Source organism: Leuresthes tenuis, unplaced genomic scaffold (genome assembly GCF_036924035.1).
Source record: "Leuresthes tenuis unplaced genomic scaffold, fLeuTen1.0.hap1 SCAF_1, whole genome shotgun sequence".
In the NCBI taxonomy this organism is placed as follows: domain Eukaryota; kingdom Metazoa; phylum Chordata; class Actinopteri; order Atheriniformes; family Atherinopsidae; genus Leuresthes; species Leuresthes tenuis.
The window spans coordinates 39,244,132-39,462,785 of NW_027325355.1; the positions used below are offsets into that span (position 1 = coordinate 39,244,132).

A 218,654-nucleotide genomic window follows, 5' to 3' on the forward strand; every position below is an offset into this window, starting at 1 on the left:
CAAAGTGGAGCTTCTTCTTATGTGTCTATGCAGCTAAGCACTCATCATGATGGTGGTGATGTGTGTAGAAATCTCTTATTCTCTGTAATACATCTCCAGGTGTTATTTCATGATGAATACCAGATGCTTTAAAACAGACCAAACTTGGTCTTTCTTTTGGCTTGTGGGAGGGAAACAGATGTAAGTTGTACATTTAAGAAAAATGTTCATTAGCCAGCCAATGTTAGAGCGCCAGTGGAAGCTAATATGCTAACATTAAACTTCTTAACATTAGCGCTATAGCAAGCTAAGACGCTAACGTTAGTTAATGCGCTAACGTTCAACTTTTTGATGTAGAAATGATGTGTTTGGCGTGCCAGGCTTTATTCTTTATTTCCCTTCACTCCTACAGTTCTCTAAGTCAGGCAAGTCCAGCAGCTGACCTTATCTCCTCCAGATTAGCCGCTTGATTTGCTATTAGCTTCTGAAGCCATTTTATGTTAGACCAAACTAAAAGGGCGCGATAAGCTGAGGATATGGTATGTGTTAGTTATCTTAAGTGTTTCCTTGCAAGCTAAATTAATATTCAATTGAAAATGGAAAATTATGTTACTTCCAGATGTGTTGGTTGATGATGAACTGTTCATCTCAAGCGTCTGAACGACTTAAATGTTTTTATTATCAGATATTTGATACAGAAGAAAACCAGAATATTGTGTTAGTCACACCAAAATGAGAGTTTTTGCAATGCATTTGAACAGGACTGTCTTTATCTCTTTTCCTCTCTCAGATAATGACCTCACAGAGAACACGGTTGATCCTTTTTCAAGGATCTTTCAACAAGCAACTGAGATTCAGTCTGTTTTTGTCCCAGCAAAAAGAGTCAGTAACATCACTGACTTTAGAGCATGAGCCTCCAGAGGAATGGCAGCAAAGTGCTTCTTCAGCATCATTCAGCTAAATGTATGAATACACTTTCAGTTGTCCTCCTAAATCACAGCTTGTGTGAATTATCCTTTTTTAAGTATTTATTGTTGCTTTGATATATAATCTCACCTAAAATGTCAAACTTAAATTGTTATGGATACCATTGCTCCCGTCAAGGTTAGAATGGTTAAAAAGTGGACAAAGGGCACCATGCGAGAAAAGAAGAGTCGGTCAGGGCACAGAAAAAGAAGTGCCAGAGAGCTGAACGAAAATGGTGCAAGTCAAAGCTCCAGGTTCATGATGAGATTTACAGAGAAAAGCTACCAGTGTTCAACCAGACTTTGCATAGAACAAGGGAGAGTTATTTTTCTGAAATTATAACAAAAACTGCTGTAACAACTCTCATGTTCTGTTTGCTATAGTAAACAGATTAACAAACCCTCCAGGTTGCATTTAGAACTCATTTCTACATATAAGGGTAATGAAGTTGGAATATTCTTTAATGACAAAGTTCAAGGCATTAAAAAATTAAATAATTTCCACCTGAAGCAGGTCTGAGACCAGACAGTCAAACCTTTCAGGTGCAGATGGTTTTCAAGCCAAACTGAAACATTTTCTTAATTTGAGATTAGCTCCTCTGCAACAAAATCATAAGTGTATCAGAAACATAAGCCGGAAATAGAGAATTTAACATATTAATGTTAAGTTAAGTAATGCTTCATTACTTCTGATTGACTAACTTCCCTAAAACTTATGAACTGACATCATATTCATCAGAGATTAAAGCATTTATCTCACAGAATGGGTTAAAGTGAGTATCAGTATATATATATATATATATATTATATATAAAATATATTAAAAAAACCAACACAGCAATGAAGTATGCTATGTGAGTCAGATATCAAACAATAGCTTTCTTAAAGAGAAATTTAAAGACAGCTGCAATAAATCAGCGTAATATATGGAGTAATATATTAATACTATTAGCAGTTTCTAAGCCTGCAGATAAATATTAATTAAATTAAACAGAAAGGTTGTGCATGTGTGTTCAACAGGTGCCAAACTAGATGGGTCAAATGCAGAGAGTAATTTTGTGTGACTTGTACCATGACAATAAACAGTCATCTTAATGTGTTTGCACAGCAATGGAATAAAGAGGGCATGCAGAGGAACACTCTGACAACAAAAAGAAAAGGAAGAAAGGACTAAACTTTTTGTTGGAAGGGAGAGAAGCAACTATTTAGGTGATGAGGGAAAGCAAAAACACAGATCACAACAGGAGCAGTGACGGAGAAGGAGAGACAGAGCAGGAGGAGATACATGTCGGCTGTGTGGAAGGAGGGGGCATTGGGCGAGAGACTGCAGGAGCAAGAGTAAGATAGAGGAAGAGTTTGGGAGTCAGTTATGACTAGATAAGAAAAAACAGGAGCTGTAAATAGGATAGAAGCAGGAAAGCCAGAAAAAGTGTTAAACTTAGAGGGAATTGAACTTATCTCATAGTAGGACATCAAGCCTGAGATTACATTGAATGTTTCCCGGGATGGAGGTAACTTTTCTATGCGACACAGGTGCAACACGAGCTGTAATCCATCCTGATGACATTCCGGGAGTTGAGGAATCCAAATAAATTATTTGGGTCAAATCAGCAAATGGTAAGAGCCATCCTGAGCGTTTATCAAAACTCTTGACAGTAACAGATACACGGAGTGGGGTAAGTGCTGATTGTCAGGTTGTCTTGTCCACTCTGTGTCCCTGTAACTTAGTGGGAAGTGATTTACTCTATTTATTGAAGCTAAGAATAGTTCCAGAAGAAAAAGGGTTAACTGTAGTTCGAATGAAGTCCGCTCAAACAACGATTCAACATGAGGCGAGACCACCTTCATACTGGTATAGTTTGGATCTTGTGTCTACAGGCCCCAGCTCTATCACGCTTCCTCTCCTTAAGAAGGCAAAAGAACACGCCTCAGGAGAGCTCACCCTCAGGTCACCACATGAATTACACTGCACTGTGTCTTACGAATATACTCAAGGGCAGTACATATTTTTTTGTTTTAAACAAATGAGAAACGTTTTTTCAAAGAAAAACAGACCATGTTAAAGTTAGAACACTTATACTGGAATAAAGAGGGTTGTTGTGCAGTCAGCTGCTTACTCTCCCCCAGCATGAGAACGTTTTTAAGATCATGGAATGCACCCCATATGTCACTCTCCAAACCCACAGATGACCACTGGAGCCGTTTAGGTGTGTTTTTGACTGCATGTGAAGAAGCCTCAGATTGGGAGAAGGTGGAGCCAGGAATAGAATATTCTGAGAAACTGGATGCATATACTAGTCCATTAAATTGGACCATGAATGCAAAACCAAATGTACACTTACAAGGACAGATGTGGAAGAATAAAGGTGCCATTTACTATGAAATGTAGAACTTATACTGCCAAAGAGTTTGTTTAAATATGCTTCAGTATCGAGCCATGGAGCAGGGCATGTCTCTACAGGAGGGATGGTAGCAATAATGAACAAGGTTTTTGCAGTGTATGGTTTTATTTATGATAAAATCATAATATCATAATATGATAATAAAGAATTTTTGTCTAACATGTCAAATATGTGCAAATATGATCCATACATATGGCCTAGGACCGGGACGAGGACAGTTCCCGAGGCCGGAGGACCCTTTTCAACACGTTTGTATGGATGTCATTGAATTAAATAAAGGCGTCTCCCTGGTGATAAGTGATGTTTTACCAAATGAGTTGAAGTATTTCCAGATGCACAGGCAGATGTACTCTCAACACTGGTGAATTAAATGTTACCTAGATTTGGAATTCCTGAAAAAATCTACAGTGATAATGGGAAGCACTTTGTAAACAATATTATCTTCCTGATGACAGAGAACTTAAGAATAGATCTCAGAAACCACTGTGCATATCATCCACAATCAGCAGGTTTGCTGGAGAGACACAATTGAATAATTAGGTCAAGACTGAAGAAACTGGGAAGAATTGGGTTTACTGTTTACCACTAGTAGTCCTAAACATGCATATTACTCTAACTAGCACAGGATTAACTCCATTTGAGATAATGTATAATGTATGACCATTCTCATATACATGTACATATACATATACATCCGGATATTTTTGTACGTTGGAGGGCATTTTGGTTTGAGCGTACGCCATGTTTCAGTAGGAAATCCACGCAAGTCTTTGTACATGAGGCCCCGGATGTATCAATGCATGAATAAGAGTTTCTGTGATGGGGGGAGGACTCCTCCTGTCTTTTGGTTCTCATAATACTATGTAGCAAGCAAAAGTGTTTTGACTGTCTGAACTCGGCTTCCCATAACATTAAATGGCTAGTAATGCCTTTTCCCATAACTTTGAATGTCCCTTTGCCATAACATTGTGTGGCCAGCAAGCATAAACAATATAAATAGTAAGAGCACCATTTTGTTGTCAGACAACTCTGGGCAGCTTCCTGACAGGTTGTGCGGACTTGTCTCTTTCTTGCAAGAAATAAATGTTTTGTGTTAATCGTTTCCAGCGACTCTGAGCCTAATTTTGAGAGAATTTTTCTCACACGTGGTCTCCCCCTTCTCTCTGCATCTGTTGTGGACACTGCAGGGGCACAGAAACACACCACATGCAGCAGTTTTACTGCCAACAATGAGACAGTTTGCATTTGGAAATGTTTGCTTTGTCCCCAGGTGGTTGGAGTTTTGGTATTTTCTTCTCCTACTTGGTCTATGTGGTCATCATGGCAAAGAAGGTACATAAGAGATATTTGTTGGATGTTGTTGTGTTTTTGAGGCTGTATCTTTTGTGACATTAATCTAACAGGGAACACATTCTGGTCTCCAATGTTCTTCCATCAGAGCAGAACAAAAGCTTTAATCAGCTTGTGTAACGGGGGCGTATTTGGGCCTGTTGTCTGCTGTAATTCTGCTGGAAGTGAGTTAAAACACTAAAACAGTCATGAACACATTGTGCCTTTTCCTTTGTGAGAATTCTAAATGTTACTCTGCAGTGTGTTGGTAGAACAACTCCAGGATTAGATCAGAAAGGCAGAAAATGGAGGATTGATTAGATACTTTTGGATGTTCTTGTTTGTGTAACACGTGTTGATCATTCATGCTCTACTTTTCTGTGCCTCCAGGTAGGATTTGCAATGAGCCGAGCTTTGATTTTTGATCCCCCCTGTCAGCCATCTACAGAGTGAGGACCTCTCCATGTCCCAGCACAGTCCAGTGTCAGTCTCACAGCCAGCAGAGGTCTTTGCTCGTGACCATCGTGCTGTCTGTGGCGTGTCTGTCAGGCCTGCTGACCCTGGTGCAGATGCTGAGTTCACTGTCCTCACATCATGAAAGAGAGCTGCAGAGTCATGGACTGTGTTTAAAGCATGTTTGACAATGATATTTTGTTTTTAGGGCGTGGTGTTGGAGGGTGGGGAAAGATCAACAGAACAGCTGTGAGACTCCAGGCTGTCAGATGGTGTCACTTGTGAAGACAGAAGCAGACGCCTCAGCTGAGGTCAACTTCTGAGGTGGAGCTCACTGAGCTGATGGTGATTCAGATGCTAAACTGTGATTAAAAAGCTGCCTTTCCTTCAGAGCTTTTACAAGAGAAGAAGAGATGCAGAATTTTACTTTCAAAAACCAGTTGAGATGTTTCATTATTGCAAAAATAAAGTTTAATGTGAAAAGACTGATATCATCACTGAAATGTTGGACTTTGTTGCATGAGTCTGACCTCCTGACGAGATTCTGAGGCTACAGAAAGGTTATTCAGAGACAGTATTTTCAATGGCTTTAAGGAACCATCAGCAGCTAAATCAGTGGGCTTACAACACCGACATAAAGCGCTGTACAAGTCTTCAGCCTCCCCTCATTTCTTCATGTCTTTCTTCCAAGTGGACACAATCTCTTGGAATCTTTCAGCTGGTCTTCAGTAACAGTTTTTCGAGGCACCAAACTCAATGTATGAACCAGAGTTGTGTCTACACATAACAGACAACCAATTCTTTGGTTGCATCTATAAAATAACAGTTTGATATCAAATAGCATTTTTGAGGCAACAAGGTGATTCCCAAAGAGCTATTTGCTAAAAACTTGGTCTGCAGTTTGTCCAGAAAAGATCTGAGGAAAGTGGACAAATGGAGGACAAATATATATGTCAGGCCTTGAAAGGTATCTACAGCAGATGAACAGTATCTGAAAGTGATGTCCTTAAGAAAGTCCTTAAGATGTCCTATATATATATATAATATAATATATATATAAATATAAGAAAGAGGAAAAAATCCAGCAAAGACCTGACACAGGACCTGAGAGATGCATCTGGACCTTCAGCTGATCCATCTACTGTTGGCCCAAGCCTCATCAGAAATGGTCTCCATGGAAGGGTGGCTGTCAAGAAGCCGTTCTTAAGGAAGGGAAACAGGGAGAAAAGGCTGAGCTGTGCCAAATGACACAAGAAGTGGACTGAAAATCAGTGGCAACAGGTCTTATGGAGGGATGAATCCTCCCCAGAGCATAAATGAATAAATCAAACAACTCTCATGGATTATGTCCATTACATCAGATTTTACAGATCAAACATCTATTTTTTTCTACATTTGGATGCAAGAAGACAAGTCAGGTGCTGGAATATATTCAGTTAAGTCCTGAGCTGTACAACCACACAGTGGACTGTGCACCAAAGCTTTCACTATCCTGTCTGGAATATTAACAAACTGTCTGATTAATACTGAGCTTAATGCAACATCAAATGTTCCATCTATATGTGAGGATCAGATGTCTTACCTGGTCGTCCCTGCAGCAAGGACACTGCCTGTGGGACTACTGCAAATAGTTGACATATAATGAAAAGAAAAACTTCTGTGGACTTGTTTCCACACTTTAAGTCACTTACATTGTTAACCTGCAGGTTGCAGTTTAAATATTAACATGATAAAGTCTGGTCTTTGTTGGATTTTATGAAAGTAATTATGAGGACAGATGATGTGAACTACTATAACAAAAGTTAGTTTTCAGAATTGAAACAACCTGGGGATATAAATATTCTCATTTTCATATATAAATATGAAGTTCAGGTGTGACAGTCAACATTTTACAGTAAAAAAAAGACTTTCTCCTAAACTTAGACCCATATTTAAAAAAGAACATTATTCAAAAATACATATTTTTCCTTTTAAATGAGTTACTCTAGATGGTATTACTTAGATAGTATTTCCTTGGCTTCTCATTCTACAGTGAGGAACCTTGGAGTTATTTTTGACCAGAATTTATCATTTGACTCACATATAAAACTGGTTTCTCGGACTGCCTTCTTTCACCTTTGTAATATTGCTAAAATCAGGAACATCCTGTCTCAGGGTGATGCAGAGAAACTAGTTCATGCATTTGTTACTTCAAGACTGGACTACTGTAATTCCTTATTATTGGGCTGTCCCACATATTCTCTGAAAAGCCTCCAGCTGATCCAAAACCCTGCAGCCAGAGTTCTGATGAGAACTAACAGGAGAGATCATGTTTCTCCAGTTTTAGCTTCTCTTCATTGGCTCCCTGTTAAATTCAGAATAAAATTTAAGATTCTTCTTCTCACTTATAAAGTTCTTAATGACCGAGCTCCATCATATCTTAAAGATTTCATTGTAAGATATTTTCCTAACAGAGCACTTCGCTCCCAAACTGCAGGTTTACTTGTTGTTCCCAGAGTTTCTATAAGTACAATGGGAGGTAGAGCCTTCAGTTATCAGGCCCCTCTCTTGTGGAATAAGCTGCCAGTAAATGTCCGGGAAGCAGACGCCCTTTCCACTTTTAAGATTAGGCTTAAAACTTTCCTTTTTGATAAAGCTTATAGTTAGGGATGGCTCAGGTAATCCTGAAACATCCCATAGTTAAGCTGCTATAGGCTTAGACTGCTGGGGGACCTCATCTGTCACACCTTTCCTCACTTTGCTCTCTTTTTCCCCGTTTAATTTCTCAAATGATTTTATGTAAATGTGACATTATTGTGGTTATTAACTTGTGTTTCCCTGTTCCAGCAGGTATCCTTTGAATGGTATTATGGTGTTTTTCCCCCCTCTTTTCCCTCTTTTCTGTCTTCTCAAACCCCAGCTGGTCGAGGCGGATGGCCACCCTTCCTGGTTCTGGTTCTGCCAGAGGTTTCTTCCTGGTTCTGGTTCTGCCAGAGGTTTCTTCCTGTTAAAGGGAGTCGTTCCTTTCCACAGTCCCTCAGGCTCAGGACGGGAGATTGGACTGAAGACAAGTTTCGGTGCAATCTGTTGGTTTCCTTAGCTAGGATATTATTTTTTGAATTGGCTCTATATGAATTAATTGGATTATTTTTTAATCCATTAATCCATTTCATTGGATTATGATTATAATGAATTGAATTCCAATTGGCTTGAATTGGACTTTATTATTTAAGTGCCTTGAGATGACGATTGCTGTAATTTGGCGCTATATAAATAAAACTGAATTGAATTGAATTAAAAATGTTTAACTTCACTGTATTTTCAGTACAGTTCCACCTCACTGATGGTTGGTAAAGCCTCCACAGTAAAAAGAAAAGAAAAAGGCTGCCTACAGACTATAAAGTGCTCAAATGTCACATTTCCCATGTTGGGAGTTTGTTGTGTCACAGAGAGTCTGTGGGAGTCTTTGGTTGTTTTCACAAGGCAACAAGTTTTCAGGAGGAATGATGAAAATCGACAGAAATCGTCAAGACAAATTTGAGAAACACTTACAGATATGGACAAAATGATTGCACAAGGTGCTTTAAACAATTAACCCCCATTATGTCCTGTTTAATCAAGTTAATCTGAAATTAATCTAACATCTCCTCCATATCACTTAATAAAAGATCAGCTCTGCATCATGTTGTCTAACGTTTCAGATATTAATCTGAGCTGAGATGTAGAGTGCGCATCTCACAGTGCGCAAGCGAGAGATTAGGGGCCCACAGTAATCTACAGGACTTTGGTCCAAATATTTAACACCGTATCTGACCAAGAGTAATTCACGTTCTTTAAAACATCCCATGTTGCAACAAATCCTTTTAAATGGGATGTCAGAAGCGTTCATTTTCAGAGATTAATTGAATGCAGCGCGATCTGACTGGGTCCCCGGTGAGGTTTATGAGTGTAATTAGAGCAGGTAGAGCACCAATATAAAGTCAACTGCAGCCACAGGCGAGTTACAGCACAAATCTTCTCTCAACAGCAATAACTAGATTGTTGTCGTTGATCAGTTTTATCTGAATTGTGTTGCTTCTGTTTGGTGTTGGTCAACATGTTGTTTAAGCTTTTCTTCAGGTAAGTCTTCATGTTTAATGGTTTATGTTTTTGTTCTCCTATATACTAAGGTTTTTTACTTTGAAATGCAAACAGGATTTCCTGGATTTGTGTCCTGCTCTTCAGCATTGGAACTTGTTATCCCACTGTTACAACCGGCTCGTAGGCCGCAACAAAAACAGGCGAAATACCGAACTTAATTACAAACAAACACAAGTTTATTAAAGTAAATAATGGAATGGGATGTGATCACGCTAATTGTTTTAAACTATTTACTTCTTAATTAACACTCAGACAAGATAATTGTTTTAACCTCCTGTTTATCATCAAGACTGCATCCTGCCCCCCTCTGGAGATGTTGTTACACATCTAAAGGTATAAATACTCTGGATTCCTTTTGTTTGTATCTTTTCATACCATTGCTGCTGAATGGTGTGGACTGATCTTTTTCCTTGCAACGAAGAATAAAAACTTAGCCGGCCGGCAGAAAAAGTAAGTTTCTCTATTTCATTGCTCATCAGAGGTATTAGGAAGGAAGCGATTAAAAACTTCCATAACAGTTTGGCGTTGTTGGCAGGACCCCGTGAGCAGCCGTTCAGGACGAGGCACGGAAAGCGACAGGCCATCCTGGAGAAATAGATTATTTCCAGCCTCCAAACCTCAATTAATTTGTGAGACGGGAGGGCTAACCGGTAACACGTCCTGAGTCGCTGCCACCGGGGTTCCAAGAACAGAGTTCAGCGAAGCTCGTCTGGTGAGTTTTGAAATATTGACTTAATACATTGTCTTTCAAATTTGGGTTTTAATTAGGCACATTTGAGTTTTTTCATGGTCTCCACAGTTGGCCAGCTTTTTGCCACTTGTAGCGTTAAGACGAAGTGGCCATGCTTTTTGTTACTTGTAGCAGTTTAAATAAGACGAAGTAATGTTACGGTGCTTGGATAAACAAGTAACGGGGCTTCTTTTTATTTTCTTTATTTCTATTCTTTCTCTTTTAAAACGAACACGTAATAATTCCGTTTGTTGCTTGTATCCTTTGGACAAAGAAAAAGAAGAAAAGAAAACACAAAAGGAAGGGGTTTTTTGCTGTTTGTGGCCAAAATACGAAACAGTTAGCATTTGTGACTTGGCATTTGAAAAAAGCACCCAGTACAGAGACGTCTGGACTGGATTTGTCGTACGGCCTCCCCATCCCCATTCGGCATGGGGAGATTTTCCGTTGAGGTGGTTGAGCCTCCGGAGGGGCCCATCGTGGAAATCATGAAAAAGAGATTTGGGGATAAAAGCTTAAAATATTAAAATTTATGGACAAATGAGCTCAGATTCCCAATAGGGGGGTCCCTTAGTTTAAAAGAAAAAAAAAAAAAACTAAGAAAAACGGAAAAACTAGAAGAGAAACTGATTAAAAAAAATAAATAAATAAAAATGTTGCTTTCTAAAATCTGTCCCAGTAACCTGACAGGCAGGAACTGGATGTGTAAATGATAATCCCAACCCCAGTTGTCTTCCACACCTCGAACATGACATATGCATCTGCAACCACTAACAACCTTCCCTGAGTTTGTTTCAGCAAAAAACATCTTTTCACAGACTTCATGGCCAAAGAGGACCTGCAGTGTACCTCCCATCTGTCACCAGAATCTGACGAATCGTACGAGGAAAGCTGGTTAAGGGAGAGGTTTGACAAACTAACACTGACACACATTTTTTGGACAGAACATAAATGCGCTGTGTCAGTCTCTCTCACACCAGCTCAACGTAACATGTACACCATGGACTACTCAGTCCCACACATCCCACTAGAAAAACACACATCGGATAGCTGGGAAGATTTGAGCCCAGTTATGAAATTGTGTAAGCCTACAGCCGAAAGGCAACAAACATCTGATAGATCTATTATTTTTTCACCTTCACTGACATCTTTTGTGCACACACAAAGAACAGTCAACAGTAAGTATGATGTTAACCTTGTCAAAAATTGTGAAAATGTTGTCATCATTCTAAAATCAGACTTTAAACCTTGCAAGGCTCAATACTCACTTAAACAAAAAGCCATTGTTAATATACCACCATTCTTTGAGTCTCTTAAGGCAGCAGGAGTAATTGTTCCACGTAACGATTCTCCAATACGCACGCCTTTGTTTCCTGTCATAAAATCAGAGGCAAAGATCAACCAACAGACTGGCGCTATATTCAGGATCTGCAAGCAGGTGATGCAACCAACTAATGCAAAATTCTTTTCAGTGGTCAACCTTTCAGACACCTCCAGTGTTCCAGGTCACCCAGGAAGCTAATTCTGGTTTGCTTTCAAATTCAATAGGAGGGACTACACATTCACACGTCTGTGCCAAGGATACTGTGAAAGTCCCACCATTTGCATTGAAGCTCTCAGACAGTCTTGAACCCTTTGTTCTCTCCCCAGGCACTGCTTTGATGACCTCATGATCTGCAGTCTGACCAATGAGCAGTGTGAAGCCAACACAGTCAAATCCTTGAAACATCTGGCTAAAACTGGTCACAAAGCCAGCTTGTCTAAACTTCAATTTGTCTTCTTAGGTCATGTCATCACTTCTGAAAGGAAGACTCTTTCACCAAAAAGAGTTGATGCAATTCAGAACCTTCCAAAACCCATCACAATTTTCTTGCTATGTGCTCTTACTGTAGACAGTTCATTTCTAACTATGCCATTCTTGAAGCTCCACTCACCTCCCTCATTCATGGCAAAGGCCTGCAAGCAAAACATAAGATCAAATGGACTCCTGAAGCAGAACAATCTTTCACAGAACTAAAACTTGCCTTACAAAGCACTCAAACATTGGGCCTGCCTGACCCTACCAGACCGTTCACTCAATCAGTAGATGGAAAAGATGGATGTATGACTTCTGTTTTGTTGCAGGATCATGGAAATAAGCTGCGGCCTGTAGCTTATTTTTCTTCAAAACTGGACCCCGTGGTTGCAGATCCCAAGATATATTCAGATATGTGGCGGCAGCTGAAAAGGCAGTTATGGCCTCCAGAGACATTGTGGGCTATTCTGATGTGTCCATGATTTTACTTGAACAAAAGACTTCTTACCTCTCCACAGCACGATGGCAACGATACAACAAAACACTTTTAGAAATGTCTAACATCACTGTCAAACACCCTGTGTTAAAACCTGCCACTCTCCTCCCCACACCAGATGACAGAACACAACATAACTGTTGCTGTCCCCCAACCGGTTTGCTTGCCAAGAAACAACATTAACAAACCCTCATTTGGTTCTCTTTGCAGATGGATCAGCTTCACGTGACCCACAAACGGGTCACAACAGAGTTGGTTTTACTGTTGTCACTAATCATGAAATTCTTCTCTCCAGCTCACTCCCTCCTCACCATTCTACACAGGTGGCAGAACTGATAGCTTTGACAGAGGCATGCAGACTAGCTAACAACAAAGCAGTAACCATCTAATCTGATTTCAGACACATGTTTGGGTTGTCCAAGATTTTGACACTCTGTGGAAACACAGACAATTCCTAAAATCTAACGGCAAACCCATTCTCCATCATGACAAAGTCACAGCTCTTCTTGATGCCATTTTATTCCAAAAAGTCAATCTCTGTTTGTAAACGCTTTGCTCACACTAACAACACAGGTCCTGTCTCTCAAGGAAATGCAAGAGTGGATGCTGCTGAAAAAGAAGCTACACTCCTACCCACTAAAAATTGATCCCTGTCACCATTTCCACCTCTTTCACAACGGTGCAATCTTTTGCCACACCACAGGAAGATGTGTGGCGAGGAACCGATAATAAGCCTTGTCTACCTAAACATTTTTTCCCTCATTTCGCGAAATTGACACATGGATTGGACCATGTGTCAAAAGGGGGGATGATGGATTCCATAACCCAGCACTGGTTCACCAAAGAATTTTCAGTTCATACAGCAGAAGATCAGTCAACCGCGTATGGTTTGTGCAACGCATAACAGGTAAAACCAAAGCAATCACACACATCGCTCACCCATCACCAGACAGACCATTCGAACACTTAATGATGGATTTCATAGAACTGTCACCAGCAGAAGGAAAGAAACGCTGCTTAGTAATAGTTGACGTGGTCAAAATAGATTGAAGTATTTCCAGCAAAACACCAGAGTAGCCAAGTGGTAGCAAAGGCTCTGCTAACAGAGATTACTCCCCATCTGGGAACTACAACTAAACCAAAACCGAGCAGCGATAATGGCTCTCACTTTGTCAATTCTGCAATAACCCAAATTAGTGAATTTCTTATCATTAACCTCAGACAACATTGTGTATAACACCCTGCCAGTAGAGACGTTGTCAAACGAGAAAATGGCACTCTGAAATCAAAATTTCAATTTTGGCAGACCTCCATCTCTGGGAGTAAAACCTGTAACCAGGCCACTCCCCTCCACTGGCCTATGTGAGAATATATGCTAAAATATTGCAAAAACTTATTCTCTCCCTCTCTCTCTCTGCAGACTTCCAACCTGGGTGGTGAGAAACGACTTCAGAAAGGAGCACTGGAATTCCAAACGGTGACGAGATCCATTCTGACAACGCATACCATTGCGAAGATAGCCGAGAGGGCAACGTGGGTTCACGCCATCCACTGCAGGAAGATCCCCGAGCCAACGGAGGAGCCCAGCTGCCAACGTGATCGACGCGAGGATGGACGACACGAGGACGCACAGAGGACGGACGGTGACGGACGACACGAGGACGAGCAGAGGCCAAAGACGACGGACGGTGCAAGGACGCACAGACGCCAAAGAGGACGACCCGTGGAATTGGCCCTGTGGATTCAACAAACACCAACCAGACGTGTTCCACCAAACTCCACCATGCATCACCTGATTCTGATGCTGTCATGTTTGGCACAGCTGATGGAGGCTTACACCTACAAACCTGCCAGGACTGTCACTTTGACAGAAGGTCAAAGTGCAACATTCACCTGCCTCGTTTACCCTGAAATTTGGCGATCAGGACGGGTTCAGGCATATTATGCCAAGTATGACAAATACCTATGCAGAGACCCCTGCGGCCCACACGATTGGCACTTGATCGTTGCCACCACTGACAAAACCATTGCTCCAAACCGCTTCACAATAACAAAACTTCCAAATTCCAACGGAGCCCAGATCACCATCTCTGATGTCAAACCCACTGATGCAGTAACGTATTGGTGTGGAATTGAATATCCAAGCTCGGATATGTACAGACAACTCAGTCATAGTCAATGGGCCACCAGACCCACATGACGCCCTACTTAACATGCTGTCAGATGTTAACACGGTCATGTTGACCTCTGGAATTGAAGACAACCACTCCGACGAATATGAGAACATTACCAACATTATCAAACACATGAAAGATGCCATTCAACTCCCTCCTGTAATAAATGACTCATGGTTCCCTTGGCTGAAATCTTTGGGCCAAGGATGGCCAACATGGTTTTTAACAATAATCCCATATGTAATGATTTTCCTTTTGCTCTGCACCTTAATTCCATGTGTATTGAAAAGGCTGTCTAACGTGCTCATGAAAAAGATGATTCATTCCTCCACATATGTTCAGGTGAACGCCAATAATGCTGATCAAAATTCAACCTCTCCTCATATTCCTTAACCCGATATTTTTTTCATTTTGTTTTTCTTTGGGTTGTTTTTTTTTTTTTTTTTTGTTTGCTTTGTTTTGTTAGTCTTTTATCTGCTCTAATCAACTACCACGATGATACATTTTCAAATCTGCTTGAAATAGCATACCGGATACTTAAGTATTCTCTTGCATTTAGTTTTCATCCATTTTATTTTTCTTAAGTTTGTTTTCTGTTAGTGATTAATTAATAATCAAAAGGGAGAATTGTGATGGTAATTTTTATGTCTCAGGACTGACAGACCCTCCAATCCACATTAACCATTTGTATCACCCAGACACGCTAATTGTTTTAAACTATTTACTTCTTAATTAACACTCAGACAAGATAATTGTTTTAACCTCCTGTTTATCATCAAGACTGCATCCTGCCCCCCTCTGGAGATGTTGTTACACATCTAAAGGTATAAATACTCTGGATTCCTTTTGTTTGTATCTTTTCATACCATTGCTGCTGAATGGTGTGGACTGATCTTTTTCCTTGCAACGAAGAATAAAAACTTAGCCGGCCGGCAGAAAAAGTAAGTTTCTCTATTTCATTGCTCATCAGAGGTATTAGGAAGGAAGCGATTAAAAACTTCCATAACAATAATCAGAATCAGTAAGGTAGGTGAGTGTGTGATGATCAATGTGTGGTGCTGAATGATGAGCACAGAGAGGAGAGAGAAGAGCAAGCCCTGACATCTGGGAAGGCGGGGTTATATAGGCCTGACTGGGAACGCTGGCCAGGTGCTCCCTGTCAGCCAAATGACGACTGCTGCGGACCTGCAAAACATGAACACACCAACAGTGCACTGCACACAGAACCCACGCCTGGGGCCGTCACCCCCCCACAGAAAAGCAAGTAAGAGAATAAAAAGGCACCCTTCGATCAAACTAATTTGACAGGTGACCTTTGACCTCTTATCGATTGATCAAAGTATTTTGACAGGTGACCTCTGACCTACTTCCAGTTGCTCACATCTGGTCAGGTGGCCTTTGACATCTAAGGGAGGGGGGTTATGGGCAGAGTTAAGGGGGGTTTACAGCTAAGGTCAGGAGGTTGTGAGAAATATATTTGTTGAATGTTTAAATAAGAGAAAGGGTTAGGGTTAATATGACAGGTTAAGTTTTAGAAAGTCCTCCTTTTTGACAGCTTCAAAGACAAAAAAGGTAAAAATGAGAAAATAATTAGATGTGGGGGGTATTGTTCGACCCCAGGAGTTGCCAGCACTGCAAGGATTTGGGTGGAGTGGGGGTAACAGATAGTTAATAATGACCACTAATGTCTAGACAATCATGTATTGTTACCGTTTCAGTAACAGACCTGACATTCCATAAGGCTTACATCTGGCAACATCTGACTGGCCAACTCATACTGTGAGGGTGAACAGCCAGGGGCCGCATGAATGCAGTATACTGTGAGGGATGGGGGAGAGCAGACAGTTAATAATGAACATAAGAGTGTCAACAATCCTGCTTTGTTACTGGTTCAGTGACAGAACAGACACCTAGTTTAGGTCTACATCTGGTTATATCAGACTGACCAACTCATACCGTGAGGCTGAACTGCCAGGGGTCACAAGAATGCACCGTACTGTGAGGGGGAACAGCCAGGGGCTTTGTCTTAGTTCACAAGTAAAATGTCTATTTCTTTTTCATTTTAATTAAGTGAAAGATTGAGCACTCTTGAAGAAGAAAATTAAAATGCAAATAGGATGATTGATTACTAATTTAATTTATGAGTCAAATAATGCATCGACATTCTTAAAATGAAAAAGCATTTCTGCAAATGCATTTTAATTTGAATTATGGTCAAGATAGCTGTGTGTAACAGATAGTTAGATGTACTTCCTGCACTTGCGGTTACTGGCGAGCTGTTAACTCAAATGTGGAGTAAATTTTTTTCTCAGCAACAAAAGACTGCAGCTCGCACACTGAAATGTAGTCAAGAGTTATCTTTCCACAAAGCCTTTTAGTGGTGCAATGCAATGGTCCAACCAGGAACTGTAGAAAATAAGCCAACTTTCTGATGAATTACTCTGAAGCGGCGCCAGTGTGAAGTATTTTACAAGCGTAATGCTGCACTGTACAAACATGTTTAGTGTGATAAGTCAAAGGTGAAAGTGGATGACATTAGACTCTGCTCTTCGAAGCTTCAATAAGCCAGTTCACACACATTCCTGATAATATAATGTTCATATTGCAACATTCCAAAATATCGGACCTGAATCCGACTTAATGCCTGATTGTAGTTAAGCTGTTAACCAGCACACAAGGCCTGAGTTTAAGAAGTGGGTTTCCTAAAGACGTTTATTCGGCCTTAAAGACTTCAGACTCTGCTCCATCAATCTTTCCTTCATTTGAAATCAAAATACAATAACCTCAACCGAGGTGACTTTGTGGTAAGATTCAGACATGAACAATTGTTCGATTTTATGAGTAGACAGTGTGGAACGAACAGGTGAGCATGCAAAGAAAACATACTGATCTCCTGAGGACTCAGGATTAAAGATAATAAAAATGATCAAAGTCTAATCTCTCCTGAATTGTTTATGGCATCTTGGTTACTGCCTCAGCCCCGTTTTGTGTTGTTTTCTGATAGTTTATGCGCCACGAAAGATTTGATTAAGCTGAAATTAAAACTCCATGCTTTTGTTCTGTATAAAGACCTTATAAATTGTACACTTCATGCCCACCAAACTCCTTTCAGCTCTTAGATTTTACCTGAATTTAACCTTAAGACCACTGCTGACATTATTTTTAAGCTTGATTTGTAAAAAATGCTGAACATGAAAACCTTCCTGATCTTATGTGCTAGTGATTTGTAGTTCTTAAATCAACTTAAACTGAAGGCGCTGGTCAGATTCTGTAACTTCATCTCCCTCTTTGGATTATTAAAGACAACTGTGTATTTATCTTAAACAGACTACCGGCACACATTAAGTTCTAGTCAGGAATAGCTACGGACAAAAGAAAAATAAATAAATTCTTGGTAATGGGTGAGGACAATGACAACGGGCAACACATGCCACTCTGTAGAATCAGCAGTCTGCAGACAGGGAAAACCAGACATATATACGTAGCTCAGGTGTCTCATGCAGCTGCGATAAAGGTGATATTAAAAAGAGAAACAGAAAGACACCTAGTTTTACCCGTTGTTCTTACTATTTGACCTCCCCACACCCCTCACTGAATATGGTGCGACCTGATGTGGGAAGTTTGAAATGCAATGAAATTACACAATAATTGTTTGCCTGGTCTTACAATTATAGCGTAGCTCTGACAGGACAAGTGAAGTAACACATTACAACTCTGCACCTATTGTTCCGTGTGTGTAATTATGAGCCATCCTGTTCAGGGATGTCACCATATCTTATTCTTTGACCCTAAACTCACCATTTTACATATAGTGTTAATAATGTAAGAGGACACAAATCTTAAAATGCGTAGAAATGACATACAAAAAAACCCAAAAAACTGGCGTGGTAATTTCGTCAAGAGAAAAGCAGGATATGCATTGAGGAGTGTTGCTATTGCAAACAGTGTCACCCATGACATTTCCTATCTCACTTTTTTGCAGCACCAACTGACTATCTGGTCTGATCTGTGAGGTTTGGGACCGTGACACCTCACACCCCCCTCCATCCATGACACTGCCTGCAGGCGCTGCCTGACCAGGCCTCAATCAAACATCAAAGACCCCTCCCACCCCCATCACGGACTGTTTTCCCTGCTGCCTCATGGTAAGAGGTTCAGCGGCACCAAAAAGCAGAACAGCCAGATTCCACAACAGCTTCATCCATGACACGCTAAACTTCTGGTGATTGTAGGAATCAGTGAGATCCACCTCCAGTTGGGAGTTTAGCGTGTATACGTAATACCATTGAAGATGCCCCCGCCACTTTCAAATCATTTCTTTGGCAGCATTTTGGGTACCTGGAAATGATAAATGGCAGTAGAGTGACTGATAAGACACAGACAATATGCAAGCATTGTACGAAAATAATGCCGTACACCGCAGCAATTTAGTTTCAATTTGTGGAAGAATAAAGAATAAGCTCATGCTTATATCATGCATGTAAAGAGCTACAATAAAACATTTCAAAATGCATGTGCAACTCGGTTAAATAAAGATCTAATTATGAATTAGAAGAATTCTTGTTGAGATCCAGTCTTGCAGGTCCTCCCAGAAGGTTCCAGAGTACACGCAGTAAAAGAATAAATGTACATGCATTTGGCAGACGCTTTTATCCAAAGCAACTTACAGGTAGGGTAAGGGGGTCTTGACCCCTACTGGAGACAGTACCTTTGATGCAGGGGATTTGAATCCAGAGCTCCCACATGAAAGGTGGCAATCATACCACTACACTATCCGGTCTTCATAATAAATGGTCTGTTGTTTCAATATCATTGGCACAAAAGGTACAATCGTTATTATCCAAAATTTAATCTTTGTCTTAATAGTTCTCTGGATGGAAAAATATTACTGAAGATTTTAAAATTAAAGGATATTTGTTGTTCTCCACTTTTTAACTTCTGAATCAGAAAACAGTTGAATAATGGAGTTTCTATTTGACTGGACTGGAAATAATTCATTAGTTAAATGCAGATGCATCAGTTTGTTCGTGTTAATTAGAGTTGTTTATCCAGAAAGTCTACCCCATATATTTGAAGTGAAGGTAATTGAAGTTCAAGAATTTGAATGTTCATATTTTGAACGAGTAGTTTGACTGAAGGGGGAATAGACCTTATTACATTGTTAAATTGAATACGTGTGCAATTTAAATTGCATTTAAAAAGCTTTTGTAATTGTACTTCATACAGCCATCCTCCATGATCATTTAATAAATGTCTTATGGACCAAACGTATTTTTCCATCCAGTGATCCAAGTACAAAGATTTATTTCTATACAATACATATGCATTATTCCAGACAGAAGTTTGGTGAGGAGTAAAATTGTGTGTGTACATAAGTTTCCAACATAACACTAGCTGTCTGTGAAAGAGGATCATTTAACTGGAAGTCTTTTAGCACAGAAGTGCACACCTAAGCACAAATTCTATGTTTCCCATCTTTTTAAATAACCCCTTAGGAAGACAGTACCAAATGCTATTTTCTGCCAACAAAGCAGCAGCAGCTGAAGATGACGAACTTCCTCATGTGTCACAAGGTGATCAGACATTGCAAAAAAAGACATGCAGGTGGTAGAGAGAAGAGAAAAAGCTTACAGCACCTGGTATTCCGAAGGTGTCTCCCATTCAAGTACTAAACAGGCTCAACCCTGCTTGGCTTCCGAGATCAGACGAGGTCGGGCATATTGAGGGTGGTGTGGCCGTAATCAACAATATCTGGGACAAATATGCATTATATAGGTACTGGAATCACACGGTTCCTCTATGTAACCAGATAATTGCCGAGAAAGGCTGACTTGTAATGGGCACATCTTCTTCCCTGATGTGATCGTTCTCTGCTGCTGAAACTGAGACTCTCAGATCACTTCGTGTCTGCCAACAAAGCAGCAGCAGCTGAAGATGACCAACTTCCTCATGTGTCACAGGGTGATCAGACGTTGCAACAAAAGACATGCAGGTGGTAGAGAGAAGAGAAAAAGCTTACAGCACCTGGTATTCCCAAGCCGTCTCCCATTCCAGTACTAACCAGGCCCAAAACTGCTTGGCTTCCGAGATCAGACGAGGTCGGGCATATTCAGGGTGGTGTGGCCATAAGCAAGAACAGCTGTGACCAATGTGCATTATATAGGTACTGGAATCACACAGTTCCTCTATGTAACCAGATAATTGCTGAGAAAGGCTGATGTGTAGTGGGCACATCATCTTTTCTGACGTGATTATTCTCTCCAGCTGAGCCTGAGACTCTCAAATCATTTCGTGTCTGCCAACAAACAAGAAGCAGCTGAAGATGACCAACTTCCTCATGTGTCACAGGGTGATCAGACGTTGCAACAAAAGACATGCAGGTGGTAGAGAGAAGAGAAAAAGCTTACAGCATCTGGTATTCCCAAGCGGTCTCCCATCCAACTACTAACCAGGCCAAACCGTGCTTGGCTTCTGAGATCAGACGAGGTCGGGGATGTTCAGGGTGGTGTGACCGTAAGCAACAATGTCTGTGACAAATGTGCATTATATAGGTACTGGAATCATACGGTTCCTCTTATGCAACCAGATAATTACTGAGAAAGGCTGATGTGTAGCGGGCATATCATCTTCTCTGAAGTGATCTTTCTCTCCAGCTGAAACTGAGACTCTCAGATCACTTTGTGTCTGCTAACAAAGCAGCAGCAGCTGAAGATGACCAACTTCCTCATGTGTCACAGGGTGATCAGACGTTGCAACAAAAGACATGCAGGTGGTAGAGAGAACAGAAAAAGCTTACAGCACCTGGTATTCCCAAGCAGTGTCCCATCCAAGTACTAACCAGGTCCAACCCTGCATGGCTTCCTAGATCAGACGAGGTCGGGCATATTCAGGGTGGTGTGGCCGTAAGCAACAATATCTGTGACAAATGTGCATTATATAAGTACTGGAATCACACGGTTCCTCTATGCAACCAGATAATTGCAGAGAAAGGCTGACTTGTAGTGGGAACATCTTCTTCCCTGATGTGATCGTTCTCTGCAGCTAAAACTGAGACTCTCAGATCACTTCGTGTCTGCCAACAAAGCAGCAGCAGCTGAAGATGACCAACTTCCTCATGTGTCACAGGGTGATCAGACGTTGCAACAAAAGACATGCAGGTGGTCGAGAGAAGAGAAAAAGCTTACAGCACCTGATATTCCCAAGCAGTCTCCCATCCAAGTACTAACCAGGCCCAACCGTGTTTGGCTACCGAGATCAGACGAGGTCGGGAATGTTCAGGGTGGTGTGGCCGTAAGCAACAATATCTGTTACAAATGTGTATTATATAGGTACTGGAATCATACACTTCCTCTATGTAACCAGATAATTGCCGAGAAAGGCTGACTTGTAGTGGGCACATCTTCTTCCCTGATGTGATTATTCTCTGCAGCTGAAACTGAGACTCTCAGATCACTTCGTGTCTGCCAACAAAGAAGCAGCAGCAGGTGAAGATGACTAACTTCCTCATGTGTCACAGGATGATCAGATGTTGCAACAAAAGACATGCAGGTGGTAGAGAGTAGAGAAGAAGCTTACAGCACCTGGTATTCCCAAGTGGTCTCCCATCCAAGTACTAACCAGGCCCAAAACTGCTTGGCTTCCGAGATCAGACGAGGTCAGGCATATTCAGGGTGGTGTGGCCATAAGCAAGAACAGCTGTGACAAATGTGCATTATATAGGTACTGGAATCACACAGTTCCTCTATGTAACCAGATAATTGCTGAGAAAGGCTGATGTGTAGTGGGCACATCATCTTTTCTGACGTGATTATTCTCTCCAGCTGAAACTGAGACTCTCAAATCATTTCGTGTCTGCCAACAAACAAGAAGCAGCTGAAGATGACCAACTTCCTCATGTGTCACAGGGTGATCAGACGTTGCAACAAAAGACATGCAGGTGGTAGAGAGAAGAGAAAAAGCTTACAGCACCTGGTATTCCCAATCGGTCTCCCATCCAACTACTAACCAGGCCAAACAGTGCTTGGCTTCTGAGATCAGACGAGGTCGGGCATGTTCAGGGTGGTGTGACCGTAAGCAACAATGTCTGTGACAAATGTGCATTATATAGGTACTGGAATCATATGGTTCCTCTATGCAACCAGATAATTACTGAGAAAGGCTGATGTGTAGCGGGCATATCATCTTCTCTGAAGTGATCTTTCTCTCCAGCTGAAACTGAGACTCTCAGATCACTTTGTGTCTGCCAACAAAGCAGCAGCAGCTGAAGATGACCAACTTCCTCATGTGTCATAGGGTGATCAGACGTTGCAACAAAAGACATGCAGGTGGTAGAGAGAACAGAAAAAGCTTACAGCACCTGATATTCCCAAGCAGTCTCCCATCCAAGTACTAACCAGGCCCAACCGTGTTTGGCTACCGAGATCAGACGAGGTCGGGAATGTTCAGGGTGGTGTGGCCGTAAGCAACAATATCTGTTACAAATGTGTATTATATAGGTACTGGAATCATACACTTCCTCTATGTAACCAGATAATTGCCGAGAAAGGCTGACTTGTAGTGGGCACATCTTCTTCCCTGATGTGATTATTCTCTGCAGCTGAAATTGAGACTCTCAGATCACTTTGTGTCTGCCAACAAAGCAGCAGCAGCTGAAGATGACCAACTTCCTCATGTGTCACAGGGTGATCAGACGTTGCAACAAAAGACATGCAGGTGGTAGAGAGAAGAGAAAAAGCTTACAGCACCTGGTATTCCCAAGCACTCTCCCATCCAAGTACTAACCAGGCCCAAAACTGCTTGGCTTCCGAGATCAGACGAGGTCAGGCATATTCAGGGTGGTGTGGCCATAAGCAAGAACAGCTGTGACAAATGTGCATTATATAGGTACTGGAATCACACAGTTCCTCTATGTAACCAGATAATTGCTGAGAAAGGCTGATGTGTAGTGGGCACATCATCTTTTCTGACGTGATTATTCTCTCCAGCTGAAACTGAGACTCTCAAATCATTTCGTGTCTGCCAACAAACAAGAAGCAGCTGAAGATGACCAACTTCCTCATGTGTCACAGGGTGATCAGACGTTGCAACAAAAGACATGCAGGTGGTAGAGAGAAGAGAAAAAGCTTACAGCACCTGGTATTCCCAAGCGGTCTCCCATCCAACTACTAACCAGGCCAAACCGTGCTTGGCTTCTGAGATCAGACGAGGTCGGGCATGTTCAGGGTGGTGTGACCGTAAGCAACAATGTCTGTGACAAATGTGCATTATATAGGTACTGGAATCATATGGTTCCTCTATGCAACCAGATAATTACTGAGAAAGGCTGATGTGTAGCGGGCATATCATCTTCTCTGAAGTGATCTTTCTCTCCAGCTGAAACTGAGACTCTCAGATCACTTTGTGTCTGCCAACAAAGCAGCAGCAGCTGAAGATGACCAACTTCCTCATGTGTCACAGGGTGATCAGACGTTGCAACAAAAGACATGCAGGTGGTAGAGAGAACAGAAAAAGCTTACAGCACCTGGTATTCCCAAGCAGTGTCCCATCCAAGTACTAACAAGGTCCAACCCTGCATGGCTTCCTAGATCAGACGAGGTCGGGCATATTCAGGGTGGTGTGGCAGTAAGCGACAATATCTGTGACAAATGTGCATTATATAAGTACTGGAATCACACGGTTCCTCTATGCAACCAGATAATTGCCGAGAAAGGCTGACTTGTAGTGGGAACATCTTCTTCCCTGATGTGATCGTTCTCTGCAGCTGAAACTGAGACTCTCAGATCACTTCGTGTCTGCCAACAAAGCAGCAGCAGCTGAAGATGACCAACTTCCTCATGTGTCACAGGGTGATCAGACGTTGCAACAAAAGACATGCAGGTGGTCGAGAGAAGAGAAAAAGCTTACAGCACCTGATATTCCCAAGCAGTCTCCCATCCAAGTACTAACCAGGCACAACCGTGTTTGGCTACCGAGATCAGACGAGGTCGGGCATGTTCAGGGTGGTGTGGCCGTAAGCAACAATATCTGTGACAAATGTGCATTATATAGGTACTAGACTCATACGGTTCCTCTATGCAACCAGATAATTGCTGAGAAAGGCTGATGTGTAGCGGTTATATCATCTTCTCTGATGTGATCATTCTCTAGAGCTGAAACTGAGACTCTCAGATCACTTCGTGTCTGCCAACAAAGCAGCAGCAGCTGAAGATGACCAAATTCCTCATGTGTCACAGGGGGATCAGACATTGCAAAAAAAGACATGCAGGTGGTAGAGAGAAGAGAAAAAGCTTAGAGCACCTGGTATTCCAAAGCAGTCTCCCATCCAAGTACTGACCAGGCCAAACTGTGCTTGGCTTCCGAGATCAGACGAGGTCGGGCATATTAAGGGTGGTGTGGCCGTAAGCAACAATATCTGTGACAAATATGCATTATATAGGTACTGGAATCACACGGTTCCTCTATGCAACCAGATAATTACTGAGAAAGGCTGATGTGTAGCGGGCATATCATCTTCTCTGAAGTGATCTTTCTCTCCAGCTGAAACTGAGACTCTCAGATCACTTTGTGTCTGCCAACAAAGCAGCAGCAGCTGAAGATGACCAACTTCCTCATGTGTCACAGGGTGATCAGACGTTGCAACAAAAGACATGCAGGTGGTAGAGAGAAGAGAAAAAGCTTACAGCACCTGGTATTCCCAAGCACTCTCCCATCCAAGTACTAACCAGGCCCAACCGTGCTTGGCTACCGAGATCAGACGAGGTCGGGCATGTTCAGGGTGGTGTGGCCATAAGCAACAAAACCTGTGACAAATGCGCATTATATAGGTACTAGACTCATACGGTTCCTCTATGCAACCAGATAATTGCTGAGAAAGGCTGATGTGTAGCGGTTATATCATCTTCTCTGATGTGATCATTCTCTAGAGCTGAAACTGAGACTCTCAGATCACTTCGTGTCTGCCAACAAAGCAGCAGCAGCTGAAGATGACCAAATTCCTCATGTGTCACAGGGGGATCAGACATTGCAAAAAAAGGCATGCAGGTGGTAGAGAGAAGAGAAAAAGCTTAGAGCACCTGGTATTCCAAAGCAGTCTCCCATCCAAGTACTGACCAGGCCAAACTGTGCTTGGCTTCCGAGATCAGACGAGGTCGGGCATATTAAGGGTGGTGTGGCCGTAAGCAACAATATCTGTGACAAATATGCATTATATAGGTACTGGAATAATACGGTTCCTCTATGCAACCAGATAATTGCCGAGAAAGGCTGACTTGTAGTGGGCACATCTTCTTCCCTGATGTGATCGTTCTCTGCAGCTGAAACTGAGACTCTCAGATCACTTCGTGTCTGCCAACAAAGAAACAGCAGCTGAAGATGACCAACTTCCTCATGTGTCACAGGGTGATCAGACGTTGCAACAAAAGACATGCAGGTGGTAGAGAGAAGAGAAAAAGCTAACAGCACGAGGTATTCCCAAGCAGTCTCCCATCCAAGTACTAACCAGGCGCAACCCTGCTTGGCTTCCGAGATCAGGCATGTTCAGGGTGGTGTGGCCGTAAGCAACAATGTCTGTGACAAATGTGCATTATATAAGTACTGGAATAATACGGTTCCTCTATGCAACCAGGTAATTGCTGAGAAAGGCTGATGTGTAGCGGGCATATCATCTTCTCTGAAGTGATCATTCTCTCCAGCTGAAAATGAGACTCTCAGATCACTTTGTGTCTGCCAACAAAGCAACAGCAGCTGAAGATGACCAACTTCCTTATGTGTCACAGGGTGATCAGTCGTTGCAACAAAAGACCTGCAGGTGGTAGAGAGAATAGAAGAAGCTTACAGCACCTGGTATTCCCAAGCGGTCTCCCATCCAAGTACTAAACAGGCCTAACCCTGCTTGGCTACCGAGATCAGACGAGGTCGGGCATATTCAGGGTGGTGTGGCCGTAAGCAACAACATCTGTGACAAATGTGCATTATATAGGTACTGGAATCATACAGTTTCTCTATGTAACCAGATAATTGCCGAGAAAGGCTGATGTGTAGTGGGAACATCTTCTTCCCTGATGTGATCGGTCTCTGCAGCTGAAACTGAGACTCTCAGATCACTTCGTGTCTGCCAACAAAGCAGCAGCAGCTGAAGACGACCAACTTCCTCATGTGTCACAGGGTGATCAGACGTTGCAACAAAAGACACGCAGGATTGTAGTGAGAAGAGAAAACGCTTAAAGCACCTGGTATTCCCAAGCTGTCTCCCATTCAAGTACTAACGAGGCCCAACCCTGCTTGGCTTCCGAGATCAGACGAGGTCGGGCATATTCAGGGTGGTGTGGCCGTAAGCAACAATATCTGTGACAAATGTGCATTATATAGGTACTGGAATCATACGGTTCCTCTATATAACCAGATAATTGCCGAGAAAGGCTGACTTGTAGTGGGCACATCTTCTTCCCTGATGTGATCGTTCTCTGCAGCTGAAACAGACTCTCAGATCACTTCGTGTCTGCCAACAAAGCAGCAGTAGCTGAAGATGACCGACTTCCTCATGTGTCACAGGGTGATCAGACATTGCAACAAAAGACATGCAGGTGGTAGAGAGAAGAGAAAAAGCTTACAGCACGTGGTATTCCCAAGCGGTCTCCCATCCAAGTACTAACCAGGCCCAACCGTGCTTGGCTTCTTGAGGTCAGACGAGGTCGGGCATGTTCCGGGTGGTGTGGCCGTAAGCAGCAATCGCTGTGACAGATGTGCATTATCTTCTTCCCTGATCTGATTATTATTTGCAGCTTAAACTGAGACTCTCAGATCACTTCGTGTCTGCCAACAAAGCAGCAGCAGCTCAAAATGACCAACTTCCTCATGTGTCACAGGGTGATCAGACGTTGCAACAAAAGACATGCAGGTGGTAGAGAGAAGAGAAAAAGCTTACAGCACCTGGTATTCCCAAGCAGTGTCCCAATTAAGTACTTACCAGGTCCAACCGTGCTTGGCTTCCGAAATCAGACGAGGTCAGGCATGTACAGGGTGGTGTGGCCGTAAGCAACAGGCTTTGCGACAAATGTGCATTATATAGCTGATTTAACCATACGGTTCCTCTGTATAACTGAATAATTAGCTTGAGAGGCTGATTTGTCGTGGTCATATTTTCTTCCTTGATTTCATCTTTCCCTGATGTCATCCAGCAGCTGAAACTGAGACTCAGATCACCTAGTGTCTGCCAACAAATCAGCAGTAGCTGAAGATGACCAACTTCCTTATGTGTCACAGGGTGATCAGACGTTGCAACAAAAGACATGCAGGTGGTAGAGAAGAAGCTTACAGCACCTGGTATTCCCAAGCAGTCTCCCATTCAAGTACTAATCAGGCCCAACCCTGCTTGGCTGCCAAGATCAGACGAGGTCGGGCATGTTCAGGGTGGCGTGGCGGTAAGCAACAGGCTTTGTGACAAATATTCATTATATAGGTGCTGTAACCATACAGTTCCTCTATAAAACCAGATAATTGGCTTGAGAGGCTGATGTGTCTTCTTCCCTGATGTGATCCTTCTCTGCAGCTGAAAGTGAGACTCTCAAATCAATTAGTGTCTGCCAACAAATCAGCAGCAGCTTAACATGAGGGATGACAGGGCTGTGGAGGGCTTTGGGGCGGTTTTGATATATAGTTGTGTGTCATCAGCATAACAGTGGAAGTGGAGTCCATGTTTTCTGATAACTTGACCGAGGGGAAGCATGTAGATGGTGAAGAGGATGGGGGCAAGGACTGAACCCTGGGGAATGCCACAGGTCACACGGACCGGCCTGGACTCCGAGCGAGACATGTTCAGTCACTTAAACCACTGCAGTGTGTGGTCTGTCAGTTGAGTGATGTTACGGAGACCCTCAAGGAGGATGGTGGGGTCCATAGTATCGAAGGCTGCTTTCAGGTCCAGGAGGATGAGGAGTGATGGTGACCCTGAGTCAGCAGTCATCAGAAGGTCGTTTGTCACCCTGAGCAGAGCTGTTTCAGTACTATGGACTGAACTGAAGCCTGACTGAAATTTTTTTAACAGGTTGTTATGTCTGAGGTGGTCCTGAACCTTTATGGCAACAGGGGACGTTTGAGATAGGCCTGTAGTTTGTGAGGTTTTCCGGTTCCAGAGAGGGCATCTTCAGGAGGGGACGAATGACAGCGGCTTTGAGAGCAGGTAGAACATGGGTGGTTTGAAGTGAAAGGTTTGGAAGAAAACATTCCGTAATTTCTTCTCTTTTAACCAAAAATAAAGATTTTAAATACAAACTCACTAACTGAACATAAAGAAACTTATTTTCAAATAATAAATAACATCTGCAAATATCAAAAACATATTTGGCTACTGCAAAATAAAAAGTTAATCAAAACCAACTTTACATTTTCTTGGTTTTGGCATGAAGAATCCGAAGAGTTGTGTAACCCACATAAGAAATTAGGTTACTAATTCTGTTTGTTATTCAGATATCCGCAGTACACCACCTGTACTGTAGGGGGCAGTAGTCCTGAGTGAGTGTCTGTGTTCCTGTGAAGTAGGCATCTATGTGAGAGACGCCATTTTGGTGGTAGACATGAGGCAGACACAGAGGTGTAGACATCTACAGATATCAACCCTGGTAATCACAGACCGATCCAGGCAGCAGCCAAAGGAGCTGTGGATCAGGGATGATAATCCCGTGTTGTGTTTTTTTTGTGTTGAAGAAGCTCCGGTGAGTTAGTATTCAATTAGCAGGGTGTTAGCTGTTCTCTGATGAATAAAATGCATAAAGAGTTTGATTAATGTGTTAAAACTTGGTTTAGGTTACTCCTTAAATATTCTAAGATGTTTTTTTTAAGGGTTCTCTATAATTTTGTAGTTTTATACCTGAAGGAAGCTCGTTGGCATCATTAGCGTATGCCAACCGCCAGTGTGAATTTCTATTGTTGTTTAGCTCAGGTTAATCTCAGCTAAAAGCTAAGTACATGTGTTGCATCGAGGAGATGCATTTCAATTTGTTTTCTATTATATTTAAGTCTCTAGTTTTGTGCTATGAACCACTCAATACATGATAATGTCACTCAGGAGTAGTTTAGTTAATCTTTGGTGGAGAAGTTAATCAATTTTAATTGAATTATGTGAAAGGGTTAAATGTTAAAAATGTACATTTAAATAGATTTAAATTTTATAACCACTATTTTCTGGTTTAAACTTATGTATAAGCAGTGTGCATCTTAAATATATTATTGTGAAAGTAATTCATTACAATTACAGTTAAAACTAATTGTTCTAACTTACTGTAGTGTGTGTGTGAAAAACTGAGACAGAGTCCGATGAGAATATTTACAACTTTACACTTTCTGTGTAGGTTGGTTTTTATTTTTTGTTGGTTTTTGGAACGATCTACGATTGAGACGATCCAGGTGGCAAGCTTAGCCCAGCGATCATGAGAGGCAGAGAAATTGAGAGTTGGAGATGCGGTGTGGCCAGCTGCATAACCTTCCTCGACGATCACAGATCATCTGAATTCAATCTAAATTCAGATAAGAGTACACACTCTTCACCTACCCAGGTAGCAGTGATAAAACACGAGTCATGAACACTGAACACATACACAAATGAATCCCAGTACTTTTCAACTGGACTGTTTTTTTTTTTTCTTCTTGGGAATGAAGTACAGCAAAGCTGTCAATGTTTATGTATAGTAGCAAGAAAGTGTTCCCTGTTCAACCAACCTACACCTACTCCATTTTGTTAGTTTCTGGTGTAACTCCTACCGCACTAGAGTGATGTAAGCATCCATTAACCTAAAATTAGGATCAAAGGTGCTACAGTTGTATCTGGTCCTTCATGTTGTTGTCTACTTGGAGGTTGCATTTGGCCATGATGAGTTTCCAGAGCTGGTCACGGAAGGGCTTGGATGATGGACACTCAAGGAAGATGTGCTTCAATGTCTCGGGGTGAGATTCACATGAGATTCACAGTCTCTGGCCCACCTATTTTTATTGATTTGATGAAGAATTATTAATGTGAAAATTATTTTGAAATCTGTGTTGAACACTGAGGGTGGAATTAGTGGACTGTTTCTTGTTTTCCAAATAATTTTTGTTGAGATATGACTGAAGGTTTTTCCTCTGTGATTGGTTGAAGCTGGTGCTTTTATAATTCTATATAAAAATAAATCATATATTTGTTTTGTTTTCAATTCCTTAAAATCTAATGTTTATTATTCTTATAGTTGCATACAAAGGTTGGTTTGTTTGCTTTCCTAGATGGCAGCGCGACAGAGCCAAGCACGGGTAACCATTCAGGGGGCACATTTTCTGCTAGCTGCGTGCAGACCCTCCTCGCCACCCCTTTCCTATATATGTATGACATTTTTCTTTTTTAAATCATTCTCAACCCTGACCAAATCCACTCGGCTGTGTCGGTCAAAGATGTCACCGAAGGTGTCAACTCCTCCTCCCTGCAGAGCCGTGCACCTAAACGGCTTACCTGCCCGATGTAATTCTGGGTTAAGGAAGAGCTGCTGTCGCAAGATCTGTACGAGATGACAGATTTTGTTTCTTAAAAATGGTCGAAATGACTGCCAGGCCCCCATCACCTCGGCCCAGAAAGGGCATTGTTGCCGAAAGCTGAAACGTATACTTAGACATGCAATTAAATTATGATACAATTTTACATTGTATATTAATACAATAACATATTATTTACATTGGATACATTTAATTTTAAATGGGTAGATAGAAATACTTGAACTATTTTATATTATGCACGTTCTACACCAAACAGGCAGTGTTATTGGGAGACTGTGTTTTGTTGTTGTCTCTCTCAGGCTGTGACATGTACTGACATATTTTGCTGCCTCTATGACATTGACATTTAATTTTCTCCTGACCAGAAAGGGTATCAAAATGTTGTTTATCTTTCATTTTTGAAAAGAATTTAGTTTCTTCATATGCGTCGCAGTGTAATAGGAAGTGTTGCTCTGTCTCTACCTGTCTGTGTGGACAGAGCTGACACAGCCACTCCTCCCTGGGCAGCCACATCTGTCTGTGTCGGCCTCTCTCTAAGGCCGGGCTGTGGTTCCTGAGTCTGTACATAGTCAACGTTTTCCTCAGTCTGGGGTCGCTTACAGAGCTCAGATAATCTGCCATGGAGTATTGTATGTTTAGGGCCAAATAGTTTGTTTGCTTTGGGTTTTGGTTGCAGGTGTCCAATAGTTGATGTAATTGTCTTTTTCTTTAGTTATAATTTGGTGGGGCTGGATTGTGTGAGGGCGGTCTCGGTGCCCTGTGCTGTTGGAGCTGAGCCGGTGGACCAGCTGGCTGAGGGGACTCCTTACTTTGCTCTCCTCTTGGCATTGCAGGGTTTTGTAGTGGTAGGAGCTGGGCTCGCTGGCTTTGAGGTACTGGTAGAATTTGATGGCTCTTTTTTGTATTCAAATTAAAAGGGGAAATTGTCCTAATTCAGCTCTACATCCATTGTTGATGAGTGTTCCTTTGGACTCTTAGAATGCTCCTAAAGATCTCAGTATGCATGCTTTCGATTGGGTGTTTGTCCCATTTTTTCAAAGTCTTGATTTGTAAGAGGGCCCCATACTTCACTACCATACAGTAAAATAAGTTCAATTATAGAGTGGGATATTTTGAGCCAGATTCTAACGGGTATATCAATGATCGAAGACTTTTTTAAGTCGTAAAAAGCCCTTCTTCCCTTGTCTTTGAGATCATTAATCACAGCCAGATTAAAATTGCTTGTAGAGCTAATTTTGAGTCCTAAATATGTGTAGTTATGTGTGTGTTCAATGTCAGCGGAGCCGAGTAAGAACTTGTTTGGGTTTCCCTGACATCTGGGTCGTTTCTGGAAGACCATAATTCTCGTCTTTTTTTAGATTAACTGTCAGGGCCTAGATCTCACAGAAGTTTGGCAGACAATATAGTTGCTGTTGTAATGCCTCTTTAGATGGAGCTAACAGTATTAGATCCTCTACAAAAAGTAGACATTTAATATTTGTGTCCGAGAGAGTGAGGCCGGGGATATCCAATTGTTCAAGTGATTTTGCCAATGCATCAATATAAATGTTAAACAGGGTGGGCTGAGACTGCAGCCCTGTTTCACCCCTCTACTTTGGAGGAAGAAAACTGTTTCCATGTTGTTGATCTCAGGGTATCTGCGGGGTATTAAAAAGTCTTAAAATGTCTAAAATCCAATCATTTGAAATTAAGGCCTTAAAATGTCTAAAAAAATATTAAAAATTCATAAAATGTCTTAAATATGATTTTGAAAGGTCTTAAAAATGTATTGACGTTACTTTTATTTAAAACAAATGCATAAACTTCAGTCTTGCTTTTAATTATTTACATTTTTGAGGATGCTATAGCATAACAACAAACTGGAACTAAAGTACCTGTGCACCCCGATCAGAATTTATCCAACTTGTTAGTGTGTTGTGGTACGGCGCACCCGGCATGTGTTCACACCCAGGCAGTTGTCTCTTGTCCGTGTGTGCCGTTACAGACACACGTAAACTCAGATCTGACTACATATATTCTCTGTCATAGCGGCAAGCTGTGTTTGCATATAAACAACGTCCCGTTAACGGTGTATTTTCCTCTGGATTCCACTCAGGAAACAAGAGCAGTCTAACGTTGATCCTTGCATGCCGAGAGGACGCTGGCGTGTTTGTCGCCGCTTCTCGCATCTCTCGCTTTCCTTCTCTTCAGATCTCCGATCTTGTTTCGCTTAAGTTTAACCCAAAGCTGCGTCAGTAACCTGAACTGTCTTAATTCCACCTCGCCTGAGAAACCGCCGTTTCATTTCAGCATCTTTATACAACAACAACAACTGCGGATTGCCTACCTCCCTTGTCTTTGGTGTGCACAGGGTACTCTTCCAACTTGATGCCTGTCCTCACCGCGACAACACTGGACTGTTCTGTTTGTTAGTCCTCATCTTGCACTGCTGTTGTTGCCTACTGTTTGCAGCATTGGTTAGCAAACCAAGCAAGCTGGCTGGCAAGGTGTCAGTGATTGCGGGTGCTCCTCTCTCGCCATGACGCTGATCAAATACATCATAGGTGAAGTCCTGAAACTTGAAACACCGTCTTCATGTGTTCTCCAAGTTGCCTCGAGGTTATTAAGTCCCTCCAACTCCTGCGCAGACCACCCTATGTGCACAGGGCTGTTCGACACAAGTTTGTTTTTGGCTCGAACACAACTTCGGCTATTCCTGTGGTTAGGTGCTTCGCTTCACTGCAGAGACATGTGCAACGAAAGCCACGCCCACCACCTGCCAATGTCCGGAGTCTGGCCTGCACTGATGGCTCTGCACTCACCATCAGGACAGCCTCGTTCATGCTACAGAACATCAGATCCATTAACAACAAAGCTGTATTCATACATGACATAATTTCAGAGAAAAAACTGGACTTTGTATGCTTGACTGAAACATGGCAGAGCCAACAGGACTTTGTCAGGCTCAATCAAGCCACCCCACCTGGTTACACCTACACCCACAAACCCCTCGGCCATGGCCGTGGCGGTGGACTTGCCATCATATACCATTCTGATTTCATGGTCAAAGAACATCCTGTCAGTGTATCGTCCTTTGAATGTCTCCACCTCACTGTCAATGGCGCTGCACAGCTGCAACTGGTCCTCATATATCGACCACCTAAAGCATCTACCAGCTTTCCCCCTGAGCTCACTGAGCTGCTTGCTGCTGTCTGCCCTCTGTCCCCATCAACCATATTACTGGGGGACTTCAACATCCATGTGGACAATAGCAGTTGCCCTTTTGCAGTCGACTTTCTGTCACTCCTGGACTGTTTTAACCTAACCGCTCCTGTCTCTGCCCCTTCAGTGGACACCCTGATGGAACACTACAACACTGCACTCTCCACCAACCTAGACACTGTGACCCCCATTATCACCCGATCTGGCTCTTTTTCCCGACCTGCTTCCTGGTTCACATCTGAGCTCCGCTTCATGAAGCAAACTGGACGGTGGCTCGAGCGGCCGTACAAAAAAAGTGGCCTCACTGTCCACTTGGAGGCTTACAGAGACCATATCACTAACTACAAAGAGGTCCTCTCTTCTGCCAAGACACACTACTTCTCCACTCTCATCAACAACCAACATCACCCCAGGATGCTTTTTTCAACAATCACCCGCCTTCTCTGCCCTCCTCAAGCATGCCAACCATCCGACGCTGCTGAGCTTTGCTCCAGTTTTCAAGACTTTTTCATCAGCAAGGTTAACACCATCCACCAGCAGCTCCAGAAGATTGACCTGGTGTCCAAAGCCAAACCGTCATCCTCCCAGTTGGATCCCATGCCTACCACCCTGGTGAAATCTTGCCTTCCCACTCTCTTCTGCCACACCATGATGAACATCATGAACACATCCCTGGAGTCTGGTGTTGTGCCTGCTGTCCCAACTGTAAAAAACCTAGTTTGGACCCTGACGACCCAAACAACTACCGCCCCATCTCCAACCTTCCTTTCCTAAGTAAGATCTTGGAAAGAGCAGTGGTGGCTCAACTCCAACAGCATATGTTCCACCATGAGCTCTTTGAACCGTTACAGTCTGGCTTCAGATCCCACCACAGTACTGAGACTGCTCTTGTCAAAATCACTAACGACCTCCTTACTGCTGCAGACAATGGCCACATTACCATCCTCATCCTCCTGGACCCTCAGCAGCTTTTGACACAGTCTCTCACTCCATCCTCTTTAAGCGTCTCTCTGAGTTCACTGGACTATCTGGCACAGTTAAAAAAGTTACCAAATCTGCCTTCTACCATCTCAGGAACATTTCAAGACTCAGGCTCTCACTTTCTAAGACAGTTACAGAGACCCTCACGCATGCCTTTATCTCCTCCCGCCTACACTATTGCAATGCCATCCTGCTTGGTCTTCCCAATAAGGCCATAGACAGACTGCAATATGTCCAGAACTCTGCTGCCAGGATTCTCACAAGCACTAGGCCCTGGCAGCACATCTCCCCCGTACTCAGACAGCTACACTGGCTCCCTGTCAAATCTCGCATCATCTACAAAGTCCTCCTCCCTTTCAAGTCCCTCAAGGGTCTGGCACCCCACTACCTCACAGACCTCCTCCCCTATACCCCCTCAAGTTCGCTGCGGTCCTCTTCCAAGGACCAGCTGGTCATGCCCCGCACCAGACTTAAGGCCACCAGTGACAGAGCCTTTCATGTCTTTTCTGCCCCACTCCTCTGGAATATCCTACCCAACCACATTCAAAATGCCCCTTCACTGGCCATCTTTAAACAACACCTTAAAACCCATCTCTTTTTGGAGGCTTTTGGCTCCTAGTGTCCATAAGCACACACTTACATACTCTCACACACTTAAAGATATTATGTAAAGCGACCTTGGGTGTTTTGAAAGGCGCTATATAAAACGAAGGTATTATTATTATTAATGTTACAGGCACTGACACGTATGAAATTGATTAGAAACCCTAACATGATGATGTTAGTACACAATGTAAAATCACTTGGTTACTGTGCACCACGTCACCTAATATACTGTACTTTTATGTCTCCATTAATATGGCCCTTCACAATCCACCTTTTCTTCATCACTGCGTTTACATATAAGTGTTGCAATTCAAAAATGGTTGAACAAATATTAGTTCACAATAGAGTTGCTTCTGGTTTTTTTTAGTTAGGTTAAGCATTTTGTATTCCAATGTGAAAAAAAATAAATTCATTAGTATTCATTATGTTCTTAAAAAGTCTTAAATTTGACTTGTTGAAACCTGCAGAGACCCTGGATCTTCACAGCACATTTATTTGTGCACATTGTTTTAATTATGTCATAGATTTCCCCCCCTATACCTCTTTCAATTAATTTTAGGAACAGACCACTATGCCAGATTGAGTCAAATGCTCAAAAAAATGTTGTTCTTGTGTTGGTGAACATGTTAATGAGAGTGTGAAGGGTGTATGTGGTCAGTAGTTCGATGTTGTGGTGTAAATCCAATTTGATTCTTGCACAGAACATTATATTCACTGAGGAAGTCTTCCAGTCGGCTGTTTAGGATGCTGCAAAATACCTTCCCCAGGTTGCTGCTGACACATATGGCTCTGTAATTGTTTGGGTCAAATTTATTTCCATTTTTAAAGATGGAAATAAATTGTGTTATGATTCCTTTCCTCCACATGTCAGGGAAATGTCCAATGTTGAGGACAAGATTGAATAATTTTAATATGGCAATGTTGTTATACTTCAGCATTTCATTTAAAATGCCATCGGGACCACTGGCCTTCCTTGATTGTAGGGCCTGGATTTTAATTAGTAGCTCCTTTTCAGTAATTTGATAATGTAAAGGGTTCTGGTTGTCTTTAACGACTGATTCTAGAGTTTGTATTGTTAAGGAGCTCATTTTGGGCCGAATTCAGTGTAATAGTACTATACAGGTTTTCAATGTTTCAATTTTCACCCTGGATATATATATATATATATTTATATATATTTATATATTTATATATATATATATATATATATATATTTATATATTTATATATATTTATATATATATATATATATATATATATTTATATATACATATATATAAATAAAAGCAACACTTAGTGAATTGAAAAGAATTAAGGGGAGGGGATGGATGGATACCGGAATCATTCAAATAGTCTAGGTTTCTTACTATTTGAATTCAAAGACTAACAGACTTGGGTTAATCTATCATTTTAACAGTAAATTCTCTCGACACCCACCGCATACCGTCTGAAATGTAAGAACAGGGCAGATCTTACGGTTAGATCAGCTCCGAACCACCGGTCATCGCCAGCGGGTCCCACTGGGTCTCTCTCTGTCGGTTCCGCGTCTCGCGGCCTTCGTTGTGGTTGACTTTCAGGGACTGGACCAGTCGCTTTCCTGGCTTCCTTCTGGTAGCTTGAAGACGAACGGGGTGATGTGTCGGAATTCACCGCAAATAATGATAAAACTGTCCAAGGGTGGAGTTGGTTTTGGTTGCTGACCAACTCTGATGAAGTGAACTTAAGTTCACCAAAGATTGACAAAAAGGTTGACAAGCTGAACCCTGGCTCCTTTTTCTGATAAAAAAAATATGTGAGGAGGCTGCAGCAGCAGAGTTTAAAACGTGCTATAGAGAGGAGGCAGGATGATGGACGAACAAAAACGCTAAATGTAATTTTCTACAACATTCTTCTTTCTGTCTTTGTTCGGACCTTCTTCTTCCATCTCATCTTCCTCTCCTGCCATTTCCAAAGACTCTCCGCCAGACTCTCATTCCATCAGTTAGAGCTCTCTGCTCTTCATCTTCTCTACTGATCTGGACCTTCAATATTCTCTTACAATATTCCGTCCATATCTTGTTCAAGAACCTATGCGATCACTCACTTTTCCTCGCGGTTTACGGAGTTTGATTCACGGAGGCAGGGCATGACGTAGGCCTACGCTACACTTTCAGCCAATGGTATGCCTGAAACTGTTGTGACGTCTACCTGGGCGTATTTTGTAAGGTGACCTGCAAGGAGAATTCGACTCCTGCATTCCTCCGTCTCATAAACATTTGTTCAGAGGATTCTAAAACACCATAACTTGTTAAGATATAAAGGGTAAAGATATAGCATAAACTTAGGATATAAAGACATCAAAAACAACATAACATAACATAACATGATGGTTATGAGTCTCAAAATTCAGATGGATATCTGTAGAGTTATGAAGTATGAATAACGAACCAACCAATGCTATTTTCCTGTGTTAAACACAGAATACAATAAGAAACAGCTGAAGCATTGGTTAATAGTTGCATTATTTCATATAAATGTCACATGTCATATGCAAGTTGTTGATTAGTTTGGGTTTAACTATTCAGTTCTACGAACCACTCGGGGGCAATGTGGCTCCATAGGATGATTAGTCATTTTCCAAAACAATATCTTCCGTATCGTTCCACGTACGATCATGAAAAAGGTATTAAAATGCAGCTTGTGATATCACTGAAAACATGAAAGAACTTGTACAAAGATACAAAGCACATTTAATACAGTTTCAAGATTCAGCTAAAAAGTGATTCTGGGTGAGATCCTTTTGAGAGGTCCATGCTGCGACTGTCTCTGGCTTGAGTCAGAGTCAGGGCAAACTGTCACCATTGTTTACTTTGAACCATATTGGGTCGGAAGGGTCCTGTTCTGGTTTTCTCCAATACTCTCCTGAGAGGGTCCGTTGTTTGTTCAGCTTAGTTAGCACCAAGCTATTAATGCATTTATCTAAATTTATGGCACAGGTCTGTGGAAAGAGGGGCTGAGAAAACTCCCCCAAAATGCTTTCGTGGGCAAAGGTTGTTGTAAATTTCTCTTCGTTGATGTAGAAATCCCCCATCTGGTATTTCCACACTGACCATCCCCACAAAAGAATGTTGCAGTCATTTAAAATCTTAAGTTTGTATTAAATTCCACACTTGAGTTCGCTACAACTGGATAGGAGCTGCTGGGTGGGTGGAGCCTCTCGTTCCGGTGACTCTGGGTGGGTGGAGCTTCTCGGTTCTGGTGGCTCTGTGTGGGGCTCCCAGGATCCTGGTTGTGGTCTAGGTGTGAGTTCACCTGTCTTGTCAGGCCTGGGTTGACTCTGTCTCTCTCCTGGAGCTTCTGTGACAGAGAGGCCAGCTCTCTTTCCTCTCTCAGCTCATTCACCTCCTCTTTCAGCTCCTTCAGCGCTGCCACGTGGCTCTCCTTGTGCTGCTGCAGCTCTCTGATCTCAGTCTTCAGGGTGCTCAGCTCTGTCTTGTTCTGCTTTCTGTCCTGCCTCAGTCTGCTCAGCTCCGTGTTGAGACTCCAGGGGCCTCATGTACAAAGACTTGCGTGGATTTCCTACTGAAACATGGCGTACGCTCAAACCAAAATGCCCTCCAACGTACAAAAATATCCGGATGTATCAATGTGTGCGCATGAATCCAAGCACATTTCTTTTGTACATCCCAATCAACGTGGAACTGAGCGCACATGTCAGAGTACCCGACTCCTCCCTGTCCACGCCCCTACTTAAATATGCAAATCATATTTAAATTAGCCCCCCACCTGCGATTCCTCTCTCTGCACGATCAGAAAATAAAGAATAAAGAATAACTTAACGGAAATCGAGATGGAGGTGCTACTTTCTGAAGTGGAGGCCCGCAAAAATGTGCTCTTTGGCACGCTGGCCTACGATATAAGCAGCAAACGTAAGAGGAGTGGGTGGGAGAGCGAGGCCTTTAATGCTGAGGCGTCTGAGAAGCGCACACAAGCGGAGGTGAAAAAGAAGCGGTCCGATATTAAGGTGGATGTGAAGCGGAGAATGGCTGCCCACCGCCGAAGTGTGGCCAAAACAGGCGGGGGGGTGGGCTGTTTGAACAGAGAGTCGGCACAGCTATGGGTGACACTGCTCTGTCAGGGGTGTGGGAGTGTGGGTGACTGATTACCCCCAAGGTAAATACCTATATTTGTGTAACTCACAACAAACGTGTTCATACAGTAACTAGTGCAGAAGTGCGCCGGGGAAAAGGTGAGACTGATTGAGACATTTCACACTTTACGCACGGGGTTATTAACATTTGCACACAGAGACGATCAGGGGCTTGTTAGAAAGATCTTAAGCTGTTGTTTAACCAGCAAAAAACCGCAAGTTACAAACTTTAACCACCAACTATGATGCTGTGAAGACGGGATAGAAATTGGGGGGGGGGGCACACGCTCAATGCACGTCACGGGGAATAATATTAGGACAATTACACGAATAAAGTTACTCACCAAGAAGCCACCCATTGCGCACAGTGCCAGTTTGTTGTCTGTTCCCAACAATTCTGTTACTGAATGTATGAATCGTGCGTTGAACCAGCCCCCCCCACAAAGCATTTGCGCATCACATACGATCTGTACATTGATGGAATGAAAATGTTTCCTTTTGATATACAAATTCATCATGTGATGGGCTTTTATAGCACTGTGTACAGTCGATAGCTCCGATTACATTTGGGGAAAACCGGCCCTCGCTTCACATTGCGCTTCAATGTTGGCCTGTTCAACTGCATTGTGGGAATTTGATATACCTGCTGAGATGCAGATAATTCCGTCCCACTTTGCTGGCATGGCTCGGCGCGGCGGCGACTGGCACAGTCCCAATCGGTTGGAATCCCAGTCCCAGCTGGGATTATTATCCAACATTACTTGTTCTTTATTTATTTCCTTTTTTATTTGTCTCTCTACCCTGTTTTCTTCACACTTTTTATTGATGCTGTAATGAATAGTTTTTTTTCTTAAATCTTATTTTAATGTTTTCCCACCATTCTAAAGGTTCCTGTATTATGTCCACTTCATTTATATAATCTAGTTGTTTATTTATGATATTTATATATTTCTTCAAGTAAACTATTATTGAAGCACCATAGATTAAACTTATTTGTGATTTGACGGTCCTTCAACGTTAATATGATCGGATCATGGTCACTAATATGGCTACTTCTATAATCAATTGTATTTATCCATTTTACAATATTTCTACTTATTAAGCATAGATCTATTCTAGTTTGCTTTAATATTCCTTTGATTATGCTCTTCCTTGAAAATAGTACCTTGTCTTTATTTAATAATCTCCAGATATCAATTAGATCATTTGCATTCATTATATTCAATAAAGCCCTTCTGCTGCTGTCATTTTTAAAAACATTTGCAGCCGAGACATCTAGTCGCGAGAGTGCCACATTTAAATATCCTATTAGGATCGTGTTGTTGCTTATGAATCTCTTTAAATTTTCAAAATACCTCTTCCTCTCCATTTCAATGTTGGGAGCATAGCTATTTATTAGTCTAATAATACTACTTCTATAATTGAGGTCTAATATTAATTGTCTGCCATGGTCATCTTTATGCATTTCTCTTATATTTTTAAATAAGTCGCTATTTTTTATTAATATAGCTACCCCACAACATTTGCTTACTCAGTTTGAGACATAAATGCTGCCTACCCATAATTCTCTATTTTCGATAGTATTTCACTATCTCAGTTCATTTCTTGTAACACTTATATCATAATCTATATTCAGGAAAAACTCCTATCTTCTTTTCATTCCTCATTCCCGCCACATTTTGCGAAAAGATCGTGAGCATTAGGAGAAGGAATATGTACAATCCACTTATCCGTCCAAACCCTTCATTTTAGTTTTTTTTTCGCACTTTTTGACCAATTCTTTCCAAAGGTGCCCTTTTTCTTGCCGTCAGTAGCTGGCATTCCATATCCGAGCCTGAGCTGGGGGGGGGTTTCGCTTGGGCCCACAGGCGATAAACATGTATCTGGGAGGGGCTCACTTCTCAGCTCGGGGGTGTGCTTCCTCCGTTCACTTCTTTTTGAAGTTGTCACTGAATCAGTTGCATATTCTTCACTTATCTTTTTTTCTCTATATTTACCGTATTTTCACGACCATACGGCGCACCGTACTAAAAGACGCAGTCTCAGTTATGTGTGCCGTTACTGTGTTTTTAACACACATAAGGCGCACCTAATTATAGGGCGCGAGTTTTATATACAATCCACACAAGCATACAAGTTTTTGTATTTAAAAATAGATCGGGAGCAAAACTGAGTTTGTTTGTACTTTATTTAAAACACACGGTTGAACAAGCAAGTGTGCGTCATAACTCAAACCCATCGAAGTCTTCATCTTCTGTTTCTGCATTGAACAGCTGTGCTAAATCTCCATCAAACATGCCAGGTTCACTGTCTTCACTGTAAAAGCCGTGTGGCTCCTCGGAAATGATGCCGGCTTTTGCGAAAGCTCGAACAATAGTGCTAGCAGACACGTTAGCCCAAGCATCTACAATCCACTCACAAGCTGTGGCGTAACTTGCCCGGCGTTGCCTTCCACCCTTAGTGAAACTATGGTCTCCATCAGTCATGCATTGCTCCCACGCCGCTCGCAGTCTGACTTTGAACGGCCGATTCACGCCGATGTCCAGCGGTTGGAGTTCCTTTGTCAGGCCTCCCGGAATGATAGCAAGCTCAGAGTTCGTTTGCTTAACTTGTGTTTTCACATCGGCTGTGAGATGGGCGATGCGTGGAAAAAACCACCTGGTCTTCTTACATACACCTCCCGCAGCCACTCTTTCATCATTTCCTCATCCATCCAGCCCTTTTCATTGGCTTTAATGATAACTCCAGCTGGAAACTTCTCTTTAGGCAAAGTCTTTCTCTTAAAAATCACCATAGGCGGCAGTTTCTGTCCATTAGCATGGCAGCCTAGCACAACAGTAAAAGAAGACTTCTCGTACCCCGTTGTGCGTATCGCTATTGTGCTGGTCCCCGTCTTCTCCACAGTGTGACTCACCGGGATGTCGAAAGTGAGCGGCACCTCATCCATATTAGTGATGTGGCTGGGCTGGATGTGTTTATCGGTGATATGTTTAAAGCAGTAGGAGCGGAAGCTGGCCAGCTTTTCATTATAATCCGCTGGAAGTTGCTGCGCTACTGTGGTCCTGGTCCGGATGGAAAAATGGCACCGTTTCATGAAACAAAAGCACCAAGACGGACCTCCTTGGAAATGTTCGATTTTCATTTCTTCTGCTAGCGTTGCCGCTTTAAGTTGAATGGTGACCATCGAAACGCCTCTCCCACTCGTTCTTTGCTCAATGATCCACTGCTCGAGTCTTTCCTCCAACTCGGGCCACCTCGCCTTATTTCCGCGGAATTTGTTGGTCTTAAATTCTCTCGCGGCTGCTCGATTCCCATGTTCCTCCGCGTAGCTGATGGCCTTCAGTTTAAACTGTGCTTCATAAGCGTGCCTCTTTGCCATTTTCAGGGTTGTTAAAACAGAGATGTTCTGCATAACGTACACCCCTGTTCTTTTATATACAATCAACGCTCCCACTTCACCCTTTAACGTTCTCATGGTGTTCTCTTCTACGTCCGCCTTACAACAACACACTTTTTGAGTCCCTACAGTCTCCGGAGCCCGCCCGTCTTTTTGGAAATAATACCTTAAAAAGACTTGAAGATGTCTTGAATTTTTATGTATGGGTCTTAAATCTTGTGCAATATGTAACTTCTCCATATCGCATTCTCCTCAAAAGTTTCGTTTGTCAACGACTATTATTTTTGATTAAATAACGTAGCCTAAATAAAGAGCGGTGGAACCAATAATTGAGAACGCAACTGCTCCGGGTCTGAACATGTCACTTTGCGACAGCACGGGCCACCACACGGACCACAAGCAACAAGCGAAGCAGAAGCGCAACACAAGAAGTTTCTTTTTACCCATTTCATTATCTTTTATGTTTTATGGGGAAATGTAAGCTTAACGACACTTGGTGAGAAAGTCAAGCATTTTGTCATTGGTTAAAACTGGTGGACAACAATGTATTCCAGGCTTTTTGCACTGTATGCAAAAAACCATTCAGCTTGGTACCATGGGCATGAAGTCTTTAGAGTCTCATGCCAAGTCGTCCAAGCACATCAAGTCAACCAAAGGGAAGTATCAAACTCCTTCCATCGCTAGAGTATTTCATCCCGCTAACGTTAGCCAGCGAGCTGTTAATGTGCCTGAAGCAGCTAATGCAAACCAGCTAGCGCTACAGCCCCCCCAGCTACAACCGCAACTAGAGTGGATCTGCGCGCAGCTTTTGGGTCAAAACCATTCAATTGGATTCAATTGTTCAGGACTCTCTCTACTCCCCATATTCCCAGCATGGAATAAGTAGCTAGCTGATGTAACCAATGTTAAAAAAAAAAAACTGAACTGTGTTAGTCAAACTTTTGTGTGGCCTGCTGAAACTTTTTTTGTCCACATTTTAACATTTGTTTGAGAAATAAATGAACAAATTAAAAAAATAATTATTTTCCGGTGTTAAAAAGACTTGAATTTGACTTGAAGAAACCTGTAGGAACCCTGGGAGTATGTCAGGGAGCCTGGGGTAATTTCCACTCCTGGAGGCTTCCTCACCTTCAGATCCACCTCCCCCAGCTCATCAGATGCTTCATCGACCGTTGAGTCCTGCCCGTCCTGCCTGTCCTCCGCACTAGCACACACACATTTTGTCAAAGGATTGCAGCAGACTGTACATCTCCTTGCTCCCACAACACACTCTCTGGCATAGTGCCCTTGACCACCACATTTGACATACAAATTCTGGGCATTCTCGGACAATATGTCCCGGCTGCAAACATAGTCGACATACCTTTACTTGTCTATCGTGTATGACCCTGAAGAAGTGGTGCCCATTGGCAGTGTTGAATTTTGCCGAGTATGGCAGAGACTGTACCGCATCTGTGAACCTCACCCTGACAAACCTTGTGCCATCCACAATCGTTGTCCCCGGCCACATCCTCCTCTTAATTTTGGATACTGATTCCACCCCCCATCATCGCAGTTTTTCCAAGATCTCCTGATCCGAAACGTATGCTGGCAAATTCAGAAAAGAAACAATCAGTTCATCATTTATCAGTTTCCTCCCTGTTACCACCATTGCTCCCATCTTGAACCCATCCATTAATTTGTCTCTGGCTACCTCATTGCTTAGAGTAATTTCATAGGATGTTGGCCCCAGGGGCCCACACCCCAGAATTCCTCCGCACAACATGCGTATAGTTCTCAGAAGGCTGATAATTGTCACCTTCTCTGGCCCCTCAATATCTATGACCATAGTTAGCTCCTTTTTATAGGAAGCCTCCTCTACATCCTTCCCTGCCACCATTTTCCCAGTTAACTTGTCCATTGTCTCGTCTAGCCAGTCCACTGCCTCCACCAAATCATCCATCTGAAAAACAAAACAGAACAAAAAGCACCTCCCCACCGCCTGCGCTGATGGGGAGGGATAATCCCCACACAGACCAACTGAAGAAAAGAATCAAGGTCTATGTCTATATTGCTGGAAAAATACACAAAAGAAAGGAAGGAAAGACAAAACACTCAGCGTGTTCAGGGTGGTGTGGCCGTAAGCGACAGAATTTGTGACAAATGTGCATTATATAGGTGCTGTAACCATACGGTTCCTCTATATAACCAGATAATTGGCTTGAAAGGCTAATGTGTAGCGGGCACATTTTCTTCCCATATGTGATATTCCCAAACGGTCTTCCACCCAAGTACTAACCAGGCCCAACCCTGCTTGACTTCCGAGATCAGACGAGGTCGGGCATGTTTTTTTTTTTTGTTTGTTTTTTTTGGTTGTTTGTTTTTGTTTTTTTATTAGAAAAATACAAAAAAACATTTTCACCTAATATTCAGAAATTCAAACTTAAATCATAATTCTCAACAACAACAAAACAATTGTTTAGAAGGAAAGATTTCATAAATACTTCTCTATTAACCAAAAATAAAGATTTTAGATACCAACTCACTAAACCAACATAAAGAAACCAAGAATTGTTTATCTTATTTTCAAATAATAAGTCGCATCTGCAAATATACAAAGCATGTTTGGCTACTGAAAATAGAAAATTAATCGAGACCGAGTTTACATTTTTGGAGGCTGGTTTGAAGAGTCCGAAGAGTTGTATTTGGTCCTTCAGTTTCCCGACTACTTGGAGGTTGCATTTGTTGGAGATTAGTTGCCATAGCTGGTCACGGAAGGCCCTTGAGGATGGACACTCAAGGAAGATGTGCTTCAATGTCTCGGGGTGAGATTCACAGTCTCTGGCCCACCTATTTTTATTGATTTGATGAAGAATTATTAATGTGTAAATTATCCTATGCCTTATTTTGAAATCTGTGTTGAACACTGAGGGTGGAATTAGTGGACTGTTTCTTGTTTTCCAAATAGTTTTTGTTGAGATATGACTGAAGGTTTTTCCTCTGTGATTGGTTGAAGCTGGTGCTTTTATAATTCTATGTAATAATAAATCATATATTTGTTTTGATTTCAATTCCTTAAAATCTAATGTTCTATTTTTATAGTTGCATACAAAGGTTGGTTTGTTTGCTTTCCTAGATGGCAGCGCGACAGAGCCAAGCACGGGTAACCATTCAGGGGGCACATTTTCTGCTAGCTGGGTGCAGACCCTCCTCGCCACCCCTTTCCTATATATGACGTTTTTCTTTCTTAAATCATTCTCAACCCTGACCAAATCCACTCGGCTGTGCCGGTCAATGATGTCACCGAAGGTGTCAACTCCTCCCTGCAGAGCCGTGCACCTAAACGGCTTACCTGCCCGAAGTAATTCTGGGTTAAGGAAGAGCTGCTGTCGCAAGATCTGTATGGGATGACAGATTTTGTTTCTTAAAAAGGGTCGAAATGACTGCCAGGCCCCCATCACCTCGGCCCAGAAAGGATCGAGGTGAAGGAGGCTCGCCAACGGGGGAGTTTAACAGAGATTAAACATGCCATGCCGCCCGCAGGAGCCTATGGACCGCACCAAAGCCTCGTGCCAGAGATGTAAATCCAGGTTATTGAAGAATTTGGTGAAGAGATGCGACATGTTGAAATGTATACTTGCAGAAACGTTGCACTTGTTGACTCATGTAGGACATGGAAGATTGTTTAGGTCATAATGCTCTGCAGTGTGGCCTCGATCCGCTTCTCTGGAATCGATTATTTTGTTTGCACATCCTCACAGAGGATTTGACGGGGTTTCCTCATTCCAGTAAAATTCTCCCATGAGGAAAGACCTTTGAATCACTCTTGTGATAATTTATTCTTTCTTTATCAAGTATGTAATGTTTGTTGTTCTGCTGAATGAAACCTTAACACTTGTAAACCTGTTTTAATTCTGTTAAGTGTTTCAGTGCCGAAATTGCATCGTTAGGTTCACTGTGAGAAAGTGGAAGTGTACTGCTCCAGTCAACAGGTGTGTTAGCATATGCCTCGTGAATTAGCCATGTTAGCACGGATGTGCGAATAGAAAATATATCTGACATTTACTATGCAATGTTTAGTCAATATTTCATGTGTTTTATTAATGTTTAATTTGCGAACAAGTTTTGTATTAGCCACTGATCATAATTAGGGGGGAGGGAGAGGGAAAAAAGGAAAAACGAGTAGATTTTGTGTTCATATCTATTTGTTCAATGTATTTCTTTCTGTCTGAAAGCAAAAAATTAATTTTTGACACTTTGGACTTTACGTGCACGGGACTCGAACTGTGGAACATAAAGGGAAACTCAGTGGAGGGGAGTGACTCTCCCTGCTGCGTCAACGGGATGCACACCCAGGTGTTTGAGGGGTTCCCCAGTTATGAAGCAAGCCAAAAGTTTAGATTGTAAATTATTAGACAATATATAATAACTACAAAGACGTAAGGTTCTGCCCTGCACCTTGTAGTAATAATATTAACTTGTTGTCAATATTTTGATAAATTATTCATGTGATATGTGCTACTGTTATTGTTGTCATTATTCTTATTATTAATATTATGACACTTTTGCAGAACACCCGTTTTGTTTGTTCAGAGAAAAAAGGGGAAAAACGCTTAAAGAACATAATTTTTTTTTAAAAGACAAAAGGGTCAACAAATGCAATGGAAATGTAGAAAAATCTATTATTACAGTAAGCACACAATACTTTAATAAACAATATTTTCAATTATTTACAAACAACCATTATTTAGAATTATTAATTATATACAATACTACCACACTACATACAACTACTATTTACAATGCATACAGACTACTTTTTAGACTTTTTTCCTCATTTCCTCCAACCACTGACCCTTAGGAATAGTATCAGACAGAGGACGGTACACTGTGCCACGGTACTAACTGTCTCCAGTGTCAGTAGTGTGGAACTGACCCCACTTCTTGTGTTTGCCTCTACTGTCCGCCTGTATGGTCTCTTCAGCACAGCTCCAGCTTCCAATGTGCTTGTAGCTACGCTGCTTTGTGGCTGAACTACAGACACTGTAAACATTTAAAGTTTGGGGGTTAGAAAGGGTCCTGGTGCTGAGGGTGTGACAAAGAAATGTCCCTTTGGCATGATGGAGCGCGGGTGCTCACTCCAAACTGCCTGTCTCTGCTGGGCCTGACCTGCTGTACTCTCAGGCAGCCGGTACTGATGTTGTTGGCGAGCTGGCGTGGGCACAGCAGGAAGCACTCTTGTATTCAGAAGAGGCTCGTTGGACACAGGGAGTGCTGGTGGCGAAGCCTCGGTGCCCTGAAGCAGCACAGACAGCTCCTGTCACTTCTGCCTCTTATTGTGCCACTGAATGAGTGTATTCTGGTTGACCTCCACCAGCTGAATGGCTGTTCCCTGCATCACCAGGGAGTTACCAATGACAAGCTGCCTAATTTTATGGTAGTCCCTGAGAATTAGGGACCACCTAGAATCAGCTGTCCTGCCTCTCCGTACTGGGCTCGGGTGGAGAATGCAGAGACTGATAAAAATGTTCTCCACCAAACGACAGCAGTCAGGCCACTGCGCCGGTGCACTGCTTGCTCCCAATATGCAACGGGTGGTGCTCTCCTCACCAGGAAATTTTGAGGGCTTCCTCTGTGTTCAAAATGGTCCATAAGTCTCTCCTGATGTCGTGCTGCATACACCACCTGCTGCTTGTCCATATCATCCAGGCTGTTCCACGGTGCAATGATTGTGTCCGTGTGCTGGTGGGTGAGACGGAGAGCAGACTGTTCCCGCAGGTCTACCAAATATTGTGCAAGTCTGTCCACATGCAGTTATCCAGCAACATTCTGCTCATCAACAGCCTAGGCAAAGGGTGAAACATGTTAGAAAATATTAATGTAAAAACTTAACTGACACTGAGCTTTCAGGACACTGTATGCTTTGGGTTTTATGAAATATGTACCCGTATCTACACAGTAAAATCAACATACCCAAATTAACACTGTGAGAGTTGGTCTTAACACTTTTAAAGTGTCTATATGGGTCCACACCTCAGTGTTAATTTAACACTTATTCGAGTGTTGGTACCTTTACACTAAGTTAGTGTAAATTTGACTCTTTTTGGAGTGAAAATTTAACTCTGCCTAACAGTGTTAGTTTTTTTTAACACTTTACGTAGTGTTAGCAATTAACTCTCAGAAGACTATTTCTTAACTACACAAGTGTTACCCCCATAACACTTAAAAGGTGTCAATATAATTCTTACATATTCCTAAAAAAAATAATTTTCTAAAATAAAAAGATAGTCATGTTTGTCAGTTTAAAAACATTTATTTTCAAACTTGCACCACAATTATTAAAACATGCAACAGTAAGGCACACTATATGTCCTCTCACTCTCATTAGAGTATTGCTTATCAAACGGTCTAAAATACGTCAGCTGGTCAATGAAAATTACAATATGTTCATGATTTTGCTCTAATATACAGTATGCATGAAAATGTTCATCGAAGTAAAGTGTGTCAACAGCACAGCCTATTATGAAAGCACGTTGTTCATGTATTATGACATTACAGAGTTTCTTAAATACAGGTAGGTCATCATGGGATGTTCCAGTGCATACAAACAAGTCAATCTGGTACTCTGTGCCATAATTTCTGACCCAACATGTAGTGGAAACATCTGAACATGGATCTAATTGTAATGTATGACAGAGTAATTCTCCACCTTCCAAGCTATCAATGCTTTTTATTTTTAAAGGACCAATCTCAAACTGCTTAAAATAATAATTTTCATAGCAAAATGCCAGTTGACGCTGGTGTTGCTTTACTAGAGATTTAGTAAGGTTTTTAAAATTCTTTACAGACTTCTTCAAAAAATAGTGTTTTGCTTCAAATCGCATACACCACATGTGTATAAGAGGGCCAATTTTTTTTATAATCCTTGGATAATGTCATTAAGTGGTGTTTGGGAATCAATTTCTTATCATGGAACAAAGTTTTGAACATGTTATGGTGGTCACAGATCAAATGTTTTAGGTAACATATACCATCAGTAAGGATAGGGGAGAAGACTAAATCAACAATCTGTATCAAGAGGAGCAATAAATTCCAGTGATTATTGTCCCTTTCAACCACATCACCAAAAATAAGTGGGGTATTGCGTAGAATACACCATGACTGAATTGCATTTAAACCTAAGTGCTTGCTGTTGTCCTCAATTTTTAAGGGCCTCAGTTTGTTTTTACGTTCCATGTGTCCATAATTAAAACTCTATCCTATCTGACAACGTGTTGATGGAGATGTAACCATTTTTAAGCAGGTTCTGAAAAAACAGCTTCAGCTCATACTGTACGACACCCTCCAACAAATCATGCATAATATCAACCGCAAAATTATCAGTACACTGAAAATACTGTAATGAATCAAGCACACAAGGTTTTTTACACCATAAACAGTAGGCAGAGCAGGAGCTTCACTTAGTGCATTACAATGTTCAATATGAAGATTAAGTCCTGGATTATCCTCAGAAAAAACAGACTGAATTTCTTCCTCATTTGTCAGACAGAACCTACAAAAGTATGTTGCACTGAAAGATTCAACAAAGCCGAGCAAACTATTTAAGGCAAGATTATCTCCTGTGACTTGAATTAAAGAGCCAAACACTGGCTCAGCAATAAATGGAAGTTGGATTCCTTCAGTCTCTAAAATTTTCAAATCGTCAATTAGAGGCTTTAATATTTCTTCAAAACCGTACGTCTTTAAATCTTGGGTGTAGAAAATAGTTGTAAGATGTATGTTCATTAGCACAGAGTTCACCTTGGGTGGGAGGTTTTTTAAAGTAAAATAAACACAACCACGTTTGTGGATCCCCTTCTTAGAACCCAATGGATTTAGCCGTTTCTAAATCGTCATAATAAAGTAAAATTTGTCTCTGTTGTGAAAAAAGAGGATGGTTTTGGAAATAAAACCCATCATTAATGTCTTTATATGTCCCCTTTTTACAGTGTTTCTCTTGCAAGAAGCACTCTCTTGTGTCACTATTTTTGAAAATGGATCTCAGTGTACCTAAAATGGTCACATACATGTACTTTACAGGAATCTGACTATATACACCTGTAGTTCTATTTCTACGTATCCATTCTCACACCAAGGACAAATTCTTTAGGCTCAACTATTTCCCATTTTTCATCATAATATTTATGCCTCTTCATCTGTGTTTTAAATTTTGAAAAGGGATTGTCTAATTGATTTAAACAGTGCTCTACTTTCTTATAAATTTCCGACTCCTTAGTTTCTGAGGAAAATGTTTGGAGAACTGCTTCTTGTGCTCGACCTTGAACATCACTAAGAACTTCCTCCATCGTTTGGATAGTGCTTTGAGAACAACCAGAGGTTTGTAAGTGTGAAACAACTGAACCGTGAGTTCTGTGTAATTACAGGGGGAACCTGTAACATGGATGCAGCGGAAGTTGTTGGCTGTTCACTTAAAGATTCAAACTCAAAATGTCTTTGTGTGGCCACTTCCTGGTTAGTATCGACCAGTTCATCATGGTTCTTATGAACAGTCTTTAGGTGCTTTCTGAAGCCATTGTATGTACAAAAAGATGAAGGACATCCTTGCTCTCCACATTTCAAACGTAAGTTTTTAGCTGGATATAGTCCATGCTGAAATTTTAAATGTTGACAAAGAACTGAACTATTTTTGTGGTGCTTTTTACAAACAAAACATGTGAACATAATCAGACAGTTTTTTCAACTGTGCTCTGACCTTTGTGAACTGGTGACATTTTAATGGTCTTGGAGTAGTTTGGCCCTCAGTTCCTTGACTCGTGGGGTTTCCTTTGTGCTTCCAACATGGATGTTGTTTATCGTTGTTTGGATGAAAGTGTAGAAAGTGCTTCATCATAGGAGAGGCTGAAGACATAGTGAGTCTTGAACAGCACATCAAAAGCAGCCACCGATGTCTGAGCGTTGCATGGGATAGCTTTCTGGTCCACAACAATGACGAACCTTGCGATTTTCTTTTTTGCTCTCCCCCTTTGCCTTGCATCAACTTTATCCAGGAATGTAGTGAGGCTGGCTCCTTCCTGTAGTTTGAATGACACATTATGCAAATACTTAGCATAACATACTAGATACACAGCAAGAATTATTCTTACAGTTCAATCTGCACCTTAATGAATCTGACAACATGATTGGCTGCCTGTGCTGAGCTCATCTTGGGAGTTTTTTTCTGGCCTTTTGATGTAGGGGGCAGGAGATGCAACAGCAACAGGAGAGCAGACGTATCACTATCCCAGCCTTGAAGACAAATATTTGAGACAGACAACAAAAGCATTGTAAAACATTATTTCTTGCTTACTACAGATAGCATTTACCATTGAACTAAAATGATTGTTTCTGTTGAACAACAAAACTCAAAACTCAACATTATTAAAATTACAATAGAGATCAATTAATTTATTTCAGGACCACAAATTTCGCTTTGGGTGACAGGCTGCATATTGGATTTATTGAAATGGGCAACAGATTGTATGTTGGAAACAGAAAAACTTCATATTTACCGTAGTCATTCTCAACCTCAAGATCAGAAGCAGCCAGCAGCTCGTCAACATAAGGACTTGAGGGAAGACTCTGGCATTCTGTGATGACTCTGCGCTTGAAATCTGAAGACCACCTCGCAAGAAACCTTCCAGATACATGGTCCCCGAACCTCATGGAAAAATCCTGTTCAATCTTTAAACATAGGCACAATGTCCATATACAGCTTACTAAAATGCACTTTGCATTAGAAGGAGTCAGTTTTCAAATAATTTACAATAAAAATCATAATCTCTACATATTCCTACCAGTCCAGCTGTATCAAGAAAACGAGGGAAGACATCCAACACTGAAGCTGCTGCATCCTGGTCATGAACCAGCTTCTGTCTGTAGTCAAAGGTGACTCTCATCTTCTCTTTAACCACAGATTTGTCTGTTGAGTGTCTCATTATGGAGAGAGCCTCCCTGCACTCCTCACCAAGGAGCTGATCACCAGTTAACAGAGATTCTCGTTGGGTTGTCGGACTGTCCTGGAAATCAGCCCTGGAACACTCACGGAAGCCATCATGGGTGTTGCGTTGTACTGTCTTGAGTCTCCATGCAAGATAGCCAGTATTGGCCAGAGGATCATAGTAGTGTTCCTACACGCATCAAATATAAAGTAGTAGTGATTGCAGATACTGATTCTGATAATGCAGACATTTTTTGACCTAATTTCAGATTATCTCAAGTCTTTCCTAGTGAAAAAGCTACATTATGCCTCCTCATACCATGATGGCCCACTGGTAGATACAGACATAAATGAAAGGTTTTACAAAACACTCACTGGGCAATGTAAGGAAACTACTTCAACCTAGACTATGGCTTTAATCATTTTGTGGGGCATAATATAACGCATCATTTTATTGGTTTGTCATATCAGCAGAAATTTTAGTTTTGGGCCGATGGTGATATTTCATTTTAAAGTCATTATCAGCTGATATCAAGGATGTTCCAATAATATTGTGCATCTCTTATATAAAGCAGAAACCTGGCCTAATGAAATAAGTTCTACAACACATTTTTGGAGTTAAAAGATGCATTAAAAGTTACATATCCATGTTTTGAGTAAGGATCTTGGAGATATGGAAAAAGGGTCACAATTCCAAGTGCATAACTGACGCGGACATGCATTGGTGGAATCCTCCTTTAGAAACAAATTATTTATTAGATGTGTCCAGTCATATTTCCTTTGCCATTATATCAAATGATGTCTTACCCGTATGTTTCTATCATTTCTGCAACCAGAATGTTTACCATCTGCTTGCGTGTCGCAACTGACAGTGTTTTGGTTTTGTCATACTCTTTGAAGATTTCTTCACCCTTTGCCTTAGAGCTCAGAGCAGTTTCAACCCTCTGCAAAGACAACATTAATTTTTTTATCCCTTAGCTTCATGCTTCAAATTAATTGACTACATTTGGTTAAATTTAGTTAAGTTTCACATATTACATTAAACTAATATAAATAGTTCAAGTGCTGCCTCTTATCTAGCACTAATTTTATGATCTAATACATGTGTAGCTGGTTTCAAGGTTTACCTGTCTTGCTTCATCGCGATCCAGGCGTTTCATGGCCCTCTTCCTGTTCTTTGTGGTTGGGAGGATAATAGTAGAATCTGATGAAATGGAAGAAGCCGGTGAACTTGCTGGCGTCGAAGCTAGTGATGCTGGAGGGTCCGGCAATGATGCTGAGATGGTGATGGGTCTAGTAATACAGATGAATCTGATGCATCCAAAGTAATAGCAATGTCTAAAAAACAGTTCAGAGAAGAATCAATTTAAATTAAAAACAATATTCTATTGATTGGTGAATGATCAAGACAACATAACCTTACCAGTTATTGGATACTGGCGATATCCAACTTTGAAGTTCCTCACCCCTGACTTGACCAGCTCATCGAATGTGTCGGCATCAACCTCAGTCTCTGATGTGTCAGTCAAGCTGAGCACACCTTCAGTCACAAGTTGGGCCTGCAGACTAAATTTGTCTGTTACTGGGAAAAAATAAGATAAAATAGTTACATTAACTTTATTATCAACCATGTCATTTAAACATTTAGAGCATAAAAGCTTAAAAACAAAACAGACACACTACAATAATAAAAATATTCTCTAAAATGGCCTATAAAGCTTTTTTTTTAAGCTTAAAATGTGTGGAGACAAACCTTCTTGAAGAAACTTCTGGAAGTAAAAGTTTTCATCAATTTGTGGAATTTTGATGTATTTTTGGACTCTTCCGTATTCCACCTTTGCCAGCATTTTCTAAATGAATTCAGTGAATTAAAAGAGAGGATAGCTTTATGAACAGTTTATCTGACCCACTGTTATTAAAATCAATCAAAAAAAGTCAATGTGAGCCAATATCATGCAGCTTAGCCCATATAATAAAAATATCTTACCACAAGAAATGCCAGGAGACATTAACGCATCTACACATTTTAAAAGAAGTTATTTTTTTGTCATTGAGGGAACCAACATTGAAGTGTCTCCCAAGATAAACCATATGACACTTAGAAATATAACTCAAAATAATCGTGATATTTCGATGTGACTCAGTAAAAAGAGTCACACCGAATTCTGTACACGTGAGCAGTCTGTCGAAAACTGCAATTTCACGGTTTGTGTTTGTGACCTACAAAAATTTATATTATACTTCACCAGGAGCTGTGTTATTTTCGCAACAAAAAAAAGGAGAAATGACTTTGGTCAAAGGTCTAGCTAGCGTTAGCACCACTTTAGCACGCTAGCTAGCAACTTCGAACCATTAGCATAATGGATTAACTCTATCCAGAGTATAATTAACTCTAGTGTATGTCTAGTTTAACACCAAGAATTCAACTCTTCTCAATTTGCTGTGTATAGGCCGACAATATTCTAAATTGAGACACATACCATATAGTCAGAGGACAAACCCGTCGGCAAAGTGGATGAGGCCGAAGTGGATGTGGCAGAGGTCATGGTGGCAGAGGTGGATGTGGCAGAGGTGGATGTGGCAGAGGTCATGGTGGCAGAGGTGGATGTGGCAGAGGTCATGGTGGCAGAGGTGGATGTGGCAGAGGTCATGGTGGCAGAGGTGGATGTGGCAGAGGTCATGGTGGCAGAGGTGGATGTGGCAGAGGTCATGGTGGCAGAGGTGGATGTGGCAGAGGTGGATGTGGCAGAGGTGGATGTGGCAGAGGTCATGGTGGCAGAGGTGGATGTGGCAGAGGTGGATGTGGCAGAGGTGGATGTGGCAGAGGTGGATGTGGCAGAGGTCATGGTGGCAGAGGTGGATGTGGCAGAGGTCATGGTGGCAGAGGTGGATGTGGCAGAGGTGGATGTGGCAGAGGTGGATGTGGCAGAGGTGGATATGGCAGAGGTGGATGTGGCAGAGGTCATGGTGGCAGAGGTGGATGTGGCAGAGGTCATGGTGGCAGAGGTGGATGTGGCAGAGGTCATGGTGGCAGAGGTGGATGTGGCAGAGGTCATGGTGGCAGAGGTGGATGTGGCAGAGGTCATGGTGGCAGAGGTGGATGTGGCAGAGGTGGATGTGGCAGAGGTGGATGTGGCAGAGGTGGATGTGGCAGAGGTGGATGTGGCAGAGGTCATGGTAGCAGAGGTGGATGTGGCAGAGGTGGATGTGGCAGAGGTGGATGTGGCAGAGGTCATGGTGGCAGAGGTGGATGTGGCAGAGGTCATGGTGGCAGAGGTGGATGTGGCAGAGGTGGATGTGGCAGAGGTCATGGTGGCAGAGGTGGATGTGGCAGAGGTCATGGTGGCAGAGGTGGATGTGGCAGAGGTCATGGTGGCAGAGGTGGATGTGGCAGAGGTCATGGTGGCAGAGGTGGATGTGGCAGAGGTCATGGTGGCAGAGGTGGATGTGGCAGAGGTCATGGTGGCAGAGGTGGATGTGTTAGAGGTGGATGTGTTAGAGGTGGATGTGGCAGAGGTGGATGTGGCAGAGGTCATGGTGGCAGAGGTGGATGTGGCAGAGGTGGATGTGGCAGAGGTCATGGTGGCAGAGGTGGATGTGGCAGAGGTCATGGTGGCAGAGGTGGATGTGGCAGAGGTGGATGTGGCAGAGGTGGATGTGGCAGAGGTCATGGTGGCAGAGGTAGATGTGGCAGAGGTCATGGTGGCAGAGGTAGATGTGGCAGAGGTCATGGTGGCAGAGGTGGATGTGGCAGAGGTCATGGTGGCAGAGGTGGATGTGGCAGAGGTCATGGTAGCAGAGGTGGATGTGGCAGAGGTGGATGTGGCAGAGGTGGATGTGGCAGAGGTCATGGTAGCAGAGGTGGATGTGGCAGAGGTGGATGTGGCAGAGGTGGATGTGGCAGAGGTCATGGTAGCAGAGGTGGATGTGGCAGAGGTGGATGGGGCAGAGGTGGATGTGGCAGAGGTCATGGTAGCAGAGGTGGATGTGGCAGAGGTGGATGTGGCAGAGGGGGATGTGGCAGAGGTGGATGTGGCAGAGGTCATGGTGGCAGAGGTCATGGTGGCAGAGGTGGATGTGGCAGAGGTCATGGTGGCAGAGGTGGATGTGGCAGAGGTCATGGTGGCAGAGGTGGATGTGGCAGAGGTCATGGTGGCAGAGGTGGATGTGGGAGAGGTCATGGTGGCAGAGGTGGATGTGGCAGAGGTCATGGTGGCAGAGGTGGATGTGGCAGAGGTCATGGTGGCAGAGGTGGATGTGGCAGAGGTGGATGTGGCAGAGGTCATGGTGGCAGAGGTGGATGTGGCAGAGGTCATGGTGGCAGAGGTGGATGTGGCAGAGGTCATGGTGGCAGAGGTGGATGTGGCAGAGGTCATGGTGGCAGAGGTGGATGTGGGAGAGGTCATGGTGGCAGAGGTGGATGTGGGAGAGGTCATGGTGGCAGAGGTGGATGTGGCAGAGGTCATGGTGGCAGAGGTGGATGTGGCAGAGGTGGATGTGGCAGAGGTCATGGTGGCAGAGGTGGATGTGGCAGAGGTCATGGTGGCAGAGGTGGATGTGGCAGAGGTGGATGTGGCAGAGGTCATGGTGGCAGAGGTGGATGTGGCAGAGGTCATGGTGGCAGAGGTGGATGTGGCAGAGGTCATGGTGGCAGAGGTGGATGTGGCAGAGGTCATGGTGGCAGAGGTGGATGTGGGAGAGGTCATGGTGGCAGAGGTGGATGTGGGAGAGGTCATGGTGGCAGAGGTGGATGTGGGAGAGGTCATGGTGGCAGAGGTGGATGTGGGAGAGGTCATGGTGGCAGAGGTGGATGTGGGAGAGGTCATGGTAGCAGAGGTGGATGTGGCAGAGGTGGATGTGGCAGAGGTCATGGTGGCAGAGGTGGATGTGGGAGAGGTCATGGTGACAGAGGTGGATGTGGCAGAGGTCATGGTGGCAGAGGTGGATGTGGCAGAGGTCATGGTGGCAGAGGTGGATGTGGCAGAGGTGGATGTGGCAGAGGTCATGGTGGCAGAGGTCATGGTGGCAGAGGTCATGGTGGCAGAGGTCATGGTGGCAGAGGTCATGGTGGCAGAGGTGGATGTGGCAGAGGTGGATGTGGCAGAGGTGGATGTGGCAGAGGTGGATGTGGCAGAGGTCATGGTGGCAGAGGTGGATGTGGCAGAGGTCATGGTGGCAGAGGTCATGGTAGCAGAGGTGGATGTGGCAGAGGTGGATGTGGCAGAGGTCATGGTGGCAGAGGGGGATGTGGCAGAGGTGGATGTGGCAGAGGTCATGGTGGCAGAGGTGGATGTGGCAGAGGTCATGGTGGCAGAGGTCATGGTGGCAGAGGTGGATGTGGCAGAGGTCATGGTGGCAGAGGTCATGGTAGCAGAGGTGGATGTGGCAGAGGTGGATGTGGCAGAGGTCATGGTAGCAGAGGTGGATGTGGCAGAGGTCATGGTGGCAGAGGTGGATGTGGCAGAGGTCATGGTGGCAGAGGTGGATGTGGCAGAGGTTATGGTGGCAGAGGTCATGGTAGCAGAGGTGGATGTGGCAGAGGTCATGGTGGCAGAGGTCATGGTAGCAGAGGTGGATGTGGCAGAGGTGGATGTGGCAGAGGTCATGATAGCAGAGGTGGATGTGGCAGAGGTCATGGTGGCAGAGGTCATGGTGGCAGAGGTGGATGTGGCAGAGGTGGATGTGGCAGAGGTCATGGTGGCAGAGGTGGATGTGGCAGAGGTCATGGTAGCAGAGGTGGATGTGGCAGAGGTGGATGTGGCAGAGGTCATGGTGGCAGAGGTGGATGTGGCAGAGGTCATGGTGGCAGAGGTGGATGTGGCAGAGGTCATGGTGGCAGAGGTGGATGTGGCAGAGGTCATGGTGGCAGAGGTGGATGTGGCAGAGGTCATGGTGGCAGAGGTGGATGTGGCAGAGGTGGATGTGGCAGAGGTGGATGTGGCAGAGGTGGATGTGGCAGAGGTGGATGTGGCAGAGGTCATGGTGGCAGAGGTGGATGTGGCAGAGGTGGATGTGGCAGAGGTCATGGTGGCAGAGGTGGATGTGGCAGAGGTGGATGTGGCAGAGGTCATGGTGGCAGAGGTGGATGTGGCAGAGGTCATGGTGGCAGAGGTGGATGTGGCAGAGGTCATGGGGGCAGAGGTGGATGTGGCAGAGGTCATGGTGGCAGAGGTCATGGTGGCAGAGGTCATGGTGGCAGAGGTCATGGTGGCAGAGGTGGATGTGGCAGAGGTCATGGTGGCAGAGGTCATGGTGGCAGAGGTGGATGTGGCAGAGGTGGATGTGGCAGAGGTCATGGTGGCAGAGGTGGATGTGGCAGAGGTCATGGGGGCAGAGGTGGATGTGGCAGAGGTGGATGTGGCAGAGGTCATGGTAGCAGAGGGGGATGTGGCAGAGGTCATGGTGGCAGAGGGGGATGTGGCAGAGGTCATGGTGGCAGAGGTGGATGTGGCAGAGGTGGATGTGGCAGAGGTCGTGGTGGCAGAGGTGGATGTGGCAGAGGTCGTGGTGGCAGAGGTGGATGTAGCAGAGGTCATGGTGGCAGAGGTGGATGTGGCAGAGGTGGATGTGGCAGAGGTCATGGCGGCAGAGGTGGATGTGGCAGAGGTCATGGCGGCAGAGGTGGATGTGGCAGAGGTCGTGGTGGCAGAGGTGGATGTGGCAGAGGTCGTGGTGGCAGAGGTGGATGTGGCAGAGGTGGATGTGGCAGAGGTCATGGCGGCAGAGGTGGATGTGGCAGAGGTCATGGCGGCAGAGGTGGATGTGGCAGAGGTCATGGTGGCAGAGGTGGATGTGGCAGAGGTGGATGTGGCAGAGGTCATGGCGGCAGAGGTGGATGTGGCAGAGGTCATGGCGGCAGAGGTGGATGTGGCAGAGGTCATGGCGGCAGAGGTGGATGTGGCAGAGGTCATGGCGGCAGAGGTGGATGTGGCAGAGGTGGATGTGGCAGAGAAAATTCAGGCTGTTGGCGCTGGTTCCTGGAAGTACATTTTAAAGAAATATTAGACTAAATAAGCAACATGTCTGAGAGACAAACGGAAAACTGGACAAACTGGAATGAAGCGGTTCAGATGGAGATCAAAGGACTCCAGAGATGTGGAGCCTCGAACACACCTGAAGGTGGGCAACCACGACCCTCCCTTTGTGAGCTCCCCTTTTTTGGTCTACAGAGCAACACCTGGCCGGTCAGGACCTGCACTTTACATGTTTCCTCTGGACACCCATCCTCTCCCTGTCAAACAGGGGAACTCGTTCCCATTGGTCCCCATGAGTCCCCAGCAGCTAGATGGTGGTCTCCTCACCACGGGTCCTCCTCTGACAGTGAAAAGCCAGCTCCTCCTTGGTCAGGCATTTTTTGAGATCAGAATCAGTGAGGGAAGACAGGCCCTGGGATTGAAGCTGCTGTATTTTGGCTGCACACAACAGAGCCAAATCAGCTGCATCCCACTCAAATATGTACGCAGACAGAGGTGACATAAACAGAGGGTACACAGTTGCACATCCCAGGGCCAGACGTCGCATGAAGTGCCAGATATCAAGTCTTGGAGAGGGCTGGCCTTCAGCTTTGTGTCCTCTGCCTCAGCACAGCAGCCACAGTCCACATAGAGGGCGACAGGAGGATCCACTTGAGTCTGCTGGTACCTCTTCACCAAGTGAGCTGCTATCAGGTCCAGGCCAGCACCCTCCTGAGTATCTGGCCATGCTCATTTCCCACAGAGGTGAGCCAGAGTGCGGTCCCCTTGGCCTTTCCAGCCAGCTTCTTGGTGATCTGAAGGACATAAAATAAATAGGACCTCAGTGAACATGATTGAAAAAAATACTGAAATACAGGATGCATTTAATAATCAGTAGCCTTTTTTTAAAGAAAAATGTTTGTTTAACCTTTTTGGTTGAATCCATTTTAAGGATGGTGCCATATATAAATGTTAATTGTGGCCTTGATGTGGTCCAGCCTTGTAAGAAAGGACATTCTTACTGTACACAGTACAGTACACAGACAACTTGCAACTTGGTACCACAGCAGGCTCCGGAGGCTCAGGGAATACGATGGGCAACAGTCCGGGGTGCTGGAGAAAGCCCACGCACTCTGTGGTGTATCGTGCCACCCGATTCAGCCACTCCTGTGACCTATGTGGTTCTCCAAGAGGCTCTTTGAAATCCATTTGTAGTCTACAGTTGGCAAGCCCTCTGACCACTGGTGGGGAAGCTGGGGAGTCGCTGAAGCTCCAGGTGTGTCAGTCTTGGCAATAACAAAACAACACATGAACATACTTGATACTTGTAAAAAGCACTGCAGATGCTCTATGCTATATGAAATGTTCAATTACTTACTGACACAGAAGCACACACTGCTGTGGGACCTGGTACAGCCACCTGAGCATCTGTCTGAGGGTCTGCAAGGAACACACACAATCAAACCCTGTTATTATTCTACACATCTACACAATTATTTAGCTTCTGTACTTTTTGATTTGAATGTTTTTTACTATTCTTAATAATCTTGTATAAAACCTTGAATTTCCTTCGGGATCAATAAAGTATCCATCTAGAAACACTGTAATAGTCAAGTCAAAGTCAAATTTATTTATAGCACATTTCATGTACAAAACCATTCAAAGTGCTTTACATAAAATAAAAGCATGGCAGCGGGGAGTGGAAGAAGAATTAAAAATATGTAAAAGAATATAAAGAGTTAAGAATAAAATTAATAAAAACAAGCAACCGTTTAGATAAGTTAAAAGATATTGTGAGAAAAGAACTGTTTTTAACCTGGATTTAAAAATGTCTACATTTGGTGACAGTTTAATCTCCTCTGGCAGTTTGTTCCACTTGTTTGCAGCACAACAGCTAAATGCTGCTTCTCCAGGTTTAGTCTGGACTCTGGACTGGACCAGCTGACCCGAGTCCTTGGATCTAAGAGCTCTGCTGGGTTTATATTCTCTGAACATATCACAGATTCTGGGATTTGTAAACCATCAGTAGGCTTTTAAAATCTATTCTGTGACTGACTGGAAGCCAGAGTAAAGATTTTAAAACTGGTGTGATGTGTTCAGATCTCTTAGTCCAAGTTATGTCACGGACCGGCAGGACACAGATGCAGGGTTTTCAATGTTTTCAAGTTGTTTATTCCCAATAAACAACGTATTGATCTCCAGAACAGAGCAAAGCAAGAGGCTATGAACACCTAATACACTTTCTTCAATATCAATGTTTGCTTAATGGAGGCACAATACGATTGTAATGGAAATTTAATTCTTATATGCATTGTATTGAGTGTTACTGTGTATGACCTGCAAATGACCGCGCTACAAGGTACCACCCTGCCCTGTTTTTCTTTTTCTTTTTTCCCCCTTGTCCTGTCCAGCATTATGACAGCAGAATTGTAGTCTGAATACCTTTGATGCCAAACAGATTTGCTTTGCCAAGGGAAGCTTTATAAATGTAAAGACAAGGAAAGAGGAAGAGGAAACAGAACAAAAATAGAAACAAAAACCAGACAACCAGCTGCTACACCTGTAAAAACAAAACAGACGACAATCCACAGCCTTTGTGGGGAATCCAGCCTTAGAGCCTCCAGGAGCACCTGAAAGCAGACAAGCAGAGAAAAAACAAACATTAAATGAAAAAGAAATATGGTCCAGAGAGTGTAAAATGGAGTAGAGATTGGATAGAAACCTACAAAAATTTATATTATACTTCACCAAGAGCTGTGTTATTTTATGGTCCAGAGTGTAAAATGGAGTAGAGATTGGATAGAAAATTGGGGTTTTCCACCTGAATGTTCTTTTCTTAGAAATAAGAAAATTAGAAGAAAAGTTTTGCAAATATGAGAAAGAGATGAAGCAAAAAAAGAAAATGAAGTTTAAAGATTGGGAACGGTTGGTGGAATGTAAGAAAGGTATAGAATGTTGGAAAAAAGAAAGTGTATTAAGAGGAAGAAAGAAAAATGCTAAACAAATGCCAGCATGGAATGATGATGATAATTTAGTATGTGGACGAAAAGATAATTCAGCTCTGATTAAGACTGAATCTTCTTATAAACCACCACCATAATCCACTGATAACACTTCTTCTCCTTCTGCACCTCTTTACCCCACCCTGAGCGCTCTCGCTGTGCCGGATCCAGACCTGGACGCCTGCCCTCCGCGACGCCTGCAGCAACAACAGCCAGCCCTGCCACAAGCCTCTGGCTCTCGGGAGGAAGGGACTTCTTCAGTCCTCCCTCGGGAAGAAATTCCATCATCCTCACAACATCGGTTACATCAGTCTGATGATGAGGAAAAGGAAGACGTTTGGTTCTCCAGCGTACCTGCCCAAGAACCTTTAACGAAAGTGACAAAAGTCCTTTCCCCACAATCTGGACAATCTGGAGATCTAAACGTGAGAAAAAACAAAACCAGATCCAAACCATGCCTATGGTTGAAGTTGCAGGTCCCACTGGACCATTACTGGTTTATCGACCCTGGACTGAGACTGACATCATGGAAGCATCACAATGCTTACCAGATCCAGAGAATTCTTGGTGTTGCTCTGTAGACCAAAACAGGGGGGCTCACAAAGGGAGGGTCGCAGTTGCCCACCTTCAGGTGTGTTCGAGGCTCCACATCTCTGGAGTCCTTTCATCTTTCGCTGACGAGTTGTGAGATTTCTGCGCACAAATGCGGTTGAATTGCGTCGCATATTGGCAAAAAAGTTCAAACCGACCGAAATAGAGGCCAGTATGCCACAACTGGATTTGCGACCTACCAACAGTGAACGAGGACATAATGATAACGCTCAATATGAAGCAGCCATCCAAAGACTGTGTCAAGCCATCACCACTCAATTTCCAACCAAAATCAATATGTCCCACATCTACACCTGCAAACAGAAACCCGGTGAAGGGACTGATGATTTTGTACACCGCATCCTTGAGGAAGTCAGCAAGCACAGCGGTCAACAGAGACCAACGGATTTGGGTAATGAACCAGGACATGGGAGAGTATTGCAAAAACAGCTTATTTCATTCTTAGGTATAACATCTTACTGCAGGAACTTTATTCCTAACTACTCTTTTCTCGAAGCTCCTTTAGGTGCTCTTATCCATGGAAAAGGCCTCCAGTCAGCTGATCGTGTTCCATGGACTCCTGAGGCTGAATCAGCCTTTAGTCAGCTTAAGCTGTATGAACTTAACGAAGTCTAAACTATGACTGATTCAAAATTAACAAAACAAGATCGCTCTGTAGGAGGAACGCTCAACTACAGGCTCGTGGATTCAAAGCTATGGATTTTCAAGACGCTAGAGTGAAGAACACAGAATGGTTGCGACACACTGGCACAAGACGAGGGAGACGCAGACTTGGGAATCAGGGAAGACGATCAGACACTTGACACAAGGGGAAGGGCAAGATACCTGAAAGAGAGGGAAGTTAATATTTCAAAATAAAACCGGAAATGATGAGACAAGACATGATTCAAAACAAAATGTGTCAATGGTTCCTGACAGGTTAAAACTCTAGCAGCAGCGTTCTGAATGAGCTGCAGATGTTTAATTCTCTTTTTGGGAAGTCCAGTTAAAAGACCATTAAAGTAATGGAGTCTACTGGAGATGAATGCATGGATGTGTTTCTCCTGGGGCCTCATGTACAAAGACTTGCGTGGATTTCCTACTGAAACATGGCGTACGCTCAAACCAAAATGCCCTCCAACGTACAAAAATATCCAGATGTATCAATGTGTGCGCACGCATGAATCCAAGCACATTTCTTTTGTACATCCCAATCAACGTGGAACTGAGCGCACATGTCAGAGTACCCGACTCCTCCCTGTCCACGCCCCTACTTAAATATGCAAATCATATTTAAATGAGCCCCCCACCTGCGATTCCTCTCTCTGCACGATCAGAAAATAAAGAAAAAAGAATAACTTAACGGAAATCGAGATGGAGGTGCTACTTTCTGAAGTGGAGGCCCGCAAAAATGTGCTCTTTGGCACGCTGGCCTACGATATAAGCAGCAAACATAAGAGGAGTGGGTGGGAGAGCGAGGCCTTTAATGCTGAGGCGTCTGAGAAGCGCACACAAGCAGAGGTGAAAAAGAAGTGTTCCGATATTAAGGTGGATGTGAAGCGGAGACTGGCTGCCCACCGCCAAAGTGTGGCCAAAACAGGCGGGGGGGGGCTGTTTGAACAGAGAGTCGGCACAGCTATGGGTGACGCTGCTCTGTCAGGGGTGTGGGAGTGTGGGTGACTGATTACCCCCAAGGTAAATACCTACATTTGTGTAACTCACAACAAACATGTTCATACAGTAACTAGTGCAGAAGTGCGCCGGGGAAAAGGTGAGGCTGATTAAGACATTTCACACTTTACACACGGGGTTATTAACATTTGCACACGGAGACGATCAGGGGCTTGTTAGAAAGATCTTAAGATGTTGTTTAACCAGCAAAAAAACAAGCATATACCTGCTGAGATGCAGATAATTCCGTCCCACTCAGCTGGCATCCCTCGGCTCAGGGTCGACTGGCACAATCCCAATCGGTTGGTCAGCTCCTTCTGGAATGCCCCGGTTGCTTAAACCCCAGTGTGCACATCACCTGTGGCACAAGCAGCGCATGGCTCCTCGCTGTGTTGCGCTCCAACGCCGCAGCTCTGCGCACAGTTCCAGGAGGATTACCGTCAAAACGGCTGATGAGCCATTTGTCATCATGTGCCAGCAAATCCTCTCAGTCTCTTAAAACACGCTATTTTCTAATTGCACTTCTTCTAATACCGCTAAAGCTGCCATTGTTTTTAATGGTATGCATTGCAACACTTTGCGCATACTTTTATATCCACTCGTGTAATTGCACACACGTGTGTTCATGTGTCTCAGATGTGCACATCACTCAGTCTGAGGACAAGTTGTGTTCACATTTATTTATTATAACAGTTTCCCAACTTCACCTCTAAGTATGGCCAAAGAATCAACAGCTGTAGAAAAGTGCGGAAAATGAGTTCAGACAGTCAAAAACAATTTTGCTTGCTACACAGAGTTATGAGAACCAAAAGATAGGAGGAAGCCTCCCCCCATCACATGAACCTTTATTCTTGCAGCTTTTCTCAAAGTATAATTCCATAATTTTCGAACAGCTACTGTAAACTGTTGTCTTGAAAGAACTGCCTTGGGCCGTATTCACTGCTTATGCTAACTGAGCAGTATTTGCGGAGCCTGCGGAACGAACGTAACTCATTCAAATGTCAAATGTTGGAGCTGGGGAAGAATCCGGCGAAATGATTGGTCGTTGAATGTTGGACTTGCGAATCTGATTTGCAAATCGAGACAGACGATTCAGCGCCTGCTGGCGTTCAGGTTGCAGTCTCCCCTGGAGGCGTTGGTTCAAATCCCACTTCTGACATTTCAGACTTCTCCTAGAGAATGGTTTTCACTAGCAATCAACCCAAGTTCACTCCTTGCTTGGCTTTACTATGTTGTATTGCTATTCTGGCACTGTATCGTCTAGTTTAAAGATTATTGTGGCCGTTGTACATCTGAAGATTTCTTGCTTCCAAATGCTATGCCTACTATTTGTTTGCAACCCCGGTGGAGATACTGACCATTATTAGTGATGTGTCGTTCGCGAACGATTCGTTCGATATTAACTAATCGTTTATATGACTCGGGAGTAACGAGTAGTCTCAGTGAGTGATTCGTTCGTTTTCACGCAGTACCCTTCCTCCCCATCAAATCCCCATATGACATGCTGCATAAACTCAGTCAGCAGGACAGGGAACAGTTTTGATTCGTTCACGAATCAACTCCTCGGGTTACTGCTCCTCGCACAGGAAACACTTTTGATTCGTTCACGAATCAACTCCTCGGGTTACTGCTCCTCGCACAGGAAACAGTTTTGATTCGTTCACGAGTCAACTCCTCGGGTTACGGCTCCTCGCACAGGAAATAGTTTTGATTCGTTCACGACTCAACTGCTGGCGGCTAAAAACACTGTGAGATCGGGATTTATCCTAGCGACAGGATGTCAATAAATGATGTGGAAAGGAAGCTCAAAAAAGGTCTTTACAGCACAAAGACAAAGCAAGGCAAGTGTGATATTTGGAGAAGTTTCTCAATTGTCCGTGAATCTCTTTATTGATAGCCTATAAAATTATGTGTTTTCTCCTGCGGGACGGGAGAAGACACAAAATCAATGCATTTCTATTATTGTGCGGGCATAAATTCTCAAAGTTTTGCGGGAGTGTAACACACACATTGTGGGTGGTTAATGGTCAGAAATTCAGCGGGAGCAGGGTGAAGAAAACAGTCCCGCACAGGGCTCTACTGTAGACTGAGAAACAGGAGGAAATGAATGATGTCTGGTTTGTGATGTTCATTCATTTGTCATGAAATCATAATTAATTAGTGGTCTTGGGTTCTTGTAGATATGTATAGTGTTGTGTGTAAATAATGCGTGAAGTGTGTAAATAGATAAATGATAATGTAATAATGTGAATAGATACTTTTGAAAATGATATTAACATATTGATTTTGTCTTATACTCTACCATAATGAAAAAAAAGATGATTTTTTTATTTTTAACAGCACTTTATTTACTTTGTATCAAAACATTTCACACAATTTACTTAATAATAAAAGGATCAATCAATCAGTTTAGAAAATGTGCAAATTGCAGTTCTTTGTCAGCCACCTGGCACAAAATCCCCTCATGAGCCCAGTGATGTGCAAATTCAGCTATGTTGCCGGTGACTCTGTGGAAGCAAAACTCCAGCCTCAGTCTGGCTTTAATGTTGTACCTCCACAGAGTCACAGCATCCAGGGTCGATCCTCCCTGCAGTCTGTCTCTACGGGTCAGATAAATGGACAGTTTAGCCTCTCCTACAAGAAAATTTAAGAGTTGACACTTTTGTTTTTCAGTCTTTTTGTATCTGACACCACAAATAAAACCAGGGACAGTAAAAGTAGCACCAAATAGGTTAAAAACACGAGTTAAAACGATAAAAAACTCTGCTAACCTATTGCACTCAGTAAAAACATGAAAAACGTTTTCAGCTAAACCACAGAAAGGGCACTCGTTTAAAACACTGAGTAAAAACAGATAAATAGGCAGTTGTGGCTATGGCACCATGTAAAATCCTCCACTGGAGATCTCCAGTTCTCTTTTTTATGGGAGGTTTATAAAGAGTTCTCCATTGTGGGCTCAGTCCACTCAGCCTTTCTGTCCACACTCTCTCAGCTCTATTGCTCAGTTTTTTCTTGTGGATGTTCTTCACACAGTTCATATAGAACATCTTTTTATCAGCCTTGTGCAGGCTTAGTTTGTCTCCTCCACAGACTTTCAGCATCGGGCCGCTGAGCTCTGTGAATGTGGGTTCCAGGTTTATCTCCGGGTACGGGTCTGTGGCGTCGGGTTCGGCCTCTCCTCTGCCGTACCTGAGGAGAAGGTCTCTCTCTGTCTCTGTCAGCCTCTTCCTCCATAACTCCAGAGCCCGGCTGCCAGTCAGTGCAGGTCCTGCTGCATCCACCAGTTGCTACAGACAGACGACCTTTGACCTGCACAGCGCCCCCGCCAGCCCAGGCACGGTGCTGCAACACACGTCCAGCCTGGCACCACATATTAGAGGCTCCTTTAACAACCAGTACAGAGAGTCACGCTTCCCGCTCACTTTGTGTTTAAACATCGCCCATGATTTAAAAGCACTCTGATAAAAAGGAGGCAACCCACTTACTTTTAGAGAATTAAAATCAGTTAAAAACAGAGCAGCATCCAGCCCCAGGTTGTTGACACGCCTGAGTATGCAGCTGGCCACGTCCCGCCACACCAGATCCTCAGGTCCTGTCAGATATCTCTGAATGAACTGGAGCCTGAAGGTGGCGGTCCTGCTAGCCAGGTGGACCAGGCCCTGGCCCCCCTCATCTCTGGATAAAAACAACACACACTGCGGTACCCAATGAAACTTATCCCACAAGAAATCAACCATCGTTGCCTGGATCTCCGCAACGAGGCCTGATGGAGGGTCCAGGCAAGTCAACCTGTGCCATAATAAAGAGGCCACTGGGTTGTTCAGGACCAGCACCCTGCCTCTGAAGGACATTTTTGCGTTGGCTAAGACCTTGGACAGTATCTTATAATCTGTACAGAGGAGAGAGACAGGACGCCAGTTTTTTATGTCCTGCAGGCAGCCGGTTTTTGGTAAGAGGGTGACTACAGCTCTCCAGCAGGACAGCGGCAGTGACCCAGACATCAAGCTGTCTTCAAAGACATCTAGGATGTCTTGGGCCAAGATGTCCCAGAAAGCCCTGTAGAACTCCACAGTGAGTCCGTCTATGCCTGGAGCCCTTCGCCCCTGCATGCTCTGCAGCGCGGCGTGCAGCTCCTGTGGGGTCAGTGGCTTGTCGAGCTGTGAGTTGACCTCCTCAGACAGCTGAGGAAGTCCACCACAGACTTCTTCCATCAGCTCTTCGTCCTCCTTGTGTTCACTTTCGAACAGTGAGGTAAAGAACTCGACAGCTCTTTTCCGAATGAGACTCGGCTCTGTCAGCTCCTGTCCTGCCTCGGAGAGCAGAGAGTGGATCTGTCTCTTCTGCCCTCGTCTCTTCTCCAGTGCAAAGAAGTAGCTCGATGGAGCATCCATCTCCCTGATGTCTTGTACCCAGGACCGGACCAGTGCACCCTGTACTTTAGTGTCCAGCAGGTCGGCCAACGCCGTCTTTTTTGACTTGAGGATTTCAATATATCCTCGATCTCCTGTGGACTCGCTCTCACACTCGAGATCCACAATATCAGTCTCCAGGTCTTTGATAGATCTGTGAATGTCACGTGTGACATTGAGCGTGTGCTGTTGACAAAGAAGTTTAATCTGAACCTTTCCATGGTCCCACCACTGCCTCAGACTGACAAATTCACTCTTTCTCTGTCTAAAATCATTCCAGTAAAAGTTTAAAACCTCCCTGAAAGATTTATCAACAGTTAAAACAGAGTTAAAATGCCAATATGCGCTTTTGGGTAAAATATTCCTAATAAAAGCGCTACATAAAACCAGAGAGTGATCAGTAAAACCAACCGGTAAAACCTTACACATCCTGACGACACTGACTCTGTGTTTAAAAGCATAAAAGCGATCTGTCTGGCCGAGGAGATTCTGTTTTCGCTAACGTGGGACCATGTGTACTGTCTGCAGCTTGCGTGCATCCTTCTCCACACGTCCACCAGGCTATGGGAGGAGACCAGCTGCCTCAAGGCATGCTGGGATGCTGGATGAGGCTCTGCGTGGTTGCGGTCTAAAACGTCATTATCTGTACAGTTAAAATCCCCGCCCATGAATAAAAAATCCTCCGAGCTGCAGCTGTTTAAAACATCATTCAAGTTCTCCAGGAAGCGTTTCCTCTCTGTACCGTTGTTAGGAGCATAAATATTGATAAAAACCACGTTAAAAAGCTCAAAATGGGCTTTGACTAAAAGGCACCTCCCCTCCACAACGTGCCGAACCTCCACAGAGGTTGGAGCAAATCCTCGGGAGAATAGGAAGCCCACACCTCCACTGAGGTTGGTGTGATGGCTTAAAATCAGCTCCCCTTCCCATTCTCTGCTCCACTCTGCCTCATTTCCATCATCACTGTGCGTTTCCTGTAAAAACAGAACATCTATGTGCTTCATCCTCGCTGTGTCGTACACCAGTGCCCTCTTCCTCTCTTCCCTGGCACCATTGACATTCAGACTTCCTATTTTAAAAGTATCCATAATGACGACAGAGATGTTAAAATGCACAGTGAACACAAACGGTGAAATAAATAGAAATAAGATCCGTGGTTTATTTAACATTAAAGACCGAGTTGTTTCCTGACTTTGATCATTTGCTTCCTGAGTCTGTATATTTCCTGCTCAGTCAGGTCTGAATCAGCTCTTTGTTTTATTGTGGTTCTGGCAGAATTATAAAAACCCTGCAGGTCAGGGAAGTGCTGTTCTATTATGAGACCCTTCATGCCTTTGGTCTTCTGTAGGAACACCTTCAGCATGGAAGGCGGATACATCTGAGCAGCAGCCTGCTGGGTGTGAGACACACCCCTCGCTGTCGCTGCTGTCAGACAGACAGGCAGGTCTGCTCTCTGCAGCACCCGGTGTGCCTGCCAGCCGTCCAGCCTTACCGCTGGCCATCACAATCACCACATTCTTTCTTTTGGTGCACTTTTTCTGAGGAGCAGGACTCTCTCCAGCCTCACAGGCCTCCATTTCCTCAGCCTCAGCTACTGCACCCCCCTCGCACAACTCATTTGCTTGTATTTCTGTTTCATGTGTCTCCATTTCTTTACTTATTTGACACTGGTGGCCTGCGACTTCGGACTCCTCACACAGTCCTCCTGTTACATTACCTGCCTCTTCCACCACACCTACATCCTCACCTGCCTCTTCCAACACACTTACTACTTTATGTCCCCCACCCACTCCACAACCAACATTACCCATCTCACTCCCCTCAACCGTTTCACCCACCTCTGTGATCAATTCACCCTCTACTTCACCGCGGCCGGGACAGGCCCTGATCAAATGTCCCTCCTCACCACACCCAAAGCACTTTATAAAGGACGAGGTCACGAATAAAATATATTCAAAATCGTCCACACGGACACGGAAACGGTAGTCGAACACTTCTTCTTTGTTATTGAGGATCATGTAGAGCTGCCTGCGGTGAGACACCACGTGTCTCAGCAGGGGAGACTTACAGCCCGACAGAACCTTCCTGAGTGGTGACACTACCTTCCCGTGTCTTGACAGTTCTTTTATCAGAAACTCATCACTGATGAAAGGGGGGACGTTTGATAACGTGACTTTTGTGGCCGGCTGCGTTAACGGCAGCACCGGCTCAAACATCCCGTTCACGGTGATGCCTGTCTCCACCAACCTGTTCACCTGCTCCACCTTCTCCACAAATAGCACCACCGCCTTGTTCATGCGGGCAGCGGGCCTTACTGAGCCGTGCCCGATCACCTGCCCTACGGCCAGCGCCACTTCTTCCACGCTGCACGGAGAGCCGGCACCAACCCTGATGCCGTGCTTCCGTGACAGCATGGAGAAGCCACTGGACGCCATTTTGACCTCCCAGCAAGGCTGGGAAGCACACCAAACAAAACAACAAAAAAACTAAATTAAACTTTCAACACACTACACAAAAGACTCAAAACCAACACAACTAATGAAACATTAAACAAATTAAGACAAAGCTAGAGAAAATAAGGTAAGAAAATCGCTTTCACTCACAGTCTTTCTCTCAGCTCCACTTCCACACCTCTCACACGAAGAAGAAGAAGACACTATGTAACATTTTAGGGAACTTATTGTTACTTTTTTCTCACTTAATTGTGTTACTAAATGAATGTGAGTTTTACATTCACTTGTCCTCCACCAGCTGTCACGTGACAGGGCTGAACGGATCGTTCTCGTTCGTTAATTTGTCACGTGACAGCTACCGAGTCAGTGTCAGGCTTTAAACAACAATGGCAGGGAGGATACAGACACAATTCACCTTATTGTGTATTTGCTTTCCCAGGTTTTCACATGGTTTGAATTGTTTGTGGCATTTTGTGTATTGTATTTTGTTAGCTCAGCTGAAGCAAACTATGTTTCCTTCAGTGTTAAGTGTTTAGAACCATGGCCAATCCAAATAGAAGAAACTAGGCATGATCTGCAGCATGCAACTGGTCAGAAGGGCTCAACAAGAATCTCATTGTACAGGAACGTATTTCTAACATGTACTGTATACATGACAATAAACGCTTGAATATTGGTGGCAACACCCAGAAATTCTGCCTTGTGGTAGATGTAGGACACTCTGCATAAAAAGTAGAATGTTTGCTCCAGGAGAAGATAGGCTTTTTTTTTTCCTTTGCAGTGTTGATAAGGTGTAAATAGAGTCTACATTGGACCCTTGCGCAGATTTTTCAAACCCCAGGTATGATATCATAGGACAAAAGGAAAGGGCTTTTAACCGAAGCAACCTGGGCTCATATCAGGCTATTTGAAGGGGCCTATTCACATTTAGGCCTAAGTTGGGTGAGAATATGAAAACGGTATTCTAAGTACTATATCAGACTATAATGGTGATAACACACGTATTGAAATTTCAACTTCTGCAGGCTCAGCTATTATGTAAATAATGGGTGAGAATGCTCAGGAATTTGGAGGTGAGATGGGTGTCATCATGCCTATTGAAATTTCAACTTCTGGAGGCTCATCAGCTATTATGTAAGCAGAGGTGAGAATGCTAATCATTGATGACAGTGCTACTCAGTTCTCTTCCTCCATCTCCTGCTTTCACCTGCTCCGTGTGTCAGATGTTTAGTTACTGCTCTGCCTCCTTTAGTGATAATGGTACATGTAACAAATGTAGTCTTTTTCTAGTTTTGGAGGCGAAGTTATCTGAATTGGAAGCTCGGCTCTGCACTGTTGAAAACCACCCGATAGCGAGCCAGGCCCCTTTAGCCAGTGCGGAGCCAACTTGCCTAGTTAGCTCTATTAGTCGTCCCCAGCAGCCAGGACTTCAGAGTGGCTGGGTGACTGTCAGGAAGAGGAGTCATAGTCCTAATGTCAAGCCCGTGGTTCACCATCAACCTGTCAACCTGAGGAAAAATCCCTGGTAATTGGCAGCTCTATAGTCAGAAACGTGGCATTAGAGACACCAGCGACCATAGTCAAATGCATTCCAGGGGCCAGAGCGGGCGACATAGAATCCTATTTAAAACTGCTGGCTAAGGAAAAGCGTAAATACGGTAAAATAGTTATTCACGTCGGCGGTAATGACACCCGGTCAATCGGAGGTCACTAAAATTAATGTTGCATCGCTGTGTAATTTTGCCAAAACAATGTCGGACTCCGTAGTTTTCTCTGGACCCCTGCCAAATCTGACCAGTGATGACATGTTTAGCCGCATGTCCTCATTCAATCGCTGGTTGTCTAGATGGTGTCCAGCAAACAACGTGGGCTACATAGATAATTGGCAATCTTTCTGGAGAAAACCTGGTCTGATGAGGCATCCAAGGCCGTAACTACCATAGAGGACACCGAGGTCGTGTCCTTGGTATTTTTATTTATAAATTTTTTTGCTTAAATTGTGTGATTTTATATTTGAAGAGCCAAGAGTAGCGCGACTGTTTAATAAAACAGTGGCTCAGTTTGGGCATCTCTATGGTAACTACCACACACATGTTGGACTTTGATGTAACCGCTACCGTTAGTGAGTCAGTCAGTCACACCAGTCACTGGAAGAGGAGCACATCAAGCTAAACATGTAGGTGGAGAGCAGTTTAAGTGGTAGATGACTGTGAGAAAAAATGCATTTTAATTTGGAGATATTTTTATTTTTATTGCAGCCCAGCGTACAACTCAGATAGCAAGGAAACATGAATCAAAGTTTAATTTTGGTTAACTCCGTCAGTACCGGTCGTCAATCAATTTCCACCGGTTGAGTCAACATTCATTTTGCGATTGAAATGTCAGCGACGCCTTCGATTGAAAATGAAACGTTTATTCAGTGTAGATTTCTTAATATTGGATGCCGAACCTTTAATATATTTCTGCCGGATGCCGGAGCACAACACAGCAACACTGCACAGAGAAGATCTGCGGGACAGGAAGTCGTGCGCAGAAACAAAATAAAACACCCGGTTAATTTTCAAAATAATAATAAATCATTTTCTGTGGTAACTTGCCCTTACTTCACGAGTCACCATAACAGTCCTTAAAAAAGCCTCAGAATGCCCCATTTTTACCTCAAATTTCAAAAGCTCCGCACCGCCCTCAAGTTTTTTTTAAGATTTCTGACACATCTGAAAACATGATGTTGAAATTGCATGTTTTCATTTTTATCAGTTTAGAATTTGACTGTGTTTATAAATTCAAGATTCAAGAGTTTTATTTGTCACATACATAATCATGTGTTGAGTCTAGGGGATTAAAATATAAGTGGAAAAATTTACAATATTAACAATATTATTGAGGTTAGCATTGAGGTGCAGGTGAGTGAGATAGTCCAGTTTTTTATTTTCTTCAATAAAGGGAAAACAGGATAGGGAGGAAAAGGCTGAGCCAAACCAAGCTCATCTTTGGGCCAAGCAGCAAGAAGAGGAGCAGTGATAGAGGGAGAGCAGGTACTATAAAAGGACCTGTATACGTTTTAAAAGTCAGATGTATAATGCATGATAATAGAAGTATTGTGTAAGATTATAATAGAAATATGTTCAAAAGCTGGTTTTCCTTAACAAGAGTGAACAGATTCAGATCACTATCATCAACATGATAGTGTAATAGGGCTTGGGTATCTATTTTAAATACTGAAGGAAATATGAAGCATTTGTATATATTATCCCTCTGTACCAGGACAGTTCATTCCTTTTTATTCCTAATCCATGACTTGATGAAATTCATTCTCCAGTTTTACAATGTAACTCATTTGCAAATCATTTAGGATGAGGCTGATGTTCTCTGATAACAAACAAAACAAATAAGCCTAAAAGTCATTATGATGTTGTTTTTGTTCCTTTAAGACTCTGAAAATGGCCAGATTTAAATTCAATTAAATTTCAATTCAGTTTTATTTATATAGCGCCAAATTACAATTGTCATCTCAAGGCACTTAAATAATATAATCCAATGAAATCCAATTAATTCAATTCAAAATAATCCAATTCATTCATATAGAGCCAATTAAAAAAATAATATCCTAGCTAAATAGTGGAATTAAAAAAAATTCCAGGGGAGCATGCCCCCGAATCCGGCTAGAAGTTCTGACTCATGACCTCGGTATTTTTTGGGCCTGCGTACAGCCCTGATGGCATCCATCCCACTTTGGAAGGAGCGGCTCTCATTTCTAGAAATATGGACGAATTTATTAGTCATCCAAAAACATGACAACCCAGGGTTGACACCAGGATGCAGAGTTGTAGTCTCACACACTTCTCTGCGGCTTCCCCCCGATCCCCCCCAATCAAAAAACACAAAAGGAACAAATCATCTTGTGCAAAAAAAATTTAAAACTTTAACTGAACAAAAACATCAAACTATTAAATGTGGTTTGCTGAATATTAGATCTCTCCCTTTGAAGTCTCTGTTAGTGAATGATTTGATCTGTGATCATCATATTGATATGTTTTGTCTAACAGAAACCTGGCTGCAGCAGGAGGATCATGTTAGCATTAATGAATCAACTCCCTCTGACTATTTAAATGTTCACGTTCCTCCAACCACAGGCAGAGGAGGAGGAGTGGCAGCTATCTTCAGATCAGGGTTACTAATCAGTCCAAGACCCAAGATTAGTTTTAGCTCTTTTGAATCTCTGATTCTCAGTTTTTCCCAAAGTGGAAATCACAAAAACCTCTTGTGTTTGTTGTTGTGTATCGTCCACCTGGCCCTTATTCTGAGTTTCTCTCTGAATTCTCAGAGTTTTTATCCCAGTTAGTGCTGAGTACAGATAAAGTCATTGTAGTGGGTGACTTTAATATTCATGTAGATGTTGAAAATGACAGCCTAAATATTAACCTTAATTCTATATTAGACTCTATTGGATTTTCTCAAAGTGTTCACAGACCTACTCACTGCCTTAATCATACCCTTGACCTTGTGCTGACTTATGGAATTGAGAGTGAACAGTTAACAGTGTTCCCTCAAAACCCTGTCTTGTCTGACCATTTTTTAATAACTTTTGAATTTACATTACTTGACTAAAGGGCTTCTGAGAAGAATTCTACATATAGAAGGTGTCTATCAGAGAATGCTGTAACCACATTTAAAGGGTTGATTTCATCATCCTTTTCTTCACTGCCATGTGCAGATATGACAGAGGACGGCTACCTAAATTTTACTCCAGTAGAACTTGACTCTCTTGTTGACAGCACTATAGCTTCAATGCGTACAACACTGGACAATGTTGCCCCTCTGAAAAGGAAGGTAATCAGTCAGAAGAGGTTGGCTCCTTGGTATAATTCACAGCTGCTTTAAAGCAGACTGCAAGAAAGCTGGAGAGACAGTGGCGTTCCTCTAATTTAGAAGAGTCTCAATTAGTCTGGAAAGATAGTTTAATAACGTATAAGAAAGCCCTTCGTAAAGCTAGAACTGCTTATTATTCATTATTGATAGAAGAGAATAAGAATAATCCCAGGTTTCTTTTCAGCACTGTTGCCAGGCTGACAAAGAGTCCGAGCTCTGTTGAGCCATGTATTCCTTTAACTCTCAGCAGTGATGAGTTCATGAGATTCTTTATCAATAAAATTGTTTCTATCAGAGAGAAGATTAATGGAATCCTTCCCACTATTATCACTGATGTATCATCAAGTAGAGCAGCTTTAGAAGTATCTTTAGAACCTGATTTGTATTTACGCGGCTTCTGCCCAGTTGATCTCTCTGAGCTAACAACAGCAATAGTCTCTTCTAAACCATCAACTTGTATGTTAGACCCAATCCCAACCAGACTGTTCAAGGAGATTTTCCCCTTAATTGACACTTCCAAATTGGATTTGATCAATCGGTCTTTGTTGACAGGATATATACCTCAGACTTTTAAGGTTGCTGTAATTAAACCTTTACTTAAAAAACCTACTCTTGATTCAGAAGTGTTGGCTAATTATCGACCTATATCCAATCTCCTTTTTTTGTCTAAAGTTCTTGAAAAATAGTTGCAGTTCAACTTTGTGATCATTTACATCGAAATAATCTGTTTGAAGAGTTTCAGTCAGGATTCAGAGTGCATCATAGCACAGAAACAGCACTGGTGAAAGTTACCAATGATCTCCTGTTAGCTTCTGATAGCGGACTTGTTTCTGTGCTTGTCCTGTTGGATCTCAGTGCTGCATTTGATACGATCGATCACAGCATTCTGTTACAGAGACTTGAACATGTTATTGGGATTAAAGGAACTGCATTAGGCTGGTTTAAGTCATATTTATCTGATAGATTCCAGTTTGTTCCTGTAAATGAAGAATCTTCCTCACACAGCAGAGTAAGTCATGGAGTTCCACAGGGTTCTGTGCTTGAACCGATTCTTTTTACTGTATACATGCTTCCATTAGGTAACACTATTAGACAGCATGGCATAAATTATAAATGTCCATTATTATGCTGATGACACTCAGCTGTACTTATCTATGAAACCAGATGAAACCAATAGGTTGGTCAGACTACAAGCCTGTCTTAAAGACAGAAAGACCTGGATGACTCAGAACTGTCTGCATCTAAATTCAGACAAAACTGAAGTTGTTCTTTTTGGATGTGAGCGCTTCAGGGAGAAATTGTCTAGTTATACACACGTGGACAAAATTGTTGGTACCCCTCAGTTAAAGAAGGAAAAACCCACAATTGTCACTGAAAGCACTTGAAACCTACAAAAGTAACAATAAATAAAAATTCATTGAAAATTAAATAATCAAAATCAGCCATTACTTTTGAATTGTTGATGAACATAATCATTTAAAAAAAAACAACTAGTGAAATAGTTGGTTGGCCAGTGGTGATCATCCAGGGTGGATAATTTGAGGAGGTGGAAGATGAGGCCAGTTGTTGGTAAATGGTGTTGATATTATAGCTGAAGAAGTCCAGGAAGGCATTGCACTGATCAGTGGAGATGTCTGGAGGGAGGGTTTTAGGAGGCTGAAGTAAGTGACTGATTGTTGAGAAGAGGACTCTGCTGTTGTCTGTACCAGTGTTGATTAGGTTGGAGTAGTATGAAGATTTGGCAGTGGTGAGGGCTCCCTTGTAGTGATGAAGGTGGTCCAAGTACATTTGGCTGTGTACAGTGAGTCCAGTCTTTTTGTAGAGTTGCTCCAGTCGATGGCCAATGGCTTTGAGCTGGCGGAGCTCCGGGATGAACCAGGGAGCATTGTGAGTAAATAAGATTGAGCAACTTTTCAGGGGGGCCAAGGTGGTGAGGGAAGAGGAGAGGCAGTTATTGTAGTGAGTCACCAGGTCAGCCGGGGAGGATACTGGGGGAGGGCTGGGGTAGGAGCTGATAAGGGTGAAGAGATCTGTGGTGTCGATATGTTTGATGTTTCTGAAGGAGATGGTCCGTTGTTCTTTGGCTTTGTGTAGTTGGGTGTGAATGTCAAAAAGTACAGCTTTGTGGTCGGAAATGGGGAAATCAGTGACATCAATGTTAGTGGAAGTGATGTCAGTACAACAGATTAAGTCGAGTGACCTTTGTTTTGGGTTGGGAGGTTGATATGTTGTATGATACCAAGACAGAAACAGACAAATGTCAACATGTAATGTTGATAATGGTCCTCAACTGACAAGCATAAACGTTTCTGTGACAAACAAAACTATATCTTATGTAAATAACTACTTACTACTTCTCCCATGTCCTTTTCTCCATCACAGCTAGATAGAAATGGGTGCTTCATGAACTCATGGTCACATAACAACAAATAACACACTCAACAGTTGGATAGGATTAGGGTAATAATTTAATCTAATATATGTATTATTTTATAATCTAATTTAAAAATAGTGTGTGGGTCAACATACTGGCTCATACTAGACCACTCTCCCCCAAGCCAGCTGTGGCAGTCCAGAGATCAATAATATTCTTTCAGCGGTTTAAATATAAACAAGTGGATATGTACACACCCAGCCCAGATGTAAAATCGTGACATAGGGATTAAGTTAATATACACTGGCTGGGATGAGAGAGGGATAGATTTAGTAAATAATCCTAACACTTCAGTCCCTGAAACAAATACAAAAAAGACTTCTCAAAAAAAGAAATTGTGATTTACTTATTAAATTAATATCTAAATTAATATAGCTTATTTCAATAAATGTAGTAATGAAATGTTGAATGAATTGTTCACTAATCTTAATACTCCTGCCTGTATTTTATCTTTAAGAAAATGTTTAATTATTGTATTTCATCCTTTATTCGAAGTAAACACAAGAAACTTGTGCTAAAAAAATGGACCAGACTCTGTGAATAATTCCCTATAATCCCTATATAGACCAGTGAGCAGCGCTGACCAACATGTCATTGGGGTCATCAGGTGGGTGTTCTTCACTAACAAGAAAGAATTAGTGAGGATTCTCATTGATTGTGGCAAAAATGGTAGTCCTACATCAAACAGTAAGATAGGTTCATAGTCTATTGCCACAGTCTTGCAACCAAAGATAACTAGATACAAATTTCTAAATGAGTCAGAAATTTAGAATGATCAGCTTGTAGTGTCTGCTGCTATAACCTATGTCTCCAAATCAAGGAGATCCAAGCATAGCGTGATCAACATGACGTTATCGCCATTGTGTAAAAAGCCACTTGAAAAAAAAAAAACAACAGCAATGTAGAGGAGTTAAATGTAACGCCTGCTCGAAATCAAACTGACATAAAACTGGTTGAGTCCTGCTCATACCCAGGCACACAAAGAAAGATGCAGCTTAGAGGTAAATAGAGGACATACAACTTCTAAGTTGCAAATCAGTGAACATGTACCTGTGGTTCATCTAAAAACAATACTTTACATCTGTATGCACTCAGAATGTGAGTTGTTCTTCACAGTCGCAGCCTGCTTGGATTCAGCAGTTATCTTCATACAATTTCCACACATCCGAGGTGATGTTGTAGCCAAGGTCATCAGATGTGTGGCTTGTAGTAAATTTATTGCCAGTCCCTCACAAGGCCACACAGAGATAAACGAGACACAACCACACACGCTCACTCTCACTCCTGAGGACAATCTAGAGTCACCAATTAACCTAACAGCATGTTTTTGGACGGTGGGAGGAAGCCGGAGTACCCAGTTTTGTGAATTTAATTTATTAACTTCTAAAATTGTAATATGTAGCCTCCTTAACTCTCGTTTGTTACGATTTTTATATGTTAATTTAGCAGTACTAATATTATCATAAAGCAGGACTGGTCAGCAGTCAAGAGTAATGGGGCTGCCATCATAAATCAATTTCAGCTCTGTTTTACACAACGCTAGTAAAATAATTCAAAAATAAGAAATGAAAAAAAGTTTAACATAAAAGGATCACATTTTTTTTCCAATATAGAATTTCTTTAAGATTTTATTCAGTATTTTTTTTAAGAAATATTACAGCATTTACTATTGTATTGGTTTATTAATGAACACTGAATTATAACCCATCCTTATACTTCCATCAAAAATGCCTGAAAACATGATGTCAGTACATTTTCAAACTATGCAATGTGTTCTGATTAGCTGCTGCGCCATCTCCATGTTCCTACTGGCCAGGTAGATGAGTGACAAGTTAAAGGCAATCTCCCTCCTCAGATCAACCTGGTCATCCGTGATGCCCTGTGAGAAGAATGGGTGGTGAAAAGGTGGATAAGTGAAAGGGGAAAAATTGTTTACCATACTTGTGAGAAAGAGAGTTAATCTAGGGACACTCATCACGTGAACATAGAGGTGAAAATTGCATTTCTAAATTCAAGGTAAGTATGACTGTGCCAACACTGTAGTCAAGATAATATTTAGAATAAGAGAAAGTGGTATGAATATGTTGACTGGTGAACCCACCTCCAGTTTCTGTGCAGGGAGTGTTAGTGCCTTTTGGTAGTAATGTATGGCCAAATGTGTAAGGCCCATCTGGTGCAGTGCTCGGCCTAAGTTGTACATACTCTCCTGACACTCTCCACGCAGCTCAACATACCGCCAGAGGAATGAGAATCCCTGAAGATACAAACATACATTTCAAAATAATAGAATACTGTTTGAAACAATGAAATAAAATAGAATGTGTACCTGCAGCACCAGTGCATGTCTTTTGGCTACATACTTCTGAGATGCCATATGGAAAAAAGTGAGGCCCACACACAGGCTGTGCAGTGGGCTGTCAGGGTGAGTCTTCAAGGCCTGAACATACTGACCTGAAAACACATGAGTTTAATTGTCACTGTGATCGAGCTTGTATGCAAAACAAAACAAAAGCCAGTTACACATGTATGAGTGGTTTAAACAAATGTCAGTATGTCTACAAAACAAGTTATACGTTAGCAAATCCTTTTTTATGCACTATCCAAATTTGTGGATAGTGAAAGATGAGGATCATGAAACGTGGATTCTCTTTGTGTGCGTGTTACAATCAAAGTTTATTCGAAAGTTCCGTAGTCTTAAGTGTCTGTGTAAAACCTAAATAAAAAATACAAATTAGAAATTCACCATGTACAATGTAAATAATACCTAAACAATTTGTAGTTTACAAAAATACTTATAAAAGCCAGTGCAGTACTAGTGTGTTAGGCACCAAGAGCATGTTTGAAGCTCCCCGACACCATGGCGTTGTGTCCACAGAGAACACACAAGGCGTGGTTGTCAGGATGTTTTAACAGTAGGCGGAGGCAGAAGCGATGGTGACGCTGATGTTGGGAGGTTATTGTCAGCTAGTGAGAACAAAGGAAATAACAGTCAACAAGCCAAGTCTGTACAGTAGACATATTGGCAATGCATTGCAACATGTACCAGACTTGCTTTGTGTGAGATGAACACACAAATAAAAAATAACAGCAGTTCAACAAAGATCTCAGGGAGATAGACACCTGATTGAAAATGTTCCAAAGCTGTGGCTGATGCACATTTTCCATAAGCATCAATCTGCAAAGAAAAAAAAAGTTTCTTATGAACAAAAAAAGACATGAAAGAATAAGTGACATATTCTCCAATAAATCATTAAAGTTAACCTGATGTAGTTGTACGCCTTGTAGTAGTTGTGGTCAAGGATGGTGGCAGACAGGCCAAAGAACTCTAGCTCCTTCCTCCTGGGTTTATTGTCATAGAAGGAGTAAAACTCCATAGCTGACTCCACAAGGAGCTCAGCCTCTTCGTAGCGTTTCACCTCACACAACGTGAGCACGCAGCTCACCAGTAGCTGCCACCAGTCCTCTTTAGATAAAACATTGGTTTTACCTGTGCAAAAAGATGATCATGCCATTTCGTATCTGGTTATTCTGAAAAATATTTTTCAATTTCTAACATTGTCTTTCTTAACCATCTACCTAAGGATCTGTAAAGAGCTCTGTAATAATAATAATAATAATAATTCATCAAGGCTTTTTATTAGAGAGACTTATGATCATTATTCAATTCTATTCACTTAATTAATTTTTCTGTAAATCTATCTCACAATGTTAGGGATACTCGGCTTTTGGGGGAATTTTCAGGATGAACCTAAAATGCATTTACAGGTGAACTTATGTGACCTTCTGTAAACTTTTGAATGCACATGTTCAACTATTCAATGTTTCAGTACTTTGTGCACAAGTTTCTGTTCTCCAACAAGGAGCTTAACGGCAACAGGTGTTTGATCCATGAATCAACCTATACATTTCCTGGTTCAATTAGAATTGGTATGTATATAGTCCTCATCATGCTGTTCACATTTTGGCATCATGAGACCAAGACGACACCCAACAATTGATCAACAGTACCTCGCCATTGCGAGGCTTCAAACAGGATGTTCTCAGTCGGATGTTGCCACTGAGCTTGGAGTGTCATCAGCAGGTTGCAACAGTGATACAGAGAGACTGGAAGAGTCACAGAAAGGAGTGGACTTCCTTTGGCCACATCCCACACTAATGACCGCTTCAATGTGAACGGTGCCCTGTGGAATCGGATGATGAATGCCACTCAACTCCAGGCACATTTAAGGGAGGTGAGAGGCACCCAAGTGTTACATCAGACCATTTGAAACCATTTACATCAGTGTGGTCTGTGTGCTTGACAACCTGCAAGGGTACCCGACTATACCACCAGGCACAGGTGTCATCGTCTTGCATGGTCCAGGGAGCAATTACGCTGGGGACAAGGGACCAATGGCACTCAGTGCTGTTCTCTGATGAAAGTCGATTCACAATGAGCAGAAATGATGGCCGCCAACAATATTGGAGATGTTAAGGAGCGCTATGCGTCCGCCACTGTTGTCACCAGACGAGCCTTCGGTGATGGTGGTGTTACAGTGTGAGAAGGTGTGTCTAGTCTAGGGGTGGGCGATATGGCAAAAATATCATATCACGATTTTTTTTTAAATAAAATCATGATCTCGATTTTGCAAATTATATTTGTTTGCGCTTGATCAGTTGTGGAAAATCCAAACCAATTCCATTTAATGGAATTGGCTTTCAGCCATGGCTCTCCATGTGGCTACTGCTACACACACAAACAAGGAGGCGGGTAAGAAAGCGCGTCACTGCCCGTAATTCGCTGTGATTGGTCGGTCAGGTTGACGACGTAATACGTCTGGTGCGTCGGTGCATCAGCAAAGAACTGCAATTTATAGAACGTGCCCTAGACGATCCCACGATCTCTGCAGTTTGGCAGATCGTTACGGATCGTCTTCACGTTGCAATAGTTCACGATTTAATATCGTCATATCGCCCACCCTTAGTCTAGTCAGTACAGAACTGCCCTACACTTTGTGAATGGTACAATACCATACTACCTGAATAACATCATCAATCCAGTCATTGTGCCCCTGCATGAACAACACAGGCCTAATTTCATCTTCATGGACAACAATGCTCCAGCTCATCGAGGTCACATCATTAGGGAATGGCTGCTGGAGACTGGGGTACCTCAAATGGAGTGGCCTGCACTTTCTCCAGACCTGAATCCCATAGAAAACCTATGGGATCAGCTGAGTCTCCGTGTAGAGGCTCGTAACTCTGTACCCCAGAACCTCAGTGACCTGTGGACTGCCCTCCAAGAAGAGTGGGAGTCTACTTGTGAACAGCATGAGACGTCGTTGTCGAGCTGTAATTGATGCTCAAGGGCATATGACAAGTTATAGAGACATTTAAATTTTTTGTTGTGGTATACCCACCAATGTTGTTGGCTTTTGTTGCAATAAATTGTTTGAGATGAGAAAATCACCAGTGCATGCTTCTACTTAAATGCCCTACTCTCATGATATAATATCACTATAGCATAAACTTTTTATATTTTCTATAGATTTTGCCAAATATCCCTAACTTTTTGTCAGTAGTGTATATATAGGTAGATATATATAGATATAGATATATAAACACCTGTGTTGTCCAGATAGGCAGTTTCATGGTCAGCGATCTCCGGTATCATATTTTCAATCTTCACCAGCCTCAGGTGATTCTCTCCTGACAGAGTTACAGAACGCACACATACTTTAGCTCGCTGCATGGCCACCTATAACACATGCATACACAGAGATATTCTTAAGACACAGGGAAACATTCATGTAAGACATTAAAAAATAAAAAGATTATCAGTTAAAAATTTTTTCTTGTTTCAATCTGTCATTGTCAATAGAAGTTCTCTATGTAAAAGGCATTCCATGTGCTTGGGGGGGGTTACCTTGAGCAGCATCGAGATCATAGTAATCATAGCATCCAGGTAGTCGTGCATTTGGCCTTGTGTTTTTAACATTGTTGAGCGATGCAGTAAAAGCTTTAATTCCTAAAAATATAGGACAAATTGTTGAGCTACACAACATCAGAAAAAGCTGACACTGCAATATTTAATGTTCTGTAATACAAAACAAAAATTATGTGAAAATAATTATCATAAAATGATGTGCCTAATTTTGTAGTGGGTGCACCATCGTTAAAATAATGTGTAAACCAAAAGGAAATAAAGCAAAACAGGAAACTTTACTAAGACACTATACATATTTCAATTTATGACATTCACTGAACCTCTTGGAGTTAGCTGTGAGACACCAAGATTTTGGCAACTGGAGGTTAAAACTGTCCCAAAACACAAGCATCTTAAACTTAAACTGAAATGAGTAAGGGGAAAGAGGTGAGAGAGCTATTAGCAACTCATTTTTAAAAAGGAGAAAAAGAGGACACATTGACACCCTCAAAAAGATGGCTGCCAAGAAGATACAGAACTGACCAGCCGTGAAGTCAATATGCACATGGGATTTGTCTCCTGCTAAAATTCTGGCAATGTTAGAGGGGGTCATTGTTGATCACCTCTTTTACTTCAACAAATATCACATTATAATCAAGTGAAACTGGAGTACAGAAATGTCAATCAATCACATAAAAAAAGACCCGAAATTAATAAATACATTTACAAAGAATATGTTTTCACCTTCTGTGCAGCAGATGAATCCCGTGCCAGTGTTTCACTGTCATACATGGACTCCAGTGCTTTAAGAGCGCAATCCATGCGCCCCAACTGCTGTTGTAGTGTTGAAAGGGAAAGCCTGGCCTCGAGGTGCTGCGGTGCCATCTCAACTACTTTAGTATAGCTCTCTGCTGCCGTCTCCATGTGGCCCAGAGCCTTAAGACACTCTTCAATAGAGAGGTAATATGGATATTTGTATACTAGTAATCATCCTGTTAACTCAACGGTATTTGACGTTTAAACCTGTGCAAAAATCATACTTATTTCCATTTTTACAATTTCTTCATGTTTGTTTAGGCTCTCCATTGAGCTCTCAAAGCTATTGTAGTCTAAACTAAATTTAAATTTCCCTGGTGCTAAGAAATACATATGTACAATTTGACTAAACCAAGAAAAAAAAAAAGACTTTTCTAATTAAATCTTCCAACAGACACGTTTTCTTTTTTAACATTTACATGGCATTGGTTCATCTGATGGGAAGTTAAGTTTAAGTCTTGCTCCCGAGGTGTTTTGCATTACACAGGAAGGGGTTTCTGTTTTATGAAACTATCAAAAGCCATACATACAAGAATTGGTCAACTTATTTGAAAAAATGGTTTCAATACCCTACATGAGCATGTTGAGAGAAGGCAGAAAACGTTCACACCACAAATAACACAGTATGTTTCCACTAATAATGAAGAACTACCTGCATGACGCAGCCACACAACAGCTAGGTTGTACTTGTCAGATATGACGAGGGCAGAAAGCAGAGGAAGAGCGGACATGTACTCGCCCTGTTCCAGGTAGGCTTCACCTACATCCAGGTACAGATCACCAATCTCCTCTGGACTCTGCTCCATCAGTGAGGACACTAAGCCCTACGAAAATGTATGAACTTTGCTTAATTTCTGGAAAGTTAAATTTTTTATTTATTCTTTAAATAGTCACCAGCTATGCAATCATGGTTATCTTGTTTACCTCCAGTGGTGTGAAGATGTGCAGGTGTATGAAGCAGATAATTAGTTTGGCTCTCAGGTCCACTGGGACACTATCCGGTACTTGTACATCTTTAATTTCACCTGGATACACACAATACAATTAAAATTAGTCATAAAGTAAAAAAAAACAAACAAAAAAAACAACATCCAAGCCCACTACAGATTTGTCAAAAGGACATAGTTCCAGAAGTCCGATAGATTGTTCAGATGCAACTTCCAATCATGTTCTTTTTAAGAGAGAAAAGGCTTTAAAGTAGCAACATTTCTTAAAATGATGTGTAGCTCTTGTTTTTTCTTGTGATTTCTTACAAGCCTTCCTAAATTAATGGACAAGAAGTGTAATAGCAATGGCAATAGCCTATGTTATGTGTTGTCAAAAGGACATAGTTATGTGTTACGTTATGTGTTTCTGAGGTTGTTAACCTAATCTTAAAACCTGATTAGGACAAGATGATTTTTTTTATCATTCATGTCCTAATAAGTAAATGGACTTGTACTTGTATAGCGCTTTTCTAGTCTAACTGACCACTCAAAGCTTCACTACATGCCGCATTCACCCCACTCACACACACTCATACAGCACATCTTAAGATATAACTACGTGCTTTCTAATCATTCACACACATTCATACCCCAGTGATACACTGGGAGGCAACGTGGGGTTCAGTGTCTGGACTCAAGGACTCTTTGACATGTATCCTGGGGAAGCCAGAGTCGAACCACCGACCTTCCGATTGGTGGGCGACTGCTCTTCCTCCGAAGCTACAGCCGCCCCAAGTTCATCTATAATAAGTAGTATGCAAATTCTTAGGCTTTTATAGGTGTGCTGAAAGTAAGCATTTAAGGATGACACCTGTTTTCTGGTGCAGCAATAATCTGCTGCAGGGTAATGTTAACAAAAGTAAAGAGTGGGACCAAAAGCGTAGTTATAACCCAGTAATACTTTACAAAAATGCTCTGCCATTATCTGCCAGTATCAAAAACAATCTTTCATGTAGTCAAGACAGACTGCCAGTAAATCATTCTACATTATGGAGTAAGATTGCTGGAGGTCATTAGTCCTGAGAATTACAGCCACCTTTACTACAGTTTTCCTTTTAATGAAAAATAAAATAAAATTAAATACATAACATTCAGCATCAATACTGTGGTTCACTCTCTCTGCTATGAGCTCGGTCATAAAATGGAAATCTTTGAAAACAACAGCTCACAGTTCTCTGCTGCAATTTCCTCTGTGGTGTTTGACTTTGTGTCCTCTTCATTTTTGTCCTCTTGCTCCTTTGTCACTCTCTCTTTTTGTGATGGTGTTGAGATTTCTGGTATGGATTGAGCTCTAACCAAGACAATACCTGCAAACTGGACCAAGACCTATGAAACCAGGCACAAATGTAAATCATTAACTGAGGCAACAACACACATTTACTCTCACTCTTAATGACATGAAGAAACAGTCAGCATCGTGCACAAAGAACACATACAAACCTGCAGGGCCTCTTTGTACTGGTGGTTGGCGATATATAGCTCAGCTGCCATGTTGAGGAAGTCATCACTGACCAAGCAAGGGTGTCGTGTCAGAGCTTCGTCAATCACACTTAGCGCTGAGAGGAGGTCATTACTCTCATAGTAACTCCTAAAACAAACAAACATATGTGTAGCGAACTCAAGTGTGGAATTTAATACAAACTTAAGACTTTAAATGACTCCAACATTCTTTTGTGGGGATGGTCAGTGTGGAAATACCAGATGGGGGATTTCTACATCAACGAAGAGAAATTTACAACAACTTTTGCCCATGAAAGCATTTTGGGGGAGTTTGTCAGCCCCTCTTTCCACAGACCTGTGCCATAAATTTAGGTGGATGCATTAATGACTTAGTGCTAACTAAGCTGAACAAACAACGGACCCTTTCAGGAGAGTATTGGAGAAAACCAGAACAGGACACTTCTGATCTTATCTGGGTCAAAGTAAACGAATAGTGACAGTTGCCTGCTTTGAGATAAAATCATTACTGTTAAATTGTAGTCGTTGTCTGACTGTTGATTTTAATTCTTAAACTGGACAAGAAAGGGAAATGTATTATCACATTAGCCCCACCAAGAATATTTTTCACCAGCTGCAACTGGCTTATACAACAATAATTTGGTCTTAACTCAACAAACAAGAGATATAATTTCATCATAAGATTGTGTTTTGCAAAACTGTTACAAGTTCGGTTATTATTTATTTCCATCATTTGGGTTAACGTTGGGTCCTGTAATTAGCCACCGGAACATTCATATCTGTTGGTAGTTTCAAAGACAAACATTTGCCATTTGCTACAACTCTATTTCGTGACAAAGCATAGTTTAAGCAGTCATAACTAAATGTGTGCCAAGCATAGAATTCGAGGCAGTAACCAAGGAGCTAATTATTCTTTTCCTTCTTTTTACCGCCACTGAGAATGGCAGCTTCTGCAACCTCGCCACGCCGCAACTCGTAGATAATCCAGGTGCGCAAAATGCTATGTGAAATTACTTTGGCTTTAAAACAAATGAGCGTGGTGAAGCCATTAACACCGAAGCACCACTGTGCAAACTGTGTTACAAAACATGTCTGACCAAGGGTGGACCCATGGAAAAAAAGCCACATTCAGTGCTAAAAGCAAGCAACGCCAGCCCCCTTCACTCTCCACAAAAGTAGCTCTGGAAAGAAATTAAAGCTGCATTGCAATTAGCTATTAGCCTATTTATATTATTTTACTTTATATTAAAATAGAGTCAATAATGGCATTTTTGTCTTCTCTTTTTATTTGGAAAAGTATTGAAAAGTATGAAAATACCGGTATCGATACCTAAATGTTGGTATCATGACAACACTAAACATTTCTGAAGAAACTTTGATGGGTGCCACTTGAGCTACTGCCCGCCGAGAGACCTGCTTGTTGCCTAACGTGAAATTCAACATGAAACAGCTCAGGTACAGAAATAAGCTAAAAGATAGTTTGACATATGAGATACTGGCTTGGTATGGTGAAACTTGCCTGTTCAATGTTTGCTTTAAGCCTGCTTTAGGCAGAATGAGGAAGGGAAAGCACACAGAAGCACTGTGTAAGCCAGAGACAGACACAGAGGAGAACAGGTTGTGCCCCAGTGAACAAACATATTTCAGAAAACATGAAAGTTACATTGAAAATTTTTTTTAAACCAGGGAATCGCAAAAAGGTCTGCTGAAGACACTGATGTAATTTTTATGAAGGTCTTGTTTAGATTAGAGAGACTTGATGCCATTGGTTTGGCAAGGTACGTCTCAGATAGACCTAGGGACCTCCCTATGAGTGGACAGGTTGAGAGACAGGTTGTGATGTTGAGTGTGTGTGTATTAGGTTGCTTCATAGGGAGAAGATGAGGTCCAGTTGAATGACAGGCTGCTGCGGTGATGCAGTTTGTTTTAGTCAGACAGACTCAGAACAAAAATTCCCCCATGATGTAAACCTGTGAAATATTTTTCTTTGATAGTGTGACATGTATAAAATAGCTGTGACAACTCCTGCTTTGTTCAACCGGGCTCTTTATTTTAAAATGAGAGTGAATAAGACTTTCCTGATCGAGCGACACATAGAGATATAATTTTTGTTGAGGATGGAGCAACCGTGCGGGACTAGTTGTGCGCTAAAATTCGTGAGGGAAACGGGAGAATAATAAGTATGCACAATAGTATAATGTGTGCCTTTTTGCCTTCGGCATTGGCACCCATAATTACAACATAATTACGATGTTGTTCTTTTTACAGAGTGGATATCGGAGTAATGATTAGATAAATTCCTGGGTGGATGAGTAAATAAAACACTAAATTTTGGATTCCGTTTCCTATTTTCTATCATTGTGTATCCCTTACTTAGCCATGTCCTTTGAGAGCTGCATGAAGTGCTCTCCATCCTCCAGTGGGAGCAGAGACAGGATCTTCCTGTAGCCATCCATACACTGTTTGTGCTCTCCCAAACGCATGTGAAGGCTGGAGCGCTCCCACAGATAGCGCACATTGGTAGGGTCATACTTTATAGCTGTCAAAAAAAGGGGTTGTAGATTAAAGCATATCAAAATATGAACATAAATATTGAGCTCAAAGCACCGTAACATCTTTAAGGATTTAGATTTAAGGAACTGTAACAAATTCAATAAAACACATATTTCTAAGCCCCTGATAGCTAGCTAGGTCCTTTTAGTCACTGTGGAGTCACCTAGCGTAGCTAACCCCGTTAGCCGCCCCTCAGCAGAACCCGAGCACCCAGGACCCCAGGCTGGCTGAGTAACGATCAAGAAGAAGAGGCATAGTTCAAAAGTCAAGCCCCAGGTTCACCATCAAACTGTCCACGTTTCAAACAGATTTTCCCCACTCAGCAATGTGCAATTTTGCCAAAACAATGTCAGACTCCCTCTTGACCTCAAATCTGGCCAGTGACTACGTGTTAAGCCGCATGTCATCCTTAAACTGCTGGTTGTCCAACCATCAACATGGACGATGTAGGTAATTGGCAATCATTCTAGGCAAAGTCTGGTCTGATTAGGAGGTAGGCATTCATGCCACTTTGGAAGGAGCGGCTCCAATTTCTAGAAATATGGACCAATTTATTTGCCATCCAAAAACATGACAACCCAGGGTTGAGACCAGGATGCAGAGTTGTAGTCTTTCATAATTCTCTGCAACTTCCCACCTGCTACTATCCCCTCAAGATCCCACACTGACTGCGTTTGCTCCCAAACCTCTAAAATGTAATCATATCAGAAAACAAAAGAGAAACTCAAAAAAAACTAAGAGAAAATTTAACTGAAAAAAAACATAAAACTATTAAATGTGGTTTGTTGAAGATTACATCTCTCCTTCACAAATCTCTGTAAATAAATTAGTTGATTTGTGAATATTTAATTTTTTTTCAATTAGAAAAAAAAATAAAAAAAAAATCAATGAATCAACTCTTTCTAATTACTGAAATGTTCATGTTTTGGTTAATTAAATGAGTTTATTAACTGAAGTTATGTGACACCATAAAAATACTCACTGTGGAAAAAGTCAGGAAAAAAAGACTTTTGTACATTCAAAGCACATCATTTGCTATGAAATATGAAACTGAACTTTTTGAAGAGAGGCTGAGCAAATGTGTACAGAACTACAAACACTTATAGCCTGGGCATAGAGAATTCCTAAAGAACAGTTGGGAGGAGATTGGACATAACTTGGATGTGAGTCTGAAGGCAACAAAGTGCCCTCTGGTGGATATATTGCCTAACAACCAATCCAACATAAAGCACACATGGGAGTATGTAAGCAGTGATGCTTGGAAACGTTTGAAATGGAAGCGGACATGAAATTATCAGCCTTCAGTCTCACCTCCTTTTCATGGCTCGCTTTGGCTACGCTCATTCACTCTTACGTCTCTGCTCAGTTTCCTTCCTCGGTTCGAGTCAGTTTAACCCTATAATGACCAACCTGACTGTGTCAGATGTCATTTTCTTGCAGTCTTGGGGCTCTGCTTACTCGGAGCTGTATGGACTAATCTGTTTTAGTTTTACCGTCTAGCTCAGTGGTCGCCTGGTAGATCTTTGAAACGTTCCCTGTCAATCATGAAAATAATAGAGAAATAATCACCCAAATACATTATGGCTGATGTAAGGCTAATGTTCAGTTTTGCAAGCGCCTCTCTTTTTTCTCTATCTGAAGCTTGTTGATGGTTGCCGAGTCGCTCACGGCGTGACTTCAAAATGACGTATTTCCGCCTGGCGCGGCACATAGTCTTGCACCAGTCAAAATTTTTAACTTGGCGCGCACGGAGAATGACAAACAGGATGGACAAATTCGCTTTATGCATGGAACGTCAGTGAATATATATATAAAATATATAAAAATATAAGCCAGCTTGCTAACTTCCGGTGTAACGTCATTTCATTTTGCCGGCATATTCTTCACTTCCTCATCCTCATCTTGCGAGGTAGTTATAAACCAATATAGATATTTGGCTGCCCTGTCACCGATTTGGCGACCTCAGAATCGGGTCTCTGGTTTTTGCGGATGATGTGGTTCTGCTAGCGTCGACAGGCCGTGAACTTCAGCTCTCACTGGAGCGGTTCGCAGCCGAGTGTGAAGCGGCTGGGATAATAATCAGCACCTCCAAATCCGAGACCATGGTCCTCAGCCGGAAAAGGGTGGAATGCTCTCTCCGGGTCAGGAATGAGATCCTTCCCCAAGTGGAGGAGTTCAAGTATCTCGGGGTCTTGTTCACGAGTGAGCGACGAATGGAGCGGGAGATTGGCAGGCAGATCGGTGTGGCATCTGCAGTGTTGCGGGCTCTGCACCGACCCGTCGTTGTGAAGAAGGAGCTGAGCCAGTAGCTCTCGATTTACCGGTCAATCTATGTTCCGACCCTCACCTATGGTCACCAGGTGTGGGTAGTGACCGAAAGAACGAGATCGCGAATACAAGCGGCTGAAATGGGCTTCCTCCGCAGGGTGTCTGGGCTCTTCCTTAGAGATAGGGTGAGAAGCTCAGTCATCCGGGAGGGGCTCGGAGTAGAACCGCTGCTCCTCCGCATTGAGAGGAGCCAGATGAGGTGGCTCGGGCATCTGGTTAGGAAGCCTCCTGGACACCTCCCTGGTGAGGTGTTCCGGGCACGTTCCACTGGGAGGAGACCCCGGGGAAGACCCAGGACACATTGGAGAGACTATGTCTCTCGGCTGGCCTGGGAACACCTCAGGGTCTCCCCGGAGGAGATGGAAGAAGTGGCCGGGGACAGGGATGTCTGGGTTTCTCTGCTCAAGCTGCTGCCTCCGCGACCCGACCCCCGGAAAAGCGGTAGATGATGGATGAGTCACCAGAGCAAGAACTGCAGACAGTGACTTTGCTAAGCAAAGTACTTCTATGGTATGTTAATACGATGTATTTTTGTGATTTTACCACATAACTGTAAACAGTCATTCATTTCACAGTAATATTCAATATTGCGTTGTAGAAGTATGCACCTGATGTAAGAATATATATTTCATATATCTCATACAGACACAGTCTTTACAGACCATGGATGAACTGTTCCTCTATCTGAACTACCTTGCCCTTAGACTGAAGAACCTGGCTGATTGGTATGGGATCCATCAATCTACTGTCAGCAGGATCATTCTGATCTGGAGCAGTTTTTGGTTTACAAAGAATTTGGATGTCCCAAGCAGAGTGCCAGCAGAGTTTAGAGATCACCCCGATACCACTGTAAGTCTGGACTGCACAGAGCTCAGATGTCAACCTCTGCTTTACTCCAGAGTGAAGTGTATTCCAGCTACAAGTGTCACTGTACCCTGAAGGGAATGATTGGTATGGCTCCCAATGGTGCGGTAACCTTTGTTTCTCCCCTCTTTGCTGGCTCAGTTAGTGACAAGATTCCACATTACTTTTCTTTTTATGTAAAAATTAAGTTGAATAACTCAGAATTGAAGTTGGTGTGTTGATGTGAAGCTATGGCCAGTTTGATATGCTAGTTAGTGTTTTCTTTATTGCACTAATTTGAACGGTGGACCACAGCATTTCATGTCATTCAAATACAATAAAAGGCGTCAAGTTGGAACTACAATCCTCTTCTTTCAACGCTTCAATAGATGGAGCTTGCCTCTCACCAAGGTTGAGGTCAGGGATCTTGGGCTTAAAAAGGTTGGAGACCACTGGTCTAGATCATCCTGCACGTCACCACCAACATCCTCGCTACCATCTCACATTTGATGGTAGAAGTGGAAGCAGCACCAAAAAAGAAAGTCAGTGATTTTAAGGCATTTTGCTGCATCTGCCTCCAGCACGTTCTTTTATATCTTAAGTCTTTTGCATCACCTTAATGTTTCTGCAGTTTTCTTTTATATATATTCATCATTCCCAGTGATTCACAGAAGCATGTAAAAGGAGCTGGGGCAAACTCACAAGGACCAAACTTAATTGGCTACAGGTTTGGGATGCATCCGACAGCCAGTGATGTTGAAAAAACCCATTTGCGGAACCCATCTACCTACCCACCCTGCGTCAGTAATCACACAGTGTGTGCTGCTTGATCAGATCATAGGGGATGGAAGTATTTCAATTCAGACTAATTAAGATTGTTTTATGCAGATGATTTGATCAAGATAGCTTCATCAAGCAGAAACCTACAATAGAAGCCTCAAGTGGAGCAGTTTAAGTATCTTGAGATATGTACCGATCTATCTTCATGAAGAGACAGCTGAGTTGGAGTTATTGATTCACCAGTTGATATACGTTCCAACTTTCACTATGGTCATGAGCTGTGGGGAGTGATAGATAGAATAGGATCCTAAATATAAAGCTTGGTCTTCTGCATCCTCAAATAGCTTTGACCCTTTCACCCCCACCCCCTTCAAATAAATAAAGAGATGCAAATGTAAATCTAAACAAAGCTGAAGGACCCGATGACACAGCAACAAACTGACCTTTAGTGTAGCAGATGACGGCTTGTCGGATGTTGTCCTGTTCAAGAGACATGTCAGCCAGTCGTATCCACTCATCACAGTCTGAGGGGTTAAGGTGGGCAGCAATAAGACCAAACTGCAGCGCTTTGTCCATATCTTCATTATCCTCATAGATCATTGCCAATGTGGAGAAGGGCTCATAGGCCAGAGGAGCTAAACAAGAAATTTATCATTTGAACTCGTCATGCTGAACAGAAGTGTGACATTATTACAATATGATATTGTGTCAAAGTCTTGAAAGCTGTTCTCTGGACATAGCACTTGTTTCATACCCTGTCTTATGATTTCCATGCACATCAAGATGGCATCCTCTTTCTCTCCTCTAGCATAGCGGATGTTGGCCTCTCCCATCAGGCCCCTAAGCGCCTGAGGCAGCTTGCTACCATGACGTCGCCCCTGGACAGATACACAGCCATATACTAAATAAGAATTGGGAGAGGAGAGGTGGGACTGAAATTTCTTCTCCTTCTTACCTTCATCAACTTCTTGTTTTCTCGGTTTAGCTCCATCTCCAGTGCGAAAACATCTCCCACAGTGACATCCTCTGTTGTCTCCTCCATTCTCTGCTTACCCCGCACACCTCTTCTCCCTTCTCTCCCGCCTCGCTGCTTTCTCTCCATCTCTTCAGCCTTAACATTTACCCCCTCATCCTCCTCTGCATTGTAATCCTTATCATGTTCATCGTCAACATAGCTCAAGCTATCCTCGTCTTCCTCTTTCTCCTCTTCCTCTGAAGATGGATGCTCTACAGTTTCTCCTAGAATGGAAGCAAAGGCCAGGTGTACTCCTGGGCTGACTCCTTCCTCTGAGAAGACATGAGAGCTTGGTTAAGTGATGTCACTTTAACATCAACATTTTTCATCAAAAGAAAGAAATTCAAGTTAGCTAACCAAGTATTTTAAATCATTCTTCACTTTTTGATTATAGTGTCTATAGCTGTTTTCCAGCAAAAAATCAAAAATAAATTAGTTGAAAAAAATGTAGTTTAGGGTCATCCATGTAACGTGGTTCAAAGGGCATTAATACAATCGAAGTTAAAAGTTGAATTCTTAATTCTTCATTTTAAATCTTAAAAAAAGGGATTATTAGTAGGGTAGGACGTGTAAACCGGGGGGGGGAGACATCATGTTGATGACATCACGCCCATAGACCACGCCACAATGGTGTTTACGGAAGCGACCAAGGCAATGGCAACTAGTACTGCAGGACTGTATGGCTTAATGCTAAAAATAGTGTGTGGTGGCAGCCGGCAAATCTGTGAGTGCGTGACATCACGAAGGAGAAAGAAAATTGATGTTAATGAGCAATAACCACAACATCCGCACAGAGAAGTATTTGGATGCGGCGTAGGAGCATGTGGCGGGTTTCAAGAGGAGACACGTTGTTCAGGAGATCCATCTTCTTGAGAAAGTGAGTGGCAGTGGGGCTATATAGGGTATCAACATGGGCGGGTTACCGCACCTTAGCCAACCTGTTTGGCATCGCAAAGTCCTCCATTTGCGCTGTTGTGCATGATTTCTGCAAAGCTGTGCACCAGGTCCTCATGCCTGACTATATCAAATGTCCAGGAGGTGCTGCGAGGCTTCAGACAGAGGAGGGGTCTCCCCCAGTGTGCTGGGGCGATTGATGGGAGTCACATCCCCATCATTGCACCCAAAGAAAATCATATAGACTATTTCAACCGTAAAGGCTGGCACTCTGTCCTTCTACAGGCCTGTGACACACTTTATTTTCTTTTTTCAATTAACTATTCTTTTACAAAACAGTGCAGCAGGGTCAGAATGACGTCAAAGTCGCATTAAATGCGATTTGGCTGTTCAGATATGGGTCACATTCAATCAGGTACGTATCCGATTCAGTACCACATATAAAAGTGGCCCGATTCTGATTTGAAAATGTCAGATTCAATGCAATTTGTGCTGTTCACACTGTCAAAAGAAAATCAGATATGGGTCACATATGAGCGAAAAAATCGGATTCAGGTCACTTGCAACTGCAGTGTGAACGTAGCCTTGGTGACTGTTGTAATATGTCTCATATGCAGTATATATAGTGCACCATGCGGAGTGATATGAGAGTCAGCTCCGACACTAACTGCTGTAATATGACTACTACCTGAGGGATAGTAAAACCTAAGTCTCTTCTATGCCTTGGTGTCATTATTTACTCATCCAATAATACACAGGTGAAGTATTAAAACTGAAAACGTCGACCCAGCCATGAAGCTATTCGTCTGCACAGACCGCCATCTTGGCAACTCCTCCGCGACACATCAGTTGAAAGCGCTTTGTTGTATGAAAATCGTTCATTAATGAAATCTAAATCCACAGCAACTGATAAACAGTAATGTTACCGATTTTCCCATGTGCCTGTGCAGAGGTAGACGGCTGAGCATCATCTTCCACATCTTCAGTTAATGTCTGTGAGTCATGAGGGGGAAAAAACAAAGCATCACCTTTTTAAGTTACTAATAACGAAAGTCACCAGAGCAGACTCAACAATCTAATGATTTTTCTTAAGTCGAGCTGCTCAGATAGAGCATCGTTTAACCAGCACTTTTTGTCTGCCATCTTCCACAGCATATGAACTTTAATTTGATTTATACAATTTACTAGTCGCACTTTTTGGTTTACCTCAACTTTCCGCTCGTCTCTCCTTCTGTCGAACTCTTCGAAAGTTATTCTACCCTCCAAATAATCGATTAGCTCAGCGCTGAAACCAGACATGTCGTTCTGCGTGTCTGCTGCTGAATCAAACGGGAAGTGCTTCTTTAAGAGAATCGCATCACCTCACACAAATCTTTACCTTAATAAAAACATCAAATAAGAGAGACAAGTCAAGTCTAGTCTAGCGAATCTTATTTGTGTCATTTGTGCCTTCTCGTATCCTCCATAATGTACAATCTGATCTCTCCTGCTGCTTAATGACCCGGATATTCCTAGTTTTAGGTTCAATGACAGCCTGCATCCTAAACGTTGCTTACTGCCATCTTCTGGATGCAACAAGCTCCTCTGAATCTCCATGGTAACCCAGTATTTAAGACATTCGAACGGGTATGATATTTTCACAGAGATATCGTTCTTCTCCCCTGTCACTACAGTATGAAATAAATAAGCAGAATAACCTTTTTTAGGTTTTGGTGGTTTATTTATCCATTGCAAGCAAAGAACAAACTCTCTCCAAACTTTTAACTAAATAGGCAACAGCAGATTTTCTTCAAAAATCTTAAGTATCCTAAACATAAACACACATCAAAATGCAGTTAACGAAAAATAGATAACTTCTCCTCAAGGGACTGCAGTTCCCATCAATGTCTTGCTTATATTTAATTTGAAGATAGTCTTTGGCTGTATAAAATCTAGGAATGTGTTGAAAATAAGTTTCCTTAACTTTCTTGATCAATAAAAATATTGAAAAGGTCTCTTTCCATGTTATGTCATCCACAAAACAATTCCAAACTTAAAGTGCATTTGGTACTGTGGTACTCTGAAATCTATTATTAATTCAACAATATAAAGCCAGTAGCCAATATATATATATCAATAGATAAAGAATAAGGCAAATAATCCCAGCCCAGGTGAATGGTTTCCACTAAAATTCAAAGTCTTAAATTAATGGTGACAACGACTCCTTCCCCTCCTGTTGACGTGCAACAACACTAATGCATATGTTTGTATATATCTTGTATGTTACAATTCACTTTAACTAAGCTTCGTATGACTATCGGTGCATCATTAATGGCATTGACCAGGACAGCTAAACAGCTTCTTCTGGTTTTCCAACAGGAGCTCAGTGAATTCCAGCGTGGTACTGTGATAGGATGTCACCTCTGCAACAAGTCCAGTTGTGAAACTTCCTCATTACTAAATATTCCACAGTTAACTGTCAGTGGTATTATGACAAAGTGGAAGCGATTGGGAACAACAGCAACTCAGCCGAAGTGGTATGCCATGTAAAATGCCAGTGGATAACAAAGCGCAGAGGTCGCCAAATTTTTGAAGAGTCAGTTGCTACAGACCTCCAAACTTCATGTGTCTTTCAGATTAGCTCAAGAAGAGTGCGTAGAGAGCTTTTTGGAATGGGAGAGCAGCTGCACCTAAGCCATACATCACCAAGTGCAATGCAAAGCGTTGGATGCAGTGGTGTAAAGAACGCCGCCACTGGACTCTAGAGCAGTGGAGACGCTTTCTCAGGAGTGACGGATCACATTTCTCCATCTGGCAATCTGATAGACAAGTCTAACGAAGAACGATACTTGTCTGATTATATTGTGTAAAGTTTTATGGAGGGGGGATTGTGGTGTGGGGTTGTTTTTCAGAAGCTATGCTTGGTCCCTGAGTTCCAGTGAAAGGAACTCTGAATGCTGCAGCACACCAAGAGATTTTGGACAATTTCATGCTCCCAACTTTGTGGAAACAGTCTGGGGATGGCCCAACATGACTGCGTATCAGTGCACAAAGGAAGGTCCATAAAGACACGGATGGGAAAGTTTGGTGAGGAAAACTTGGCCTGCACTGACCTCAACCCGATAGAACACCTTAGGGATGAATTAGAGCGGAGACTGCGAGCCAGGCCCTCTCGTCCAACACCAACAATTCCCATAAACACACTCCTAAACCTTGTGGATTTCTTTACCAGAAGAGTTGAAGCTGTTATAGCTGCAAAGGTGGACCGACATCATATCAAACCCTATGGATTAAGAATGGGATGTCACTTAAATTCATATATGTGTAAAGGCAGATGAGCAAATACTCTTGGCAATATAGTGTAGACACAGGTTGAACTGTAGAACCCGCCTAAATTTGCCTCTTGATCATGCTGGATCTTAAACATTAATTAATGTTAATTTTCAAATGCGATCATCAACAGACCATAGATTATTTAAACGCTCAAATAATTTATTCAGCCTACTAGAATGTAATGAATTACGTATTTGAGTGAATACACATATCTACACTATATTGCTAAACAGCCATCACCTGTTTATCAGTCTGGATCTCGAAGTCCCACAGGATCTTAGTTCTGTTATTCTCCACCACATTTGGAGGTAAATTACACTTTGACTTAAGGACTTCCAACCCATACTCAACACGGATGTTCCTGTACATTATTCTTGCCACTTGGTTATGGCATTCCATGTATGCCTTGCCTGCCTGCATCTCACGTCCTGCTACTATGTGCTGGACTCTTTGCACAACCTGCAGCTGGAGTCCTGTCTGGTGTGATAGACCCTGACCTCGATTGATCTTGTGCTCAGGGCCTACTCTTGATCTGCCCTGATTAGTGCCTCTGCACCAGTCTTTTTGACAGGACTTCTCGATATCGGTCACTTCTTCAATCTGTCAGTGGTACATGCCATGCAGAGAGTTATCTTTCATCACTGTGGGCCATCTCGTTGTATTCCTCAACATTTGTTGTTTTATCCTGGATAGTGGCTCTGATGCTCATTAGCCCCTGGCCTTTCTCCTTCTGCTTAGTGTTCAATCTCATGGTGCTGGACTTGGGGTGAAACCCTACATGTAACGGGTGGTGTATGGACCCAATTGCAGTACAAAGGAGTCAGAAGACAGTGGTAAAAAGTTCAAGACTTTACTGAAACTCTGGCAGACAGACAAACGGTTTAGAAACCGGCAAACAGGAATCAGGAGAGGAGAGGCAAAGTTCTTGGTCAGGGACAGAAGGCTGGGTCGAATTACCAGGAGGCAGACGAAGCACGGAATCAGGGACAGGCGAGGTCGGTACCGCTAAAGCTGGCAGGAGACCGCTGGAAAGACATGCATGGCAAAGAACAATCTGGCAAAGGATGGAGTGTGGAGCTGGTGACTATATGCTGGGCTGATTGCATGTGATGAGAGGCAGCTGTGTGCACAGGTGAGTGGAGTTAACTGATGAGGTGTGTGTGACTGACAGGCTGAGTGGGGCAGAAGCAGGATCAATGGAAAATTACTGATGGTTGGATGACTAAACTGTGACACTACATGCATTTTGAGGAACTTCATTGTCTTGATAACAGTGGATCTTATCTCCTCCTTTGGCCAGGCCATTATACCAGTGGGGTATCTGATCAAGGGCACATGTGTTGATAGCTCTGATTTTGTTTTCCCCATGCAGCTGACTCTTCAGGATCTGCCTTACTTCCTTGTGCCTGACTTCCTTGTGGCTTCCTCATGATTGCCATTTGCATGTGGATCTCAAGGTATTTGTAGCTGTCCTGAATGTCTGCTATGGTGCCCTCTGGTAGTTCAACCCCTTCAGTCATGATAATATTCAGCTGCATTTATATAGTCTGAATGACATCCCCATGTCCTTGCTGTATCTCGTGGCAATGTGTATCAGTGAGTCAATATCTCACTCAGTCTTGGCATGCAGTTTGATTTGGTCCACCTGGAGGAGTGGCTGATGGTTACTCCACTTTGGAATCAGTATCCATGGCCCCTCTTTGTGATGATGTGGCTGTAGGGGTTCAGGCCTATGCCTCGTGTCCTGTTGATGTTGTAGAGTTCCAAGCATTTCAGTATCAATGCATGCAGCATTGAGTTGTAGGCTTTACAGTCTTGAGTGAATGTTCTGACAATCAGTTGGTTTAGCTCCTCGGGTGTTACTTCATTCATGTATGCATGCATAATGCATGCATAATGTTGAGCCAAGCAGAAACCAAGACAATTTTAAATAGATAAAGAGTAACAGAGTCATCTGCCTTTTATTGTGAGAACATCGGGCCCAGGTGTTCTCAATATAAAATGACCGACCACACCTACTGGGCACCTGCAACACAAACACAAAAGATGAAGATAAAGAGCCAGCCCAGCAACCAATATAGGTGAGATCGTCACAATGACAAAATCCATCCATCCATCCATTTTCCATACCTGCTTAATCCATCTAAGGGGCCATCACACATATGACAAAATGTGAATTATTAATCATTCACTACCATCTCCTTGTTAATGTAGACAACATTCCAGTTAAAGGGGAAGTTGGATGCCATGTCTATGAAGAGAAAGAGAAACATGTAACATAGAAACAATGTATGCAATGTATGTATAGAAACAATACAAGCCAAAATCAACAATTGGTATCAAAGAGGACTTGGAAAGTATGCTGTGCCTTATCTATCCAGCATATTTGCTGCACATTTTGGATAAAATGATTAAGACAATTAATAAAGACAACTTCAATTTCATATGGGGAAATCTATCCATACATTTTCTATAGCTGTTTGTTTTAATTTTGTATACCTGTTTTGTGTATATCACTATCATAAGGAAATGTGATCTAGGGAAATCTTCTGAAGAAGGAGGTTTGAATATGACTTGTTATTTTCAACTTTTTAAACACACCGTCGAATTTTCCGAGTTTTCATCAGCTATTTCTCCAGTGCTGGAAACTAGTTTCAAACCTATTTTCTTCCCTGTACAAATGAGAGGTATCTGGTCGCTTTTACAATTATTAGATGATTATGGCAACCTTTTAACATGTGATACTTTAATTGTTAAATAGAACCTTATTTAACATACAGTCAATGAGGCAATCCCTCATTGACTTTAGTTTTGCAGATAAAGAAAACTTTATTATTGGGTTTAAGGACTACTCTTTCTTCAATCTGATTTTCATTACCATGACAGAGAAAATATCTGTTTGGGGAATATACCAATAAATCTCTGGTTAAGTTAAAAACTGACTGCCTCTCTTTTCCAATTCCACTTAAGGTAAAAAGAGTTCACTTTATAACTCTAAAGGACATCTATGACATTTTACACAAAAGGTTATACTATTAAAGGTAATACTGGCCTAAGTGGCTCTAACATTGAGACAGCTGAATCATATACTGATCATATACCTTTTGAAGGTTTTCCAGTATTGGACAAGACAACAGAATCCCACAATTCCAACTTTCCAAATCAGAGTTTAGATGTAGCAATTTGATAATTCTGGCAAAGAAAAATGATTTTACACAAATAGTGCTTCTTTAAAAACAACCCACTTTTCAATTTCTCTCTGAATTAATTAAATCTGGGAAACCTGGAAACGTAATACTTCTGAAAAGCTTAAGGGCCACCACCTTTGTGTATTTGTCGCGTTTATCTATTTGTTTATTTCTATCCATGTGTTAAGCGTCCGCATCTTGCCGTCTGACTTGATGACAGAAGGCAGCAGAAAAGGGTCTGCTCCAGGTGAACTTAAGTCTAACGGGCTACAAGGCGAAAATAATTTAATATAAACTATATTTAAGCTAATTATATTAAATCTTTCTCTCAATAACTACGCTTCATCAAGGGCTACGAAACCAAACCACATGCAAAGTTATCTGAAATAATGTTTTTCTTTCGGTGTTTTTCCTTCTTTCGATATTTTAGTATTGCGTGACCTCCCCCAAATGAGAAGGAAAACCCCACTGACACGTCTAGTGTGCCATACCGTCGAAAGATTTCTTGTTCCTACCCGGACTTTCAACTAGATGCACACTAAAACATGGCTGCTAACATAGAACAAATTTTTCAAGATTTCATATTGAAAAAAATCAAAGAAATTGAAGACCAGAATGGTGATAGACCGTATGTTTTATTTATTTTATATTTGTCATAGTTTTTTGTTTAGGATTTTCACTAGAACCGAGTTGTCCCGTTGAAGCTAACGATTAACGCTCTGTTAGATTTATCATACAAGCTAACTTCAGCGGCATACAGTATTTACCTGTTTAACGTATCATTTCTTAGAGGAATTTGCAGGCTGATATTAAAACACTTGAAAGTATTTTGTCAAGTTGAAAGAGGTTCATATTTGTTTGATTCGGCGATGTGCAGTTGGGTTTTTAAATAAGTTATTATGATTTCAATGGATAGTTTGGTTAAAAAATGTCAAACTCTTCGCTTTGCCTGCTATTAGATGACATCAATGTTGTCAGACTTTTGTTGGAAATGTTATTTTTCTGGCTCGTTTCTAACAGTGATGCGGACGGAGTGGATGGTGTCAGTGAAATGGATGAGGCAGATGACAATAGTCCAGAGAGAGACAAACATGTCAATATTCGATGCAGTGGATCTCAAAAGAGGCAAAAGAAGCACAAAAAACACAAAAGTAAGGGGAAAAGGAGGAACCAGGAGAAGGACAGTAATTATGAGTCTGGACCAGAAATGGAGAGAGAGAAAAAACATCTACCAAGGTAAACATTTGTGGAATACTGGTGACAATTGGTCCTTAAAACTAATACTGCTGCTGAACGTTGATAATGTCACGCATTAGTTGCATTGGTGAGGGAGTGTGTGGGCTTTAAAGTGCCATAGTTCCTCTCACTTTTGGAAGGTAGTAACTGGTTAGTTATTTGTAGAACAAATTTAGATAAATAGTTGTTGGTCAGTCTTCAATCTTCAAATTGAATAAATACAGAGGGTGTTTCATTGTCTGTCAGCTTTAAATTTAGCAGTTTAAGCATTATATATAGTCACGTGAAAATAAAATACATCTACTTTGAATTGTAAGGTGTCACATATTTGGCATTAGAAAAAATAAATCTTTTTTTTTTCTAGGTCAATAATGTCTGGTATACAACCTCAGATGACTCTTTGACATTTGTGTCATGATTTATTTAATAACAACTGAGCCAAAATGAAAAGCTCTGCATGATAACTAAGTACACTCTTACTGTTTTTGTTAGAATTAATATGATTGGTATATAGTTGCAGCTAATCAAAAACTCTATTTTCATACTCTGCAAGTGTTATCACCGCTTTTAATGGTTAAAGATTTATCAGTGTGGGAAAGTTTATGAGGCCATTTCTAAGCTATTTGGATTCTGCTATTTTACAATGAGAAAGATTATTCACAAGTGGAAAACAGTTAAGACAGTTTCTAAACTTCCCAGGGGTGGAAACCCCAGTAAGCTCACTCCGAGATTAGTCTGTGTGGAATTGCAAAAGAACTAGGAGGTACACATCAGACTGTAGACCTCAGTTAGCATTTTGGATTTTAAAGTTCATGACGACACAATGAAGCTGTTTTCACACATGCACTGGAATCCTGAAAAGTTCCAGGGATGCTTTGGAGGAAAGGCGTGTGAGAGCTCAGATGTATGCTACATCCGTTGCAGAGTTCTTGCAGAGAAGCATTTAAGCCCTCCAGTCAAATCTTTGGGGGATCAGTTGGTTAGACAATGTACAAAGGTAGGAGACAATCCTCTGGAGCATTCACTGGCTGTGTACGAGTGTGCAGTCTGGCAAGAGTTACTGCTCCATTCTTCTTTGACCTGTCATGATGCTTCCTCCTTGCTATTATGGAGACATTTAGATACATGTAGTACTGACATCGAGATAACAGAGAGCTTTATCTGCTATTCATGAAGTGTTGTAATGAAAACACATGGAAAAATAACAGGTTTCCAGACTGACTTCTGAAACATGACTCACCTTCTGTGCACTCTAGACAGATATTGTGTTAATGTGTCTTATTTGGAAGGGGTGTCATCACAGCTTAGGTTTGCACACACTGCTTTTGGAATGTTTGTGTTGTGTGTACATTTTCTTAAAAAACAGATAATTGTGTGTCTTGAAGTGTGAAATGTTAGAATTGAAAAAATGTTCCACTATTTTCCACAAAAAAATGACATAACCTAGAAATGACTTAACGTTTAACTGCAGAGATTTTACTCCCATCTGTTGCGGTTCAGCAATTTGCTTGACAAAAAAAACTGCACAACTTCCATACTTTGTAAGTCATAAAGATCAGACTTTGAATATATATCCAATAAATAATTCAAAGTCTGACCTATTTTCCTTTGTCACTGTAGTTTTTAACAGCAAATGGTTTACCCTGTAATGTAGTTTTTTGCCCAAATTGTCAGTAATATGCATGATTTTCGAGAACCAGTCGTGACACTTGAACACAAGTGCAACTCACTTAGCAATAAGTTGTCAGTTATTGAAGCCAGAAAACATTCACTAAATGTGTTTGGGTAAAATCGGTTCAATATTAAGTAGGTTTTTCAAATACATCATAGTTCTTGCTCAGCTCAGCATGGTAAAGCTCAGTTTAAGTGTTTTTTTTAATCTTGTACTTGGTCACTCACAATGGAAAGAAAAATCCTTCCATTTTATTATAAATTCACTCTTTTCAAATTAGACTAACTCATGTTTTATTTCGCCTCATAGAAGTGAAGGGCCAGGAAAAAAGGAGCAAGGTAAGCCTGTTACAATCTGATTTTGAGACTGATGACTGCAAGTTAGTTTTTTAAGCTGAAATGATTATTGACCTGTTTAGCACAGACATGACAGTGATATACACAGAAAGCTGTATATATAGTTGTGTATAGAGCTGTTTTCTTAATGAGATAACCGAATAGTTACATTTATTTGTAGAAAATTTAAAATAAACACAAAAATAGAATATATAGTTTAATATCAGTACTGTATGTTTAGTCATTAAGAGTATATGTGCAGGAGTGATTTAAAAAAAAAAAAATATGTATTTCGTATGAATTTTGTTGGACCAACATGTTCTCTTGAATTTTAAAAGTCAGATTTTGCTTGGAATAATATGAATTAGTTTTTCTTTGTGTCATATTCACATGGTTAATCACAGCGTTAAGTTGTGAGGACTATAAAGCATCAGTTCAACACAATGTTCATTGTGTTGCTGTCTTGTTGGGAGAGTGTGGACTTTTACAGGTTAAAAGATAAATGCTATAAAGCTTCTTCACACCGAGTTAGGTGAATGTGTTTATCAGTGCTCTATGTACAACCACAATTCTTAAAAATGTGGGATTCTTTGTAAAATGTAAATAAAAACGGAATGCATTGCAGTAAACCCATATTTTATTCACCCAAAACATAAATTATTGAATGTGAGACTATCTATTTCGTGAAAAATATTAGCTCATCTTTAATTTGATGGCAGCAGCATGTCTCAACACAGCTGGGACATGGCCATGTTTACCACTGCGTAGCATCCCCTCTACTTTCAGTAAGAGTTTGTAAATCTCTGGGAACTGAGGACACCAGTTGCTGGACCGAGTTGAGAGAAATCTTGTTATATTTTTGTCTGATGTAGGATTCTCCCTGTTCAACAGTCCTGGGGCCTCATGTACAAAGACTTGCGTGGATTTCCTACTGAAACATGGCGTACGCTCAAACCAAAATGCCCTCCAACGTACAAAAATATCCGGATGTATCAATGTGTGCGCATGAATCCAAGCACATTTCTTTTGTACATCCCAATCAACGTGGAACTGAGCGCACATGTCGGAGTACCCGACTCCTCCCTGTCCACGCCCCTACTTGAATATGCAAATCATATTTAAATGAGCCCTGCACCTGCAATTCCTCTCTCTGCACGATCAGAAAATAAAGAAAAAAGAATGAGTAAGATGGGAAAAAAGAATAACTTAACGGAAATCGAGATGGAGGTGCTACTTTCTGAAGTGGAGGCCCGCAAAAATGTGCTCTTTGGCACGCTGTCCTACCATATAAACAGCAAACATAAGAGGAGTGGGTGGGAGAGCGAGGCCTTTAATGCTGAGGAGTTGAACAGAGAGGCGACACAACTATGGGTGACACTGCTCTCCCAAGGGTGGTGGGAGCACATGTGGGAGACTCTGATTACCCCCAAGGTAAATACCTACATTTGTGTAACTCACAACAAACGTGTTCATACAGTAATCTATAGTGCAGAAGTGCGCCGGGGAAAAGGTGAGACTCGTTGAGACATTTTACAAGCACGAGGTTATTAACAATTGCACACAGAGACGATCAGGAGCTTGTTAGAAAGATCTTAAGCTGTTGTTCAACCAGCAAAAAAACAGCAAGTTACAAACTTTAACCACCAACTATGATGCTGTGAAGACGGGATAGAAATTTTCTGCGCACATGCTCAATGCACGTCACGGGGAATAATATTAGGACAATTACACGAATAAAGTTACTCACCAAGAAGCCACCCATCGCGCACAGTGCCAGCTTGTAGTCTGTTCCCAACAATGCTGTTCCTCAGAATGGAGTCGTGCGTTGAACCAGGCCACCTCGCCACAATGTTAGTTAAGTGCATTTGCGCATCACGAATGATCTGTACATTGATGGAATGGAATTGCTTCCTGTTGACATACAAATTCATCATGTGATGGCGCTTTTATAGCAATGTATGTGCAGTCGATAGCTCCGACTACATTAGGAAAACCGGCTGTCGCTGCAAATTGCGCTTTAATGTTGGCCTGTTCAGCTGCATTGTGCAGATAATCCCGTCCCACACGGCTGGCATGGCTCGGCTCAGGGTCGACTGGCACAGTCCCTTTGAAATGCCCCGGTTGCCAGGAACCCCAACGTGGTCATCACCTGTATGGGAACAGGCAGCGCATGGCTCCTCGCTGTGTTGCGCTCCAACGCCGGCCGCAGCTCTGCGCATAGCGCCAAGAGGATTGCCCTCGGGAACCTAAAGCGGCTGATGAGCCACTTGTCCTCATGTTCCAACATAAATACACGCTCTCTCCTTATTGCACCATTTGCTATGTCTTCCAACACCGCTAAAGCAGCCATTGTTTTTAATAGTATGCATTGCACCACTTTGCGCATACTTTTATATTCACTCTAACTGTAATTGCAGACACATGGGTGTGTTAATTGTTTATCAGTGATAATTGTTCATGTGTCTCAAATGTGCACATCGCTCATTCTGAGGACAAATTGTGTTTACATTTATTCATTATAACAGTTTCCCAACATCACCTGTAAGTGTCACCAAAGAAACAACCGCTGTAGAAAAGTGCGTACGACAGCCCTGAAATTGTGTGAGGCACCGCACATTTCCACGGTCATTTCGCTCTTGATACATCTGATCGTTGACGTGAAAAAGTGTGTACGCCACTTTTTTGTGCGTAGGCACCCTTTGTACATGAGGCCCCTGGTCTTTGTTACATTTTTTTAGTTTAATTTTGTACCTAAGTTTTTTTTTCAGTAGAATAACAATCTTGACTTCATGCTGTGTTGCTCTAAGACCTGTTTATACTGTTTATCATAAACGGTGCCTTTCCAGATGTACAAGTAGCCAGTGCAAGTTAACTCAGTGAATGTTAAATAACATTAGGTGAAGAGAAGCCTGCACGTGCTTTCTGGTTCATAGTCGGATATGTTTATGTTGATGTATTTAGCAGACGTTTTTATCCAAAGCGACTTACAAATGAAGATATAACAAGCTATATAAAAAAAAAAATTAACAATAAACTACATAGAAGGAACCCACTAGTCCGACTCTGTCAGAGGTGACAGAGTAGAGATAGGGTGCAGGCATAGAGGGAAGTGCAGAAAGATAAAGTGCAGAGATAGAGGGGGTAGGGAAGTACAAGGTAAGTGCTGGGATAGGAGATGCTCTCTGAAGAGCTGGGTTTTCAGGAGCTTCTTGAAGATAGACAGGGACGCCCCTGTTCTGGTAGCGCTCGGTAGGTCATTCCACCATCGTGGGACGACACATGAACAGAGTTTGGATTGTCTTAGGCGTGGTGTAGGAGCTGCTAGACGACAATCCTGGGACCAACGGAGGGACCCAGTTGTGACATAAGCCTTTGCAAGAGCGTTCAAGTAGATGGGAGCCGTTCCATTAAGCACTTTGTAGCTAACATCAGTGACTTGAATTTGATGCGGGATATGGCCTTTTTTTGTTGATTTAACCTGCATTTGTGGGTAATCTTTGAAATTGAGTTGAAAGACTATGCCTGCCGGATGCGTAATTTCCAATTGTGCACAGAGATATACTATAGTGCCAAAAGTATTCACTCATCTGCCTTTATGCATATGAACTTAAGTGACATCCCATTCTTAATTCATAGGGTTTAATATGACGTCGGCCGCCCTTTGCAGCTATAACAGCTTCAATTCTTCTGGGCAAGCTTTCCACAAGGTTTAGGAGTGTGTTTGGGAATTTGTGAGGTCAGACACTGATGTTGGACAGAAGGCCTGGCTCTCAGTCTGCTCTAATTCATCCCAAAGGTGTTCTATCGGGTTGAGGTCAGGACTCTGTGCAGGCCAGTCAGGTTCTTCCACACCAAACTGGCTCATCCAGTCTTTATGGACCTTGCTTTGTGCTCTGGTGTCAGTCATGTTGGAACAGGAAGGGGTCATCCCCAAACTGTTTCCACAAAGTTGGGAGCATGAAATGGTTCAAAATCTCTTGGTATGCTGAAGCATTCAGAGTTCCTTTCACTGGAACTAAGGGGCATATATATATATACAAACCACTCAAAATAAAACAAACAACAACAAAAGATATATAAATATAATGCCCAAACCCAACCTAAGCACATACTCACACACACTCAACGGAGATAGATATTGGCAAATTTTGAAAAATATACAAAAATTTTGGCTGGGATACCATCTTAATAGCCTTTACTCGGCCAATCATAGATAGGGGCAAAGTCCTCCACTATTCTATACTATGTTTCAGTTTGTCCATACCTTCTAACACGTTCAGTTTGAACAGTAATTAAGGTTCCTTGGGATTTTAAGTCCTAAGTATGTAAAGTAGTCCTGTACAACCTTAACAGAGCAGTTCTGTAAAGCTGTATTCTCTCGAATAAACATGAATTTTAAACAATCCACAAAGATCTCACCGAAATCAACAAATTTATAATGAACAAAGAAAAGGACAATGTTTTTCAGGCTGCTTAAGTATGTTCTGCTCTCACAGAACTGCTGAACTCTTTGTCTAGGTGAGGATTACACCAAGTCCATGTGCCACAAGTATCACTCCACTGGAAAGAGAAAGAAGAAGAAGAAGAAAAAGAAGAAAAAGAAAAAAAGGACAAGTGGAGAAACTACGACAGATTCCGACTCAGAATTTGTGTCAAAGCAAGGGGATATTCATTATGGTCAAAACTTCTCACTAAAACGACAAGAGGAGCTACCTGACATAATCCCCAAACAGGTAACAAAAAAAGTTTAAGTTTTGCAATTGTTGTTGTGTAAAATTCCGTGATGCAGACAATTGACTTTTTTTCTTGGAAAAAAGCCGTCATTGATTTCATCATAGCTTTGAAAACTGACCATGTGAGTGAGTTTTTCAGAGTAGCTTGCTTTAGATCGAAGACATTGCCAGAGAATGTTTCGCGCTGTATTGAACTGGCTTCTGAAAAACATATTCATTCCTTTATACGTCCTTTAGTCCTATCCCCCTTATAGCCTGTTATCATTCCTGACTAAACACCCCTCACCTTTTTGTGTTGAAGTTTGTTTTCCTGCGTGTTCTGTACACCTCCATGCTTTCTTATCTTTTTTTACACACAGTAATTCATCCCAAATGTAATTCATCCTACTTCATTTTTAGTTGCTTTTTCAGGGTAATATAAATTCTACTATTTGCTGATTCCACAGTGGAACAAATCTAGCCTGTTGCAAGAAGACTTTGTGTGTCGTATGATAGCACTTTGAAGTTTTAAGTACCGTGTCACTAAACTTAGAATTTTTAATGATACATATACCAGACTGGTTTTTCTCATTACTGCAATAGATTTTATTTAAACCTGTTTCAATAGAAAAAAAATAGATTTTTGAGAGGACTGGCATTGTTTGTTCGCCGCTTCTCTGTCTGGAAATCTAAATCTGCTGGTTCTATAGCTTTCACGATCTGTTTTGGTCACATTTTTCTATCTCCTGATTGCATTTTTGATAGAGAGAAACGCTACCGGTCTCACTTGTACGGTATCCACCAGCCTGCTACACTTGCTACTGTAGCAGACTGTAGCATCTCCTGCTAGCTCCTGTTAGCCTCAGGACTCCCAGGACTTACTCTGCGCAGCTTTGTCGCCCGCCACCGGGGTGGCCATTTCTGCGGTCTCTCCCTGCAATTTCCCCTACCAGCTTGAGTCCATCTGCCCGTCCTCCCAGGATCTTTCCATCTCAGTGTGGTTGGTTCTGTTGGGCTTTGGCTGGTTTCCTCCACTGGCCACCACCACATCCACATCGAGCTGACATCCCTGTCTCTTCACCAGGACTCCCGGGCGAGCAGGCCGATGGCCCCTCTCCTCATCATTGGACTACTGTTTGCCTGCTGTGGATTATCCCGTGGATACTCCTGGGGTACATGTCACCTCTCATTCCACAGACATTCGGCTCCTGGTCACAAACTAGCACTAGCTCCGTGCTAGCGCTCCACACCTAGATCATGCCACCGCTGTACTCCACCCCCGACCGCCACTCACTCAACAACCATCTGCACCAAGGCTCTGACTCTGACAGAGAACTCCTGATTCTATCTCATGCATCTGGTCCTGCTCACGCACCACAACTTCCTCATGTCGTCACAACAAACGACATGTGCATCTATCAAATCTCCGCCCCCTTCCTCAGTCATCACAACCTATCGAGAAGCAATGTCACTTGACACTGGCTTTGCTCAACACCCGCTCACTCAACAAAAAAAGTCTAATTCTAAATGAATTCATAACTGACAATAACCTGGATTTCCTTTTTATTACTGAAACCTCGCAAAAACTTCTGGACTACTTTTTCTCTCAATCAGACCACACTCACAGGATTCACTTATATGGACAAGCCCCGACCTCAGGGGCGGGAGGGGGTGTAGCAGCATTTTACAGAAAAGACATTAAAACAGCCACCCGCTCCATCCCTGTTGATCTCTCCTTTGAACATCTCACTTTCAAACTCTGTGGTCTCACTCCTTTGGTCACTGCCATCATCTACTGCCCTCCCAAACCAAACCCTCCTTTCTCTCTGACTTTTCTGACTTCCTCACCCAGTTATCTGCCATCTCACCTTCCGTTCTTCTTCTGGGAGATTTCAACATTCACATCGACACTGACTGCAAATCTGCCACTGAAATCCTGGAACTGCTACACTGCTTCAACTTCACTCAACATGTCAACTTTCCCACCCACTGCTGTGGTCACATCCTGGATCTGATCTGCTCCACTGGTCTCACCATACATCACCTTTCCAGCTTCAACCTCATCATCTCTGACCACCTGGCCATCATCATGGACATTGACATCCCCATTCCCACCGCTAAGGATAAACGGACAATGTCTTTCAGAAACCTCAAAACCATCTCCCCTTCAGCTCTTTCTGACTGTCTTGGAAATAAAATATCTGCCTCCTCCCTCTGTTAACTGGCAATCCCTCTGACCTCAACAAATTCTACAACGAAACACTCTCGTCCTGTCTCAATCAGCTGGCTCCCATCAAAATTAAAACTGCCTCATTCACCCACTCTTCCCCCTGGTACACTCCTGAACTCCACAAAATGTAATCACGAAAACGACAGCTTGCAAGACTTTACCAGAAAACTGGTTTAACTGTCCACCTAAAAGCCTATACAGATTACCTTCAGCAGTACAAGAATGCCCTCAATACTGCCCGGACCACCTCCTACTCTCACCTCATACACTCTGGCTCCACCAACCCCAAGGCTCTGTTTTCTACAGTAAATAAACTCCTCAAGCCCAGCAACAATACCTCCAACTCATTTACCACTGACAAATGCAACTCCTTTATCTCATTCTTCTAAACAAAAATCCACAGCATCTATAACAACTTGTCCTCCTCTCCTGCCCCCACGGCCTGCACTTCCACTTCCTCATCTGCTCCTCCCCCCTCACCTCTCAGCCTCGGTCTCAGTTCTTCCCGTGTCACCAGGGGACCTGCCCAAAATCATGACAGGTATGAAAACCTCCACGTGTCCTGGATCCCATCCCATCTCACCTCATTAAGGACTCTTTACCGGCCATCTCCACTCTCATCACAGAAATCATCAAGTCCTCCCTCAGGTCTGGCTCAGTCCCCCATTTACTCAAACTGGCTGCTGTCACCCCCATCCTCAAAAAACCTGGACTCAACCCTGACATCATGTTGAACCTTCGGCCCATCTCCAATCTCCCCTTTCTGTCCAAAATACTGGAGCGTACTTTTGCCACACGTCTCAAAGCCCACCTCTGCTCCAATGACCTGTTCAAACCATTTCAATCCGGGTTCCGTTTCCAACACAGCACTGGACCAGCCCTCCTGAAAGTCACCAATGACATCCTCCTCCACCTCAACATCCTCAGCCTCAGCCTTCTTTCATCTCAAGAACATTGCCCGACTCTACCTATCACTCTCCTTCTCTGCTGCTGAAACCCTCATTCACGCCTTCATCACTTCCAGAATTGACTACTGCAACAGCATCCTCGACGGAACACCATCCAAAACTTTAAATAAACTACAGTACATTCAAAACTCAGCTGTGCATCTGCTCACCCACACCTGCACCCGTGATCACATCACTCCTGTCCTCCAGAACCTCCACTGACTCCCAGTTCCACAGCGTATTCAGTTCAAAATCCTCCTCCTTACACACAAAGCCCTCCATAACCAGGCCCCATCCTACCTCACCGACTTGCTCCATCACCACAATCCATCCCGCAGCCTCCGTTCATCTGATGTTAACCTCCTTACTCCACCATTCAGAACCAAGATCTCAAGATCTGAACTGAGATCTCAACTGAGATTCTCTAGTGGAGGATTCTCAGTTGTTCCTAGAACACGACATAAAACCAGAAGTGACAGAACTTTCTGTGCATGTTTTTTTTTTTAAGCTAGTAAGACTTGATGTTCTTGAAAGGGGTGCCAATAAAATTTTGAATATCACCTCTTTTGTGTGCACGTGTGTGAGACCCATGCAGGCTTGGTAGTGAGGAGGGGGTTGCAGCTGTTATGTGGATAACAGAAGGACTTCGAGGTAAAGGGGTTGTAAACCGGCATACAGTGCTTTGCAAAAGTATTCACCCTCTTTGCCATTTTTCATGTTTTGTTGCCTCACAACCTGGAATTTAAATGGATTGTTTGAGAGTTTGCACCATTTCATTTACAAAACATATTTGTCGTTTGGTTATTGTGAACCAGGTCTGGAACTTGACGAGGCCAATCCAACACATTTAAACGTTTCCCCTTAAACCACTCGAGTGTTGCTTTAGCAGTATGCTTCGGGTCATTGTCCTGCGAAGGTGAACCACTGTCCCAGTCTCAAATCACAGGCAGACTGACACTGGTTTTGCTCTAGAATATCCCTGTATTTCGCACCATCCATCTTTCCCTCAACTCAGACCAGTTTCCCAGTCCCTGCTGCTGAAAAGCCTCCCCACAGCTGATGCTGCCACCACCATGTTTCACTGTGTGGATGGTGTTCTTGGGGTGATGGGATGTGTTAAAAGCAAAATTTTGGTCTCATCTGACCAGAGCACCTTTCTCTATACCATTGGAGAGTTGCCCTCGTGCCTTTTGGCAAACGCAAAACGTGCCTTCTTCTTTTTTTTTTTTTTGGCCACTCTTCCATAAAGTCCAGCTTTAATGGGTAGACGGCTTATTGTGGTCCTATGTGCGAGGTTATTGATTACTGATGCAGATTTTCAGCATTGTGACACATATCGGCATCTGCCTTTTTTGTAATCCGACAGCCGATAAGAGGTCAGTTTCAAAACGGGTTATTTTGGCTCTGATGCAGCCGCACCTCTCTGTCTGTCGTCTCTACTCTGTCTCCAGCATTGTCCCACCCACAGCACCATCTGATTGGTTACACACAGAGCCAGGTAACAGCCAATCAGCAGTGAGCGCTCTGCACACACACTGCTCACACAAACAGCAGAGAGGAGAAACACTTATGATGAGAGGAGAAGCTACGGAGAGTATATAAGTGTTTGGAATTTTGACGTCAATATTTTCACTTTTACTGCAAATGAATATCAGCTCCAAATTTTGGTCATTGGCCTCCTTGACTACTAATAGTCGGTAGCGGTATCAGCCCTGAAAAAAAGATATCGTCTACCTCTACTATGTACAGATAAAGCAGTCTCTGCAGTGGAACTCTGCAACTCCTTCAGGGTTACCTTTGGTCTCTGTGCTGCCTCTCTGATTAATGCCCTTTTAGCTGGTCTCATAGTTTTGGTGGGCGGCCCTCTCTTGGCAGGTTTGTTGTGGTACCATGTTCTTTCCATTTGAAGATGATGGATCTGATGGCGCTATGGGGGATCATCAAAGATTTGGATATTTTTTTATGACCCAACCCTGACTTGTACTTCTCAACAACTGGTTTGGAGAGCTCCTTGATCTTGATAGTGGGAGGCAACTTGTTTGGTGGTGTTGCAGCCTCTGGGGGCTTTCAGAAAAGGTGTGTTTATACTGACAGATCACGTGACACTTAGACTGCATACAGGTGGACTTAATTTCTCTAATTATGTGACTTTTGAAGGTAATTGGTTGCACCAGAACTTTTTAGGGGCTTTTTTTTAGGAGCAACAGGGGTGGACACATGTATGCACATGCCAGTTTTCAGTTTTTAATTATTTATATATTTTTTTCTCATTTAATTTCACTAACTTAGACTGTTTTGTGCAGATCACATAAAATAAATTACAGGTTGGAATATAACAAAATAGATAAAAAAGCCAAGGGGGGTGAATATTTTTGCAAGGCACTGTAGACAGACCATGACCTTTTTACAATAATTTTACTTTGTAATCTCTGAGTCAGTGTGCAGCAACTTGCTTACTTGCTGTTCAGTAAATAATTAGCGTTAATAAGCACTATGTGTTAAGATCATCATACCTCTCAAGAACATTAAGTTTATAATGAAACTGTTATTACTCAAACTGCACACTGTCTTTCTCAGTTTGGATACCAATTGGTCCTGAAATGGCCATTGTAGTTTGAAAAAGTCAGGGAAAGGATATATGTGCAAATTTAGTTTGGAGAGTTTTAGACGATGTCTTTTATAAGATATCTCAGATCCAATTATAAGTCACACAAGCTCTTTTTCCCTGTCAGCGTGTGGCTTCACAGATAAATGTATTTAATTTCCTCAGCTTTTATTACAGTTCAATGCGCGGCATGAATTTAGAATTACAAATACAAATTCTTTGTTATTCGTGTCTTTGTGCAAACTGCATGTTGATCTTGATGTGTAGCTTAACTGTTTTCTATGTGTGAAAAAGCAGTCCAATACCATCTTTAAAAGCAGCCAGGTCAAGTCACTGACCAGTAATCTGTTTTCGTTTGCAATTGCTGTCAGAGACTACCTGCTTTCACAGATCACTATCCATTTTAGCTGCTCTACAACAATACTTTCTGTACTTATGAAAGCGTGAGGACAAAATTAAACTTTTTAAAATTTCTTTCTTACAGGAGTGCCCCAATAAAAGAAAAGGAATTGAGGAAAAACATGGGATGAAGAGTTTTTATTCACCGTCACATTCCTTTTCTCAGTCCCATTCCTACTCATTGAAAAGGAAATCTCGCTCTAGGTCCAGACACCACTGTCAAAGATCAAGGACTCCCTCCCAATCCACTTCACAGTACCACAGGACCTGCTCCAGGTAGGCATACAAACTTTCTTGTGAGAAATATAAAACATTGAGAGATTTGGTCTGTACGTCTAAAGCTTGCATGGTTTCCAGTTTCTTGTTGATGTTCTCACTAATTTCCTTTAAAATGTAAAAACGCTGAAGTATAACACTAAATTCTCTGGTAATGACCTCATTCTAGGATTTGCTAGTCTGCAGCAAGTTGCAGACGCTCATCATATTGAGTAAATTTAGTATATTTTTCCTGAAAAACATGGGCTTGTGGGGCTCATGAGGAAACAGTAAGAATTCAATATGCAGTGTTATATGTTTTACTGAGGCATGGCTTCAGGAGCATATAACTGACTGCAGCACATCTCTGAAAAGCTTTCAGAGAATATTGGAAGACAGAGACATTAATTAGGAGTGCCAAAAGCAAAGGTGAAGGTATTGCAGTATCCTTTTAACAACAGAAGGTGTAATCCTGGACATGTCACTGTAAAGGAGAGTGTCTGAGCCCCCTCAGCTAACATTGAACTGTTAGCTGAGAGTTGACATTCATATTATTTATGAAAAGAGTTCACCTTTATTCAAGTTACTCTAGTAGCGGTGTATATTTCATCAACTTGGTTGTTACCAACTTAGTTGACAAATTCATCCCTTGAGATTTCAACCATATTTCCATCTCTACTACACTCCCATCCTTTCAACAGTTTTCCAACTCCTCAACCAGATTTCCATCCATCCATCCATCCATTTTCTGTACCCGCTTAATCAAATTTAGGGTCACGAGGAGGGGCTGGAGCCTATCCCAGCTGTCATTGGGCGAGAGGCAGGGTACACCCTGTACAGGTCGCCAGTCCATCATCGGGCCACACGGAGACAAACGAGACACACGCTCACTCCTAGGGACAATTTAGAGACGCCAATTAACCTAACATGCACGTTTTTCGACTGTGGGAAGAAGCTGTAGTGCCCGGAGAGAACCAATACACGGGGAGAACATGCAAACTCCACACAGATTTATTCTATGCAAATGTAATAAATTCATACAGCTCCTCTGCCCATCTGCCATAAGGAAAATCAGACCATAATCTTGTTCTCCTCACCTCTGCTTACACATCTATTGTTCAGTGGCAATCTGTGGCTGTACGGACTTTGGCGAAATGGTCTTAGGAAGCTGAACAAATTCTGAAGGGTTGCTTTGGGACTACAGACTTATCCCCAGAAATGAAAAAGAAAGGTTTCAGGGAAAAAGCCTTAGTATTATTGAGGACTGCTCGAAAACAAAATCACACAAAAAACGATGCGAACTTAAGGAAGTGTACAGAAAAAATAAGAAAGCAAGATTTAGCAGAACAACATGAGTGATACGTAGCCAGAGACGAACAAGATCACAGACTTAAAGGTGAGGGGAAATCCGAGTGATGGAAGCCTTTACAGTGGCCATAAGGTGTAAACATGATTTTCTAAAAGTTCAACTGCCCCATGCCACATAAACCTCTCACCATCCTTGGACTCACAGCCTCCACAGTGTCACCCTGCACCTAAGTCATGGATCTTAACACAGCCTCGTCAACATTTCCCACCACATCAGAACACTGTAAATTCCTTTTCTGCAGTCTGGAGAGACTGAACTGAAACAAGCTGGAGGTCCAGGTAGGGTTAGGCCCATGGTCCTGAAGGCCTGCACTAACAGCCATATTGGTTTCTTCAGCACCGAATCTCATCCTTCTGCCCTCAATGATGACCAGATGCCCTAAAATCCCAGATTTTGTGAGACTGAAGAGTTTTGTGTCTGAGAAAGGGGTCAGTTGCACAGGAGCACCACAAAGGACTGAACTCTCTTCGTTTCTTCTCACTCTCTTGGAATCCTGTTCTCTATAGAATTACTCAGATGGCTCTGCAGGTGTGATGGACAAGAGGCAGAGTACAGGGAACTGATCAATCACTTTGTGGCATGGTGTGAGAACAATTGCCTCATCTTAAACTTAAACAAGACAGTGATGATTGTGGATTTCACGAGGACCAGGAAAAAGCCTAACACTACTTATGTCAGGGGAAAAGAGATAACTGGGAGCATACCTGAACAAGATACGAGACTGGAAAGACAACACTGAGACGGTCTTCATGAAGGGACTGAGCAGACTGTAGTTCTTGAAGAAGCTTTGGTCCTTCAATGTTCGCACCAAGTAATGTATTTCTTTTCTCAGACTGTAGTGGCGAGTACAATCTGCTTTGGAGCCATCAGTTAGGGCAACAGCATAAGAGTCCACTTTGTCATGACCTGGCTCAAAAACTATGATGAAAAAGAGAGATGCAAGTTATTATCTGAAGAAAATATACAACGCAAAGTGAACTAAGAAAACTATGAGGTGAAGCAATCAGCAATTGCAGTTCAAATCGGCTCTGTTGCATGGAAAAATGAAAGAAAGGCGTGGGAGAGCAAATGTCAATGATTTAAATAAAGTAATACAGGCGGTTCTAAAATGCAGAACGAAGAAGCGCGGTACGCGTCAACTCCGGGACACGATGAGGAGCGCCCCGGGGAAAACAAACATGGCTGACTGCAGCTATCCGCCTCGCCGTGAGATCCAAACATCTCTTTCTAATTTAAAAGCAGACGCGTGGAAACATTTCGGCTTCCAAAACGTCGGCGGTGGAAGCGAACTGGACAAGAGCAACGTTTTTAAGGTGTAATGCCGGGAAATATGATCCTCCATTAATATGTATTTTATTTTGAAAATAAACCTGATGTTTTTTGTTTCTATGCGCAACTTCCTATCCCGCACAATCTGCTCTGTGCTGCTGCGTCCGGGAAAAATAGAAACTCTGCATCTGCTGCAGAGGCTCCGGAGCGCTGCAGCTGTGACGGAGCTGGTGGAAGCAGTCATTGATTAGAACTGAAACATATCGGCTCCGCTGCTGTTAGGGTCAAGTAACTGAAGACAGTTACTTGATACCAGATACCTGTTACCTTTGGTTCTGTACAACAAAGTTGTAACTTTCCAGTTTGTATGCAAATTTCCATTAGTTTGTTAGAATATAATGGAAATGAATTCAGCTCTGTTGTTCAATTCACTGTTTTTCAAAAGTTATGAATGCTTACTGAGACAAAAAGAAATGTTGTGAAAAAATGCCTCAATATACATTAATTAAAGATCCATCAATAATTGTTTTATAATCGAATCGTGAGGTGCCCAAAGATTCCCACCCCTAGTGTCTCAATCACTCCCAGGTCTGCTTCCAGCTGCTGCAGTGTAGTAATTGAATGAATAGATGTTACACCTTTAGCAGACCATTAGCAGACCCCTTCTTGTGGAATCCCAACAACAAAAATAATTTTTACAAATAAAAAAAGTGAAGAAAAAAACCCTATATTACACACATCACACCCAAGCGGTTACCAAACTGACAAAGCTGCAGTTCAAATGTCCAACATCTCTTTAAACAATTACCATCTCGACAACCGTTGCACCTAGAAATCTTTTAAGAGATGGGAGAGAGGGAAGGAGAAAACAAGGGTCGGACACAAAAGTTTTACGTCATGTTCAAGTTAGTGACCCCAAGAAAACCTGTCCGCCTCCAGGTCTTTTACATAATGGACGTCTGATAAGAAGAAAGCTCTGCTGGCGAACTAACATCCACAACAGCAAGAGCTTACCTTCTTCAATCTATTCAGGTTTACAGTGCTCACTTTCTAATTTGACTTCGTCACCTGACATGTTCTCTCCCCAGCCAGTTCCTTCTCTGCCTTCATTTTAAATGTATTATGGCCAAGTTGCAGCAAAAGCCTGTTCAAATGATGAAATGTAGTTCAAATAGCCTGTTGTTTGTGAAGGAGGAAACAGGGCACCACAATTGAGAGCTTTTCAAATAAAATCTTATTTTCAAATAAACTTGCTTTAAAAATAGCCTTTAAGTTTTATTTAAAATGTTTATCTCCAATGTCAATTTATAATATTTTGCTATCCTCAGCTGCTGCTTTTTTGTTCAAGCATCCAAAATGATATCCGATGGAGAAGCAACAAACTCCTTTTCACTTGCCTTAGTTACTATGTGTGCAAAAAACAGTGTGATGTAAAGTCATGGCTCAGGTGTAAGCAGTTGGAAAGGTGTGGGTGTCTGTGTATGGATGTGTGAACAGTGTAGTGATGGCAAAATCAAACAAAGAGGCGTGGAGGAGAAGAGCTTCATTGACTGTGGACAGGCAGTGTTTTATAGGAGGAAGGTCCGCTTCTGACTGCTGCAGCATAGTAATAGAATGAATAGATGTTAAATAGTTAGCAGACCACCACAGTCAGTGAATCAAGGAAACTGAACCTGGGACATGTCTCGAACACTTCCCCCAGAGGGCATCTGGAAGACATCCTTACTATATGCCCAGAACGACTTGATTGTCTTTTTTTGATAAAAATAGGCAGTGACCGTAGAATGAGGCTTGACCGAATGACCAGGCTTGTCACCTCATACTTAAGGGCGTGCCCAGGCATCCTTTGAAGGAAGCTTAGTTTGCTTGCTTGTGTTTGCAATTCAGTTTTTTTCGCTCACTCCCCACAGCTTGTGACAGTAGATGAGTGTTAAAGCATTGAGCAGCTTGTAAAATGACAGCGTTTTGGCTCAGCTCCTGCCTCACTTGAAAAAACCACTACAGCTGCCCCGTGCTGCTTGTAAATCTCCTGCTCAGGAGAACAAGATCCTGAGATATGTCAAAGTCCTGCACTTGTGGCAAGAGCTCATGACCAAGACAAGAGAAGTTAGTCCTTTTGTTAGTTAGTCCAAATGAAGAGCATGGTCTCAAACTTGGGAATGCTAATTCTCACCCAGGCTGCATCACATTTGGCTGCCAACTGCTACTGTGCAAGGTGGAATTCTTGTCTCGATAAAGCCAGAAGGACTATATCTTCTGAAAGAAAGAAGTTGTGTTCCATAGTCTCACAAAACTCTTCTAACACCTAGTGCTAGTTTTTGCTTTAGCAACTGTGGTGCCTGCCAGTATCCTAGAATGGTGCCGCTCTGATTGTCTGTTGGTTGGAATTTTTTATTGGACTTTTTATTGTAAAGATGCTAACTGTTTGCATATTCTTCTGTGCTAGAATAGATGCTGTGTTGGATGGGAGCATTATGCTGATGCATAAGCTATTGATTATTTTACTAATCGATTAATCTGCCGTTGTAATTGATCTTTTAATCGGAGAGGAGAGGTTTGATATACACCCTATCACAGCCGCTATCTCACAAAGAAATATGAATAAATAAATAAATAAATAATATCCATCAAGTGAGATTTCAATAGAAGTGTGATTTTTTTTTTTCTTTCTTTCCGTAATGACAGATAAACTTACAATGTGCCAAATAAATTAATAAAATTGAAAATGAAACATTTGTCTAAATTTAAACTCGGACCTTGTCTTGAGTCTGCTGCTCATGCCTGAAGTGCCTGGGTGCTTTCTACTGAGATGCTACTGTGGTATATAGAGCCATCAGTGATATACGGTTAATATCACTTGCATTAAGATAAGGTCATAAATGTGTTGAAAATTGTCTGTGTGTTGTCTGATCGGGAAAGGTTCGTTTAATGTTTGTCAAATGTGGTGATGCAGTATCTAAGTCTCACCAGCAGAGGGCGCGTTCACTACACTATGAACAGGGTAACGGAAATCTAGCGAGAATACGCTGTGAGAACGGGAACACACACCTGAGTGTGAAGATGTGTGTGGCGTAACGCGATAAATTATATATATTTTTGGCTTTTTGCAGGTAAGAGAGGAGAGTGGTAATTGTGTGGTTGATGGGTGAATGTGTTAAGTGTGAGTTTATGGTCTCTGTTGGATTCTAGATCATATTGTTCAGAAACTTTACTTGATAGTACTCGTTGCCTAGCAACCGCGAGCAAGCGTAAGGCTGGAGAAAGCTATGAGCCGGTGTAAAGAGCCCGGACCGTTCGCGTATTGTTAATAGATAAATAAATAAGTTAAGATAGAGAAACAAATTGATATTGAATGTACAAAATAAGACAACTGGTCTGGAATAGCAATGTAACGGTCGTGATTATTGTTTGGATGTTTTGTGCAGATGTTCATCATTTTTCTGTGTTATGTGAATATTCTGTGAGAACGGGAACACACACCTGAGTGTGAAGATGTGTGTGGCGCAACGCGAGAAATAAAATATATTTCTGGCTTTATGCAGAACAAAAATAAAAGACTTTCAAATTAAATGTGTAGTGGAGGACAACTTCACTTTGTACCACGCTACACTATGACATGGAAGTTGTGTAATTGCGGTATGTTAGCTCAGCCTTACAGTCGTTTCCTTGGTTTTGAATTTGAAATGATTTCACACTTGGTTTTGGCATTTTTCTGGCTGTCTTCATACCTTTTTCTGTTGCTCTGTTGCTTTTCCCTCTCTCTCTTCTTTTTTCCTTTCTCTGCTGATTCCATGATTAAACAAACAAGCATGCTTCTCAGCTATGGGCACATTGGAAACAGCAGACAGAGAAGTAACAGTAAAGGAGGGAGGATTGTAGCACCTCTTAACAGAAGGTATAACCATGGAAATGTTCCAGAAAAAGGAGTGTCTCTGTACCCAGGATGCTGAAGTGTTGGCACTGTGATTCAGTCTACTGAGGGAGTTTACCTGTGTTACCTACTAGCACTTTGTGTGGTATATTTAGCTATGTTGTTGCCAAGCCACAAAAGCATTCATAGCAAACTCTGGAGATTTCAACCGCACCTCTCTCTGCTACACTTTAACTTTCCAAAAGTTTGTCAGCTGATTTTTATTTTATTTTGTTATCAATCTATGTTGTTATTTTCCCTTAATTATTTATACTGCAGCAATATGATTTCCATTCGGGGATTAATTGATTATTATTGAACTGATTTGAATTTAATTCAATTGAATTTTTAATCAAATCAAATTTAACTGAACTAAATGATATCAGATCAAATCAAGTTGAATCTGTTAACACTGTCAACACATTTCACATATTTCACAAGCTAACCAAGCTTAGCAGGACTTGTCACAGTAAGTGAAAAATTTGTTTCTTAAGTATTTTTTAATTATAAAGTTTGCAGGAATTTGAATTATTGCAATTAGAAAATAACCAACACGACAGACAATATAAATGAACATTTATTTCTAACAACCACAGACAGAGACTACATAGAACAGATGAAATGAATTACAAGCTATGTCAATGAAAGTGTGACAGTGTGTGTGTGTCCGGCAAACGAGGGAGCATTGGAAAAAAGGACAAAGGATATTACATGTATAGATAGATAATAAATAAATAGATATTAAATGTAAGAATGTGTGACCTCATTAAAGAATAATTGTGTTTAAATGATTTTTTTTAAAGTTAAACTTAACAAGCCAACACCAACCCATATATCTTGAGCACCGTGGAGGCTGCAGTGCCTTGAAGAGGCACAGTGTAGCTTTAACAGAGTGACTGGTAAAGGGGTTCTCTCCTGTTCTGCCTGGTCCCATGTCCCATGCATTCCAGCATTGGACCTTTGGACCACACCACTTAGATGAAGGATGCTGCTTTGTCTCTCTTAGCTCTGGATTGAGCATAGATAAAACAAACTTGGTTGTGTATAAAGCAGACTGTCCCTTGTGAGGGTTTGGGTCCATAATCTTTAAGTCACACTGAAAAGGTTTATTAGCAGGAACAAGAAAGTGATTAATATCATTAACTCTAATGACTAAGGTGACAAAAAGAAACTTATACAATAATTGTAAATATTGTAAATATTTACATATATTTATTTATTATATATATATATATTTCAATTTTTTATTTAAAAAAATTGAGCTACCTGACTAATTTTGAATGTCCCCCTCTGGGGGATAAATAAAGTTTATCTCTATTCTAAATTGGAAAATTGGATGAGATAAAAACAATTAAAGCCACAGATGGTGTGAGTTTGGCCTGGAGATGGTAAGTGACATGACTGTGATACAAGACACTATAAGACTGCACAGGACTGCCCACAGATCAGCTTATCTATGCTTGAAAGTTGGGGTGTGGGAATGCAGATAACAGGTTTTCTTCTATGAGGACAGTTGATTCTTGTAACTAGTGTACTGTACTTTTGTGCGCTGTACTTTATCTGAATGAATTATATTGTGTTATATTGAAACATGATTCGTCAGTACCAAACCGAAAAAGTCTTGGACAAAACAACAAACACTGAAAGCATTGAAAGGTGTGTCTGTATTTGTATCTGCAGAATATGTCAAATAAAATATAAATGACGAAATATGCATCTTACATGCATGAAGATTATATATATATATATATATATATATATATATATCAAAAACATTGCTTGTTTGCAGTTCTCCATGTGGTAACATCACTGTAGATTTCTCCATGGATGCCACTACAGACCTCACTTCTTTGGTCACCCTCACTAAACGCTTGGATGCACTGAGCCAGTTTTTTTTATTATTTTTTTATTTATTTATTTTTTTTTATTTTTTTAACTCTGCACACAAGTCTGTTGGTGTTAATTGAATGCCCAATTCAATTAAACTTATTTAAATTCAGTTTCAGTTTATTTATATAGCACTGGTTCACAACAAAAGTAATCTCAACACTCTTGAATGATACAGTCCAGGTAAATCCAACTATAATCTAATTAACTGCAGTCCAGCTCATTTTCTTCCAATAATGTTAATTGGTAAATACCGTCATTTCCGCACCATAAAGCGCACGTAAAAGCCTTAAATTTTCACAAAAATGGCCGTGTGCCACACAATCCGGTGTGCTTTATGTGTGCACCGGATTCCAAAATCTGTCATGGATACCACCATTTTGAATTTACCGCGGGGAGCGCCGAGCATTCATCGGGGCATTAAGCCCCCTCCGCATCACTCAGCTCTCCCTTCGCGCCGCTCACCCGCTCCCCGCCACGTTCACTTTTGCCGCGTCTCTTCGCTCTCGTACATTGGGAAAGAATGGCAGCTGGCCACTTCGGTGTGAATCCAGGGTCAGGCGGATCCCAGCCATTCACTCTGAATGTGGCAAAGATTGTATCGAGCTCATATTTAGCGATTGAATCGCGTCATCATTAATGCTTTTGCCCATGTCCCAGTGAGAGCCTGTTCTTCAGTCTGAGATGGGTGATGCAGACCAATGTGCAGTTTATCCTTGTTATGTTGTTGTCCTTGACCGTCAGTCCATTTCCCGCTGACACAGGGACGTAACACATGCACTACGTGTGCTGGCAGCGATAAACCATCAGAGAACATTAGGTAATACTACGCCTTATAATCAGGTGCTCCTTATGTATGGGTTAAGTACAGAAATGGACCCCATAATGGAGGGTGCACTTTATAATCAGGTGAGCCTTATAGTGCGCAAAATACGGCAGTTGAATAGCCATAGAAACCATTGAATTATATAGAATATTCTTTTTGATAACATGTTTGAACAACCAATGCAGGTTAATGCAAGTATTGCTGTGGCTCCTTACTGAGATAAGAGGTCTTTTTGTTAGAGGTGGACTCAACACAATAAAGTTGGCAGCTATGTCCTGTGACCACACAACCTCTGCCATCGCTGCCAGTCACACACAAAAGATTTTTCTTTACTGTTTTTGTATTAACAATCTCTCTTTTTGGCTATGACTTGTGGCTTATGCTTTTTCCAAAAGTGTATTTCAGGAATTACTATAGTGACACTTTTAATTTGATGGAAACTGGAGTTCATTATAATTGGCACATAATAGGATGGTCTTGATGATTTAAACTTATTAAATAGTGAAATAATAATAGAAATAATAATAGTGCTGGGAAAACACTCACAAGAAAGATTAGCTGTTTACACGGGACATAAAAATGATCTTTGTTATGAACCTTTTTCATTTTGATGTTGTTGTTTTTTGCTATGATGTGGTTTGGTGTGGCTGCTGGCAGCTCCTCTGAGAAAAGAGAAGATTTGGACGAAGCCATACAGTTCACAGAGTGTCCTTCAAAGCATCTTCATACTCATCAGCACACCTTGAGCTTTACCCAAAGTGACATCCAAGGAGAAGAGAGGATTGAGTCAAGAACTGCAGAGCTACAGGGCTTCAGGGAAACACCTGGAGAGAAAAGAGAAGAAAAAGCAGAAAAACTGGGTAGGCTCTTTTTCTTTTTACAATGTAGATCATAATGGTTTGATGCATTTTCCCACCACAGTTGACTGCTTTTTATTCAAGTTTCTATTAAAACTTTACTGTTTATTTTGCATTTACACATTATAGGTCTAAAGCCAATGTGGATTGCGTTTGTTGTAGAACTCTTCCCCGAGCCCACCACCACACCCCCTGCCAAGCAGTGAAATTTCAACTTGCCGTCACCTACTCAAACATTTAATTGTTTGTTCTGTAATGTAGCTCTAGTATTCCAAAGACAGCTTGTTTTCCATTACTTTTCAATGTTTCTTCTTCTTCTTCAATTCAGAGTTGCCTGGAAGTTTGGTAAAGTGTTGGTCAGCCGCCTCAGATCTTTTATTTGTATAACTATTATATAAATATATTTTAGTTTTTTCAAATCTGCATAGCAAATGATGTGAGCCAGGACTTTCGTTGTGTACTCAAATTTAATTTTGCAACCCTGGTATATTAAACGTCCGATCCAGCCTCTTGTTCTCCAGAACATCAGAACAATGCATAGAGTGCTACCAAAACAATTTCTTCAAATGAATGACTGCCAGATGAATAATATATGAATAATATAATAAAAATAACACACCAAATGGAAACACTGCATGTGAATTACATATGTTATAACATTTGTGATATTATTTACACACAGGGATTAAGAATTTTGAAAAAAAAACCTCATATTGCAGTCAACAAGTACTGTAAGTAAGCATTGCCAGCCAGGTCAGTGGTTTGATCACGGTCTTCATGTCGAGGTGTCCTTGAGCAAGACGCCGAACCCCATATTGCCTCTGATGCATTCATCAGTGTGTGAGTCTGTGTGTAACACTATACAGAATAAGAAGTGCTGAATGTTCATCATGACTAGAGGAGCAACATATAAATTAAGTCCATTTATTATTTTGCTGTAATTGGTTTAAATTATTTGCCGATCATTGCATTCTCATTTTGTTACATTTTATCTGTGGTTGTGTGGAATAGTCTCCTTAGAAGTTGTTAGTATCTTAACTGTGGTAGATGGAAAATCAGAAAAGATTATGGCGGGCAAGCCAGTGCTTCCAATCTCTCCAAAATAACTCAAACCAGATACAGTCCATAAAACAACATCTTGTTGCAACTTTAAAGTTCTGTGGTTATTCTGTGCTGTCAGAAATCTGCCATCAGTTGCTAGAGACACTCAGCTCAGTTCAAATCAATAGATTATTTACTCAATTAATCCCCATAGGAAAAATTCATATAGATATGTTATTTTTACGTAAAGGTAAAAATAGAATACAAATCAGTTGACAAACTCGAAACTATTTTACTAGGCTTGCTGTGATTTTGCTGAAATAATAAAAAAAAAGCTCTCTTTGGAGTCCTTGAGATACTTTACAGAACAAACATAATTCCGAGTTTAAACGGGTCACCTGAATCAATATGTTATGATCTTTTGGGATTATTTCACCAAATCTTCAAGTGGTGCAATGTTAAGCACTTTAGATTTTGTCACTTTAGATTTAGATTTTTTTAGATCCTTTCGGATTTAGAATATATTCAAGATATGAATATGTGAAAACTGCTGTAATGCCCATTTAAAGGTATTGCAGAGAGTGGAAATAACTAGTTGGCCTATAATATGTACAACATAACTCTCTTGAATGGAACTGAAGAATTTTACGACAGAATCAACATTCTAATGCCAAGATAGGGGCTGTACTCACATTTTGGTAGTTAATAAACTGCTGTAACCTCTTATAAGGTACCTTTTTTGTAGATGGTGGAAAGAACTTGTTTGAAAAATGTATGTACAAAATAACTAGTATTTTTGTACATACATTTTTAGAATCAGCCATTAACCAAATATGTATGCTTTTGGATGATTGAAATGAGGCAGACACATGCACAGGAGAACAGGAATGTGTATGAGGAACCTGTCCACGTTTAATTTCTGACATTGTTCTTCTCTCATGAGATATTTTCAAACAGGAAGATTATCTGTGGCCAATATGGTGGTGCTGTTGATGTGAAAAAAAAAAAAAACAGACAGAGGTGACTTCTACGTATATAAGTCCATGGTCACAATCAGATGAATATGCAACACTATCAAAGTAAAAGCTCAAAGATATGCAAATTGAAATAAGCCAGACACATGCACAGGAGAACAGGAATGTGTATCAGGAACCCTCTTGCTATGAGGCAGTAGTTCAACAAAATTACTAGTTTAGTGTAAACTAGAAAAGATTTGTTTTTTCAAAAATAAAGTTAAGTACTCTTTGATTAGGTTTGTTTTCTGGAGGATTTTTTATAATTAAAGCTTTATCTTGCATAATGAAGTTTCAGATTCTTTAAAAGTGTCCCTGACTATCAGTAGGCAGTAGCTACAGTGTCACCTTTTAAAATAAATCTTCAGAAATGTTTTGATTAATACAAATCTTGTAAAACATGTGTATTCAGTTGTTCAAGGTGTCTATAATGGTTTATCACTAAAACTGCAGGTTTTGCCGTATGCCAGTCCATGCTGACCCAGTCCATACCTGCTGCAGCTGAACAGTCCCCTGAGACTTACCTACTTCAGTGTAAAGCATCAGAAAAATCCAAGTCATTTTCTACCAATGTTAAATCACTAGCCAAGAAGAAAAGGCATCAGTCCAAGTCTCCACAGAGGTACCAAGAAGATAAGGCACCGAAAAAGAAGAAAAGATCCAAGTCACCTCATAGGGATTACAGGAGAAGATCCAGATCCAAGACCCCTTTAATGAAGAGGAGATCACGATCACGGTAGAGTTGCTGTTTGATTGTTTGATAAGATCTTTGTAAGGCTCTTATCGCTCAAGTAACCAACAATTGAATTGACATGAATTGAGTTATTTTATAAATGCAGTTTGATCAAACTTTTCACAATTGTTCTCTCTTTAGCAAAAAACATGTTCTTTCGTTTTCTTTTCCTTTTGTTTGATAAAGTGCTAATATATGGAGGGGGGAAATTAAATTTTGTGAATAAATTTTAATATAGTCCAAATGTTACTCAGACGATTCTCATGAATGATCAGGGTTACTTGTTTGTATAATTTTCCTGGTGGTGACCACTAATTTTATTGCAGTCATGCTTAACCAACAACCTGAAATGATGTGTCCTAGAAACATTGCCGATCCACATTAGCCTGACACAATTAGTGAATACATTTTTTGTTAGAGTTTGTGGTGAAAAGCAATGAAGATCAACCTGTTGCCTCTATGTGCAAAGTTAGTTGGTCTTTGCAGACACACACACCGTAGTATTCATAAAACCTTTTGGGTAAGATGTAATAAATCTTCCTATGCATGGACCTCTTTCTTTGGCAACGTATTCTCATGAAAGAGTTCGTATGGAAACGTACGAAAAGTTATGTACTGATTTTTGTGCATTATCCTACAAATATCCAATGACATGAGCGACCAGTGCGCATGCGGAACTCCCTGCAGTGAAAAATGGCTTCCTTTCGTTTCAGCTATTGAACACGCCCCTTTCCGTTGGCGAAACAGAGTGTCAGGAATCATGTCTAAATGAGCATTTTTTATGTTTTCATAACATAGCTTTTCTCACGACATAAACGTACATGTTAGGGTTATACTTTTTCAGTTGAAGAATGCGTAGTTTTTTTAAATCCTAATTTCACAACCCTGACCCTAACCCGGAAGCACGATATAAAAGAACTACAATTTGTACTAAATTGCCATACACAGTGGCGGGCAGCGCCATATGTTTTGTCGTTCGAATATGTTTCCTCTAATATGTGAAATTGTGGCCAGGAAACTTTCAGACTTATTACAGGTTTTGGGGTTGGGAAGCACATCTGTTTAGTCAGATTTGATTTTGCTTATCGTTAAAGGGGGGAAATCACGTTTTTTCTGGGTTTTGACCCTACTTAGTGGCGCCCCCTACAGGTGTCCCACAGGTGATGGTATTTATAGGTCAAGAGCTTTCAAAAACTGTTTACAACTGGTCTGTAACACATTTTGTTGCTGCTCTGTAAGCATTCAAAAGTGTCTCAGGTTCAAAGGCCATCTCTTAGGAGCAGGAGCTGCCCACAATTTTCATACTGACATATGGTACACCCTAGGTCAAGACCTCTCCAATGACGTCTTCACTTTTGTCTTACACCAAAGTTTAATTTCCATGGCTCCAAGGCAAAGCCCTTTGAAGTGTACTTTCTCAGACCCTTATTAAGACCAAGCTTGATGTAAGGGGTAGTTAGGGGTAGTTAAGGGCGTGTGTTCAAAACATTGACGTCTGCTTAATACACTGTCAGACTTTTGAATTCGGACCAATTTAGACCCGGTTTCCCCATAATTTACAGTGAGTTTCATATTATATTTTCTAATGACCTAATATGGCCAATTATACCTACTGTATCCCTTTCCCCAGGCTGACAGGATGTTCCTCGATGACCAAGACTTCAGTATATTGTAGTGCCAATACGTACCTGAATTGGCTTTATATATACCCTTTACTTTGGGTTCAGTGATTATGCATAACGTTCCACTAAAAATCAGAAACACAGAGAAGACATATGGATAGTCTGCACGAGGGAACCTAAAATATTTAACCCTCCCAATTCTGTTTAGGCTGGGTCGATAATGTTGTCCTATTATACATCAGTTTTATTCTTTTTCTTATTTTTTTTTTTATATACAAAACAACATAGAAAAATCAGAAAAAAGTAAGGTCAACGTATAACTACCAATCAGTATTATTGTTTTATCAGATTTAATATTCATGCTTCATCAGTTGTTTCATTACAAATAAATTAAACCTCATGTTGTTTGTGTAGGTCAGTGGACCGGAAGCCACAGAGGTCACGCTCACGGTCAATGTCATGCAGTCGGAGGAGGATTGCATATTGCCAGAGGAGCCGTTGGAAACGTGAACCGAGTCACTCCCCTGTTCTCATCCTTCGCAAAAATAGATCCCCCTCTCGAAAAAACAGGAGTCGGAGTAACAGCCCACAACGCATCAGTGAACTGGGTCAGATATCATAAACTATATCATTTGAATGTTTTTCACTGAGTGCTGTTTCGTATTTTGTCACTGTTGTTTATGAAGTGGGTTTCATTGCCATAAAGTTACCGCATGCTACAGTCATTTTGCTGTTTTGCAACCTCAGCAGTTATACAAAGACTAACAGGAAATATTGCTATGTTGTTAAGAAAGCTATTCTATTGAAATGAGATGGTTACAACATTTAGAGAAATGTATTTGACTGAAAACATATTTTCATGGACTAAGTGATTTTCATGGACTAAGTCCTTCACCATCCTTTGTCTTTGATTTGGCTATTTGGGGCATTTTTGGGCTTCATCCTTTGGGCAGAAGGTGCATAACCTCAAGCTAACCTCAGCGTTCAGATGTAAGGACTAAAAAAAACAAAGCAATCAGTTGAAATCATCACACATCCAGTTATGCAATAAAGTAATTACACCCTCTTTCAGTTCTAAGATTTTACATATTAGCAAATAATAACAAAAGTTCAAATCCTTACTGGTCTGAAAATGAGGTAAGGACAACCTCAGATTAACAACAATTCTTGACATTTTACATATTACATCGTGTCATTATTCATCAACAAAAACTAAGCCAAAATCCAGAGGTATTATGGGAAAAGCAACCCAGGAATTATAAGGTTAAGTTGCAGCCAGGTGCTGCTAATTAAATGCACTGGATTAACTGATCATCAGCATGTGGGACCACCCCAGTAAAGCAGACATTAGGTGCGCTTCCATCACCCTGTTTCGATGCGCGTCGAGGCACTTCCGAGAACAGTTTTGTGAAAGTCGGCGTCTTTCGGAAGATATTTAGATAACTAGAGATCCATATAACGGAGTGAACTTAGACGATGGGCTTAGACGATGCAGCCTCTAAATAAGGCATTAGCTGTCTTTATTTCACCAATACTTTAAGATGATTGAATGAACGAACGCGTACTATAGCTCTGTTAGTTCATCGCTGCAATGTTGTTGTTATTGGCGAGTATTGGGGGCTTATAGAGGGCTTTCTACACACTCGTCTACTGGGATGACGTCATCTACGCTCACCGCTGCAGCACAACTCGTTCACTCCGGACGTCCATCATACTCAAAGTTGTCATCCACGTCGTCAAAATCTGATAAATATCCTGCCATGTTGCACAAAACTGTCAGCAGCAAACTACATGTGAAGTTAGACGACTTTCACAGACCACAGAGTAAATAAGCTGTGCTGCAGCAGCGCACGTCGATGACGTCATCCCGGTAGCTGCCCCCCCCCGGTAGCTGCCAATAACAACAACACAGCATGAGCTAACAGTGCAATAGTACGTGTTCATTCATTAATTAGTCTTTCAGTATTGGCGAAATAAAGACAGATAATGCTGAACAGATAATGGATAAACGTGGAACTCTAGTTATCTAAATATCTTCCGAAGGACGCCGACTTTCACCAAACTGTTCTCGGTGAGTAGATAAACGTATTTCGTGCCAGAAATAAGGTCTAGGTTTAAAAATACCGGAGTTCTCCTTTAAAACAATGCCAAAGACGGAATACTTACTCAAAAAAATTTTGTATAGTATCTATCTGAGGTGCTCTTTGGACACGGTTGAGAAAAGTAGACTAGAAAAAAACACCAAGAAAAACTCTTTAAAGGAAAAACTTTTTTGGTATTGGAGATTTTTGGTATTGGTATTGGAAAACTATGCTAAATTACTGTGGCTGCATGGCATAATATCTACCATCATATTATGTGTATTTGGGATCTTTTGAGATTTCCATTGAATATTTTTTTCATAAACATGAATTTTTGGGGGATTTTGAAGCAGTAATGCTTCCAGAGGAATGAACTTCTGGCAATTTTCAATATCTGTTATGAGTTACCATGGTTATGGAGCAGTTGTTTACAAAAGGGAACAGCTGATTGATCACTTCTAATGCTAACTAAAGCCAGAAGAAAGACTCCAAATCATCAATGATTTTAAGAGTAAATGTTATGAATGTTGGGTGGGAGAAAAATGGAGGAACAAGTGGAAAAAGTTTACACCAAGTCCTTTCTCGATACTGATGGGAAATGTCAAATCCCAAGCAAATTTTGTGATATTTAGTTATCCAAGAGCAACAAAAAGTCCCAAAGAACACAAACGTTGTAATCAGGAAGTGATGTAAGACGTCTTACCGCAAAACGTCAGCACTTTAGTCAAGGGTCTTAATATAGCTTCAGAAATATTTCCCCCCACCTCAGGACACACTCAGACCTACTTTGCCTCCCGCTCTAGTTTGCCACTCCCAATCCAGTCTGTCTCCAGCAGTCATGTGAAAAGCAGCTGGCGAGACTGAACCAGATGAAGGCTGGAGGTCCAAGTGATGTCAGTCCCAGATTTTTGAGATACTGTGTGAAACAGCTATGTGGGAATTTACAGCACCTTTTCAACCTGGGCCTGCATCAGGAGAAATTTCCAGTGCTTTGGAAGACAAGTTGCCATCCTATATCATGAATATATCAGAGGGACTTTTAACAGCTCACCTCAGTAGGCCAATAAATTCCTTTCAAGACCCAGTACAGTTTACTTATTGTACTGGGGGTAGGTGTTGTAGATGCCATCATCTACCTGCTGTGAGAACAATCGCCTCATCTTGAACACAAAAAAATTAAACTAATGATTGTAAATTTTCAGAGGACCAGGAAAAAGCCATGCACTATTTTTGTCCTGGGAGAAGAGATGTAGGTAGTGAAGAACAGATACTGCATTACAATAGTCCAGTCTGGAAGAGATAAAGGCATGGGCGAGCTTTTCAGCATCTGAGAGGGAGAGAATGGGACGGAGTTTGGAGATGTTTCGGAGGTGATAAAAGGAGGTCTTGCAGAGATGGTTGATATGGGAATTAAAGGTGAGTTGGGGGTCCATTTTTGTACGCCAAGATGAAAGTGAAATGAAAGACCATGATGGCTGATGACCTGACCAAGGGGAGTGAGGTAGAGGATGAAGAGGATGGGACCAAGAACTGACCCCTGGGGAACATCGCAGGTGACTGTGTGGGGGTTTGAAGTGGAGTTGCCCATGGTGATGTATTCTGTCCGGTTTGTGAGATATGAATGGAACCAGCTGAGGGCAGTGTCAGTGAGTCCAGTGGTGGCATGGAGCCGGTTTAATAAGATGGCATGGTCGACAGTGTCAAATGCAGCAGATTGAGTAGGGAGGGGGAGTCGGAGTCTGATGACCTCAGGAGGTCATTTGTAACTTTTACAAGAGCAGTCTCTGTGCTGTGGGCGGGGTGGAAACCAGACTGGAATTTTTCATAGATGTTATTGAGTTTTAGATGGTTCTGAAGATGGCTAGCCACTGCTTTCTCAAGTATTTTAGATATGAAGGGGAGATTGGAGATGTAGGATGTAGGATCGCTGGGTCAAGGGTGTGTTTTTTGAGAAGTGGTCTGATAATGACTGTCTTCAAAATAGAGGGGATGTGGCCAGTTTGGAGAGAATGGTTAATAACAGAGGTGATCAGGGGACTTAGGACAGTGATATGGGTTTTTACCAGGGAGGTTGGGAGGGGATGCAGGGTGCAGGTGGTGGGTTTCATCTTCTTGATGATATTTTGTACCTCTTCTGAAGAGTCCAGGGGAAAGGAGCTCAGGGGTTGGGGGAATGCAGACGTTAGGGGAACGGTTTGGGTGAGGGGATCAGAAAGAGAAGCGCGAATGAGGGCAATCTTGGAGGTGAAAAAGTCCATAAAAAGATTGCACTGTTCTGCTGTAGTGCCAGTAAGTGGAGGGGGTTGTGGTTTGAGAAGATGGTTGATGGTGGAGAAAAGCTGTTTGGAATTTCCTGGGCTGTTTCTGATTGCATTGGAGTAAAACTGTGACCTTGCCTCATTTAGGGATTTGGAATATTGTTGTTGATGCTCCCGGGAGATTTGTTTATGAACAATGAGGCCAGAGGTTTTGTAGCGCCGATCAAGGACCCGCCCTGCTGTCTTCATCCTTTGAAGCCTATCTGTAAACCAGGGCGCTGAGCGGCAGAAAGTGACTGCTGTGGATTTAGCAGGGTCATGGTGGTCCAAGAGGCTATTGAGGTGGCTGTTGTAATATTCCACTGCTTCGTCGGGTGATGAGAAGTGTGTGAAAAGGTGCTGAAAGTCTGCTGTCAAGTGTTCTGGGTTTATCCTTTTGAGGTTTCTAAAACAGATATTGCTTTTGGGCTTGGAGAGGTTGAGTGAGGATAGCAACTCCACAGAAACAACCTTGTGGTCAGAAACACCTAGGTCATAAAACTGCAGGTTGGTGAGAGATGCAGAGTTTGTGATTACTAGGTCCATGGTGTGCCCTCTGGTGTGTGTGGGGGCATCAACAAGTTGCTTGAAATTGAAACAGTCAAGTAATTGAAGAAATTCAGCGGCAAAACGGTTGGAGGTAGAGTCAATGTGAGTGTTCATATTACGTAGTATGATAACATCTGCAGTTGATGTGCAGAGAGTTTCGAGGAGGTTTGACATCTCAGGGATGAAGGATGAGTTTGGTTTTGGTGGTCGGTAAATCAGGAGGAACAGCACGGTGGACGGGGGCTTAGACTGCAAGGCATTCAAACGAAGAGAGTTTGGGTAATGGCTGCGAAGATAGCTCCAGATCGCAGTGATGGATGACTGCCAGGCCGCCACCACTACCTGTACTGCGGGCTTTCTGGAGGTACCCATATCATTTAAGGAGGAAAAGGTATCGTTTATCCAGTATGTGGTCGTGAATGAGGCAGGATTTGTTTACGGTTGACTGGGCATTAAACAGCTCAATTTTGCTGCTGAGAGCAGGGACAGAACTTTTCAATGGCCGTAGCAGACTGAAATCCACTCCACGTTTTCCATCCAGCCCTTGGAGAGACGTTGCCATGGAGACGCCCAAACTCTTTGTCCTGTAGGAGACATTGCTGATGACATGAGTGAGAGGTGACAACTCGTGTGGGTGACCAGAGAGTCGGTATGGTGGGACTTGTCCCGGAGTAGAAGAACTTTCTTCTTGAACGTCTGTGGATATAACGTGGACGGCGGAGAAGTCCAAGTTCTTTAATCACCATTGTGCATGGTGGAATTAAGAAATGGTTGAGATTTATCAACTGGTTGGCGGAGTAACTCAACATTGCATGTAACGGCAATAGCAAGAATTGTTTTTAGCCACGTAGCTGATAGCAAGGATGCTACGTGGACTTCCAGCTATGTGGTGGTGAGAGCAATGGATGGCATTGGGCTTTCCCAAGGGCACTTCACAATGGCAGGGAGGAGCAGGATCCAGGCTGTCCAGCACAAGACTCAAAACGGAGGTTCTCCGGCCATAGTGGCAGTGGCGATCATACAGATTTAGGGTGTCTTCAAGCAACAGGTTGGTAGGCAGCCGAGACTTCATAACGTTAGTATCATGTTAACTATCTAAAAAAAGTTGACTGGTCTGTGGCACAGGTAGTAAAAAGGTTACTTTAAAAAGATTGCCAATTTTAAAGCGCAATGCTTATTTATAACTCGATGTTGATTAGCTCAGCTGGAGAAGCGGCGAACATGCAGCGCCAGCGTCCTCTCCCAGCGTTTTTTTTCACCCTGTACACATCACTGTGAAGAAAAGGAGCCAAAACGGTACTCTGCGGAGCCCCAGTACTGCATTCTTGTGTTCCAGAAACACATCTCCCCATCCTGATATACTGTGGTCTGGCAGTCAAATAGTCTATAATTTACGGTGTCAGGGTGGGGGCCACACCCATACCTAGAAGCTTATCTATCAGTATGGGAGGCTGTATGGTGTTGAAGGCACTGGAGAAGTCAAAGAACATGATTCTCACATATGAACCAGGCACATCCAGATAAGCATATGCCTGATGCAGCATGTACAGAATCGCGTCTTCCACTCCAATGTGTTTCTGGTAGGCAAACTGGAGGGGGGTAAAGATCCTCAGCAACCTGCAATCTCATGTCTTCATGATATGAGATGTCAAAGCCACCAGTCTGTAGTCATTCAGCTCCACCGGTTGCCCTAATTTGGGCAGTACAGAGAGAGAGTACAATCTGTATGAGACAATAAGTTAAGTCACAGCACTGGGACTTTTTCCATCTGAAGGCTCATATTGAAGAGTCTATGAAGAGGGACTGCAAGTTGACCAGCACAGTCCCTCAGAAGCCTTGGACAGACTCTGTCTGGGTCTGCAGCCCTCCCTGACTGAAGTCTCCTGAGCTCAGCTCCGAGCTCCTCTATAGTTAGACAAAGAGGTTGTAGCGGAGGGATGACGACAGGAGTGATGTTGCTATTAATTTTAGAGATGGGGATGGGGGTGCAGCTGGACAGAGGAGGGTAAGTGGTGGGAGTTGCTGCAGAGGTGGAGGTGCAGCTGAACTGAGGAGGCCAGGCGGTGGGAGCAGCCACTGATGTGAAGGTGCAGCTGTGCTCAGGATGCCTGGTGCTGGAAGCTGCTGCTGAGGTGGAGGTGTGGCTGGGTTCAGGATGCCTGGTGGTGGAAACTGCTGCAGAGGTGGATGTGCAGGTGGGCTCAGGATGCCTGGTGGTGAAAGCCGCTGAAGAGGTGGAGGTACAGCTGGACAGAAGAAGCCTTTTGGTGAGAGTTGCTGCAGAGGTGGAGGTGCAGTCAGGAGGAGGAGGCTTGGCGATGCGAGTTGCCATTGAGGTGGAAGTACAGCTGGGCAGTTGAAGCAGTATGGAGGAAGCAGCTGCAGTGGTGGGGGTGGAGGGAGCAGCAGCAGAGGTGGAAAAAGACACACTATCAAACCTGTTGAAATATTGGTTTAAAGGATTTGCTCTGCCATCATCACCTTCCACAGAGTTTTTCAGTCAGTATCCAGTTACATTTTTCTTGTACTCCACCTTAGCTCGATGTAGTGAATTTTTAAGCTCCCGTTGTACATTCCTCCACCTTTCTCCATCCCCATTCTGGAACGCCATCTTTTTCTGGTTCAGGAGGTCTTTGATGTCACTGGTGATCCATGGTTTATTATTAGGATAGCAGCTTACAGTCCTTACCGGAATCACAGTGTCCCTACAGAAGTTAATGTAGTCAGTGATGGTGCTGACCCTCCTGTTCATGTCAGTGTCCATTTCTTCTTCCTCCAGCAGTACAGACCAGTCTGAGACATCACAGCAGTCTCTCAGTGCATCACGCGCCTCTGGTGACCACTTCCTGTGATGCTGTGATCAGATCTACCCAGTGGTGGAAGAGACACTTCCCTGTAAGCCTTGTTCACATGAGCATAAAACAGATCGAATGTCTTTTCTCCATGTGTTGGACAGTCCACATACTGTACAAAGCCAGTCAGGCAGGAGGATAAAGAGATGTGGTTGAAATCCCCTGTGATTGCAATGAATGCCTCAGGATGCTGGGTCTGTATCCTAGCAACGGCGTCATGGATGACGTCACACGCCGTAGTCGGTGCTGCCCTCGCTGGAATGTAAACAAAGATGACGGCTGTATATGGGAACTCTCTGGGTGCGTAGAACGCACAGAAACCAGTTGACAGCAGTTCAATGTTTGGACAACATATCCTCTCCTTAACGGTCACATTGTGGGGGTTAACCCATCTCTGATTAAAAATCTGAATAATACCCCCGTCTTTCCGCTTACCGCTCGTACTCCGGTGAAGCCGGGTATGTCCACACATGAGTCTGGTGTGTTGTCGTTCACCCAGGACTCAGACAGACAGATCAAACTGCTCTCCTTATACAGTCGTTGGTTCCGCAAAAGTGCCTCTAGCTTATCACACTTGTTTGGTAGCGAGTTAGCGTTTCCCATAATGACAGAGGGCAGAAAAGGCTTGTACCTCCACCTCCTGTTGTCCCTCTTTGCCTTTTGTTTTTCTTCAGCTCTGCATCCACGGTACAGCTTTTTTAGCTCGATCAGAATCGATCAGTTTAATTCCGCGTCCAATTTTTGACAGTACCAACAGTTCTTCTCTTGTGTACACTGCTCTAGTACTGGTAGCAGTGCACATTGTCAGAAAAAACTAAACAAAAAACTAAATGTAAGTAAAAAGCAGATGACTCCATCCATCCATCCATTTTCTATACCGTCAATCCGTCGGTCGGGTCGCGGGGGGGCTGGAGCCTATCCCAGCAGTCATCGGGCGAAAGGCGGGGTACACCCTGGACAGGTCGCCAGTCCATCACAGGGCAAACAGATGACTCAATATCACAAAAAAAGTTTAGATAAAAACTAAAAATAAGACCAGCGCATAGCAACCGAAAAAAATCAGTTAAATCAATCAGTAGATTGAAAACACAACACTGAGGCTGTGTACACAAAGGGACACAGGAGAATGTTCTTCTGAAGGAAGCTTTGACTCTTCATTGTCTGCACCAAGATGTTGCATCTCCTCTATAGTGTAGAGAGAGTACAATCTGCTTAACAGACATTTGTTTGAGCAGCAGGATTAGAACCAGTGACTCAAAGAAGCTGAACAAACTGTTTAAGAAGGCTGGCTCTGTGATGGGGACTGTTCCAGGGCCCCTCGATCTGAGTATGCATGCTTAGTATGAACACAAGCTCATGGACAGAATGAGCAATGCTGCCAAGGCTCTGCATAACATAATGTTGATAAAGATGAGTATGTTCAGTGAGAAGCTTCTTAAGTTCCATTGCAACACAGAATAAAGCTCATTCATGCCAGCAGCATTAATACACAAACAGCTTAAGATAATTGAAGCCCTGGAACATTATAATTTCCATTTGAGATAGATGAAGTATCTTTTCTTTTAATTTAATTTAATTTAACTTGATATGATTTGATTTGATTTCATTGAAAATCTTACTAGGAAAGGACACCCCAGCAAGTTCCCCTCATGGGCACGCACACAAAAAACAGGTGGATCTTGGACTCTGTGGCATATTAAATACTAAAGTCCACGAGACTTTGAGTGCATTTTTAAAAAATCTCAGTAAGTATGGCTTGTTTGAAAGGGTTGCACGAGAACGCTTCTGGTTTAGAAAAATATTTATATAAATTAGCATTACTGGGTTTGTCTTGCTGCCACAGAAGCATGGCTGGAGTCAATTTTTCAATCATGAGCTCCTTTGCATAGTAAAATATTTTAGAGTCAAACATGAGGCTGTCTCCCGAATAGATAAAACTTTTTCTGAAATTGGGTCATGCAACTGAACAATGTTCTTAAGCACAGCACAAAATCTACAGCAGAATGTCTGTGAATCAAAAGAATCAAGGTCTTACAATGACCACTTCCAAGTCCAGATGACAACCTGATTTAAATGCTCAAGTGGGACTTAAAACAGCTATGCATAGATGTCTACAAACCTAAGGCAATGTTGTAAAGAAAAGTGGTCTATGATGTGAGAGACGGATAATAAATATTTCAAGTTATTGCAGCTTAAGGTGGTTACAAACTAGTAACTAATAATGAGGTTGATAAACAATGACACAGTGTAATATGTCGTGCTCCGTTGTTGGTATTTACACAATTTTGACACTTTCTTGTAGTTTTGGAGTTTATTGATTTGTAGTCAGTAACTTGGGGAATGATTTCCAAAAAACAGCTTATACAGTCAGTACAACATATTTCTGTTCATCTTGATGTTGAGCAGAAAAGCTAATTGATATTGAGTGCTGATATTCCACTACCTAGGTACAGGAAACATTACTTGGCAAAGGGGAGGAAGGACTAAGACTAAATTGTTCTACAAGCTGTAACTGCTAGTAATCTACATTCTATTTTAAAGAAAGTAATATAGATCAGACTAAAATGTAATGTACACCAAGTTTCATGACATTCAACTTGGTTATTTTTGTGTTGAAAACATGCCTCCACCAAATGATTACTCATAGACTGAAGTGAGCACATCTTAAGAAGTTAAGGTCTAGTGAGTTTGCCACTTTATTGCATTTAGACCAAAGGCATCATTCAGACCTGACAGTGGAACAGACCTAAAACAAGGCAGATTTGGTGAGAAAGACGATGTAATGTGTCAGTGACCATCCGTGACCCTTATAGGTTAAGTTGTTTCAATAAATTACAGAAGATTTGTGTTACATCTTTGTGTGTGCTCAGATAAGGACCAGTTGTTGGAAATTGCCAAGGCCAATGCTGCTGCAATGTGTGTCAAAGCTGGTATGCCCATCCCTGCCAGCCTGAGATCCACAGTACATCACCTTGCTCTGCCAAGTATTGCCATGAATGCTGCAGTGGCCAGTATGACTGCTGGTATGATTTCTCTTGCCTCTATATTTTTGTATTGTTACTGGTATGTTTGCTTGATTTTCTACATTTCTATCTCCTTTAGATTATCAGCCTCATGATAAGACAATTGTATTTCATTATTTCAGAAATGCTGTAACTAAGCTAATGCAGTAAAAAATCATGGTAAATTAGGTTCTATATATGGTGAATTTATTTGACTCTTATTTGTTCAATGAATCACATGTTGTATTTAACCTTTTTTATAACACACCTCCATTTCTAAGCTTTTTACCAGTCACCTACTCATCAAATGTTGGGTTCCACTATGAAGAGTTGATGTAGAATGTGTTACTTCTTAACTCGGTGACGAACTGTTAAATCTACTTTTAGATGTTATTCATTATCCATTTAGTCCCTGCGCCTCTTATCCTTGGGCAGTCCTCTGGAATGCAATATTCAATATAGCTTATTTATTCAGTTGTGTTTGAGACTTGTCAATCAATATAAGTTTGACAAAATTTTGTTACTAGTGTGCACGCCATCTTAAAGGCAAACAGTGGCTACTGAGAGCAATGTGAATAGTATTTAGTTTTGACATTTCTTCTATCATTATATAATTTCAGTTTTGTTATTTTATTGTTTTAAATGTCTACACCATCTTCGGTCATTTTTGCTGTATCTCTGTCTCCCTTATAGCCACTGTGACAGCAGCCTTGTCTAACATGGGCACTCTTACGTCACTGCTTCCACTGCCCTCCATCAATAACAAGCCACCTCCTCTCCTTGCCCAGTCCAACATTGCTGCTTTGGAGGAAGTGAAGAAGAAAATAGAAAAGCACGCCAACAGCATCAGCATTAAGGAGTTTACTGATGTAAGAATACAGAGCATTCAAGTTGCATATTAGAGAGTAGAGGTTGAGTACTATCGAATTAACCATAGTAATTGGAAAAAAAAGAATAATGAGTGGCTTAATAAAATCTGTGAAGATGTGTTATGATTAAAAACTAGGAATGGAACATTTGTATTCCTAAGAGCTTGAATAAGGGCAACTGGACTTCTTTGTGGATCTTGAAAATGTTTCACCTCTCATCCGAAAGGCTTCTTCAGTTCTGAACAAGATGGTGGGGAATATCAGCTTATCAGCAGAGAGGGTCGTTACAGTTGTATGTGTCACTGAGCCCCCTGACCTATCACCTCTGAATTGTCTACCTCTCTGAAAGGACGAGTTTTGGTCACAGGATCCAAGGTGTGAATGATTATGAAAACTGCCTTGGGAGGAAAAACTGAGAAGCTGTTTGGTGTATCAACACAAACTCCACACAGAAAGGTCCTAGCCGGGGTTTGAACCAGGAGCTCTCATGGAACTAAATGTTTAATTGATTGTTAGCTTTTTTTTTTTACATTAAGATTCTTTCATGTTCCTCTTTCTTAGAGTTTGTAAACAATTGTGACCACAAATCAAAATTCATTTCAGCACTCAAAATTTCACAGAATAAAAAAAAAAATTGGGGTGCGATTGAGGCTTTATGCACCTCCACAACATTTCCATGCTATGTGTTTTTGTAGAAATGCAAGATGATTGTGGACAGTACAGGAGAGCTCCCCGTGGCAGTGCCTCATATTTCAGATGACGAGGAAGATGACAAACCCTTTGGAGGACCAGCCATTCGAGAGCAAAAAATGATCAACTTCAACATTAACGTAACATCCACACACCCACAAGTCTTTTTCATGTTACCAAATGTGGTGTTTTCTTGTCCTATAAATCTGCATAAATACTTAGAAAACAGTGTTGAATAACTCTAAACCTATATGCTAAAGCAATATATATGCTTTTCATACTTAAGTAGCTCATTAAAGGAATACAAAAATGATAACACACTAATCTCTTTGTCTGTTCAGAACACAACTATTCGTCCTTCAGTATCGAGTGATGCAGGCATGGCCAAGGAGTTTCCTGTTTCTTCAGGATCGCAACATCGTAAAAAGGTATGACTAGATCTATAGAAAGTTTGGATGTTGTAACTCTGCTTTAAAGATTTGCTCCAGTATTAGAATATTCATTAGGTAATTTATACCCGAGGTTGATGAACAACAAAAGGTCATAGACTGTAGGTTGTTTAATGAAGAAAAATATTGAAAAGAAAATAATAATAGAATATCCATCTGTCTTGGATTTCAGTTACTGCATTTTATGATGTGCTAGGCAGTGATGTTGCAGATATGAACTAAGGGAGAAGAGTCTTCTTCAAAGCTGGTAGCTTACTGATTGCACAGGTGAGCTGTTCCACAGTGAGATGATGAACAGGAGGAATATTTTCCTGAAGCGTTCATTGGGACTGGAACTGAATCAGTCTGTTGGAGAATGAGTTCTGCTGTCTCTGAAGTGTTTAATTGAGTGGATGTGATGGAATTTCCATTGTGAAGAGCAGTTTGGTCAGTGACCTCCTGTCCCTCACTGACTCAAACATCTCCAACTTCTGTCCCATGGTTCTGCCAGCCTTATAGATCAGTTATTTTAACCTTTTGGCATCTCTGGCACTGATGCTGCTCCCTCAGCAGACCACGGCACAGTAGATGGCACTCGCTACCACAGATCTCCAGCATTTTGGTGCACACATTAAAAGGTCTGAACTTCCTCAGGAAATAAAATCTGCTTATCCCCATCTTATATACAGCATTTCCTGTCAGTCATCCGGTCCAGTCTGTTGTTCAAGTGCCCACCTAACTAGTGCTCAACAGCTTCAATATCCTCACCCACAATGTTGATGGTCTTGGTCGAAGATCTGTTCATCCTGAAGTCGATCAGCAGTTCCTTGGTCTTGGTGACATTTAGGACCAGATGATTTCTGCAGGACCCACTCAGTCCAAAGTTGTCCACCAGTTACCTGTACTCTGACTCCTGTCCATCCCTGATACACCCCACCACCATAGTCATCAGTGAACTTCTGCTGGTGGCATGACTCAGAATTGTGGTGAAAATCTGAGGTGTACAGTGAGTAAACAGGAATGGGGACAAGGCAGTCCCCTGTGGTCCCCTGTACCACCACATCAGACAGGATGCTCCGTAGCTGAACAAGCTGAGACCTGTCTGACAGATAGTTAGCAACCCAGGAGACAGTAGATGTATTGACACCCATCCTGAGCAGCTTTTCCTCAACGGAATGGGTTAGATGGTATTGAAGGCACATGAGAAATGAAGAAATACAATGCCACCTCTACTATCCAGATGAGAGTGAGCATTCTGCAGCAGATAGATGACTGCATCATCCATACCCACATGAGGCTGGTAGGGAAACTGAAGAGGTTCCAGAGGTCTCACCTGTGGTCCAAGGTGGGCCAGAACATTCATCACATGTGACATAAGGACAGCTGGTCTGAAGTTGTTGAGGCCGGATAGAGTGGCTTTCTTTGGTACTGGAACTAAACAAAGCCCCAGTACCCTTTCCTTCAACAAACTTAGGTTGAAGATGTGTTGTTTGATGCCAGACAGCTGGGCAGCATAGGACCCTGAGGCTAATGCAATCAGGGCCTGCATTGTTTTAGCCCACCAATGCCTTGGAGGAGTCTCTCCAGCTGTCTCTTCAACTGGCCTGTCATCACAGTCATGTGAGGGGCCATGTCCACTGTTGTGGAGGTTGCTATTGAGGGGTTGTGATTCAGAGAGCTTAGTGAGAGATGATATAAGTGTGGGATGATTTTTTTTGACTGAGGAAGTGTTGAGACTGGTTGAGTGTTGGATTGCCCAGGAGGGGGTCCAGTGCTGAACCTCTTGAAGAACAGACTCAGTTTGTTGGCTTTGTCCCAGCTACCCCCCTCTTTCTTGTGATCTGCTTTATTTTCTCTCAACTCATCCTTGCCAACAGACCTGAAGACCCTTTTTTTTTTTATTGAGAAGGAGCCTCAGGTTGCTGGTGATCCAGGGTTTGTTATTGGAGAAACAGCATATTGTCTTGATTGGGATGGTGGCATCCTCACACAAATTGATCAAATCAGTGACGCAGTCCCTGATTGAATTGTTGTCTTCCCCTCGTCTGACATGCAGAGCACATCCCAGTCTTTGGTGTGACTCACTGGCTTCCTTTTAAGTGCAGGAACATACTGAGGTGTTAAAAAGACAAGGTTATGATCAGAGTGGCAAAGTGGATGTAGGGCTGTGGCTCTATATGCATCTTTAACATTTACAAACAGAATGTCCAGTGATTGACTGTCTCTGGTGGTGCAGTCAACAAACTGAAGAAAAGTGGGGACAGCACTGTTTTGCAGTCACAGCTCCGTGTGTTTAGACTGTAAGGTTTCTCACTGTTGGAAGCTGGACGCCAAGCTAATGCTATCTAGATAGCTACCGTATTTTCCACATCAGAAGGCGCACCTAAAAGCCTTAAATTTTCACAAAAAAACGGCTGTGCGCCATATAATTCCAAAATCTGTCGTGGATACCACCATTTTGAATTTACCGCGGGGAGCGCCGAGCATTCATCGGGGCATTAAGCCCCCTCCGCATCACTCAGCTCTCCCTTCGCGCCGCTCACCCGCTCCCCGCCACGTTCACTTTTGCCGCGTCTCTTCGCTCTCGTACATTGGGAAAGAATGGCAGCTGGCCACTTCGGTGTGAATCCAGGGTCAGGCGGATCCCAGCCATTCACTCTGAATGTGGCAAAGATTGTATCGAGCTCATATTTAGCGATTGAATCGCGTCATCATTAATGCTTTTGCCCATGTCCCAGTGAGAGCCTGTTCTTCAGTCTGAGATGGGTGATGCAGACCAATGTGCAGTTTATCCTTGTTATGATGTTGTCCTTGACCGTCAGTCCATTTCCCGCTGACACAGGGACGTAACACATGCACTACGTGTGCTGGCAGCGATAAACCATCAGAGAACATTAGGTAATACTACGCCTTATAATCAGGTGCTCCTTATGTATGGGTTAAGTACAGAGGGTGCACTTTATAATCAGGTGAGCCTTATAGTGCGCAAAATACGGCAGATAGTTTTTTCCTGAGGTGCTAAAAAACAACTTCTATTTCAAGTAGATGGCATTCTGTTGTATTGGACGTGTTGTGGTACACCAATTCTCGACCAAGAGAGTCAGCCCTGCACTGTGGGACTGATGAGTTGGTGAGCTACCAGCTACTGTACTGACAGGGAAAAAATATCAAACATATGACAGTTAATACTGTCAGGCCTCTATGCAAGACATGATATTTACATTATATTATATTTCCATTTCTGTGCACATACACTGAAAATAGACTTCTCATTGAGGCATAATACAACTTCTGTTATATTTTTGTTATCAAATATATTTTTATTATCAAAGGCTATTAGTATATACTTAAAATGGTGTTTTAAAAAACATGTCTTTAAACATGTAATGTATAAGACATGTTGTCATTTGTTGCCCTGTCGAGGAGGGAGAGGGATTGGGTGCCTATGGAGAGTGGGTTCCAGTTGACAAAACCACGGACAAAGCTACAATTCCTACCAGAAAGGCCCTGGCAAATGCTCCCATAGCCACATCTACCTTACCATCAAGTGATACAGCAGCAAGTACCACGTTACCACACGTTGAACAGCCAGTACTTGTGACAGACGACAGTGTTTTTCCTGACACGCCACTACAGGTGAGAAACTATTTGAAATATCTATGCTATGTATGAAATCTATTTAATAGGTTGATTTAACTGAATGATTTTAAGCATCTATGTAATTTAAAGTTTGGGGTTCCAAGAGTCTTAAAAGTTCAAGGCGGTATGGATAAGACTCTAACATGAACATATGAATGTTGGTGCGTTTGTAATCTAATTGTGCACACACACTGAACTGTCACGTGTGGGCTGCAAGGCCAAAGGGAGAAAGGACAAGAGGGGCCTGAGCCGTCTCTTCTTCCTGAGACAGCTCAGGTCCTTCAGTGTCTGCAGTGACACCATGTGCATGTTTTATCACACCATCATTGAAAGTGCACTGTTCTATGCTGTTGTCTGCTGGGGAGTTGCTTTCCAGACAAAAACTGTCGGCGCCTGGACAAACTGGTGAAAAAGGCCAGTTCTGTGGTAGGCAGATGGCTAGACCCTCTAAATGCTGTGGTGGAGCAACAGGTGAGGAAGAAATTATATTCTGTTGGAGAACAATAAACATCCTGTCCACAGCATCCTGGCAGGACAGAGGAGCAGCTGCAGTGAGAGGCTCATCTCACATAACGGACAGAGTTGGTTGCTTGTCCTCCGGCATTGCCAGTGTAGCTTCTTTCATTGGTTTCAAGACCTGCACCAAATCTTGGGCAATCATTACGCCCTCGTCTATTAAGGTGCACAGATCTTTTTCATTCCTGCGCACATCTTGTGAAAGAAGAGGCTGTTGCTGGAGATAGCTGGCTCGTAATGTTAGTGATTCCCTCAGTTTCTTTTGTTTTGCCCCGGACGGCTTGTTGTCGGAAGCTAACATTAGCGTAGTGTGACACCTGGTGGTTTCTGAGGTTTGTAGTATTTCTACAATAACTGACCTCCACTTTGCAGATTTTGCAAACCACTTTGGTTTTATTCGGCTCTTTGTCCTTTGTTGTTTTAAATCCAAAATGGTTCCAGACATCAGACTTGTGTTGGGACGGTTCATTTTGGTGCTCCCAAACTATTGTCTAGATTTAAACATCGTACCAACACAAACAACCGTACCTGTGATAAAAAGCAAAAAGTTAACAGATTTTATTAGCTATTGTGGATATTAAACTTAAGATGACAGAAAGGTGTAAATGAAATGCTGGGAATACTTCACGGTAATTTCAAAGGTTTTGCCCTCTTACCAGCCCTTGCTGAGGTTAACCTCAGTATTGCTGAGTATTGCTTTCTCAGATAGTTACTAGAGATGTGACGATACTCTGTTAGAAAATTAACTCACAGACAACGGCATGAAAGCAAGAAATCCCTCAGAGGCCTCAGTATTTTACTTGCAAGGGGAGAACAACACACAAACCTTCTCTCTGCAGATTCATAAGAGTTCTCCAACGAGTGGTGGCCTCCCTTGCTCTTTTATTAGGTGACACACACACACATACATACAATCCTCTATGTGCCCAGGTCTGGTATATCTCCTGAGTTTGGAGTCATCTCCTTATTTGGGGAGCTATAAAGATAACGATCCGTGGGGAGACAACATTCCTTCTTAAAACACAGTTCTCTTTGTCTCCAAACTTCTCCTTGAGAAGTTTTGATATGAAATGGCCTCTCTGGCTGTGACTTTTATATAATGATAATTAGGACTTGATAGTGTAGTGGTATGATTGCCACCTTCCATGTGGGAGACCTGAGTTCAAATCCCCTGAAAGGTACTACCTCCAGTAAGGGTCCTTAGGCAAGACCCCCTTACCCTACATGCCTACTTGTAAGTCGCTTTGGATAAAAGCGTCTGCTAAATGCATAAACATAAACATAATAAGCAAACTTTTCTGACATACTCTCAGCTCACGAGAACGAGACAAGATTTTTAGAAGACTACAATGACAAAATATATGACTGGACCAACAGACTTTTATTTAACCGAGTTGCACATGCATTTTGAAATGTTTTATTACAACTCTTTATGTGCATGATGTAAGCATGAGCTTTTTATAAACTTCTTCTTTCACAAATTGAAACTAAATCTAAAATTTATAAAAGTTAAAATAATTCTTTTTTTTTTTCAAGTGCAAACAATAATATGTGCAAAACCAAATCAAAGTTCTACTCTGTCAATACAAAGTGCAAATAGTGCAAACAGAGCCTGACTAAGTATGTCACTGACAACTTATCAGTCACTCTACTGCCATTTATCATTTCCGCCGGGTACCCAAAATGCTGCCAAAGAAATGATCTGAAAGTGGCGGGGGCATCTTCAATGGTAATTTCCTACGTCTTTCTGGCTGCTTGCTGCTTCCCTTCCTGCTCTTCTTCTTTTCCTTCTCCTTCTTTAGGTTCTGGCAGGCTAGACGTAGAAAAGTCACATTACTGCCCACAGGGTACAGGATACAAATAGAAGTTTAGATAGCTCACAAACCTCGCAAGACAGAGTTTTAACGCAACAACAAATATCGTCGAGTTTAATCTTGCGAGCACTCGTGGCATGAGTGTGACGAGATCTCGTCACACCCCTTAGTTTACTTTGTTAGTTTATTGCTTTTGACCGGGCACAGTGACAACGACTGTATTTGTCAGTTATAAAGCTGTACATAATGCTGATTAAACTTTTTTTTTTTTTTATTGATTCCAAATGTTAGCATTTATTTAACAGTGTAAAAGGGCTAATGGTAACTGTGTCTTTCTCCCTGCCTCTCTCTCTTTCTACAGCCAGTAGATATAACTCAGGCTGTAACTGAGAGAATCAAAGCTCAGAAGCGCCTTGCCGACAACCCCAATGACATCAGTGCCATTTGCATGCTCAGCCGGGCACAAGAGCAGGTATGATACATGTCATATAGTATTAATGGTTCACTGTTTAAATGTTACCTAGTTGTCATGCTGGCATTAAAAAAAAAAGTAATGCTTGACATTACAAACTCGGCTTAAGTTTAGATTAACATTGTTTTTCCTATATTTTTAAGATTTGTAAAAGTGGCCTTGCTTACCAAAATTATGTCTTTTTGGGAAAAGGCTTAAGATTAATATCTTACCTCCAAATAAAAAGTACAATTGGGAAAATAATTTAGTTTTTCTGTATATCAAATCAATCACCTTCCATCCTAGAGTTATACACCTTGCCAATAGAGCCCGACCGATTTATCGGCGGGCTGATATTATCGGCCGATATTAGGCATTTTCCAAACTATCAGTATCGGCATTTATAATGGCCGATAAATGAACACCCTTCAACCCTCTTATGAGTGTTGCCGTTGCATAGTTTGTCCACCAGAGGGCACAACGTCCCTGTTGGCAAGCCACAAACCCTACAAACAGCTGATCATGAGTTATCATCGGTGAAATGTGTTCATGTTAAGTTGGCAATTGTCACAAGACCCGCGGCAGTGCCAGTAATGAGAGACGACATACAGGAATCACTCAACATACGTTTAGTGTAAACAGGAAGTGAAGTACAGGCACAGTTACTGTGACAACCACAAACAATACTGGCGCAGACTTCACACAGACTCAGCACACTACCTCATGTACTGTATATATATATAAATATATATATCGGCCGATATATCGGAAAATTGGATTTTTAAATCACCAAATATTTGTATTGTATCGGCCTTAAAAATCCCATAATGATTGGGCTCTACTTCCCAACGATCCGTAGCTTCCTAGAGCACCCTCCTGGTAGACCAGTTCTTGAGGATATTAACTCGCACACTAACACATGACTAGAATTTGAGATTCATTATTGATACACAGGAAAATACTCTTTACCATTTTTGATACTGTGGGGAAAAATGACAAATTAAGAGGAACATAAAGGTTTTAATCAGTTGGGTTCCAGACCAGCTTGATTCCCTACTGGCACTGGTGGTCCTGCATGGGGTTCACAATGTCGGTAATCATCAGGCTAGACACTACCTATTTTTTATTTGTTATGGTATTTTTATAAGAAATATTTGATATATGATTTAACTGTCTGATCTATGTGTTTTGATAGGTAGATGCATGGGCCAAATCCAGTTATGTTCCTGGTCTTTTCACTGGTTCAACTGGAGCTCAGGTCCTTAGCTCAGAGGAGCTGTCTACAAGTGGACCTCAAGCATGGCTCAAGAAGGTAAGATCCATACTCAACATAATTTAAAGAAACCAGGCAGGAAAGTCATTGACAGAAACACTGGTAGAAGTGAGCATGAACATGTATAAAGCCTTATTTACTAAACAGTCAGGATGCACATAAACACAAAAAAACAGAAAGCAATGATTTGCAAATATTATGTTCAATTGAAAATAGTTTAAATATGTTGTCTTTAGACAGGTCTTGGATATCCTCTTCTATCTCATCAGTCTGGCTTTGAGAGTGCCCACACTGCTGAAGTAGTTCTACTGTTTTTGCTGAAGTAGCTCCACTGTCTTAGCTGAAGCTCAGGCCTTACTTATATCTTGCAGGACTTTGGTTGTCAAAAAAAATAGATACTAATTGATACTAAAACATTTTTGTCTAATCAGATAATTATTTGCAATGATTATGATATAAACAGAATGGTCGGGCTATCCTCCAGATATACAGCCCCCCCCTCACTAGCATTTCAACACATGTCGAGTTTTCAACACCTGCTGTCACCTGCAGAAAACCAGGCGGAACTAAGAATTACAGAAGTAGATATGCAGGCATTCGACTTGTGTGAGTAAGAGGCTGGAGAGTTGAAGCGAGGCTGTCACTGTCATAACAGCACTGGTTGGAAGTATTGAAATGGTACAGATTTTCAGTTACGTAGACCGTTGCTCTCACTTTGCCTTTGAAAAAGAGTTTATTTTTTAAAGGAAAGACTTTTGACCCAAATTAAAGATAAAGATAAGTAGAATCAGCAGATACATCAGCAGAACATTTATTCTTTCCAGCACGAAACTGTCATGCCACTTATAAGTTAAAGATAATGCATAGAAAGGAACATCGTACATTTCATGTACTGCTCTTGCTGTAAGCAAACGTTTGGGGGGATAACTAGTTTGTTGACCAAACCAGAAACTTTACAAGCGGAGCACTCATAAAGCACAGATGAACTGCAAATTACATACATCTAATCATGTTGTGAGAGAGCAACTGCCATTCACTGAATTTATATGCCACGGCTCTACCTTAGGAGGTAGAGAAGTTGTCATTCAGGAGGTCAGTGGTTCAACTGACCACATCTCCTTCAGCAAGACACTGGATCCCACTTTGCCTACTGCTGCATCAGATGTGTGTGAATCTGTGTGATAGAGGGGAAAAAAACACTGTGTAGCCTGTAACATGGTATAGACTAAAACGTGCTGTATGAGTGAACATGTCTATTAGTGTAAAAGCACTTTGAGTAGTCAACTACACTAGAAAAGTGTTATATAAGTACAGTCCATTTACCATCTACCACATTTAGTTGTTAAAAAAAAGAGTTTAGGTGAGTCTGACTCCCATAGACTACAAGTGACACTCGTGTCAAAATAGCAACATATTATTTATTCCATCTTCACATCATTACTAATAAATATTTTCTTCACGAATTACAGTTGTATAAATGTTAATTACATTTGGTCTTGCCACGTTCTGCCACGGGAAAGAATTGTGACATCTGTCTCACTGGAATGAAATGGCAGTTCAGACTGAGGTCACTTTGAAATGCATCATATTTGTATCCAATTTAGGATCACATATGAAAGTGGCCTGGGTATGATTTCGGAATTTTCTGAAAAAAAATCAGATGTGGGCGACCTTTGCCTGCAGTGTGAAAGTAGCCTATGTGACATCTAACTGTGAATGCACTTGCATCTTGCAACTCTGAAGCACCACTGCATTCAAGCCACTCACTTGTGAGCCCTCTAGAAAAGAGTGAGTGAGGGAGCGAGCGAGTGAAGGAGTGAGGGAGCGAGCGAGTGAAGGAGTGAGGGAGCGAGCGAGTGAAGAAGTGAGCAAGTGAGTGAAGGAGTGAATGAGGGACCGAGCGAGCGAGGGAGTGAGTGAAGGAGTGAGGGAGTGAGTGAAGGAGTGAGAGAGTGAGCGAGCGAACGAGGTAGTGAAGAAGTGAGGGAGTGAGCGAGGGAGAGAGCGAGCGAAGAAGTGAGTGAGTGAGAGAGAGAGTGAGTGAAGGAGTGAGTGAGTAAAGGAGTGAATGAGTGAGCGAGTGAGAGAGAGAAAGCGAGTGAAGAAGTGAGTGAGAGAGAGAGCGAGCGAGTGAGCGAAGAAGTGAGTGAGAGAGAGTGAGTGAAGGAGTGAGTGAGAGAGTGAGCGAGCGAGCAAGGGAGTGAAGAAGTGAGAGAGAGAGTGAGTGAAGGAGTGAGTGAGAGAGTGAGTGAGTGAAGGAGTGAGTGAAGAAGTCAGTGAGAGAGAGAGTGAGCGAGGGAGGGAGTGAAGAAGTGAGTGAGAGAGAGAGTGAGTGAAGGAGTGAGTGAGAGAGAGAGCGAGCGAGTGAGCGAAGAAGTGAGTGAGAGAGAGTGAGTGAGAGAGTGAGCGAGCGAGCAAGGGAGTGAAGAAGTGAGAGAGAGAGTGAGTGAAGGAGTGAGTGAGAGAGTGAGTGAAGAAGTCAGTGAGAGAGTGAGTGAGCGAGGGAGGGAGTGAAGAAGTGAGTGAGAGAGAGAGTGAGTGAATGGTAAATGGACTTGTACTTGTATAGCGCTTTTCTAGTCTAACTCAAAGCGCTTCACTACATGCCGCATTCACCCCACTCACACACATTCATACAGCACGTCTTAAGATACACATAACTACGTGCTTTCTAAGCATTCACACACATTCATACCCCCAATGATACACTGGGGGTATGAATGAACACTGGGGGTTCAGTGTCTTGCCCAAGGACGCTTCGACATGTAGCCCGGGGAAGCCGGAGTCGAACCACCGACCTTCCGATTGGTGGAGTGAGTGAAGAAGTGAGTGAGAGAGAGAGAGAGCGAAGGAGTGAGTGAGTGAGTGAGTGAATGAGTGAGTGAGCGAGGGAGGGAGGGAGCTATTTAACCACAGCACGAGTCTTTGTTGTGGACTTTTACAGCTCTTTCAGGGTTACCTCTGGCCTCCTTGTCACCTCTGTAATGTTTTTCTTGACTGGCCAATGAGTTTTGGTGCCCTTTCTTGGCAGGTTTGTTGTGGTAACATGTCCTTACATTGGTATTGATTTAAACAGTGCTCTGGGGGATATTTATTTACAGTTTTTTTGTATAACCCAGCCTAATTTTGCCTTTCTTCAGACCTTTGACCCCAACTTATTTGGAAAGCTCCTTTGTCTATATTGCGCAGATTTTTTTTCATAATGCCCTTGCTTAATGGTGTTGTAGACTATATGACAGTTAGGTTGTATACATTGAACTGATTATGTGACTTCTGAAGGTATAATGAAGGAATATCTTATTTTACTGCTTCAAAGCATGACTGCACATGCATGCACTACATTTCAGTTCATCATGTTATTGAATTTAGTTGATACACGTGTGTGTATAGCATTGACATCCTCTTCATAATGTGTTTAAACACCAGAGTGTGATTGGTTTAAGGCATCTTTAGCTCTGCATAAATGAAAGATACAGGTCCTTCTGCAAGCAGCAGCAATAGTTTATAATGAAAGCTTGTAATGATTATTTAAGAAAAATGTAAAAATAAAAATGACTGCAACAGTATAAGAAAATAAAATTTCATTTGCATTTTACCCAGCTTCAAAACTTCATAGAATATGCCATGTTGTAATGATGTATGCATTTAGTGTTATCCCTTCTTTCTGCTGTATATTTGTGTCAATTTTCATGCTGGTTAGGACCAGTTTCTCAGGGCGGCTCCAGTATCAGGAGGTGTCGGAGAGTTCCTGATGAGAAAGATGGGCTGGAAGACCGGAGAAGGGTTAGGGAGGAACCGCGAGGGTACAGTGGAACCAATCATCATTGACTTCAAGGTCGACCGAAAAGGTGCGAAACCAACGAAAACTGAAGCAAGTGATCCAAATGTAAATACTATGTCTTGACAAAATGCGCTTTGTAGGGTGAACACAAAGCAAACAAACTTATGTCAGGTTTGGGTACAGATACATTGAACAACTAGATCAATCTGAATTCACTTTTGATTTAATGCTTATATTAGAAAGACAGCTTTTTTTATCTTAAGCCCCGTTTATATGATATATGCAATATCAGGGATCTGTTTGATGATGTTCTTATTTCCTATTGTTTGCAATAAATGCAAACAACCATCCCAACATGCAAAATGAAAATAAGAAACTAAAATAATATTTTTTTAAAAAGCAACAAAACTATCTAGCCTTCTCTTTGATTTTAGGTGGCCTGTATGGTTGCAAAGCATTTTAAGAGTTTTTGACAAACAGTCACAGCTTTGTCTACATTTCCCGGCATTAGTGACCTTGTGACTAAAAACACTCTTTGGTCACAAGTAAAGGTTTTCATTCTAGTCATTTAATCGAAAGAGATTACTTCCTGCAGTTATCGGATATTACGCTTTCATTTCCATTTTGTCTACAGTCTGAGTGTACTTGCATTAACACACTTGCAGGATCACAGTGATTTACTGTGGAATCTGCCTGGGAACAGCAAATGTTATTTTCTGACAGACTTCCAACTTGCTCCTGAGAAAGCTACTACGCTGACAAAAACGTTAAGCATAAGAAAAATGAGCCCGAAACGTAGCAAGTTCTTTGCTTTGGCCCAGCAAAGGGTTGGTGCTTGTGTGGCATCAGGTTTTTGTTGTGGATCCAGTTCTTTGACGGTCAAAACTCACCATGTCTTTATAACAATGTTTCTGTGTTTTGTTATTGAAAATTCACACCAAGCTAAAAAACTAACAGAGCTGTGCTTCACAAAATGACAGTTGATGTCAGCAACTGATTTATGGTCAGACGAAGAGCAGAAACTTCAGCTGCAGCACATAGTTTCCTTTCACTGATTCCTGTCGACTGTTGAGAAAACAATTACTCAGTGCTAGCAGATCTTTGGTACAACCACTGGAGTTTGGCTGTTGTTTGAGTGTGATTATAATTCAATTCAATTCAATTTTATTTATATAGCGCCAGATTACAACAATTGTCATCTCAAGGTACTTAAGTAATATAGTCCAATTTAAGCCAATTGGAATTTAATTCATTGTAATCATAATCCAATTCATTCATATAGAGCCAATTAAAAAAATAATATCCTAGCTAAGGAAACCAACAGATTGCACCGAAGCTCGTCTTCAGTCCAATCTCCCGTCCTGAGCCTGAGGGACTGTGGAAAGGAACGACTCCCTTTTAACAGGAAGAAACCTCTGGCAGAACCAGAACCAGGAAGAAACCTCTGGCAGAACCAGAACCAGGAAGGGTGGCCATCCGCCTCGACCAGCTGGGGTTCGAGAAGACAGAAAAGAGGGGGGAAAAACACCATAATACCATTCAAAGGATATCTGTTGGAACAGGGAAACATAGGTTAATAATCACAATAATGTCACATGTACATGAAATCAATTTTGAAATTAAACAGGGGGAAAAAGAGAGCAAAGTGAGGAAAGGTGTGACAGATGAGGTCCCCCAGCAGTCTAAGCCTACAGCAGCTTAACTATGGGATGTTTCAGGATTACCTGAGCCATCCCTAGCTATAAGCTTTATCAAAAAGGAAAGTTTTAAGCCTAATCTTAAAAGTGGAAAGGGTGTCTGCTTCCCAGACATTTACTAGCAGCTTATTCCACAGAGAGGGGCCTGATAACTGAAGGCTCTGCCTCCCATTCCACTTTTAGAAACTCTGGGAACAACAAGTAAACCTGCAGTTTGGGAGCGAAGTGCTCTGTTAGGAAAATATCTTACAATGATATCTTTAAGATATGATGGAGCTCGGTCATTAAGAGCTTTATATGTGAGGAGAAGAATCTTAAATTCTATTCTGAATTTAACATGGTGCCAATGAAGAGAAACTAAAACTGGAGAAACATGATCTCTCCTGTTAGTTCTCATCAGAACGCTGGCTGCAGCATTTTGGATCAGCTTGAGGCTTTTCAGAGAATATGTGGGCCAGCCCAATAATAAAGAATTACAGTAGTCCAATCTTGAAGTAACAAATGCATGAACTAGTTTCTCTGCATCACCCTGAGACAGGATGTTCCTGATTTTAGCAATATTACGAAGGTGAAAGAAGGCAGTCCAAGAAACCAGTTTTATATGTGCGTCAAATGATAAATACTGGTCAAAAATAACTCCAAGGTTCCTCACTGTAGAACTAGAAGCCAAGAAAATACAATCTAGAGTAATTATATAACTAGACAATTTCTCCCTGAAGCGCTCAGGTCCAAAGAGAACAACTTCAGTTTTGTCTGAATTTAAAAGCAGACAATTCTGAGTCATCCAGGTCTTTATGTCTTTAAGACAGGCTTGTAGTCTGACCAACCTATTGGTTTCATCTGGTTTCATAGACAGGTACAGCTGAGTATCATCAGCATAACAATGGAAATGTATACCATGCTGTCTAATAATGTTACCTAATGGAAGCATGTATAAAGTAAAAAGAATCGGTCCAAGCACAGAACCCTGAGGAACTCCATGACTTACTCCAATGTGTGCGGAAGATTCTTCATTTACAAGAACAAACTGGAATCTATCAGATAAATATGACTTAAACCAGCCTAATGCAGTTCCTTTAATCCCAATAACATGTTCAAGTCTCTGTAACAGAATGCTGTGATCGATCGTATAAAATGCAGCACTGAGATCCAACAGGACAAGCACAGACACAAGTCCGCTATCAGAAGCTAACAGGAGATCATTGGTAACTTTCACCAGTGCTGTTTCTGTGCTATGATGCACTCTGAATCCTGACTGAAACTCTTCAAACAGATTATTTCTATATAAATGATCACAAAGTTGAACTGCAACTATTTTTTCAAGAACTTTAGACAAAAAAGGGAGATTGGATATAGGTTGATAATTAGCCAACACTTCTGAATCAAGAGTAGGTTTTTTAAGTAAAGGTTTAATTACAGCAACCTTAAAAGTCTGAGGTACATATCCTGTCAACAAAGACAGATTGATCAAATCCAATATGGAAGTGTCAATTAAGGGGAAAACCTTGAACAGTCTGGTTGGGATTGGGTCTAACATACAAGTTGATGGTTTAGAAGAGACTATTGCTGTTGTTAGCTCAGAAAGATCAACGGGCAGAAGCCGCCTAAATACAAATCAGGTTCTAAAGATACTTCTAAAGCTGCTGTAGTTGATGATACATCAGTGATAATAGTGGGAAGGATTCCATTAATCTTCTCTCTGATAGAAACAATTTTATTGATGAAGAATCTCATGAAATCATCACTGCTGAGAGTTAAAGGAATACATGGCTCAACAGAGCTCGGACTCTTTGTCAGCCTGGCAACAGCGCTGAAAAGAAACCTGGGATTATTCTTATTCTCTTCTATCAATGATGAATAATAAGCAGTTCTAGCTTTATGAAGTGCTTTCTTATATGTTATTAAACTATCTTTCCAGACTAATTGAGACTCTTCTAAATTAGAGGAACGCCACTGTCTCTCCAGCTTTCTTGCAGTCTGCTTTAACGCACGCAGCTGTGAATTATACCAAGGAGCCAACCTCTTCTGACTGATTACCTTCCTTTTCAGAGGGGCAACATTGTCCAGTGTTGTACGCATTGAAGCTATAGTGTTGTCAACAAGAGAGTCAAGTTCTACTGGAGTAAAATTTAGGTAGCTGTCCTCTGTCATATCAGCACATGGCAGTGAAGAAAAGGATGATGAAATCAACTCTTTAAATCTGGTTACAGCATTCTCTGATAGACATCTTCTATGTTTAAAATTCTTCTCAGAAACCGTGTAGTCAAGTAATGTAAATTCAAAAGTTATTAAAAAATGGTCAGACAAGACAGGGTTATGAGGGAACACTGTTAACTGTTCACTGTCAATGCCATAAGTCAGCACAAGGTCAATGGTATGATTAAGGCAGTGAGTAGGTCTGTGAACACTTTGAGAAAATCCAATAGAGTTTAATATAGAATTAAAGTTAATATTTAGGCTGTCATTTTCAACATCTACATGAATATTAAAGTCACCCACTACAATGACTTTATCTGTACTCAGCACTAACTGGGATAAAAACTCTGAGAATTCAGACAGAAACTCAGAATAAAGGCCAGGTGGACGATACACAACAACAAACACAAGAGGTTTTTGTGATTTCAGGAAGCACAGCGCTGGGGGGGAGGGGCAGCATCAGGTGGGAAGCCGCAGAGAAGTGTGTAAGACTACAACTCTGCATCCTGCATCCTGGTCTCAACCCTGGGTTGTCATGTTTTTGGATGACTAATAAATTCGTCCATATTTCTAGAAATGAGAGCCGCTCCTTCCAAAGTGGGATGGATGCCGTCTCTCCTCATCAGACCAGTTTTTCTCCAGAAAGATTGCCAGTTATCTATGTAGCCCACGTTGTTTGCTGGACACCATCCAGACAACCAGCGATTGAATGAGGACATGTGGCTAAACATGTCATCACTGGTCAGATTTAGCAGGGGTCCAGAGAAAACTACAGAGTCCGACATTGTTTTGGCAAAATTACACACCGATGCAACATTCATTTTAGTGACCTCCGATTGACCGGGTGTCATTACCGCCGACGTGAACAACTATTTTACCGTATTTACGTTTATCCTTAGCCAGCAGTTTTAAATAGGATTCTATGTCGCCCTTTCTGGCCCCTGGAATGCATTTGACTATGGTCGCTGGTGTCGCTAATGCCACGTTTCTGACTATAGAGCTGCCAATTACCAGGGTTTTGTCCTCAGGTTGACAGGTTGATGGTGAACCACGGGCTTGACTTTAGGACTATGACTCCTCTTCCTGACAGTCACCCAGCCACTCTTAAGTCCCGGCTGCTCGGGATCTGCTCGGGGACGACTAACAGAGCTAGCTACGCTAGGTGGCTCCGCACTGACTAAAGGGGCCTGGCTCGCTATCGGGTGGTTTTCAACAGTGCAGAGCCGAGCTTCCAATTCAGATAACCTTGCCTCCAAAACTACAAAAAGACTACATTTGTTCCATGTACCATTACCACTAAAGGAGGCAGAGGAGTAACTAAACATCTGACATACGGAGCAGGTGAAAGCAGGAGATGGAGGAAGAGAACTGGTAGCCATGCTAAGCTAGAGAACCAGACACACCGCTAAAAAGTGAAAAATAAAAACTAAAGATCTGTAAGAGTGAGCGTTAGAATATAACAAGTATGGGATAGAGTTAACTATGCAAGATGTGTAAATTATAGTGAGAAATAAGGTGATTATTAGTAGTTGAAGAGGAGCGAGAACTGTCACAGTGCACACACAAAGCAACAGGAAGTGATGCAATACGTCTTACCGCAAAGCAAAGCCGTCCACACTATATATAACATCTGAACATACAATGTCCCAATTATACAATTGTTTATTGTGACAGGCCGACCATAGGGGGAGTAAAATTGGACATTGTTCAAAGTAACTGTCGAGACTGCACTGGCAGAGTGGAAAGCACACACTGCATGTGTCCTTTTATAATCAGTAACTGTGCAACTTTATTGTTCCACTGGGGCTGGAAAATCCTTTATTAACATTAAGTTATGGAGAAAACAGCTAATTATCATAGATGTAACTGTAGACTGAATATGTAAAGATGTCTACATAGCAACACATTTTAAAATGAACTAATTCCAGGAAAGAAACAACAAAATTTGATGTAAAAATACTTCACACTGAGAGGCTGCAAATATTGGTTCATGGTAACCCTCTCTTCCACTGATACGTTTTAGGAAGATTTTGAACAGTTGATTATGAGAATAATGACAGTAATGCTGAAGGCAGTGATTGCTTATGATTATTTTATGTTTCAGGTCTTGTTGCTGAAGGAGAAAAGCCACAGAAGCAAACGGGAGGACTGGTTGTAACGAAGGACCTAATGGGTAACAAATTCACGACAAGTACACATTTATTCCATTATAGTATCATTTTAAGGATTTATGTTCGGCAATATACAATTTGTCACCATGGTGAGATGTTGGAAAATCTTAAAAATGGCCTTACCTTGAAAATGCATGAAAACTATTTGAATTTGACTTGAGTTAAACTAAATTTGCAATAGGTTAATAGCAATGACATGAGTGATGGTCAGCTTCTAAATAGAAATATGTATTAATTCTACTTGTACAAGTTATGCCTTCCTCTTTGATTGTTTTTTTCTTCTTTTTCTTTTCCTTTTTTAATTTTAACATCTTTTTTTTTATTACAGGGAAGCATCCTGTTTCTGCTCTGATTGAATTATGTAACAAGAGACGGATAATGCAGCCCGACTTTGTAATGGTTCATCACAGTGGTCCAGACCACCGCAAAAATTTCCTTTTCAAGGTGAGTCATTTTGATATACCCTCAAAGACCATATTATCAAGTATCAAATGTTATAGACATCATGTAATCAAATCATATGAGTGGTTTAACATGATCCACTGGTTTAGTGGCATTTTTGCGTTGCTGACATGCTGCTAACATTTTTCACAAACATTAGTATGGACCTATTACATTATTACAATATATCTTCAATGAGGGTAATTTTTTTTTGGTCAACTGCTTTAAAATTGTAGTGATATTGAATTCCAAATGCACAATTTATTGTATGCTCAGACTAGTCCTAAATAGAATAGAATTGAATAGAAAAATACTTTATTCATCCCACAGTGGGGAAAGTTCAAATTAGTCAAGTAGCTAAAAAAAATGTAATATTTACAATGATAATAACAATAATAATACTACTAATAATAAATGAATAAATAAAGTTGTCCAGGCGCCTACAGTTTTTGTCTGTAGTGCAACTCCCCCAGCAGTGATAGTGTGATAAAACATGCATATCATGTCACTGCAGACATTGAAGGACCTGAGCCGTCTCAGGAAGAAGAGACGGCTCTGGCCCCTCTGCTTCTATGTTGGCAGACCACTCCAGTTTATTATCCAGCACCACCTCCAGGTATTTGCAGGTCTGAACAGTCTCTATCTCCCCTCCATCAATGCAGACTGACTGGCATGGAGTTTTAGATCTCCTGAAGTCCACCACCAGCTCTTTGTTTTGGTATTGTTCAGGAGCAGACAGTTTTCGGTCCAGCCATTGAAAGACTCCACAAGGTCCCTGTACTCCTTCTCCTGTCCACCGCGCACACATGCCACAACAGCCGTATCATCAGAATACATCTGTATGTGGCAGGACTCTGAGTTGTACCTGAAGTCTGATGTGTACAGGGTGAAAAGAAAAGGAGCCAAAACAGTACCCTGCGGAGCCCCAGTACTGCATTCCAGTGTTTCAGAAACACATCTCCCCATCCTGACATACTGTGGTCTGGCAGTCAGATGTCAGGGAGGGGGCCACACCCATACCTAGAAGTTTGTCTGTCAGTATGGGAGGCCGTATGGTGTTGAAGGCATTGGAGAAGTCAAAGAACATGATTCTCACATATGAACAGGCAGTATGTACAGAATCGTGTCTTCCACTCCTTTGTCTTTCTGGTAGGTAAAGTGGAGGGGGTCAAGATCCCCAGCAACCTGCAATCTCATCCGACGAGCAAAGATTCTCTCTGAGGTCTTCATGATATGAGATGTCAAAGCCAGCCTGTAGTCATTCAGCTCCACCGGTTTCCCTAATTTAGGCACCGGTATGAGACAAGAAGTTTTCCACAGCATTTGATTCCAAGTAAATTAACGGTAGAAGAATATTGTAGAATTTATACAACCTGAAAATCCATTATATAACTTGAATTGAAAGAAAGAAAATTAATTGGAGAAATTCTATTTACTAATTACAAAACCGAAGGTCACTCAGCCTGTGCATCTCTTTCTACTTTGCTCTAAGTTATGCATGTGTTTCTCATCTTATATGCTAGTTCAAATCTGTGTCCTTTCATGAAACCATGAACGAAAGATGACCAGAGTTTCTGAATTATGGTTAAAATATGAAGCAAATATTTTGAATAACCCCATAAACTAAATACAATTCAAATAAAAGAATACTTAATTTATTCAAAAGGGAAATTATATTTTCTTGTCATTTACATTTATGTTTTTTCTAAACAATCATTATGGTTGTGTTGTTGTTGCAGCTGGCAGTAATGATCTCTTGTATCTCTCTGTGTTACATCGTAGCTGAGGAAGCCTCATAATGAATAATTTCAAGCTTTTTACAACTGTACGTGGTACACCAGGAAAGAAAATATTATGCCATAACATCAGCTGTCTTCATATGGAGCCACAGTGCGGTCTTGAGGTCGATGGTACCAAACCTTTAAATTAGACTCACTATTCAAATACTCCATAATGGACTCCATAATTGAAGCAAATATAATGTGTGTTTTATAATAATCCAGTGGTCCAACCTACTGGATAACATTCAGTTTAAATTTCATGTGTATGTCCTCACCAACTCCTACTGGGAACTGGTCACGATTTTGAAACTCACTATAATCAAAAGTCATGTTATCGAATGAATGCTGTCTCTCAATGTTTCCTTTATACAACACGTATTTCATGCCTGTGTTATAATCATTGTACTATTATCTTTGAATGTGTGTTACTATGTACTCTTTGAATGTGCGCTGGGACACAAGAATAAGAGGGATTGGTCTTTACCTTGATAAAAGTTAACTTAGAGTAAAGCCAGCCATTTGCTACTCCCAGAATTGTAAATATCGGATTGCGGACATATTCTTTTGTTTTCTCTTTCTGTCATGGACATCTCTCTTGTCCATCACCAATGCATCCAACAACTGAATTTTATTAAAATAATCATTATTTTTTTAATAATCAGTCTATGGGTAGGGGTGGAGGGTGGATGTGTGGAGGTATGGGGTGATGGATTTTACAGCTCTGGGGAAGAAGGTGAGTCTCAGTCTGTCGGTGTGGGTTTTGATACTCCTATACCTCTTTCAGGATGGGAGAGGCACAAACAGTTCGTGTCCTGGGTGGGTGGGGTCTGTGGCTATATGACTGGCCCTCCTTTGGACCCGGCTGTCGTATATTGAGTCCAGATGTGAGAGAGGACTCCCCACAATCCCCTGTGCCGTCTTGAGGGCCAAGTCCTTCCTGTCTTATGCAGTGCAGCTCCCATACCACACTGTTGCACTAAGACAGAGGATGCTCATGTTGTGGCTCTATAGAAGTTTGTCAGAAGCTGAGGGGAGAGTCCAGTCCTTTTCAGCTTCCTCAGGAAGAAGAGCCTTTGTTGGGCCTTCTTCACCAAGTGGGAACCGTGCATGAACCAAGTGAGGTCAGATGTGATGTGGATGCCCAGGAACTTGGTGTTGTCCACCAGCTCCACCTCCGCCCATGAATGTGGAGAGGAGTGTGTTCAGTCTTCCTGGATCTCCTGAAGTCCACAATGGCCTCCTTGGTCTTGTTGGTGTTCAGGACAAGGTGGTTGTCTGAATACCATCCTGTCAGGTACTGGATCTCCTCTGTACTAGGTCACTTGTTTACTTAGGTGAGCCAATAACATAACTTTCATGATGTGGGATGTTCAAGCAACTGGTCTGTAGTTGTCAAGGATAGATGGATGAGATTTTTTTGGGACTGGAACAAGTATTCACAGTATTTTCAAGTGTTATTGCATATCAAATATTAAATATTTAAATATTGCACAGTACATGGGTAGAAGAAGTCTGGGGGTTCGAGGTGATTAGGCTGAAAAATCAGTGCATGTGTGAGTACAGAGTGGTTATGGCTTTTTGGAAGAAGCTGTTCTTGAGTCTGTTTGTCTTTGTTCTGATGCACCTGTAACGCCTCCCTGAGGGCAACAGGTCCAACAGATCAAAGCCAGGGGTGGAGCTGTCCTTGGTGATGGTGTTTGCTCTGCTGAGGCAGTGGGAGGTGTAAATGTCCATCAGGGAGGGGAGAGGGCAGCCAATGATCCTCTGCGCTGTCTTCAGTACTCTCTGAAGCCTCTCCCAGTCTGCCTTGGTGCAGCTGCCGTACCATACTGTGATACAGTACATCAGCAGGCTCTCGATGGATGAGTGGTAGAAGGTCAGCAGCAGGTTTGAGTCCAGACTGTGCTTCCTGAGGACTCTCTTCTGCTTAGCCGCAGCTGAGCCTTCTTGATGACCGCTGTGATGTTGTCTGTCCAGGACATGTCAGCGAAAATGAGGACGGCAAGAAACCGGAAGGTGTGGACCCTCTCCACACACTCGCCGTTGATGTAGAGGCGGGCTAATTCAGTGCTGTGCTTCCTGAAGTCGACGATAAGCTCCTTGGTTTTCTTGGTGTTCAGAGCCAGGTTAGTCTTTGAACATCAGGCTGCCAACTTCAGGACCTCCTCTCTTTACGCTACCTTGTCTCCCTTTGAGATGAGTTCAACCACTGTGGTGACGATTCGGTTGTTTTTGTGGGCCAGACTGCAGTGGTAGGTGTAGAGACAGTACAGGAGGGGGCCCAGCACACAGCCCTGAGGGGAGCCAGTGCTCAGCATGCGAGTGGAGGAGAGGTGGGGGCCAATTCTCACGGTCTGGGGCCAGTCAGTCAGAAAGTCCTTTATCCAGGCATATGTGAGAGGAAGGAGGCAGAGTGTGTCCAGTTTGGTAACGAGAATGTCCGGAATGATTGTATTGAAAGCTGAGCTGTAATCCACAAAGAGCATCTGGACGTAGCTCCGCTGATGCTCCAGGTGGCTCAGCGCAGAGTGGAGAGCTACGGTGATGGCGTCCTCTGTGGATCTGTTGGTGTGGTATGCAAACTGATGGGGGTCTGATGTGATGAATAACCAGTCTCACAAAGCACTTCATGATTACCGGAGTGAGGGCCACAGGACGGTAATCATTTAGGCTGGTGGTGAGAGTCTTCTTCAACACTGGAATGACGGTTGCTGATTTTAGGCAGGACAGAATGACTGCCTGGGCCAGGGAGAGATTGAATATTCTGGTGAAGATGAGGGCGATATGGAGCACCTTACCAAGATCTCCGTCTGGGCCGGCAGCCTTCTTAGGGTTCACTGCCAGGAGTACCCATCTGACATTGTACTCCTGTACAGTGAGTGGAGTGGTGCGGGGACCGGGTGGAGGCAGGGTTGGTGTAGAGCAGGAGCCGGGTGGAGGTGGGGGCAGGGCTGGAGCAGGTGAATGCTGCACTAATGTTTCAAAGCGGGCAAAAAAGCAGTTAAGCTCCTCTGCCAGCAGCCCACTCAGGTCTCCTGTTGTTGCATCACAGCCTCTAAAGTTTGTGATGTCTTGTGCTACCTTTGTCAAATGAGCATATACATCTGAACCAAACAACACTGTTAGAGAGGCTAAGAACATATTGTAATTCAATATGTGGCAGGAATCTCCTAGACAGTTAGAAGGATCTTCTCCAAACATGACATTCCAGTGCACTTCAAACCCAAGAACACCCTCAGAGACTGGTCCACCCAAAAGATAAAACACCCAAACACAAACAGAGTGGTATCGTACATGTAGTGCAGTGCAGTGAGGAGTTTGCAGACCACTGTTTAGTAGAGACCAAACAACAGCTTTGCAAGCGCATTTCACAACATAGGAGAGCCAGCTCTTCAGGTCAAGAAGTTCACCTACACTGTAGGTGACTGTAATGCACACATTCTGGACAGAGAAGATGGTTTGTGAGAGGAGTCAAGGAAGCTATCTATGTTACACTGGAAAAAACATCTTTGAACAAAAGAGATGGTCTTAGGTATCACCTTCCCAGCGCTTAGGATGCTGTATTGTCTCCCTAGGCAGTTTCACAACCATTTACCCCTTGGATCCTGTGACCAAAGCTTGCTGTTTCTGACTGGTGAGAACACACATATTGGTCAGAGGGTTCAGTGACCCGTGACTGTAACAAACCTCTCTTCTTATAAGCTGATACTCCCCACCATCTAGTTTAGAACTTAAGAAGCCTTTTGGATGAGAGGTGAAACATCCTAAAGATCCCAAGCTCTATGACAACATTATGGAGATGTGACAGCGAGGATATGGGTACAGGTAGGATGTGTGAGTTCTGTGTTGAGACAATTTTTTCAGAGTCTACAATGATGGCAGGTTACCGCTGAGCTATGATTGTATTGTTGGAGGTGAGGAGAACCAGATTTTGGTCTGATTTCCTAATGTTGGACAGGCAGAGGAGCTGTATGCCTCTTTTACATTTTACATCTTTTACATTTCCATTCAGAAATTACCGTGGATACGTTAGGTTGTTGTGTTTGTTGCCTGACAACAACTGAGCTGATGACATCACAGACTGTGTCAGCAGGGGCACCAGGTAACATACATATGTATACAGCTACTAAAATAAGACAGGGGAACTCTCTTGGTAGATAATATAGACATAAACTCATAGCTAGCAGTTTAATGTCCCAGGTACAGATCCTCTCCTTCACAGTGATATATCCAAGATCACACAATCTGTTGTTAGCAAGCAATGCAATACCTCTACTTTTGCTTTTGCTACTGCTCCTGATTTTTCTGTTGGCTCGTTTAATATTGAAGCCATGTCGAGAAGTGTTGAGAGTCTTGTACTGTTTGTGCTCACAGCCATGTGTCAGTGAAACACAAAATACTGCATTCTTGATATTATTTCTGTGTTCTCGTTAGAGCTCCAACCTTGTCCAACCTTGCTAGCGATCTGACATTCCCTATGAGTATCAAGGGAAGACTTGACTTTTTTTTTTTTTAACTTTCTCCACCTGTTTTTTCCGTCTTGCTCCTGACTGACATCAATGGCATTATTTCTTCAAATTTTTGAGGTTTTTTTTCGGTCTTTTGGAAAGCTCAATTGGCTGCTCCCATCTGTATACGGGTCTTGCATTGTCATGGTAACTCATCATAACAAAATTGAAAAGTGTCAAAAATATAAGGAGAATCCTCTCAAGCAGCACAACCTCCAAACTAGTGCAGAAAAATCTCTCAAAAAAAATCACAGATTTGTGGAAAAAATAGCCGAGTATGAATCAAATAAGTACAAAAATATACACGATACCATCTGAGCTTCTGCAACTTTCTGCCAACTTTGGTGCTTTGGAATCAAATAAAATCTTCAACTAGTAAAGTCTGCATAACAAAAAACAAATTTTTCTACCATGTTAGAGTTTGGGCTTTTGAATCGCACAAAATGGCAAATAATTTAAGCTACTAGTCACATTTCATTCACATCTTAGATTTTGGTCTTGTTGTAGAGTGTGGTGAATGCAATATCAATAAAATAATTTTAGAAGGGACATTGTATCTTGGTTCCAAAGTGCACACAGACTACTGAATATAGCATAAAAGCAGTGGTTCTCAGACTGAATATGTCAGTAAAAGTTGAGAAACGGTTTTGCACTTTGCTTCACTCTTTCTGATCTTCACGAAAGCTTTGAACACGCTTGATCAATGGTTCAGTGGTTGGCAGCAAGTACAACTGGGTGTTTTACATCATCCCCTGGGGGGTTTCTTCTGTTTGTCATGTTTCCAAAATATTTTAAGTTGAATGTGAATGAAGCCAGAATGCTTCATGTGCTAGAAGCTAGCTTTTTCTACAGAGGGTGCCAGTCAGATTTTCCCTTCACCATCTTGTGCCTTTGTTATTTGCATATTTTATGCTGTTTTGGGTTTTCCAGTTGTTCTGTTTAAATTTTCCAAATTCTGACTTTTATGGAAACTTAATTGATTTTCCTTTCTGGCCCCATCCTGTCTATCCAAGCTGTCATTGGGCGAGTAGCACGGTACAACATGTGCAGGTTGCTGGTCCATTGCAGGGCCAACCCAGACACACTTGCACTTGTTCCTACAGTAAATGTTCATGTTGGTGGACTTTGGGAAGAAGCTGTCTGGAGAGAACCCACACATGCATGTGGTGAACTTGCGAACTCCACACAGAAAGGCTCCAGCCGAGTTCCATCCCCTCGATATTATGCTGTGGGACTGTGAGTAGTAAGATTGTAGCCTTTCATGTGGGTGACCGGGGTTCAAATCCTGACCCCTGCATGAAAGGTACCACCTCTAGTAGATTTAGATTAGATTTATACTTTATTCATCCCACAAGTACTGAGGATAAAGAAGTGACGTGATATAAAAAGTATTGTAATGTGACCATAGTATAAGTAATATTGCAAAAGTAAGTGACCATGATATAAATAATACTGCAAGGCACAAATGCAATTCAAATATTGCAATGCTGTAAGTGAAAATATAAATATTTAAAATATTGGAAATACAAATACAGAATAAACAAAAATAAAATTACAGCCATGATGAGTATTAGTTGAGACATGAACATGAACAGGAAACTACAACGTTATCAGGTGGTGTAGGTGTTGTAGAGCCTGACAGCTGCCGGGATGAATGACCTGCGGAACCTCTCCTTCTTACACCGTGGGTGTAACAGTCTGCAGCTGAAGGAGCTGCTCAGGGACCCCACAGTGTCATGTAGGGGGTGAGAGGTGTTGTCCATGATGGATGTCAGCTTAGCTAACATCCTCCTCTCACCCACTTCCTCTATGGAGTCCAGAGGACTCCCAGTAGGGGTCTTTAGGCAAGACCCCCTTATGCTAACTGGGATATGGAGTGTAAGTCACTTTAGATAAAAGCGTCTGCCAAATACATAAACACATTATTCGCTCATTTAACAATAAGAAAAATGATTTTAAATATGTAAAAAGATTAAGATGCATCTGTGATTGGATTTTTCCCTCACCCCTAAAGTATAGTAACACAAAATAATTTAATTAATTATTCAGCCGTTCATACATCCATTTTCCATACCCGCTAAATCCAATTCAGGTTTGCCGGGGGCTGGAACCTGTCTCAGTTGCCACCGGGGTTACAAACGATCACAGAGACGAACAAAACAAACAGCCATTTACGCTCACTCTTTGAGCCAATTTAGACCATCACTAATTAACCTAACATGCTGTTTTTGGATGAACATGGAACATGGAAACTCCACACAGAAAAGCCCCGATTGGGATTTGAACTAAGAATCCTGTAGAAAACCACCACACTAGCATGTAGCCCATCACTTATTCATGTAATCATAAGAGCTTTAAGTGGTCATCTTTTTGGATCTTGAAGACGTTTTACCTCTGATTCGAAAGGCTTCTCCAGTTTTGAATTAGTTTATAAGCAGAGAGGGTTGTGTAGTGAACTCAAGTGTGGAATTTAATACAAACTTAAGATTTTAAATGACTGCAACATTCTTTTGTGGGGATGGTCAGTGTGGAAATACCAGATGGGGGATTTCTACATCAAAGAAGAGAAATTTACACCAACCTTCGGCCTATGAAAGCATTTTGGGGGAGTTTTCTCAGCCCCTCTTTCCACAGACCTGTGCCATAAATTTAGATAAATGCATTAATAGCTTGGTGCTAACTAAGCTGAACAAACAACGGACCCTCTCAGGAGAGTATTGGAGAAAACCAGAACAGGACCCTTCCGACCCAATATGGTTCAAAGTAAACAATGGTGACAGTTTGCCCTGATTCTAACTCAAGCCAGAGACAGTGGCTGCATGGATCTCTCAAAGGATCTCACCCTGAATCACTTTTTAGCTGAATCTTGAAACTGTATTAAATGTGCTTTGTATCTTTGTACAAGTTCTTTCATGTTCTTAGTGATATGACAAGCTGCATTTTAATACCTTTTTCATGATCGTACGTGGAAGGATACGAAATAAGTAATTATTTTATAAAAATACTAATCAGCTTATGGAGCCACATTGCCCCCGAGTGGTTCGTAGAACTGAATAGTTAAACCCAAAACTAAGTCAACAACTTGCATATGACATGTCACCTTTATATGAAATAATGCAACTATTAACCAATAATCAGCTGTTTCTTATTGTATTCTGTGTTTAACACAGGAAAATAGCATTGGTTGGTTCGTTATTCATACTTCATAACTTTACAGATATCCATCTGAATTTTGAGACTCATAACCATCATGTTATGTTATGTTGTTTTTGATGTCTTTATATCCTAAGTTTATGCTATATCTTTACCCTTTTTATCTTAACAAGTTATGGTGTTTTTAGAATCCTCTGAATAAATGTTTATGAGACAGAGGAATGCAGGAGTCGAGTTGCTTTGAGGCAAACCTCTTTGCAGGTCGCCTTACAAAATACGCCCAGGCAGACGTCACAACAGTTTCAGGCATACCATTGGCTGAAAGTGTAGCGTAGGCCTACGTCATGCCCCACCACTGCGAATCAAACTCCGGAAACCGCGAGAAAAAAATCAGTTATTGAAAGTTCAGCAGTCCAGAAAAAGAATTCAGGAGATGAGAAGATGAAGAGCAAAGAGTTTTAAGATTGATGGAATGAGAGTCTGGCGGAGACTCTTTGAAAATGGCAGGAGAGGAAGATGAGATGGAAGAAGGTCCGAACAAAGACAGAAAGAGAAGAATGTAGTAGCAAGATATGTTTTGCGTTTTTGTTCGTCCATCATCCTGCCTCCTCTCTATAGCACGTTTTAAACTCTGCTGCTGCAGCCTCCTCACATATTTTTTGATCACCAAAAGGAGCCAGCGTTCAGCTTGTCAACCTTTTTGTCAATCTTTGGTGAATTTAAGTTCACCTCATCAGAGTTGGTCAGCAACCAAAACCAACTCCACCCTTGGACAGTTTTATCATTATTTGCGGTGAATTCCGACACATCACCCCGTTCTTCTTCCGAGCTTCCAAAAGGAAGACATTCTCCAGCGCAGGAAAACGACTGGTCCAGTCCCTGAAAGTCAACCACAACGAAGGCCGCGAGACGCGGAACCAAGAGACCCAGTGAGACCCGCTGGCGATTACCTGTGATTTGGAGCTGACCTAACAGTAAGATCTGCCGTGTTGTTACATGTCAGACAGTATGCGGTGGGTGTCGAGAGAATTTGCTGTTAAAATGATAAGTTAACCCAAGTTGTTAGCCTTTAAATTCAAATAGTAACAAACCTAGACTATTTGAATTATTCCGGTATCCATCCATCCCCTCCCCTTAATTCTTTTCAATTCACTAAGTGTTTCTTACATAATCTTCCATATTCAAAGCATTTCTGCTGTTGTCTTAAGGTTCATGTCTTTGGTCATGTCATTTTAATAAATGGTTCATATATATACATCTTTAAAATCAACCGGCTTTTGTGTATGTGTTCTTTACGTACGTGTGAGTCCAACAAAACGAGAATTCACGAGTAGCGACTATATGAGACTGGTATATATTAATTATTAATCAATAATTGATTATTCATTCAGTCTTTTTCCTTCGATTGAAGGTGGTGCCCTAAATTGAGGTAAAATAAGGCTTATTCAGATAGTGAGAACTTTCTGATAAATCCTTATATCTTATCACATCACGCTATGTGTGTCCGCTATAAATATATATTGTTGGTGCCTTGCGTGCCGGCGATATATAATTTGGCTACAGTTGTTACAGTCACATGTTTCATTGAACCCCTTGACCAATGTGCATGTTGTTAGTCATTATCATTATTTTTGATTACCATGACCTGCATGTATGAGAACACTTATTTCCTGGAATATTTATTTATGCATTTTTATTACGTATGCATTTCCACAGAGATCTAAGATTCAGGGTCACTTTACCAATGTATGTCTGCTAAAGTTTGTTGCTCCACCTGTTTCGTGTGTGCTCAACACTGCAATGCTAAGCCGAGAATCGAACCAAGAAGTGTGCTTCAGCTGTATCAACTTAAAACCTTTTCATGTTAAGAATTTATATGGGATTTTAGGCGCTTTTTTAAATCTACCTTAGAGCATAACTGATGTGAAATGATAGAATGATAACCTTTTATTTGCTGCAAATCACATATTTATATCATAACTGCTGCTGCCTCACTGTAGAGGTAGCTATACCACACGGACCACAGTAAGCTACAAACCAGGAAGTCTGCTTCAACTATATTTATTCAAAATATTTTCTATCGCGTCTTAAAGCACAACTGGTAAATTATAATGAGTAATGGGGCTGTATGTTTGTGTAGTGGTTAGCACCATCACCTCACAGGAAGAGGTTTCCTTGTTAAGATCCCAGCTAGGAATGAGTGTGAGTGTGTATGGTTGTGTGTTTCATTTGTCTCTGTATGGCCTTGTGAGGAACTAGTGACCTATCTAGGGTGTACCCCACCTCTTATACATGGGTTATCTTGTTTACAACTGAAAACCTTTGCCTTCCACGGATATTTATTTTGGATAAATTCCCCTTAATAATTAAATGATACAGAATATTAGTTCCCTTTTTCAAAATAGGAAGGTTTTAAAACCTTTTGAGCTACACTACATGTTGTTTGTAATTTCCAAACATTTTTTCCAGATAATTTGTTAAATGTAAGTATTTTTCACTTGATTATATTATTGTTTGTATTGTATACATTCTGGTGCCTTTATTTAAGAGCGAAATCTATTTGATCAAAAGCTATTCAGTGGGTGTTGCCACTTATCAACTACAGTATAAATCAGCTGTGTGTTTTAGAAACTTAAATGTACATTTTGGTTTTTGGGGGCCTAGCAGCAAAGCTTTTTTGAAAATTTGCACACATATTCATTACAGTGCCCTGTCAAGAATTTTCATGCCCGAACAGTGAACTCTCTAGCGCCACGAACACATCAAAGTTTGAAGTGCATTCAGTGATATAACTTGATATATAACTGATATAACTCGTTGGTCCAAATTTCACAAATGAGGCAGGCTATATGTAGCAATAAAAATCGTGGAATTTTTAATTTCGCTTTTGTTTGCCCATAGCAGCCAATCAAACTCAGCGCTAACACGCCAAACAGGAAGTGAGGTCATATCTCTGCGATGCATTGATGTATCAATGCCAAACTTGGTGTATGGACTCATGATGCCTTCCTAAGCAGCCATAGGTTTGCCTACTACGCTACTATGCCCCCCATCGCTGCTTGCAGCTATATTTTGAAGTGGGGCTGTGTGAAACCTTTATTAGCAGTGCAGTAGGCAGCAACAAGAGCCCTGTTTGCTAAGAGAAGCAAGGAGTAATTCTAATCGGGGTGCCAAGCTAGCAGCTACTGAGAGTATGGACAAAAGAAGAACAAATTCCAACATCTAAAACAACTCAATAATGTTCATAGCGGTTCAGCGAAGTAGTTTTTTTTATAATGCATCACTGTTAATATTTTCTGAACCAAACAGTGGCTTGCCAATGTGTTAGTATGAAAGAGTAAACAGAGCCAGAATAGAACTAATGGCCAGAGGGGGATATCTCAACAGTCAGTGGGTCTACATGATGAGATTAACTGGATTATAGCTATAGTTGGGTTATGTGCCTTATGGAGGAAACAGGACTGGACATCTGTGAATGGGAAGGTTAACAACAAACCTCCAAAACAACCGAGTGTGAAACTGCAGAACAGATTTGCTCCACTATCGAAGGACTCTGGATCTCTATTGGATGACCATCCATCCCAAAGCAGCAAGGCAAGGACTGAAAACCAGTTGGAAAGTAAAAGGCCACAGGGAAAGCTAAAGGCTGGGCCTCAAACTCTGATTGTGGGTGACTCTGCCGTAAATGATGTTCAAAGGATGTGCGGTAAGAACACTAAAGTCCTCTGCTTTCCTCGGGATATGGTTAACGACCTAAAGGAGAGAATTCTTGGAATTGCACATGAATATCCAACTGTGACAAATATCGTTCTACATACAGGGTCAAACGATGTGTCCAAGCAACAATCCGAGGTTCTGAAACGGGACTTCATTGGATTATTAAACATAGTGAGCTCGCTGAATGCAGCTGTATTCATCAGTGGACCTGTACCACCAGTCCGAGGAGGAGAGGAAAGATTCAGCAGGTTGCTGGCACTGAATAAATGGCTTTTATTGGCATGTGCTGACCACTCAGTGCATTTTATTAATAATTTTAACATTTTTGGGAACGCAGGCATCTTTTTAAGGCAAATGGATTTAATTTTAACAAGTCAGGGGTGAAACTGTTCACCTCCAACATATTTTATTTCCTACGTCATCCATCTGTGCTCGGGGCCAAGGCTGAGATAAACAAGGAGTTATCTCATAGAGAGGAACAAACAAATCCCAGCAGAAACCTTGAGGAGGAACTGCCCCCACCCAAGAGGAACTTTGGAAAGGAGAGACATCAGAGGCAAGAAGAGGGGTCTTTATTTACCCCCAACCCTCTCAACAGCACTAATGACCAGGACCAGGGAGCAGGACCAGGACCTTCCCCAGCCCCCCAAACCCCTGACAGGTCATTGTGCTCCTCACCCTCCCTTTCTCCCTCCTCCTCCCCTCACCTGAAATTCACTGAGGAGATGATGGAACGGGTCAATGCTGGGCTTAGATCTACCCCCCAGCCCAATCCCTTTTTATCCCCCATAAACCCCCCACCAAAGCGGCCAAAGGTTCCCCGCCGAGCCCCGCCCCTACTAGAGCAGCCGAAGCGACGGAGCCCAGCCCCACCCCCTCCTGTCCCTCCACGCTGCCACCATGTACTGTCTCCGCAGTCTGATGTGTGGAGGGTCCAGGCTGTGTGGATTCTGACAGTCGTGACTTTTCCCAGGACAAGCTGGGGCCCTGTTCATTAGAAGATTTTAAAATTTCTGTACTTTTAGGTGACAGAAGGAGAAATGTGACCCAGTCAAAACACAGAGAGTTGCACTCAAAAAGATCTTTAAATAAAGTAAACATACCTTGTGTGCCACAGACTGCTCCCAAACACGAGGGCAAATAATACCTCTAAAACACTTAAGTTGGCTTTATTAAATGTTAGGTCTTTAGCTGGGAAAACATTCTTAATTAATGATTTTATCACTGAGCACACCCTGGATTTTATGTTTTTAACTGAAACTTGGTTGGAACAAAATAACAGTGCTGCTGTTCTTATTGAGTCGACCCCTCCTGGTTACAGTTTTATCAGCGAGGCCAGAGTGAGCAGGAGAGGAGGAGGGGTCGCAGTCTTATTCAATGAATCATTTCAATGTAAGCAGTTAGCTCCTGGAAGTTTTCAGTCCTTTGAATATATGGCTATACAGCTGAAGGCCTGTTTCTGAATATTTACAGGCCCCCTAAATACTGTGCAGATTTTTCTGAAGACCTCAGTGAACTGCTGTCTATGATCTGTGTTGATTTTGACTGTATAATTATTGTTGGTGATTTTAACATCCATATGGACAACCCTCAGGACAGAGGGACTAAAGACCTGAGTAACACTCTGGACAACTTTGGGCTGACTCAGCATGTAACAGAGCCCACGCACAATAGGGGGCACACTCTAGACTTAGTGATCTCTAAGGGTCTAAGCATTTCAAAGATTACTGTCTGATGTGGGCCTGTCTGACCATTCCTGTGTTTTCTTTGAGAGTACGATTTCAGTGCACACAAATGTCTCAACAGCAGTGATCTCAAAACGGTGTATAACTGAAAACAGTAGTGAGATCTTTAACCAGGTCTTCTCTTTGACACCTGCTCTGTCCGGGGGTTCAGTCAGTGAGCTTGTCAGTAGCTTCAATACTAAAATGTTAAATGTTATGGATGCTATTGCTCCCATTAAGGTGAAGGTTATCTCTGGAAGGAAGAAGTCTCCATGGCGAAATTCCACACTGGTGAAAAATGGGAAAAGAGAGTGTCGGAAAGCTGAGCGCAGATGGAGAAAAACAAATCTCCAGGTTCATTATGACATCTCTAAAGATAAACTTCACTCTTATAATTTACAACTGAGGAATGCAAGGAAATCCTACTTCTCTGACATCATCACCAAAAACAGTCATAATGCTCGGGCCTTATTTGCTACAGTTGACAGGCTAGCAAACCCTCCTGTGTCAGTGGCAACTGAACTCCATTCCACCATGGCCTGCAATGACTTTGCCAAATTCTTCATAGACAAAGTCCAAAATATTAGACAAGCAGTTGGTACATCAGCAGCTGGTTCAGCAGATGTACCGTGTCCACCGAAAACTGGTTTAAACACCATGACACTATTTCAACCCATTAACAGTAAAGACCTGGAGGGCATCTTACGTCACCTGAAGTCCTCCTCTTGCTGTTTAGGTTTTTTCAAAGGGGTCTCAAAGACTTTGGAGTCAGACCTGTTACTGATTGTGAACCTGTCCTTAACGTCAGGTGTGTTTCCAGAGCCACTAAAAACAGCTGTAATTAAACCTCTGCTGAAAAAGGACAATCTTGACAAGACGCAAATGAACAACTACAGGCCCATCTCAAATCTCCCATTTTTAAGTAAGATCATTGAAAAAGCGGTTTTTCAACAGCTTAATTACTTTTTAACACAAAATAACCGCTATGATACCTTCCTGTCAGGCTTTAGACAGCACCACATCACTGAGACTGCTCTGACCAAAGTGTTTAATGACATATGTCTGAATACAGACAGTGGAAAAATGTCAGTCTTAGTTTTACTGGATCTCAGTGCTGCCTTTGATACAGTTGACCACAATATATTACTCAAACGACTGGAGAACTGGGCTGGTCTTTCCGGAAATGTACTAAACTGGTTTAAAACATACTTAGAGAACAGGAAGTACTTTGTGTCAATAGGTAACTTTACATCTGAGCAGACAAGAATCACATGTGGAGTTCGCCAAGTTTCCATCCTGGGACCTCTTCTGTTTAACATCTACATGCTCCCACTGGCACAGATTATAAAAAACAACCAAATAAACTACCATAGCTATGCAGATGACACACAGATGTATATAACAATGTCACCAGGAGACCGAGGGCCTGTACAGGCCCTTGGAAAATGCATTGAGGAGATTAATGACTGGATGTGCCACAACTTCCTCCAGCTAAACAAAAACAAAACTGAGGTAATTGTCTTTGGAGCCAAAGATAAACGATTGAAAGTCACCACAGAGCTTCAATCTATAAATCTAAAAACTACCAACCAGGCCAGAAATCTGGGTGTAGTGATGGACTCAGACCTAAATTTGGACAAACACATTAAGGCAATAACAAAGTCAGCCTACTATCACCTTAAGAATATATCAAGGCTAAAAGATCTGATGTCTCAGCAGGACCTGGAAAAACTTGTCCATGCATTCATCTTTAGTAGGCTCGATTATTGTAACACCATCTTTACAAGTCTGCCTAAAAAGTCAGTTAGACAACTGCAGCTCATCCAGAACTCAGCTGCTCGAGTCCTCACTAAGACCAAAAAAGTGGAGCACATCAGTCCAGCTCTGAAGTCTTTACACTGGCTGCCTGTCCATCAGAGGATAGACTTTAAAGTTCTGATGCTGGTCTATAAAGCTCTGAATGGTCAAGGACCAAAATACATCCGTGACCTCCTGACCCACTATGAACCTTCCAGACCCCTCAGGTCATCTGGATCCGGTTTTTTTATCAGTTCCCAGAGTCAGAACCAGACATGGAGAAGCTGCATTCAGCTTCTATGCTCCACATGTCTGGAACAAACTCCCAGAAAGCCTCAGATCAGCTGAAACACTCAGTGTATTTAAGTCCAGGGTGAAGACACATCTATTTTCAGCTGCATTTGAATAAGCTTGAGTTTCAAAACGGAATCATGTTTTAACTATTGATTTTATCTTTCATATATATAATTTTTTCTGATTTTATCTATTGTTCTTATTTCCTTCTTTCATTTAAATTTTAAATCATGCTTTTTATTTCTTCTGTTTTAATGTCTCTGTAAAGCACTTTGAATCACCTTGTTGTTGAATTGTGCTATACAAATAAACTTGCCTTGCCTTATTCGAGCAAGTGTAATTATCCTTTGATATATGGCGGTGAATGAATCGAATCACTGGCACAAAGCATGCAATACCCCGGTACGATAGGTGGCGCTGTACCCATTTCAACAATCGCGAATAGAGCTACTTCTAGTTGACGTCTTCACCACCACCAACAACAAAACTAAGGCATTCGAGAAAGATCGCGAACAAAGTGCAAGAAGAAGCTACGTTCCTCTACATTTGTGATGAGCATGGTTATGGCACAAATGTAATGCACTGCGGCGCATTCTCCATCGCATTGTTTATTTCTTTCCGACGGCAGGGACAACAACAGTAATATCGTCTCCTTCGACTTCCGGGTGACAATTGTGGGGAAAAAATCTCGAGCATGCATAGAACGCTTGATCTGATCCACTGTTGTTGACATGCATGTTCAGTGGGCATTTGGATCGAGTTATCTCGGGGTCTTAATTTGATCATGAATAACCCGATCCGATTCGATTTCTTGTCATATTAAGGTGTCTACATGAACTGAATAACTCAATCTTATTGTAATTTAGCCATTAATCCGATCTGATGGCCCGCATGTAATCGTACTGACTTTCTATACAACCTCTGACTGATTTAGCTGATCAGAGGCAGGATATGCTAGGCAGCCGCAGTGCACATGACGCACACAGTTTTAAACAACTGCAAAAAATAAAATAGAAAATTGTTTCCTATTCCATTGAACATACTGGCATTGAACACATTCATATGCTCTTTTATTTTCAGGTTACAGTAAATGGTGTGGACTACCAGCCCCAGACAGCTAGTCCCAATAAGAAACACGCCAAGGCCATGGCAGCCACAGTTGCCCTGCAGGCTCTTGGAGAGGTAGTACCTGTTAAATTCTTTCTTCTATTCTAAAGTAAAAAAGCTATGTGACTAAAGTGTGTGTGTGTGTGTGTGTGCACGTGCGTGCGTGTATATATATATAGGTAGATAGGTAGATAGATAGATAGATAGATATTTATGTTATTTTGCGTTAACTAATGAATTCATTATCGCCAACAATTATTTGTCTCCCATTAACGCAGTTTTAATTATTTGTTATTTTAAATGTCTGTTGCTTACTGGCTTTTATTTTGAAAAAAGCCATCGTGAGTGAGCCTAGTATGTTGCATAGTGCTGCGGCGCTCACAAGAAATAGTCAGAAAAGAAAAGAATGGTGGATGAAGCGGGCTAAACAAACATAGAGAAGGGTACGGATGGCCATTTTCATTTCAAAGTTCTTCCAGACGGCGCTGTACAGAGACAAAGTTATTTGTAAGCACTGCAACGTTGAATTGTCTTATCACCGGAGTACTTTGATCATATGACTACACAGTTCCAATAAAAGTGCATTGTATGCTACTTTTTAATTCATTAGTGTATTTTGTGTATGACAATGCGATTAATGGTAATTAATCACAGGAAATCATGTGATTAACGCGATTAAAGAATTTGACATTTGCCTAGCCCTATTATATACGTATGTATGTGTGTCTGTGTAATGGTGGGGATTCCCCCCTCTCTCTGGTTTACACATCCTACCCACTGCTGAATTATTTTTATCCTCGGTGGGGACAAAATTTATACCCGCCACCCAAAGTATTTTCACCATTACATTGTAATTATTAAAAACCAAAACACAAAGGGTCCATTTTCATTTTGATTGTGCTGGAATTTTGATCTACTGGGAGCGAGTCAGAGCGAGTCAGAGCGCTCCCAGAAAGCAGTTTTATTTTGAAAATCAATCGGATTTTCTTGCGTTTCACAAGTCCAATTTCCTGTCTGCGTCACCCGCGCCAAAACAAAAGCTTAAGTTAAATGGAGAAAAAATTTAAAGAATCCAGAGCAGCATATCATCATATTTTACAGGACCACAACAAAAAATTCTGAGAAAAAATCGGATGGTGGACAGCAGCATATCCCTGGCTGAGAAGAGCTCCCAGGCCGAGGGGTCACTTGCTAATCCCTCACCCCCTGAAACTTCGCTAAATGGCGAGAGGGTCAAGTGCGTCATGAGAGCATGTTTTCATAGTCTGACCTTATAGTCTACCCGATTAACCATTTAAAAAAATTAAAATAAAAAAAACAAATCTTCACAGCACATTGTGGTATTTCATGATTTCTGTTGAACTGATATCGAGAAAAATTGAAATTTTATTTTTATTTGGCAAATTTAGAAACAATATTTTGAGAAAATATTTCTGCAAATGCAGTTGTTAAGTCCACATTCAAAGTAGGCCTACCGCCTACATTATGTAGCCTCAGTGTGAGGTTTATCTATATAAGAATCAACAGTTTTCATGTTTTCACACTGTTGTGTGGTAATTTTTCTGAATAAAATGTTTCTGAAAATGATCCCCCCTCTGGTTTTTTCACAAATCGCACCCTGCATAAACATATGTGTGTGTATATATATATATATATATATACATATCTTCTCTGACCCGCAGTTGTTGATTGTTAATTGAACTACCAGTCCCCTCACTGTCTGTATTTATGTCTGTTTACATACAGCTTCACTTTTACCTAACCCACACTGTCCCGTCTGCTACAATTTTACCTACATGACCAATGTGATATCCAGTACTAAGTTAAAAAAGTGATTTAGAGCAACAAAGCCTACTGTAAATAATAACATTAGAACTGCCTTGATTTGCAGCAATACATGCACCTTTCAGTTAAAGAAACACAAACAAGTTGACATTAAAATTCTTTTATTTGTTTCCATGATTCAGTGTGAATTTAGGCTACTGAATGTTGAATAGATGCTCAGTTAAATCCATAATTTGACACTGGGCATCAAACAGCGAAAATATATCATTCCAAGGATTTAACTTACCTGATTTGCCACTGATGGTGAACATTATACAGTTGTTACCCTTCTAATCATTATTCTCCAAAGTTATGTGAATACTGTATCTGTGGTGGCAAGTTTCCGTCTGTTCATCAACTCATGCTGAAACAATTTTCTGATGTACCATATGTGTAACGGGTGGTGTATGGACCCAATTGCAGTACAAAGGAGTCAGAAGACAGTGGTAAAAAGTTCACGGCTTTACTGAGACTCTGGCAGACAGACAAACTGTTTAGAAACCGGCAAACAGGAATCGGGAGAGGCAAAGTTCTTGGTCAGGGACAGAAGGCTGGGTCGAATTACCAGGAGGCAGACGCAGCACGGAATCAGGGACAGGCGAGGTCGGTACCGGTAAAGCTGGCAGGAGAACGCTGGAAAGACATGCATGGCAAAGGATAGAGTGTGGGGCTGGTGACTATATGCTGGGCTGATTGCATGTGATGAGAGGCAGCTGTGTGACCGGCTTGACTTTGGACACATGGAATGTCGGGTGCACCCGCATAGACCGAGGGAGTTTGAGCCGGACTGCCACAGGATTGATGACCTTCTCGATAGCGAAGGGCCCAACAAACTTGGGAGCCAGCTTGTTGGATTCCACACGCAGAGGAAGGTCACGGGTGGAGAGCCAAACCTTCTGGCCCACCTGATATTGTGGAGCTTGAGAGCGATGACGGTTGGCTGCTGAGGAGTATCGGTCTGCCGCCTTCAGGAGGGAGGCCCTAGCATGGCTCCAGGTCCGACGACAGCGACGGATGAAGGCTTGAACTGAAGGGCAAGAGGCCTCCCCTTCCAGGGCTGGGAAGAGAGGAGGCTGGTAACCGTAGGCACACTGGAAAGGAGACAAACCGGTGGCAGAGCTGGTAAGGGTGTTGTGGGCATATTCCACCCACAACAGATGCTGGGACCAAGAGGATGGGTTCTGTGACACCATACACCGGAGGGCCGTTTCCATTTCTTGGTTCTTCCTCTCAGTCTGGCCATTAGATTGCGGGTGGTACCCGGATGACAAACTGGCGGTGGCTCCCAAGAGGCTGCAGAACTCCCGCCAGAACACTGATGAAAACTGGGGCCCTCTGTCCGAGACCACATCAACAGGAATCCCATGAAGGCGAAAGACGTGGTTGAGGAGCAGCTGGGCTGTCTCTTTAACTGACGGGAGCTTAGGCAAGGACACAAAGTGTGCCATCTTAGAGAAGCGGTCCACAATGGTAAGAATAGCCGTCTTCTCATTTGATGGTGGCAGGCCTGTCACAAAGTCCACTGAAATGTGGGACCAGGGGCGATGTGGCACTGGGAGAGGGTGCAGGAGGCCGGATGGTGCTTGACGCGATGTTTTGTTCTGATTGCAGGACTTGGCATACTCCCGGGTGTCCTCCTGTAACGTGGCCCACCAGAAACGTTGTAGAAGGACCTCCCTGGTTCTCTGGATCCCAGGATGGCAGGTCAACTTAGAACCATGGGCCCACTGGAGTACATCCGACCTTAGAGCTGCAGGCACGAATAAACATCCAGTAGGGCAGGCACTAGGACCAGGCTGACCCTCTGTGGCAGCTCTTACTTTCTCCTCAATTTCCCAAGTCAGGGATGCCACAACACACGGGGACGGAAGGATGGTGTCAGGAGCACTGGTGCCATCATCCTCCCTCTGGAACTGACGTGACAGAGCGTCCGGTTTGACGTTGCGGGAGCCGGGTCTGTAGGAGAGGGTGAAATTGAACCTAGTGAAGAAGAGGGCCCATCGTGCCTGTCGAGAATTGAATCTCTTTGTGGTTCGAATGTACTCCAGGTTCTTGTGGTCCATCCAAACCAGGAAGGGCTGCTTGGTTCCCTCCAGCCGATGCCGCCACTCCTCCAGGGCCAGTTTAACAGCGAGGAGTTCCCGGTTACCAATGTCATAATTTCTCTCGGCTGGGGAAAGACGCAGAGAGAAAAAAGCACATGGATGGATCTTCTGGTCACTGGCTGCTCGCTGGGACAGCACAGCCCCTACACCCATGTCAGATGCATCCACCTCTACGATGAACTGCCGTTCGGCGTCAGGAACTTGGAGGATGGGTGCAGAACTGAAGCGGTCCCTCAGGGTCTGAAAGGCTGTATCTGCAGAATGGGACCATCGGAAGGAAGTCTTGGAGGATGTCAGGGCTGTGAGAGGGGCAGCGATGGAGCTATAGTTCCGGATGAAGCGCCTGTAAAAATTGGCAAAGCCCAGAAACTGCTGCAGCTTCTTACGGGTTTCAGGGACTGGCCAGCACCTAACTGCGTCCACTTTGGCAGGATCCATCTCCAGGTGACCCTGAGTCACAATGTAACCCAGGAAGGACACAGTCTGTGAGTGAAACTCACACTTTTCGGCCTTGACGAAAAGGGAGTTCTCCAGCAAGCGTTGGAGGACCGTCTGGACATGGTGGATATGTTCGTCGCGGGAATTAGAAAAAATTAGGATGTCGTCCAAATAGACGAAAACATATTTGTCGATCATGTCTCTGAGGAGGTCGTTGACCAAGGCCTGGAAAACTGCCGGGGCATTGGTGAGGCCGAATGGCTTCACCAAATATTCATAATGTCCGGTGGGCGTGTTAAAAGCAGTCTTCCATTCACCCCCCTCTCGGATGCGGACAAGGTGGTAGGCGTTACGGAGGTCGAGCTTGGTGAAGATTATGGCTCCTTGAAGTAACTCAAAGGCTGAGGAGATGAGGGGAAGAGGGTACCGGTTCTTTATAGTAATGTCATTAAGTCCCCTGTAATCAATGCAGGGGCGCAGGGTCTTGTCCTTCTTCTCTACAAAGAAAAATCCTGCCCCAGCAGCAGACGACGAGGGTCGGATAATACCGGCAGCCAGGGAGTCATTGATGTAAGACTCCATGAACTCCCGTTCAGGACCAGACAGGGAGTACAAACGCCCCTTGGGAGGTGAAGTTCCAGGCATCAGGTCAATGGAACAGTCATAAGGCCGATGAGGGGGCAATGAAGTCGCCTTAGTCTTACTGAACACCTCCCGGAAGTCATGGTACTCGACAGGAACTCTGGACAAGTCAGGGCAGGAACTAGAGTGCGTTGTCTGCTGGGGTACAGAGGCCTCTTTAAGGCAGACCTGGTGGCAGGAGTTCTTCCAACCGAGGATGCCCCCTGTGGCCCAGTCGATGTGGGGGCTGTGTCGACGTAGCCAAGGGTAGCCTAAGATCAGTGCAATGTTAGAAGATGACAAGAGGTGAAACTGGATGGTCTCATGGTGGTTACCGGAAAGTAGCATGTGGACAGGAGAAGTCTGGTGAGTGACAGTCTCCAGAAGATGGCCATCAAGGGCTTTGGCAGGAATTGGGGTGTCAAGTGGAATCTTCTTAAGTCCAAGTTGTATGGCTAAGCTCTCGGCCATAATGTTGGCATCTGCACCAGAGTCTATAAAAGTGGGCAGGGTGTGTGCACCACCAGGAAGGAGGATCTTGACTTGGAACAGAGGGCGTAAGCTTGAAGAGGAAGACTTTGCTGCCATGTGACTCACCAAGACTTCCTCACTCACTAGTGAAGCCCTGTCTTTTAACGGGCAGCGGGAGATAAAATGTCCAGTTTGTCCACAGTACATACACAGATTCCCCTTACGGCGGCGCTCTCGCTCTTTGGATGTAAGCTTGTTGCGGCCCACCTGCATGTGCTTAGACTCTACACCATTATCCATAACGGGTAAAGAGGAACCGGAAGCAGATGAGTAACCTGGCCAGCGGGCTGGGTCGAGACGACCAGGAGTGTTCCGTCTCCTCTCCCTTCTCCGGGCCTGTATGCGGAGGTCCAGCCGAACAGTAAGTTCAATGAGACTACCTTCCACACTGGACGGTAGAGGACAGTTCATCCTTGATGTAGTCTGCCAAACCATGCAGAAAAGCACCGCGCAGAGGCGCAGTGTTCCAGTCGCTTCGACGGGCCCTGGTCCGGAAGTCGATGGAGAAGTCAGCCACTGACTGGTTCCCTTGGCGCAGGGAGAGCAGATCACGGGCGGCATCAGGTCCGGAAGCACCCAACCCGAACACCTTGCGTAGTTCTTCAGAGAAGGCCTGGAATGATGCACAGGCGGAAGTCCGCCTCTCCCACTCTGCTGTTCCCCAGAGGAGGGCTCTGCCGGTCAGGTTGCTAACTACGTATGCCACCCTGGCCTCCTCAGTGGCGAACGTGTATGGCTGCAGGCCGAAGAGTAAGGAGCAGGAGGTCAGGAATGAACCGCAGAGTTCAGGGTTTCCATCATATCGCTCAGGGGTTCCCACTCTAGGCTCGGAGATCATTCTGGGCTGTGGCAGAGCTGGAGCAGGAGTTTCCGGTGTGGGGACTGGAACTGCAGAAGGGCGAGTGGACATCAGCTGTTGCAAGTGGGCGGAGAGGGCTGCAAAGGTATTGGTGTTGGCCTCTGCAGCTTGTCTGGGGTATGCATCAGCCTCCTCCATTCTCTGCTGTTGCTGCATGAGCGCATTCTCAATCCTCTCAAACCGATCCTGTGGTGAGGGTGGTCCTGCTGGGTCCATGTCTGGCCAGATTGTACTGTAATGTGTGGTGTATGGACCCAATTGCAGTACAAAGGAGTCAGAAGACAGTAGTAAAAAGTTTAAGGCTTTACTGAGACTCTGGCAGACAGACAAACGGTTTAGAAACCGGCAAACAGGAATCAGGAGAGGAGAGGCAAAGTTCTTGGTCAGGGACAGAAGGCTGGGTCGAATTACCAGGAGGCAGACGAAGCACGGAATCAGGGACAGGCGAGGTCGGTACCGGTAAAGCTGGCAGGAGAACGCTGGAAAGACATGCATGGCATAGAACAATCTGGCAAAGGATAGAGTGTGGAGCTGGTGACTATATGCTGGGCTGATTGCATGTGATGAGAGGCAGCTGTGTGCACAGGTGAGTGGAGTTAACTGATGAGGTGTGTGTAGCTGACAGGCTGAGTGGGGCAGAAGCAGGATCAATGGAAAATTACTGATGGTTGGATGACTAAACTGTGACAATATGTCATCTGTGGATCAACATGTCTCTTCATTGCCTGCAAATCAAAGAGGAAATCCTAAGGCCATTCCCTCATTTCTGCTATGTATAAATCTCCTCTTTCTGTTAATTTTATTCGTGATTACTGGATATTTAATGCAAGGATCCCCAATCACCAAGTGGTTAAAGAGAAAAAGAGAAAAAAATTTAATTAAGCCTATAGTGGTTCAAGATTCAAGAAGCTGAATTTATCCCGAGGGAAATTGCTGTGCAACAGTTATGGAACAAGGGGGATAGTACTAAATAAAATTAAATAAGATAAAATAAAATAAAATAAAATAAATAAAAATAAAACAGACAGATAAGATAAAGTAAAGCTAACATAAAATAACACAAGTAACTGAGTACAATCTGTGTGGTGTGCAAATAGCAGCCTCAATAAAGAAAACAGTAAATACAAGCAAGTGATTAGGAGAAGTGTCATTGTAAAGTGTCATTCGGTAAAGTGAAATAGGATAAAGTGCCATTTCAATTCAATTCAGTTTCAATAATAATAGTAATAATAATACATTTTATTTGTAGTGCCCTTTACATCGCAAGATCTCAAAGGGCTACAGTTTAAAAAAAAAAGAAAAAGAAAAACAAGTAAGTAGTTAAGTATAAAAGTAAAAAGAATTTGGCAGACATCTAAGAGGGGGGACCATATGTTTTGCCTGAGGTTGATGAATTAAACAGTCTTATGGCCACAGGCAGAAAGGACTTCCCCTGGTGGTCAGTCCTACAAAGGGGTGGAATGAGTCTGTTGCTGAAGGTGCTTCTGTGGGAGGTAAGCACCTGGTGGAGAGGGTGAGTGTTGTTGTCCACGATGCTGTGCAGTTGACACAGCATCCTCCTCTCAGACACCACCAACTAAGAGTCCAGCTGGATCCCCAGTCTTCCTGATGATCTTGTTGGCATCTGCTGCCCTCAGTCTGCTGCCCCAGCACTCCAAACCAAAGACGATGGCACTGGCTACCACCGACTGGTAGAACATCCTCAGCATTATGTTACATACATTGAAAGACCAGAGACTCCTCTGGAAATAGAGCCGGCTCTGACCCTTCTTTTACACAGCCTCAGTGTTCTTGGCCCAGTTCAGTTTGTTGTCCAGGTGTACTCCAAGGTATTTGTAATCCTGGACCACTTCCACAGTATCACCATTGATGGAAATGGGTGTAGGGGCAGATTTCCTCCTAAGGAAATACACCACCAGCTCCTTTGTCTTGGTGGTATTAAGATGCAGAGTCTCACACTACTTGATGAAGGAATCCACAACACCCCTGTACTCCTCCTCTGTCCCCTCACTGACACAGCCAACAATTGCAGAGTCATCCGAAAAGTCTGCAGTCCTGCAGTCTGACATACTGTGGACGACCCATCAGATAGTCTGTAATCCAGGATCGCCGTCAGCTTACTCCCCAGCAGGGCAGGCCAGATGGTGCTGCACGCACTGGGGACATAAAAAAACACCCGCTCAGCTGTGAAGGTCTGTGAGTGTGGTGATTGGGGAGGGGGGAGGTGATGATGGTGGGGGAGAAAGCACAGGTATGGTGTAGTCATACGCCATAACCCCCCCCCCGCTGTCTGGCTACCAGATTGTTTGTTGCCAGTGATGTACCTCATGCCGCTCCACACGTCCTTCAAGTTGTTCTGCTGTCTTTTCCCTGTTGGATCCCCGGGGTGTTGTTCCGTAACGGCATTGAATTCAGCTTTATTTGCTGTAGTGGCTTGAATATAGCATATAGTATAGAATAGAATAGAATAGAATAGAATAGAATAGAAAAATAGTTTATTCACCCCCCAGTGGGGGAAATTCAAATTAGTCGAGTAGCTAAGAAAAGTTAAATATTTACAATGATTGCATACTAAACAATAATAATAATAATGATCATAATAATAATGATAATAGTAATCAATGACGAAATAAATACATTTATAAATTTGAATAGAATATGTCAGCAGTCACTATTAAAAAACCTTATGGCTGTGGGAACAAAGGACCTCCTGAACCTCTGAGTTTTGAGCGCAGTGAGATGAGCCTCTCACTGCAGCTGCTCCTCTGATCTGCCAGTATTCTGTGGAGAGGATGTTTATTATTCTCCAAAACATAGTACAGTTTCCTCATCCGTTGCTCCACCACAGCACTGAGAGGGTCCAGTCTTCTACCTACAACAGAACTGGCCATTTTTTACCAGTTTGTCAGGGCGCCTACAGTTTTTGTCTGTAGTGCAACTCCCCCAGCAGACGAAAGCATAGAACAGTGCACTCTCAATGATAGTGTGATAAAACATGCATATCATATCACTATAGACATTGAAGGACCTGAGCCGTCTCAGGAAGAAGACACGGCTCAGGCCCCTCTTGTACACTGCTTCTATGTTGGCAGACCACTCCAGTTTATTATCCAGCACCACCGCCAGGTATTTGCAGGTCTGAACAGTCTCTATCTCCCCTCCATCAATGCACACTAACTGATAAGGAGTTTTAGATCTCCTGAAGTCCACCACCAGCTCTTTGGTTTTGGTATTGTTCAGGAGCAAAAAGTTTTTTTTGGTCCAGTCATAGAAGGACTCCACAAGGTCCCTGTACTCCTTCTCACATGCCACAACAGCCGTATCATCAGAATACTTCTGTATGTGGCAGGACTGTGAGTTGTACCTGAAGTCTGTGTACAGGGTGAAAAGAAAAGGAGCCAAAACAGTACCCTGCGGAGCCCCAGTACTGCATTCCAGTGTTTCAGAAACACATCTCCCCATCCTGATATACTGTGGTCTGGCAGTCAGATGTCAGGGAGGGGGCCACACCCATACCTAGAAGTTTGTCTGTCAGTATGGGAGGCCGTATGGTGTTGAAGGCATTGGAGAAGTCAAAGAACATGATTCTCACATATGAACAAGGCAGTATGTACAGAATCGTGTCTTCCACTCCTTTGTCTTTCTGGTAGGTAAAGTGGAGGGGGTCAAGATCCCCAGCAACCTGCAATCTCATCCGACGAGCAAAGATTCTCTCTGAGGTCTTCATGATATGAGATGTCAAAGCCAGCCTGTAGTCATTCAGCTCCACCGGTTTCCCTAATTTAGGCACCGGTATGAGACAAGAAGTTTTCCACAGAGGTGCCGCAGAGGTGGAGGTGTGGCTAGGTTCAGGAGGTCTAGTGGTGGAAACTGCTGCAGAGGTGGAGGTACAGCTGGACAGAAGTTATGGTCCTCGTGGCCCTCCACACCTCCTTGGTGTTATTGTTCTCCAGCTGTCTCTCTACCTTTTTCTTGTACTCCACCTTAGCTCGACGTAGTGTCTTTTTAAGCTCCCGTTGTACATTCCTCCACCTTTCTCGATCTCTATTCTGGAACACCATCTTTTTCTGGTTCAGGAGGTCTTAGATGTCACTGGTGATCCATGGTTTATTATTAGGATAGCACCTTACAGTCCTCACTGGAATCACAGTGTCCCTATAGAAGTTAATGTAGTCAGTGATGGTGCTGACCCTCCTGTTCATGTCAGTGTCCATTTCTTCTTCCTCCAGCAGTACAGACCAGTCTGTGACATCACAGCAGTCTCTCAGTGCATCACGCGCCTCTGGTGACTAATTCTTGAAAGATCTGGTAGTAACAGGAAGTCTTTGTACACAAGGTCTGTATGTGGGTTGTAGATAGACCATGCTGTGATCAGATTTACGCAGTGGTGGAAGAGACACTTCCCTGTAACCGGGCACTCACACCAAAAGCATCTTGAGCGGCTGAGGCGGCCAGCTGCCATTCATTTTCAATGTAAACTGGCGGCCGGCGTTGTGAGTGGCGCGTTGTCAGCTTCATGAGCTTCTTGAGCTTCATGAGCGGCGTAAGCTTCGAAAGTTGAGAGAGGCTCAACTTTATGCAAATGAGCAGCGACGCGACACAGCCGATCTGGATTCCGAAGGCGAAAGGAAAACCATCAAGGATAAACTTATTATTGCAGGAACCGATGGATAAATGGATTATTATATATGCCTGCTATTTGAAAGCCCCGTCCCTTCGGCCGCTTGGGCTTCTTTGGCCGCTTTGGCAGCAGAGGCGGCGGGTTGTGAGCGCCCTGAGTGCAATATAAGTTTTGGTTCTTATATAAATTGTTTTTATCTGTTTTGTAAAGTTTCCGTGAGTTTTTTGAAAGGCGCTTTTAAATAAAATGTATTATTATTAGGCTATATCATAAGGTTGAGGTCGGCTCTTTGGACATTTTTTACCAATATGTCGATATGTTTTTTAATTTTAGTCGGATAATGGAAAACAAATTTGTGACTTGGATCAAAGTGACAGAGCAAAGTTCCAGTGTGTTTTGACATCTAGTAAAATTTAGAAAAAGCCTCGATTACTTCTTGTGTAAGATAGTCCTTGGCGCTTCTCTACATGGACACCTAATGTTGGTGCATTACAAAATTATCAAAAAAAAAAGAGTTCACCCCATATATAGTGGCATTTGACTACGTAAATGGGACAGCTGATCACTCCACCACAGTTCTGTAAGTGGCAGAATGAACAAGGAAAAGTACAACAGCTGACTAGGATGTGAATGTTCGTAAGAGAGAGAAAAATTTAGGCATTCTGTTGCATCTACTGAAAAATAACAAGAAATAGCATTTTTTTCCAATTCCTTCACTTACTGCCTATGTGCATACAATATCCTATGTTACAGCCTTATTCCCAAATAGAATAAATTAATCTTTTACCTCAAAATTCTACACACAATACCCCATAATGATAAAGTGAAACAAGTTTGTTTGAAACTTTGCAAATTTATGACAAATAAAACATTTTTTTACATAAGTATTCACAGCATTTGCCATGACCCTTCAAAAGTGAGCTCAGGTACATCCTGTTTCCACTGATCATCCTTTAGAAGTTTCTACAACCTGATAGCAGTCTGCTTGAGGTAAAGCACACACTTTTCTATAAAAGGCCCCATAGTTGACAGTGCATGTCAGAGCACATAAATAGGTGTGCCAAGCTTGTAGCATCATATTCAAAAAGACTTGAGGCTGTAATTGCTGCCGCAGGAGCTTCAACAAAGTATTGAGCAAACGCTGTGAATACTTATGTAAATGGTCTATTTTTGTTTTTTATTTGTAATAAATTTGCAAAAATTTCAAACAAACTTGTTTCACTTTGTCATTATGGGGTACTGTGTGTAGAATTTTGAGGTAAAATATTAGTTTAATCTATTTGGGAATAAGGCTGTAACATAGGATATTGTGGTAAAAGTGGAGCGCTGTGAATACTTTCCGGATGCACTGTACACGTCTCTACTGAGCTATTAGTCAGCTCAACTGCAATGCTGAAAAGAAACCAAGGGTTCTTCTTTTTCCTGTCAGTGATTAATGACAATCACTTCTAGCTCCCTGAAGCATTTTATTGAACTGTCCTTCCAGACTAAGTGGAATTCTTTTAAATTGGTTCAATGCAAATTTCTTACCAATCTCTTTGAAGTCAACTTTCAAGCACTTAACTGTGAATCTGAATAAAGAGCCAGCCTCTTGTATGGTTTGGATGCAGCTGCTCGACCATAGAAACCTGTTCTATGAACCTCTCTACGCTTGTTCTTGAGCTAATCTGAAGGCCACATGATATTTGGAGGTCTGTGGCGATTGACTCTGCAGAAAGTTGGCAACCTCGGCACCTTGCGCCTCAGCATCTGCTGACCCAGCTCTGTCATTTTACATGGCCTACCACTTCATGGCTGAGCTGCTGTTGCTATATGGATGAAGTGAATTTAATTAAAACCATTAAGTGCCATGCCATTAAAGGTGCTTATGATACCTATGACTCATGTCAGTATCTTTTTTTTTCAATGTATTGTGTAATTGAATATAATGATAAATATTAATTGTAAAAACAATGAAATAGTGCTTGTGGTATCCTTGTTTATAAACAAGGCTCTTCACAGTTCTGAATCTCTAACTTTGGCAACAATTACTGTAAACTCCTGTGGTTATAATTAAAATAATTTTGTCTATGTGATAAGATTGTTTGCTGTGACATCAAAATGTCACATGTTGGGCTCTATTCAAATGTGTTTTATTTTGTTTAAAGGTTCCTGCTGATGGACCTGGACTTTACACTGGCCCTATCTTCACTGCTGCTTCAACAGGCCCACTTTTCTCTACATAGACATACAAACAATATTGGGAATTCTCGTCAGACCTTTTTCACTGCAGAAATTTTTACTTGTGACAGTCAGGAAAGCACATAATGTGTTCCACTTAAACAAGTTTGTGTTTTTAGTATATGCTGTTTCACTGTAGTGATGTACTTGTACAGGTAATTGAATTAAGCCATAACAAATTTTACTTGTGTTTTCTCTGAGTCAAAATGTGAAGAAAAATAATTACCTTTATGTCGGTGTTGTTGTCCAGATCCACTTGCAAGGTTGTTAGGATTGGTAATATGTAATTAAATTAAAAGTTGATGAAGTATGCATGTAATGTATGTATATACGTTAATGTACATATATATATGATGTATGTATCGTATTGTAGCAGTTGTCTAACCCTAAGTAAATACAAGTTTCTTTTCAATGCATTTGTTTGTCACAACCAAACAAAGTCATGTTGGTCTGTTAAGTGAAGATTTATACCTGTAAATTACTTTGTTTCGTTAACTTCTCTGTTTGACTTGATATTGTGACTGGCCTTACTACAAAATGATTGTCATACAGGCTGTTAAATTCTAAGCATAGCTTTCTAAAATATGCTACTGGAAATAAAGACTATATTTATGTAATGCTGTAGAGAAATCCCTTTGCCTCTCTTCTTTCAGTTTTAATGTTTAATATGTACCCTGACTTTCCTGTCTTGTTTGTTTCATATGAGCAGTATTGTCAGCAACTATGAGCAACTTGTCCAGTGTTTGTTTTTGAGAGAATATGTGTGCAAAACTAAAGACATTTCCTTCTGCCTCTGCTATACTTTGTGAATGCCATGTTCTAGATATTTTTCTTAATCCAAGATAGCACCTATATTGTCTTAATCCTCTGTTGCCTCATAATGATGTGGATGCAGGTATCATGCCTCGGACTGTAGGCATGCTGCCTTGTAGTTTAGTTTATTAAACCATGTTTTTATATTGTCAGCCATTTGCCGATGTTGAACTTCATGCAACAGTTCATCTGTGGGTTGCTGAGCATAGATTATTTTGGGGGAAAATTATATATATAAAATATGAAGTGGTTATACAAGAATTTGCTCCTCTCTATTTGTTTTGTGAGGGTTATTTTCGCTTTTCTGTGATTCGCTGCAGCTGCACACCTTATATCAGAGCAGTCATAATGTTGTTTTGCTAATAAAGCCACTTAATTCAGCCAATTTCCACAAGATGGACGGTAGTTGTCCAGCCTGCCGACCTGCACTCTGCTGCCAGTCCTTAGCATTTTGCCCATTTCCACTTGGGTATGCAGTGAATTCCCTCCTCTCATATGGTAAGTTCATTGAGTAAAGCAGTTTTTTGGTATTATGGAATAAGATGGTCCATTAAGGAATGTCTAGCTAAAGTGATGTAGATCTCTTTAGTAGGGAATCACAGCTATTTACTGATACTGACCATGCTCCTCTCCATCCTTGGAGAGAATAGTTTTTAACAGCTTAAAAAGGAGAAAGTTGTTTACAAGCAGAAGCGGCTGACTGTGCCCAGCTAACGCCTAGCAAAAAGACCTCAAATTCACAATAAGTTGAAGGTGACGTTACAAAGGTAGGGAAAAGGATAACCGAGAGAAAGGAGAAGGAAGTTTAATCCATTTCTAACCTCGATCATCAGTATTATTGTAAGCTCACAGAAAAAGTGCACAACCTTAAAACACTAATTTTCCAGACTCAAATACCCAAATGCAAACATAAGTATTGCTATGCTTGTTATAGTACTTATGCAAATGGAATAATCCTGTAAATGTTACTGCACTCAAAATATTAAAGTGTAAGTTATGAGTCTCTCTGTTATTTAGTGTTAGAATTCAACATGTTTTTGTGTTTAATGTTTGCCTCTTACTCAATGCTGGATGTGACATGATCAGCTTGGTCATTGGCAAACTGCAAACACAGAACTCCAATGGGGATATGACCTGAATTAAAAATGAAATTTAAACAAAAAATTGATTTTCTGAACTTGATTCAGTCTTTCAAACAATAGAAAAATTAATTATTAAAACCATTTATTTAAGTTTTAATAAGAACTAGAAAATTTATATTTTTTTTCTTTTGGAAGGAATAAACATAATTAAATTTCCCTCTGGGCTCAATGTGAAACCAAACACAGGCCTAAATAGTATCCTTTTTCTTTATTCTTTACAAAAAAAAACAGGTTTGAGACAGGTTTACAAACTTAAAACAATGTCCTGTTTCAAGTTTTGAACATATACATAAATATTACCTATAAGTACAGATATCTGACAGTGACACTGTGCATATTCATATTCAAAATAAAAGTGCCTCTCTATGGAAAAAAAGTACTTGTATCCAATTACCATTTTGTAAACATAGTATCCCACATTGAATGCTGTCACAAAAAAGATCATCTTTTAATTTTCAAACATAACCTTAAACAAACTACATATTTTTGCAGTTGTATGCAATTCAAGGGTTGATGACAGCAGAGGCACAGCAATGGGATGGTACTCTCATCTTTTCTCATCAGACACCTCAGACTGTCATTATTACTTTTAGTACTGTTATCTGCTGAAATACTTATGCAACTGTGGGGTGTGTCAGTGGTGGGCAGGAGGCTGAGAACAGATTTGGTGGACTACTTTGTGGCAGTGTGTAATAGCAGTCGCATAATTTTTAATGTAAAATTTAGGCAATTCTAAACTGATCCTAGAAGTAAGTGGGAATATGTATGGCTGTTTGTCTGTGGCCCTATGATGGACTGGCTACCTGTCCAGGGTGTACCCTGCCTCTCGCCCAATGGCAGATGGGATTGAGTCCAATTGTGGGATTTGCAATAATCCAGCTAGCCCCTGATATATGAACCTGAGTCTGCGAGCCTTCAGCCAGTCATGAAGCCTGCTGGCATCAAGCCTGTCCCTGTTCTTGTCCCTGGGTCTGCAGGCTACCTCAGGTTTTGAGGGTATCCAACCAGATAGAGCCCAAGAAGGACCGTGCTTTTTTTTTTGCCTCACCTGTTCTGTCTGCATCTTGGTTGGTTCCCAGAGCTTCCCCACCTTTGCCAACTTTTTCTGCTTTTCCAGTCCTGACTGCATCCTGGCTGGCCCCGAAATGGGTGTCGGCCTCACTGGTCATATTTGCCTCTCTGGTTCAGCCTGCATTACGACTGGCCCCCTGAGGGGTTCCTGCTACACCAGAGCAATCAGCTTACAGGCAACCCCCCAGAGCGGTGCGGCCTGTCCTGTCTGCCTCGCCTCCAGGTCACACTCTAAAGCAGCTTCACTTGTCAGCCCAGCCTCTCGGTCACCCTCTAGAACTGTAGAATCTTTTACTCCATATTTTTTGGTTCATGTTCATGACCCCATGTTCATTGGGTTTTGTTTTGGTTCTTAAATGAATGTTTTCATTAGATCTTCTGGTTTTATTTTGTCATTTGGTTGCCAATTTGTTTATCCTAGCCTAGATTCCCTTGTATCTTGAAATACTATTTGCTTAAGTTGTTGTGGAATCTATCTTTGGTTTAGGTCAGTTCCCTACGGTGGCCCTGAAGTGCAAAACACAATGGCAAATAAAAAAAAACACACCGGCAAAAGAGAAAACATAAAAACAAAAGAGAAAACACAACAGCAAAAGAGAAAACATAAAAACAAAAGAGAAAACATAAAAACAAAAGAGAAAACACAACGGCAAAAGAGAAAACATAGAAGCAAAAGAGCAAACACAACAGCAAAAGACAAAACACCACGGCAAAAGACAAAACACAACGGCAAAAGACAAAACACAACGGCAAAAGACAAAACATAAAAACAAAAGAGAAAACACAACGGAAAAAGAGAAAACATAGAAGCAAAAGAGAAAACACAACGGCAAAAGAGAAAACACAACGGCAAAAGACAAAACACAACGGCAAAAGACAAAACATAAAAACAAAAGAGAAAACACAACGGAAAAAGAGAAAACATAGAAGCAAAAGAGAAAACACAACGGCAAAAGAGAAAACACAACGGCAAAAGAGAAAACACAAAAGCAAAAGAGAAAACACAAAAGCAAAAGAGAAAACACAACGGCAAAAGAGAAAACACAAAAGCAAAAGAGAAAACAAAAGCAAAAGAGAAAACAACGGAAAAAAGAGAAAACATAGAAGCAAAAGAGAAAACACAAAAGCAAAAGAGAAAACACAACGACATTAATCAAAACAGAAAAGGTAGGTACCCTTGGGCGACGTGAATCGTCGCTGATTGGACTGGTGGTCAGTCATTTGAACTGGAAGGACAACACAGCCAGATAAACAGAAACAAACGAACACGTCGCAATGTATTGCAAAAACTGTGGCAAAGAATTTGAGGAAAAACCAAACTTCTGCAGTGATTATGGGAAAACGCTACAAGAAGACAGTGATGACACTCATGCGTGAACTTCAAGTAAGTTAATGGATGTAACATTGATGTAATGTTTATGTTTGGATAGTGCAACGTTAGCTTATCAGAGCAAGTTAGCTAACTTGCATCAGTTTACAGACTTACTCAGCAATTCCTCTATGGAAACGTCAGTATACGTACTTGTAAAAAAATATTACGTTTGCATATTGGTCGACTTCTTACGCTCTATGGAACGCTCTATGTGTGTGCATGTAAAATAAAGACGTGATAAGTGGCACGTCTTATCATCTATGGGTGAGGGGGAAAAAGGTGTTTCATGAATGCTACTGTTTGAAGTGAAAAATGTTTTATGTTACCACTTGCCAGAGTTTCTTATGGTGATCAGTAACATTAGAGTGCACACTATAGGCAGTGAAACTTAAGACAGGCATATTCATGTGCATCTCCCTTTTTTGTTGCAGCTCTTGATCCGGTCGTAACAGTGTCTCCAAAACTGCACCCCTATTTTGTAAAAGATAGTGTGTTGTCTTGATTTGATTCTTGTATGCTGTAAAACATTAGGCTACTGCTGTATGTATGTATCTGTATAATCTACCATATTTTCCTTTGCTTCCCTGTAGCATCACAGACTATTCAAACCCCTACTCTGTACTCTCTACTCCTGTCTGGAGTACAAAAAGAGAAAGACAGAGGAGAGGCAAAAATTTTCTTGTAGGAAAATGGAGGCAAAAATCCAGGTAAATTGGTTATGGCTCAGAGTGAGAATGAACAACTGTTCACTAGCTGTTGAAATTCTTCCATTATCTCAGTCCTCTAAAAGTAAGTCTGATGGTAGGGTCAGTTTTATGGTGACCAATATATCTTTTGCCTGTACTAATGGGCTTCTGTGCTACGACCATAGTGCTCAGATAATGACACTGTCCTGTTTTCACTTTTGTACATATTTGCTAGTTTCTGATCACGATGTAACTGTAACTGTAACATGCAAATATTCATTGTGTTATCAATTATCTGTATCGAAAAGTAACCTTCAAATCTGCTGTTTACTAAGTTTAAGGCATGCATGATTGGCACTTAAGGTTAGGTTTGCCCATAGTGGCTCAGTCGCAGCAGCTCGAGACTAACCCTTCATTCTAACCTCATTATTTTGTTGTAATAAAGGCTAATTAAAATGAAAATTTGACGGTTTGGGTCACTCTGCTTTGAGGGATATTTTTGAGTTAATAATTCTATAATAATTGCATTTTGTATCCAAGTGTGACATGTAACATAACATTAATGATCATGAGCATTAATTAAGTAAACATTTATCTTTAACATTACCCACTAACAGTCCAATTTTTTTTTTTCCAGACAAATGTTCGTTTGATGACCATTGGGAACGGTGGTGGTGCCAAACCACAGCGTGGGAAAACTCTTTGCCTTTCAACACAGCGTGACACCATGCACTGCCTTGCAGCTCTCAAAACAACAGGCACTGGGAATATACCTACTCATATGACTATAGGGATTATTACAATAGGCTAATTTGCCAAAATGTTGAACAATCCCTTTTAAGTAATCCATAGAGTTAGTTACATAATTATGTTGTCATTTGATTGAATATTTAGCCTATTTCTACATTTCTTAATTTTCAGACTATACACTTAGATGAAGACAATACTTATCCAGGTACCTCTGGATGTCTTGATGTCAAGAGCTCCTGTTATAATTGTGTTTTGTCTTATTATATATAGAGTGGTGGACAAAATATCACAAACGCAGCATTATTGAGGGGTAAATGCATTTCTCACCTGACAAAGATTAGATGTTGTTCAGTTTAAGATGGAAGATCGGGCATTTATATAAATAATCTGTGCACATACAAAAATACACCAACCTGTTTTCACCTATTGTCACTGATGATGATGATGAAGTTACCATTCCTGAGGAAAGATATGACATGCCCTCATAGATAACAAAAACACTCTTAGAGAATATAGACATAAGTTCAAAATTAACCAGGTCTCTATTGTGTCCAAAATTTAATATACAAAACTGATAAGTCACTAAAATGAACACCAATCTGACTTTCTCTGCCTGTAACTATTTGGATCAGGTCCAGTTATTGAGATTTGTGGTTGAAGAGAGTCCATTGGAATTAGGTTAATAATGATAAAAAGTTGCTCATTGTTTTAGAGACTGACTCATCAGTGTCTCTCATGTTAATGGAGTGTCAGGACGTGGTTTATGAATATGGAATGAAAGATTTTTGTTTATTAAAGTAGCTGCTACGCTTTGAGTATATTTTGAAAGTCTAAATTTGCATTTGCAATTGACCACAAGAAAGTCAGCAGGTTTAACATATCAAGAGCTGATGTAAGGGATGGAGCTGTGAGAGGATTTGGACACAGCTCATACTCCGACAACAGCGACATCTTTGTTAAACTTACTGACAATGCAGGGTCCTTTGAAGAAGGGTTGGACACAGGTGAACCAAAGCGAGAATTCCTCACGCCTCTGATGAACCACTTGAAAAATCGCTCCATCTTCAATGGACCTCCAGAAAGGCGATACCTTGTGTACACTTCCACAGGTGGGTCTTTTTTTAAGTAATTTTAAAATATTGAGTTTTAAATAATCGATATATTTTATCATGACTCAAGGAATGAATTTACTTAGAGGACATTTGAAATTGATTTCAGTAATTCAGTAAGACTACACTCAAGACATGATACGTTTTATTTATTTAAAGGGACGTCCCTGTCTCCGGCCACTTCCTCCAGCTCTTCCGGGGGGACACCAAGGCATTCCCAGGCTAGCCGAGAGACATAGTCTCTCCGATGTGTCCTGGGTCTTCTCCGGGGTCTCCTCCTAGTGGGACGTGCCTGGAAGACCTCACCAGGGAGGCGTCGAGGAGCATCCTAACCAGATGCCCGAGCCACCTCATCTGGCTCCTCTCGATGCGGAGGAGCAGTGGTTCTACTCCAAACCCCTCCCGGATGACTGAGCTTCTCACCCTATCTCTAAGGGAGAGTCCAGACACCCTGTGGACAGGCCCGCATTAAAGCACCATGGGCCCCGGGGCTAACCACTTTCTCAAGGCCCTCGATGCCACCGGGAATACATACTTATAATACATAAAATAATGCTTCAAATATCACCCCATGCAATGAGCACTGACGGCTTTGCTTTGCGGTAAGATGTATTGCATCACTTCCTGTTGCTTTGTGTGTGCACTGTAACAGTTCTCGCTCCTCTTGAACTACTAATAATCACCTTATTTCTCCCTATAATTTACACATCTTGCATAGTTAACTCTATCGCATACTTGTTATATTCTAACGCTCACTCTTACAGATCTTTAGTTTTTATTTTTCACTTTTTTGCGGTGTGTCTGGTTCTCTAGCTTAGCATGGCTACCAATTCTCTTCCTCTATCTCCTGCTTTCACCTGCTCCGTATGTCAGATGTTTAGTTACTGCTCTGCTTCCTTTAGTGATAATGGTACATGGAACAAATGTAGTCTTTTTGTAGTTTTGGAGCCAAGGTTATCTGAACTGGAAGCTCGGCTCTGCACTGTTGAAAATCACCCGATAGCGAGCCAGGCCCCTTTAGTCAGTGCGGAGCCACCTAGCGTAGCTAGCTCTGTTAGTCATCCCCGAGCAGATCCCGAGCAGCCGGGACTTAAGAGTGGCTGGGTGACTGTCAGGAAGAGGAGTCATAGTCATAGTCCTAGTCACCATCAACCTGTCCACGTTTCAAATAGATTTCCCTCACTCAGCGACACAACCGCTGATGACAAAACCCTGGTAATTGGCAGCTCTATAGTCAGAAACGTGGCATTAGAGACACCAGCGACCATAGTCAAATGCATTCCAGGGGCCAGAGCGGGCGACATAGAATCATAAGGATAAACGTAAATACGGTAAAATAGTTATTCACGTCGGCGGTAATGACACCCGGTTACGCCAATCGGAGGTCACTAAAATTAATGTTGCATCGGTGTGTAATTTTGCCAAAACAATGTCGGACTCCGTAGTTTTCTCTGGACCCCTGCCAAATCTGACCAGTGATGACATGTTTAGCCGCATGTCCTCATTCAATCGCTGGTTGTCTAGATGGTGTCCAGCAAACAACGTGGGCTACATAGATAACTGGCAATCTTTCTGGAGAAAACCTGGTCTGATGAGGAGAGACGGCATCCATCCCACTTTGGAAGGAGCGGCTCTCATTTCTAGAAATATGGACGAATTTATTAGTCATCCAAAAACATGACAACCCAGGGTTGACACCAGGATGCAGAGTTGTAGTCTTACACACTTCTCTGCGGCTTCCCACCTGATGCTGCCCCCCCCCAATCAAAAAACACAAAAGGAGCAAATCATCTTGTGCAAAAAAAAATTAAAACAAAAACTTTAGCTGAACAAAAATATCAAACTATTAAATGTGGTTTGCTGAATATTAGATCTCTCCTTTGGAAGTCTCTGTTAGTGAATGATTTGATCTGTGATCATCATATTGATATATTTTGTCTTACAGAAACCTGGCTGCAGCAGGAGGATCATGTTAGCATTAATGAATCAACTCCCTCTGACTATTTAAATGTTCATGTTCCTCCAACCACAGGCAGAGGAGGAGGAGTGACAGCTATCTTCAGATCAGGGTTACTAATCAGTCCGAGACCCAAGATTAGTTTTAGCTCTTTTGAATCTCTGATTCTCAGTTTTTCCCAAAGTGGAAATCACAAAAACCTCTTGTGTTTGTTGTTGTGTATCGTCCACCTGGCCCTTATTCTGAGTTTCTCTCTGAATTCTCAGAGTTTTTATCCCAGTTAGTGCTGAGTATAGATAAAGTCATTGTAGTGGGTGACTTTAATATTCATGTAGATGTTGAAAATGACAGCCTAAATATGAACTTTTATTCTATATTAGACTCTATTGGATTTTCTCAAAGTGTTCACAGACCTACTCACTGCCTTAATCATACCCTTGACCTTGTGCTGACTTATGGCATTGAGAGTGAACAGTTAACAGTGTTCCCTCATAACCCTGCCTTGTCTGACCATTTTTTAATAACTTTTGAATTTACATTACTCGACTATACGGTTTCTGAGAAGAATTTTACACATAGAAGGTATCTATCAGAGAATGCTGTACCCAGCTCTTTTGTTGCACCACAGTTCATTTGCTGTCTGGTGCTTGTTGTTGTATGTCTTTTAAAACATCATTTTCCACAGTATCTTTTTCCTTCAAAAGTAAATGCAAACCAATACTGAGAGTCTGGATGAATTAGGATGGAAAATAAAGCATTACTCAACTCTATAACAGAGAAATGAGTTGACTCTGGTCACAGCTGGTTTAACAGTGTGTGTGGGTCTTGAACATTTGTGGATCTGACTATCACAGACTCATTTACTGGACTCATATCCTGTACCATCCTCCATCCTGTAGATGGAGGCGCTTTCTTTACTGGAAAAATAACTGTGTTAACTGGGGAGTCTGAGAAGGGTCTTATAATCCCTTTTCTAAATAAATCTGTAATCACAGGACATATACCTTCGATTGCATCAGGCTTCAGGGGATATTGTCGTGCTTGAGGCCTATGTTCTGTCTTTGGCCTAATAATAACAGGCTCCACAACTTTCATCAGTCCCACATCAGGACCATAATGTGGGTGGCAGTGATTCTAAAGCCTGATCTTGTTCTGCAGTGAAGGTCATGGTTCATGCAGACCCTTTCCTCCAAATGCGTTTGTGGGGAACATGTTACTACCCAGTTTAACAGTTTCCTATAACACTGTGTTGAGGAGCAGAACTGCCAGCCTTTCTGCTCATCAGGTCTCCAGTCAGTGACGTCTTTGACATATAATGCCGATTGGTTCAAATGATTCCAGTCTGTCCAGCCATTTATGGCCAAAGACACGTGGTGTCTGCCCATATTGCATCAATTTGTTCATTTCCGGGGTAAGAGTTGTCTTCTTTCCAATAACATGCGGTAAGAACAACTCTTTGTGGGCCTAATCGACAAAAAGCCTCGTCAAATGCATAATCTGGACCAGTTTTCTTAAATCTCACTGTGACATGATAACCACCTGGGGGGAGAGATGTTTTTGGGCAACGAGTGACTTCCGCTGTCAGATCAGCCAGCTGCTTTGCAGTGCCTGCTACATCGACAGTTGGTAAGTCTAAGGACCAGTGATAGTGTGGTTCCCCAGAGCCTTGTATAACATAGGCCTATACATTGACGTGCCACCATTACCCCATTTTTTCCTGGGTATATGGCAATTTTAATTTTTGCCATAAAATGTCGTCCTAGAAGATGAAAGGGAAAAGCTATACAAAACGAATACCAGTATTTTAATTTTGCAAACTACTGGCAACAGTAGCGTTTACAATAGGAGACCCAGGCTGCACTTGTTCCAAAAAGGCTTGCAGTTCTTCCATGAAGTCCAACAGACCAGTGCATGGAGAGTTGAAGCTGTATGTCTGTGGTCCCTCGCCACCGCCGACCTGTCACTGTTTTATCCCACTATTTTTCCAGGACCAAAAAAAACCAAAAAAAACAAACAACTAATAACAGCCTCATCCTGCCGACAACGCCAAATTCTGTTGTAATTCTATATTCCTTGGAATGTATTTCATAAAAACAGCTAGAACTACAATACAATCAACAACAGGATTCCAGAATAAACTGGAGGAGTTGTGGTTATGTATATAAATTTATTGAATATAAAACACAAAGCACGTGATGGCTGCTGGATAAAATGGCAATAGATAAAATAAACAAACTAAGACCAATACCATCAAACAAGACTTTCATTCAACATAACATAAAAAGTTCCCCAAGTAGGCACACACTATCGCCTAAATCCAATAATTCTATGACAGTGCCAAGGAACTAAAAGTAAAAAAAGACAGAAATAACAAGAAATAAAACCAATAAAATAATGGGATAAGTAAAAACAATGACAGGCTAAAACCAGATACGTTGAGTCAGACCTAAAAATCAAACATATATTAGGAGACTGGCAAACAAAAACAACATTGTATAATTAACGATTAGACCAATACCTTTTCCGATGTAATCATTTTACACGATTTACCTCTTCCGTGCAGCTGCTACCACTGCAATCATAGATGGCTGGAGGTAACTTTTGAGCAATCTCCTACGAGATGGACACAGTCATACACTTTTACAAAAAAATGTCCGATATAGAATACGTTCAGCCATAAAAATAATTTTATTTTAAAATGACTAAAACATGTTGAAAAGCAGCTTACTTGGTGTTTGGCGTTCTGCGTGCTGCATTCATGTCGTGATAGAACTGAACAATGAGAGAAAATTAATCATCATGCAGAGCTTTATATTACTTCCGCCCGCCAGATTATAAAACCCTTCCTGTTACATTTATAAGCATCTAACTCAACAACATAAAAAATATACACTATGGCGGCGGTCAGTGTTTTTTCCACTCCTCTTCACCAGGCACCATGAGTTGCTCTGTCATCTAGCTGTCTTGTCAATGATGTGCCAGGTTAATTGAGCGCGAGCAAAGCTTCTTATACGAGTTGCAACGTCATGTAAATTAGCAGGTTGACCCGTGTATAATAATCCCACTGTTCACACATTTTTACATAATAACGAGGACAGGTCTCGTACTGTTTCACTTGTATAAGAGTATATTATCGGTGCCAAATACTTGTTACAGTCGAATATGAGGCTCAACCCTACATTAAATACTTGTTGTTTCACTCCGACGGCGCTAGCCAGCTAGCGCTACATGCTAACGTATTTCCGAAAACAACGAATAATATGATATATCCATATTTATATTATTATTATATGATAACCTAAAGACATTAGACGACCAATGCACATTACCAATAGATGAACTAACTAAGCTAAAATATTTTACTTAAAGTACTTTCTTGGACGGCTTGGCTCTGAGGATAAAAGATCACAGTCGGCTTGGAGTTCCACATTGCATGTGATGTCACATTGCTGGCGCATGCGTGGCTGTTGAAATGCCCACCTTGACGGATTTTCTGAAGTTAACTGAATGGATTATTATGGGTTTTTAATGAGTTTCTGCGCTTTTTTCAAATTAAAGTTGTTGTAGCCAAATTCTATTTATAGCGGACACACGTAGCGTGATGTGATAAGATATAAGGATTTATCCGAATAAGCCTTATTTAACCTCGTTTTAGGGCACCACCTTCAATCGAAGGAAAAAGACAGAATCTTACGATTCTGGTATGTTAAATTAATAATCAATTATTTATTAATAATTAATAAATTCCAGTCTCATATAGTCGCTACTCGTGAATTCTCGTTTTGTTGGACTCACACGTACGTAAAGAACACATACACAAAAGCCGATTGATTTTATATAGGTATATATATATGAACCATTTATTAAAGTGACATGACCAAAGACACGAACAACAGGAGAAATGCTTTCAATATGGATGATTATATAAGAAACACTTAGTGAATTGAAAAGAATTAAGGGAAGGGAATGGATGGATACCGGAATCATTCAAATAGTTTGTTAAGATTTGAATTTAAAGGCTAACAACTTGGGTTAACTTATCATTTTAACAGCGAATTCTCTCGACACCCACCGCTGAAATGTAAGAACCGGGCAGATCTTACGGTTAGATCAGCTCCGAACCACAGGTAATCGCCAGCGGGTCCCACTGGGTCTCTCTCGGTTCCGCGTCTCGCGGCCTTCGTTGTGGTTGACTTTCAGGGACTGGACCGGTTGCATTCCTGCGCTGGAAAATGGCTTCCTTTTGATTCACCGCAAATAATGATAAAACTGTCCAAGGGTGGAGTTGGTTTTGGTTGCTGACCAACTCTGATGAAGTGAACTTAAATTCACCAAAGATTGATATAAGGTTGACAAGCTGAACGCTGGCTCCTTTTGGTGATCAAAAATAGGTGAGGAGGCTGCAGCAGCAGAGTTTAAAACGTGCTATAGAGAGGAGACAGGATGACGGATTAACAAAAACGCAAAATGTAATTTTCTACTACATTCTTCCTTTTCTGTATTTGTTCGGACCTTCTTCTTCCATCTCATCTTCCTCTCCTGCCATTTTCAAAGAGTCTCCGCCAGACTCTGCTCTTCATCTTCTCATCTGATCTGGACCTTCAATATTCTCTTTCAATATTCCATCAATATTCTATTCAAGAACTTATTCAATAACTGACTTTTCCTCGCGGTTTCCAGAGTTTGATTCGCAGTGGTGGGGCATGACGTAGGCCTACGCTACACTTTCAGCCAATGGTATGCCTGAAACTGTTGTGACGTGTGCCTGGGCGTATTTTGTAAGGCGAACTGCAACGAGGGTGCCTCAAAGCAACTCGACTCCTGCATTCCTCCGTCTCAAACATTTGTTCAGAGGATTCTAAAAACGCCATAACTTGTTAAGATATAAAGGGTAAAGATATAGCATAGACTTAGGATATAAAGACATAAAAAACAACATAACATAACAAAACATGATGGTTATGAGTCTCAAAATTCAGATGGATATCTGTAAAGTTATGACGTATTTTTCTGTGTTAAAAACACAGAATACAATAAGAAACAGCTGAAGCATTGGGTATTAGTTGCATTAATTCATATAAATGTCACATGTCATATGCAAGTTGTTGACTTAGTTTTGGGTTTAACTATTCAGTTCTACGAACCGAAACGAATGTGGCTCCATAAGCTGATTAGTCATTTTCCAAAATAATAATATCTTCCGTATCGTTCCACGTACGATCATGAAAAAAGTATTAAAATGCAGCTTGTGATATCACTGAGAACGTGAAAGAACTTGTACAAAGATATAAAGCACATTTAATACAGTTTCAAGATTCAGCTAAAAAGTGATTCTGGGTGAGATCCTTTTGAGAGATCCATGCTGCGGCTGTCTCTGGCTTGAGTCAGAGTCGGGGCAAACTGTCACCATTGTTTACTTTGAACCATATTGGGTCGGAAGGGTCCTGTTCTGGTTTTCTCAATACTCTCCTGAAAGGGTCCGTTGTTTGTTCAGCTTAGTTAGCACTAAGCTATTAAAGCATTTACCTAAATTTATGGCACAGGTCTGTGGAAAGAGGGGCTGAGAAAACTCCCCCAAAATGCTTTTGAGGGCAAGGGTTGTTGTAAATTTCTCTTCTTTGATGTAGAGATCCTCCATCTGGTATTTCCACACTGACCATCCCCACAAAAGAATGTTGCAATCATTTAAAATCTTAAGTTTGTGTTGAATTCCACACTTGAGTTCGCTACGTTGTTGTAACTCTTCTTACTTTGTTATAATGAGCAATGAGTTCTCTCAGCTTGACAAAGATAGTCCTTCCGACTAAAAGCCCAAAATCCCTTTTAACAGTGTGCCTATGCTCAGAATTTGCAGATATCAATGTCTTTTTGAAGTTTTGGTTTACCTCAACAATTGAAGCAAATATTCATTGACCCTCCATGGATAAGTAACTTTTAAATTTAACATTTATTGTCAACTGTGTTTGGAAAAGTAGTTTACAATGTGGAGGAATATGAGTAAAATAGTCCAATGATTCATGAATGTAATTTTCCAGCTATCGACGTTTGCCATTACATATAGCAAGATGCTATCAGTTGCTATTCCTTGTCAGTGGTCTAATATTGTACATTGTAAGTGTTCTTACGATGGATCTAATTATAGATAACATTTTATAACAAACTTCAGGAACCAAGAAATCCCATATATCTTTTACATTATATTTTATTGCCTCTTTGTGGCAATAGGTTAACTTTTTTGAAAAAATGTTTTTTTCCACAGCTACATTACCTCACTGTTAATACTTAATTTAATGGGTGTTATAATTGGCTTTGTTCTTAGACATTATGTATTCATATCCTGCATTTTTCTAAATAAGCCATGTTCCTATTTTGTACTTTTCCACTCTGCTCATACTACACAATGTATTTCCTTGAATGGTCCAAGACTTTAAGATGGCATAACGGGACTAAAAAACAGATAAAGTGTCTCTATTGAGTCAGATAGGTCGTTTAACACATCCAAAGAACATGACAAAGACATGACACTAAAAACTGGCCAATTATACTCAGTACAACCTAAAGGTGAACATAAATATGAAATGTTTCCGGATATCGGGGCTCGGGGTGACGGATTTCCTCCTAATAAATATTTTGTTTAACTTAAGATTTCTTTCCAATGAAAGAATCGGGCTAACATGGGTATCCAAACATCTCTAACTCTCTTAAATATTTTTAACTTTGTTATTATATTTTTACAATGAATTACTACAATATATAGTGCAAAAAATAAAGGGATATGAGTATTCTATGAACCAGCTGTATGAAAAAGATACAATGTATGCATGCTTTTGAACCAACAAGCTTACATAAGTAATTCTACCCTCGCCATTACTGGTTGAAGTGGGCTCATTTTGGCTCAGTCATCATGCTCTTATACAACCCACTTCAGTGAAAAGAGCCTGGGTGTGCTTGTGTTTTCTTTTTCATTATCTATGTGCTTTTGTGGCATTCAGATAATTTCTACAATTGTGGGCTATATCATCAGAACGTTAAGCCATCTGTACCTCTGTGTCTCTTGGTCAGCAAAGTTTTAATGTGCGCAAGTTTGAAGAAATTAGACAATTATTGCTCTGAAGCCAAAGAAAGATTTTAAAAATCACCCCCAGGACAAGGTTGTGTGTAAGGTAACAACATAGTACAGTATTCATTATGAAATATACTACCAAGATAAATTCTTGAAATAAAGTCAATTCATCTTGTCATTACTGAAAAACTAAACAACAGTGTCTCACAACATTGTGTGAGACTTTTAACATTTGACTCCAGAATGCTTTGGAACATTGTCCTGTTGTATGACCCAGTTTGGGATGAATAGTTGGACAGAAAGCCTCACACTTGACTCTAGAATACTGCAATGACTTCAAGATGTCCAGCGACTTGTACTACAAAGCAGGATTAGTGGTTTACGAAAGTAACTTCAGGTTGAGCTCTGAATTTTCACAATCACAAGCCTCATTCACTTCTTACAAGGTGGTATTATCATGGCGACTTACTCTGGAAATCTAACCTGCCCCAAAGAAGGTTAGGTTTCAAAATAAGAGATCAAAACATTTAAAAGCACTGCTTCCTGACCAATCACTTCTCTTCATAAATGAAAATATAAATTTTCATTGATGCATTAATCGTGTGACTGTCACTCAGAAACATCTTTATTAGATATGTTTCACCCAACAGGAATGTTTATGTGGACTAAAAGAGGAATTGATTACAGCACTGAAATAGTCACTATACTAGGACCTTGAATGAGCGAAAGTGGACTTCTTCTTGGATCTTGAAGATGTTTCACCTCTCATCTGAAAGGCTTCTTCATTTGCAAACTAGATGGCAGGGAGTATCAGTTTAGAAGCAGAGAGGGGTCATTCACACTCGGCGGGTCGTTACAGTCACGTGTCACTGAACCCCCTAACCAATGTACTATTTAAGTCATTCTCACCTATGAATTGTCTAGCAAGTTTTGGTCACAGGATCCAATGTGTGAATGGTTGTAAAACTGCCTAGGGAGGAGAGACAATGCAGCATTGTAAGTGCTGGGAAGGTGATACCTGAGACCACATGAGGCCATCTATCGCCAGGCCCCCCCTGGGTGGCTCAGATTACAACACAGTCCTTCTTAGACCCATCTATAAACAAGTTTTGAAAAGGGTTAAGCCTGTGGAAAAGCAGATCCAGGTGTGGGATGAGGACAGTGTAAAGATGTTGAAAGGGTGCCTGGAGTGTACATCATGGACCATCTTCGAGGACACTTCATCTGACTTACAATGAACAGACAGAGGTTTTTTCGGGCTACATAGACTTTTGTGTCAGTGCGGTTATTCCAACTAAGACCATCAAGGTGTACCCAAACAATAAACCGTGGGTGACAAAGGAACTAAAGGATATACTAAATGAGAAGAAAAGAGTATTTGCTTCAGTTAGCTTACAGAACAGAAAAGACATACAAAGGAAGGTCAATAAGGAGATCTATAAGGCCAGGTGTCGGTACAGGGATAGGGTACACAATACCCTGGCAGCAGGGAATTCAAGAGCTGCATGAACTGGTATAAAGCAGATGGCCAATGCCCCCTTTAAGACAGGGAAAATAATTGGTAAATGGACTTGTACTTGTATAGCGCTTTTCTAGTCTAGCTGACCACTCAAAGCGCTTCACTACATGCTGCATTCACCCCACTCACACACATTCATACGGCACGTCTTAGGATATAACTACGTGCTTTCTAAGCATTCACACCCCCAATGATACACTGGGGGAGCAACGTGGGGTTCAGTGTCTTGCCCAAGGACGCTTCGACATGTATCCTGGGGAAGCCAGAGTCGAATCACCGACCTTCCGATTGGTGGGCGACTGCTCTTACTCCTGAGCTACAGCCGCCCCAATTATTATTATTATTATTAATTAACTTTATGGATGACACACCATCCCTTGCTCTGGCCAACAACTTAAATGAACATTTCACCCATGAATCTAATGACAGTGGTAACGCCTGGCAACAGATTGAGACTGTAAATGACAATGCTGGGATGGAGAGCACTTTGACCATCAAGGAGGAGATGGTCCAGCGAGTGTTTGAAAGGACCAATGTACGGAAGAGCCCGGGGCCGGATAACATCGGTAGAGGTAGAGTGCTGAAGCACTGTACGGCCCAATTAAGTGGGATTTTCTGTTCCCTCTTCCAACGCTCAATGGACACCCAGGTGGTTCCACTGCTTTGGAAAACAGCAGTTGTGACCCCTGTAGCGTTCTAGCTATGATATTAATTCTTAAGACCTCGTTTAGAAATAGGGCACCACCCACCATTTATGCTGGCAGGAACGTATGAAAATGTTCACATTAAGAGTCATTACTGAAGGTTAGAATCCTCTCCGAATTGACCGGAATTACTTAAGAAACATGAAACACGGATCGATTACATATATATGGTCATTTATTTAACATGGGGCTAAGACAGTACGTATGGTAATGAGGATATAACACCAAATATTCAATTCAAGAGCCCAAGGATAAGAGAGACATGGGACTTAATATTTCTATAGCGGTCTCTGGCTAATTATAGGGATGAGTTTACTGCGTGAATGAAAACTTGGTTATTTTAACTCGGCCCTATTTATTACCAAACCACAGCCGATGCTCCTTGAGAGGTAGACAAGGGTGGACCTTACTTTGAGCAGAATCCAGAGAATTTGGCCGCCGCCTTCCCAGGAGTTTGGATCATCGGATAAGCGAGTCCACGAGCGGAAGCTGGTAGATTCTCTTTCTCCGACGGAATGGTGGCCGTTGTTGCAGCTCAGGATCCTTGGAGCGTGCGGTCCAGTCTCTGGTTCTGGTTCGGCTTGAAGGCACCTGATGCAGTATCTCGTCTCCCCTTCTTGCCGACGGGTGCGGGCAGGTGGCTGAGTGGCTTTTGAGCGGGGTCGAGTCAAAATAACCCCAACAAAGATTGGGTTTTCAAATAAACTTGGTCAAAAAGGGAGATTATTGGTTGAGTCTGCCCCGTGGATTTTGCTTAAGAAATGAGCGTCTCAAAAAGGTAACAAAAATGAGAGAAGTGAAACATTCTAAGTAGAGGGTAAATAAGTGACAAAAGGGGAAAAGGAGTCTAGAGTCTGAAAGTGTAAAATAAACGATAACTGAAACAAACAAAATAAAAAAAAACTATTGAAAAGAAACTAAAGAACTATTGAAAATAAACGTAAAGACTAAAAAAAAAATAATAAACAAGACTAAAAATAAAACAAGACTAGACTCAAACGGCTGTGCGTTTCGATTTCACTGGCGAGGGCGGAGTTTCGTCACTGGTTTATATCCAATGAAATGGAGGGGCTTTGATTCTTAAATGAACTTTTATAAAAGAAAAGTTAATCTCTCTTATCATGGCATCCCAAAGCACATTCAAAGAATACATTAATACTGTACTTATCCCACAGGCATTAAATATGAGCAATGTAAACGTGAATCAGTAGACATGTTCAAACAAGAGATGACGTGAGTGACCAATAAAACTGAAAATGTATTATTCACACGGTTCATTGACTGACGGTTATTCCGTCGGTTGGACCTCCAGTTCATTGTAACACACACACATTTAATTGGCACTAATGCAGTAGTCACCATATTATAAACAGGAGAATAAAATACAGAATTATTTTAATCCCAAGATTCGCTGTCACGATCTGTAGATGGCGCTGTGGTTCCACAGCACGACGGTCGGGTCCTACGGCGTGATATTAACTTTCCTGGTGTTTTACGTACAGCGTCGTGGAAAGTCTTAAAGTGATGCTTGAGCTGTGCTTTTTCGTATTCCACGGGCAGTAGGTAATTATGAGGCATATTGGTAACAGATTCATTAATTTTAGATTAATTCATTTATCATTCATTAATCCATCTGAAACTGGCTCTGAAGTTTTCCCTTTATTTCCAACTGTTGTCCAGATGGTGGGTGTCACATCTTAATTTACAGCTCTTTAGATAAGGATGGTAATGTTCTCTCTTGGTATGCAGTCTACTGAGCTATCTGGTACCAAAAGGTGAGGCTGTGTTTATCCAACTCAGTTCTGGCAGGCCGAGCAGATGTTAATCTGACTCCAGAATCTTTCAAAGGTGGAATGTCCTTGTTTAGAATGTTGTTTTCACTCTGTTTCTCATGATTGTAAATTAAGGGGTTTGTTATTTTGATACCACTCCTAACAGATCAAAGCAAAAGAGTTCCTTTGGGTCTCCCCCCTTTTACTGGTTATCACGAGTATGCTACACCCCCCTTCCAAAGGTCTCCCATCCATCCTCATCCAAGGATTACAGGCCCATTGTCCTCACCTCTCTTTTAGTTAAATCACTTGAGCGGATCATAAAAACTCACATCATAAATTCCTGTAATCATGCCCTTGACCCTCAACAATTTGCCTATAGATTTGGGAGGGGGACAGATGATGCCATTGTAGTGCTGTTAAACTATTTGTATACACATCTGGAGGGTTGCTAAACACATGCTTGAGTTTTATTTGCATCATTTTCATCAGCATTCAATACAATACACCCACACATTTTAGCAAACAGACTTAGGGATAACTTCCAGCTGAAGCTCTACATTAATTATTTGGATCTTGGACTTCCTGAGTGGGCGGCCACAAAGAGTGAGGGTGGGGAACACATTATCTGGGGTCCGCTTCACTTCAGTTGGGACACCACAGGGTAGTGTCTTGTCACCATTACTATACATACTGTACACGGACTGTTGTCGCAGTAGGTACCCTGGACATCATATCATTAAATTGGCAGATGACACTGCTGTGATCAGTTTATTGGAGCGAGACGAAACTGTTCATGGTCCAGTGCTGCAGGAATTTGTTGAGTGGTATTAAGCCTCCCAAATGCAACTGAATACCTCCATGACCAAATAGTTAATCTTTGATTTTAGACATGGGGCTCGCTCACCGTCTCTGATAAATGGAGAGGAGATAGAGATGGTGTCGGAGTATAAATATCTTGGTGTTAATATTGACCACAAGCTACCATGGGATCAGTGTGCTGATGCTGTGTTTAAAAAGGTCCAATTATTTTAATATTGATAACAAAATTCTGACCATGTTTTGCAAGTCTTTTATTGAGAATGGTCTATCCTACTGTATTGTATGTTGGTATGTCACCCATAGGAAAAAATTGGGGAAGGTTGTTAAAACCTGTGGAAAAATCATTGGCAAGCAACAGGTAGACATGTACCAACTATATCTAACCAGATTACAACAGAAGGCAGACAGGGTTTCCATGGACACAACCCATCCACTTTCAGTGGAATTCATGCCACTCCCTTCTGGTCGTAGATACAGATACCCTAATGTCAGGACCAACCGAGCAAAAAACTCTTTAATTCCAATGGCAATAACCCAATTAAATGAGATGTGGGGAGAAGTACGACTAGAACAATATTAGTAGCACTGCATAGCAGTTTCATTTATTTATGACACATAGGCTTCTAGGGAAGTGCAATATACTCCTTACTGTATTTGATTACTGATGTGTGTTTGTTATGTATTGCATAAATAGTGCTGTTGATTTAGAGAAATTTTTGTAGCACTGCGCAGTAGTAGTAGGCCTTCTAGGGAAGTGCAATATCCTTCTTAATGTACTTGACATGCATGTTATTAGATAAATAGTGCTGTAGATTTATTTATGACATTTGGCTTGGTAGGAAAGGGTAATATGCTCTATTTTAGTATACTATATCTATTGATGTGTGTATGTTATGTGTATGTTTATGTGTTAGACATATAGTGCTGTAAATGTCTGGTTCAATGTCTGTTTATCTGTTTATAGATTATATGTCAATGACTGTACTGTAAAACAAATTGACTCGGGGACATTAAAGTTTTCTAAGTCTAAGTCCTCTTTCGTTCAAAGATGTTTTTCCAGTTTAACATAGATGGCTTCCCTGACTCCTCTTTCAAATCATCTCTCTTCTCTGTCCAAAATGTGTACATGTCCTGAATGTGTCTTCCTCAATGTGGACAGCACAGTCCAAAAAAGGCAACTTGTGCTTTTGCATCTTTCCTTGTGAACGCTGGAGAGACAGTGGCGTTCCTCTAATTTCGAAGAGTCTCAATTAGTCTGGAAAGATAGTTTAATAACGTATAAGAAAGCACTTCGTAAAGCTAGAACTGCTTATTATTCATTATTGATAAAAGAGAATAAGAATAATCCCAGGTTTCTTTTAAGCACTGTTGCCAGGCTGACAAAGAGTCTGAGCTCTGTTGAGCCATGTATTCCTTTAACTCTCAGCAGTGATGAGTTCATGAGATTCTTCATCAATAAAATTGTTTCTATCAGAGAGAAGATTAATGGAATCCTTCCCACTATTATCACTGATGTATCATCAAGTAGAGCAGCTTTAGAAGTATCTTTTTAACCTGATTTGTATTTAGACAGCTTCTGCCCGTTGATCTTTCTGAGCTAACAACAGCAATAGTCTCTTCTAAACCATCAACTTGTATGTTAGACCCAATCCCAACCAGACTGTTCAAGGAGGTTTTCCCCTTAATTGACACTTCCATATTGGATTTGATCAATCGGTCTTTGTTGACAGGATATGTACCTCAGACTTTTAAAGTTGCTGTAATTAAACCTTTACTTAAAAAACCTACTCTTGATTCAGAAGTGTTGGCTAATTATCGACCTATATCCAATCTCCCTTTTTTGTCTAAAGTTCTTGAAAAAATAGTTGCAGTTCAACTTTGTGATCATTTACATAGAAATAATCTGTTTGAAGAGTTTCAGTCAGGATTCAGAGTGGGGGGGAGCGGGGGGGCGCCAGTGAGCAATGGTAGGGTAAGCTGCACCTCCAGATAGCTCGTCAAAAATCAGTTTAAAATTGAATAAAAACACAAATTTATTGAACGCTATCCACTTTATGAAAAACATAAACGCAGCAGGAATCGACAGAGCACAATATTCTGCTCAGTTTTCACAATGGTTAAACTGAAAAGTAAGAAGAACGAGTCACCCGAGGCAGGTCCAGACGCCTCGAGCATGCCGGACTCGGAGGCACCAGAAGCTGATGACAGGGGTGTGGATGAACCCTCTAATAAGACGGTACTCAAGGCCATCAGTGCTTTAAGCACACAGGTGTACCGAATTAAATCAGAGGTCTGTGCCACCATAGAGAACCGCATCACAGAAGTTTCTGCTACCATCAGGGGCGAGATTTCATCACTAAATGAACAAGTCCAAAGGTCTATTTCGGAGTTGAGAGGCATGTCGGTGGTGCACGAGGCTCTGAAAGAGCTAGAAGAATGCGCTTCAACCCACTCTGACATGCTTTCCACACTGCAATCCACAGTGGATAATCTGACAACGAAAGTTAAGCACCTGAATGAAAAATGTGAGGACCTCGAGGTGCGCTCCAAAAGGAACAATATCAGGATTATAGGAATACCGGAGGGAAAAGAAGGACCACGGCCCAGAGAGTTCATCGCGCATCTCCTGGCCGAAGTGCTATCTCTGCCGGAGCAGCCGCTGATTGACCGGGCACACAGGATAAACCGCCAAAAGCCGAAACCTGAAGACACCCCGCGACCCTTCATCCTAAGGCTGCATTATTACCATGTTCGTGAGGAAATACTACGCAAGGCCACAGAAAATAATAACCTGGAATACCAGGGGCGGAAAATATTAATATTTCCGGATTTCCCCCATTCTGTGGTCAAGAAGAGAGCTGCATTCACCAAAGTTAGAAGAATGTTACGAGGAAGATCGGACGTCAGGTACGGACTGTTCTACCCGGCCAGATTGATGGTGACGCACGGAGGAGTGAAAATGTCCTTCACCGACCCGAAGGAAGCTCAAGATTACGCGGAGAAACACTTTGGACAGCCACAATAGACATCAGCAGTGAAATGGATACACCGGGCTGCCCGACTGAGTGGGTAGCGAGCTGCATACAGACATTCATATCCCAGAACGGAGGGGATCGAGAGGACGCTGACCGCCGGTGAGACATCTTTTTTTTCTTTTTTCTTTTCCTTTTTTTTCACTCTCTTGTCCCGCTCTTGCCTCTTTGCCCCTCACTTGTTTGTTCATCGA

At 41.9% G+C, this 218,654-nt stretch overlaps 2 protein-coding genes, 1 long non-coding RNA gene, 1 other non-coding gene and 19 pseudogenes across 7 annotated transcripts; 2 read left to right on the top strand and 21 right to left on the bottom strand.

Annotated features, from left to right (window-relative positions):
- Positions 1–4,614: 4,614 nt before the first annotated feature.
- LOC140294390 (uncharacterized) lies at positions 4,615–5,351 on the top strand. Its single transcript, XR_011912779.1, has 3 exons — positions 4,615–4,678; positions 4,785–4,860; positions 5,066–5,351. It is a non-coding gene; the product is annotated as an uncharacterized lncRNA (long non-coding RNA).
- A 14,715-nt stretch (positions 5,352–20,066) lies between these two features.
- LOC140295721 (5S ribosomal RNA) lies at positions 20,067–20,185 on the bottom strand (annotated as a pseudogene).
- Positions 20,186–20,454: 269 nt separating this feature from the next.
- LOC140285256 (5S ribosomal RNA) lies at positions 20,455–20,573 on the bottom strand (annotated as a pseudogene).
- Positions 20,574–20,842: 269 nt separating this feature from the next.
- LOC140294699 (5S ribosomal RNA) lies at positions 20,843–20,961 on the bottom strand (annotated as a pseudogene).
- Positions 20,962–21,231: 270 nt separating this feature from the next.
- Positions 21,232–21,350, bottom strand: LOC140290235 (5S ribosomal RNA; annotated as a pseudogene).
- Positions 21,351–21,619: 269 nt separating this feature from the next.
- LOC140302886 (5S ribosomal RNA) lies at positions 21,620–21,738 on the bottom strand (annotated as a pseudogene).
- A 272-nt stretch (positions 21,739–22,010) lies between these two features.
- LOC140304210 (5S ribosomal RNA) lies at positions 22,011–22,129 on the bottom strand (annotated as a pseudogene).
- A 269-nt stretch (positions 22,130–22,398) lies between these two features.
- LOC140295008 (5S ribosomal RNA) lies at positions 22,399–22,517 on the bottom strand (annotated as a pseudogene).
- Positions 22,518–22,786: 269 nt separating this feature from the next.
- On the bottom strand, positions 22,787–22,905 carry LOC140302893 (5S ribosomal RNA; annotated as a pseudogene).
- A 269-nt stretch (positions 22,906–23,174) lies between these two features.
- LOC140292784 (5S ribosomal RNA) lies at positions 23,175–23,293 on the bottom strand (annotated as a pseudogene).
- Positions 23,294–23,562: 269 nt separating this feature from the next.
- On the bottom strand, positions 23,563–23,681 carry LOC140288425 (5S ribosomal RNA; annotated as a pseudogene).
- Positions 23,682–23,950: 269 nt separating this feature from the next.
- On the bottom strand, positions 23,951–24,069 carry LOC140296570 (5S ribosomal RNA; annotated as a pseudogene).
- A 269-nt stretch (positions 24,070–24,338) lies between these two features.
- On the bottom strand, positions 24,339–24,457 carry LOC140287237 (5S ribosomal RNA; annotated as a pseudogene).
- A 269-nt stretch (positions 24,458–24,726) lies between these two features.
- Positions 24,727–24,845, bottom strand: LOC140296751 (5S ribosomal RNA; annotated as a pseudogene).
- Positions 24,846–25,114: 269 nt separating this feature from the next.
- Positions 25,115–25,233, bottom strand: LOC140278068 (5S ribosomal RNA; annotated as a pseudogene).
- Positions 25,234–25,502: 269 nt separating this feature from the next.
- Positions 25,503–25,621, bottom strand: LOC140296752 (5S ribosomal RNA; annotated as a pseudogene).
- Positions 25,622–26,268: 647 nt separating this feature from the next.
- Positions 26,269–26,387, bottom strand: LOC140298890 (5S ribosomal RNA). The gene has a single exon (XR_011914488.1). It is a non-coding gene; the product is annotated as a 5S ribosomal RNA (ribosomal RNA).
- Positions 26,388–26,657: 270 nt separating this feature from the next.
- LOC140292750 (5S ribosomal RNA) lies at positions 26,658–26,776 on the bottom strand (annotated as a pseudogene).
- Positions 26,777–27,043: 267 nt separating this feature from the next.
- Positions 27,044–27,163, bottom strand: LOC140295528 (5S ribosomal RNA; annotated as a pseudogene).
- A 194-nt stretch (positions 27,164–27,357) lies between these two features.
- Positions 27,358–27,476, bottom strand: LOC140294869 (5S ribosomal RNA; annotated as a pseudogene).
- Positions 27,477–27,747: 271 nt separating this feature from the next.
- LOC140288836 (5S ribosomal RNA) lies at positions 27,748–27,866 on the bottom strand (annotated as a pseudogene).
- A 53,382-nt stretch (positions 27,867–81,248) lies between these two features.
- Positions 81,249–98,669, bottom strand: gtf3c3 (general transcription factor IIIC, polypeptide 3). Of its 2 annotated transcripts, XM_072379337.1 has the most exons (19): positions 98,390–98,669; positions 98,110–98,176; positions 96,230–96,561; positions 96,029–96,152; positions 95,718–95,909; positions 91,144–91,309; positions 88,753–88,900; positions 88,482–88,638; positions 87,251–87,351; positions 86,979–87,150; positions 86,255–86,457; positions 85,511–85,612; positions 85,210–85,342; positions 82,867–83,092; positions 82,726–82,780; positions 82,434–82,569; positions 81,932–82,056; positions 81,707–81,859; positions 81,249–81,484 (listed from the first exon to the last, which is right to left on the bottom strand). In XM_072379337.1, the coding sequence occupies exons 1-19, from the start codon at positions 98,480–98,482 to the stop codon at positions 81,362–81,364; spliced, it is 2,808 nt and encodes a 935-aa protein (XP_072235438.1). In that variant the 5' UTR covers positions 98,483–98,669; the 3' UTR covers positions 81,249–81,361. The 2 variants fall into 2 exon arrangements, with proteins under 2 accessions (XP_072235438.1, XP_072235439.1); XM_072379338.1 differs by lacking the exon at positions 81,249–81,484 and having other exon boundaries at positions 81,709–81,859; positions 81,966–82,056.
- Positions 98,670–104,189: 5,520 nt separating this feature from the next.
- LOC140290082 (uncharacterized) lies at positions 104,190–195,722 on the top strand. 3 transcript variants are annotated; one of them, XM_072379319.1, is made up of 20 exons: positions 104,190–104,311; positions 104,704–104,919; positions 106,901–106,929; positions 111,445–111,659; positions 117,905–118,095; positions 127,993–128,195; positions 130,832–130,982; positions 133,016–133,209; positions 143,251–143,403; positions 144,076–144,251; positions 144,947–145,081; positions 145,283–145,369; positions 148,793–149,005; positions 151,700–151,810; positions 152,985–153,101; positions 156,763–156,910; positions 162,841–162,909; positions 163,236–163,351; positions 181,403–181,504; positions 194,576–195,722. In XM_072379319.1, exons 1-20 carry the CDS (start codon positions 104,229–104,231, stop codon positions 194,651–194,653), a joined length of 2,787 nt encoding a protein of 928 aa, XP_072235420.1. In that variant the 5' UTR covers positions 104,190–104,228; the 3' UTR covers positions 194,654–195,722. The 3 variants fall into 3 exon arrangements, with proteins under 3 accessions (XP_072235420.1, XP_072235421.1, XP_072235423.1); XM_072379320.1 differs by having other exon boundaries at positions 148,796–149,005; XM_072379322.1 differs by lacking the exon at positions 181,403–181,504.
- Positions 195,723–218,654: the final 22,932 nt, after the last annotated feature.

Coding starts and splice junctions, on each gene's coding strand:
- gtf3c3 (XM_072379337.1), bottom strand. CDS start 98,482: ATGTCTGGTTTCAGCGCTGAGCTAATCGATTATTTGGAGGGTAGAATA. Junction 95,910..96,028: donor CATGGAAATCATAAGACAGG/GTATGAAACAAG, acceptor TTTCTTGTTTAG/CTCCTCTGGCCTATGAGCCC. Junction 88,639..88,752: donor AGTACAAAGAGGCCCTGCAG/GTTTGTATGTGT, acceptor CTGGTTTCATAG/GTCTTGGTCCAGTTTGCAGG.
- LOC140290082 (XM_072379319.1), top strand. CDS start 104,229: ATGGCTGCTAACATAGAACAAATTTTTCAAGATTTCATATTGAAAAAA. Junction 133,210..143,250: donor ACAACGCATCAGTGAACTGG/GTCAGATATCAT, acceptor GTGTGTGCTCAG/ATAAGGACCAGTTGTTGGAA. Junction 144,252..144,946: donor GCATTAAGGAGTTTACTGAT/GTAAGAATACAG, acceptor GTGTTTTTGTAG/AAATGCAAGATGATTGTGGA.